Below are 271,286 nucleotides of genomic sequence, written 5' to 3'. Positions count from 1 at the left end.
AGAAAGAAAGAAAGAAAGAAAGAAAGAAAGAAAGAAAGAAAGAAAGAGAATTACAGGCCAATATCACTGATCAACATAAATGAAAAAGCCTTCAACAAAATATTAGTAAACTGAATTCAACAATAAATTCAAAGGTTCAAACACGATGATCAAATGGGACTTATTCCAGGGATGCAAAGATGATTGAACATCCACAAATCTTAATCAACATGACATACCACATTAACAAAACAAAGGATAAAAATCATACAATCATTTCAGTTAATGCAGAAAAAGGTTTTGACAATATTCAACATAAATTTATGATAAAAACTCTTAACAAAGTGTATATAGATGGAATGTATCTCAACATAATGAAGACCATATGTGACAAGTCACAGCTAATGTTTTATCCAACAGCAAAAAGCTGACAGTTTTCCCCTTAAGGTTAGGAACAAGGCAAAGATGCCCACTCTTGTCACTTTTATTCAACATAGTATTGGAAGTCCTAGCTAGAGCAATTAGGCAGGAAAAATAAACAAAAGTCATCCAAATTGGAAAGGAAGAAGTAAAAGGATCACTCTTTGCAGGGGACATGATTTTATATGTAGAAAACCTTTAAGACTCCCCCCAAAATTGTTAGAACTATAAATTTAGTAAAGCCGCAGGGTACAAAATCAATATGCAAAATCAGTTGCATTTTTATACACTAACAATGAACTAGTAGAAACAGAAAATCAGAAAACAATCCCATTTACAATTACATCAAAAAGAATAAAATACCTAGGCATAAATTTAACCAAGGAGGTGAAAGATATATATTGCAAACTATAAGACGTTGATGAGATAATTTAAAGAAGACACACATATATGGAAAGGTATCTTACGCTCATGGATTAAAAGACTTAATTTTGTAAAAGTGTCCATATTAACTAAAGTAGCCTACAATTCAATACAATCCCTGTCAAAATTCCAACAGCATTTTTCACAGAAATAAAACAAACAATTCTAAAATTTGTATGAAACCACACAAAATCCCAAATAGCCAAAGTAATCTTGAGGAAGAAAAACAAAGGTGTCATCCTCCCTGATTTCAAACTGTATTATAAACCTTTAGTAATCAAAATAGTATAGAATTGGCATAAAAACAGACACATAGGAGCAGAATAGAGAGCCCAGAAATAAACCCGGCATATATGGTCAATTAATTTATGACACAGGAAGCAAGAATATACAATGGGGAAAGGACAGCTTCATCAATAAATGGTATTGGGAAAACTGGAGACCACATGCAAAAGAATATTGGATCACCATCTTACACCAAACACAAAAAATTAACTCAAAATAGATATAAAAGTGTATGTAAGATCATAAACCATAAAACTCCTAGAAGAAAACAGACAGTAAGTTCCTTGACATCACTCTGAGTGATATATATTTTTGGGTCTGACTCCAAAGGCAGTGGCAACAAAAGCAAAAATAAACAATTGGGACTTCAGCAAACTGAAAAGATTCTGCATAGCAAAGGAAACCACCAACGAATTGAAAAGGCAACCCACTGAATGGGAGTACATATTTGCAAACCAATACCCATTAAGGGGTTAATATCCAAAATGTATAAAGAACTCATATATGCAATAACAAAGGAACAAAAAATTTGATTTAAAAATGGGCAGAGTATCTGAATAAACATTTTTCCAAAGAAGATATACGAATGGCCAACAGGCACATGAAAAGATGCTGAACATTACTAACCAAAACCACAGTGAGATATCACCTCACATCTGTCAGAATGGCTGTTATCAAAAAGACAACAAATAACAAGTGTTGGTGAGGATGTAGTGAAAAGGGAACTCTTGTGCACTGTTGGTGGGAATGTAAATTGGTGCAGCTACTGTGGAAAACAGTATGGAATTAAATTAAAAATAAACAAAAAATTAAAAATAGAACTACCATTTGATTCAGCAACTCCACTTCTGGGTATTCAAAGAAAATGAAGACATTAATTGGAAAAGACAGATAAATCCCCATGTTCGTTGTAGCATTATTTACCAAGTTATGGAAACAACCTAAATGTTCACTGATAGAAGAATGGATAAAGAAAATGTGATTAATATATATGTGTGTGTATGTGTGATAGGGCATATCTTTTTTAGATATGCCACATTATATTATATATACCATATATATATATATATATATATATATAGTACTCAGCCATAAAAGAGAATGATACCTTGCCATTTGCAACAACATATGGACATGGACCTTGAGGGCATTATGCTAAGTGAAATAAGTCAGAGAAAGACAAATACCATATGATTTCATTTATATGTGGAATCTGAAAACAAACAAAAAAATTCACAGACCTGGAGAAGAGATTGGTTGCCAGAGGGGAGGGGGATAAGGTAATAGGCAAAATGGGTGAAAGGGATCAAGAGATACAAACTTCCAGTTATAAAATAAATAAGTCATGGGGATGTAATGTACACCATGGTGACTTCATTTAATGTGGTATTGCAAATTTGAAAGTTGCTAAAAAGGGGCACTTGGGTGGCTCAGTCGGTTAAGCATTTGCTTTGGCTCAGGTCATGATTCTGGAGTCGTGGGATTGAGCCCCTCATTGCGCTCCCTGCTCAATGGGGAGTCTGCTTCTCCCTCTCCCTGTTCCTCCCCTGGCTTGTGCTCATTCTCTCTCTCAACAAAATAAATAAAATATTTTTTTTAAAAAGTTGCTAGGAAAGTAAATCTTAAAAGTTCTCAACAGATGAAAAAAATTTTTTTGTAACTTTGTATGGTAACTAGACCTCTTGTGGTGATCATTTCACAATGTATACAAATGTCAGATCATTATTTTGTATACATGAAACGAATATAATCTGTATGTCAATTATACTTCAATTAACTAAAAATGTCAGGCTATCTTTTCTTGCTAAAACACAACCATAACCATTTTTCCTCCTTGATTTAATCCTATAGGAGTTTCTGAGTAGTTTTGAAGAACTTTTCAAGAAACAGGACAATCCATCCATACCTGCATTGTCCAATATGGTAGCCACTAGTCACAAAATATAGGACACCCAGTTAAATTTGAATTTTAGATAAATACAGAAAATGTTTTAATGTGTGTCTCATGCATTATTTGTGATACAAACTATAAAATTATTTGTTGCTAATCTGAAATTAACAATTAACTGGACATCCTGGGGTGTCTGGGTGGCTCAGATGGTTGGGCATCTGACTCTTGATTTCGGCTCAGGTCATGATCTCAGGGTCGTGGGGTTGGGCCCTCTGTTGGGCTCTACACTCAGCAGGGAGTCTGCTTCTCTCCTTCTCCCTCTCTATTTCCCTCTGCCTCTCCCCTTGCTTGTGCTGGCTTTCTCTCCCTAGAATAAATGAATAAATAAATCTTTAAAAAAATAATTAACTGGACATCCTATATTCTTACTTGCTAACTCTATAACACTGAACATTTGGCTATCTAAGTTTAAATTAATTAAACTTTAACAAAAATTTTAAAATTTAATTTCTCAGTCTTACTAGCCACATTTCAAGAGCTCAATAGCCACGAATGTGGCTAATGGTTACCATTTTGAACAGCATAGATACAGAACATTTCATCATTGCAGAAAGTTCGATTGAACTCCACTTTTGCAAAACAAAAGACAGAAGGAAAGTTTTGTGTATTTCATAGGTTATAAAAAAAATATTTGGGGCTGGAAAACTGCCAGCACACCCCAGCTGGCCTCTTCTAACACAGCCAAGAAGCCATAGTCTTCATGTTCCAGCTATTATTATTACTGAATATGCAAGTTAATTTTGATTAAAAGGTAGGAGGATCTCTGTTTTAGCTAAATGAGTTTATATAAGAGAAGCAGCTTTTGCAATCTACACTTGTGGGTGCAGTTGTTCTTGCTTTTCTCCTGGGACTACCAGGAAATAAAGTAGCTATCAGATCAGAGCAAGCCAAAATTTAAAAGGTTCTAGATGAAAAGTGAATGTGTTGCTACCTGACTTACTAATATCATTATTTATAGATTTTTCTAAATTAATAATCAGAGAACATCATCAACCAGAACATCAGTTTATAACCCAAGTCTGTGATGAATTTGGTGAACACAGCAGATGTACTCCCTCTCTTAATTAGCCTTTTGGGAGAAACCATGTTTGGAATTGCTGCCTGCAGCCCTGGGAGTCTTATACAAAGCAGGCTAAGATTAAGCTCTAGAAGAGATCTGTACCCAAAGCTGATTTTTACATACCATTTGGTGAATCTCGAACAGAAACTGGCTAACATGCGAGATGTAACCAGCTAAAAAATGAGACTGTTTCATCATCAAAGGCAGAAACCATAAAGGATCTGATGCAAATATATTAAAAAGCTGTACATCAAAAACTTGTAAAAAACAAAATTAAAGACAGATGACTTAAATTTTCTTTTCTTTTATTTATTTATTTTTTTAAGATTTTATTTTTCTGACAGAGAGAGACACAGCGAGAGAGGGAACACAAGCCGGGAGAGTGGGAGAGGGAGAAGTAGGCTTCCCGCGGAGCAGGGAGCCCGATGCGGGGCTCGATCCCAGGACTCCGGGATCATGACCTGAGCCAAAGGCAGATGCTTAACAACTAAGCCACCCAGGCACCCCCAGATGACTTAAATTTTAAGATATGGCTACTTATGTGACAGAATCAATATCATTATTATGTAAGAAATTCTTACAGATCAGTAAGAAAAAGACACATATCTCAGCAGAAAAATGACCAAAAGGAAAAGCAAGTCACAACACAAAAAATACAAAAGGCTAATAAACATTTAGTGTCTAGAACAGTACTTGTCACATGTTGGCACTCAGTAAATATCCACAGCATGAATGAATGTCTGTTTTTTTTTTTTAAGATTTTATTTATTTATTTATTTGACAGAGAGAGACACAGCGAGAGAGGGAACACAAGCAGGGAGAGTGGGAGAGGGAGAAGCAGGCTTCCCCAGGAGCAGGGAGCCCGATGCGGGGCTCGATCCAAGGACCCTGGGATCATGACCTAAGCCGAAGGCAGACGCTTAACGACTGAGCCACCCAGGAGCCCCAAATGAATGTCTGTTAAAAAATATTTGATTCCAGGGTGCCTGGGTGGCTCAGTTGGTTAAGCAACTGCCTTCGGCTCAGGTCATGATCCTGGAGTCCCTGGATCGAGTCCCGCATCGGGCTCCTTGCTCGGTGGAGAGCCTGCTTCTCCCTCTCCCTCTGCCTGCCTCTCTGCCTACTTGTGCTCTCTCTCTATCTCTGTCAAATAAATAAATAAAATCTTTAAAAAAAAAAAATATTTGATTCCAGGACTAAGCAAAGAACTGCAAATTAAAAGCACAGTGAAATACCATTTTTACCTGTCAGCTTTGCCACAATGAAAACTAATATCCAGTGTTGATGGGAGGGTAGAATGGTATAAACATTTTGCTGGGAAAGTTGACAGTTATGAAAAAAAGCTTTTTCTGAACCTTTGACACAGCAATTTCTTTGATTTTATTTATTTATTTGAGAGTGAGAGCAAGAGTGAGAGCAAAAGGGCAGGAGGGAGAGGGAGAGAGAATCTGAAGCAGACTTCCTGCTGGATCCCATGACAGCAAGATCATGACCTGAGATGAAACCAAGAGTTGGAGGCTTAACCAACTGAGCTACCCAGGCACTCCCCACCCTTTTAAAAAGATTTTATTTATTTATTTGACACAGCAATTTCTAGGAAGTTGTTCTAAGAGAATTCTTTGAAATGCCTATACCTATGTATACAATGGTAAGGTAGATGATACATATTTTTTGTTGTTTGTTGGGTAATTCTTTATAATGTACCCTCCAAGTCTTAGTGGTTGGTACTTAGACATAGGATGTAACCTAGTCAGGTCACTCCTTCCGCAGAATTATCCAAGTTGGAGATAGAAAAGGAGTTTCCTTTTAGTCCTAGGCATGTTGGCTGTCGGGGTCAGCTCTAGAGCTAACAGTGAGCGTGTCCTCCACTAGAATGTGGTCAATGTATAGAAGTAGAAATGAGATTGAAAGATGGAGGGAGAGAAAAAGAAAAGGTATTCTGGTGTAATTTGAGTCAATAGATCCAGTCAACCCTAAGGCTAGTATAGATTCTTCGTTTCTGTGGTTATATTACGTGAGCCAATTAATTCTATGGTTTTGCTAAATTCACATGAGCGTGGACTTCCACTTCCTATGAAGATGGAATAATAAGGTCCAAATTTATCCTTTTACCCAAAACAACTAAAAACCTAGACAAAATGTTTTTTTTAAATAACTATTTTCAGGACATTGCACATCAGGCCATAAAGAACAATGAGCCCTGAGAGATGGGAAATATTAAATGAGGTTAAGCCTCTATGATTGCCCAGCTTATGGCCTTGAGAAAATTTCCAGATGGTGGCACAGAAAAGTGGAATCTAGGTAGAGCCTGGCAAATTCCCTGGAGTGAGGAGATGGAGCAGAGAGTCTAGGGAAATCAAGACAGCTGGAGTTTGTAAGGTAGAATACCAGATAGGAGACAGCTATGCACAGAGAGAAAAATGACTAACAACAACAACAAAAATCTAGAGATCTTCAGAAGGTCCCTTTCAAGTATTCAACAGAATACTTACCAGCACATGAATGTGAGGAGATTGTTTTAGGCCAGGTAAAGAACCACCTGAAAGTATTGTGGGAACAGTAACTAGAACTCATCAGGGACGGAATAGTGCCTGTTCCTGCCAGCCAGATTGGAAATCTCATCATTCACAGGGCATTAAGTAAAGTACTCAGAAGGACCTTACCTCAGTTGTAGAGCAAAATTGGCCCTAGACTAAATGCTGCTCTGGTCCTGCCTAACAAATTTTAAAAGCAAGACTTGAAAGGATCAAACCGTTCCTAAATAACTGTGCTCCAAAACAAACTCAAGAATATTTATGAAACTACAAAAATATCCAGCACTCCACAAGGTAAATTCACAAAGAATGGCATTAATAAAAAATTACTGGACAGAGGGAGAAGCTGCTTCTCCCTGCTCAGCAGGGAGCCCAATGCGGGACTCGATCCCGGGACTCCAGGATCATGGCCTGAGCCGAAGGCAGTTGCTTAACCAACTGAACCACCCAGGCACCCCAAGAGTTGGCTCTTAACTGACTGAGCACCCAGGCACTCTGGTCTTGGCATTCTTGTTGAAAATCAACTACATCAAAAACTAATGATATAATGTATGGTGATTAACATAACAATAAAATAAAAAATAAATAAAAAAAGATCAACTAATCATAAATATGAGAGATTATTTTTTGGACTCTCAATTCTATTCCATTGATCCATATGTTTATCTGTATGCCAATTCTACCCTATGTTGACTACTGTAGCTGTGGAGTATGTTTTTGAAATCAGGAAGAGCAAGAGCTTTAACTTGGCTCTTCAAGATCGTTTGCTATTCCCTTGAGATTCCATAAAATTTTAAGATCAGCTTGTCAATTTTTGCAAAGAAGCCAGCTGAGATTTTGGTAAGGATGATGGTGAACCTGTAGGGTTTTTTTTTTGTTTTTTTTGTTTGTTTTTTTATTTAAAGATTATTTATTTATTTGAGACAGAGAATGAGAGAGAGAGAGAGAACACATGAGAGGGGGAAGGGTCAGAGGGAGAAGCAGACTCTCTGCCGAGCAGGGAGCCCGATACGGGACTCAATCCAGGGACTCCTGGATCATGACCTGAGCCAAAGGCAGTCGCTTAACCAACTGAGCCACCCAGGCGCCCCTGGTGAACCTGTAGTTTAATTGGAGAGTATTGTATTTAACAATATTAACTCTTCCAATCAATGAACATGGGATGTCGTTCTATTTATTTAGGTCTTCCTTGATTTCTTTTCACAATGTTTCAAAAGTTTTAGTGTGAAAGTTTTGCACTTCTTTTGCTAAATTTATTCCTAATTATTTTATTATTTTTGATGCTGTTGTAAATGAAACTGTTTTCTCAATTTGTTCATTGTTATTGTACAGAAATACAATTGATTTTTCTATATTGATCTTTTTTTTTTTTTAAGTCATTTAAAAAAAAAGAGGGAGGCAGGGGCACCTGGGTGGTCAGGCAGTGAAGTGTCCAAATCTTGATTTCGGCTTAGGTCATGATCTCATGGGTTGTGGGATCAAGTTCAGCAGGGAGTCTGCTTGTGAAGATTCTGCCCAGCCCACTCACCTGCACATACATTCTTTCTCTCTAAAAATAAATAAATAAATAATTCTTTATTTATTTTATTTTTTTAAGATTTTATTTATTTGAGAGAGCACAAGCAGGAGAAGCAGAAGAGAGAGGAGAAGCAGAAAACACAAGCAGGAGAAGCAGAAGCAGTCTCCCCACCGAGTGGGGACCCTGACCTGGGGCTCCATCCAGGACCCTGGGATCAGGACCTGAGCCGAAGGCAGACACTTAACCAATTAAGCCACCCAGGTGCCCAATGAATAATTCTTTAAAAAGAGGGAGGCAGTGGGGTGCCTGGGTGGCTCAGTCGTTAAGTGTCTGTCTTTGGCTCAGGTCATGATCCCGGGGTCCTGGGATCAAGTCCCACATCAGGCTCCTGTTCAGCGGGAAGCCTGCTTCTCCCTCTCCCTCTGCTTGTGTTCCCTCTCTCGCTGTGTCTCTTTCTGTCAAATAAATAAATAAAATCTTTAAAAAAAATAAAAAAAAAATAAAAAGAGGGAGGCAGGGACACCTGGGTGGCTCAGTCATTAAGTGTCTGCTTTAAGCTCAGGTCCTGATCCCAGGGTCCTGAGATTGAGCCCCGAGCTGGGCTCTCTGCTCGGCGGGGATCCTGCTTCTCCTTTTCACACTTCCCCTGCTTGTGTTCCTCTCTCGTTGTCTCTCTCTCTGTCAAATAAATAAATAAAATATAAAAAAATAAAAATAAAAAGAGGGAGGCAAACTATAAGACAGAATCCTAACTTTAGAGAACAAACAGGGTTGCTGGAGGGGAGGTGGGTGGGGGGGATGGGTTAAATGGGTGATGGGTATTAAGGAGGGCACTTGTGATGAGCACTAGGTGTTGTGTGTAAGGATGAATCACTAAATTCTACTCCTGAAACTAATATTACACTATATGTTAACTAACTGAAAGTTAAATAAAAACTGGAGATAAAAAAAATAAAATCATTTAAAAATTTTAATTAGTACTGTTTACCAATGGAGAGATGCAGTTTGTTTATACCAGCAGCCATAAGGGCAAAGGGAATACACAGTTAGTTGGCAGTCTGTATAGGATGGACTACTTAGGCAAAAATAATAATCTCCAAAACAAAGGACAGTGGTGAGCTTCACTACACTTCCCCAATGATCCCAATGCCCCAGGACAGGAGGTGGTGGGAACTAATGTATGGAAGAAAAAGCCACAAACCACAAAAATGTGTAAAGGACCCCTTCCCCCCATACACACACATACTCTGACATAATAGAATTACAGGGTGATCAACATACTTAATTGAGGAAGGAAGGAAGGATAGCAATTCTGCTGTTGGGGGAAGATAGGTAGGGAAAGGGAGAATTCCTAACCATGTCAACCATATGGTAGGGAGCGTCCGCACCCCAGCAAAGAATGGAATTAGTTTATTCCCTCAGGGCACCTGTTGGACCTAGCCGCCCTCATACCCATTCAGGACAGGCCAAGGGCTATTGCCCTAATAATGGGAGGGTAAAAAACAAAAACAATAAGTAAGAGGGAGGTAATATGAACCAACCATCATTCAAAATTACTTTCCACTTCTTCCTCCTCTAACCAAGAGAAAGATCAGAAAGGAAACAGAAATGTCACAATCAGAACTCCTTCGCTGAAGGAAGAGTGGATCATGACTTTACGTTCAGCCTGTTTCCCAGACATTATTTGGAAGCAGGCCATAGTTCCACCTAGACCCTCCTTTCCCTCTGCATCCCCACAGAAGATGTCTATAAAGTCAAGGGCAGATAACCCAAACTATTTTAGCTCTTGCCAAGACTTAACTTTCTAAAAAATTATTACAATTCTTGGATTGAAGACCAATCTGCAGCTAGACCTGAACCCTGATTAGGACAATTCCAGGGGGAGAATGCAAAAATCGATAGTCTTTTTTTTTTTTAATTTTTCTACATTGATCTTATATCTTGTAAACTTCCTAACTTGATATTAGTTCTAAGCTTTTTAGTAGATTCCTTAGAATTTTTTATATATAAGTTCACATCATCTACAAATAGACATAGTTTTCCTTTCCAATCCATTCTTGTATAATTGCCCTGGCTTGAACATCCAGGACAATGTTGAACAGAACTGGCAAGAGCAGACATTTTTGTTTTGTTCCAGATCTTAGAGGAAAGCATTTAGTCTCTCACCATTAAGTATGATGTTAGCTACGGGTCTGCATTATGTTTATTTTTTTCTAATTAAGCATCTTGCTAAATTCATCCTGGTCATTCGCCAATATTTTACACATAGTGGTGAAATTTACTAATCTCTCAATCACCTGTTGAATATTTATAATGAATAGAGCTAGTTTTATTCCCAGTATGTGTTGTACAAGCACTTGAACCCAGCTACCAGTTTATTTCCATTTTGTGCTGGCAGTAACAACAACAGCAAAAGATATTTTGACCATAACATTAACCTTCTTCAAGGCTCTATTAAGCTTAATGCAAATATGGTGGAGGCATAGCACAGTTTTTATAATCCCTTTAATGGTTATTTGGATGATCAAAATGCCTTGTGCGTAGTAGGTTCTCAATAAATATGTGATGTATTGTTGCAGGTTGACTGATAATGGGAGAAGGAATAACATGGAAAAACAAAATCCAAAGATAATTCAAAATTCAAGTTTTAGACAGTAATTTTTATCCCAACATCCCTCCCCACACTTTTTCCCCTAAGCTTCTTTATCCTTTTGTCTCCTTTATCACATATATAAGTATCCTAAAAGATAGGCAGGCCAAGAGAGGAGAAAGGCTCCTCAAACTTTCTAATTTGAACCTGAATTATGAAAAGGAGTTGGTATATAATACTCCAGTTTTATAAGGAAATTATCAGGAAAATTAACTCCCTGTTGGGACTGGGGAGCCTTCTGTATTCAACAAGCATTTGCTAGCTTAAAAAGAATATTGTAGATTTAACATGCCTAGCTAGTAAAAGAATGTCAGAATCTTGGGACAAATAACTTAGTTTCCTTAGGTCATAGTTTATTTATCTGTTTTATGATTCTATTTAAGTCAATTTTTTTTCTTCTAGGAAGATAATATTCTATATGCTTCATTAAATATAACCAAAAAACCACAATGTAGATAAAAACACTTCTTTTTATTTGGAGACGGTGGGGAGAGGAATTTGTCTAGGGAATTTGTCTAACATTGACCAGGATCAGGGAATCAAAGAATCTTAGAGTTGAAAGAGTCCTTAGTGGTCTTCGAGACTAACCTACTGTTCAATGTGGAAATTCCCTTCAATATCACTGACTGAAGATCAGTCATCCAGTTTCTGCCTGAACATTTCCTGTAACAAGGAGTTCACTGGCTCACAGGACAGTTGATTCTAATTTAGGGCAGCTTTAATCATTACCAAATTCTTGCTTATGTTAAGCTGAAATCTGTCTCCTAGTAACTTCTACCCTTCTGCCCTTTGGAGCCACACAGAATAAATCTAATCCATTTTACACACACAAGTCCTTTCAGACATTTGAAGAATGTTATCACATACCCCCCAAAATTCTCTTATCCATGCTATGTTTCCTAGGTTTCCACTGTTTTTATAAGACATGATTTCCAAACCTTTTGCCATCCTGGGCTCTATTAACTGGGACTTATTTTATCAGTTTCTTTAAAAATAGCACTCAACTGAACACCATATTATAGGTTAGTGGTTCTTAAGCTCTTTTTCTTTGATGGGGGAGACGTCAAAGACACACCTGTGGGGCTCCAGTGAAAACTACACACACTCAAAAAAAAATGTAGACAAAAAAACTCATCATTTGTATAGGCTGCTCAGGGAGTTTGAGAATTGCCTAAAACCTGTATCTGTACACCCCAGTTATTAAACGTATTTACAGAATATAATAGGTCTATCACCTTCCTGAACTTAATATTTGATAAATTCTAAGGTTTCTTTTATCTCATGTTTGTTCATTTGAATATTCAGCTTGTTAGGGCGCCTGGGTGACTCAGTCAGTTGGGTCTGCCCTCGGCTCAGGTCATGATCCTGGAGTCCCTGGGTTGAGCCCTGCATCGGGCTCCCTGCTCAGCGGGAAGTCTGCTTCTCCCTCTGCCCCTCACCCCACCCGTGCTCTCTCTCTCTCAAATAAATAAATAAATAAAATATTCTTTAAAAAATGAACAATCAGCTTATCAATTTTGGCAAATAGTGGACTTCATTCCTTCCTACCTTCCTTCTTTCCTTCCTTTTCTTTTTTGTTGTTGTTAATGAAATATCGCCAAAGCTTGCTGGTACAGATGATTATTTAAATGTAAGTTTAGATCTTTTGTATTTATCTCTGTAAACTTTTATTTTGATCATTTTGACTCATTGTCCATGCCTTTTAAAATATTGAGATCTTTTAAAATATTGGTTTGATACAGTATTAATCGGCAGTCTCTTCAAGCCTCATGTCATCTGAAAATTTAGTTCCTGTTTCTTTTAGTGTTTGTAGAAGTCACTGATTAAATTGTTGAATAATACAGGCAAAGAACAGGGCGCCTGGGTGGCTCAGTTGGTTAAGCGACTGCCTTCGGCTCAGGTCATGATCCTGGAGTCCCGGGATCGAGTCCCACATTGGGCTCCTTGCTCAGCAGGGGGTCTGCTTCTCCCTCTGAACCTCTTCCCTCTCGTGCTCTCTATCTCTCATTCTCTCTCTCTGTCTCTCAAATAAATAAATAAAATCTTTAAAAAAAAATACAGGCAAAGAACAGAGTTGTGTGGCATGTTCCTGAAGACCTCCTTTCAGTATGTCACCGATATTCTTTTGATACCTTTCAGTTCACATTTCTCCATCCTGTCCAAAAAAAATAACCTAAGGGATTTTGTAATAAGCCTTGATAAAAATAAAATGACACTATGTCTTATGGCATTTAAAAAAAAAAAACTTACCAGGATAGTACTCTTATCAGAAAAGGAAATGGGATGGGGGGCCTGCTGGTTCAGTTGGTGGAGTGTGTAACTCCAGATCTCAGGGTTGTAAGTTTGAACCCCACATTGGGTGTAGAGATTACTTGAAAATAAAATCTTAAAAAAAAAAAAGAAAATGAAATGAGGATTATTACAAAGAGTTAATTTTAGGGTTGATACATATTTACCATTTTATGCAGCTGTGGCCCTCCTAAGAAGATTTATGCAAATTGTATATCAGTAACAACTAACAGCCTGGGACTGTTCTGAATTTGTTTGTATCTACTTACTTATTTATTTGACCTAACAACCTCTGAGGTGGGTACTGTTGTCATCCCCATCTTATAGATAAGGGAAGAAGGCTGAGGGAGGCTCAGGAACTTGTACAGTTAAATTGCTATTAAGTGACAGGGTTTGAACCCAGATAGGTTTCTGTTTTTGTTTTGAGAATTCACCTATGAATTTAGTTTCCTCTCTCATGATTTCTACCCTGCTTCCACAGCTCATATGAGTCAAAGAGAATGAATAGAGCACCCTTAACACTTGCTCTTTGCCCAGAAATGTAGGGGCTTTTAAAAAAAAAAATTTTTTTTTGAAGACTTTTATTTGTCAGAGAGAGAGAGAGAGAGGTAGGCATACAGGGAAGCGGGCTCCCTGCTTCCCTGCTGAGCAAGGAGCCCGGCGTGGAACTCGATCCCAGACCCTGAGATCATGACCTGAGCTAAAGGCAGACACTTTAACCAACTGAGCCAACCAGGCCTCTCGAAAAGTAGGCTTTAAAATAGGCAAGTTTCTTTCTAACCAGTAAATACAAGGAGGAAACATGCTAAGATTCAGTAAGGTCCAGTGATGTGGTCTACATGGAGGCTCTAATGTGGACACCAAAGAACATACTAGGCCAGTTTAACCACTGGCTGGGTGGCTAAATTCTTCCCTTTCTGTGTTGCAGTTTTCCCGTCTGCTTTATTCCATTCTTCTCTTTCCTCGGAGGGACTGTGGGAAAATGGAAATAAGAGTATGACTATGAGAAGAGCTTTGAGTTTGAAAGATACCAGGAAAATACAAGATGCTGTTAAAATTCATCTGCCCCGAACAATAACCCTTTAAAGACCAATTATCATAACCAGTTTGAGTATGCCATTGCATCATCCCCTTTTAAAAACATGGAGAGGCACCCCCCACTTAGAAAACTATTTAATCCTAAATTAAAGGTGAGGATTAGGACTGCTGGCTTCATTTAAATTGAGAGCGACATAAATTGCCAGCTGCTAGTTTAGGGATTATTGTTGATGAGGGATTTTAACTGTGGAATAGACTGTTGTCAGAATTAGGTAGGTCAGACCTTATTTGACACAACATAGACTGTTTCTTTCTGTGCCTTTATTTTTATGTGAAAAACTATATATAAAAACTGAGTGGGAAGGTGTTTTTAAAATCCCAGTTAATATTAAATAAATACCAAAAGCTTATAGTGTGTTAGGAGCTGACAAGGTATCATAATATCTAAATGGATTTGTTGACCTTTAAAATGGAGCTTGGCTCTCATGTCTATTTGTCACAATTTCCTACTTATTTCCTTCCCCACCTTTTCCCCATTGTCAACTCTTGTTATTCTCAATGGTCATGGAAAAAATATATTCGTTTGAGAGCCTTAATGTGACCAAAACAACACAGACTGACAGGTCATCTCTCCTCCTTACTGAACTATTTTTTTTAAGGTGTAATTGAAATACATTATATTAGTTTCAGATGTATAACATCTGAAATGTTATTCTATATTTGTATATAGATGATTCTATATTTGTATATATTGCAGAATGATCACCATAACAAGTCTAGTTAACGTAACATTTACTGAAGTATTTCATTTGAGCTCATTACAGAGCTTCTATCAGTAAGAACAAAGCTTTTAACACAAAGCTTGTACCAACAAACAGAATCTCATCAAGATGTTCATTTTGGTCTTCCCCCTAACTCCTCAAGAGAATGTTCTAGTGATAATATCCAGTCCAATTGTATATCTTCTACATGTGATTAAAATGCCATAGGATTATTAGATTGCATAGACTTTGAAGTCGTCTTCTTATGAGGTAAACTATTGTATTAGTGTGAAGAGAGAAATCAAATTTTGGGAAGGAGGAATGAGTAAAACGATGCGTTAGGGTACAACAGATGACTGGGTGAGTCCAACAGGAATGGAGAGGGAAAGCAAATGAAGCTCTAGATCTTATATTTGGTATTTAAATAGTAATTTTAAAAAATCTTTCTTAAAGAAGGTCTGTTGATGGGCCAGGCTTGGGAGAAAGGAAGAAGGCCTCTGGAGGAGTGAGGTTGGTTCACATTTTATTCGATCTCTATTTCCCACTGCTCACAGATTTCATTTTAGAAACAGATCTTCCAAAAGCGTATTATATGTAATCGTGAAATATTAGTAACAACTTAAAAGTCCAGTAATGAAGTAGAGTTTAATAAGTCTTGGTTAGACTATGTTGTTACTTTTTTTTTCAAAGATTTTATTTATTTATTTGAGAGAGAGAGAGAGAGAGAGCACAAGCAGGGAGAGGAACAGAGGGAGAGGGAAAAGCAGGATCCCCATTGAGCAGGGAGCCTGACACAGGGCTCAATCCCAGGACTCCGGGATCATGACCCGAACCAAAGGCAGACGCTTAACCAACTGAGCCACCCAGGCGCCCCTAGACTATGCTGTCATTTAAAATAACATTGTAAATAAAAATTAGTGATAATTTCGATGGTAATATGCAAATACGATTATATTCTTAGGTTAAAAAAAAAGTAACATGTAAAAAGCATAAAAATAAAAGCATAGAAAAAATACTGGAAAATATTTTTGGAAAATATCAGATAATTTGGTTATTCTCTCTGTGGTAGAATTATGAGTGGTTTTTACTTTTTTTATTTTTATTTTCTAAATTTTCAAAAAAGAACATGTATACTGTTGGACTAATAAAACAACATTTTTTAAATACTGCAATAAATAAAAAGCTTTCTTGCCTTTAAAGAGATAAAATAATGTAATTTTTTAAAGTATGGCTTTTGGTGTTATAATGAACAGAATATTTATTAAAAACCTAGTTTGTTGTATGAATGTATGGTGGGAGTGGTTTGTATACACAAAATTAAATTTAACATTTTGAATTAATCAACAGTTAACATCTGCTATGACCAGGGCCCCCTCACAGATACTGTAGAGGACAGAATCATTATGAGGCACAGATCTTGTTTACAGAAGGCTTACATCTGATTGTTGAAACAAGGCTTAAGCTAGCAGAAATATCAATAATAATCCCCATGACTAGCTGATGTGTTTTTCCACGAGTCATTACATGATGTTTCATTCATGTAACCTGATGACCAGAAGATGCCTCTGGAGAGGACCTGTACACTTGAAAACATCTTAGCCAATCTTTTTTTGGAATATTATCTATCTCTAGGTAATAACCATGTACCACAGGAATCTGAAGAGGCAGGACTTTTTTTTCCATTTAAAAAACTGAATCAAAATTGATTCAACATAAAATAGGGGCTAAATCTTTACAGGATTTTAAATTTCCCTTTGGGCCAGGGTTCAGCCTTTTGGGCCTCCTTCCAATTAGCACCCTTGACTTTATTTTTTCTTATCAAGACTTAGCATTTGTGTTTTGATTCTTTTGGGTAGCTAGCTCAACACTTCAACCTGTCCTGGTTTGTTATAGGCAGAGACAAGTGGTAAGATTCTCCAAATCTATTCTGTCATAGCTTAATACCTCTGTCAAAGCTCAGTGCTAAGAGCTGTAAAGATGCTCAGATAGAGAGCTAAAATTAGTCTGGCAGTTGCAAATGTCTTCTTTGAGAAGCTACTCCCAACATGTACTAAGCTATAAGGCAACATCTTGTCTTTCTCTAGGAAACCCCTATATTCCAAATTTAGATTTCACATGCTTATCTAACCTGGCCCCCTATTATCATCATGACTGTTATTATTGCTTAGCACCCTTATCAAAGAATTAAAATTACACCACACACAAAATGTGAAGTTCAGCATACTTCCTCTCCAGAGGGAACCTAATCTAGATACGCACACACAAAAAATATAGAACTATCTTAGGCGAGAGAGAGGAGGGAGGGAAAGCAGTAGAGGGGAAAAGAAATAATCATTTTAGAATTTTCATAGAGAAGGTATAAAGGAGCTTCACAGGAGGTCCCAAAGGGAGTAGGTTGAGGTCACCTGCCACTCTTGACGATGGAATAGCATTATTATTAATTCAATTCAATGAAAGGTCCAGCTCTGCAAAAGGAAATTTGCTAAGGTCTCATCCATTACTAACCTGAATGGCCCAGGTTCCTTTCTCTTCATCTTTTTCCTCTATTGTTTCCTTGTATTGTGTATAATTTTATGAGCTTTGTGATTAAGTTGAAGAAAAATGAGACTGCTATTTAAGGACAATTATTAGTGTTTTAGAACGTATACTTCTGTCTACTGTAGAGTATTACTCCATGTAGAAGCTGGAGCGCTTTTCCTAATTCTCAGCTGTTCGAGGAAAGCACATTTACGATATCTTCAACTGGCCTCAACACATATATTTGGAAGACGATAATATTATTGCTATTATTAGATTTACTGAATACTCTTTTTAGTTTCAGAATGAACCTGACTGTGAAGGTTATTAAGCAAAATATGTTCAGTAAAATCATCATCTTTAGATTCAGAAAATTATCACTGAATGTTAATTTATGGATATTGAAGTAATACATAGGATTTCCCTTGACCATAGATGGCTATGCAATGCAAGCAAACTCTTAAGAGAGATCATATGTAATTGGAAAACTTATCTTCCGATTTATTGGTAAAAAGGTACTCAGAAGATGAGCAGTGATTATGTTCATAATTCTTTTCAGTATTTTTCCTCATAGTTATCCCTGTCCCTCCAACCAGTGGAGATGGATGAACAATACCACTGCCCAGGGGTTTATCTAACTGAACTAGTAATCTCATTTTTTCATTTTTACCCATAAAGTTCATGTAGACTTTTAAGTATTATGTTTAATTATAAACAGAATAGAATGCTTTGTAGAGTATTTATGTTTCAATAATCTTGGCAGAATTACGTGCCACTTTAAAAATCTAGTGTACTGAGGTAAACTTAGGTACAATAAAAATTGCCCAGGGATGCCCGGGTAACTCAGTCAGTTAAGCCTTCGGCTCAGGTCATGATCCCAGGGTCCTGGGATTGAGCCCCTCATCGGGCTCCTTGCTCAGCAGGGAGTCTGCTTCTCCCTCTCCCTCTACCCTTCCCCCCACTCGTGCTCATGCTCTCTCTTTCTCAAATAAATAAATAAAATCTTTAAAAAAAATAAAAATTATTTAACCCAAAGTCACAATGATTTTCTCCTATGTTTTCTTCTGGAAGTTTTACAGTCTTAACTTTTATATTTAAGCATATGATCCATCTTGAGTTAATTTTTGTGGATAGTACGAGGAAAGGATCAAGGTTTATTTTTTTCTATATGGCCATCCAATTGTTTCAGCATTATTTGTTTTAAAGTTATTTGCTTTCCCCATTCAATTGCCTTAGCACATTTGTCTATGTGTCTTGGCACTCTCTGTTCTGATCCAATAATCATTTGTTAATCTTTACGTCTGCATCACACAGATGACTTGATGACTGCAGCTTTCTAGTTAAGTCTTGAAATCAGGTAAAGTCTTTCAGCTTTGTTCTTTTTGCAAATTGTTTTGGCTAAACCAGGTTCTTTGTATTTCTATGTAAATTTAGAACCAGTTTGTCAATTTCCATTTTTAAAAAAGATTGCTGGGGTTTTGATTGATATTGTGTTGAATCTATAGATCAGTTTGGGGAGAGCTGACATCTTAATAATACTGAGTGTTCTGATCCATAACAGGGCATATCTCTGGATTTATTTAGGTCTTTAATTTCTCTCAGCAATATTTTGTGGCTTTTAACATATAAATCTTGTACATAGTTTGTTAAATTTTTCCTGAAGCATGTTTTTTGACACGATCTTAAATATTTAAAATTCTTTATTTACATTAAAAAAATAAAAGTTGTATATATCTAAGGTGTACAACATGATGATTCGATATACATATCCATAGTGAAATGATGAGCACAGGCAAGCTAATGGACATATCATCACCTCACATAATTACCATTTTTTGTGTGTGACGAGTGCACCTGAAATCTACTCTCTTAGCACATTTCCAGTGTTCAATACAGTATTATTAAGGCTGGTCATCATGCCTATATATTAGCTCTCTAGTCCAACACATCCTACTACATAACTGCAACTTGATACCCTTTGACCAACATCTCCTCATTTCCCCATTGCCACCTCCCCCAGCCTCTGGTAAACACCACTACTCTCTAGTTCTATGAGTGACTTTTTTCTTTCTTTTTTTTAGATTCCCCATATAACTTAGATGATGTAGTATTTGTCTTTCTCTATGTGCCTTGTTTCACTTAGCATGTTTTCAAGTTTCATCCATGTTGTCACAAATGGCAGGATTTCCTTCTATCTCATGGCTGAATAATATTTCATTGTATATTTATACCACATCTTCTTTTTTTTTTTTAAAGATTTTATTTATTTATTTGAGAGAGAGAGAGAATGAGAGATAGAAAGCACGAGAGGGAAGAGGGTCAGAGGGAGAAGCAGACTCCCTGCTGAGCAGGAAGCCCAATGTGGGACTCGATCCCAGGACTCCAGGATCATGACCTGAGCCGAAGGCAGTCGCTTAACCAACTGAGCCACCCAGGGGCCCTATACCACATCTTCTTTATCCATGCATTCTGTCAGTGGACACTTAGATTGTTTCCACACCTTGGCTATTGTGAATAATACTGCAATAAACATGGGCATGCAAATATCTCTTCAAGATCCTATTTTTATTTCCTTTGGATTTCATTTCCTTTCCTGAATTGGGATTGCTAGATCATATGGTTTATTTTTAAATTTTTTGAGAAATCTCCATACTATTTTCATAATGGCTGTACCAATTTACATTCCCATCAACGGTATACAAGGATTCTCTTTTCTCCACATCTCAACAACATGTTATCATTTGTCTTTTTGATTATAGCCATTCTAACGTGTGTGAGGTATTATCTCATTGCATTTCCCTGATTATTAGGGATGTTGGGCATATTTTCATAATACCTGTGTGCCATTTGGATGTCTTCTTTTGAAAAATATCTATTCAGATCCTTTGCCCACTTTTTAAATTTAAATTTAAATTTTTTCTTTTTCTTTTTTCTTTGCTACTGAGTTATATGAGTTGCTTACATATTTGGGATAGTAACTCTTTATCAGCTATATGGTTTGCAGGTATTTTCTCTTTTCTGTGAGTTGCCTTTTCATTTTGTTAATTATTTTCTTTGCTGTGAAGAAGCTTTTTAGTTTGATATTAAGTCCCACTTATGTATTTTTGCTTTTGGTGCTTGTGCTTTTGGTGTTATATCCAGGAAATCACTAATTTTGTTGTCTATTTGTGTGTGTGTGTGTGTGTTTTAAGATTTATTTATTTATTTGAGAGAGAGAGAGAGAGTGAGAGCATGCACATGAGTGTGGGGAGGGGCAGAGGGAGAAAATCTTCAATCAGACTCCCCACTGAGCAGGGAGCCCCACGAAGGGCTTGATCTCATAACCCATGAGATCATGACCTGAGCTAAAACCAAGAGATGGATTCTTAACCAACTGAGCCACCCAGGCACTCCTATTTGTGTTTTCTTGTTGTTCACTGAATTTCTTTCAGAGGATTATTCTCAATTCTTTGTCAGATAGTTCATAGATCTCCATTTTTTTTTAGGGTCAGTTATTAGAGCTTTATTAGTTTACTTTTGTGGTATCCTGTTTCCTTATTTGTGATCATTGTGGCCTTATGTTGGTGTCTGGACCTTTGAAAAAGTGCAGGTTGGCTTAAGCAGGGGAAGCCCTTCACCAGTCAGCCCATCCAGAGATCCTGGGTGGGGTGTCTGGTGATGTCCATGGGTGCGTTTGCTGCTGGAATCCTTAGCCAGGCAGATCTGGTGCTTGGGTCAGCAGCTGGGCAGGCTCTGTGCTTTGGTCCAAAGGGACCAGTCTGGTGTCTAAGTCATTGGGGGGATGGGCCTGGAGCCTGATCCTAGGGGGGCAGTCCTAGAGCCGGGTCCACGGGGTTGGCCCAGTGCCAAGGTCTACTAAGGCAGGCCTGGGCCCTGATTCTGCTGGACCTGGGGCCTCAGGGGTCCCTCTTGCACTGGGGTGTGTCTGGGGGCTGGGGCCAGAGGAACCAGCCTGGAGTATGGGGCCACCTATCACTGGATTGGGCCCAGTCCTGGGGTCTACAGTGAGGATGAGTATTTGTTTCACTTACCTTCTCCCATTGGGAGGGTATATCTCTCTGTACTGGACTGCCTGGTCTCTAGGAAGGAGTGACAGGAGTAATGTGAAACTGTCTTTCCTACCCTCTCAATGCATCTTTTCTTATTTCTTTGCTCTACCCAGGTGCCATAATTCCCACCTGGAATCCTTAGCTCTTGTGAAGGTATTTTCATGTGTAGATTTTTGTTCAAACTGATATTTCTGTGAGGGGTCAACCACTGGAAACCTGCTGATGTCTGAAAGCCAAATGATATATTTTTAAATTTTAAATTATCCATTGCTTGTATATAGAAATGCAATTGATTTTTGTATATTAACCTATATCCAGTGTCATTCTTAAATCACTTATTAGTTTTAGTAGGGTTTGTTTTTTAGCTTCCTTAGGATATCCTATATATATATCATCATGAGGTCTATGAATAAAGGCAGTTTTACTTCTTTCTTCATAGCCTGCATGTCACTCATCTTCTTCCTTCTCTTATTGCATCAAGTAAGACAGCCAGTACCATATTATGAAAAATGGCAAGAGTGAATATTCTTTTTATTTTTTTAAGATTTATTTATTTATTTTAGTGAGAGAGAGAGAGAGAGAGAGAGAGAGAGAGAACATGCAGAGGGGCAGAGGAAGATGGAGAGAGAAACTCAAGCAGACTCCTTGCTGAGCACCGAGACTGATAGGGGGCTTGATTTCATGACCCTGAGATCAGACCTGAGCTGAAACTGAGAGGTGACCCTTAACCAACTGCACCACCCAGGCGCCCCAAGAGTGAATATTCTTACCACGTCTGCCATTTTAGAAAGCATTTGTTCTTTTACCTTTAAGTATGATGTTATACTAGTTTTTTTTTTTTAAGATTTTATTTATGTATTTGAGAGAGCGGGAGAGAGCATGAGCAGGAGTGAAGGGCAGAGGGAGAAGGAGAAGCAGACTCCCAGACAGCCAGACGTGAGACTTGCATGACCTGAGCTGAAGGCAGACACTTAACTGACTGAGCCACCCAGATGGCCCACTTTAGTTTTTTTTTTAAACCTTTTTTTTTTAAGATTTTATTTTATTTATTTGTCAGAGAGAAAGAGCACAAGGAGGGGGAGTGGCAGGCAGAGGGAGAAGCGGACTCCCTGCTGAGCAAGGAGCCCGATGTGGGACTTGATCCCAGGACCCTGGGATCATGACCTGAGCCAAGGGCAGCCGCCCAACCAACTGAGCCACCCAGGTGTCCCCCACTTGGGTTATTTTTTTGTAGATGTACTCAATCATGTTGAGAAATTTCCCTTTTATCTATGGTCAGCTGAAGTTCTGGGTTTTTTTTTTTTAATGAATATTTGTTGAGTTTTGTTGCATGATTTTTCTACATCTATTAAGATGTAACTATAAAATGTCTTTTCTGTTTCCCAACACATTAATTTTTCCAACATTTCTCATTCCTTGTTTAAATCCTAATTTATGGGGTCCCTGGGTGACTTAGTTGGTTAAGCGTCTGCCTTTGGCTCAGGTCATGATCCCAGCATCCTGGGATCGAGCCCCACATCAGGCTCCCTGCTCAGCGGGGATTCTGCTTCTCTCTCTCCCTTTGCCCCTCCTCCCTGATTGTGCTCTCTCTCTCTCTCTCTCTCTCTCAAAAATAAATGAATAGGACGCCTGGGTGGCTCAGTTGGTTAAGCGACTGCCTTCAGCTCAGGTCATGATTCTGGAGTTCTGGGATGGAGTCCTGCATCAGGCTCACCGCTCAGCGAGGAGTCTGCTTCTCCCTCTGACCCTCCCCCTCTCATGTGCTCTCTCTCTCTCATTCTCACTCTCTCAAATAAATAAGTAAATAAAATCTTAAAAAAAATAATGAATAAAATCTTTAAAAAAAATAAATCCTAATTTACTAATTCATCCGCTAATATTTTCTTTTCCTGAAGACTTAAAAATCCCAGTTCTTATAGTGCATGTCTACTTGCAATGGCTTCTCTCACCAAATATACACCTGAGTTGGGTGGGGTAGTGGTGGTAAAACACTCCAACCAGGTGTATTTTGTAATAGCTTCCTAGGTGATTCTGATAAATCTCTTCCTATGAGAGCTTGTGAAGGCCTAGAACATGATAGGGATTCTTATTTTTATAAATATTTTCCTTTATGTTCTTTCTAGATGATGTAATAAACTTACACTTGGTAATGTCATATGATGGAATCCTATGCAGCCATTAAAAATAATGTTTCTAAAGAATATTTAATGACATTGGAAATGCTTATAATTATAAATTTTTTTTATCATTCTGTAAAGAATGATACCTAAATATCAAAAGCTGGTATCTCTTTTTTTTTTAAATATCACTGTCCTTTATTAAATTATGAACATTTTCCAATATATTTAAATGTTTTAATAGCTGTATAATATCCCATTTCATAGTCATGCCATAATTTTATTATTAGCAATTTTTGAAAATTTAATAATTTAATAATGCAGTATATATTCTTTTATGTCTGGTTTCTTATATTCAGCTTTTTTTGTTTAAAATTTTTATGTAAATTCTAGTTAGTTAACATATTAGTGTAATATTGGTTTCAGGAGTAGAATTTAGTGATTCATCACTTATATATAACACACAGTGCTCATCACAACAAGTGCCCTCCTTAATGCCCATCACCCATTTAACCCATCCCCCACCCGTTTCCCCTCCAGCAACCCTCATTGTGTTCTCTACAGTTAAAAGTCTTTTACGGTTTGGCTCCCTCCCTCTTTTTTCCCCCTTCCTCTATGTTCATCTGTTTTGTTTCTTAAATTCTACATATGAGTGAAATCATATGGTATTTGTCTTTCTCTGACTGACTTATGATTTTGCTTAGCATAATACTCTCTAGTTCCATCCACATCCTTGCAAATGGCAAGATTTCATTCTTTTTGATGGCTGAGTAATATTCCTGTGTGTATGTGTGTCTGTGTGTGCCACATCTTTATCCATTCAAGTTGACGGATATTTGGGCTCTTTCTCTCCATAGTTTGGCTATTGTTGATAGTGCTGCTATAAACATCAGAGTGCTTGTGCCCCTTTGAATCTGTATTTTTGTATCTTTTGGGTAAATACCTAGTAGTGCAATTGCTGGATCCTGCGTATTCTATTTTTAACTTTTTTTTTTTTAAATCCTGCCATTTTCTTTCTTTTTTTTTTTAAGATTTTTTAATTTATTTATTTGAGAGAGTGAGAGTGAGAGAGAGAGAGAGCACATGAGAGGGGGAAGGGTCAGAGGGAGAAGCAGACTCCCTGCTTAGCAGGGAGCCCGATGTGGGACTCGATCCCGGGACTCCAGGATCATGACCCGAGCCAAAGGCAGTTGCTCAACCAACTGAGCCACCCAGGCGCCCTATTTTTAACTTTTTGAGGAACATCCATACAGTTTTCCAGAATGGCTGCACCTGTTTGCATTCCCACCAACAGTGTAAAAGGATTCCTTTTCTCTGCATCCCTGACAATATCTGTTGTTCCTGAGTTGTTAATTTTAGCCATTCTGAAAGGTGTGAGGTGGTATCTCGTTGTGATTTTGATTTCTATTTCCCCGATGATGAGTGATGTTGAGCATCTTTTCATGTGACTGTTAGTCATCTGGATGTCTTCTTTGGACAACTGTCTATTTGTGTCTTCTGCCCATTTCTAAACTTGATTATTTGCTTTTTGGGTGTTGAGTTTGGTAAGTTCTTTATAGATTTTGAATATTAACCCTTTATCAGATATGTCATTTGCAAATATCTTCTCCCATTCTGTAGGCTACCTTTTAGTTTTGTTGATCAAAGTTTCCTTCTCTGTGTAGAAGCTTTTTATCTTGATGAAGTCCCAATAGTTCATTTTTGCTTTTGTTTCCCTTATCTCTGGAGATGTGTCTAGTAAGAAGTTGGCTATGGCCAATGTCAAAGAGGTTGCTGCCTGTGTTCTCCTCTAGGATTTTGATGGATTCCTGTTTCACACCGAGGCCTTTAATCCATTTTTTTTCAAATATTTTATTTATTTATTTGACAGAGAGAGACACAGCGAGAGGGAACACAAACAGGGGGAGTAGAAGAGGGAGCAGCCCGCAGAGCAGGGAGCCAGACTGGGGAGGGGGGCTCGATCCCAGGACCCTGGGATCATGACCTGAGCCGAAGGCAGACGCTCAGCAACTGAGCCACCCAGGCGCCCCTTTTAATCCATTTTGAATTTATTTTTGTGTATGGTATTAGAAAGTGGTTCAGTTTCATTCTTCTGCATGTTGCTGTTCAGTTTTCCCAACACCATTTGTGGAAGACACGGTCTTTTTTTCCATTGCATAGTTTGCCTCATTTGTTGAAGATTAGCTGACCATACAGTTGTGGATCCATTTCTGGGTTTTCTATTCTGTTCCATTGATCTATGTGTCTGTTTTTGTACCAGTAGCATACTGTCTTGATGACTACAGCTTTGTAATATAGCCTGAAGTCCAGAATTGTGATGCCTCCAGCTTTTTCTTTTTCAAGATTGCTTTGTCTATATGGGATCTTTTGTGATTTAGGATTGTTTGTTATAGTTCTGTGAAAAATGCTGGTGGTATTTTGATAGGGATTGTATTAAATGTGTAGATTGCTTTAGGTAGCATAGACGTTTTAACAATATTTGTTCTTCCAAACCATGAGCATGGAATGTTTTTCCATTTCTTTGTGTCATCTTCAATTTCTTTCATAAGTTTTCACAGATCTTTTGCCTCTTTGGTTAGGTTTCTTCCCAGGTATCTTCTGGTTTTTGGTGCAATTGTAAATGGGATGAGTTCCTTAATTTCTCTTTCTGCTGCTTCCTTATTGGTATATAGAAATGCAACAGATTTCTGTACATTAATTTAATTTTATTTTTTTTAAAGATTTTATTTATTTATTTGACAGAGAGAGACAGTGAGAGCAGGAACACAAGCAGGAGGAGTGGGAGAGGGAGAAGCAGGCTTCCCACTGAGCAGGGAGCCCGATGTGGGGCTCAATCCCAGGACCCTGGGATCATGACCTGAGCCGAAGGCAGACGCTTAACAACTGAGCCACCCAGGCGCCCATGTACATTAATTTTATATCCTGCGTGACTTTCCTGAATTCATGTACCAGATCTAACAATTTTTTGCTGGAGTTTTTCAGGTTTTCTGCATAAAGTATCACGTCATGTGTGAATAGGGTGAGTCAGGCAGTTAAACAATGAAGAAGAGACTTCTTCTTCAAATGAAAAATTTGACTTCTTCCTTGCTGATATGGATGCCTTTTTTCTTTTTGTTGCCTGATTGCTGAGGCTTCAGCTTCCAGTACTATATTAAATAACAATGGTGAGAGTGGACATCCCTGTCTTGTTCTTGTTCTGTTTTTCCCCATTGAGGATGATGTTAGCTGTGGGCCTTTCGTACATGGCCTTTATGATGTTGAGGTATGTTCCCTCTATCCCTACTCTGTTGAGGGTTTTTTTCAAAATGGATTTTGTGTAATGTAATGCTGTATTGTATGCAATATAATGCTGTCCAATATAATGTCCAATGCTGTATTTTGTCAAATGCAAAAGCTGATATCTCAAAGGCTAGTAGAGTTGCTGGGGATTTGTACTTTCATATTCTATTGTATTTTTCAAGTTGTCTGCAGTAAGTGAGAATATATTAAGAAATTCATACAATATAGATAAGAGTACTCCCCAGAAGTAGCCTCCCACTTTTCATTTTGGTGTATACTGCCCATACTTTTACTGTGTGCATTGAAATACATATAGAAACAAAAATTTAAAAATACAACATATGATCTAGTACACATAATTCAGCAACTTGAGTTTTTCACTTACTATTTTTATGCCACTACATATATATCTACCTCCTTCTCTTCTCCTGTTGCATGATGTTCCCAAAATTAGATGTACTATAGTTTAACTACATGCAGATTGTTTCAATTTCTTGTTATAGGCAAAACTGTAGTGGATCTTCTTAGACATATTTGTTAGTGCATACATGCCACTGTTTCTAGAAGGCAGATACCAAGAAGGGAAACTGCTAGCTCAAAGGCTGTGCATGTTGTACATTTCAGTAAGTACTAACAAATTACCGTCAAAAAAATGTTTTTCTAATTTATGCTATCATTAATAGCACATGAGTTCTCCAAACCCTTGCCTACATTTGATATTATAAATGCTTAAAATTTTTGCCAGTTTTATAAGGGAAAAGTATATATCTTATTTTAATTTGCACTTCCTTAGTTACTGAGTTCCACCATTTTTTTAAAGTTTATTTTTGTTATTTGGATTTCCTCCTGTCTCAATTGTCCCCTGTTTCTATAGGATTGTATTATCCTTTGTGATTTAAGGTGTTATTTATATATATTTTGAATATTAGTCTTTTGCTATACAGGTTTCAAAATTTTTCCGTCAGCTCATCATTTGTGTTCTATTGAACAGAATTGTCAATTTTGAAATAGTCAAATATTTTTCTTTATGGCTCTTGGGTTGTTCTTTGATGTCCCTTCCTATCCCATATTTTCCTAGGTTCTAAATATCCTTAGAGCTTATTTTGAAAATTTAGTCTTTAAACTATGTGGACATTAATTTTGTGAAGGGTAGGGGGGTAGACATGGAACCTAATTTGTTTTTCAAATGAATAACTAGTTGTCCAAACACTGTTTATTTAACCTTTCTCCACTGACCTGAAATGTCATCTTCCTCATATGCAAAATTCCCATATATACATAAGACTGCTTCTGTATTATCTTTTCTGTTTCATTATCTATGCTTATCTCAATGTCATACATTTAGTCTATGGTTTTATGATATGCTTTGATATAGGGCAATTTCCACCTTCCCCGTTATTTCATTTATGCTAAAAAAGGTTTAAAAAAACTCTCTTCTTCATTGTTTAACTGCCTGACTTTCCCTTCTTCCTTGAGTTCCACATGACAGGGAGGTAAAATTAAAAATATCCATAGGCATGGGAAAAGAAAGAAAGGAGACAAAAAAAGAAGTGTTCTCAAGATGGTGTTTTTTTCCCCTATACTTCAAGAAGCTACACTATGAATTATGCCACATACAAAATAAGGTAGATTTTGTATGTTCAGTCACTGTCTAAATCAAAGTTGTTTCTGGTTTCATTACTAGCCAGTCACCAATGACAGGGACCATGTATATGTAAAATGTGAATTGATGGGAAATAGAAACATGACTCAGTTTGAGAAAATGAACAAGGACTAAAGTGAACAAAGAACATGATGAGAGCCAATAAAATACTGGTATTATTCTTATGGACCCACCTGTCAGGAACTAAAATCTCTAAGCTTAGCATGTCTATGGTATCTTGAGTTTTTCCTGCTGCTTCTATTTATGCCACTTGATGTTTCATATGGATTATAGGGGGATCAATTCCTTATTTGATAATTGAAATGACAGAGAAAGGAAAAGTATTATTAGGGATATTATAGTAATGAGTAACAGAAAATATCATGTTAATTGGAAGTTGGTAAGCATTAAAAAGGGAACTTGGCAAATAAACAGTTTAACCTTTAAATCCAACCATTGTACACAATATGGTTATATTCAATATAAAGTTGTACCTGTTTTCATAGTGAAGCTAATGTTACACCGGTAGGAAAAGCTGTCAGGTGGGCAAGAGTGGCTTTACCTCAACAGTTAATTATTTACAATGAACTTAATTGTTTGTTGTTAAAAAAAACATGTTGATAAGGCATGATTGTCAAGGGCCTTGGTAATGTGTACTCTAGTTGCCCTCACTGAATTCATATTTTACTTTATTTTTTTTAAAGATTTTATTTATTTATTTGACAGAGAGAGAGAGACAGCGAGAGAGGGAATACAAGCAAAGGGAGTGTGAGAGGGGAAGCAGGTTTCCCCCGGATCAGGGAGCCCGACGCGGGGCTAGATCCCAGGACCCTGGGAACACGACCTGAGCTGAAAGGCGGACGCTTAACGACTGAGCCACCCAGGCGCCCCTGAAGTCATATTTTAAAGTGTTCATAATCTGTTAGCTTTTTGAAACCTAACAACCTTTGTTTTTAAAACCAACTTTTTTGTAAACCTGAAAGTGTAGCTTTTGAGGAAAAATTGAAAACAGTGTAACTCTTTTACATATCATATAAATTATATAGCAAATCTTCTCTAGGTGGAGTTCATCCCGTTAAGTTGTGGGCATTTTCTAGGAAACTGGTGCTAACGAATCTTCTGTCAAGTTGCTTCCAAACTACTCATACTCTTAGTGGGGCGCTCGGTTAGGAAGTGTGCTTCTGAGTTCGTTCTATAGCGGGCGCTGATGAGAGGCAGAAGTCTATGGACGCTCTGATGCGGTTGCATACGTTTAAGATCTTCCCGCTCTTACCCGGTGGGCTAAAACTTTTAACTGCCATCTGACTGGTCTGGCTTCCCACTCTGTCTGGTGCCCCCTGGTGCTCATCACCTGCACAATCTTGAGTAGTTGCGAGGAGCAAAGGGGTCCAGAGAGCCTAAGGATGCTTTCAAGGAAAGCATTCCGTTACTGTGAACTACATGGATCCAGATTTCCTTTAAGTCCAAAGCCATGGTATAAATTACATGTGTACATTCACGTACCTCTAGGGAAAGGGGATGTTGTTTTACTAAGCCCTCAGGCAAATGAAAGATGGAAATTAAGCCCAATCGACTACATAGCAAAAGTCAACTCGGCTCTCTCAAGTTTGTGGTAAAAGACGCAAAGATACGTGGACCTTCTTTTTTCTCGAATCTTCGCTCACCGCACCGTTAATTTTTTTCTGGCATAGCAAAAGATTCAATATGCTCCTGGATTTCAGGAGGGCAGCCAATCTTTGAAAGCCAGAATATCTATCGTGGGGCTGCAGCTGAGAGTGTGGCCTTATTTGTTATGGAAGGGAAGAGGAGAGGAGGTAGCACTCCCTGTCTCCTCCCGCAACCCATTTCATCACTATTAATTCCATGCACAATTTTCACAAAATTTCTTTTACCCTAGGAAGGAGTCTTCAGCCCCTCTGGCTCTCTGAGCTCAGGTTCTGGTTCTCTTTGCTTTGCTTTCTTTCTCCACTCCCACACCCCTACACTCAACACTACTGCGGCTCTCTCCATTAAAGATGAACAACAGATCATCTTTCATTGCATGGCAACCTCTTAGCGCTCTCTCGCCTCAGCAGTGCATGACGGGAATCTCTCCTCTCGTCCTGCCTCCCTCTTCTTTTTTTTCTTCCGGCCCTTTTTCCACAATTAAACCCTAAATAATGATTTTCCTAGCTAGCGTTGACTTAAGGATGGGGTTTAGCGACCCACGGTGACGCTCCCGTCAGCCTTCCAGAAGGGGCGGTTTCCGAAGAAAACTACAACTCCCATGAGGCATCAGGCTAAAGCGACCACAGAGCATCACGGAAGTCGTAGGCTCCCTCCTCCCCAATCCCTTTCATGCTTCACAGGCGGGAACTACAAATCCCAGGGAGCCTCGGTACTAGCGCGCCTGCGCGAGAGCCCCGAGAGCCGGGTGGGGGTGGGGCGCCCCGGGCGGCGGGGGGCGGGGTCCGAGCGGGCTGTGTGGAGGCTTCAGACGCCCGGCGCCATTTAGCGCGGAGAGTTTCCCCGGCGGACGCGGCTCTCCACGCTCGGCCACTCTGCACCCCCATCTTCGGTGACAGAAGGAGCCTGGTGGGGGTGACTACTCTTTCCTCTCCCTAACTCCCTTCACCCAGTCCTCTCGGTCTCCTCTACTCTCGGCCCAGAGAAGCCGCGGAGCTCGGGCCCCGCGGTGAGCGGCCCTCCCCTCCCCACCGTTCCCTCCCTCTGTCAGCCCCCGGCACCGGCCCGGGAGGAGACGGGGGTTTGCCAGGCCCGGGGCGGGCGGGGAGGCCTCGGGGAAGGGGGGGCCCGCTCCTCAGGCACCGAGGCTTCGAGGCTTCGGCTCTTCCCGTCAGGGCGATGGGCGCCCTGTGAGACTGGTCCCCCTAGCTGGGGGCGCGTGTGGGAGGAGGCGACTGACTGACCGGGAGCCCCCGGGCCGGCCCTCCCTCGCCTTCCTCGGCCCCTCCCACCCTCTTCGGCTCTGGGATTGCCACCGCTCGGGAGTCCGTGCTCGTCCGTTCCTCGCATTGCCGCCGCCCCCGGGGCCTAGCCCGCCCAGCTCGGGAAGCGGCGGCGGCGGGGAGTTGAAGCCGCCGCCGCATCCGCTTCGACTCGGTGCCGGCTCCTTACCCTGCCCCTCATGACTGCGGCGCCTCTGCTGCTCCAGCCTTCCCGGCCGCCGCTCGCCGCAGGATGGATGCGGACCGTGAGGCGCTAACCCCCGTGGCTCAGCTCCTCGACCGCCCGCCGACGAGCCCGCCTCGTGAGCCGCAGCAGCCGCCGCAACTGGGCCCAGTGGCCCGCGTCTCCTTCGGGGCGGCTTGTCAGTGCTGAGTGAGGAGCCGTCCGGGTGCATCCGTACCCGCCGGGAGCGGGAGCCTTAGTAGCGGGACCCGCTCACCTCCGCCGCTCTTCGGGCTCGGCCCCTCGCCCTCTCTTCATTCACAAGTTCGAGCCCGCTCGCCTCGCCTCTGCGGACCGACCATGTCAGGCGGCGCCGCAGAGAAGCAGAGCAGCACTCCCAGCTCCCTGTTCCTCTCGCCGCCGGCGCCTTCCCCCAAGAATGGCTCCAGCTCCGATTCCTCGGTGGGGGAGAAACTGGGCAGCGCGGCGCCCGACGCTGGGACCGGCCGGACAGAGGAGTACCGGCGTCGCCGCCACACTATGGACAAGGACAGCCGTGGCGCGGCCGCGACCACGACCACCACCGAGCACCGCTTCTTCCGCCGCAGCGTCATCTGCGACTCCAACGCCACTGCGCTGGAACTGCCCGGGCTTCCCCTTTCTCTCCCCCAGCCCACCGTCTCCGCGGTAGCGCCGCAGAGTACTCCGCCGGAGCCGCACCGCGAGGAAACCTTGACCGCCACCGCCGCTGCCCAGGTAGCCCAGCTACCTCCTGCCTCTGCCGCCCCTGGGGAGCCAGCCGGCGCGGGCCCTGCCGCCGCGACTGCCCCCGGCAGTACCAGCAGAGATCGCCAAGTGTCCCAGCCCAACCATGTGGGGAGCAAAGAGGAGCCTCCGTCGGCCAGAAGCGGCAGCGGCGGCGGCAGCGCCAAGGAGCTACAGGAGGAACGGAGCCAGCAACAGGATGATATCGAAGAGCTGGAGACCAAGGCCGTGGGAATGTCCAATGATGGCCGCTTTCTCAAGTTTGACATCGAAATTGGCAGAGGCTCCTTTAAGACCGTCTACAAAGGTCTGGACACTGAAACTACAGTGGAGGTCGCCTGGTGTGAACTGCAGGTATAGCCCCACTTCTTTATTTTACGGTAGCTTGGATCTACATTTGGCTCGGTGAAGCCAGTTTATCGATTCCTCCTTTACAAGTCGTTCTCTTAACTGTTCGCTCTGGCGGGGCGTGGGGTGGGGGAGTGGGAGGCCAACTTTTGAAAGAGATTGAAACTAGAACTTGGTACATGACCTACGTAGGATAAGAATTATTGGTAGCCAAAGAGGTTTGCTACTGGGGGGAGTGGTGAAAATCACCTTAGAACAAACGCATTACCTACTTGTTATTGTTTTAGTGTCTGGCAGGAAACTCGGAGTTGGTGGGAAAGTTTCTGAGTTAGGAAAGTACAGAGTCTTCTTGCCTTGTGCATTTCAATCTCAGCAGAGGCTCTGCACTGTTTAGCTGCTGGTGTGTTACATGCGAGTTTCCATCCCCGAGATCAGGCTGTACTTTTAAAATAAGAACGACCTTGTTCCCGAATGACCTTACTTGGGATATATCTTAGTTGGTGATTGCACAGGCATTTAATATAAACTACAAAAAAGACTTTCTTCTCTGGATAATTGACTTCGGACTAGAAAGGTACAATAAGTGTTTGATACTGTCCCACTTGATGACGCTTAAGCCTTTTGGTAGCTAGAGGTTACCTGACAGGGTAGATTAAAACTAGTAAGACTTCACCCCATTCACTATACAGTGACTAGTACAAGAGCCCATGTAAAACTGTGTGCTTTGAGAGTTGTAATGTCACTATGGTTATTTTAAACTTGTTAAGAAAGGTTTTTAAGCCAGACTTTTCCAGGAGTCCAAAGGACTCAGAGTGCTTTGCTTTTAACCTCTCAGGGAGGTTTTCATGGTGTACCTAATGGTGTGTCATTCTGGTTGACAAGTATATTCTACGTTTAAATAGCTAGGTTTGGGCAACTTGTTGCTTGACCTGTAGCAGCTTCATTGAACGTTGCTCTCATCCGGAAGTGAACGCAGGTTGTTTGAAGAAGCAGAGTTCCACTGAATGAAAAAGTCAGTTACAGTATACAGGAAAAATGCCATTATCCATTTTCTTCTTGTCAAGAAAATGGACTGAATGGATCAAAATAGGATATGAAAGTAAATAATCTATTTTATCCATGAATGAATACGCTAGCACTTAACCATTTGAATGTCACCTTCCAAATGACCAAGGCCATATCAGATGTGAAGGGAAGTTAACTCAACATGTGGAAGGAAGTGAACTTAAAAACTGACAAGTTCTTTAGGAACGTAATAATTTCTTAAGTTTTACAGTAAATGATGTAGAACTAAGGCATTGTGAAATAAAAGCTCAATTTTATGGTGGTTTATATTGAAAAGGGTGCAGACCTTTTTGAAAAAATCTTGTCAAACTATAATTTATTCCTATTGATCAGTCATACTCAAAAACTTAGGTCTGAATCCTTTTGGTTTACAGGCAAAAATTCTGTTTACACGAGGACACTTTTTTTTTTTTTTTGCTTTTGTACCAGGGGTGCCTATTGCTGCTGATCCTGGATTTTATTCTTTTGTTAAGGTTTTACATTTGAATAGGTGCTCTATAGATATATTTTTTTAGTTGGTTACCTTACTTTCTTAAGACTGGACCCAAGTAGGGCGCCTGGGTGGCTCAGTTGGTTAAGCGACTGCCTTCGGCTCAGGTCATGATCCTGGAGTCCCGGCATCGAGTCCCACATCGGGCTCCCTGCTCAGCGGGGAGTCTGCTTCTCCCTCTGACCCTCCCCCCTCTCATGCTCTCTCTTCTCTCTCATTCTCTCTCTCAAATAAATAAATAAAATCTTAAAAAAAAAAAAAAAAAGACTGGACCCAAGTAAATGTTGAGCACTTTATGGATTAATTTTGTTAGTTTCAATTTGAATTTAACTTTGAGGACTTATCAGAATGTAATGTGTGTGTTTTCCTTAATCACCTGGAATTTTTTAAAATTTATTTGAGCAAGCGTGAGTGGAGGGGGAGGGGCAGAGGGAGAGGGACAAGCAGACACTCCCCCCCCCCCCCCCCGCCCCGACCCCAGCAGGGAGCCTGTTGCGGGGTTGGATCCCAGGACTCTGGGATCATCACCTGAGCCATCCAGGCGCCCCTCACTTGGCATTTTTTGATAGTTTATTTATCTTGGAACTAATGATACAGTGGGAAAAATCAGTTTGTCTAATGTAATAATTTTGTCTAAGCTCAGTTTTTCTTTGAACTCATTGCTTTTTGGATATTTGTTCTCTGTCTAGACATGGGCATGGTCAAATTAAAGAATATCTGATGCTTTATACATAATATCACCATATTATTTTTAAGTGAGTTGAGGATTTGGCTGCAGAACCAAATAAATCCTAGCTCATTGAGTGGTACCCTGGTTTAGAAACTTTCATATGTCATTTGGCCCTGTTTATACAATTTTTTTGTTTTGTTTTTTAAAATGTGATTTTCCCAGACCCAGGATCCTTTATACCAGTAGTTGGGCAGTATTTTTGGTTTCTTGACCAGGACATTTTCCTAATAACCTATTCATTAGGTGAGTGTTTGAGTTCTTATCTTTGGATACAAATTAAAGGACAAGTCAAGGGATTGTTAAAGCATTGGGAAGAAAGCAAAGCTTTTTCATGAAAGTATACTTCTAACATACATATTTTTTGTAGGAAGATAGGAGAAATATTGTATTCAGTTGTTGAGTTAAAAATCTTAGTGTATTAAAATTGGAAGAAATCTTAGGTTATTCTGCCCAACTACTTAATAAAGAACCTGAAATCATGGAGCAGGTAAATGACTTGCTTAGATTGGTAAAGAACAAATTTTAAAGTGGTTAGGATCAGGGTACCTGGGTGGCTCAGTGGGTTGGGTGTCTGCCTTCAGCTCAGGTCCAGATCTCGGGGTCCTGGGATTGAGACCCTCTTTGGGCTCTCTGCTCAGCAGGGAGTCTGCTTCTCTCTTCCTCAGTGCTCTCTCTCTTTCTCAAGTGAATAAATAGAATCTTAAAAAAAAAAACTGGTTAGGATCTAATGATTTGGGAAATGTTAAAACATTTGTAGTCTAGTAAATGGCTAATTAGTACATCTCAAATGAGGAAATTGTATTTTGGTGTGGAAGTCACTATCAGATTTCTTCAGAATTCTATAACCATAGCAAATTCAATACTTTGGTTTGGGTATTGATTTTATCAATTCAAATGTATAAGTAGGCTTTTTGGGTTGGAGAATGAGTGAAGGTGGTATACAAATCAAATTTGTTTCCATCAAACTAATTTTTAGAATCACTGTATGCATAGCTATTAAAACAAGTATCAATTCCTAATAAATAATATTAGGTAATACTTTGATACCACAGGATCTTAATTACTAACTTTGATCTTTTAAGATGCAGATTTCTTTACTTGATTTTATTAGGCAAATGACATGCCTTAAATTTTAATACTCAGTTTGCCTTGGTCAGAAAATGTTATTGCTGGACTTTGCAGAGTTTACATTGCTTTTCTATGGAAGGATCTTAGTTTTTTAAGAAATGTAGCATAATTTTTTATTTATTTTTTTATTTTTATTTTTTTAAGATTTTATTTATTTATTTGACACAGAGTGAAAGATGGAGAAAGAGAGATCACAAGCAGGGGGAGCCGCAGGCGGAGGGAGAGGGAGAAGCAGGCTCCCCACAGAGCAAGGAGCCCAAGGAGGGGCTCAATACCAGGACTCTGGAATCATGACCTGGGCTGAAGGCAGTAGCTTAACCAACTGAGCCACCCAGGTGCCCCAGAAATGTAGCATAATTTTTTAAAGAAAATGTATTTATACACAGATTTATAAATGATATTACTTACTTTAAGTACTTTTCTCCCCAAATTGCTTCTAGCCTTCACTTGATAACTTGATACATTCACTTTGTATATTGATGAGATTGTTTCCAGATCAACTTGGAAGGGGAAGTCAAATTTTGTTTAAGCTCCAATGTTATTAGTGCTTGCTTTGCTCTGGCTTCTTTTTCTTCTTCTTCTTTTTTTTTAATTAAGGGTCATGTCTCATCATGAGTATATGATAATTTTTTTTGGACTTAGTTTTCTTTTTTTAAATTGAAGTATAGTTGACACAATGTTACATTAGTTTCAGGTGTACAGGTTTTTATTAGTATTTCATAAAAAGTTTAGCAGTGCTGCAGAAATGTGATGTGGTTCTGTGATTAAGAAACCATAACTTATTTCTTTGCTTTAGTTCTTAAAATAACTCCTGAACTGAATCTTCCATTTGAATATTGATGGGTTTTTTGCCTTTATTTTTTACATTTGTGCCAAATTCCTTGTTTTTCAGGATGAGAATCTTCCGTAATTTTCAATCCCAGGAACAAGATTTCAGGGAATAATCTTTGGAGGTTTTTTTTGTTTGTTTATTTTAAAGTCTCAGAGTCACTGAAGAGTATGGGCAACATTGAGATAACTCAAGTGTTGCTGCTGTGCAAATTAAAGAATGATTGGTAACTTGTTTAAAGTAATCCTTTTTCCCTCCTAACAAGACAGAATGGGATTAAAGATAGCATAATTTTGGTTTGGTATGATTTAAAATATATGTAAATTTATTGCTGTAGGAAGTAATCTTTGTGGTACAGGAATTAAGAATTATATTTAAGTTGATTCAGTGATTTTTCTTAGCGTTAAGGGTTTAAATGTTTTCCTTTTCTATTTACCTTTTTTCTCATCTTAAGTATCTTAAGTATCACAGTTGTTCCTAGTGTAAGGTTGTTTCTGTGTAAAACAAATGAGGAATCTATTGTATGGTGATTGAGTTCATTTCTTGATATTTAGGTTTTAGTGCAAGTTCCTGGTCATTTGAAAGTCATTCTGCTTAATCTGTATGGAAACATTCAACTAAAACTGAGCTCTCATTTTCAGAAATTATTTTTATTTTTTTAAAGGGGGGACCAAATTATATTATTATTTTAAAATTTGATTACAACCAATTTTGTTGGCATTAAAATTAGAGGTATTGTAAAATTGAATGGATAAACCAAAAACCAGAAATTAAGTTTGGTAAAAATGGGAATAGGAGTTTTTATTTGGGTTTTCTAGTAGCTTTTAGCTTTTTTAGATGAAGCTGTAAAAGTAGCAAGAGTGGTTATGCTCAAATTATAATTTCTGAAAATGTTAGTATAACATGAAAAAACTCAAAGTTACTAGGTTTTGCTGTACCAGTTCTTTGTATTTATTTTTAGCATCTTGCATTTTATTTGAGGAATTTTTTTGTTTTTTTGTTTTTTTTTCTTAACAGGACCACTGTTGTGTGCAGGAATAGGTGAGACTTACCATGCATGACCTAAATTTAGATTTGAAGAGGGCATTGTTTTCTGCAGTATAACATAGTCATTAAGAACATAACTGAATTCAAATCCTGACCCTGCTAATGATGTGTCACTTTGGGCAACTTCTGTGCTAGTTTCCTATTGATAAAATGGGATGTAATAAGAGTACCTACTTTATAGAGTTGTTGTGACAGCTAAATGAATTATGTAAATATAAAATATTTGGGACAGGGCCTGCCACGTAAGTATTAACAGTGATGATACAGCATCTTTTTAGGCTGTCTCTTTGAGGATATTTTTGAATATTTTGTTTGATTTGTCTATACTTATGCTTGAAAATTCATGTAGCAAAACTCTTATTGTTGCTGTCCTTATGGGGGGAACTTTGGAATTGAACATATTGTCATCAGTGCTTTGAAATTCTTTAGCTTTACCTGTCTTCTGCCTAACTTTGTAATTTAATGACCTGTCACTTTCTCAAGTGCCAGCCTTTTTGAATTATTACCTTCCAGAATTTGCTGAGATCTTTTTCCTTTTGGGATCATTCTTATGGCATTCTTTGGAATGATTCGAAATTGTTTATATTCTTTGTCTCCTTAACTAGTCCTTGAGCTCTTTGAAGATATAAATAGATTCTCAAATTACTTTGATAAATACTATGTTCTTTTCTAAGTTAGAAATAGTTGTAAATCTCAGGGTTGTTTTATCCATACTCCTTGCCTCTTTTTGGTCCACAGCAGATTCTCTAATCTTGTATTTGGAGAGTTCACTATAGTATAACACAATGCTCTATGATGGAAAAGACCTCTAAGGCAGCACATTTGGGTTCTCTGTTACTCAATTATCTGACCCTGAGTAAGGAACTTACATCTGTAATGCTGATTTATTAGTAGTATGACTTAACTGGATTGTTGAAGATAACTGAAAAACTATGTGAAGATACTTTGTAAAGTGTTATAGATAATAAAAGGATAATAGTGCTTTAAAAAAAAATCCTTTTTTTTTTTTAAAGACTATTTATTTATTTATTTGACAGAGAGAGACCGCGAGAGAGGGAACACAAGCAGGGGGAATGGGAGAGAGAGAAGCAGGCTCCTTGCTGAGCAAGGAGCCTGATGCAGAACTCAATCCCAGGACCCTGGGATCATGACCTGAGCCCAAGGCAGACGGTTAACTGACTGAGCCAACCGGTGTCCCTGACAAGATCATCTTAATGGCCAGTAGTTTTGTGCTAAATGACCTTATATATCGATCTCTACGTGGATACTCTCCTTACTTGGACTGGCATGTCATTGTGGGTTAAGATAAATTTGGAAAATGCACAGGTCATCTCTTTAACATGTTGAAGAATTCCTAGACATCATTATCATATTTATATTTACATGCTCTTTGAACATTGCACACACCCCTCCCACACAAATACTCAGTTATAGGCAGTGGAGAGTAACTAAAGAATTATAAACAAAGAAGGTAAGTAGATTTGCATAGTAGTAATTGTGGAGAATGGATTTAAGGAGTACAAGGTCTGTGTAGAGTTTAGCTGGGGTATGAGTATGAGGTTTCTACACCCTGAAATGAGGGCAGTAGTAGAGAAAAGGAATCTTTAAATATTTCGGAGATAAAATATTCAGTGTTTGGTGATGAATTGGCATTTGGAGGAAAAATGAAGCACAGATAAAAAAGGGTAGGGATAGGTGATTGTGCTGTCAACTGAGGGAAGGAATAAGAAAGAATTAGGGGTTTTGTTTTTTTGGGGGAGGGGAAAGGCTATGGAGATACATTCAATTTGACATGTTAAGCCTGAGGTACTTGTGAAACCTCCAGGAAGAAGTTCAGTAGGCAGTTGGATATATTATTGAAGCTCGAAGAATAGGTCCAAGATTCCCAAATGTCTGTGTTAGTCATAGCTGAAATAATGCAAGTACATGAAATCATCGAGGGAGAGGATATATATAAATATAGAGGAAGAGCCAGGGAAGGATAATTTTCCTGGGGCAGAATAGGAATAATTAATGGGTGGGCAGTGGAAAAAAAGAGCCCAGGGGTTAGACTAAATAGAATGCTAGAAGAATGGCAATATCAAGGGAATAAAATTTTAAGAAAGGAATATAGTAGAGAAGTCCAATTTGCATAGTAGTAATTTTGGAGAATAGATGTTAGAAGGACTAGAAAAGAGTTGTAGAGATTAGTTAGGCTTTGGAAATTTATTGTATTTGGCTATTAAGTCATTAACAAAATTCAGGATTATGTAAGGGGATGTGAGCAAGGGTGGATGGAAGTCACTGGTAACATCCTAGATTTATGTATTGTTCGCTAGCCTCCTGTGGCTATTTAACTTAATTAAAATGGAATAAAATTTAAAAACTCAGTTCTTCAGTTAAACTAGCCACATTTCATGTGCTCAAAAGCCATATGTGCCTATCGTATTGGATGGCACAGATAAAGAGCATTTCCATCATTGGGGGAAATTCTATTCGAACATGTATCTAGATCTTGGGTTGACTTGTGTGTGTGTGTGTTTTTTTAACAGCTTGATTTAAATACAGTTTACACACCATAAAGAACATACAGTGTGGGGGCACCGGGGTGGCTCAGTCAGTTAAGTATCTGACTCTTGATTTTGGCTCAGGATTGTGAGGTCTGTTGTGCAGTGGGTGTGGACCCTGCTTAAGATTCTCTCTCTCCCTCTGCGCCTCCACCATGCTCCCCCCACCTCTTAAAATACACACACACACACACACACACACACAGTGTATTGCTTTTATAACTTGTTACATATTTTAAAAATTATTCTGTATTAATAAAGTAAAGTTCCTTTTTTGGAAAAGCTATACAAAGGATGTTATCACAAACTCACATGTACATGCAGAATTAACAGATTAACATTATGTCACATTTGTTCCAGGTATTTGGTGATCTTACAGTTTGAGAATAGTGGAAAATTTGTAGTGGTTTTAAGGGAATGGCTGAGGAAGGTTAATTATTTCTTTTATTTAGACAAGTTTAAATGAGTATGGGGCAAGAAAGATTGGCTAAGTAGAAGGCATGATCAAGGATGAGATGGATAGATAAGCAAGGAAAGGGCTTTAAAAACTTGAAGCATTGAAAAAGTATTTTCTCTGCTTTCTCCGCCTCAGTATCTATCTTAAGGGTCTGTTCTAAGCTAATTATTTTAGTTTTGGTTATTTTTGTGGATAGTTAGATTTAGTCCAAATAAGTTTTCATACTTCATGCTATTTATCAACTAGTGTCCAGAATACTTACCAGAATACTCATTGGAAGTAATGTTCTGGTTAAAGAGAGTTCGTTTCTCTCCTATAATCTCTGGACTTCATGTTTCATTTACATAATAGTATGGTGATATATACTTCAAAAGTGAGCATCTCTCTGAAATGACCCATCTTTGTGTGTCACTTGAGGAAACAGCAAGATTTCAAATAAAATTTTGTTACAAGAAAGATTCTGAATTACTATACTGTTTCTAGAATGTGGTAAAAATGGACTTTTCTATAACAAAAGCCCTAAATACTGCATACCTTTCTTCAGGCCTTTTTTTTGCAAAGTGTTCCTTGCTAATTAATCTGGAAAGGTATTAACAGTTACTAATACCTATCTAATGAGAGCCTTTTTTTGCAACAGGCACAGTACAAGGCAGATATTTTCTTAATTTTATATTTGAAGAAACTAACTCAGGTTTAATAACTTATTTAAGATCATGGTGTATCTTGTTCTTTCCACTGCAAATTACTTCAGTTAAACCAGGAAGAAGAGTTTGAATTTTTGTGGAATTCTAAGTCCTTTTGCTCTATTTAGCAATTATAATTCGTCGTTGAACATCTTACACCTTTATATTTCACTTCATGATATGAATCTCTATTTAAATGTTCTTTTAGCCAGTATTTATATGTAGATTCTTTAAGGAGGGAGATGGTAGGGTCTTTTTAATTAACTTATTGGTGTATTCAGAGTTTTTTAGATGCTATTTACATTCATTGGTTATCACAGGATGTTCTGTTTAGACTTATTTAAGGTAAAGCGGTATTTCTGTCGTCTGTGTGTATCAAATTTCCATCTAATAGAGACAAATTGAAAGGCAGTAGCATTAGTAGGATTTTTGTCAGTGGTCTTTAGCAACTTCTGTAAAGATTGTTCATTTTCAAGTATTACATTGTTAGTAAAAATTAAATTCCTAAATTCCTAAAATTGTTAGGTACCAATGCTATTTTTTACTCAACCAGGAAAGCAGAATTAAGGATATTGGAGTACTTAACAAATAGATCAACATGTTAATTGTTATTGTATAACTTCCGTAGGACTTAGTTTTACTTACTTTGGAGATTGAAATTAAAGTTTGTTAGTTTAGCTCTTGATGCTGATGGTATAAATTGACTTTTTTCCTTGATTTTTAAAAAAATCTTCTTTTGTTTTTTTTCACTGTGTACTTTGACATATTACATATGCTATCGAGAAGGACTTGGCTTTCTTGTTTGTTTGAGCTCCAAGTAGAAATCTCATTTAAATTACATAATTATGTTTTGAAATCCTTTGGAACGTTTAATTTATTCATCATTGTTATGGGAATAAGATGTTACCTCAAGTAAGATTTCCAGATAAATGAGATTTTCTTCTTGAAGTATCAAGACTTCGTATTAATTTAGTAAGACACTTAAAGTGTATCAGTTGATCTTACTGGCCTATGTATACACCAGGACAGACTAATAAGCATATCATCCCATAGGCCTGGATTCCTGGATGTTCTTTAGACTAAAATGGTTTTTTGAGGTCAGACAATTCCTTACCCTGTTATACCAGGGGTAATCCATACTTGGGCACAGCGAGATCTTTCTCGCTTCACAGTATGGAAATTGTTCAAAATGTTCTTGTTTTGTTTAGAGTAACTGGGTCTGTAGAGGTTTTCAGCTTCCCTCTTTCATCCTAGGCATAGGCTTAGGCTTTCATTCTCTCTTCCTTCAAGGTAAGTTGCATTATTGTGGATGTTGAGGATGGGGCAAACTTTCCAGCCAGTGGACTTCATTCAGGGCCATTTCTAGTAACAGTAAATTTAAAAGGGAAGGCCTTGGAGTCTGCATGCTTGTTACCAAGAGCCTTTTGTGTGTGTGTGTATTTGTACACACTTTCTCTTAACTTGGTACCATTTAATATTATTGGAAGGGATGCTTTTATCAAAGTCAAAAATAGAGCCTGGTATGTACCTTCTGTAGGGCAAAAGATATCTATTTGCTTCAATTACATTACTGAGAAGGGCCACTCAAGTGGTTCTTCCCAGAACAAAGAAGGTGACACTCAGGTGCATTGTTCTTTTCTGCTTAGACAAAAAAAGCCACCAGCAATTTTAAAATGGTAGACTCTCAAATATTTGTTCTGCCTGACCAGGCACCCTATTACATGGAGGTGCTAGTTTAGATACTACTGTTGGTGGACAAATTGTCTGTGTTGCATTTGTACCAGCTTCTTTGTCTAGATTTCCCCCCTGCCCCCCCAACATAAGTGGAGGGGGTGGGGCATAGTGATATTCTTCCACGGAGAATCTTGACCATTTTCTCTCCCTCTTACAAGGATAGAAGGGAAGCTTCCATATTTGCCGTAAATGCCACTATTACAGGCTTTCACAGATCTTACTGACTATGTACTCTGCTTAAGTATCTTAGTTTAATGTTTTAAGCATCTGTCATCCTTAACCATTTTCACAAGATGACCTCTTTAACAACCAGTACTTAGCTAACTATTACACGACAGAATTTTTTTTCCTCTTGTCTTTATGTGGTAGATACACTAATAACCTCAGAAAACCTTTTTACTATGAAATACTTAACAGTTGTCCCGGATTGGGCCAGAGGCTGCCTTCTGTGTCCTTTTTATTAACATGTCCCTATCATTTTTTGATGATATCCTTATTTTCTGCACAAGATGTTCTTTCCCTTCCCTGGCCCTAGACCAGCCATTTCTCCCAAGGAAACAGGTTCCTTAGAGTATAGAACAAGATTCAGAAAGCAATGTGTACTCATGGCTACTGGGGCATCATTGTTTCCAGATTTTTTAGTGAAGAGTTAGGAAGTATTTATATACGTATGCATGAATGTTTGTGCATCTGTGTATATATATGTGTGTGTGTGTATACTTTTTTTAAAATTTTATTTATTTGAGAGAGAGCAGAGCAAGAGAAAGAGCACACACAAGCAGGGGGGAGGGGCAGGAGGAGAGGGAGAAGCAGGCTCCCCCTTTGCGCAGGGAACCCGACTCCGGGCTCCATCCCAGGACCCTAGGATCATGACCTGAGCCATGCAGGCGCCCCATATGTGTATATATTTGCATCTCTCTGTATATATTGGAAGCTGCAAGTTCACATTGATAGATCTAATTCCAATTCAACATAGAGTGCATTATAGCTTTCCCCTTTTCCTACGTGTATGCTTCCCTTCTCCAGTAGTGAGAAACTTGGTTCTCATCTTGCTAAATATATGGACAAATTTGCATAGTTCTGTTCATGTAGAAGTGGCATAATAAATATATATTCGATTTTTGCCCCAGCTCCTGATCCAGAGCTCCTAAACTTCTTGGAATTTCCACAGTGATATCTTGCCCAATGTATCTCCCATCTGGCTGGCCTTAGATTGCATTCTTAAGCATTAACTGGTGAGTAAACCGTTAGAGTTCTTTGAGCCATTCAGGCGAATTATCAAATGTGAGGAGGGGGTCGTGGGAACTCCCGATCTATAGCATGTTGGTCAGAAGTATAGGTGGCAGCTATACTGGGACTTCCAGCTATCATCTCAAGTGGGGGCACTTTTGTGGGACTGAGCCCTTAATCTGTATGCTTTGCACTAACTTCAGGTAGTGTCAGGAATGACTTCCAGAGAATTGAAAAATTTGGTGGTGGTATGAGAAACACCACACATTTGATGTCAGAAGTGTTGAGAGTAAAAATATGAATATGAATATAATCTCTTAGCTCCCCTGGACTGAAGTCCTCTCTGGGACCCTTCTTACTGCAGCAGGGCTGCCTTCCTTTCCTCTAATATCTTCCTGTCTGGCAGCAGTACTCTTTTAAAATTAATTTACTGTTTTTACTTTGACATTCTTTCTGCTGTTGCTTTGGGGATATGATGTACTTTTTAGCCTTAAAGGAAAACAAGTGATATAAACTGTCCTGATTTTATTTTGAAGTTGTAGGAGAAGGTAGCAGTAATCACTTCACTCACATTCAAAATCGTTCCTGATAAAGGCAGATAAATTTTATGAGTCTTAGTATCAAATTCAATATTTGTTTTCTGTGGTTTTTCTAATAAAAATTTAGCATCCAGGGGCTTCAGTCTGTTAAGTGTCCGACTGGTGATTCCAGTTATCGTCATGAGCTCATGGGTTGTGGGATTGTGCCACCAATTCAGACTCTGCACTCAGCAGGGAATCTGCTTGGGATTCTCTCTCTCCCTCTGCCCCCACTTGCCCATGCTTGTGTGCGCATTCTCTCTTGCTCTCTCTCTCAAATAAGTAAATAAAACTTTCAGAATATTTAGCATACAAATTGAGATGTGTGGGTGTAAATTACACACTGGATTTTGAAGACTTAGTAAAAAACAAAGTTAAAATATTCCAATTAAAAAAATTGATTACAGGTTGAAATGATCATGTTTGGATATACTGGGTAAATATATTAATTTCATCTGATTCTTTTTACTTTTTAAAATGTGGCTGCTTGAAAATTTAACATTGCATGTATGGTTCACATGGTTTCTCTGGCTACCTCTGACCTAGACTATTCTGTTAAAATAAAATGCTGTAAAAGAGCTAGTGCTACAGTAAATTAAGTATACTACTTCCTTTCAAAAAATGTTAGCACCTTCCTTTCTGTGGTTTCTTTTATTAGCACCCTTTACAAACCATAATTCTTCTGCCGTTGCTGAAGAGAGAAATTTGGGTTTTTGAAGTCTTTTCTATTTGGTTTGTAGTGTTTTTAATATCTGATTATTTTATGAAAATTGGCATTTAGTCCTTTAAAATTTTATCTTGTATTTTGTTATTTACCAGCATAGCTGTATCAGAAATGATATTTCTTACGGTCTTGTTCTTTGGGTATTTTATTTGTTGCTAAGAATATTAGAAGTCAGTTTTTATTGCAAATATCTTGAAATATTTGGTGAATGCTTTTATTTCACATGAACTGCTAATACATGTTTGGATATATACTAAATGTGTAAGTTTGCTGCTTTATTTATATTCTTTAATTATTTCTGGCCATTGTGTCTCCTTAAACTTGTTAACCAATTTAGTGCCCATATTCATATTTTAGTGATATTGAGGAAAAGGTTAAGTTGATTTTTGATATCGATAATACTTGTAGTTTATTTATTTATGTTAACTTTTTCCAAAATAGTGAATTTGTGGCTAGTTCTTCCTGTACAGTAAGTAAGGGTGAAAAGATTAGTGAAAATACCTCTAAGTGCTTTATTTTAATAAAATGGTAAAATATCTGAGATGCCAAGGTAATGCTTTCCAAATCTAGATGGTAATTTAATAACCACAGAAGCCTACTTCCCTTTTGTTATAAGGTCCTTTTTTTTTAAATTTTTTTTTTAAGATTTTTTATTTATTTGATAGAGATACAGCTATAGAGGGAACACAAGCAGGGGGAATGGGAGAGGGAAAAGCAGGCTTCCCGCTGAGCAAGGAGCCCGATGCGGGGCTCGATCCCAGGACCCTGGGATCATGACCTGAGCTGAAGGCAGACGCTTAACAACTGAGCCACCCAGGCGCCCCTGTAAGGTCCTTTTGATAGTCATTGTTTAGAAAATGCTAATTTGATTTTGTTACAACTTCACTTGTTTCTAGCTTAGGTTTTGTGATCATCCTTAAATCACACACAAAAAAGATTTTTAAGAAAAAAATTTATAGAAGTAACATATTCTCGATACAAAAATTAGGAAATTAGAGGAAAAAATGAAATAAAAATGACCTGCAGTGAATCCCTTCATCCAGAGATAAGTCTTGTTACCATTTCTAACAGTGTAATTTCTGTGTGTTTGATTTTTGTTTTTATAGTGTGATCATACTGTATGGTGGTAGTTTGCCTGTTTTATTGCATAGCAAAAGCATTTTCCCATTTAAAAATTTTAAGTGTTTAGATCAAAACAACAAATACTGTTTATATACTGTAATCCTAATTGGGGTGTATGTTCCCATAGTTGTGATTGTTTTGTATAGTGGCGTAATTTGCCTGATTTACCTCAGAGAAAAACTCATTTCTTATGTTAAAAGTTAGAAATTTTAGATAAAAATATGTATTATTTGTACACTGTCATAATTGTTTTTGAGACTTTGTACTACTACTGCACATGCAATTGTGATACCAGTTTCAGAACTAACATTTTGATCTTAGAGTGTGTAACACTTGAATTCCTACTTGACTGTGTATTTCTTTTTAATTCTCAAGAGAGAATCAATTAGACTGTTTGGCCCACAAATGCTAACATTTAGTTACAAGTGTGTTTAGGAAATTGGTCATTGATGCATTTGATCACTCTGAACAGAAGTTTAAAAGTCATGGGTGATATATTGCAAAGCTGATTAATTTTTTCACTTTCAGCCTTTGTTCAGAGATTTGAAGAAAGTTCATTCACTCCTCTCATGATTTTGGGCATGGTCAGAATATTTTAAATCAGTAGTTTGTTTTTAGAACAGTGTTACTGTGCTGATACAGTTTTTTGTTTTTTTTTTTAAGATTTTATTTATTTATTTGACAGAGAGAGCAAGAGAGGGAACACAAGCGGGGGGAGTGGGAGAGGGAGAAGCAGGCTTTCTTCCGAGCAGGGAGCCTGATGTGGGGCTCCATCTCAGGACTCTGGGATCATGACCTGAGCTGAAGGCAGACACTTAACGACTGAGCCACCCAGGCGCCCCTGTGCTGATACAGTTTTTAAGAGCCTAGTATTAGTACATTGAAAGTTCTTTGAATATTGACTAAACTATAGGAGAAACAGCTTTAGTGTGCTTTTTAACTTTCTACCCACTCAAGATAACTTAAATCTTCTTCCTTTATTTAAATTTTCATTTGTCTGTTCTAGAGCATACCAAAGATGTTTTGAAAATATAGGAAATTCTTAATGCATTTAAAGGGAATTACTTCCTAATTTTTTTTTTCTGTTATGGAAGTAATATATAGTCAGAGACATCTTAGAAGACAGGGAAAAATAGAAACCAAAATAACTCCGCTAAAGTTCTGTCACTAAAAGACAATGCCAGTGTATCAGTTTGGAATATTTTCCTTTTCTCTCTCCCCTAAGATGGGTTTTATATTTATTCAACAACTATTTATTAAACTCCTCGTATGTGCCATTTTATAATTCAGTGGAACATAGGAATCAGCATAAACATTTTTAACAGCTGTGTTTAACAGCAATTCCTTATGCAGAAACACCACGATTTACCCCCAATTGTTGTTTTAAGTTATGTTTTCTCTTATATATACAGTAGGCCTGAGTCTTATCTGTAAGGTTTTAACTGTGAAATATATTCCCATTTTACTAAAATTTAATATGTTTTGTCGTGACCTCACCTAATTTTGTTGGTCATTATTCCCCTTACAGCTCCTCCTTCCCCCAGTCTTTGGATAGCTTCATACATTCTAGAACACTATCAGGAAAAGGCTTTCCAGTTTTCCATCTACACTGTTTATCAGTGACATGCTATTTATATAAGCCTGGAAAGTTCTTTTGAAGGCCAACTTACAGAGAACCTTGAGTAGTAGGATCTTTCACAGAATTTTCTAAAACAAAGTTCTTAACCGTCATTGTCTCTCTCTTACCCCCACTGCACCACCATCTTCTTCTTCCATATGCCACTCCCAGTGGGCTTGGGGGCAGGGGTATTGATCTTGATCTGGGTGAATCCTTTATGCCCCTTGTTTTCCCCCATTTTTTACCTCTTCAACTCTTCATTCTTTCCATCCCGTCCCTCTCTAGTACAGTCCAACTGAACTTCTCTCTTTGGGCCTGGGGCTTGTCTTATAACTGTTGGTTCTAAAATAACACAAAAGACCTTGAGACAATGGCTTTGGAGTGGGGGAAAGGAATCTACCTATTGCCTTGTGAATAAAACACACCACCTTGGATTTCACTATTTAGACCTAATTTTTTTAAGATTAAATTTCAGAATGTGATTATTGGTTTCTAAGGCTGTGAACACTTAAATATTTTCTACAATCAGATTGTTTCCAAAAGAGAGATGCTCATGTATATTTTCAGTGCCCCAAGTGAGAGCTATTTTATTTATCAGTACTATTATTTTAAAAATTTCTCATTGCTTTATATTTATTTCTTAAGAACTTTCCCCATATACTTAATAATAAATTATATATTCTCTTTTGGCTTTTGATATTTTGCCTACTTTCAGGTGCTTTACTCCTGTAATCAATTCCATAAATTCTTCAAAGCAAAATTAATAATCCTTTATATTTTTGGAAAATCTTTTTCTGTGCTGGGAATCAAGTGTCAGTAATACAATATTCTCTTTTTTCCTTCATTAGACTTAATTTTTTTAGAGCAGTTTTAGGTTTATAACAAAATTGAGAGAGAAGTACAGAGATTTTTCCATACATCTCTCTGCTCCCACACATTCATAGCTTCCCCCCATATCAACATCAGTGACCAGAGTGGTACTTTTTTCTTTTTTTAACCTACACTGACACATCATAACCAGCTAACATTCATGGTTTTCCTTAGGGCTTTTTTTCTTAGGATGTTATACATTCTGTGGGTTTGGACAAATGTATAATTACATATATCCATTGTTATATCATTCATATTATTTTCACTGCTCAGAAAAATCCTTGGTGCTGTCCCTATTCATCTTTTTCTCACCCTTAGTCTTAGAAACTACAAATCACTTTACTGTCTCTACAGTTTTGTTTTTTCCTGAATGTCACGTACCTGGAATCATACAGTAGTAGTAGTAGTCTTTTCAGATTGGCTTCTTCTCCTTAGTAATATGCATTTATGGTTATTCCATGGAACCTTTTCATGACTTGATAGCTCATTTCTTTTTAGTGCTGGATAATATTTCATTGCATGTATATACCAGTTTATCCATTCATCTACTAAGGGACATCTCGGTTGCTTCCAAGTTTTGGCAGTTATGGATAGAACTGCTATAAACATCTGTGTTGCAGGTTTTTGTGTTGACTTAAGTTTTCAGCTCCTTTGGGTAAATGCCAAGGAGCATGATTGCTGGACCGGATGGTAGGATTACATTTAGTTTTGGAAGAAACTGCCAAAGTTTTCCAAAGTGGCTGTATCATTTTGCATTCCCACTAGCAATGAATGAGCGTTCCTGTTGCTCTACATGCTGGCCAGCATTTGGTATTATTGATGATCCAGATTTTGGTCATTCTAATACGTGTGTAGTGGTATCTCACTGATGTTTTAATTTGCATTTTCCTGGTGACATATGTAGAATATTTCATATGCTTATTTGCCATCTATCTTCTTTGGTGAGGTGTTTGTTAAGTCTTTGGACCATTTTTTAATCAGGTTGTTTTCTTATTGTTGAGTTGTTGTTTTCGTTAAGATTTTATTTGAGAGAGAGAGCGAGTGAGCGAGCACAAATGGGGGGGTTGGGGCAGAGGGAGAGGGAGAAGCAGACTCCCTGCTGAGCAGGGAACCTGACCTGGGGTTCGATCCCAGGACCCCGGGATCATGACCTGAGCCGAAGGCAGACACTTAACTGACTGAACCACCCAGGTGCCCCTCTTATTGTTGAGTTTTAAGAGTTCTTTATGTAGGGCGCCTGGGTGGCTCAGTTGGTTAAGCGACTGCCTTAGGCTCAGGTCATGATCTTGGAGTCCCAGGATCGAGTCCTGCATCTGGCTCCCTGCTGCTCAGCGGGGAGTCTGCTTCTCCCTCTGACCCTCCCCTCCTCATGTGCTCTCTCTCGCTCTCTCAAATAAATAAATAAAATCTTTAAAAAAAAGTTCTTTATGTATTTTAGATAATAGGCCTTTATCCAGATGTATCTTTTGCAAATAATTTGTCTGTGGCATGTCTTCCAGTTCTTTTGTATTATAATAGATTCTGTTTTCTTCATTACTTTTAATTATGGTGAGTCTGCACTCTAAAGTTCATAAGTGAATTTCTCATTTCTCATCTTCCCAATCTTGGTATTAAAAAATTGGTTTGTCTTTTTGAGCAGATTTATGCTAGAGTATTATCCAAATTTTAATTTAACACCGAAGTAGATTATTTTAATGTTTATTTTTCCTTTTATTTTTCCCAGTTCATCAGTGTTTAAAATTTTACAGTTACATTAGTGGTTATTCTCTCATTTCTATGTTTTTTATTAGTATTTAGAGAGTAAATTAACAGATTACTTACCATTTACTTGAGGTAAATGGCACATTGAGTAAGTTGGCTTCTTGTGACACAGAACAGTTTTTAATTTAGTTGTCTTTTATTTATTTATCTATTTATTTATTTTTTCTAAAGACTTTATTTATTTATTTAAGAGAGAGAGAATGAGATAGAGAGCACGAGAGGGAAGAGGGTCAGAGGGAGAAGCAGACTCCCTGCCGAGCAGGGAGACCGATGCGGGACTCAATCCCAGGACTCCAGGATCATGACCTGAGCCGAAGGCAGTCTCTTAACCAACTGAGCCACCCAGGCGCCCAATTTAGTTGTCTTTTAAATTTCTGTCTTATTGTGACAGATTGTGGCTTTTTTTTTTTAATGGTGGTTAGATTTTTTTTTTTAAGTTTATTTATTTCAGTAATATCTACACCCAGCGAGGGGCTCAAACTCACAACTCAGAGATCAAAAGGATCATGAGCATCCAGCTAAGCCAGCCAGGCATCCCAGTGACAAATTCTGTTTTTATTACCAATTGCTTCTAGGGTCTAATATGAGGTTTGATGAGAAATTTGAAGTGTATGTGCATTTGTGTTTAAAGGACTTGGGAAAGGGGTGAGAATTTGGAACTATTTATGGGGGTCCTGTGTTTTACATATATTCTAATTTAATTTTGTGACATGAAGAATTCAATAATTTTATAGGTGAAGAGGCTATAAAAGTTAAATAATTTGCCAAGATCACAACTAGTAAACGGTAGAAGTGGACGTTGAGCATGGATCTTTCTTGTTTCTTTGTTTTCTTGTTCATTTGTGTTTTAAAAGCTAGCATGCTTTTCTTCAGACTTTGTAATTGTAGTGCACACTAAAAGGAATAGTTCAAGTTATTTCTGTGACCTAAAGACCAAATTGATAATTTTTCAGTTTAGTCTGGTGTTTGAAGTATATAAAATTAAAATTGGACGTCAGTGTGTTCCTCCTGTGTATGGCATTTGTAACTGGTCTGGTGCTTTGAGAAAGAAATTGTATGGGTTTTCCAGTGACTTCCAAGAGGCAGTAAAATAAAATAAGGATCTAGGTAAGAATATGAACTGAAGGAAATTGACCAATAAACCCGTGCTGGAGTCCTAATTGTTGACCAGAATGTTTACAAATTCCTCGCAGAATTGGGTGCCTATTCAAAAGTGTTGAAGACAAAGGATTGGACAGATGACCTTTTATTACTACTATTCTGTGAATTAATTGAGAATTATGTGCATATGTTAAACTCATTCCATGATGTACAGTGTGACTTTTAGTTATTCTCAATGGATAAAAATCAGTCAGCATCTGTGATTTTTCATTTGCAGTTTTATTTATTTTTTATTTTATTTTTTTTAAGATTTTATTTAATTATTTGAGAGAGCAAGTGAGTGAGAGAGAGAGAGTGAGCAGGAGCATGGGGGAGGGGTAGAGGGAGATGAAGAAGTAGACCATTTCCAACAGGAAGCCTCATGTGGGGCTCGATCCCAGGACCCCAGGACCATGACCTGAGCAAAGGCAGATGCTTAACCTACTGAGCCACCCACGCACCCCTCATGTGCAGTTTTTAAATAGCTAAAGGGTTAGATTGGCTTCTTTGTGAAAGACAAGATTTTATCATAGAGGTAGATGCTTCTGTTACTTGGAGCCAAACATAATCTGCTAGAATTTTGAGGTACAGCTAGAGAAGGTCTACCATGGAACTATTACCAGCTATATAATTTCTCATTATTCTGAGCTAGGAAGCATTTGAAGAGAAACAGTGAAAGCAAAGCTTGCTTATAAGTATGGTATTTCTTTTGAAATGATAAATGGTAAATATTTAGTATCAGAGTTCCTTGTAGTTACTCAAGGAAACAAATATTAATATTACATGTAGCTATTTTAAAAACAGTTTACTACAGACTCAGGAAACTTTAGAATGTTTGGCTTCCAAAAATTTACTGTATTTTTTTCTTTGTGTCTTGTCGAGATATATGGCAGGATTGTACTATTACACTTAACCTTTTAGTAGTATTTAATTTTGAGTTGTAGCCACAGGTAAATATGACTCAAACATATTTCAGAAGTTTTGGTGATGGATGCCTTGTTAGTTGATTTAGAAGGACTTAAAAATTTATTTATTTAGTGCCCTAGCTAGAAATCAGTAACTAGTAGCTGGCTTCTGGTTTCCTAGTGATTTAAATTATATTTTCATCTAACAGGAATTACATTCCAGCCTAAGTGATTTCATGTCATTGCTTATAAATGAGGGTTAAATTTTGTTTAAACTGTTTAGTTGAGCTGTGGGAAACCAGAACAGGGCTATTGTCTAATAGTATTTCACGTCTAGATTTTTCATACCTGTGAGTATGATTTTTTTAAAGCTTATTTTACTCCCTGCCCCCGCCCTCCCCCACCTCCAACACATAATACCCTGAGCTCCGCCATCTACATCATCTTCCCTCCACTCCATACCCCGGGCTGGGCGCTGATTGGCTCCAGCACCCTGCCAGCATACCCCTGCCCCACCCCGCATTGTGTCTTTAGGGCATCGCCTTATTTTCATTATATTTTAGAAAAATGAGTGAATGGACTTTGGGCAGCTCTTACATTTGGCATGTGAGTGGTACTCGCTTTCAGAGTTAGAATTCCCTGTTGGGGAAACAATCTCGGTTATGTTGCTGTGAGTATAATTTAAGCATATACACATACATACATGTTTATAAATTCCCCTTCCCTTAATCTTCTAAGAGAAAAATTCACATTCAATCTTGTGAATTGGCTGGACTATAGATTAAAAATTTTGGATTTTCTCTAGTACATTTAAACCTGTACATATAGTACAGGTTTAAAAAATAAAAAATAGGACATTTCTTTTTGGGTGTGAAGGACAGTGTGCCTCAGTCAGTTTCCCTTTCCCCTTCCCTGTTTTTGTTTGAAATTTCTATGTACATCTATACAGCTCAGAAGTCAGAAGAAATAACTTTATAGCTCTGCTATTCCCAATGTTTAGCAATTTTTAAAATCTGCATTTTGTTGGTAATTAACAGAATTGTTCAAGTGTAAACAATGATTGGTTTTTTTTTTAAGATTTTATTTATTTATTTGACAGAGAGAGACAGTTAGAGCAGGAACACAAGCAGGGGGAGTGGGAGAGGGAGAAGCAGTCTTCCCACTGAGCAGGGAGCCAGATGTGGGACTCGATCCCAGGACCCTGGGATCATGACCTGAGCGGAAGGCAGATGCTTAACAACTGAGCCACCCAGGTGCCCATGATTGTTCTTTATAGAAGTAATTTGAGGCATTGGGGGCCATTCTTTGCAAGTGTTATGAGTTATTGATATTGGGAGAGAGGATGTAGATTGTAGAGATGATGTAGAGATGTAGATTGCTTGTAGTATGAAATGTTGATAATCTGCTTCCTATTTTAGTGTTTAATCTTTTTAGCTCTTTGCAGAGATACCACTTACGTTTAGACTTCAATCCTTAAATGTTTCTTTTCTTACTGACTTTGTTGTTCGTGAATATTTATTTGTCAGGGGATGGGAATGAAATATTTTGCATATGCTTCTCACTCTGAGATCTTGTAAAATGTTTATAATGTTTTACATAGAGTAGGGTATATAGATCACAAAAAATACGGTCTGATTTAGTTAGATTTGTAGTACGTTGGTTCTGAAATTTGGGCAGAATATAGAAATTTACAAAAATTTCAGTTATGTTATGGTCCTCCGGGTCATGCATTTTCCAAAAGCAGTGTGTTGCATTCCTAACCAGTGTATTGCATGCACTGTTGAACATAATGGGAAAAGAAAAGTGCCATAAAAAGCTAAGTACCAAGTAACTAGCTGGAAAAAGCTTTTAATGGGAAAGCTGGCGAGGTCATTAATCTGTTAGAATAGTATTTGAGGAAATAGTTGCATGTGTTAAGCTGCAATTTCTTTTGGTTATTAGGAACCAAAATAGGAAATTCAGAATTAGCATTTAAATGCTGATAACTTTTTTTTTAAAGTGACTTTTTGCACCCTAATTTAGTGCATTGAAAATTAGAATGGAAGACTTGGTTTTAATGCTTACTACTGTATAGAAGAATGACCTAGGGTAAGTATGTTGTCTTATTAGTGAATTGAGTGGTAGAATTGCTGAGGATCCTTTCAGCTTTAAGCAATTGCCTTAAATGTGCCTCATATCCTCTTGAACAATCAAAAACGAGGGTTTTTAGTTTGATTCAGTTTTATTTCTCCCAACAGTCCTCCAGTTAGTAAATGTGTAGCCTGCTGTAGGCAGGCTATGCAGTGTCTTTCAAACCTTTTTGACTGAGACCCAATTCTAAGAAATACATTTTACATTATGATCCAGCACATTCACAGACAAAAAGACAAGTTTCACCAAATACTTACTAGTGATGAGTTACGTTTTCTGTTCTATTTCATTAAGGGGGGGGCTTTTTTTTTTAAAAGATTATTTATTTATTTTAGAGAGAGAGTGAGTGGGGAGTGGGGGAGGGGCAGAGGGAGAGAGAATCCCAAGTGGATTTCTCCTGGGGCTCGATCCCAGATCCTCAGATCATGACCTGAGCCGAAATCAAGAGTCAGCCGTTTAACCAACTTAGCCACCCAGGCACCCCAAAAGCAAGGGAGGGGCTGTGGGGGTTCTTTATAATCCACTCTTGTTTGTTTTTTGAAAGATTTTATTTATTTATTTGACACAGAGAGTGCGCACAAGCAGGGGGAATGGCAGGCAGAAGGAGAAGGAGAAGCAGGCTCCCTGCAGAGCAGGGAGCTGATGCGGGGCTCCATCCCAGGACCCTGGGATTGTGACCTGAGCTGAAGACAGACACTTAACTGACTGAGCCACCCAGTCACCCCTATAATCACTCTTCGAAAAATTATTTATTTAGAGTATAAACTTGAAGTCAGATCTTTTTTAAGTTAAATCAAGCAATAAGTTGTTAAGTACTTGCCACAAAATGAAGATATAGAGGCTATATGAATTTTAGCTCCTGCTTTGTTAATAACACAAGCTTTGAACATATTTGTTCCTTCCTAAGAAGGAACACTGATGATGATTTGGGGTAACAGCTGAAGTTAGGCACATGTAAAATTCAAAAGTTGCTTGTCTTCGATACAGATAATTTAACGAGCTGTTAGTTTTATTTAACTTCTTTAGTCCCTTATCAATAGGCACAATACTAGCATTGGCTGTAACACAAACCATGGCACTAAAAATCTTTAGCACCTTTTTGGATTTGAGTTTTTGGAAGGTATTTTGTGGAGAACACATTTAATTTTCAGGCATACTTGTACTGTTATTTTAAGTGAGTTTTTTGCTCTTGTGTTTTAATCATCAAGATACTTTTTTGGGGGGGGGGCGCCTGGGTGGCTCAGATAGTTAAGCATCTGCCTTTGGCTCAGGTCTTGATCCCGGGGTCCTGGGATCGAGTTCTGCATCGGGCTCCCTGCTCGGCGGGGAGCCTGCTTCTCCCTCTGCTTCTCTCTCTCTCTCTCTGTCTCTCGTAAATAAATAAATAAAATCTTAAAAAAAAAAAGATACTTTTTTTTAATCTTAAATTTGCCAATCTCCTAGTTCTGTCACATTCCTTTATCTCTTTCCCCTACCCCCTTACGGGATTTGTAGCTTACTTTTTCTAATCTAAGGATTAAAATAAAGTTTTCTAGGGGGGCGCCTGGGTGGCTCAGTCGTTAAGCATCTGCCTTCGGCTCAAGTCATGATCCCAGCCTCCTGGGATAGAGCCCCGCATCAGGCTCCCTGCTCGGCGGGAAGCCTGCCTCACCCTCTCCCACTCCCCCTGCTTGTGTTCCCTCTCTTGCTGTGTCTCTGTCAAATAAATGAATAAAATCTTAAAAAAAAAAGTTTTCTAGGAATATTAGTTACTATTTGTATGACCCTGAACAATCCCACTCCCTTAAATTCAGAGCCTTTTCCTTATTTGAAAGTGATAATTTTGTGTACCTGACTGGATTATTTTAAATAACAAATAACCAAAAAATGTAGTACATTCACAATACAGTGTGAAAATTTATACAGTTGTAAGTCATTATCATAGACTTGACTTTGGAAACTAACTTCTGAGTTATTTGACTTGAAGTGACCCTGAAAGTTCATGAGCTCATTATCATTTCACTGGAGATTGAATTTGAAGCCAGAATTCTGAGAGAAAATACTTTAGAAGTAATTACATAGCTGACTATTTAATCTAGCAACTCTAGAACAATACTGGTTAGTTCTTCTGTAGTACCTCATCTCATTCAAGTCTCTCAGTAGACCATACGTAGTATGTTGTCATCCCTATTTTGTAGATGAGAAAGCCAAGGGAACTATTTGGTGGAATAATGTTTGTAAAATAAGGGATCCTCCCATGGGCCTTAGTTGTGTATAATTGAATATATTACTTTAGAGTTCCTAAGTCTATGACATTAATTAGAATTTAGAAATCTAAATCCAAGGAAAACAAAATGGAAATAAAATAGTGGTGAGAGACTTTATCTTAACTCTATTTATCCATGACAAGTTAAATAGATTAAAAAATAAATGTCCTGGGATGCCTGGGTGGCTCAGTCCGTTAAGCATCTGCCTTCAGCTCAGGTCATGATCCCAGGGTCCTGGGATTGAGTCCCACATAGGGCTCCTTGCTCAGCGGGGTGCCTGTTTCTCCCTTTGCCTGACAGTCCCCCTGCTTATTCTCTCTCTCTCTCACAAGTAAATAAAGTAAAACCTTTAAAAAAAATAAATGTCTTAAATCAGCACTGTCCTAAATAGAAATATAATGTGTACCACAGAGGTAGTTTATATTTTCTGTAAATTTTCACATTAAAAAGTAGAATTAAACATTTTATATAGCCCAAAATCCCTAAATAGCATTTTAACATGTAATTAGTATAAAAATTATAAAGATGTTTTATATTCCTTTTTTCTATTAAATCTTCAAAATTCAGTGCATATTTTACCCTTTTACACTTAACATAACTGAATTCACACCAGCGAATTTCAGTGAAGTATTCAATAGCCATATTTGGTTAGTAACTACCATTACTGGATAACTCAGTTCTGAGGTTTCCATTTTTTTTTTTAGTTCTGAATGCTAAGAACCTCATTAAATTACTCGAGTAACATTTTCTTATCATCTTACAAAGTTGGTGATAGTTTTTTGTTTTTTTTTTAAAGATCCCATTTATTTGACAGAGACACAGCAAGAGAGGGAATACAAGCAGTGGGAGTGGGAGAGGGAGAAGCAGGCTTCCCGCTGAGCAGGGAGCCCGATGCGGGTCTCGATCCCAGGACCTGGAATCATGACCCGAGCCAAAGACAGACGCTTAACAACTGAGCCACCCAGGTGCCCCAGGAAGTTGGTGATAGTTTTAAATTATGCCATTGAAATATGAGTGGCTGAGTTCTCCTCAGTTTCAAGTTTAAGAAAATATTTATTTTAAAGGTTTTCATTATTAGTATTTTTTAAAAAGATTTATTTATTTTAGAGAGCATGATTCTGGGGGGGAGGGGCAAAGCAGAGGGAGAGAGATCATCTCAAATAGGCTCCATGCTCAGCGCGGAGCCCTATATGGGGCCATTCCCAGGACCCCAGATCATGACCTGAGCCAAATTCAAGAGCCGGATGCTCAACCGACTGAGCCACCCAGGAGCCCCTTCATGATTAGAGTATTAATCCTGGCTCATTATGCATATTTTGGAAGATCTAGAAATAGAAAAGAAAAACTACAGTTTTTCTTATATACAGTGGAATATTATCCAACCATTAAAAAAAAAAGGAAATCTTGCTGCTTGTAACAACATGGATGGATTTCAGAGTATTAAGTGAAATAACTCTGATGAAGTCTAACAATTTGTTCTTTTATAGATTATCCTTTTGATGACATATCTAAAAAAGCTTCGCCTAACCCAATGTCACAGAGATTATCTAAAAGTTTTGTAGTTTTAGGTTTGCTTGTAGGTCTAGGAGTTAATATTTGTTGTATGGTATGAAGTATAGATTGAAGTTCATTATTTTCACATATGAGTATCTAATTGTTAAAGCACTGTTTGTTGAAAAGACTGTCCCTTCACTGAGTTGTTTTTGTACCTCTGTTGAAAATCAGTTGTCCCTCATTCGTTTCTTTCTTCCTTCCTTCCCTCCCTTCTCTTCCCTTCCCTCCCCTTCCCCTTCCCTTCCTTCCCCCCCTCCTTCCTTCCAAAGATTTTATTTATTTATTTGGGAGAGAGAGAGAGGGAGAGAGAGAGTGCGTGCGCACGCGCACAAGCAGAGGGGTGGGGGGGGAGGGAGAGGGAGAAGCAGGCTCCCAGCTGAGCAGGGACCCCCCCCCCCAACGTGGGGCTCAATCCCTGGACCCTGGGATTATGACCTGAGCTGAAGGCAAACATTTAACCAACTGAACCATCGAGGCACCCCTCTTCCTTCCTTCCTTTCTTTTTTTTTTTTTTTTTTTAATTTAAAGAGAAAGAGAATGAGCGGGGAGGGGCGGAGGGAGAGGGAGAGAGAGACAATCTTAAAGCCGACTTGCCCAGCATGGAGCCCTGTTGGGGCTTGATCTCACGCTGAGATCATGACCTGAGCTGAGATCAAGAGTCAGCTGTTTAACCAACTGAGCCACCCCGACGCCCCGTCCCTCATTCCTTTTTTGGTCAGCTTTATTGAGATACTCATGTACCATAAAATTCCCCCATTAAAAAATGTGTAAGTCGTTGGCTTTTAGTATACTCACTGAGTTGTGCAACTGTTACCACAATTTTTATCACCCCCAAAAGAAACTGTGTACATGTTACCACTCACTAATGAACTTTCACATAAATAACTTTTTTGCAAAAGTTGAAATGTTGTTACTGCCCCTGCCCCTCCGTGCCCAAATTTTAAACTTTGATAATATTTTGTATCACACTGATAGTAGTCTCTGACAGTTTTGTATCTTTTGTAGTATGACTATATCATAAAGTACTTAATCAATTTTTGAGGGGACATTTAGGCTATATATTCAGATTTATACCTTCATAGCAGTATAAATCTATGAAGTATCCTTGCTTAGTACAAACATGTTTGTGTAGGATGGATCCCCATTTGAATTGCTAGGGAACTAGATATGTACATTTATTACTTAAGTTTTTAATTTTATAATAGGTTCTATGCTTACATAATTTGAATAGGTAAATAGTTCTGTGAAGCTCACCACAGAAAATAGCAGTGCCTCTGTTCTCTTTCCACCATCTTTTTCCTATTTTCTAGTCCGCAGAAGTACCTACTTGCAATTTTTTTAGCTATTTCCTTTGGTATTTATTTCCATATAATATCTGTGTAACATACTACAGTTCTTGGTTTTTCAGTTTTCAACATTAGTTTTTAATTCTCCCTGTGGATTAATCTCACATCTTTCATTCGTACTTTACCTGTCATTTCCCTAATGAAGTTGAAATATTTAGTGTTTGTATCATTATGATTCTGTAAGTGCTGTACAAAGCTGAGCCTAGTAATAAATATGATTACTTTATTGTACAACCTTTTGCTTTCTCTGGAGTTAATGTTGAGTTTTTGCTTAGTTTCCTTTGTATTTGTTACATTTTTCCCTAAATTCTTCTCCTAGTTGTTTAAATTTCGTGTCAATACGTGGAAACTTTTAGATATTCTTCTTTGAAGATGCCTCTTTTAAGGACTTCTGACCTTCACCAGTTGATACTGACTGCTTTCTAGTTGATGCCCAGGTTAGTCATCTTGTATCATTCATTTCAGGAAGTCCTTTTATTTCTGGCTGATGTTGGATCTTGTTTCTAGAATCCCATCTCTTTCTTGGTCTCTTCCCTCATTTTTGAAGGTATACCTTAATAATTGTTTGAGAAAAGGCATTTGGGAGAGAGAGATTTTTTTAAGACCTTGCATTTCTGAAAATATCTTCCTTCACCTTTCTTTTACTCCACTCCTTAATTGGGAGTTTGGATGCTGAATTCTAGATAAGAACTAATTTTCCTTCAGAATTTTAAAGGCATTGCTCTGTTTTCTTCTCTAGCTTCTAGTGTTATTGTTAGTTTGATGCTAATAGGATTCTCTGTCCCCTGTAACCTTTTTTTTTTCCTTTTGGAAGTTTTTAGATTTCTCTACATGACTTATGTTTTAAAACTTCAGTGATATGCCTTGGTGTGGGTCTTTTTTTTCCATTGTGGCTCTTTGTGTCGGGCAATTCATTGGTCATTAACTCAGATAATTTTCCTTCTGTTGCTTTATTTCTTACTCTGTTTTCTCTGTTGCTTCATCTGGTGCTTCTGGTATATATATGTTGTTTCTCTTAAACCAGTTGTCTAACTTCCTGTTCTTGTTTCTCTTGTTTTTCATATCTTTGTTTTTTAGTTCTGTTCTCCAGATTTCTTCTTGGAAGATCTTGACTTGACCATGCTGTTGAGGGTTTGTTTTTTTTTTTGTACTATCATATTTTTTAACTTCCAAGAAATCTTTAAAAAAAGCACCATCTTGTTTGATCTATACAAGATTTTCTCATTTTAGAATCTTTTTCTTTTCCTAAAGTTTTTTATTTCTTTTATAGCTTCCACTTTTTCCATTTCTTTACTGATTTTAGTTGCTCCTTTTTTTTTTTAAGATTTATTTATTTATTTGAGAGAGAGAGAAAGAGAGGCACAACAGGGGGAGAGGGAGAAGCAAAAGCAGGCTCCCTGCTGAGTAGGAAGCCCGAGGCAGGGCTTGGTGCCAGGACCCTGGGATCAAGATCTGAGCCTAAGACAGACGCTTCACTGAGCCACCCAAGTGCCCCTTTAGTAGCTCTTTGATATTAAACGGTTTCTGCAAGTATCTGGTAAGTCTTGGTTATATGCTGATATTTGAGTTGGGCATTGGAAAACTGATAACAATTTTATTTTATTTATTTGTTTTTAAAGATTTATTTATTTTGAGAGAGTGAGAATGAGAGAGAGAGAGAGAGAGAGAGCACATGAAAGGGGGGAGGGCCAGAGGGAGAAGCAGGTTCCTCGCTGAGCAGGGAGCCTGATGTGGGACTCGATCCCGGGACTCCAGGATCATGACCTGAGCTGAAGGCAGTCGCTTAACCAACTGAGCCACCCAGGCGCCCTGGAAAACTGATAACAATTTTAATGGCTGGGCTTCTTTACTGTGGGCTCACTGTGATTTGACTCGGCTGTTGAGGAACCTGTTGGGGAATCTTTTGGAACCTGGATGTTAGAATTTTTAGATCTTTCCATTTACTAGTCAGATTCCTAGTTTTATTGCATATGGCCAAAGAACAGCTTATGGTTTATGTGACATCTACTTCAGGGATTTTATTGAAACTACTTATAGCCTAATATGTGGGTGTTTCAAAAATTGAAGTTCTGTGATCATTCGAATAAGTTTTTTCTATTAGGAGAAAATATTCTACATTTGTTCATTGTATTGCCTAAAATGCATATATTCTTGCCTTGTTATACCATTTGATTATTTTATTATGTTAATCACCATATATTACATCATTAGTTTTTGTTGTAGTTTTTTTTTTTTTTAAAGATCTTATTTATTTATTTGACAGAGAGAGACATAGCGAGAGAGGGAACACAAGCAGGGGGAGTTGGAGAGGGAGAAGCAGGCTTCCCTGCAGAGCAGGGAGCCTGATGTGAGGCTCGATCCCAGGACCCTGGGATCAGGACCTGAGCTGAAGGCAGACACTTAATGACTGAGCCACCCAGGCGCCCCTTGTTGTAGTGTTCTATGATTCATTGTTTGCATATAACACCCAGTGCTCCATTCAATACGTGCCCTCTTTAATACCCATCACCAGGCTAACCCATCCTTCTACCCCCCTCCCTAGACCATTTGATTATTGAGAAACACATATTAGTCCTGTAAGATAATTGTGAATTTATCAGTTTCTCCTTGTATCTTTCTTCTTTCTGAATCATTCTAGTTTAGATATATTTCTTATATAACTTAGCTAGATTTAAAAAAAAGTTTGTTCCAAAGGTCTCTTTTAATAGAGAACTTTAACCTATTCACATGTATAGTGATAATTTATATATTTGGAGTTGGATTTCTCCCTGCCTTCTGTTGTTTTATATCTGCCTCTCTGTTTTTGGCCTGATTTTCTTTAGAAGATGCATTTTTATCTCTAGTGGTCTGTATGTTCTATATTTTTTATTATTCATGTGACTACCCTAAAATTTGTGTTGAAATCTGACATTTTAGTACTAGATTATTAATTTTTTAAAAGATTTTATTTATTTATTTTGAGAGATTTTATTTATTAATTTTTTTTAAAAAAGATTTTATTTATTTTGAGAGAGAGTTGTTCAACCCACAAACAGGGTGGGAAGGGCAGACAAAGAGAGAGAAGCAGACTCCCTGCTGAGCAGGGAGTCCGATGTGGGGCTTGATTTCAGGTCCCTGGGATCATGACCTGAGCTGAGACAGGCTCCTAACCGACTGAGCCACCCAAGTGCCCCTAGATTGTTAATTTTTAAAAATATTATTTCTCATTTCTTGTATAATGAGAAGAGCACAGGCTCTAGATCAAGACAGGTTTGTGTTTGGATCTGGCTTTGCTAGTTTTTTGTTTTTTTTTTTAAGATTTTATTTATTTGTTTGTTGGAGAAGGGGGGCAGCACAAGCAGGGGGAGAGGCAGGCTTCCTGCTGACCACCAACACCAGGCTGGATCCTAGGACCCCGAGATCATGCCCTGGCCAGAAGGCAGACATTTAACTGACTGAGCCACCCAGGTGTCCCTCATTTTTCCATCTCTAAAGAGACAATAATAACTATCTACCTCTCAGGGGTGTTGTTAGGTTTAAGTGTGTTAATACACGTAGCACTAGAATAGGGCCTGGCATGTAGTAAGGACTCAATAAATGTTATATTCAGTATTAGGTGTCAGTTATTAACAAAAGCTTGAAACTATGTTAATTAGTATATTTCTTGTGGGTCCCAGTAGTTACTTTCCTGGTTCTGAACCCAGGTTTCTTTCTGTATGTTTTAAAAAGCTCATCTGTATCCTTTTTACAATTCTGTTTTCATTATTGTGTAATGTGTGTGGGCTGTTCTGTAGTAAAGACTCAAGTCTGTCTCTGTTCAGCTGAGCTTTCTACTTTTACTTCTTTTATTTTGACCTTTATGTATTCCCTTTTTCCTTCCGTATCCTCCTCCACCTTCTGGACAGGTTCAGCCAAAAAATGTTAACATCTCTGAAGGTGTCAGGGGTATCTGAATGCTTTAATTACACTTTTTTTTTTTTAAGATTTATTTTTCCATTTGAGAGAGAGTGTGGGCACAAGTGGGGGGAGGGGCAGAGGGAGAGAATCTTCAAGCAGACTCCCTGCTGAGCGCTGAGCCCCACCCAGGGCTAGATCCCATGACCCATAAGATCACAACGTGAGCTGAAACCTAGAATCCCACACTCAACCGACTGAGCCGCCCAGGTGTCCCTCTAATTACACAGTCTGTGTATTTGTGTGTGTGTAATTTGGGTGTGAGAGATAGTTTGTCAGGGTTCTCCAGAAAAACAGAACTGGTAAGAGATTATATATATGTGTGTGTGTGTGTGTGTGTATTTATCTATCTCTCTATTTATTTATTTATAAAGATTTTTATTTATTTGTCAGAGAGAGAGCACAAGCAGGGGAAGCAGCAGAGGGAGAGGGAGAAGCAGGCTCCTCACTGAGCAAGGAGCCCGGTGTGGGGCTTGATCCCAGGACCCTGGGATCATGACCTGAGCCGAAGGCAAACGCTTAACGACTGAATCACCGAGGCATCCCTGTAGGAGATATTTATTATATGTGTGTTTTTTCCATACCACCAATCAATTCTTTGACACAGCTGGGTGTTGGGTACCCTACAGTTCAACTATGAAACTGCCTCTGCCCCCACTTTGGACACTAATCACAAGTCCAGGTTATTCCCTGTGCTTTTGACTGTCTGGCTCTAGATCAGAGGTTCCAACAACTCCCTTCTCTGGTTCAAATAATTTGCCAGGGCAGCTCACAAAACTCAGGCGAACATTTTAGTTACTATATTACTGGTTTATTTATAGAAGGATATGACTCAGAAATAGCCAGATGGAAGAGATGTATAGGACAAGGTATGTGGGAAGGGGCATGGAGCCTCCATGTCCTCTGCAGGTGCACCACTAGCCCCAAATCTCCGCATGTTCACCAAACCTGAAGCTCTCCAAACCCCATTCATTGTATAAGCATGAGAGAATGGAGGAGGGGCAGAGGGAGAGGGAGAGAGAATCTTAAGCAGACTCCACCCCCAGTGTGGAGCCAAAGTGGAGCTCTGTCATTACCTGAGCTGAAATCAAGTCGGTAGCTTAACTTGACTGAGCCCCAGGCACCTTGTAGGGCTACTAATTTATGGTAAGAGTCAAGATTAGGGGAAAAGCTGTAGCGCAAAAATCCAGTGGTTTTCCATTCTAGTTATTGAGAAGTATGACAGTGTACTATGTATAGACAAATAACATTGAAGAATAACATAAAGCCACAGAATATTTTGTTTTTAAAATTAAAGCATAACTTTTAAGCAAAGTGTAGTATGTTGTGGTAAATGATGTACATACTAGTCATAACATTTATATTCTGTTCCCAAGTCTATCTATATTAGTCCTTCTTTCTCTCTCCAGTGCTCAGGTTAAATGTATTACTTTCACCTTCATTTTTCTGAGGTAGAAACTGTGTGATTACATCTCAATTCTTCATTAAACCTTACCTATTCTGTCTCAGAAATGCCTCTCCTTCCATCTCCATTGCCTTAATTTAGGGCATTAGGTCATCTGTTTTGGTAGTCCAACTGACTGTTCAGCGTCCAGCTGCATCACCCCTGTGCAAGTACCCACACTACCGAACCCACTCAAACATACAGATCTTCCATTTCCTGTACTGCCATCAGACTCATTTATATGAGACAAAACTTCATGTTTCATGTTACTTTCTTTTGCCTAAAATTTAACTTTCCTGACTAAAATTTGGAAATTGAGAATGTATATTGTAGGTTCACAAGAAGTCCTACGTTGAAGAAACCAGTTTAACTTAGTTCTACCAACATTTTCCACATGCATACTCTTGTTAGTGTGTCTTTTAATATTCTAGAACAGTGTTCCCATTTTGGGGAAGATAAAGTCTAAATTCCTTAGCTTGGTCAGGTTTTTAGTCTTGCTCCAACCAACATTTTTAGCTTTATCTCTTTTCTATCTTATACAGATAGAGTTATTCAAGGAACAAATATTGAGGATATACTCTCAAGGCACTGCAAAGATAAAGAAGCCATTCTTTGTCCTCAAGTTGCAGATAGTCTTTGTAAAAAGTCCTGTGGTAGCATTTTCTGTGAAAGAGTGTCTTCTGAAAGGACAAAGAACTTTCAGGATGTTTTTGGCTACAAGTAGCAGAAAATCTAACTTTAATAAATAAAGATTTACAAGTTTTTTTTTTTTTAAAGATTTTATTTATTTATTTGACACAGAGAGAGAGAGCGACAGCAGGAACACAAGCAGGGGGAGTGGGCAAGGGAGAAGCAGGCTCCCCGCGGAGCAGGGAGCCCGATGTGGGGCTCGATCCCAGGACCCTGGGATCACGACCTGAGCTGAAGGCAGATGCTTAACGACTGAGCCACCCAGGCGCCTCGATTTACAAGTTTTTGTAAGAGAAGGCATTTCCATATAATTTGATTCAGTTATGTTATTAAAGATCTCTTTGCCATTCTCAGCATGTATCTCAGACCAGTGCTCCTTATGGTCCCATTCCCAAGTGTCTCATGCATCCTGGACAGCATTCAACAGCAGATGTAACAGTTTCTTTTGGATTGTCTCATGCCTCACTGGCCAGAGTTGAGGTCACATGCCCACATTCCTCTTGCACTGGAGGTGGAGCCTACCCTTCTTTTAGCACAGGATAGGTACTTGAACTAGATAAGTGATTATGGTTAACAAGAAGAAGGGGGCTTGGGAATGGCTGGTAGACAATTGCTAATGCCTGCTACTTAACTCAGTCTTAATGAATGGGGAGGAAGTAGAATAAAAGGAAACAACTTTTTCCATAAAGTGATTTTAAGCTGAGTTTTGTGGACAAGGGGAGATCAATAGAGAGACCTTTCCTTATCCTTCTAAGCCACCTTTATTATTGCTTGTATTTTCTTTTTTAAGAATAGCAATCATGTTTAACATATTTCTCTAGGAATGTATCTTGACCTTCTGTGTATATGTGTGTAAAAGCTGTATCATTTACTTATTTAAAAGGAACATGAGCAGCTGGTTCAGTTGAATGAAATATGTTCTGTAGGATAAAGGCTTTATAGGAAAACTAATCATTATTTTAAAATGACAAAAAAAATCTATTGATGTCTCACACGTTAATGTTAACTTTTTTTTTTTAAACTTTGGAAGATACTAAGAATTTACAGCCTGAGTGTCATTTTGTTTAGTGTTTATTCCGTCTCTCTTCCTTCCTACCTTCCTTCCCTCTTTCCCTTCTTTTCCCTTCTCTTCCTTAAGAGAATTCTTTTTGAAATGGAACTTGAGTACATCTTTTGGTTCTCTCTGCCTGATCTTGTCCTAATTTTAGAGGTGAAAATGTCGAGATCCAAAAGATTAAATGATTTCTTTGCGATCATTTGACTAGTAGAGCTAGGTTTAGAAGTCATGTTGTTTAGGGAAATGAAATGCAGCTGTAGTGGAAAACTAGGGGAAATATGCTATGTTAAGATTCTAGAGACAATTGTCTTATAATCTTTTTTACCCCAAAAGAGCCTGATACTCTAAAAAGGGGTATAAAACTGTTTTTGCTAGGGTTGGTGGGTTATTATAATTTTGTGAATGTCATAGTACCACAGTATATAGTAATTAAGTAGCACCCTTAGAAATCTAGAAATGTCAGGAACAGAATTTTACTATTTTTAAATTATGAACCTATGAGAAAAATAGATAATTACATGAATAATGAGGCTCTTTTGGAAATTTTAATGTGCATACATAAAATTTTAGTGATACCAGAATGCTATTATAAATATTGGTTCTTTGTAACACTTATGTGATAAGAACTTTTTGTACAACATGGTCCTTAACTTACCTAAAACCTAGATCTGTGTTTTTCTATATTCCTGGCTTAAGTTAACACTTGTCCCAAGAAGAGATACTTTGCTAGGAGAGCTTCTTTTTTATTTTTATTTATTTATTTTAAGATTTTATTTATTTATTGCACAGAGAGAGACACAGCGAGAGAGGGAACACAAGCAGGGGGAGTGAGAGAGGGAGAAGCAGGCTTCCCACGGAGCAGGGAGCCCGATGTGGGCTCGATCCCAGGACCCTGGGATCATGACCTGAGCTGAAGGTAGTCGCTTAACGACAGGCGCCCCAAGAGCTTCTTTTAAAAAAAAAAGATTATATTTCATAGGTAACCTGCCAGCCTAACATGGTAAGCCATTTTATTTTAGTTCATCAGGTATTTATTAATGATTTGTTTTGTGAAAGATCCTGAGGAGGCCAGATAAAATTGTCTGTGTTTACAGCTTACTTAGCACAGGGCATTGTACTTGAAATTTATAATGATTGATATGATTGATGCCTTTTCTGATAATTTTCTGTTTCTAATCTTAAATTGGGGGAAGGTGTTTGCTTTTTAAATCTAAAATACATATGGTGATACAAGAAACATTTATTAGTCCAGGTTTAAAACATTTCATAATACACTCTTACCTCCAGACCCCCTTAGTGAATAGTTTTATTTTACTCAGGACCTGTAGCTAGACCAATGGAGGAGGGAAATTAGGGGATTCCTCATTACATCAAACTGACTGTCTGCCTTTTTCCCCACCTAGACCTAAACACTGCTACTCCTGTATCCCCAGGTTCTCAAAAGTGAGAGATGAGAGAGTTCATTAAAGTTTTCTGGAGGGAGGAATTAGCTACATAGAAGTGGTGGAGGGAAATATGTGTGTTGTAGGCTGAGGAAGAACAGAAGTCTAAAAGTAGAGAACTTGGCACAGAACTATAGTAATATATGTATTAATTCTGATTAATAAAACTATTTTTTCCATTTTTGTAATATTGTTATTCTTGTAAGAGAAAAAACATACAAATAGGAAAGGGTTTACATTGTTTAATATTAAAGCCGCGTGTACATGTTTACAGCAGAAGCTAAAAGTTCCTTCTTGCCCCTTACTGCTTTCGCTTTGCCCAGAGGCAATCATATATTTGTGTGTGCTTCCAGTTCTCCATACATTTGTATCAATGTATGTTCCCATTAAAAAACAAAACCAAAAAACTTGTAAATATTGTTCTTTGACGTGCTTTTTCTTTCCTTTAACTCTGATTCCTGGCGATCTTATCAGGTCCTGTAGAACTCTGAGGAAAAGAGACATCATTTGGATTCAAATACCGCTAACTGGGGCGCCTGGGTGGCTCAGTCATTAAGCGGCTGCCTTCAGCTCAGGTCATGATCCCAGAGTCCTGGGATCAAGCCCCACATCAGGCTCCCTGCTCCGTGGGAAGCCTGCTTCTCCCTCTCCCACTCCCCCTGCTTGTGTTCCCTCTCCCGCTGTGTCTCTGTCAAATAAATAAAAACTTAAAAAAAAAAAGAAAGAAAAAGAAATGAACTTGTGGCAATAAAGCTCAATCAGCCTACCCTCTAAATCTAGAGAATAAAATCTTTATGAGGCCTACCAGTGATGGCAGTGATGACTGTTACCGAATGATTAAAGGGGTGTTTCATGAAGAATAAATCAGACCTTTCTCTGTGGTTTTTAGAACCATCGAGATACCAAATTATTAGCTGTTTATGGAAGAACTTTATAAAGCAGAGCTTACCAAAGTTTGATGACCTGAAAAGTCTATAAAATGATAAAGGAAAAAACATATTGGGCTTCCTAATTGTCATATATTAAAATAAGGACACACCCACAAAAGGCTAAATAGTAAATTTAGGACAAAAATAAGGATTATATTTTTCTATTCAATGGGTAGTAAACATTGGAACTAATTATTTTAAGTAAAAAGAGAGGGTGATAACAGTTTTGAAAGGATTTAGATAATAGAGATTCATATTGAGTGATAATATTGTTTTAGGACTCCCTCCACAAATCTTTCTGAAGGAAACAGACCATTTCTTCTCATTGTACAGTATATATGTTATTTTCTAGCACTGAGAACATGGATTAAATACGGCAATTCTGAAATCGTTTGGTGATGGTTTGTATTATTTTATTAACTTGATGTTTGTATTTTTAAAAACAGCTTTATTGAGATAATTCACATATATTACAATTCACTCATTAAAGTATACAGTTCAGTGATTTTTAATATAGTCACAGAGTTGGTGTAGCCATTATAAGTCAGTTTTAGAACTTTTCATCACCTGCCAAAGAAACCCCATTTCCCCCATTTCTATCTAACCCTTCTAGATATGGGAAACCACTAACTTATTTTCTGTCTCCATAAATTTGCCTATTCTGGACATTTTATATAAATGAAATAATACAGTATATGGTCTTTTGTGACTGGCTTCTTTCCCTTAGCACGTTTTCAAGATTTGACAGAACTACTGGTAAGGGGTTTTGTTTAGGGGTAACTTCTGCTTTAATTGCCCCACTATTTGCATTGATTTCTTTAGAATAAACCTTAATTTTCCCCCTACCACCCAAAGATAAACTCTTGACTGAGCATTTTCTCATGTACAAGGAAGGGAATGGGCATTGATTAGTATGCCCTACAGACTCTTTCCTTTTTTTAATTTGATGTCCCATTTCTGCTTTACTGAGCCTTAATGTTTTTGAGGAAAGGATTGGCTCCCTTCTTAGATACCCTCTGTATTCTAGGCTGTTACTTTTTGGGTCAGAATGTCAGCATTTGCCAGACATCTTTTACAGAAGGCTTCTCTCCATCCTTTTACTGTTTTGCATTTAGTATTTATTTCTCAAACTTTCTTGGGTTACTTTGTTAATGGGGTCTGGAGGGAAAGTAAGATAAGGTGTTTATAATTTTAGTGGGAAACTCCTGCAAACTTCTCAGGTGATGTTAATGATGTTGAATCGCCTTTCTGTATGGAGTTGACAGGCTTGTTCTTTGGTGTTATTTGCTTAGCAGAGCTTAAAAACTGATGTATGGGGGTGGGGAGGTTTTAAGATGGTGGCTGACTAACAGTTGCAAATACAGCATTTCTTATTTTTCTCACTAAAATAATCATGAAATCAGGAATGAATGAAAACAAATATTACTAGGAATGAAAACTGATAGACATAAAGACAGAACTGGGAATAAGTGTTACTAATGATGAGGCAGATTCAGCCAGATAGAGGAATACTACGTAGATTTTAGCACATGGAGTTTATATTGACTGTTTTTTGAAATGAAGATCACTAGCAGGAAAAAAAAATCCATATCTATCTTCATTATTTGTTCAGAAGTCTGACCTGGAGCCTGAGCTAACCAGAAAGTTGATCAGCCATCAACTTTACTCACTCTTACATGAGATGAACTGAGTGTCCTTTTTCCATGCCTCTAGTATGTGCCCCTCGCAAATTTTCTGTACGTAAGCATATCAGTAAATGCGGTGGGGGTGGGGAGGAGGAATGCATAGCTGGTAATTCTGTTGTACATGTAGTGTACTTGGGATTGTTATCCAAATATGGTATATATACTTCTAGAGATAAAAGATATTTTTAGGTGATATATGAAAGAACATTTGAATAGTTACAAATTTTTTAAGGGGGAGAGAGGCAGAGGGGGAGAGAGAGAATCTTAAGCAGGCTCCATGCCCAGTGCAGAGTCCAACGTGGGGCTTGTGTTGGGGCTCAATTGCACAACCCAGAGATCATGACCTGAGCCAAAATGAAGAGTCAGATGCTTAACCAACTGAGCCACCCAGGCTCCCCACTTATAAATTTGTTTTAATCGCCGGCAATACTAATTGGTTAAGAGGATGCCAGATTATATACTAAATAAAGTGATGTCATAAATAAAAATAATCAAGTAAATATTATTATAGCTGGTATTGGTTTTGGAAAAAAATTGTGAAAATGATAGGCGAGTGACAGAACTTTGAGAAACATCTCCACTAGATAAAAGCTTACTGGGAACTGGCACTAGTATTGCTATTTATGTATATCACAATATAAATATGATAAGGGAATTTGACTTCCACATGTTTGACAGGCCATAAACCATGAAAGATCTGTGGTATCCGCTTTATTCCCATGGCTTAATCATTTCTAAAGGTCCAATAATTGATAGACTAGAAGAAAATTTTTCTGAGTTTGAAAATAAAGTTCTTTGTACACAGACACAAAGAACTCACTTTGTTCTAATCAAAAACCAAGGAAAGAGGCCCACATCTTAGATATGTTCTAGCAAAATAATTGAACTTAAAAGTTTGGGGAGGGGCGCCTGGGTGGCTCAGTCAGTTGGGCGGCTGCCTTCGGCTCGGGTCATGATCCCAGGAGGGTCCTGGGATCGAGTCCCACGTCCGGCTCCCTGCTCAGCGGAGAGCCTGCTTCTCCCTCTACCTCTGCCTGCTACTCTGCCTACTTGTCCTCTCTCTCTCTCTGTCAAATAAATAAATAAAATCTTAAAAAAAAAAAAAAAGTTTGGGGAAAGGGAAAATTACAAATATCCGTGTATAGAAGTGCTATTATTTTTTAAAGATATTTTAAAATCAGATTCTTCACTCCAATATTAGATGCTAGAAGACCATGGCATTTACTGTTTTTAAAGGGACTCCAGAGTATAGGGGCGCCTGGGTCGCTCAGTTGTTAAGCGTCTGCCTTCGGACAGGTCATGATCCCAGGGTCCTGGGATCTAGCTCCGCATAGGGCTCACTGCTCAGCAGGGAGCCTGCTTCTCCCTCTCCCACTCCCTCTGCTTGTGTTCCCCCTCTAACCGTCAAATAAATAAATAAAAATCTTTATAAAAAAAAAGAGGGACTAGAGTATTGAAACAAGAATTAGGGTATCAAAGATTGAAGTCTTTTTATAATGAAATGGTTAAAATTATAAACATGGCTATAAAGGGAATGTAAATACCATGTGACCAATAGTCTGTGGCATCAAAAAGGAAGCAATAATCAATATTTAGATTACTTTAACAACTAAGAACTAGGTAAGGAAGGTGGGTAAACATGTTTTGAATTCCAATGTAAGGCACTCCAAAGAACCTGATCCTAGATATAAGTTAAAGAATGTTGTTGGAGGGGGCGCCTGAGTGGCTCAGTTGTTAAGTGTCTGCCTTCAGCTCAGGTCATGATCCCGGGGTTCTGGGATCCAGCCCCGCCTCGGGCTCCCTGCTCGGTGGGAAGCCTACTTCTCCCTCTCCCATTCCCCCCTGCTTGTGTTCCCTCTCTCGCTGCGTCTCTCTGGCAACTAAATAAATAAAATCTTAAAAAAAAAAAATGTTGTTGGACAACTTAAAAGTTAGCACTAATAGAATTAAATAAGGTATCTTCCAAACCACTGGGAGAAAAAAATGAAAGTAATTCCATCATATGTTAGGTTGAATTATATGATATAGCCTGTATTCAACCATGATGACTGACAAAAAGACAATTTTATTTGGTTTAACTTCATAATATGGTTAATTATATTTCTGCGTTTTTAAAAAATCCTGAAACCCCCACCCCTTTGAGTTTCTCAAGTGCAAGTGCCACACCCTTCTTATACTTTGAATTGATTGTTTTAGCACTGTCCCTTAATAACCTTGTATATAATTTCAATAAGAATTTGGTTTTGCAGAACTGACCTTAGGATAAATAACATACTTTTTTGATAGTTTCATTATGATTGATTATGAGATACCTTTGACTTACTGCTGAAACCATAATACTAACCACATCTGATTTCCTTTCATTTCTTTTTTCCCCCTTCTAGAAATAAAAGAAGGCAATGGAAAAAACTCTTAATTTTTAGTTACTCTTTGGAGAGAAGTATGGAAGTATAGGGGATTGGAACTGATATCTATGACAGAGTTTAAAGGCCGAAACTGGGGAATTGTTTATTTCTTTTTTTTTTTTTAAAGATTTTATTTATTATTTGAGAGAACGAGAATGAGAGAGAGAGAGAGAACACATGAGAGGCGGAAAGGTCAGAGGGAGAAGCAGACTCCCTGCTGAGCAGGGAGCCCGATGTGGGACTCGATCCCGGGACTCCAGGATCATGACCTGAGCCGAAGGCAGTCGCTTAACCAACTGAGCCACCCAGGCGCCCCGGGAATTGTTTATTTCTAAATGAAACTATTACATGATTCTACATAAACTGAAAGTTCATTGTTGAGATGGGTAGTAAACAAGATACTTTTGAAGCTGCAATTGTTTTCCTTGTCAGAAAAACTTTCCAGCCAACCTGAGGCCATATATAAAATACAGTTAGATCTAATTTTGTTAAATTAGGTGGATATGTTCAATAAATAAGAACTTTCCTTTACAGTATCCATAGTTTGAAAATGATTTAGCTAAAAGAAAATGTGCATGTTCTTTTTTTTTCTAATTGACAAGCAGCTTCTAAAAGTATTCTAACTCAAGGATTAGTTTTATGTATTGCAAATTATAATAGGTAAATAACGGTTGCTTTGAAAATCCATAATTATTGTTGCTGATTTGACCGGGATATTGCTGCTGATTTGACAAGGATATTATTTAGTTAGGTATACTCGAAGAATGGCCTTCTCTTTCGGATAGGAACATTAAAAAAAGATCATAAGCAAAACCAGATTTAGAAAAAGTTCAGAAATAGCATTTATTTAAAAATCAAAATATATAAAGCAGTATTATTCATGAATGTGTACATATGTTGTAAAAACTTTAAAAATATACATTAGGGTGGTAAATGCTGTATTCCAGACAGTGGCTAGGTATGGGGAGGGAGAGAAAGGAATGACATTTTATTTTATATAAAATAACCTAAAACAAATATGGCAAAACATTAAGATGTGACAGATACAGAAGGTGCATACATATATATATTCTACATTTCTCTTTGCTGAAAAAGTTCATGTAAAGTTTCAAAGTATTTAAATTCCCCATATACCCACTGATCATATTGTAACTGATTTTTTTTAAAAGATACATTAAAACCAATTCATGGGGTGAAATGACAATTGGTTTAGGTTTTAATAATAATGAGAACTAGTCTAGTTCCTAGTTAAACTTATTGAGAGGTCAGTATTGAGGTAGAATTATTTACTTGTCTTGGAAATAAGAAAGTGTGAGATTTGCAACTTATTTTTTCTCTTATTTCGGGAGTTGATAAGATGATTAGTAGATATTATTTTTCTCTTAAGTGTAAAAGAATTATATACAATATCTCATATATATTTCAAGGTAAACATCAAGTACTTACCTAATATAGGAAATAGAACATTATCTATCACTTTGAAGTTTTCAGTGTGCTTCTTACCAGTAGCATCCCCTTGCCTACCCTGTCCTGAATTTTGCATTTCATTTTCTTTCTTTTTTTTTTTTTAAAGATTTTATTTATTTATTCATGAGAGACAGAGAGAGAGGCAGAGGGAGAAGCAGGCTCCCCGCTGAGCTGGGAGCCCTACGCAGGACTCGATCCCAGGACCCCGGGATCACGACCCAAGCCGAAGGCAGACGCCCAACCATCTGAGCCAACCAGGCGCCCGCATTTCATTTTCTTAAGTGTCAAGAGCAGGGTTCCTCAAAATCAACTATAGACTTTTTTTTTTGGTGGTAAAATATACATAACATTAATTGAAAAAACTGTACTACTTTGTGAGTGTATATAATTTCAGTGGCATTAAGACATTCTCAGTGATGTGCAATCATCACTACCATCCATATCCAGAATTTTTTCATCATCCCAAACTGAAAATCTGAGCTCATTAAAAATTTACTTGCCATTCTACCTCCCTGCAACCTCTGGTAACCTCTTTTCTACTTCGTGTCCCTGTGAATTTATCTATTCTAGGTACCTCATAGAAATGGAATCATATAGTATTTGTCCTTTTGCATTTGGATTATTTCACTTATTATAATGTCCTCATGGTTCATCCATGTCATAGCATGTGTCAGAATTTCCTTTTAAGGCTGAATAATATTCTGCTGTACATATTTACCACATTTTGTTTTCCATTCATCTGTTGATGGATACTTGCATTGTTTTCACCTATTGCTGTTGTGAATGCTTTTAGGATACTGGTGTACCAGTATCAGAGTCCCTGCTTTTAATGCCCTTGGCTATATACCAAGGAATGAACCTACTGGATCATTACTTTTTTGAGGAAACGCCATATTATTTTCCACAGTGGCTATATCATTTTACATTCCTACCAGTAATGCACAAGGGTGCAAATTACTCTGCATTCTTGGTAACATTTGTTAGTTTCTAAGTTGTTTTATTCTTTTAAATAATAGTTGTTCTAATGGGTTCAAAGTGGTATATCATTGTTAGGCATGTTTTAAAGGAAAAAACAATTAGGGGATCCTTAATGTGACTTAAATTATTAAAATGTTACATGTGTAAATAGACAACAAAATACACAGTTCTTGTGTTCTATAGGTTATACACAACTATAAAGTCAAAACACACTTTTGATTTAAATGCAAATTAAAATCAGCTAATCACCTAAAATCAAATTAGTGCTTTGTAGTCTGAATCAAATTGTTGAAGTGAGTCTTCCTTTATAAATAGCTTAGTCTTATGAGAATGTCTTTTTCAGTTACAAATTATAACTGTAGCAGTTTTGTCTATTTTTTAAACATTTTTTTAAAAGATTTTATTTACTTGACAGAGAGAGATAGGGAGAGAGTGAGCCTGTGTGCACACACAGAAGCAGGGGGGAGTGGCAGACTCCCTGCTGAGCAAGGAGCCAGATATGGGGCTCAATCCCAGGACCCTGGGATCATGACCTGAGCTGAAGGCAGACGCTTACTGACTGAGCCACCCAGGTGCCTCAGCAATTTTCTTCCTTTCCTTCCCCTTCCCTTCTTTCATAGAGAGAGACGAGAGAGGGAACACAAGCAGGGGGCAGTGGGACAGGGAGAAGCAGGCTTCCCGCTGAGCAGGGAGCCCAATGCGGGGCTCGATCCCAGGACTCTGGGATCAAGACCTGAGCCGAAGGCAGTTGCTTAACCAACTGAGCCACCCATGCGCCCCAGCAATTTTATCTTTAAATAGTAAAGGAATTCAGAGTAAATAATTGGGGGAATTTGCTGACATTAGGACACGCCAGTCTTTCTGCAGCCAAAGTTAATTTTTTAGCAAAATTAACAATACATGGAATTTATAAATTGCCCCTTAGCTTATCATTTGGTTGCTAATGTAATTTGTAAAATAAACTGCCTCGTGAAATCTTTCAGTCAACTAGTTGAGTCAGAATATACACATAAATTTGTATTTGTCTAAGAGCACAGAAATCTTTTACTTATTCCTGATATGTCTGTAGTCCCAAATTAAGGAGATATACATAACATTAATTGAAAAATTAAGGAAATGCTACTTCTGATGACTTTCTCAGTAGTCTCTTTCACTACAGTGTAAAAATGGCCAAATGTGAATTATATTCAGGAATACGTATGAGATAATAAATCCCTATGAATGGAGTAGCTGCCATAAAAATAATGTTCTTAGGGATGCCTGGGTGGCTCAGTCCGTTAAATGTCTGACTCTTAGTTTCCGCTCAGGTCATGATCTCATGGGTGGTGAGATTGAGCCAGGCATTGGACTCCGGGCTCAGCAGGAGTCTGCCTGAAAGATTCTCTCCCTCTGACCCTCCCCGTGTGCATGTTTATGCTCTGTTTCTCCAATAACTAAGTCTTTTTAAAAATGTTCTTTATGTAAGTATTTTGATAGTTTTAAAAGCTTACATACAGTATGTTAAATTCTCAAAATAATTCTTTTTTTTTTAAGATTTTATTTATTTATTTGACAGAGCGAGCGAGAGAGGGAACACAAGCAGGGGGCGTGGGAGAGGGAGAAGCAGACTCCCTGCGGAGCAGGGAGCCCGATGCGGGGCTCGATCCCAGGACTCTGGGATCATGACCTGAGCTGAAGGCAGACACTTAACGACTGAGCCACCCAGGCGCCCCTCTCAAAATAATTCTTAAGAAAGATGATGTTTCCATTTTACAGGCAAGAAAACTAAGACTCATGTCAGTTACTTCAGCTATAGGAGTGCAAAAGAAGAGATAAACATGGCATATGAAAATATAGGAGTCCCTCCTATCTGGTGGGTTATTTTGGAAAGTGTTGGGGGAAAAAAGGTGAATCTGAGTGGCTTTTGAATTTGGATTTAATGTAATAGAGTACTTTTCAAATATACTGGTCATAAGAAGTACTTCCCCTGGTGATTGCTTCACTGGGGCTAGGGTAATGCTCCTGGAATCCTTAGTTGACAGTTGCCCCAGAAAATTCTTATAATTAGGCATAGTTGGCTAATTTTACACTCACTCTTTCTGAGCAAGGGACTTGGCATGATAAAAATAGTGTTTTGCAGGACATCGGCCTTCAAAAGGATAGATTGATGTAGGAAAAGTGTAATAGTTGTTTTGATATGAGATAGTTGTATGTTTTACTAGTATGTATCAGTGGAAATGAGATATGGAGAATGATGGAATTATGGAATTATAAGGATTGAAAAAGTTCCAGTCTTATTGCCTAGGAAAACAAAGAGAAACTGGGAAACTGAAATTGTTAATAAGCTAATTTGTGAAAGAAACTTTGTAGGGTTGGAGATATATTGAGTCTTGGGTCATAAAATGTTCATTAGACCTTTGTAAATGCTAATTCGAATTCCAGAATTAGTAAAGCGTTACATTAAAATAGACCCTACCAAACATGAACATAAAACTTCATTAAGGCAGGTGCGCTTATGCAAATGGGGCTTTTTGTTTTTGTTTTCTTTACTCTTCTAGTCTTACTTCTTTCTGCATTTCTGGGTCTCCCTGTAAAGTGGAAATATTTATTCCCTGCCCCCCAAAGTGGATTTGAAAAGAAGGGAGAGGTTAAGATTGAGCTGATAGGGAGAGGATCCTAGAAGAAAAAGTGATATAGAAGTATTTAAATTTAGTATGAATGGGTATATTATACTCAGGAGCCCTCTCCATGTGTATGTGTGGGGGGTGTGTGTGTGTGTGTGTCCTTTAAAAGATTTTTTAAAATTGTGCTTTGGTCTTATTTCCTTAGGTCATGCCTTTTGAAAAGCTAACGCATTGTGTTCTTATGTACTGGACTTAATTTTATTGATTTCTTTTCTGGACAAATGAGACAAGTTTTGGATATCAAGCTCAGTAAATTCTTTGAGATTCTTGCTTTGCAGTGTGCACCTATAGCATTTGCTTTCCTGTGGTGGTGGATTCTTAACAGGAAGATCCACTAAGTTTCAGTGCTAAGAACTCCATTTGAGTTTCAGTTACGTTTTGTTGGTCTCCGCTTTGGAAACCCTCCATTCCCCATTCAGAAAACTGGGAACTTTGTCATACCCACTGCAGGGTATCATTTATCTCTGAAGTGTAAAATTTCCTTCCTATAGTGAGCAAGAATTTTTTTAATCTTTCAGTCCACATTCAACTTCCCTTCTTGTCCTCTTCTCAGTCCTTTTGCTTTCTTTAGAAAGTTTTAGTCTAAGGTCCTACCTGTAACAATTGGAGTTTAGCGCTCTCCATTAATTGCCTTCACATTCACATTAACCTATTTCAATAAAAACTTTTGAATTTATGTGGATGGTTTAGTAGTGTTCTGAGTTTTGCTATTACAATGGATATTTTAAGTGATTTAGTGAAAATAGTCTGCTATTTTTTAATAGGACTGTTTACTTTTTTGTGTGGTTCATCTAAGTATCCTCTATATTTGTAGCATTAACATAAAGCTTTCTATCTGTGCCAGGTTCTAGATATGTTTGAATTATTTGGCTTTTGTGCCCCCTACCCCCACAAGGAGATAGGCAGGGAGAATCTCTTAGGCTCCAAATTTACATATTTGTGGCCCAGATTTGGGGATGGATTGGAGGATGCTTAATGATAGAACTCTGTAAGTTAGTCTGGTTTGAGAAAACACTCTTGACTTTTTTGTGTAAGTAGATCATTTTTTCTTGCTGTTTTGAAACAAATTACCTTTTTGTAAATAAAATACAAATAAAGATGAACCAGATTGGGAAGAAGGGATTGATTGGGAGTTAGAACAACCAGGGTTTTTTTGTTTGGTTGTTGGTTGATTGGTTTGGTTTGGTTTTTACTGTTATTTCGATGACCTTTTTTTGTCTCTGAAACTGGTACTCACTCTTTCAGAATAAAAGACTCCATGGAGAAGCAGGTGATACAATGTCATTTTTAAAATATCCTTCTATTCTCCCCCACCCCCATAATTATATCTGTTGACCTATTGAGTAAAATTAAGCTAATGTAGACTCTTCTCTATGGGATAGATCCAGTTCCTCTCTATAAAGAAATTTGTAGTAGAAATTTACTCTGTAGATTTGGCCACTTAAAATCCAGGTTTAATTTTCATATTGTATTTCAAAACACCTTAATAGCCCTGTTAATAATTTTTTTGTTGTTAACATTTAAGAGTTTTTGCATGAGAATCATTATTTTGCTTCTATCATTTATTTTCCCATCTTTCCCCAGGCCTCCAATCTCTTTTCTGAAATTTTCAAGACAAAGAATACAAGTTACCTAGTTTTGTTTTTTTTTTTAAGATTTTATTTATTTATAGAGAGAGAGCGAGAGAGGGAACACAAGCAGGGGAGTGGGAGAGGGAGAAGCAGGCTTCCCCAGGAGCAGGGAGCCCGATGCGGGGCTCGATCCAAGGACCCTGGGATCATGACCTGAGCCACCCAGGAGCCCCACCTATAAAGTTTAAAAAGCTAGGTATTTAGTAGATAGAAGTATTTAGAAGTACAGAATACTTCTGTCATCTTGAAATTGTTATTAGACCACATAGCCCTAGGAGAGATAGATAACACCAGACTTAAATAGTTACTTATGTGATTCCTTTCTTTCAAAATAGCAAATAATTCTTTTAAAAAAATTACTTCTTTACTAACTGGTAACTGAAACCCATGCTGCGCTGGAAAGCAGTATTTCAAACTGCTTTCCCCCTGAAGACAAGTTTTTATTTCTATATCCCAACACCCACAATTAAGCGTCACTTTAAAAGATGTAATAGATGCCCAGGTCTTTGCTAAGTCAGAGTGGTGCAAAAAGTGATAAGGAGGGAGGACTCCAATATTGACCTAAAATATTTTAATCACAGAATTCCAGGCACTTCTCTCCACCCATATTTTGATATGTAAACTTATCATCTGAGGTCTTAATTTAGCAGTAAAACTTTGAATATTGCTAAAAATAAAATGCTGTAGAAGCTTAAATGCTAATAAGACTTGAAAGCCAGATATTTTGGGGGTACAGATGTTAGCCAGTGAAATTAATTAATGAAAACCAATCTCACTGTTTCGTTGCACAGTTGGGAAGGTTTGCTTCTGGGGCTAACAAAATAAACATTAGTTAGGGATAGGATTGCTACTTTAGGAAATAGTGAAATTTGGGGAAAAAGAGAAAATGCCTCTAGAGGATGTTTAAAATAACTTCTTAAAAGCAAGCAAATGAAGATGTGCGAATTGCTATGAGGCCATCATAACCAAATAGTAACATTGTGATTTTCACCCAAGAAGAAATTGCATCAGCAAATAATCTACTGAGCACTGTTATTTGGATGGTACTGAGATGAACAATTGTTTTAGTTGTTGCCCAGCTCCCCACCTCCACCCCTCAGCAGCCTGGAACTGTGTATATTATGGGAGGCCATGTGACAGTGATCCTTGGTTTTGTTCATTTAGCCTGTCAAAACAATTTTATGTAGGTGGAAAGAAATGAATGAAATGAATAGAGTGGGTTAGCTGCATCAGCTCTAGTTTACACTGAAGTAAAAGAATGATAGTGTATCAAGCCCCCAGGAATATCCAGCTTGATAATGTTGGGGAGAAGGTACTAAAAAGCAACAGTGGCTAATCTGTTCAAAATCTCATTTGATTATTTTAAAATTTTATCGTCTTCCTGATAATTTGATTGACAGTTGGTTAAAATTTAAATAATATATATTCCTCTTACTCTGTCTTCAGTTGTAATTTAGTAAAGTGGTTAGTCCTTTTCAGTGATCCCTAGTTAATAGAAATATCAACATGGCTTTTCTGAGAACATTGTTTTAGAAGCTTCACAAAATGTTAAAATGTTTGTTGTAGTATAAGTAAATGGAACATGAGCTTTGAATCAAATCCTCATTTAATTCTTGGTTCTTTTCCTGTGAACTGAAGGGATATATTAAATTTTTTTTCTGAGTTTGCTTATCTGTTAAAGTAGAGTCATACTATCTAATATCTCACAGGTTTTTCCTGAGGATTAATGAGAACAGAATTAAACAACCAGCTACTAAGTAGCAAACACTTAGCAAATATTTTTGAAACCCCACCTGTTCTTACAGGTCTTTGTGCTTTTTGGTTTTGATCTGTTTTACTGTTGTCTTAAAAAATTTGGGGGATGCTAAAATGTCATTCTGAGGTATTTTATGAAATGCTCTTAGATAAAAAATAGGAGACTTAGTTATAGGTAGAGCAAGTTAACAAATTATTCGAAAAAGCACCAAGTTACTTGTTTGGATTTTTTTCCCCCACTTGGTTGATAATCTGTACTCATGTAATTACATATTTCTAATTTTAAAGATCGTAATCATCAGTAATTTTCAAGAAGGATAAAAATCTGCACAATAAATATTTAAAATAGCCTCTATTACAGTATAGATGTCTTATAGGCAAAATTAGATAAAAGTTAATATTTTGATAGAATTTTAAGACTGCCATTTATTGTGTTTACAAGGAAACAGGTTGTAGTTTTTTGGTGAGGAAGAAGTCCCTGTTTGAGCCTTTTTCCCCTTCTTTTTTTGTGCTTTGCTATAAATAATAGTTGGCAGCTTTTTTACAATGAGCTTTTACAAATTATTTTTAAAAATCAAAATGGCTGTGACTTTTACAAGTTGTTCATTGTATTAGACTTACAGAGACTCAGCGGCCCAATTTTAATTCTCACCTTTTTTTTTAAGTCATAGAAATTTCTTTTATTCCTGGGGAAATGCTAACTGCACATTAAGAATATACACATACTTTTTTTTTTTTTCTTGGAAAGCACTTTCATGGATTCATTCAGTACCTGGCTGTTGAATAAGTCATTATGCTAGGTTGTCAGATATTAAAGATAAAACACTGAGAAAGCATTTTGTCACTGCTTTTAGAATAAGTCTCAGTGTAATATGACTTGTGATTAAGTGCTATAAAAGAGGCATATACATAGTTTATAAAAAGGGGTGTGTGTGTAGGGGGTATGATGACCTAGAGTAAAGGACAGTTAGGGGAGGTGTCTCTGAGGAAATGATTTGAATTGATCTTTGAAGGATGACTGGGCATTAACTAGGCAAAAAAGGTTGATAGAAGGGTGTCCTAGATATAGAGGAAACAGAATGTATGAAAGACCTGTATGGGAAGAAGCATAACATGCTTAAGAATGGAAAAGGTTAGAGTGATAAATTAGGCTTGAAGAGTGGGCAAGGACCATATTATGTGGGACCTCATAGGTCACAGTGATTTTCCCCTTTGTCCTAAAGGCTGTAGAAAGTTATTAAACAGTATCATGACATACAGTATTTCTTTGAATCTAAAACTCCAGTAGTGTGACACATTCTAATTTCAGATATAAGAAAAATGTGAAAAATGGTATTTCTAAAAATTATGTAGACATTCTTTAGAATTAATTAAATTGGCACTTAAAACATTCTGGCTATATATGGACAAAATGGAAAACAGATTACATAAGGGTAAGATTAGATTTGGGAAACGACTTAGTAGGTTTCAGAAGAGATCATGATGGCTTGAAATAAGGTGACACTAGAGAAAGATATAAGTAAATTACTTAGAGTTTCAGCAGAAAATTTACCAAGCCGTGTGTACTTTTTTTTTTTTTAAGATTTTATTTATTTGTCAGAGAGAGAGGGAGAGAGAACACAAGCAGGGGGAGTGGCAGGCAGAGGGAGAAGCAGGCTCCCCACTGAGTAAGGATCCTGGTATAGGACTTGATTCCAGGACCCTGGGATCATGACCTGAGCCAAAGGCAGATGCTTAACCGACTGAGCCACCCAGGCATCCCAAGCTTTGTGTACTTTAAAACATTATTGAAAACTCTGAATTGTAGGTTTTTTTTTAAGATTTTATTTATTTATTTGACAGAGAGAGACACAGCAAGAGAAGGAACACAGCAGGGGGAGTGGAAGAGGGAGAAGCAGCCTTCCTGCTGAGCAGGGAGCCTGACGCAGGGCTCGATCCCAGGACCCTGGGATCATGACCTGAGTCGAAGGCAGACACTTAACTGACTGAGCCACTCAGGCGCCTCAGTCTTTAGATTTTAAATACAATTAAATTTTAAGTAACAACATAGAATGATTTGTGTTAGTGTCATATTTCATATCTAGTAACAATTTCTGTTTAAAATTATCAAGTTGAGAGAAAACACTTCACAATTGAAGGTTCAGATGTAAAGGTTTTTTTCTTTTAAACTGTCTATAAAGATTTTGTGAAAGCCCTATACAGAGAATTATTCAGACTTAAAATTAACTTCCTATTTGTACAACAGTGATTATATTTATATAATTTATATTTAAGCTATTACTCTTGAACAGTATTCTCCCTTATCCTTATTCCAGGTTTCAGCTACAGTGGTCTACTGTAAGTGATATATTTCCCAGCAGTTCTAAACTATGGGTGAATAAAATTTAAATAAAATAAGTTCAAGTTTCAAAGCTCACTGTTATTAAAGTTTGAATCTCCTCAACTCTGTTCTATATCCTACATTTCCAAGTTTACCTTTAGCACTTTTTACAGATTCTTGTGGTCTTAAGCATTACAAGTATTATGTGACCAGAACTGTGGGTATTTCATGCCCATGATCTCATTTAATCCTTAGAGTATCCTGCTGATATGGGTTCTTCTTTTCTTATATGGTTAACTCTAGCTCGTACACAATCATGTACGCAGAATTGGGTCTTTTGTGATATGCTCTCAGAGTACCGAGTTTTTTCCTCTTCATCATACTTAATAAAATTCATGCCTCTGCCTCTTACACTGTAAAGTCTAGGATAGCAGGAACTTTGTCTCTGATGTTCATTATATCCTGTTGTCTGAGACAGGGTACCCAAATATTTATTAAAATTAAGCAAACATTTATGAAGATGTACAATAATGGCTAAAAACTAAAATGGATATTGCATGGCACAGAAGATAAGAACACTCATCAAGGGGGCTCCTGGGTGGTGCAGTTGAGCGACTCGGTTTCAGCTCTGGTGATGATCTGATGGTTGTGAGATCGAGCCCCCAGGGGGCTCCTGCGCTCAGCACGGAGTCTGCTTGGAGTTTCTCTCCCCCTGTCCCCCCCAGTACCCTGCTTGCTCTCTTTAAATAAATCTTAAAAAAAAAAATACTTATCAAGAAAATCAAGAAAGGCAGACTATACATTAAAATATAAAAAATAAACGTCAGTTAATTTTAGGTAGAACATAAATCATTTGCCTCATGTGATTACTGTCTTCTAATTGTTTTGAGCTGGATTAGCTTCACAATTTCTTTAAAATTTTTCTTAATTCAACTATAGTAAGGTTTAGTAATGTATAAGGGAGTCAACAAGTGATCTAGATTTTTCTTCTGTTTTCTATATAAATTTTCCTTAAATGAGGAACATTTAGGAATGAATGTATGGTAAATAAGATTTTTTTTAAAAGTATATTGGGAGGGGCGCCTGGGCAGTGCAGCTGGTTAAGCTTCTGACTCTTGGTTTCTCCTCAGATTGTGATCTCAAGGTCCTGACTCTTGTCAGGCTCCACGCTCAGGGTGGAGTCTGTTTAAGACTCTCTCTCCCTCCCCCCTAGAATAAATAAATAAATCTTTAAAAAAAAATGTATTGGGAAACCCTATCGTAGGTCAGTAAATGGAAAACCAAACAAGCTGAAAACTCTTCCCACTGTAAAACACCAGATACTTTGTGGAAAATTTTTATTAAAAGAACAATAAAAACCTACCCTTTTAAGCATAACTAAGCTTGTGGGAATTTAAGGATAATCTCCAAGGTCTAAAAACTAAGAAAAAACAAAAAACCAGAGTGGGAGAAGTGTGAACTGACATGAGGACTTTTCTGGGACAGTTGCCAATCTTGTTAATAACTAAGAGGCATGGTTTTACCATCTGTCTAATGATAGATGAAGTCTTAAGCCCAAGCAGTTACTGGAATTGAGATGCAATGAAGTTGTTCCTTGAAGAGAGCTACACCTTTAATGAAAATACAGACTAGAGAAAAATTCCCTTTTTTTTTTTTTTTAAGATTTTATTTATTTATTTGAGAGAGAGAGAGAGAGGGCACAAACAGGGGGAGAGGCAGAGGCAGAGGCTGAGGCTGAGGCTAAGGCTAAGGCTGAGGCTGAGGCTGAGGGAGATGCGGCTCAATCCCAGAACCTGGAGATCATGACCTGAGCTGAAGGCAAACGCTCAACCATGTGAGCCACTCAGGTGCCCCAAATTCCCTTTCTAAGACAGGAAAAGACAAGCTTCTTCAGGTCAGGTGAAAGAAAAGTTAACCCTTGAAATTTATAAACAAGGACCTGTATTCACACAGGTGATTTTGATTTTGAACTGATTGCATGGAATTTGAACTGACTGCATGGAGTTAATGGCCAAGGCTAGTAATACCCCTAGGGCACTAGACCTAAACAAACTCCAAACCGTCTACAGGGATACACCTGTAACTGAGGATATTCCAACAGACAAATCACAGTTTAAGATAATCGTTTTATTCAGTATTGTAAATCACATGAAGAAACAAACCACCACAAGTGAATCAAAACAGTAGGTAAAATTAAAGCCCCAGTAACTCAGATAAAAGATTGAATTGAGCCTTTAAGGTAAGTTATTTTAAAAAAGTTAAAGGACTAAAAACATCACGTTAGTGTTGGAGGGGGGTAGTGAATGACTGATTTAATAAAGACCTGAAAAGAGATTCAAGAAATGAAAATGCGTTGCGATTAAAAACTAAATGACAAGTGCTACTTTCCTCAGTTATCTGCCTTTAGATATTTTGACTTTATCTTTGCACGGTCTGTTCTCTCCAGAACAGGAACATTTTAGGAGGATAATCCAGGACAAAAAAGCTCTGCTGCCATAGATCTGAGTGTCAGTGGACAGGGTATATGACTTGTGGATGACTGTAGCCCCTAGTTGAGAGTGGGAATAGAAGTGATTAAGGGCTGTGAAAGGGGGGCTTTTATGGAACTTTGAGAGAAGCCAAGCTTGCAGTGATAATTTGGAGATGGAGCAGGACTCCGGAATAGAGGAAATTCCAAGGAAGGTGCTGGGAAAACTTATATGTTCATGAAGCAGGGAATGGGGGGAGGCTGGAGGGGTTCTTTGCAAATTGAGCTGATAGTTATCATGTCTCATTCAAAACCCATGTGTTAGGGTTGCCACTGAATGGGGAGGGACATATCCTTTCTCCAGGCATTGGGCCTGGTGAAATGGCAGCAGAATTCCTTCCCCACTGAAGCGGTTAGGTGCCGAGCCTTTTTGTTCTTTTTTCCCTCCTTGCTTTGTTTATGATATTAGTGAGGAGAGTAGGGGCTGGAGTGGTGACTTTGAGTTCCTTTTATCAAACGCTTTGGTGGGTACTTTTGGTGACAGACTGACAATTTTATTTTCTTTGTGGATGTCCAAATATTTGCCCCTCTTACCTATATACCTAGCCCTCCAAGACTTGTATGTTCAGTTGGAAGTGTTCATCTGGTTTGTGTTCATTCATCTCTTACTTCTGGAGCAGGGAGGGAGACCTGGCCACATGTCTTTTGCATCCCTTCCTCCTTTGGACTATTTGTTTGTTTGTTTGACAGAGAGAGAGAGACACAGCAAGAGAGGGAACACAAGCAGGGGGAGTGGGAGAGGGAGAAGCAGGCTTCCCGCGGAGCAGGGAGCCCGATGGAGGGCTGGATCCCATGACCCTGGGATCATGACCTGAGCCGAAGGCAGACGCTTAACAGCTGAGCCACTCAGGTGCCCCATCTTTTGGATGTTAAAGTTTGATTAATTAAAAAAAAATTTAAAAGAGGTAATAAGCAGTTCAGATATAATGACTCAAGAGAGACTTAGTGAACAAGAAGGTAGATCTGAGAACATTGCCCAGAAGGTATAAGAAATGGAAAATGAGAGAGAAGTTAAGATAGGAAGGATAGAGTAAGGTTGTGTATGTGCACACACACACATACACACATAACACATAAATCTTATAAAGAAGAGAAAGGGAAATAGGAAGAGGCAATTTTCAAAGAGATAATAATTGAGAATTCTCTGACTTGAAGACAAATACTTGAAACTTTTGGCTTAGAAACACAGCCCCATTATATATACATAAAACTAGGTGCATGGTACTGAAAGTGCAGAACACAATTAAAAAAAAAGGTCTTTGGAACAACTAGAGAGAAAATACAGATAAATTTACAAAGGAGAACATTTATACTGACAGCTGCAGTGGACACCAGAACACCACAAAACAGTATCTTGAAAATGCTGGAAGAAAAATAAGCCAGCCTGGAATTCTACGTCCATCTAAACTATCATTCAAGAGTGATGATGAAGTAAATATTTCAAACAACCTAGGATTATACCACTAAAAGAATGTTTACTGAAAGAATTTTGAAAAATATATTTCACAGAAGAAAAATGAACCCAGATAAAGAGAATAAGGAGCAAAATGGAAAGGTGAACAAAAAGATACGTGGGTATATATAAGTAAGCATATACTGTTAAATAACAATTATAATGTTATCTTAAGGAGCAGTAGGATAAGAGGGAGCTAAAGTATTAGGGAAATAATGTATAAGATGGGGAGGGATGATGAGAATACTGTTTTTTAGTGGTATGTAAATTTACAATAAATCTTTTAAAAATTAATATATGCAGTTTAGGAAAAAGTTGTTGAACAGATTATACAGTCTCCATATCATTACAAATTATATGCCTTTAATTAAAATTCTTGATAATATTCTGATAGTTTTAGTTGGCTTGTGCTGTATTTCTACGTTACAAAAATAAAAGTCTTATTGGAAAAACAAATAACCAAGATAATTTAGAAAATGAGGAAGGTGTTATAGGAAGTGGTTCTACCAAGAATGAATTATTCTAAAACGATAACAATTAAGAAAGTGTGGTATTAGTGCAGAATAGACAGACCATTGGAATAGAATATAGAACCCAGAAATAGATTTACACTTATATGGGAAGGGTAGATTGTTCATCAAATGGTATTAGGTTATTAGTTGATATAGAAAAAAACAGCCAATCCTTCTTTTATCCAACCAAATAAATTCCTCAATGGATAAATTCCCAAGTATGGCAAACAAAACGTTTATATTTTAAAAAGGAAAAGAAAAGGTATGGCCTCAGTGTCTGGAAGAATTACTGAATAGATAAAGCCCACCTACCATAAAGTAAAAGATTAATTGAACTACAGTGAAATAAAAATATCAAAATCAAAAGACATCATAAGCAAGGTGGTGAAGACACAAACCACAAATTGAGAAAACATTTGTAACATAAAATTAATAAAGGATTTGTATCCAGAATATATTGAGAACTTCTACAAAAAAGGAAAACAAATGATAAGATTAGGCATCTCACTGAAGAAGAATCTCAAGTAGCCTGCAAAGAAAACAAAAACTTTTTTTCATTCTTGCCTCTAAAAATGTAAATTAAACAACAGGATATGAGTTTACACCCATCATATTGATAAAAAGTTAGTGTCTGATAATACCAATTACTGGTGACCCTGTGTAGCAGTGGAAACCTTCATACAATGCTAGTAAGAGAGTACATTGGTATAGTCCCCTTGAAAAGCAAGTTTGTTGATAGCTATGAAAATTGAATGTGTGGGGCGCCTGGGTGGCTCAGTTGGTCAAGCGTCTGCCTTCAGCTCAGGTCATGATCTCAGGGTCCTGGGATTGAGCCCCGCATTGGGCTCCCTGCTCAACGGGGAGCCTGCTTCTCCCTCTCCCATTCCTCCTGCTTGTGCTCTCTCTCTGTCAAATAAATAAAATCTTAAGAAAAATTGAAGGTGCCTTTTTCTTATGATTCAGTAATTCTCAACATGATCCTAATAGATGTTCTTAGTATTTTTTTGTGCCTCATATCTCTTTTGAAGGCTACAGTAGTGTTTTAAGTCTATACAGTAAAATACATAGGATTATAATGGAAACTAAATATACTAAAATAGTTACAAAAATTTTAAAATTTATGATATAGTATGCATTGTTAGTGTATATAATCAGATCAACTGAAAGATCTAATAACTGTCAATTTCAAAGTAATGATTAATGTAAATGATATTTTGAGACAATCTATAACCACTGTTACGTGATATCAAAATATCTAGGGCTGTTGGTGACAAAAATCACAAGGGTTACTGAATACTCTCAGGTATATATATTCATAATTGATGTATGGGCTTATTTCTAGATTTCCAATGCTATTCCTTTGATCTAAATATCTATCCTCGTGCCAGTACCACAGTGTTTTGATTACTGTAGCTTTGTAACAAGAACCTGTGTCCTAGAGACACATTTAAATGTATATCCAAGGAGATTAATAGTGTAACACCACTGCAGTATTGTAGTAGCAAAAAATGGGGAATAGCCTAAAGATTAATCAATAGGAGATGATATAAATTGTGATATATTTAGGTAACAGGTAACTGTGTAACAGTGACTATGAATAAAACCAAGTTACAATAATATGGTAGATACCTTACAGTGTCTCCTTATATATTATCACAGGCGATCTCAAACAATATCGAGTGAAAAAAACAAGCTTTCTGAGTGAAAAAAAACAAGCTTTCAAAGAAAACATACTCTATAACATCATTTTATGAAATTTTAACATTTTAACCAAAGTGTAAAAACCTATATGGCAGTGGTATGTCCAAATTCAGTCTAGTAGTTACTCAAGGATAAGGAGTAGTGATGGGAAGGACAATCTTGTTACATTAGGGGGCTTTTAATTATGTCTATAATGTTTATTTAACTGTGTGATGGACACATTGTATGACTGGAATCTTTTGTTAAAATATGTATTGCATGATTTGACAGAATATTAATAAGACAGAGACAGTTTCAGTTTTAATATACAGAATAATTTGGAGCTTGTGTATATGGGACCTTGTCAAGGGAAGATGAGCAAATTAAGTGCTTTCCCCCAGTTCATCTCAGAGAAGTGAATTAACCTAAGAATTGGCAGGCGCTTTAAACGTGATGAAAGCATACCTAGAGGATTATTTAATATATTCATAAAGAAAATTCTAATCAAAGACAGAACTAGAATTTGTATTTAGATCTTTTTGCCTCCAAAATCTCATACTTGTTCCATATTGTTAAATTGCGTATATTGCATAGCAATAAATGACATATTTTAGAAGTGGTAAGTTAACTGTACCCACAAAATGATACTGTATCTGAGGCACATGTTAACATAAAGACATTGAAATAATCTCAAGCACGACATTATAATCCAGTTATCTTAAATATACTTTAGCCTGTTCTCACACTCATGAAAGGCTGAAGAAATTAGTAACTTTAATGTTACAGCATTCCTGGTTTATTGATCATTATAATTTAGTATATGTTTGGCATTTGAATTTATTTTTGTGGGTTTTTCTATTTGAACTATTTTATTTAAATATAATTAGCAGATAGTGCTATATTAGTTTCAGGTGTGCAGTATGATCTTAACAGCATTTAAATTTGTGTGACTTGGTGTTCTGTTATTTTAAACCACATTCTGTTTTGATTCTTGATTTTAGGATCGAAAATTAACAAAGTCTGAGAGGCAGAGATTTAAAGAAGAGGCTGAAATGTTAAAGGGCCTTCAGCATCCCAATATTGTTCGATTCTATGATTCCTGGGAGTCCACAGTAAAAGGAAAGAAGTGCATTGTTTTGGTGACTGAACTTATGACATCTGGAACACTTAAAACGTAAGTCTGTCAATGTTATAAAAGTTGACCAAGAAGTATGAAAGAACTTGAATTGTCTCATGTCGTATTTTATCAGTCCTGCTTTTGTTGCCCAGCATACCAAGGAGGGAACAATCCCTCCAATTCTTGGTAGCACATTTTCCTGCCCACTAAGTCCTCTGGTTTATAAAATGATTTGATAATTATTTAATGGTAATATTAAAATAAGTTATTACAGAATAAACCTAGTTCTTTTAAATCATGTTGCTTTGCAGTTCTAAAATTGAGTGGCTGAGGGATCACGAAATCATATGACAATGTAGCCCTCTAGTGGTTAAAATGAGGTTGAAGCTTATTGAGAGGCTTTCTCCATTTACTTTATCGCCGTGTATTGGACAGTTTTTGCCACATCTATGCAACTGTTATGTCACATTGAAATTGTACTGTGACAGTTATTACTACATAAATCCGTTTGCCATAGTATCAGAAATTAAAGCCGAAATAGCTAGACTCGTCGTTTCTTTCAGGAGAACAGGTCAAATGCAGAAATTTCTTGTTCTCCATTTGAACAATTCCCAAAACAAGGAATTCCCTTTCCCTAAAAGAGTTTTAAAGTAAGAATAGGAGTTTGCTTTTGAAATCCCAGGTCTCTCAGATTACCTATACTCAGAGAGGAAACTACAGTTGACCCTTGAACAACATGGGGGTTAGGGGCAATTGACCCTCCATCTAGTTGAAAATCCAAGTATAACTTTTGAATTCCTCAGACTTAATTACTTATTAGCCTACTGTTGACTGGAAGCCTTACTGATAACATAAATGGTTGATTAACATGTATTTGTATATTATATGTATTATATACTGTATTCTTATAATAAAGTAAGCTAGAGAAAATAAAATTATGAGAAAATACATTTACAGTACTATACTGTAAAAAGTCTGCATGTAAGTAAACCCAGACAGTTCAAACCTGTGTTGTTCAAGGGTCAAATGTATAAATTATATGGTTTAAATTTTCTGTTGTGGAGGAATTGGACTTTTAAAAATTGTTTCATTAGTATGTATTCATTCCTTACTACTTTCTTTAATTAATACTACTGAGCTGATTCATCCCAAATCTTTGAAACAGTTTTGTATCTCCTGGATATAATGACTTACATGTGCTCTTGGATGCTCAAGATGAACACATTGGAAAGCCAACGGATTATTTCCCTCCTGCAAATTCTAGTTTCCCCACCTAGCTTCTCCAATATTTATGGCAACACCTTTATCCTAGTCATCCAAGCTGATTGCTATATGTCTGTTTCTTCCATTAGATTGTGATCTCTAGCACTATGCCCGAAATTTAGTATTTGAATAAATTAAGGAAAATTGTGCAGTAGTAGTTGTGTGTATATCTGTACCTTGAGATTCTTTTCACCAGTTTGGATACTTTAGTGGGCTGTCAATAATCTGTCAGGTATACCCTACAAGAGTACCCTATGACAGTTTATTCATTTTAAAAAGTTTATTGAGGGACTTTTGGTAACATAGTAGGCTAAGCCTCTGTGGAATTGTCCCTTAGTTGGTGGAGCACACAACTCTTGATCCTCAGGATCATGAGTTCTAGCCCCATGTTGGGTGTAGGGATTACTTTAAAAAAAAAGTTCAGGTGTAATTAGAAAAGATCCAAAGAATTTTTAGAAATAAGAATAAATACTTTAAAACTTCATTGATTAGGTTAAACAGCAAACTAGATTGAACTGAAAAGAATAAATATGAAGATCAGAAAGCAAAAAGAACACAAGACATGGAGTGAGAAGACATTAGATTTAATTATCATTCTAGGAGGAAAGAATCAAGAGAATGATGAAAGACTTGATGTGTATATAGTTCTAAGCAAATAGATTTATTTAAAAAAAAGATTTTTAAAATTTATTTGACAGAGAGCACAAGCGGGGGGAGTGGCAGGCAGAGAGAGAAGCAGGCTCCCTGCTCAGCAGGGAGCCCGATGCCCTGGATCCCAGGACCCCAGGATCATGACCTGAGCTGAAAGCAGATGCTTAACCGACTGAGTCACCCAGGCACGCACCCCCCCCCCAGCAAATAGATTTAAAACAAATCCATATTCTTGTATAGTTAAATATGACTTTTATACAGCCATTAAAGCAAGTCCGATAAGCTGCTTCTTGTTAATACTTTGTTATCAGTTCAAATGAGTAGCAGGACATTAAGTTGGTTTTCTTCACAGTACTTGATAAAGTTGACTGTAACAAACGAAGAACCAAATCCATATTCATACCTGGAAGAATACAGAATAATTAGGAATATTGGTAGCATTTAGAGAGGCAAATGGAGCGAAAGGGATGGGAATTGGTTCCAACATACATGCTTTTTGGACTTTTTAAGTTTCTACCTTTGTTCCACATAATTTATTAATACTTAAATTGAAACAAACACACATACCTGAAAAATAATATGGGTTAGAAAATTTGATTCAGGAAATATAAATAAAGCTAGATTTTTTTTAATTGAGACGAAATGTACAGAACATAAAATTAACATTTTTTTTTATTTTTTTAAAGATTTTATTTATTTATTTGACAGAGAGAGAGAGTGAGAGCAGGAACACAAGCAGGGCGAGTGGGAGAGGGAGAAGCAGGCTTCCCGCGGAGCAGGGAGCCCAATGTGGGACTCGATCCCAGGACCCTGGGATCATGACCTGAGCCGAAGGCAGATGCCTAACGACTGAGCCACCCAGGCGCCCTAAGATTAACATTTTTAAAGTGTACAATTCAGTGGCATTTTGTACCTAGACAATGTTGTATATAACCACTATGTAATCTCTCAAGTTCTTAAACATTTTCCTCACCTCAAAGGAACACTGTACTCATTAAGTAGTTATTCTCTATTTTCCTTCCCATGCGGTGTATTTACTCTTTAATTGCCCACCATCTAAGTTCTTGGCATTTTTCTTTCTAAGCTTAAAGTTCTCTTTTCCCATCATTTCTGTTTCTGAGCCTCAGAGCTAAGGGAACAGGAGAGTTAATAGAGCACTAGGGCACCTGGGTGGCTCAGATGGTTAAGCGTCTGCCTTCGGCTCAGGTCATGATCCCAGGGTCCTGGGATCAAGTCCCACATCGGGCTCCAAGCTCAGCACAGAGCCTGCTTCACCCTCTCCCTCTGCCCGCTTCTTCCCCTACTTGTACACACTCTCTCTGTCAAAAATAAATAAAATCTTCAAAAAAAAAAAACAAAAATAGAGCACTAGACAGAGTAGGAGTGATGAGTTCTACTCCTAGCTCTGTTTCTGCCCAGCTGTGATTTGGGGCAAGTAGCTCCCCATGTCGGCCTCAGTTCTCCATGTGCAAGATGAGGAATTGTATTGAACTCTAGGATTTATGGATAGGAATTTTTTCTGTGATAAAAAAAAACATAGCAGGGCATCTGGGTGGCTCAGCCAGTTAAGTGTCTGCCTTCGGCTCAGGTCATGATCTCAGGGTCCTGGGATCCCTGTCAGGCTTCCTGCTCAGCGGGGAGACTACTTCTTTCTCCCTCTACCTCCGCCCCTCTGCCCCTCCCCCAACTTGTGCTGTCCTTCTCACTCTCTCCCTCTCTCTCAAATAGAATCTTAAAAAGAAAAACATACAGCATAAAATTTGCCATCTTAGTCATTTTTAAGTGTGCAGCTCAGTAATGTTAAGTATATTCACATTGCTGTGCAACCATTTTTCAGCACTCTTCAGTCCTACAAACTGAAACACATTAAACTACTCCCCATTTCCCCCTTATCCCAGCCCTTGGCAACCACTAACTGCTTTTTGTCTCTGGTTTTATCTGATCAAGATATTTCATATAAATGGAGTCATAAAATAATGAGGCCTTTTGTGTTTGGCTTTCACTTAGCATAATGTTTTCAAGGTTCACGATGTTGCACATATTAGTACTTCATTCTTTTTTATGACTACATAATGTTTTGTTTCATGGATATACCACAACCATTCCTTTGTTTATAGACATTTGATTTGTTTCCACCTTTTGGCTATCATTAGTAGTCCTGCTGTAAATATTTGTGTATAAGTTTTTGAGTATATACTTTCATTTCTTTTGGATGTATGCCTACAAGTGGAATTGCTAAGTCATGGTAATTCTATGTTTAACTCTGAGGAACCACCAAACTGTTTTCCACAGTGACTGAACCATTTTACATTTCCACCAACAATCTATGAGTTTCAATTTCTCCACATCCTTGCCAACACTTGTTTATTATTTTCATAGCCATCCTACCAAGTGTGACATAGCATCTCATTGTGAGTTTTGATTTGCATTTTCCTAGTGTCTAATGATGTTGAGCATCTTGTCATGTGCGTGTTGGTCATTTATCTATCTTTGGAGAAATGTCTATTCCATCATGTCTTTGGACAAATCTCTGTTCAAGTTCTTTGCCCATTTTTAATTTTTTGTATTGTTGAGTTGTAAGAGTTTTTTATATATTCTGTAAGCCTTTCTTAAATACATGATTTGCAAATATTGTCTCCCATTCTGTAGGTTGTCTTTTTACTTCCTTAATAATGTCCTGTGATGTATAAAGTTTTTAATGGTGATGAAGTCCAATTTACTTGTTTTTTCTTATTGCTAGTACTTTTGGTGTTGTATCTAAGAATCTATTGCCAAAACCAAGATTGCACAGATTTACCCCTAAGTTTTCTTCTAAAACTTCTACAGGTTTGTCCCTTATATTTACATTTGTTTCAGTTTGAGTAAACTTGTGTGTGTGTGTGTGTGTGTGTGTGTGTGAGGTGTGGGACCCAACTTCATTCTATTGCATAGGGATGTCCAGTTATCCAGCATTGTTTGTTGAAGGGCCTGTTCTATCCCTATTGAATGGTCTTGGTACGCTTGTCAAAAATCATTTAACCATAGGTGTATGGGTTTATTTCTGGACTCTTGATACTATGCTGTTAGTCTGTATATCTGTCCCTAGCCAGTACCACACTGTTTTGATTACTGTAGCTTTGTAATATGTTTTCAAGTTGGGAAGTGTGTGTTCTCCAATTTTGTTCTTTTTCAATATTGTTTTGGCTAGGGGTGCCTGGGTGGCTCAGTCAGTTAAGGGTCTGCCTTCAGCTCAGGTCATGATCCCAGGGTCCTGGGATCAAATCCTGCTTCGGGCTCCCTGCTCAGCCAAGAGCCTGCTTCTCCCTCTCCCTCTGCTACTTCCCTGCTTGTGCTTTCTCTCTCTCTGTCAAATGAATAAATAAAATCTTTTAAAAAAAATACTGTTTTGGCTATTTGAGGTCCCTGCAATTCCATGTGAATTTGAGAATTAGTTTTCCATTTCTGCAAGAAGGCTGATAGAATTTTGATAGTATCTGTAGATAGAATCAAATATATTTATATATGCATTGAATCTGTAGGTCACTTTGGGTAGTACTGCCATCTAACTAACTATATTAAGTTTTCCAATCCATGTGACAAGATGTTTTTACATTTTATTTAATTTTTCAACAGTTTTCTAGTTTCTAATGTATAGACCTCTCACCTCCTTGGTTAAATTTATTCCAATGCATTTTATTCTTTGGGATGCTTTTGCAAAATGGAATTGTTTTCTTAATTTCCTTTTCAGGTTGTTAATTGTTGGTGTATGGAACACAACTAATTTGTGTATGTTGGTCTTGCAGTCTTGCAATAAAACATGAATTGTTTTATTAGCTCTAGTTGTGAGTGTGTGTGTGTTCTTTGGTATTTTCTTTATAGAGGATCTTGGCATCTACAAATATAGTTTTACTTCCTTTCCAATTTGTATACTTTTATTTCTTTTTCTTGCTTAGTTACTCTGGCTAGAATTTCTAGTACAATATTGAATAACACTGGTTATCCTTGTCTTATTTCTAATCTTAGAGAAAGTTTTCAGTGTTTCATTATTGAGTATGATGTAAAGTTTGGTTTTTTCATAATGTTCTTTATCATATTCTCTGCTATTCATAGTTTGAGTATTTTTATCATGGAAAGGTATTGGAATTTACTGCTTTTTCTGTATTGAGATGATCATGAAGTTGTTTTTTTTTTTTTTAACCTTTGTTCTAATGTGTATTATGTTGACTGATTTTCTAATGTTGAGGGATACTTCCATTTTATGGATAATTTATACTTGGTGTATACTCCTTTTACCGTGCTGTTGGATTCAGTTGGCTAATGTTTTCTTGATGATTTTTGCATCTATATTCATAAGAGATATTTTGCATCTATATTCATAAGAGGTATGTAGTTTTCTTGTGGTGTCTTTGCTGACAGGGCAGATGAGTGACTTATGAAGTCATTTTCTACTTTTCTACTTTTTGGAAGCATTTCCTCCTTTTCTTCTTTTTGGAAGAGTTTGAGAAGGATTAGTGGTTTTCCTTTAAATATTTGGTAGAACTCAACAGTGAAACCATGTAGTCCTGGACTTTTCTTTGTTGGGAGGTTTCTTGGAGTGTTCCATGTGTTCTTAAGAATATGTATTCATCTGTTGTTGGGTGTCATTTCCATATATTTCTCTTATGCTTAGGTGGTTTATAGTATTGTTCAAATCCTCTACTGCCTTAATGATCTTCTGTCTAAATGGTTTATCCATTTTTGAAAGTGGGCTATTAATTCTCCAACTTTTACTGAACTGTGTACTCCTCCTCTCAATTCTGTCAATATTTGCTTCATGTATTTAGGAACTCTGATGTGTATTATATTTATAATTGTTATAATCTTGATAAACTGACCCTTTTATCAATACATATTCTTTATCTCTTGTATCAGTTTTTTTCCCTTATGTTGAAATAATGCAAAACATCTATTTTCTATATCAGACAACACAGCTAAGTAATCCAATTCTACTGCAGCATTATAAAAATCATCCCTTCACCACAGTGTAAGATTTAAATGCATCTGCACAAGGGTGCACACTATATAAAAGGAATAAGGTTGCTGCTGCCCTGCCAAGCACTTCTGGTCCCTACCCAGGTCCTACTGCAATACTGGTGGTCCCAATGGTTTTATCCAAATAAATTGTGTTTAAGAAATAAAGCATTTAGAAAGACAAGTCAAAATGCCTCAGAAACCTTATCTCCAACTCAGAATTCATCTATTTAAATGTTATATTTGCCTCCCACTAATAAACCTTTATTTCACTCAACTGGAGCAATAAATCTTCCACACTGAAGTATTTTCCTTGCCCAATTAATCCAAAGGAAAAAAAACTGAAATGATTAGTAAAGAAAAATGTAGGGACTAACATACCCTTTTAATGTGTTTTTAAATATTTTTATTTAAAGGCTTCAAAAATGTTTAAAGTTTGTAATTCCTAGTAGGAAGACATTATCTGAATGAGTACCCTAATGGCAAACCACTGTAGAAATGTTTCAGTTGCACGTGGGGCAGAGAGGTAGGGGGTTTCTTCACAGCACCCTAGCTTTCTTCATGAGGTCAGAGGTACACTGGTTTGTATTATTGCAACATCCATTAGGTGGTCGAAGTTGCTTTTCCTTTAGCAAGGGCTTTATTTGTCAGAAGGGCATTATGCTTGACCTCCAAATTTGGCTGACAATTTACTGATGAGATTCATAACCTTTCGGTTGCTCTGATATTTTGACATATTCGCTGGGTTCTGGGCCACATCCTGGAAGGCCACCATAACTTCTGGATCCTGCATGGCTACAAGAACCTCTGGATCACTAAGAATTTCACTGAGCCCAGGCATTCCTGCCATTCCAGACATCCCCCCTGCCATTCCAGGTATTCCTCCAGGAAAATTACCAGGCATTCTCCCAGGAAAGTCACCTGGGAAAGAGCCATACTGAGCTCCTGATTGTCTTCTGGCTTCTTCCTCCCTCTGGGCTCTCTCATGTACTTCCTGAGCCTTCTTAACCCTTTCTTTCTTTGATCTCTCGCTCTTCATGTTTTTGCTCATACCTTCTCCGATGTTAAGCAATTTTCTGGGCCCTCAGTTGAGCTCCTTTCAGCGTTGCACTAGCATCTTCATCATAATCCAGTTTACAAGCAAGGGCAAGATCATGTGCTGCTTCTTCCCAACGGCCCAGAAGTCTGTGTGCTTTCCCTTGCCACTTATAAGGCTGAGCTGAATCAGGATTTATTTCAATTGCTCTGTCACAATCTCGAATGGCAGCATTTGGCTTCTGTAATTTGATGAAAACACTGGCTCTCTTGGCATACAGAATGGCCAAGCGAGGATTCAGTTTGATGGCATCTGTGAACAAGTCAGTGGCTTTCTGTAGTTCACCATCATTTAGGGCATCAGTGACAGCCACTTTTTTATCATTTGCCTGATCCATCATTTCCTCAGTTATCTCTACATTTTCATCTCCCATTTCTTGAAGGGCATCAGTATCTGGTTCAATCACACCTTCATTGTCAATTTCTAGATCACTTTCCCCACTTGATGGTTTGTCTGTCTTTATGTTTTCCTCCACCTTCTTACTGTTTTTTCTTCCTTGATATTGTCTTCTGATTTAGTTCTATGAGTGACAGGTGGTATTTAACCCTCCATGCTCTCCACGCACTCCGCAGGAAGCGCATTTCCTCAGTGTGCAGAATACTCAGATCCTGCTTCCACATTTTCACAAAGGCCCAAAGCTCGCTCACTTTGCAGGGGTCCATGGTCCAGAGGGGGTGGCAGGTGGCAGGTGTGGCTGAGGTTGCGGCCCAATTCCAGGCGCGGGCACTAGCTCAGCATGATCGTGTTTGTATCAGTTTTTGATTTAGTCTATTTTGTCTGATTTAATATAGCCACCTCATTCTCTTGGTTACTGTTTGCATGGAATATATTTTTCTGTCCTTTCATTGTGTGTGGGTCTTTGAATCTAAAGTGAGTCTCTTGTAGACAGCATGTAGTTGGATCTTACATATCTCCATTCAGCCATCTCTGTCTTTGATTAGAAAATTTAATCCATTTATACTTGAAGTAATTGGTGATAAGGAAGCACTTTTTGCTATTTGTTTTTTGTATATTTTGACACCTTTTTTGTTCCTTGTCTTCATTACTGCTTTTTAAAAAAGTTTTTCTTTGTAGTGTACTATTTTAATACCCTTCTTGTTTCCCTTGTATATATTTTATAGATATTTTCTTAGTGGTTACCTTAGGGATTACAATTAACACCATAAATTTCTAACAGTCTAGTTTGAAATGTTACCAACTTAGTTTCAGTAGCTTTAAAATCTTTGCTCCTATATAGCTTTGCACCTGTTTTGTGTTTTTGTAGATTTTGCAAAGATGCAAATTCCATCTTTATACATTGTGTTCCCATTAATACAGATTTATAATTATTGATTTACGTGTTTGCCTTTTAAATCATGTAGGAAATGAACAGAGAAGTTACAAGCCAAAAATACGTTAATACTGGTTTTTATATTTAGCTAAATAGTTATCTTTACCAGAGATTTTATTTTTTCCTATGGCTTCAGATTTTTGTCCAGTGTCCTTTCATTTCAGCCTGAAGGACTTGCTTTAGCATTTCCTGTAGGGCAGGTGTACTAACAACACTCCCTCAGCTTTTGTTTATCTGACCATGTCTTAATTCTGCCTTCATTTTGGAAGGATATTTTTTGCTAGATATAAAATTCTTGATTGACAGGTTTCCCCCCAACCTTTCAGCACTTTCCTCTGCCTTCTACCTTCCATGGTTTCTGCTGAGAAGTTGGCTGATAATCTTATTGAGGATCTCTTGATTATGATTAGTTGCTTCTCTCTTGCTTTCAAGATTCTCTCGTCTTTGGTTTTCAATAGTTTGAATGTAATATATAAACGTGAATCTCTTTGCATGTCTTGGAGTTTGTTGAGCTTCTCAGATATGTAGATTCATGTCTTTTATCAAATTTAGAAAGTTTGTGACCATTATTTTATCAAGTACTCTTTCTGTTCCTTCTTATTTGGGGCTCCCATTATACGTATGTTGATCAGCTTGGTGGTATCCCACAGGACTGTTAGGCTCTTTTTTTTTTTTTTTTAAGATTGTATTTATTTATTTGACAGAGAGAGACACAGTGAGAGAGGGAACACAAATAGGGGGAGTGGGAGAGGGAGAAGCAGGCTTCCCGTGGAGCACGGAGCCCGATGCAGGACTCGATCCCAGGACCCTGGGATCATGACCTGAGCCGAAGGCAGATGTGCAACAACTGAGCCACCCAGGCACCCCAGGACTGTAAGGCTCTATTGAGTTTTCTTTATTTTTTTTTCCTTTCTGCTGTTCAGACTACATAATTTCAGTTCATGTGTTTTCAGGTTTGCAGCTTCTGCTTGCTCCATCTGCTGTTCAAACTTTTTAGTGTATTTTTCATTTTAGTTATTTTATTTTTCAGTGACAGAACTTCTGTTAGTGTCTTTTTAATAATTTTTAATTGATATTCTCTGTTTCTTGAGCTAAAATTTCCTGTGCTCTAGTTTTTGGCAGCCATTGTTCTTAGCATGTAGTCCTCCAATTTTGTGGGATGAGTACTATAATTAACCCTCTTTAACCATGAGTTGGTTGTCAGTTTATTTTAAATAATTCAGCATTGAAAAAAGCTGATTAGGAGCTATGGTTATGAGGGGAGGACTTTTCAACTACTAGGCTTTTCTTCAAGGTGATTGGGCATGAGTCAGCCATAATGAAGGACTTAGAGATGCTATATTAGAGAGACCCTTTATTTATTTATTTATTTATTTATTTAGTCTTCTGCCCTGATGGTACTTTTCTTATTTGATTATGGTGGTTCTTAACTAATATCCCTATCTTTACCACCACTTTTCATTCTCACCATATTTACCTTTTCTGGGTTTGTAAATGTCCCATTTGTAGTTGTATGGGCAAATTGTCTTGTCCACATTCTCCTCTTTAAAACAATGCTACAGTAATCATGTATATACCTATGTCCTTATTTATTTCTGTAGAAATAGGTTTCTAAAAATGAAATGTGATTCAAAATATATAATTTTAAATGTTTGTTTTATTTTTTAATTAAATGTATGCATTAGAGTTGAGTAGCTAGTCAGGCAGTAGCAGGAGTTCAAGCTTAAGAATTCACTTGCCGTCTCTCTCGTAATAGTTGTATAACTTTGGGCTCACTGTCTTCATCGATAAAAAGAAAACTCACTACTCTCTACCAGAAAGTAGAAGTGACTTTGTTATTAGCATTGTCTGAAATGTATGCCATATATCAAAGGTTTTAAAATCCAGTGTGTTTAAAATTGGACTTTGTAAAAATTAAAAACTTCTGTCCATTGAAAGATATTATTAATAGAGTAAAAAAGCAACTCACAGAATGGGAGAAAATATTTGCAAATCATTTAACTCAAAAGGGATTAATATCTGGAATATATAGAGAACTCCCAAAACTCAACATTAAAAACCCTATTAGAAACGGACAAAGGACCTGGATAGACATTTCTCCAAAAAGATATACAAATGGCCAACAAATACTGGTCATTATGGAAACATAAGTCAAAATCACAATGAGGTGCCACCTCATATCTGTCAGAATGGCTATTATCAAAAAGACAAGGAAAACAAGTGTTGGCAAGGATTTGGAGAAAAAGGAACCCTTGTGTGCTGGTGGTGGACATGTAAATTGGTGCAGCCATTGTGGGAAACTATATGGAGGTTCCTCAAAAAATTAAAATTAGAAGTACCGTAATTTTAAAGGATATATGTACCACCTGTTCATTACAGCTTTATTTACAACATGAATGGATAAAGAAGATGTGGTATATATATATGTGATGGATTATTAATACTGTTCATCCATAAAAAGAAGGAAATTTTGCCATTTGTAACAATGTGGATGGACTTTGAAGGCATTATGCTAAGTTAAATAAGTCAGATAGAGAAAGACAAATACTGTATGATCTCACTCATATGTGACATCTAAAAAAATTTAAAAATACCCAAAACAAGAAAAAACTGAACTCATAAATACAGAGAACAGATTGGTGATTGCTGTAGTTGGGGGCATGGGGGTAGAGTGTATGTAATGGGTGACAGTGGTGAAAAGGTACAAACTTTCAGTTATAAAATAAGTCCTGGGGATGTAATGTACAGCATGGTGACTACAGTTAATGCTGTATTACATGTTTTAAAGCTGCAAAGAGTAGATCTTAAAAGTTCTCATCACAAGAAGAAAAAACCTGTGACTGTGTGTTGATACATATTAACTAGACTTATTGTGGTGATCGTTTTGCAATATATAGAGATCATTTTGAATCATTACGTTGTACATCTGAGACAAATATAATGTTATATGTTGAATCTCAACTTAATTACCATATGACCGAACACTTCCACTTAATGGGTTCATACCCAAAAGAATTGGAAGCAGGGTCTTGAAGAGATACTTGTATACCCATATTTATAGTTGCATTATTTACAATAGCTAAAAGGTAGAAGCAGCCCAAGTGTCCATCAAGGAAAGAATGGATAAGCAAAATGTGTGTGTGTGTGTGTGTGTCTGTCTGTCTGTCTGTCTGTCTACACACACAGTGGAATCGTTTTCATCCTTAAGGATGGCAAGGAAATTCTAACATGTGCTGTAATATGAGTGAACCTTGAAGACATTATGCAACGTGAAATAAGCCAGTCACAAAAAGTCACATACCAATACTGTTTGATGTCACTTTCTCTGAGGTACCTAGAGTAGTTGATTCATAGAAACAGGAAGTAGAATGGTGGTTGCCAGAACCCAAGGGGGGTTGGTTTTGGGGAGTTATTGTTTAATGCGTATGAAGTTTTAGTTTTCAAGATGAAAAGAGTTCTGGAGATAGTTGGTGGTGATGATTTCATAACAGTATGAATTAATTAGTATCACTTTAAAATGGTAAATTTTATGTATATCTTAATAAAAAATGGGAAAATCCACTGTGTTGAATTTTCTCAAAAAATAGAGGTGGAACAATTAGTGTCTAACTCATTTTATGAAGCCAGCATAACACTAATACCAGAACCTAAGATATTATGGAAAAAAATTTTTAAAGAACAATGTCCTTTATGAATACTGATGCAAAAATCCTTTACAAAATACTAGCAGATTGGATCCAGCAATCACAATACGTCAATACCAGAGAGGGTTTATCCCAGGATCACAAAGTTGGTTTAACATTGACTGAATCAATGTTATTCAGCACTAACAGAATAAAGGAGAAAAGCCATATTTTCAAAATATGTCAAAAAGTGTTTGACAATTCATTATCTATCTATTCATGGCTAAAAACTCTTAGCCAAACTAGGAATAGTTAGCCTATAACTAATATGTCAAACTTAACCATTGCCTCTGAGATTAGGAACAAAGCAAGAATGCTTGTTTTAACCACTTATATTCACTATTGTTTCAGAGGGCCACCCATTGCAATAAGGCATAAACACAGGGAAAACTAGTAAAAGGCATAAAGATTGGAAAGGAAGAAATACCACTGCCCTTGTTCGCAGGTTAGGTAATTGTTCACATAGAAAATTCCAATGTTTCTAAATAAATTTAATGAAATTATAAGATACAAGGTTAATATATAGTTATCTGTTATATTTTATATACTTGATCATTTTATTAATTTTATTTATTCCAGTGTAAGTTGTAGACATCAGTATGCTTCACATGTAAACACTTAAGTGCTCATTTCATTAAAGTTCTAATAATATTTATATGCTTTGTTTTTCCTTACAGTAAAATTTAAATACGATGAAAAGTGTAATCAATCATAATGGTATCATTCTATGAATTTTGACAAAGGCATATTCACTTATGTAATCAAAATCCTATTAAGGTATAGAACATTTTTATTATCTTAGTAAATGCCCTATGGCTCCTAGGCAGCCCTTCCCTCGCCCTACAGAGGTAATATGTTTCAATATTTTTTTAAACTATAAAACCAATTTTCACCATTAGTTTTCTTTTAATTACCTCATCCAAGTGAAGTAGAATTTCATTTTAGTTCCTGTATTAGCTTTTTAGTCAAAACCTTCTTGTGCTGTTTTGTTGTTTTTTTAAAAAAGCAATTGCTTTTGAGATTGTGTTTATATCTTTAACTTTTCACAATAACCTTTGGGTTTATATTGTACAATTTCATGTAAAGGAACCTTGCTACAGATAAAGTTTCAGTTGTCCCTGATACTTTTTCTTTGTGCTATAATTTTTATATATGTTACATTTATGTATTCTGTAGACCCTATAATACAGTGTTATAAATTGTTCTTTAGTTAGGCATGTGTGTTTTAAAGATATTAAGAGGCAAATGTAATTTTTTATATCTTCATAATTCTGAATGTTTTCAGATGTCTGAAGCCAGTCCACAAACTTTATCTTTCCAGCAGAGGGTAGTATCAGAAATCTCTGTTCCATTCTTTTAGCATTAGCTGGGCTGCTTGGAATCTGCTCCACATAATATGTATTTCAGAGGTCAACCAGAGATTTGGGCAGAATGAATATTCAGGATTTGGGGCTCCCTTCTATACAACACTTCTGGGATTTCCCTCCTTTTAAAAAAAAAAAAAGATTTTACTTATTTGACAGAGAGACACACAGCAAGAGAGGGAACACAAGCAGAGGGAGTGAGAGAGGGAGAAGCAGGCTTCTTGCTGAGCCAGGAGCCTGATGTGGGGCTAGATCCCAGGACCCTGAGATCATGACCTGAGCTGAAGGCAGACGCTTAACCGACTGAGCCACCCAGGTGCCCCTGGGATTTCCCTCTTTTACTTTCTAGATCTCTGCTGTCCACTGGAACTCTCTGTGCTGATGGAAATGTTTTATAATCTGTACTATCCAAAATGGTAGCCACTTGAAAAATGTGGCTGTTGAACACTTAAAATATGGCTAGTGCAGCTGAAAAATGGAATTTTAAATTTTAATTTATATTTGTCTAGTGAATACTATATTGAACAGACTGTCATTATAGAAAATTTTTTTGACAGCACTGTTCTAGCTGCTGTGGTCATCTTGAACTCTGTCTTCCTATTTCTCAGCTAATAAGACTACAGGCTTCTATTTAGAATTGAGCTGATCTGCACATTCAGGCTGGCGCTTCCCTCAACTGTGAAAAGATTTAGAAAATAGGAAGCTGAAGCAATGCTTTCTTTTTTCCCCTCATGTGAACTCCCTTCCAATTTAGGCCTAATTTTGATTGCTCTCAAGAGTCTTGAAGTAGTTGTTTTTATATTTTTTACTACGGTTCTGTGTCCAGTAAGAATTACTCCACCATTTACCAGAAGTCAAATTCCACCCCTTAACTTTTATTTTTTTTATTGTTGTTGTTTATTTTTCTATCTCTTCTAAGTTATTTTATTAGTTACCCAGTTTTAAGGAATTCGCTTTTTGTGCTTTGTTGTGAGAATTCATTTGCCAACCACTTGTTATCCTTTCCCCTTTAACCTTGCTAAAAGTATCACTAACTTTTAAGGTTACTGAATCTTAATAGTGTAAATTTGATATTCCCATCTCAGATATGCTAGAATTAATGGAATTCTTCAAAGCAGTAAACTCATATCATTGATAACCTGTTTGGTGTGCTTTGCCTTTTCTAGGTACCTGAAAAGGTTTAAGGTGATGAAGATCAAAGTTCTAAGAAGCTGGTGCCGTCAGATCCTTAAAGGACTTCAGTTTCTTCATACTCGAACTCCACCTATTATTCACCGAGATCTTAAGTGTGACAACATCTTTATCACTGGCCCTACAGGCTCAGTCAAGATTGGAGACCTAGGTCTGGCAACCCTGAAGCGGGCTTCTTTTGCCAAGAGTGTGATAGGTATGTTTCAGGTGTACCTTGCATCGTAACTGGTTTTCTGATACTCGTTTTATTTAGAAACCTGACACTGTCAGAGCTTTTATTATGTGAAATAAGCCTTCAAAAATTCCTAGCTTGAACTCAGGAAGTGATCAATTTTACTTTTGAGATGTGGAGTTCTCTATATGCTTCTAGAATCATCTGGAAGACTAACAATGTTTTGTAAAGTTACAAAGTTACGTGAAGAGAAGTAAGGTGAACTTTGTTGACAAAACCTTATGTAACTATCAATCTTATTGGGTCATTCTGTTGATGCCTAGTATTATGTACTTAATAGAGTTACTTTCTTATAAAAGAAATTGAATTTATATGTAGTTTACTTTCTGAAAAAATGTTAGATGTATTAAAAGTTTCTATCTGTTAAGACTTTGTTTCAAAATGTGAAAATGAGTTTATTACAAGAACTTGGTTTTAACTTTTCTTACTCCTACTCTTCAGAAGATATATCTGAAACAGCTTTTCAACCCAATATTATTTGACATTTGGGGTTGGATAGTTCTTTGTTGTTTGTAAGGGCTTTCTTGTGCATTATAAGATTATTTAGATGCCAGGAGCACATCCCCTTTCCAGCTCCCCCACAGTTGTTACAATCAAAAATGTCTTTGAACTGAATGTTCCTGGGTAACAAAATTGCCCGCCCCCTTGTTGAGAATCACTGATGTAAAGAATGAGGCTGTCCTTTCAGACTTTCAACTAAATGTTAGAGAGTTGCAGCTGGAAAAATAATTTACTGCTTATTATTTTGATAAGCTTTCACTCTCTGAAGAGGATATGACACTTTGAAAACTTGAAATCTTTACAAATACTCTGTTCTCCCCCCAAAGGTGGTGACAGCAAGGAAACCATTAATTTTTAAGTGGGCTAGAATTTTATGTATTAAAAGAAAACCACAGAACACCAGTAATTTGTACATTCTTATAAAATAGTGTCCTCCATGGAATATTATGTGACTTGGATTTGGAATGCTATTTTTAAATTTTCTTAAAATAGATTAACAAGAAGAACTGGAAAAGAGTTATTTAAAGCTGAATTTCCTTTTTGCCTTCCTTACAGGAAAAGGAAACATTTCTTTGTCTTTGGCTCCTTAAAAATCTCTAACCCAAGAGTTTTCCCCCTCTTTTTTTGTTTAAATCATAGTATGTAAGCCTATTCTTGGAAATGTCCTATAGTTTGAGGTATCCAGACTTAATTTCTTTGGAAACATTGGAAAACCTGGTCTGTGGGACCACAATATGCTCATAACCCACTCTGTATTTGAGTTCTCCATTTGTGTGTATTTATTTTTTGCCTGTAAGATCTGTTAAGATGTCCTTCACTATTTTTCTTGTTATCTGCAGTAGACTTATTTGTGTACTGCAGGTGGTATGGTAAGTAGGTGAAGAAAGGGACTCTGGTGAGTTTCCTTTATAGACAATTACACTTTATTTTTTTCTTTAAAAAACATATTGAATGTTGGATTTTTCACTGCAAGGCCTCCTTAAAAGTGAAACTGATCAGGTGGACTGTTAATGGCCAAAGACTAGCTATAAATATTAACCTTACAGCTACCATACAGTAGGGGGCAGACAAGTATTTTGATCTTTTTTAACCCACCTTGTTTTATTGGTAGATGCCATTATATCCTCTTTATTTCTTGCTAGCCTCTTACTTTTCCTTCCATTTGTTTTCATTATGAGTTATATCAGTTTTTCTCTTATCCAAGTCTCTATTTTAACATTGTATGACAGTAATCCATTTGAAACAGTAAACAAATAGACACTTGACCCTGTTCTAGTTTCTTTTATGAAGGCCATGCAGCAAAGAGACTAAGATTTTCTTCCTCTTCCCTGCCCCCACCACTCTTCCCTCTTCTCTTCCCCCTTTCCACTTGCTTCTATCTCACAGGTCAACCCCTCTGCTTCTTCCCCAGGTGAGTAATACCTGTAGCCTCTGCTCACATTGAGTCTGAATTGTTCTTTTAATTTAAGGTACCCCAGAGTTCATGGCCCCCGAGATGTATGAGGAAAAATACGATGAATCTGTTGACGTTTATGCTTTTGGGATGTGCATGCTTGAGATGGCCACATCTGAATACCCTTACTCAGAATGCCAAAATGCTGCTCAGATCTACCGTCGAGTGACCAGTGTAAGTCTTAGCCTGATTAGTGAGCTTAAGTCACACCAAAAAAGGAATGCCGAGCTGGATGTCATCGAACCATGCAAAAGAGAACAGTAGTTGAAAGCACACTCAGTTGTTGGGGGAAGAGGGAGTTAAGGGATTTTATTGCTTCTGATTTAGTGAGAGCAAAAATAAAGATCAAAGAAGTACCAGTATATTCTGGATTCTCCTTGCATACATTTAAAACTTTATTTTGAGATATATTATGTTTAAAAATACTCTCATTACTACTTTTCAAGCCCTAACTTATTCATCTAGGTTCTCATTCCCTCCAACCATAAAACGAATTTCTGAGTTAAAAATAATGCTCTTAACTCAAGTTGCTTTGTTCACAGACCTTTCCCTAAATAGTTTAAAATTGATTTATGAATTTATTAAATCATAAGTACCACAGGGTTTAAAGCATAACAGTAATTTCTGGATCATCTGAATATCCTAATCTATTAAGATATATCCCCTGTTGTTTCAGAGATGTCTGTTACAGTCAGTGTTCAAAATAAGGACCCATCAGGGTCCACAGAAGATACTTTATTGTTATGTCTCTTAATTTACAACTGTTGCCCCCTCCTTTCTTTTTCTCAGGCTGGGTGAGAGCAGGAGAAATGTAGTAAATGTAGTTTGTTTAGCCTTCAGATAATTCTGATAAGTATCTTAATCACTATTCTATTTTGCCCTTAGAAAGTTCATCTGCTTTGCTTCTTAGATAGAGTTCTATATCTATATTCCAAGTTCAGTATTCCCTGTTCTTCCCCCAATGCCTAATAATTTACATTATCACTTTTTTCTTTGGGGGTAGGATGGGGTATTCACTGGATGGTTCCTCCCTGTGTTTTATTTAGAATTCTTGAAACCTCAAGGAGTACATTTGATTCCTTGTTTTTCTATTCACCATATCCTATTTATCAGGTTCTTGGTTCAGAATAACTCTTAGGTATAGGCCTTCTTCATTCCCATTGTCAGAACTCTGCTTCCACATCTTAACTTAATTCACACCTTAACACTGTCATCCTGAAGTAGTTAACAGTATGAATTTGTTTTTCTGCTTCACTTGAACTAGTTGAATTTCCTTGCTATTTCTTTTTGGTGTAAGGAACTTACATGATACCAGATTGCTTATGAAAGCATGTACAAATTCTTATAATCTTTGCTGTTCCTCGTCTTTATCTAAACACCTTTTTTTTAGTGAAGCCGGTCCTCTTTATTATCTTGCGCATATACCACATCCTTTCCTTTTTTCCTCTTCATTTGTACATGCTATTTACTTTCTATGCGTGCTCTTCTACTATCCAGTCAGTTTTTATATGCTGGATTTAACAGACTTCCCCCACAAAATTATATCTGATGGGCTTCACTGCATAATGATTTTTGCCTTGTCTGAGCTTCTCAACTGATCTGAATCATAGCATTTTATTTGTAATTGATTATTTTACTTAGGAGTTCAAAACTTGAATTAATCTAAAGCATTTAAAATGGTGCTTAGCATATAATAAGCACTATACATAGGTGCTTGCTGTTTATTTTTATTGCTTTATATTCTTCTTTAAGATTTGTAATCTTATCTCTACAAAGTATTTCTGTTTAATTCTATCCTTATCTTTAGCACTATCCCAAATATAAAGTAAGTCTCAAATGCAAATACATGTAACATTTTCTGAATCCCTGCTACATGCCAAGTCCAGAACCTGACAACAGGTAATTAAAGATGAATAACATATATATTCCCTGTCTTCAGAAAACTAGCTCCAATATAGAAGATAAGTGTGTAAGCAAACCTTGTAATTACAGTATGATGATAAGAGCTTATTAACTTTTTGTCTTTTCTCCTTTGGAAAAATGCCTATTCAGATCCTTTGCTCGGCTTTTAATTGGGTTGTCTTTTTATTATTGAGTTTTATGGGTTCTTTATATATTCTAGATAGAAATCCTTTATGAGCTAGAGGATTTCCAATTATTTTCTCCCATTCTGTCAGTTGTATTTTTTTTTTAATTTGTTTATTTATTTCAGAGAGAGAGAGCCAGGGGGAAGGGCAGAGAGAGAATCAGAGAATCTCAAATACACTCCACCCTGAGTTCGGAGACAGACAGGGGGCTCAATCGCTCGACCCTGAGATAATGACCTGAGCTGAAATCAAGAGTCAGACACTTAACTGTGACTAAGCCACCCCAGTTGTCTTTTCTTAATACTGTCACTATATTACTAGTGCCCTTTAGGAGATAAAAGTTTTTCATTTTGATGAGGCCGAGTTTATATATTTTATCTTTTGTTTTTCTCATGCTTTTGTTGTCATATCTAAGAATCCATTTCCAAACCTCAAGTCATGAACATTTACCCCTATGTGTTTTCTTCTATGAGTTTTATAGTTTTAGGTCTTAGAATTAGTTCTTTGATTCATTTTGAGATCATTTTTGTATGTGGTGTGAGGTAAGGGTTTTAACTTGATTCTTTTGCTTGTGACAACTATCCAACTGTCCCAGTACCATTTGTTGAAAAGACTATTATTTCTCTATTGCATGATTTCACCCTTGCTGAAAATCACTTGACCATAGGCACATGAATTTATTCCTGAACCCTCAATTCTGTTCCATGGATCTATATATCTTGCTTTGTAGTAAGTTCTGAGTTGGGAAGTTTGAGTCCTCCTATTCTTCAAGTTTTGGCTCTTCTTGGTCCTTTGCAACTCTGTATAAGTTTTAGAATCAGCTTGTCAATTTTTGCAATTCAGCTGGAATCCTGGTACATATGGCATTGAATCCATAAATCAGTTTGGAGGTTTGCCATCTTACAACATGGGATATTTTTCCATTTACTTAGATCTTTTGTAATTTCTTACAGTTTTCAGAGTATAAATCTCAGACTTTTTTTATTAAGTTTATTCCTGAGTAATGTATTTTTGGGGGGATTCTATTATAAATGGAATTGAATTTTTCATTTCATTTTTTGATTGTTAATTACAAATACTGTTGGTGTTTGCATACTGATTTTGAATCTAATAAACTTACTGAATTTATTCTAATAGTTTTTTAGTAGATTCTTAGGATTTTCTATATACAAGATAATTTAATCTGCAAATATAGTTCTTAAAGAAACATAAGGCTTGGCAAGTGTGGGTATATGCTTTACTTGTGAGAAAGAATTGGGGAAAAAAAGTCTCACTCAGTTTAATGAACAGAATTTAGGGATAAAGTTGAAAAAACAAAAGACTGAGTAGTGGTTGGCTTCTAGGAATTTTCTAATGAGAAAAAAGAGACCTATCTCTTGATATGTCAGATTTCTCTCCCATGGTAATTATACGGTCTATATAAGAGAAGATAAGCATGTAATTCTCAACTCTTTCACTGAAATAACCAAAAAGAGTTTTTTTTTTTAAATTAACTATAGGAATAATAAGTAAAATTTTATAAATGAATTACTTTCATTTTTTTTTACTTTTCCTAAGGGTAATTTGCCATTTTTTTAAAGTTGCCTTGGATTTTATTTCCTTTCATTAACTCCCCTGATTTTGCTAGAAATGACAGAATAGTTGACAAATTAAAGTACTGAATTAAAACAAATCTGAACCACCCAGTTGTTTTGATAGGTCCTGTACAAATCCTTATTTGAATTCAAATATGTGAATTTAATCATTTATTCTATTCTATCCTATTACATTGTTACCTTACCACATCCACACATATTGATTAATTTTTTTTAACCTAACTTTCAAGGAAGAGTTGAGGTTTGGGGTATAGGGAGACACAGGAAACTGTATACACCTAAAGTGTAAATTGGTTCACCAAGTATTTGGGCATAGTTTTCAGGGGCTGTTGTAACAAAGAGCCACAAGCTGGGTGATTTAAACAAGCAGAAATTTATTGTCTCACAATTCTGAGGCCAGAAGTCCAAAATCAAGGTTATAGCAAGGTCATGCTCTCTGATACACAGAGGGGAGAACTTTTTGTTGCCTCTTACCTTCTGATGGTTTGCTAGCAATCCTTGGCATTTCTTGGCTTGCATCTGCAGCACTTCAGTGTCTTATCTCACATGGTGGTCCCCCCTCATCTGTTTGTGTCTCCTCTTCTTAGAAGGACACCAGTTAGATTGTGTTAAGGGCCCACCCCACTCCAGGATGACCTCACCTTAACTGATTATAATTGCAATGATCCTGTTTTCAAATAAGGTCAGATTCTGAGATACTGAGGGTTAGAATTTTAACATATCTTTTGGGAGGGCAACAATTCAACCCATAATAGTTCATGGGTTCATCCAACAAATATTTAAGTCTACTCTCTTCCAGATTTTTTTCTAGATACTAGGTATTGAATATTCTTGTTAAGTAAAACCCACATCCTTGTCTCTCAAGAACTTATTAGGTGAGGGAGAAAAGACAAGCCAGATAGTTACCATATGGTATAAAACCAGTTATTCTTGGGATAGCTACTTAATGGAAGCATTAAAGAGTGGTGCCTAATTGAGTTTGAACAGGTTGGGAAAATGATGTTAAATAGGGAGAGACTAAGTTAATAGTGTTGCATGTGAGAAATCTACTATTTGTATGTCTGTAGTGTTTGGAAGTGGGAAAAGAAAGAAACAGGATAAGAAAGGAAAGGAAAGCTTAAACTATACTCGAGCATTGGGGGAACGATTGCAGTACGTTAAGACTGGGTGGTAGGTGTCATAAGATCAAACTTAAATTTTAAAGTTTTAGAAAAATTATTCTGGGGGCACCTGGGTGGCTCAGTCGTTAAACGTCTGCCTTCAGCTCAGGTCATGATCCCAGGGTCCTGGGATCGAGCCCCGCATCGGGCTCCTTGCTCAGCGGGAAGCCTGCTTCTCCCTCTCCCACTCCCCCTGCTTGTGTTCCCTCTCTGACTGTGTCTTTCTCTGTCAAATAAATAAATAAAATCTTTTAAAAAAATAAAATAAATAAAAAGTTATTCTGGCTCCAGAGTGGAGAATGGATTTATGAAGGACTAAAAGCTGAAAACTCAGTTAAGAGGCTGTGGGAATAATCCAAAGGAATGACTGATAGACTGAAATAAGGATTTATAGTAGAGATAGCCAGAGTGAAAGGATGAGAGCTTTATTTTCTTTATAAATTAGAATTCAATTAAGCTAAGTTCTTTTTCACACCATTTATGAAAATAAATAATAAAGAATAAATACCCATTGTAAATACATATCCTATTAAGAAGATAAGATGGATCTTGATCATTAAACTTGATTATAAGGTTAAATGTATAACTTTAAGACTATAAAATTATAAATTTGTATATGGAATGGTTTGTGTATTTTATTTACTAACTTACAATCTATTACTTTTCTTCATTCCATCATACTCTAAACCAGGCATTAGTGAATTATGACCTATGGGCCAGATCAGGCTGGCCATTTTGGTACAACTCATGACTAAGAACGGTTTCTACATTTTAAGTGATTGGGGGAAAAAAAATCAAAAGAAAAATATTTCATGTCATGTGAGCACTTCAGTGTCCATAACTAAGGTAATAAAGCACAGCCACACTGATTTGTTCTGTATTATCTTTGTTTTCACACATTACAATGGCGGAGTGACTAACTGGAACAGACTGTGTGGTTCCAAAAGCTTAAAATACGTACTGTTTGGGCTCTTAACAGAAAAAGTTGTTGACTGCTATTCTAAACACATGTCACCAGAACTTCTTAAAAAAAATTCTCCATGGAAGAGTTCTGTAAGTAATTACTAATCTGTAAAAGTGGTGATAATGTTCCTCTATTAGAATGCTGTTCACCTCTGTACTTACAGTAGATGTGAGAATCTCTGTGCAGTCAAGTAGCTACTTAAATTATTAGCTCTGAAAATTTGTGGGCACTCTTTTCTCTGTGTCAGAAGAGAAATTTCACTTTAATTCTGTGATGAAAACATAAGAGGTTTTAACATAAAAGCATTTTTTCAGTGGCCATACTTATTACTGGTATTGGTCTTAGAAATAACCTCTTAAACCCAATTTTACTGCTTGAGGTCATCATTCTGGACTTTAAACACAAAGGTTTATGAACCAATATCTTACTTGACAACAGTACTAAATTTTTTTTAATATTTTGTTTATTTATTTGTCAGAGAGAGAGAGAGAGTAAACAATGGGGGGGCAGCAGGCAGAGGGAGAAGCAGGCTCCCCGCTGAGCAAGGAGCCCGATGCAGGACTCGATCCCAGTACCCTGAGATCATGACCAGAACCGAAGGCAGACACTTAACCAACTGAGCCACCCAGGCATCCCTGAATGTTTTTTTTATATCAAACAGACTGGATAGATGAAATACACATTAGATAGCCATATATTTAAGCACTCTCAGCCATACCAGCCTCCTTTGTTGGTCTTATAATATTTCTATTTTGAAATGGGAGTAAATTTTGTTATGTACCGGCAGACAATGGCTCTGCTGTTTTGTAGGCTGTTGTTAGAGTCACTGATTAGGTATTGACTGCACTGTCTCTGTTATTTAGTGATAAGTGTCTCTGATTAATCTTGCAAATTCACTTACTATTTTTCTAAATCAAGGTTGGTATTGAAAATATCTCAAGGGATCATGGAATTTTAGGTTTCTTTATATAAAATGAAGTATAAAAATAACTGCTATTTATAGAATCAAGTTATAAATTATATGGTAGTAACAGTTTTTTTTTAAATGCAAGTTGTATGGGTGACTGATACTAAATTTTGTTTGTTCTATATCTAATCCAACAAATATGATTAACTGATTAAAAATAATGACTATAGAATGAGTAGGTGGAAAACATAGCCAAACACTGTTAGGTTTTTTTTATATATATATTTTTTTAAGATTGATTTATTTATTTGATAGAGAGAGATGGCGAGAGAGGGAACACAAGCAGGGGTAGTGGGAAAGGGAGAAGCAGGCTTCCTGCCGAGCAGAGAGCCCGATGTGGGGCTTGATCCCAGGACCCCGGGACCACGACTCAAGCTGAAGGCAGACGCATAACGACTGAGCCACCCAGGCACCCCATAGCCACACTTGATTCAAAAGTTGCTCACTAGAGGCTCAGGACTAAAACCAGTGTTTCAGAGTTCTTTGGCTTCAGATGACACAGCACTGCCATCAGATCAGATAAAAATTTATATAAGCAATTACTTGATAAAATAAAAAATTAATTTGATTTTTAAGAAAAGGCATTTGAGACACTACACTAATAAACAAATATATCTTTATTTGTAGATACAGACTCAAGCTCAAAATCCCCTTCTTAAATGATTGAGTTTTTCACGTTAATTTAATAGAACTGAGAAAGACCAGTATCACTTTTCCATATTCTTACTATAGTATCTACCCTGTTTTCAGTTTTTCACCATTTTTTAAGAAATCTGATACCCATTGGCAGCCACTCTCCATTCCCCCTTCCACTGAGCCCCTGTCAACCACTAATCTACTTTATGTCTCTGGATTTGATTTGCCTGTTGTGGACATTTCTTACAAATGGAATCATATGATATATGACCTTTTGTGTTACACTTTGTTTTTCTGTTATGCCTTTCGTATTACACTTTGACTTATGGATAAATGTTTTCAGGGTTTATCCATGTTGTAGCATGTATCTGCATTTCATTCTTTTTTATGGCTGAATAATATTCCATTGTATGGCTATACCACATTTGTTATGTTCAACAAATTTTGTTTCTTCCTCCTTTTCTCATTGTTAAACTGTTTGAACTGATAGCCACCCTCCCCTCTGGAGATGGACTGGGAACAGAAAGGATGAAGTATATAATGTCTTAAAAGATACTGTCCCAGAGCCTGGTTTTATCAAGTCTTTGTTTATACATACTGTATTGATAGCATAGCATATGGAACATTGTAGGCCCTTAGTAATATTTTGAAGAATAAATGATTTTTGATTAAAGGAATCCCAAATATAGTCAGTTAGACACTATGTAAGTTTGGAAATTTGAATTTACCTTGCAAAAGAGGAATGAAACTTAAGGCCACCTTTGAAGTATTAACAAAATTATCCTAAAGTGAAATTGAATCGTAGCAAGTAGAAACTGATACACATATAAAAGCAATACATTTTATAGGATGAGTAAAACTATTTGGTACAAATAGAGCTGGAAACAATGACTTTAATAGTTAGAAAAAGTCAAACTTCCAGGATATGAAGTACATTCAAGAAAGTCACCTATACACGTACTTTTCCATCAATTCTCAAATCTCATACTTGTAATTTCTTTTTAAGATTATTTATTTTAGAGAGAGAGCACGAGCAGGAGGGGCAGAGGCAGAGGGAGAGGGAGAGAGAATCTCAGGCAGACTCCGTGCTGAGTGTGGAGCCCAACGCAGGGCTCATTCCAGGACCATCAGATCATGGACCTGAGCTGAAACCAAGAGTTGGATGCTAACCGACTGTGCCATCCAAGCGCCCCTCATGGTTGTAATTTCTAAACAACTATTTTATAAGTAACCCTTTCCATTATGGGGCTAGGTTTGTATTTTGTTGAAGTGTTTCACCATAATTTTTACCTTATGATCACTCGCACTTCCTTCTCTGAGATTGTGTGTGTACAAGATCATAATTTCACTTGTTAATACCTCAAATGTTTCGGGGTCCCTGGGTGGCTCAGTCAGTTAGCCTTTGGCTAAGGTCATGATCCCAGGGTCCTAGGATCAAGCCCCGCTTTGAGCTCCCTACTCCATGGGCAGCCTGCTTCTCCCTCTCCACTGTTTGTGCTCTCTTACACTCTCTCTCTCAAATAAATGAATAAAATCTTTAAAAAAAAATACCTCAAATGTTTCAGGACAATTCCTGATTCATGAGTCCTTCTCATTGAGACCCATCATTTTCAGTTTTTAGAGCTATAGGTTTCCTTCGCTATCCACAAGCAGAGCATTCCTGTGAAATCTTTTATAAGTTGAAAAAGGCATAAAGTGAAGGAATAATTAACTTACATTTATATCAGAATATTTTGAGTACTCGCAAACCCCAAAAATAACCACTCTCAGAATTTTCTAATACCTTAGGACATATCTTGCTAACAGATGCATAAAATAAGTCAAGATAAAGCACAGATGTTCATAGGCACATTTCAAAGCTGTGTTATCTTGATGCTGGATATAGCTCCCAGGGGAAGGAGTTCGGTATTGCCATTCTTGCTGGTCAGGGTATGTACTGTGTCTGTACTGGCTCACTGCAAAACAAGCCCTGAATCCTATTTTCACTTTTTGCCCTTTTTCGTAAAAGCAAAAGCCCTCTTTGGTTTTCTTTTGGTTAGTGAAAACAGGTACTAATGTAGGTCTTTCATAAAAGCAAAGTGGCGTAATGCAAACTTCCGAAAAGCGAGGATAACTATTCCTTTAGATTTCTTGAGTGAAGGGACTTAATATGCATAATTGGAAGAAGAGACTTAATATGCATATGCTCAGCAGTTGTTTTCTTGACCTAGAGGGGACTAAATAAAAAAGAAGAAAAATCATAATTGGCGATAAAGAACTTGGTAAGGTTATACAACATTGCAAAGGCCTGGTAGAGGTTTAAGATTCATCCATTAAGATCTTTTGAGATTAACATAGCAGCTACCAGACTTGAATGATTTAGTTCAGTGGCTGTCAAAATCTTTTTATCAGGACCCTTTTATACTCATAAAAATTATTGAGGACCTCAAAGAGCTTTTGTTTATTAGTGTTATACCTATTTTACCATATTAGAAATTATCACTAGATTTTATAATGTGTATATATATATAATGTATATATATATTTATAATGTATAATAAGCCCAATATATGTTGATTTCCATAACATTTTTGCAAAATATTATTTTTTCCAAAACTAATTTTAAAGATTTAGTGAAAAGAGCAGCATTTTTATATTTTATATTTATAATATATTATATTATATTTTATATTTTATATTTAGCATTTATATTTTCGCAACTCTCTTTAATATCTGGTCAGAAAGAAGACCGTTGAGTTCTCGTATCTGCTTCTGTATGAAATCAGTTGCAGTATTTTTTATTTGGTTGAAATGTATAAAGAAAATCTGGCCTCACACAGATATGTCATTGGAAAAGAAGTACCTTGTAGGTCCCCTGATAGAGTTTTGAATACTACATGTTGAGAGTCTCTAATTAGATCTTTGCTATGCAAAGTATAGTCCCCAGACCAGCAGTATCCTAGGGAACTTGTTGAAAATGTAAAATTTTGACCCCATCCCAGACAGATCAAATCAAAACCTGCATTTTACAATATCCAAAGATGATTCATGTGTACATTAAAATTTGAGAAGTGTGAGTGGGAATAGTGATCACCTGAGGTCCTTTCTAGTTCTGTGTGCCATAGACTAAATAATATAATACCAAGACATTAATTGAAAAGTACTAGTCCATCATTCATGAAACTTTTTTACTAGCATTATAAGTATCCGGACTGATTTAGAAATTTTACCCTATTTCATTGCATTTTTTTCTGACTTATTTAGGAATTGCTTTTTTTTAAAAGCAAAATAATAAGTCAAGCTGTAGAAAAGATGGAATAAAAAGCTTGAGGAGTTCTTTAAGTCAGTTGGAACTACGTTAGAATCCTTAGTTTCTAGGGGCTCCTGCGTGGCTCTCTTGGTTAAGCATGTGACTCTTGATTTTGGCTCAGGTCAGGATTTCAGGGTCGTGGGATTGAGCTCTAGGGTGGAGCCCACTTAAGATTCTGTCTCACTCTTTCCCTCTTCCTATCTCCCACTCTAGCACACACACGTGCTCTCTCTCACTCTCAAAAAAAATCTCACTCTCAAAAAAAAAAAGAATCCTTAGTTTCCAAGGATACTGCAGGCATTCACTTGTGCTTTATTTTTCCTCTAGCTGTGAAAATTTAGTAGTTCTATATTATCTATAGTTCATTATTCTGTTCTGTCAATCATTAAATTTCTTACCTGGGAAATGTCTTGATTTCACCAACCTCCATCCCCATCTTCTGGCTTCCAGTGAAGAATAAAAATGGCTGTGTCCTTTTTTAGTTTTCTAAAAGGTTTTTCTCATGTTTTGGGTGCTAAGATAAATGTGGGGGATTAAAGTAATTCCCTAGATTATACAATGATTTATATAATTATATAAGCAGTTAGTGATGACTGTTGTGATGAAATACACCTTGAGTCTGCCTTGGATATTAATTTAACTAATTTTTTTAAAGTAAATGTTAGCATCAGTGCCTAACTATTTCACATTTATTAAGGAAGCATCCTTGGTTATCTATTGAGAGATCATAGGGCTCCCTAATGCAAATTCTCCTCACCCTGCCATTCCCTTACCACCACCAGCACCAGCCAGTGCCCTTAGCACTCCATATTTCTGGTTTCCATCCCAGATCTACCATGTATACCCTATTAGTAATCAGTAAACAATGAAGTAGTAATTGCATTAAAGTAGATGGATTTTATAGACATAAAGAAGTAGGGGATTTGATCTCCTTCAGAGGGTCAAAGACAGTATTCCTGAAAAAGTATGTTGAAGTTGAGAATTTTATTGGCCCCCGTCACAGAGGTGGTGAGACAAATTTTATATGAAGTAATTATCAGTAACTTCAGCCCCCTGGCACTTTTTACCAAAAATATTTTAGGATTCTTAGAAGAAAGTCATGACAGTATCATTCCCTCTTCTGTGTTCCCATCATATGCTACCTCTGTTTTATTAATATAATGATTATTATATTGATATTAACTATTGTCCCCCCATTAGAACTGAGCCCTTCAAAGACAGGTTTCTTGTTTCCTTTGTAGGTCAGTTCACTACTACATGTCTGACCCTGCAGTGGTGCACTGTCATACAGATAGTGGGTAATAGTCGTGTAAATATTAATAAATATACATTCTTTGTGCCAGACATTGCATTAAACACTTTGCATATATTACATAATTTAATTCTTCCAACAGCCTGGAGTGGGAAGTGAGTAATTGCTACTCTTATCAGCATTTTGTAAATAAAGGTCTCAAGCCCAGGAAGGCTAACCCAAGATTACATACCTAGAAGATAACAGAGCATTCTCTTATTTCTGTTATTATCTGATCCCAGATTCTGTGCTCATTATCAAAATACTATACCAAATCCATAACTGTCAATTACAGTATCAGTCCGTGACCTAAGGGTATTTAAACCTGTCTGTGTAAGTGCTGATGTAGAGGGGGTAAATGTAGACTGTGGTTTAAAAATTACGTTCTACAGTGCATTGATAATAAATTGTTATATATCATTGTACATGCAATTTATTCAGGCCTGTACTTGAAATGTTACTTGCTCAGAGAGGCTTTTCCCGCCCACCCTCTCTAAAATATTTTTCATTGTGCACACACTTTACTGCTATTCCTTCTATTCTTTTCTTCATGGCTTTTATCGCAGCCTTACAGCATTTATCTAAAGCCCCAATTAGTATACAAATTCTATGGGCTGGGGGTTTTGTTTGACTTGTTCTTTGCTCTATTCCTAGTGTTTAGAAGTTGACAAGTCACAGGCACTCAGTTTTTGTGAAATGAATACAGAACTGCAGAGAGTAAAAGCCAATTTTCCGTTGCTGTGGAGGAACTGGGCTCTGGAGTTGGGTCTGCTTAAGTTTAAATCCTTAGTAATGTCATTTCCTAGCTGTGGTACCTTGGTCAAGTTATTTAACTTCTCTGAACCTAAGGGGTTTTTGAGGATTAAATGAGAAATGCACGTAGAACATAGCCAAGTGCCTGGCATATAGTTATCAGTCAGTACTTAGTAGGTGTTGCCATTGTTATCATTAACATCATTATGACATGCTTAGTAGTGTAATAAGTTGTCTCTTCTTCCATTCTTTATCCAGTGACATTCAGTCATTTGCAGTTATTAAAATGTGTTTAATGAACTTAAAGTCAAGTTTTAGAGGAGAGTGAATGAGCTAACATTTATAATCTTGCTTCTTGCCAATAACCTTGGAAAGTGCTTTACATATACTATCTTAATTTTATCCTGGTAAGTAGATAATATCTTCATTTCACAGATAAGAAAATAGAATCAGAGGTTAAGCATTTTGTCCCAAGGACATGAAGGAGAAATACTAGTAGTTATAATAATAGTAGTAGTGGTGGTGATGGTGGTGTCAGAAATCAAGCATCTTAACATGACATTAATACAAACCTTAAAAATTTTCTTTGTTTTTGCTGCCTTTTTTTTTTTTAAGCTTTTATTTATTTAAGGGAGAGAGACAGAGAAAGCATGAGCTGGGGGAAAAGGACAGACTCCCCCCTGAGCAGGGAGCCCAATGCGGGGCTCAATCCCAGGACCCCAGGATCATGACCTGAGCTGAAGTCAGATGCTTAACTAACTGAGTCACCCAGGTGCCCCTGTTTTTGCTTTTTTAACTTTTTTTTGACCTCAAAGGGAAAAAAAATCTGAGCATAAAAAAAATTAAGGTACACTGACAGTATAAGACTGGTATTACAGGTTTGAGCCCAGTATAGAGGGTTCATGATCCATGTTTAAAGGAGAAAAGCTTCAGTTATCTTGAAAATCTGCCATTGGTAATGAGAAAATCCAAATAAGAGTAGTAATGTCGTTAGCACAATTTTTGTCTGCTATTAAAAGAATAGAAACTACAGTAAGCATTGGCATCAATTTTTTATATGAAGGATAGTGCACTTGAGGTTGGAGCCACACACAAGCTTTCATGTATCCAGAGAGTAATGAGCCTTGGGGAATCATGAGGTAAACTAATTTCCTTTGATAGAACTAGCTAGATTTGGTAGAGTTTGAAGAGGTTTGTTTCCAATGGGATCATAAGGTATGTTCAAATTCCTGTAAACTAATGGTTCATACCAATAAGAATCTGGCTGAATCCAGCCTCATAACAACCAAGTTAGAAATAATGGGGATTTTTAATTACTTTGTTTGTGTAATTTGACTTTGTCACTGATTCTGTTAGCCATTCGATTGCAAGGTTTGAACATTCTGTCTGGGAAAAACAGAATTAAAGCAGTTAGGGTGAAATTCCTTTTAGTTTTTTATATAACAGATTAGAGTTTAGCCCACTTTTTTTTTTACAGAAACAAGTGAGGCTGATTCCTGATTAGATACTGTTTGAAAAATTGAGGAAAACTTTGTATTTTTTTCTTTAGCAGCTAGAATTTTTTATGCTATCCCAGAAATCTGAATCCACTGGGATTAGCTGAAAATGGTTCCTTTATAAATTTTATTCCTGTTATCATCCAATAAATTTGGATTCTACATGTAAAAGAAAACTTTGTGTATCATGGGCTCTATCTTGGGAGCATTTTGCATGATTTTCAGAGGCATTCCATTATACTGTGATTTGATTAATATTAAAGATTCTTAATCAGACTGTTAATATTAAACCAAACAGTTCTGGGTATCATTCTTAATGTTTTAGATACTAAAGAACAATTGTAAAATCCTTATTTCAGAATTTCTCAAAAAGCTGGGGTTTTTTATACTCACTGAATGTTGATCTATAATTCATAAGGCATTAGACTGTAGACTTAAAAACCAGTGGGATATAGAGAGATAGTTTCTATATTTAAGTACATTATAGCAACGATGAGTTTCCTGGTATCTTATAAATAACTAACATGCCAAAAGATTCATATATAGATGGTTTATAGCTGCTGCCTTTTCATTATATATGATTTGTGGTATATTTTGAAAGAAGTGTAGAACTCAGTTGGCTAAAAAAGGGGGGAGTAGAAAGAGTATCTTGTCAGTGAAAATGTGCACTATTTGGTGAACAAGTAACCAGTTTGGACTTGGTTTTGGGGAGATAAGAGTAGAGAAGAAGGTAGAAGTTGGGTTGTGAGGGTTTTTCACACTAGATTAAGGAAATTAAAAAGGACTGTAACATGGACTAGAAGTAGCATTGAACTGGCGTTGTGGAATCTGGTTTCTAGATTTTGCTTTACCATTGACAAGGCCCTTACTATTTTATTCTGGGTGCTGAAGATAATGCAGTGTATCCGGCGGGTATCTAATAATGACTAGGGTAGGCTAGACGAGATACTCCATAGATGCCAGTTGAAATAATTAATTAATTCTCGCTTTGACATGACATTAATCTCTCTGGGCCAAAATTGTCTCATTTGAACAAGGAGGGACTCTCACTCAGATTCTTTCTAGATCTGTGATCCCATGGCCGTCTTTAGATATGGAGAACTTTTAACCAGTTTTGAGTAGTGTGATGTGAGTTAAATGATGTCAGGTGACTGGAAATGGCTAAATGTTAGATGATTAAGTGAGGCCAGATGATTGAGCTGGCCATAATATAAAATACACATTGGAGATGGAGAGAATGGAAACAGTGAAACCCATCTTAAATTGGTTAAGTTTAAAGAGGTGAGGTATTGATAATCTGGACTTTGGTGGTCACAATTTTTATGCAAAAGAAGCAATGATTTTGAGAAGTAACAAAGAAATCAGTAAAAATCTAATTTTGCTTGGCCAGAGATTTTTGACTATTGGAGGGACAGTTAGGAGTGCTAGTAGCAGAAGTGTTTACTAGTTGCTTTTTTTAATCTTTGTTTAAAGAGCTCATAGAGAATAATAGTACTTAAATATTTTGGGAGAAGAAGCATCTAAAAATGACTTTTCTATTCTGAATCATGGAAATAGGGATGATACCATTGAAAGAAATGAGGAAATGTAGAGAAAAGCAGTGACTTTACGAGGAATTAGAGCTTAGATGTGTAAACTGTTGTCCATATGTGAATGGTATTTTTATTGTATATGTTGAAAATTCTTATTTTGATATATAGAAAAGACTGGTCTTTATAGATCTAGATATTTGTGCCTACGTTATACATTTGTCCAAAAAAACCTATCTCACTGTGGTTTTGTGTGTTGCCCAACAGTTTTAAAAGCCAAGCCACAAATCACCTGTTTTCTAGCTCTTTCATTTTCATTTAGCAAAGCATAGTCCTAAGCAGGCTTACTCAAACATTTAAGTTAAAGGTAAGGCCGGACCACATTATTGTATTTCTGACCAATACCTGACATTCTAGACTACCTACTTAGTAGTGATGAATTGTGTTGAACCAGAGATCAGTGGCTACCTTGAGATAGCTTGTTAGAATTTATAGTCATTTTTTTAAAAATAGTCATTTCTATCCTTTAGAGTAGAAGTATTCCTACCAAATAGCTTCCAAGCCCTTATCTTATGTTACTGTTATTGAATAATTAAAGCCTTAATACCCACTGTCTTGATGGGAACTCCAGCTTACCACATTACAAGGGATAGACTTTATTCTGTTACCCATAATGACAGTGCATTGAAAAGTGCTTTTTTTTGCAATCTTTGTTAATGCCATGAAGAAAAACCTTTCCTTAATCACTAAAGTAGTAGTTATTTGGGTCCATGAGATCTTCCTGGCAAATGCAAATATCTTTAGTTATAAATGCATATTGAGGGGCGCCTGGGTGGCTCAGTTGGTTAAGTGTTTGCCTTTGACTCAGGTCATGATCCCAGGGTCCTGGGATCGAGCCCCGGATGGGGCTTCCTGCTCTTCAGGAAGCCTGCTTCTCCCTCTCCCACTCCCCCTGCTTGTATTCCCTCTCTGACGGTCTCTCTCTCTCTGTCAAATAAATAAATAAAATCTTTAAAAAAAAATAAATGCATATTGAGGCTTTTAATAGAAGGGAAGGGAGAAGAGTCAATTCTTACCAATTCTCTGTACTAATTCACAGCTGTTTTTTTTGATGTACCATGAGAGAGTAGTAAGGCTTTAATATCACCTTTTTAAAGTAGGTAAATATTTAAATTAGGTAATTTAGGTAAGCTGTTACGCACAGTTTTCAAGCGAGTTTAAGGGATGTGGCCCAGGTTGCACACACACACTTGGTATATGAGAAGTAGACCTGAGAACCCAAATCTGGTATTGTGATTTCTTTGGACAATGTTCTTTTGGCTGCATATTCAGAGTTTACATTTTGGTTGTTGAGCCATTTTCTTTTAAAAGCATAGTTCCAACATGATAGGGGTGAGGGAGTGTTTAGATAAAGAGATTTCTAGTGTGGGTTTTGATGTCAAGGTGGTAGAACCTGTGGACATAATGGGTGGAGCTTTGACCAAGTAAAAATCTCATTTTGCTTGTTTGGGGATCTGTTGCTTTTGGAGGAAAGACAGGAGGAGCAGTAACAGAACAGTTTCCCTGCTGTTCAGCATGTAGGCTTGTTTAAAGGGCCAATCTAGCATAAGTAGATTATTGGCTGAGCAGAGTTAAACTCATGTCTGAGAGTTGGAGAAGCATGGCTAGTGTTAAACAAGAAGCTATGCTTCAGTCTGACTTTGATGTCTGCCTTGCTTATGCTGTAGGCTAATTTACTGTTAATTTCCATCTTACCAGTTTCCTCCCTTTTCCTCTAACTGTACAAGTCTATTTTGCCTTTTGTGATGGATTTTACAAAGAAAGACTTTTGCTCAGTGTTTGTCATCATAAATTCTCATTGCTGCTGCTGCCCTCAGAAGGACTGTGTAATCGAGGTAGGTAAGAATTTCTGATATATACAAAAGGTATATTGTAGTCATTTGGTAATATATGTAGCAATATTAAATTGTTTATTTTAGAATGTTTTTCAAAATACTTGAATTTTTGTGGTTAATTTCCACTACATTTTGTATGAGGAAGAAGGAGGCTTTTCTCAATTCTAAATGGTGAGGAAAGATTTCACTTTTATGAAAGTATAGATAAATGTTACCCTGACACATTTGAAACCTGAGCTTTTAAGTAGCAAGTGCTGACAGTTTTAAGAGCTAGAATATTGAACCAGAGAATATTATATTATGACTCACTTTTATTTTTCCAGCAGATTAGTTGGCAAGCTGTAAGTATATAGAATTAAAAGAAAAAGTAAGTCTATAAAATGCATGTATGTCTTTTTCATTTTTCTTAGTTCAAATCAACATTTTATAAATATTTATATCAACTCTTAGTGTGACTTTGGGGGAAACCACAATTGTTTCCTTCCTTCCTTCCTTCCTTCCTTCCTTTCTTTCTTTCTACTCTAAAATTATACACAAGTGGCCTTTGTTTTTGTTTTAAAACAATACATAATTTTGTATAAACTGAAGTAAATGGATATACATTAGATGCTCAAGAAGTACTTTTGTTTAATGCAGGGAAACATGCTACTCTCCCATGTCAAAAAAACACAACATAGCAGTATTTGCCTAGAGAGGTCTTGTGAATTACAAAAGTAGGCAAGAATATTTCTAGAGCCAGTCAGTGAGTTGCTGGCTGTAGAAGAATGGAGTAAGAGGGTTTGTCTCTAACCAGATTTTTCTTATGTGTAAAATATTAGCCCAGTTTATCTACCTTAGTACTCTTTTCTTCTGTTTTGTGTTTTTAAATCTCATTCAGAACAAGTGAGCAAAACTGCCTTTACTGGTCAAAACTGGACTAGAATAGTACTTAGTGGGGTCAAATCAGGAAGTAAAGGAAAGAGGTGACATTAGGATTTTAAAGGCTCTAAGTTGATTGTCTTTGTTGAAGTATATGAACTAAAAGGGAAACAGATGAAGACAAAAATTTATATTACCAAAATACTTTCTCATCATTACTTTGTTCTGTCTGGTACTTAAAATCATGTTTTAGAGTAATCTAGATCATTTTTTAACTTCAAAAATTATCAGTTACCAAAAATACTTTTAAATATATTGAGTTCTTTCATTTCTTAAGAAGCCTATAAGTATGATGAATGTGTCAAAACCTGTACTTGTTTATTTTTTATTTTTAATTTTTTTAAAGATTTTATTTATCTGACAGAGACACAGCGAGAGAGGGAACACAAGCAGGGAGAGTGGGAGAGGGAGAAGCAGGCTTCCTGCGGAGCAGGGAGCCCGATGCGGGGCTCGATCCCAGGACCCTGGGATCATGACCTGAGCCGAAGGCAGCCGCCTAATGAGTGAGCCACCCAGGCGCCTCTGTTTTTTATTAAGCAGCTTTTTATTATATGTCCCAGATGACTTTTCTGTAGGTCACTTTCAGGGTTAGGGAGGTTTCATGCTCATTTTTACATTTTGGGGGTCATTTACAGTATACAGTCCCCATATATTCTTCTCACATGATTCAGAATACTTCTGCTAGGTATTTTGATAATCCTGGCTTCTTGAGGGTAGCTGACTGGTAGCTGAAATTTCTTCTACCTTTTTCATTATCTAAGTGGGTAACAGTAAGCTGCATTAATCTTTTAATACCAGCTGCTGGTAAGTTATGTCTCAGTTTTATTGGCTGCCTTGGCACCTGTAATACGTTTTTTAAGTTGGCAGTGGCATCACAATGTTATGTAGCATTGGTATGGAATTTTCTATATTTGAATCTTGAATAGGTTGAGAAAGCAGCTTAACCTAGTAGATTCAAGGTGTTACATGATTCACAGTTGCTGGTTTTGCTATTATGATAGTATATAGCTCATTTATTCAGCTAGTTATTTCTATTTGTAAGTAGGAATTCTTGTTTGTAGAGTAGTGAATGTGAATATGTTTGCATGGGTAGGATTAACATGAGTATTACTTATTTTTAAGGGTAACCAATGATGAAAGTAGGTTCACTGTAGATCTTAGTTGATTATTTTTCAAGAGAATTCTTTGCTTCCTTTTAACCCTAAGCTTTATTATCTTTGGTAATTGCCTCTGAATTCAAAAGTGACCTTGGGTCAGCAAACTTAATTCAGAGAGCTTTCAGTCTAGATAACTACATCTGATTCTAGCTGCTGTGAATATAGGATGGTAAGCTGTACAGATATTATCCCTATTTGCTAGACAAGGAATCTGAAATCATCTTTCCAAGATGCCTGTGCTAAATTGGAACAGAAGAGTCTTCTAATATAATCAGTGCATGTGTGTCTTATTAATATGTAGTTTTACTGCCCGAAGACCAAACTACATACCCCTAAAATATATATGTTTATAGAAGAAACATTTCTCCTAATCATATTCTATATTTTCTTTAGCCATTTTCCTGTAATATTTGAATTGTGTTTACATGCAAAGGCCAAATAAATATTAAGTGTCTAATTTTACCAAAGAACATTCTTTTAGATTATTTTCTGTCAATAGTGAATGTTCTACAAACTTAATATAAAGTATTTTGGGTTGTTCTTCACATTATGTTTATAAATAGCATCTTTAAAGTTTCTTTTATACAGTTTTACATGTTTATTGTAGAATATTAAAAACAAACAAAAAATCTCCAGTGTTTCTACTACCAGAGAACTTTCAGAGTACGTCATCCATTTTTTTTCTTAAAACAGTTCCTATTTTCTAAAGCCTTAGTTTGAAATACCATACCAGCTTGCTCAATTAAAGCAGCTTTTTGCTTCAGCAGCATTATTTTCTTGTTCTCATTAGAATTATTATATGAAGACAAAGACCAGTTGGGAAAACTTAACTGGATTTGAAAAATAAGAAGATTGAGGAAGATTGTGACCTTTTAGTCAGGACTTAGAAACTAACCTTTTTAAATGCATGGATTTAACTTTAGGGTCAGCCCTCCTGACACTTCCTTGGTGTAGAAAGTTAGCCCCAGAGGTAGAGGTAGACTCCTCCAAATCAGGAGTTTTGAATAATGCAGTTGAGTAATTGATGAGAATTATCCCATCACAACTCCAATATTTAAAGACTTTTTAGTGCTAACCATTTGATGCATTTCATTTCAGTCTATGAGAAGTTACATGCATTCCTGTGATTTATCAAATTATTATCAATTCTGTTTTAATCTGTTTTGTCACTGAGACTATAGATGATTAAACTTTATGTACTATATTCTAACTTTTCTAGTCCCTCTCCCTTATTTTCCGTTCCCTGTGTTTTATGTGTTTAGAGACTTAAAGTGCCACTTGGGCAGTATATTAGTGCAGCTGCATCAATCCATGTGGTTACTTAGACAAGGTGGGAAGAGAAAATGAGATGTTTTCTCCATATCACCTTTTAGGAGTATTTTGTTACATCTTACATATATATTCCACACATTGCTGAAATTTTTATTTGCAAAAAATTTACACGTTATGAAGATTCTAAAATACTACTAGGATACTACATAGTATTACCTATAATAGTGGTATTGAGATTTCTTCTGAAATTAATTAGAAATCTTGTCTTTTATATGGATCTGATATATCACTTTTCATTTTATGTTTCATATGTACAAGACAATTTGTTCTTCTCTTATCAAGCCAAACCAATCCAAATCCTTAACTCCTATACTTGTTGAGGTTGTTAGAGTCTATGATAATAGAATACCTGCCAAACTAAGCATATGAATTCATGCCCATTCATGGATTCACTGTTAAATACTGTGTTGATTAATGTGTTAGGGAACAAGGCTGCACAAAAGATATAACCTTTTAGAACATTTGGCCCTTCTCTTTAGCCAGTAACTTCCTTTACCTGAAACACAGCAGAAGATATTGACAACAGCCTTAATTTTTCCTTACCTACGTATGGAGGCCATGGAAGTAAGTGACTGCCCTATTTCTTGTTGTTTTCTTGTGGGAGCTAAATTGCTACTACCCAACTCTGACCCTGCAATGGACCAGCTCCTGTAGGCAAATCAGAAAAAAGCCAGGATGGTGAGAAGCCAATCTCATAGAACCTTAAGAGGCAATTCAAAATCAAAGTTCAAAGAACCTGCCTTTATTAATGTGTTTTTGTTCCTGTTTTTATGTTTCTCAGGGAGTGAAGCCAGCCAGCTTTGACAAAGTAGCAATTCCTGAAGTGAAGGAAATTATTGAAGGATGCATACGGCAAAACAAAGATGAAAGGTAAGTTGCCACTTTTGACTTAGGTGTTGCTTAAAAACCTAAAATGTAATGATATGTGCTAAATACAATACTCAATCTGAAGTGTATTCAATACTTTACTTGTGATTAATTTCTCTATTTATGTCATGTAATATCTTTAAAAGTAGAGTTCTGGGAGTGCCTGGCTAGCTCAGTCAGTAGAGCATGCTACTCTTGATGTTGGGGTGGTGAATTCAAGCCCCATGTTGGGTGTAGAGATTACTTAAAAAATAAAATAAAATTTTTTTAAAAATCTTAAAAAAAAAGTAGAGTTCTGTCCATTTAAGATAGTATTGAGATTTGATAGAGTGAAATGTTGTAAAAAATGTGGTATGGTAGAGTTCAACTGAACCAGAACCACCTTAAACATAGCTGCTGCATTCAGTGAGAACTACTTCTAAAACATAAACTACTTATAAAGCATCAGCATGATTTATAAAACTCAGTAGGGTTCAATCTCTCTCTGACCAACAGATCTGTCCCTTAATTCTTTTTTTTTTTTTTTTTTTATTTATTTATTTGAGAGAATGAGAATGAGAGAGAGAGAGAGTACATGAGAGGGGGGAGGGTTAGAGGGAGAAGCAGGCTCCTTGCCGAGCAGGGAGCCTGATGCGGGACTCGATCCCGGGACTCCAGGATGATGACCTGAGCCGAAGGCAGTCGCCCAACCAACTGAGCCACCCAGGCGCCCCTGTCCCTTAATTCTTTACCCGTTGAATTCCAAAAGGTGGAATAAAATCTTGGCTCTTTAAAATAAGCTCAACTACATATCTTGATTTGCTGTCATTGTGCCATAATTTTGAAGAGCAAAACATCAGCATTCCTTTCAGTAAAAAGAGACAACTTTGCCCAAAGCTTAGGAGGAGATTTGGCTTAGTCATTTGTACTAATAGGACTTTTCTCAGAGGCGTGGCAAGTATCTGATATGTCATATAGCTGATTCATCACCCGTTAGGCATGGCAAAGATCCAGTGTCTGTTTTTGAAAAATAATCTACCCACACCATCCCCCCTCACCCTCCAAAAAAGAAAAAGTAGACCAGCCAGTATAAATATAAATTGTAAGTTGAGCATAATCTACCTCCTGAAGAATGTGAGCAATCAGGTATATCAACCAAATTAAAGAATTCTGTATCCTCACGTCTCCGGTCTCCTGCTCTTTTCATAACTTTGTTGTTTGGAAGAGCTTAACATCATGATCTTTAAGGCTGTTTAGTAGAAATTTAGTTTGGGTTTCTAATTTTATATACAGTGTTTGGAAAGGAGAGTTCTTTATCTAAGAACTTTTTTTACTATAAACAAAGGAGTATTTGTTTCCAGTCTTAGAACATATTACTCTATTTCTTTTTGGATGGTACAGTTTACTAGATTACTGGTATTTTGAAACCATTTATCTAAAGAAGATTATTCCACAATCAGACTTCTTGCCTAATACACAAATTGTTGAAAAAGGAATTGAGAGAATTTATTGTGATAAATAAAGTTGTAGTAGAAGGTAAAGAACTAGAAATCAAAAAACTTATTTTCAAATTTTGATTCAACCATTTGAGGGTTATAACCATGAGCAAGATTTTCACCCTCTCTGAGCCTTTGTTTCCTAGTAATCAGGAAATAATATTTCATTGGATGTTGGTCAAGGATCAGATGGGATCATATATAAGAGGAGTATTTGTTAACTATAAATTTTACATAAATTATGTGGTATTTTGAAGCTATGACATTCTGTATATTACTTGCCATTGTTAGTACATTGTTAACTAATATGAGATTAGATAACTTAGATTAAAAAGTATCGCTTTTAGCTCTTACTTATAAATGATGTTGTATAACTTGAGAGTAAAACTATAATCACTGTTCACATGGAACAATGTAGAAATGAGTTCTAAACTTTCCTTTTTTTTTTTACAGTCTTTATTATTCCAAGCATAACAGTAATCAGCCACACTTGAAAATTATGTTTTCAATCTAATGTCATTTTGTTTTGTTTTTGTTTCATTTCCCTCTCTTTGGAAGATATTCTATCAAAGACCTTTTGAACCATGCCTTCTTCCAGGAGGAAACAGGGGTACGGGTAGAATTGGCAGAAGAAGATGATGGAGAAAAGATAGCTATTAAATTATGGCTACGTATTGAAGATATTAAGAAATTAAAGGGAAAATACAAAGACAATGAAGCTATTGAGTTTTCCTTTGACTTGGAAAGAGATGTTCCAGAAGATGTTGCTCAAGAAATGGTAAATTAACATGGATGGAACTAGAGGGTATTATGCTAAGCAAAATAAGTCAGTCAGAGAAGGACATACATCACAAAGATTCACTCTTATGTGGAATTTAAGAAACAAAACTGATGAACATAGGGGAAGGGAAGGAAAAATAAGATGGAAACAGAGGGAGACAAACCATAAGAGACTCAACTATAGAAAACAAACAGGGTTGCTGGAGGGGAGGTGGGTGGAGGGATGGTGTAACTGGGTGATGTACATTAAGGAAGGCATTTGTTGGAATGAGCAGTGGGTGTTATATGCAACTGATGAATCTCTGAATTCTACCTCTGAAACTAATAATACACTATATGTTAATTAAGTTGAATTTAAATTTAAAAAATGATAAATTAGCATTGATACATCATTTAAAAATTGATGTATATTTATAAACATTTATATTGTTGAGCTAAAAAGTTTATGAAGCAGTGTGGATGGCAGATCTCAATGATAGAAAATTGTGTTGATTAATGGCCCTAAGTTATTTTTAATTGAGGAAAAGAGATATACATGTAGATATGTAAGGATGGATAGATGGATGGCTGGATAAATCTAGAATGCATCCTGAAGTAATGTGAAAGTCTATGAGGTTGAATGACTCTTAATTTATATAAACCTATTGAGTTAGAATGACAAGTTATATTTTCTAAATATTGATACATTTGATCAGTCATTTGGATAAACTCTATAAGTAGATAATGAATTGTTTTTACTTTGAGGGAGTTTTCAAGATCAATTATTAGTAGGCAGCCTTTGATTAATCACTTTATGAAGTATATCCAGAAGGTGACTTTTCAAAAAAGAAAGACTTCACCAATTTTATGCTGGCGATAGTGCTTAAAATAGCCAGTTAATATGCAGAGATACTCATAGAATATCTCTACTAGAATTTATAAGAACTATTCAATAGAAGTTGCCTCTGAGAAGGGGTCAGGTATGAAAGAGATACTTATTTTAATTGTTAGTTTTTTATACCTTTAGAGATTTGTGTGTGTATGTTTTTTTAACTTTCATGTATTGATCACAATTGTTTTATCTGGTTAAGTTGTTGGCTAGGGAAAAGAAGTAAAAACGACACAGGTTAATATTAATAGTTACATGTGAGCAGGAAATAGAGTGACTAGAATAAAAGGAACCTCATTGTTTTATTGTTGTAAGAAGTGAAGGTATAACTACCTTGAGTTCCTACAAAGTTTCTACAAAGATGATGGCGCCCATCCCGTGAGTATCTACAAAAACGGTTGAGAAATGCATAATACAGACAAGTAATTTCACAGTTTGGTTAAGACCAGTCATTGGAGAGGTCTTTCTCTTCCCCCTTCTTCCTACTTTTTCCCCAAAGGTGCCTTTTTTGTTTTATATTTGGTTTGTTTTCTTTTGATATCATACTGCTTCCTAATGCACTCTTTTATCCTGTAGGTAGAGTCTGGGTATGTCTGTGAAGGTGATCACAAGACCATGGCAAAAGCCATCAAAGATAGAGTGTCATTAATTAAGAGGAAACGAGAACAGCGGCAGTTGGTGCGGGAGGAGCAAGAAAAAAGAAAGCAGGAAGAGAGCAGTCTCAAACAGCAGGTAGAACAACAATCAAGTACTTCCCAGGCAGGAGTCAAACAGATCCCGTCTGCCAGCACTGGCATGCCTACTGCTTCTACCACTTCAGCTTCAGTTTCTACGCAAGTAGAACCTGAAGAACCTGAGGCAGATCAACATCAACAACTACAGTACCAACAAACTAGTATATCTGTGTTGTGTAAGTATTTTGGGAAGTGCATAAGTATGCTAAGGATACTCCTGATTGACTTTTCATCTTCTTGTTCATCATTTTGCACTGGCCTCTTGGTTTGAATCATGAATTCACCATATAATAAGAAATTTGAGGGGCACCTGGGTGGCTCAGATGGTTAAGCATCTGCCTTCTGCTCAGGTCATGATCCCGGGGTCCTGGGATTGAGCCCCACATCAGGCTCCCTGCGCCGCAGGAAGCTTCCTTCTCCCTCGTCCACTCCCCCTGCTTGTGTTTCCTCTCTTGCTGTGTCTCTCTCTGTCAAATAAATAAAATCTTAAAAAAAAAAATTGAAATGATCATCATCTACTTTTTGTTTCTATTCTAACATCCATCACTAGTAGACTAGAAGGACAGAACAGTAAGGAAATGTGATTAGAATATAAAATAATTTTACAGGTTCCAACATCTTGGAAGTTCCAATTTGTAGATTTTTACTTTTCACAATTCCTTAAAATAAAATGTAATTATGAAATTAGTATTACACTGTATGTTAACTAACTGGGATTTAATTACAAACTTTTTTAAAAACTTAAAATCTACAAAAATAAATAAAATGAAATGTAATAATGAAAAATGAACAAGTTTATCTTAGTTATTTGTAATTGAACCCATTAGTCTGGTTCATCTTTTTTTAGCAACACTGAATAACATGTAGACTAGAAATGAATGAGGTTGTTAGTTTTTTATTGAACTATCTGCTTAATACAAAGAATGCACTGGTCTCCAAAGTTAAGACTGATGGCTTACAGCATTCCATTTTATTTCCCTTATTCTTCAGGTAATAAGATTCTATGATAGCCATGAAGGTTTTTGTTTTTTTTTTAAAGACATCCTTTTTTTCCATTTGGATCCTTCATGTTTTTAAGCATAGAAATCTACTTAGTTAAAAACTAGTATTCATTTTTTATTTAGGTCAGGTCTTTGCGAAGAAAAAACTAATTAACCCTAAAGTCATGGGTTTGTGATGGGAAAATATAAACCTCCCTTTTGTGATTTGTCTCTCTGTTTTTTGACAATTCATTTCTCCTTCAGCTGATGGAACGGTTGACAGTGGTCAAGGATCTTCTGTCTTCACAGAATCTCGAGTGAGCAGCCAACAGACAATTTCATATGGGTCCCAGCATGAACAGACACATTCTACTGGCACACTCCCAGGGCATACAGCTTCTGTTGTCCAAGCACAGTCTCAGCCCCATGGGGTCTATCCACCCTCAAGTGTGGTAAGTAACTGCATAAGAGAGTGTAAGCCTATAATGAGACTAGATATATGTTAAATTCATATTCTTTCTACTATCCAAGTAATAGCATGAGTCTGAAGTAGAAAGTGTAAATGGTATATTTCTGAAGGAAATAGTATAATTAGAGTAGTTCTGGCAGGCTAGGACATAAACATAAACGTTACTGTGTGAGAATTAGCTAAAATTCACATGTGAAGAAACTATGTACACGATTTAGACTAATATGCATTTGATTAAAGATCATGCTCTCTTTAGCACTTTAGAGTTGAAACTGTTCAAAACAGCATTAGTTGGACATACAGATGATTTGGAGGTGGGCACAAGGAGACTTTTCAAAAGCTTACTTACTAAAAGAATTACTGAGCATTTTTTGTAAGATTTCTTACTGTATAGAACAAAGGTAAGATGTTCAAACCATTATAGAATGCTGCATGTGAGTACTTCAGAGTGAAGGAATCCTTTATTTGTATGACCGTTTAATTTAGCGCTTGTGTTTAGTTAACCATCAGTTGCTATGCGTGTTCCTGCCTTAAAGTCTGTGTTGGACACAAATTCCTTCCCCAGTATACATTCATTTGCTTTTTCTCTTTATTTGGTATTGTTTTATTACAGATTTATTTTCAGAATCAACTTATGGAGATTATTTCTTGAAATATTTTAAGCATTTATATATACATAAACACACACACACATAGCCCCATCTTTTACATTAGCCACTTTTGCTTCTCATATAGAAAATGTTAAAATTGATCTCGGGTAATACCCCGTTTCTTTTGTTGACCCTCCGTGAAGTCTTCAGAGGTAAATAAAGTACATCATCTGCCTCAGGAAAGAATTAGAGAACAACTGGTCACTGTATAGCACTTGTTTAGTGAGATCTTTAAGCAGGTAGATTTTTTTCTTTCTCAGAAAGCTTTTAAATCTGAATGTTATGGAACTTCTGCTCTTCATTAAATGAAAGTCTTTCTCAAGAAAAAATTTCTGCTTGCTCTGTTCTTTTAACCCACAGCTTGAAATAAAAGATGTTTTTATGTTTCAGAGTCCGTTCATCAGTCTTGAGATGAATGGCCACAGTAATACAAACTACTAATACACTGTTTTAACAATCTACTTTTCTGACCTTTAAAATAATTAGGTAGGGTAGAAGAACTTATAAAGACTATGTAGATGTATTTCTTTGTTCTGACATCTAACTGGTCAAGCATTCATGTCCGGTTCTACTCTTGTTCTAATTGATTTTTTGTGGATCATAATAACTAGATTTTTTAAAAACTAATCTCTTGCTTCCCTCATCACTGGTGTCTGTATTTTAGAAAAGGAAATAGAATGATCATTTGTGAAGATTTTAAATATTTGAGCCACAAACATCCTGTATTTATTGATGCTCTGAAAGACTTAATGACGGCCTTGCCTTTTAATTTCTGTGGAGGTAGCATGAGAAGAGTTATCAAATATTGAGGATTTTTTTAATCTTATGATTCCATTTCTTTCTTATTCCAGAAGGAATTTATTGTGGCTTACAATAATATATCAATGTGGAATTTAGAAAAATTAGAGTAAAAAAGAAACAAGGGTGGAGAAAAATAGAACCAGGAATGAATTAAGTATGATAAGTATAATGATACTTTCATACTTGCTGCTGGTATTTGAGCCACAAATTTGGCTCAAAGCATTCTATGCAGCCAATTTTGGAAAAGAAAACATGATTAGTGACACAGTTCACAATACCTAAAGGAAAATAACGAGTTTGCTCAGGACAACCTTACAGTATTAGGTATACTGCTTTTTCGTAGCTATATTAAAATTTTTATGTTAAGGTGCCTCAGACTTTATAAACCTAAGTTGAATCTCTGATATGCCGAAAAATTGTTAAAGTTACTCTTTAGAGATTCACATTCAAGATAATTTTCCATTCACTACTTTAGTAAAACTACAGAATGTGTCTTTATCTATCGCACATTACTTCTAGAAAACTAATGCTTTTCCTACTAGAAAATGACTTTCTACCCTTTGCAGATAAAAATAGGAAGTGGAATAAATAAAATACTCTGAGCCAATAACTTTTTTTAGTCTGATGCCTTCCAAAATAGAATTGAAAAAGATTTTCTGAGGTTTTCCAGAGTTCCTGCAAAGTAATCCAGTCTTAAAGTCTTCTACACCTTATAATAATAAGTTCACAGAAAACTGCAAGCCAATGTTCATTGTTTTCCCTGTTCTACTACCTCAGTCAGTCAGCCATTCTTATTCATACATTCATAACAATTGATGTTATTTCAGAATATTTAGGAAGAGAATTGATCATTATCATGGTTGTTGATAACCTGTACTTGACAAACAGTATAGAGAGAATAGTTGTGATCTGCTTTGTGGAATTATACCTCTCCTCAAAAAAATTGGATTTGTGGGATTGGGGGAGGATGGAACACTTCTTTATGTCAGCTATGCCCTATTTTCATTGTACATTTGGTTATTTTGTTTTCAAAGTACTGTGTTTTTCATGTATGTGTTTGTTTTCTGTTTAGCCTCATCGTGGCCGTAGCATGTCGGTTTGTGTTCCCCATCTTTCTGCTGTTCCCCCTCTGTCCCGCATCTCTCCCAGTGCTCCTTCCACCCCACCACCAGTGCTGTCTGCACCTCTTTCTCCCTCCCTCCTTCGGATTGCCCCTGAGGAAACTTTTGCCGAAAAGCTTTCTAAAGCATTGGAGAGTGTCCTGCCTATGCACTCTGCCTCTCAGCGCAAGCACCGACGCTCCAGCCTGCCTTCCCTCTTTGTCAGTACTGTATGTAACCATAAACTTCCTGACAAATGAAAATTTATTGCCAATGAATACATCCAGGCATCAAGAATTTTAATAAAAATTAAATAAATAAAAGGACTACACTTAGTAATATATTATGCTTTTAGGATACCTGTTCTTCCTATAGGAAACTTTCTTGTTACAAGGCTTTAAGGAGGGGAAAAAAACAAGGAGGTAATGAGGGAGAATGCTAATAACACCCTGGGCACATATGAATATGTACACAATAAAATTTAGCTTTCGTTATATTCTCCTATCCCCAGCTGACCTATACAAATCCTTGCATTTTCATACATTAGTGAAGAATATGTATTACTTCATTTTAAATTTGTTGACTTAAAAGCAAATTTTCTCTTTATCAGAAATTAACCCAAATACATTTTCTCTTCACTTTATTCTAAAGAGACATTCATGAAGCTGGATGAGACCATTTTTTCCCCATAGTGAAGAGTAATTAAAGAGTGAAAGTTGGTTTTTAATTTGTTAGCTGTTTAAAATGATGTGTTGGCAAACTAAAAGGCCATATGTTCCCTTGTGGAAATTTTTCTCTTAGACTGAATAAGGTGGGATCTTGACCCTAATGAATACATTGGATACACATGTAGTACATAAAATTTTCTTTGGCCCTTTTTATATCTATAAAAGATCTGTCTTTTAAAGTTTTATTAAACACTGTGGAACCTTGCTGCTGCTTTTCCAGATAGAGAATATAGTTAATATTCTGATTTAGTAATACCAAAATCTTCAGATTTTTACTTGAGTGAGTAACTATATAGTATTTTATGGCTTTGGGATTCTCCTTGAATAAACAGTAAAATGGAACATTCTGGTTTGAAATAGAGGCCCTCTTTTAGCTGTTGTGAAAAAGTAAGAGTTAAGCTATTTTACTAATTTGATAGGGACATCCCTACTAAAAGAATGAAACCAACCTACTCTTTTTAAAAAAGAGTCCATGAAAGTACACTGTTTGCATTTGGGAAGGTAGGATTCCAAATTTAGAGTCTTATGTCTAGAACTGCCTCTGTAAATAAAAAGTGCTGTTGAATCAGTGTTAATTATATTACCCTTTTCACTTGATTGCAACACCAAATTATGCAGCCCTTAACTAGGATCAGAAAAGTGGACATTCAGTGATTTGGCATCTGCAACATGTTTCATGTAGTAAAATTAACTGCATCTAGTTTGGGATAGATGGGAAAGGGGCATTACTGTCAGAAGTCAGTAGTGTGTTTTTTGCTGTCCACCAAAAGTACCTCTTTTGATTTCTAGTTAGAAGGCATACTATTAGTTGATAAAAAAATAATACTGGAGCCTCTAACACAGCACCGGATAATAAGAAGATAGAGTATAGGAAAACTTTGTATTGCAGGTTAAATTGAAGTATCTTCCATTCTAAAAATGTTGGGATTATATTGTCTTATTGTCTTCCCTTAACTCTTACTATTTTAACTCTGTTTCCACTCGTGTAATTTACATTAAATCTTAGTGAGCATATTAATTGGGGGTAAAAACAGAATAAACACTTAGAAAGTTCTTCCATTTCCTTTGAGAGAGGATGTTGTGGAAAAGCAGCTCTTATCTAACGCAAAGAGTCCCACAGAATAATTTTATTGACCCTGGATGTATTTAATGGATTTTTACTATGCACATAATTTCCAAAAGCATTGTTATTTCTTTATTAATTATAAATTTGGTGTAACCATTTCATAGGGTTACACAGAGCGACCCAGTTTTGCATGACTACTGTAATTTCACATATGACTGTATGAATTACTTGTCTTATTCATGTTGATACAGCCTCAGTCCATGGCGCATCCGTGTGGGGGGACCCCAACATACCCAGAATCACAGATATTTTTCCCAACTATTCATGAACGTCCAGTTTCTTTTTCACCACCTCCCACCTGTCCACCGAAGGTGGCCATTTCCCAGCGGCGTAAGAGCACCTCCTTCTTGGAAGCCCAAACTCGCCAGTTCCAACCCCTGCTGAGGACTGTTGGCCAAAATCTTCTTCCACCTGGTGGCAGCCCAACTAACTGGACACCAGAGGCTGTAGTTATGTTGGGCACTACAGCCAGTAGGATAACTGGAGAGCCATGTGAGATACAGGTCCATCCTATGTTTGAACCAACTCAAGTTCACGGTGACTATAGACCTGGACTAGTACTTCCAGAAGAAGCTCACTATTGTATTCCTCAGGAAGCACTGTATCTAGCTTACCAGGCCCAGGTGACAGAACAGTATGAGGGTATTCCATACAACTCACCAGTACTGTCAAGTCCTTTGAAACAGATACCTGAACAGAAGCCAGTACAAGGGGGCCCTACCTCAAGTTCTGTCTTTGAATTTCCATCTGGACAGGCTTTCCTGGTAGGACACCTTCAGAATTTAAGATTAGATTCTGGATTGAGTCCAGGATCTCCCCTCTCTAGTATTTCTGCACCTATCAGTACAGATGCTACACGTTTGAAAGTTCACCCTGTCTTTGTTCCTCATTCTGCACCCGCTGTGTTAACTCGTAACAATGAGAGAAGCAATTGTGTATTTGAGTTTCATGTTCACACTCCAAGCTCCTCTTCAGGAGAAGGAGGAGGAGTTTTACCTCAGCGTGTTTACCGAAATCGACAGGTTGCAGTGGACTTGAATCAGGAAGAACCACCTCCTCAATCAGTTGGATTACATGGCCGCCTACAGCCTGTGACTGAAGAACAGCGTAATTACCATGCCCCAGAATTGACCGTTTCTGTGGTAGAGCCTATCGGACAGAACTGGCCAATAGGAAGCCCAGAATATTCCAGTGATTCCTCACAAATTACTTCATCAGACCCCAGTGATTTTCAGTCACCTCCCCCTACAGGGGGAGCAGCTGCACCTTTTGGCTCTGACGTCTCGTTACCCTTTATCCGTCTGCCTCAGACAATGTTCCAAGAATCCCCACTTTTCTTCTGTTTCCCCCAAGGAACCACATCTCAGCAGGTTTTATCTGCCTCATTTTCTTCAGGAGGATCTGCACTCCATCCACAGGTTATAGGAAAACTTCCACAGTTCTTTTAAACTACCCTACTATGCATCATTACATTTAAGTTTTCTATCCCTCCTTTCCATTTATAAGGATTATTTTTAACTTTATTAGTAGAATTTCTCCTTTTGGGGGGATTATAAACTACTTGTATATAAGAACAAAATATAAGAGAGAAGCTGCTTCGTTTACCTATAATATGCGCAAATCCTTGAAAAAGAGAACACAAAAACTAGAATTTTAATCACTCATCAAAATCAGTTCTATTTGTACATAGAATAATTTCAACTTGTAGTGGAAATGTAAATGGCTGTAAAGTTAACTCCACATTGATTATTTATAAATGCTAATGTGAAGTATTTCTTTCTCCCTAGAACAAACATGACTATTTTTAAAATAGAAAGGATAACCTCTTTTTTCTGTAAAACAAAAAGAATGGAAAATAGGGAAATTTTTTTAAGAGTGTTAAGAATACACAAAATTTTCATAGGTGTGGAAGAATCTTGAAAGACAGAAAGGAAACATCTTAAGAATTTAGGAACAAATGAAAATGCCTTTTAAAATGGCATCATTTGAACAAGTCACTGTACATGTCCAAATAAAATGTTAATCCATAAAATTGACTGATTCTAATTTTTAGCAACAAAGTTATAATCTAGTATGGGTGGTGGGTTTTTGTTTTGTTTCTTTAAGAATTTGTGGTATATGTTGCAAGCTAAGAAACATATCTCAGGCCTTGGTTCCTTCCTCAACAAATTAAATTTTGTTATTTATATATATGAGGTTTTTTTTTTTTATGGGTGTATGCACTCTTGCGAATAAAGACAAAGTAATGGTCATAATAGAATTCAACAAGTGGAGTCAGTATTAACTATTTCATAATATTCCATATATTTTATCAAATATATAAGTCTTACAAAATCTATATAGGAGTCGTTCCAATTATATATTCAAAGCATCATTTGGATTTCTAAATTTTCCACTCTTACAAAGTATTATATGTTCTTGATACTTTCTTCTATGTTCTTCTCTCATAAGGGGCACAAACAACCCCAAAAGTGTACATAAAGTATCCATCATTTAGAATAGTTCTAAGAAGCAAAAAGATCCAGAAACTTGAAAATTATGCTGCATGGTATAAAATTACACTGCATGCAGTGTACTCACATTAATGCACTAGTTGTTAGCCTGTACTATAAATCCTAATGCACTGCCAGCCATTCTTCTTTAAACATTCCAAAGTGAAATATCAGGTGGTTAATTTACAAACCTCCTGCAGGAAGAATGCATACTAAGTAGTGGTTAAGATGCAGTAGAATGTGATGTCAGATCCAAGTAAGCTTCAGAGAAACCCCTCTAGACTGAAATGGAACACCACAGGTGGGCCTTTTCATTTCCTTAACTTACTATATAAAATCCTGTATTCATTTCTCACTTTCTCATTTATCTTAACTTAGACAACTTCTAGGTCAGGGTTTCTCAAATTCATCACTACTGATGTTTTAGGTTGGATAATTCTTTGTTGTGGGTTGTGGTTCTGTGTGTTGCAGGATGTTTAGCAGCATCCTTGACTTCTAATCATTAGATGTCTGTAGCAGTCACCTCCCTCAGTTGTGACAACCAAATCATCCCTGGGGGAGGGCAAATAACAGGTTTTTTACATTTTTGGTAGAAGTCACCATGGCCCTACAAGAAGTAGCCAGGTTTTTTACATTTTTGGTAAAAGTCACCATGGCTCTACAAGAAGTAGCAAAAGGAACCAAATTAGCATTATCAAATACCCTTTTGTCTTCAATTGTTCAGATACTGAATTTTTTCACATCGGTAGTCATACTACTTTTTTCCTAATTAATATATTTTCAGTAAGAATTTTATTATGAATTTTAGTATTTTGGCCAGGTAAAATTATAGCCGGAGCACAGCAGTAGTAGGTTTTAACCATCAGTGGTTTTTGTGTGGGATCAGGATATGCTCTGTGATGTAATCCTTCTCTAACCTTTTCTTAGAAAAGATGCCCCAGTGGTCTCTCCCATACATATTTATCAAGCTAATATTTTATTTTGCTCAAGCAAACTCTCAGGAGTTTAAATATTTATTGCAAAAGCCTGACCTCTCTATATACTTACGTAGGGCTTTGCTAATTTGTTGTATTCACTTCTTTCCTTCAGGCACAGGGGCAAAGCCAGGGTCAACCATCCTCAAGTAGCTTAACAGGGGTTCCATCTTCCCTACCCATACAACATTCTCAGCAGGTGAGAACAACTCATTGCTACAATTTTATGGATTAACAGTAGCCAAAACACTGTTTAACTAATCTTTTCATAAATTAGATTCCTGATGTAAATAAAGACTTGCTATGTTTTTGAAAGAAAAATCAAGAGGCATAACATTTCTTGTGTTCTTGTGTTTCTAAAAAGATTTTAGAAAATCTTTTCTTTTGTTTAATGTATTTTTAAATTACTAAATTAGGCATAGCATCGAAATTCAAAGGAATCATTGTTAACTGATATATTATTCATCTGCCATCTGAAATAGATGATTCTACACATAATTTAACAATACAAAGAATATCAATTTTGTTTTTATATTTGTGACTTACCCCTTTATGAGCATTTTGCCATTGCTTTCATTGTATTTGACTCTATTAATGCTAAACTCCTATTTAATTATTTCTAATCTGGGATGAGGTATAAGATTTTTATGCTAAGAGAAACTGAACAACTACTTTAAGAACTTTTTAAACATTGTTTAAACTTTTGATTTGGGGAATATAATCCCCAGGGTTCAAGGTGCTCAGAAAATTAGTACAGTGCTGATGTATTCAACAGCAAAACTACTAATTCTAAAATTAAACATCTGTAGTTCGGTACTTATATTAGTTAATAGTAATTATTTGCATGGGCATAATGCTTTTTTGGCACTACTGAATATTAACTGTTTCAAATAAAATTTATAGTCACTACATGTGTCATAAAAACTTCCTGATGAACTATTTCATTGATAGTTCCCTACGAAGTGTGTTTTTCAACCACCAAATCATAAATTGGTTTCTCTATTAATTTTTTTAAACAATGCTTTTAATTCTTACTACAAAATAGTCTCCTTCTAGTCCAGCATGTGATCATACAGTCATTTGATACTAGTTTAAGATTAAATGTTCCTTGTACAGGATTAGTTTGGTTATATGTTCATTTATTTGGTGACCAACAGCCCTGTCTTCTAGAATTTGCTTTGTCTTGCTTTTGTTATTTTAGGCAAGTAGCAGAATCTGTATATAATTATAGTTAAATTTGAGTAGTCATATTTTTGACAACCTTAACAAATTCTATTTTAATTGTATTAATAATCCCTAATAAGAATACAAACTAAGGGTCCTCTGGGTGGCTCAGTCAGTTAAGCATCTGACTCTTGATCTCAGCTCAGGTCTTGATCTCAGGGCCGTAAGTTCAAGCCCTGCATTGACTCCATGGTAGACATGAAGCCAACTTTAAAAAATAAAATACAAATTAAAAGTTACATAAAGATGTTTGAGGACAGAAGCACCATCATGGATACCACTGTCCTCGTTTGTATCTTTGGACACAGGCCAACACTAATAAACTGAGCAAATTTAAGTGTGTGCTGTGTTTTTCCTTTTCCAAAGGAATTTCTTATATATCTTATATGTGGGCATGTATATGTATACTTACTAGCAAATGATATCAGTTCATTGGTAAGAAAAATATGTGGGGGTAAAGGAGGGCAATGTGGTGGTAAAGGAGGGCAATTCCATAAATGTCAGGCTAAAAGAATTAGTTGACTTCTGGAAAAAAATGTAAATATGGCTATTGCTATAATACAAAATTTATGTGTCAGTGATGCTTTTTTAAGATAGTTTTATTTTGTGAATTATTTTAAATATAGGATGGTGTTTGAGTAGGACCATAAAACTGAGCCCTCAATTTACATAAATATATGCAGTCTAGAATACTTCACTTTTTGATTACATAGTAAGTGGATAGAACTAAAAACTACAAGTCAGAATTCAACATTTCTAGAATAGTTAGGGTTTTTTCTGTATTAAAGTTCTACAGGGACTTCTGATTCTGCAAAGGTGCTCAAGAAGCTGCATTTATTTGTTTCAGCTACTGAGGTTTCATGTATATTTTTTAAAAGGTTGTAAGCCCTTTGTACTATATGGGTAGGCAGAGGGAGAGGGAGAAGCAGGCTCCCCACTGAGCAGGGAGCCCAGCTTGGGGCTCGATCCCAGAACCCTGGGATCATGACCTGAGCTGAAGGCAGACACTTAACCAACTGGGCCACCTAGGCACCCCAGGTGTTTATTTTTAGAGGTGAGTTTCACTTTACATACTATCAGTTTCCAACCCCATCTTACAAAACCATATCTCTAGTTTTATTAGAGTGAGGAAAGAAAAGTACTTTAGCTAAAATTTATTTTATTTCATGGGTTTCTGAAATGTAACCAATAAGGAATTGCTTTTTTCATGTTTTTATCAAGAGTCCTTTCTAGTGCTATGCTATATCTTAATGAGGTACCAAAAAATAGCTTCCTCCTACTAGAAAACTTAGTATTTCTTTGCCATACACCATATAGGCCGTAACCCAGCTTACTTAATAATTTCTTCCAAAGGGTCTATCAAGATGGACCGATTGATCAGATATCACTACTTTCAAAGGAGCCTAAATAATCTAGTAAACATATCTGTCAACTGCTACAAAACAAATAAGTGTGGGGCGCCTGAGTGACTCAGTCGTTAAGTGTCTGCCTTCGGCTCAGGTCATAATCCCAGGGACCTGGGATCAAGCCCCTCATCCCGCTCCCTGCTCAGTGGGAAGCCTGCTTTTCCCTCTCCCACTCCTCCTGCTGTGTTCCCTCTCTCGCTGTGTCTCTGTCAAATAAATAAATAAAATCTTTAAAAATAAAGAAACCAAATAAGTGTAGTAGGTAAGATTATATTCAATGTGCAAAGCACTTTGCCTATATTTTTATTTAATTCTTATATGAACCCTATAAGTGTACTGTTGTTATTTTCATTGTGCAGATGGGAAGGCTGAGATAAGATCTGGAAAAGAGTAATTTATCCAAGCTTACACAACTTATAAGAGGTAGAAATAATTTAAATCCAAGTTGCCTAACTCCACAACTCACCGGTTAACTACATCCCATTTATGACATAAAAGGAGATAAATTACATCACTTTCATGCAGGGAGGGAGGATATCAAGAAGGCTTTATGAAAGTGATAGCATTTTTTTTAAAGATTTTATTTATTTGATAGAGAAAGACACAGTGAGAGAGGGAACACAAGCAGGGGGAGTGGGAGAGGGAAAAGCAGGCTTCCCGCCGAGCAGGGAGCCTGATGCAGGGCTCAGTCCCAGGAGCCTGGGATCATGACCTGAGCCAAAGGCAGACACTTAACGACTGAGCCACCCACGCACCCTAAGAGATAGCATTTAAACTGGACTCTGATTATCAGTTAAACTCAGATGTAAGAATAAAGAATATTCTAGACCAAAAGGGAAGGGGGGAACAGTGTAAGCAAGAGAAAAAGCACAAAGGTAGAAAAAAGACAGAAACAAACCTTTTAGTTCAGTTTAGCTAGAACATAAATAAGTGAATATAAGGTTCATAGAAGAGCTGATTGAGTCCAAATATTGATGTAAGCATGGTTTTGCATTAATAGGGGTGAGAGAGGTAATCATATGCCCATATATAACGTGGGAATTTTTTCCTCAAATTTTCCCCTTTCCCTTAATAAGGAAGGGAATCAGCATATATTTAAACCTTTATCATATTTCCATATTACAGACTTTCATTGTCCTTTATTTTGAACAATAACCAAAAAAAAAACTTAATGGAATAAAATAAAACGTGAAAACACATGTGCCTGTAAGGACCTTAAAATAGTATATGTAGTTGGAAATGTTTATAGACAGTATCTGACAGAATTGGTTTTAAAATAAAAGCCAAGAAGTTAAAGATAGATTTGGTCCTTAGTCTTAGGAGAACAACTTGACTATTCCAGGTTCTATATGTCATTGTAAACAACTTGCTTAAAGATCATTTTAAGGAGTTAATACAAAGATTACATGAATATAAACCTGTAAGACAAAAGCAAAAAAAAAAAAAAATACAGCTGTCCTAGTATTTTTTTTAAGATTTATTTATTTATTTCAGAGAGAGCAGGGGCAGGGAGCGGCAGAGGGATAGGGAGAGAATCTCAAGTAGACTCCCCACCGAGTACAGAGCCTGCTGTGGGGCTCAATCCCATGACCCTGAGATCATACATGACCTGAGCTGAAATCAAGAGTCAGACACTCGGGTGCCTGGGTGGCTCAGTCGTTGGGCGTCTGCCTTCGGCTTGGGTCATGATCCCAGGATCCTGGGATCAAGTCCCACATCAGGCTCCCTGCTCTGCGGGAAGCCTGCTTCTCCCTCTCCCACTCCCCCTGCTTGTATTCCCTCTCTTGCTGTCTCTCTCTCTGTGTTGAAAAACAAAACAAAAAAATCTTTAAAAAGAGTCGGACACTCAACTGACTGAGCCATCCAAGTGCCCCAACAGCCGTCCTAATATTATTCATGATGCTTGTCACTGCAAATTTTACCTCAAGACACAAGTTACAGGGAAAGTATTTTGCTATGCTCCAGAAAACTAGAGGCTTCACAGTATAGCTGCAATGAAGATAAAGAGACTGGTGTATTGTGTGGGAAGAATTTGACAGAGGTGGAGCAATAGTTCTAAGTTAATGCATTTATGTAATGTGCCATCTTATTGAGGTGTGTAAATTAATGACTTACACAATGGTAGTGTTGCAGTGTAAATTCCTTAAAGTTAAAATATATTCAGGTTGACCAAAAAGATTTTCTAGTTTCTTTCTTAGTGGAAATATGGAAAATTATTTTATATTCAGAGTTGCCTTATATTTGGATATATATGATATATCTTAGTTGCTGAAAATAAATGTTACGTAATTTGGTAGCCATTTGCTCCTGATTTAAGTTAAAATAAGAATACGTTGTCAGAAAAAGATTAAAGAATAAAACAAACATATGACTGCTGTCACCATCGTGTTTCAGCATTTTGGGGGGTGATTTTAATTGATACAATAAGAACAAAGTAAGAAATATTAGGGGAGCAAAAATCTTATTTGCACATTATCATCTAACAAAATCTAGGATGTTCTTGAAGGTGGCCAGATTCATAATATACATATAAAACAAATAAAAATAAGTCCTGGAGATGCAATGTATAGCATAGTGACTATAGTTGCTATAGTAGTGTATATTTGAAAGTTACTAAGAGAGTAGATCTTAAACATTCTCATTGCAAGAAAAAAATTGTAACTGTGTGGTGATAGATGTTAACTAGGTTAACTAGGTGATCATTTCACAATATATGTATATATTGAATCATTATATGTCAATTAAATTTATTTTTATATAAATAAATAGCTTATCTTTTTACCAGCAGTAGCCAATTAGCTGTATAGACCAGGATATATGTAAAAGGCTACTGGTTGCAGCATTATTTTAAGTAACAAAAGAAAAAAATTAACCAAAATGTTCATTTTTAGGATATTGATGCCATTGATAAATGAAAATAGCATGTTAGAGAACAACAGTATTTATAGAATGGGCATACTTTTGTTTCAGAAAACAAAAAGTCATTATGTGTAAATGACCACTTACAGGGTGCCTGGGTGGCTTAGTCGGTTACGCGTCTGCCCAACTCAGGTCATGATCCCAAAATCCTGGGATCGCCCCATGTCGGGCTCCTAGCTCAGCGGAGAGCCTGCTTCTCCCTCTCCTTCTGCCTCCCACTCCCCCTGCTTGTGCATGTGCACTCTTCTCCTCTGTCAAAAAAATCTTTTTTTAAAAATGATCACTTACATGTAGAGAAAAATCCATAAAGGTGATGACCAAACCACTAATAGTTTGCTTCTGGAGATATGGGGCTAGGGTATTTCGTTTAACTTGATAATCTGATAGGTTAGGTAAATTTTTTATTACAAACAGCTGTTGTTTTTGTATTAATAACAATTTTAAATTACTTGTAGGTGTAAGAGAGTCTTGAAAGTCAGCTATGAAGTTCAGATTTTTGCTGGGCTAGTGAGAGCCATTAATTTATTACAAAATTTACAATTATGTGCCATGCGTTAAGTTTAAGTGTATTATACTAGAATGCCTAGCACATGGTTGATTCCTAAATGTCACTTACTCCCTTTGTCCTACTTTGAGTGATAGTGTTATTTTCAAAGAAGGGAATACCTTTTGGCAGTAAAATGAGCAGTCTCTAAGGTACTACAGTTAGTAAATGGTAAAGCTGAATTTCCACATTCAGTGCTTTTCTCAGTATTCTCAATAGCTGTAATCAGATCTATTCTTCAAATTAGCTACACAGTTGATAAAATACAGTAAGAAAGATTAAAGTAGGAGATTGGATTTGTTTAACATAGGACCAGAGTGTGAGAGGTGATACCAAGAAATAGGGTGAAAAAAATGGGAAACGGGGGTTCGAGGAGAGAGGATCTCTTTGGATATGTTATCTAAAGGTCTTTGTGAATGACCTGCTATTGAGGTAAGAGGGATGATAGGTGAAGAACCAACGGTGACTCAAATTATGAAACATTGGTTAATTGCTCTTGGTTGTACCATCACAAACAAAGAATACCAGAGGAAAAAGAGAAATAAATGTAACGGGGAATTGATGAATTTGGGTTTATGCATGTCTTGATTACTAATATTGTCATTTACAGATACAGAAGACCTTAGGCAAACATATTTCCTTTGACCCATGCCATTAATGACTTGAAATAAAACTGAATAATTCTATTTTATTTTCAGCAGCAGGGAGTACAGCAGACAGCCCCTCCTCAACAGACAGTGCAGTATTCACTTCCACAGACATCAGCCTCCGGTGAGGCCACTACTGCACAACCAGTCAGTCAGTCTCAAGCTCCACAGGTCTTGCCTCAAGTATCAGCTGGAAAACAGGTAAACTCTCAATTTCTAAATAGATGCTAAAAACGAATCCCCATATAACTTTTTTCATGGATAGGTTTCTATCTTCTCTAATGGTGAAATACCAAATTTGGTTATATTCACCCCAGAAATGAATTGACAGTTGTTCCTTTTGTTGCACATGCATTGGGTTAATATAAATAGGTACGTACTGACAGCATTCACAATCCAAAAATGTTTAACTTTTAGGTTTATTAGTCTAAAGTCCGTTTGACAGGTATGTGAACTGGTGGTTTAAATTACAGTGCTTTGGTAACTGAACCTGAACATTTTCTAGAACTGCATCAACTATATCTAACATTCTGGGTTTACAGCTATGCTGTATTTTTCGTGTAGACTTATGCATTGTTTCCTCCTCCATTGCCCACTGACAGTAAGTCATAAAAACCCCTTATATGGAATGGTGTTTGTTCTAAGTTGTCCTTCTTATCACTTGGAAAGTGCCCTTTGAAGGTATATTCTATTGAATGACCTTTTTTTAACTTTAACGTTGGGACCTGTCCTTGTATTTTGGCACAGTGTATTGTTTCTGTCGTATTTCAGACAGATACTGTAATTGTAAAATGCACCATTATTTTATGTAGCCAAGTACTGACACACCATTAATTGCAAGATATATCTCAGTTTCACAAATGTTAAAATGACCAGGTGGTAGAGAGGGATGATTGCATCCTAGAATCAGTGAAATACAATACTTTCATACCTACTTTCATGGCCAGTGTTAGGCTTCAGAATTGTAGAAGCAACATGGATTGGAATCTAATTCCAGGGAGAAGGAATTCATTTGAATTCCAGTAACTATTATAATAGCAGTCATAGATTTAGTGACAACAAACATGCCAAAGGATTAGGGTATGTGAACTATATCTAAATAAATCTGTAAAAAACAAAAAAAAACCCTTTGCCTATGGAAGTGTCCTCTTTTTATTGTTAAATAATGAAGTATGAGCAAAATTTTCTACAACAGATTTGAAACAGCCAGTCTGTCAGCCTCTTTGTCTCCTATTATCCTTTCCCTTTTCTTGTGTGGCAAATTAACTTACACTAATGTATGCAGGGTTTTGGGGTTTTTTTTTTTCCTTCTTTTTGGCTAATACATAAATCTTGCTTTTGGCAGCCTTGCTTTTTTTTTTTTTAAAGTCTGTCTGTTTTGTTTTTCTTTACCTTCCCAGCTTCCAGTTTCTCAGCCAGTACCAACTATCCAAGGCGAACCTCAGATCCCAGTTGCGACACAACCCTCAGTTGTTCCAGTCCACTCTGGTGCTCATTTCCTCCCTATGGGACAGCCACTCTCTACTTCCTTACTCCCTCAGTACCCCGTCTCTCAGATTCCCATATCAACTCCTCATGTGTCTGCGACTCAGACAGGTTTCTCATCCCTTCCCATTACGATGGCAGCTGGCATTAATCAGCCTCTGCTCACCTTGGCTTCATCTGCTACAGCAGCTGGGATCCCAGGGGGACCAACTGTGGTTCCTAGTCAGCTTCCAACCCTTCTGCAGCCTGTGACTCAGCTGCCAAGTCAGGTTCACCCACAACTTCTGCAACCAGCAGTTCAGTCCATGGGAATACCAGCTAACCTTGGACAACCTGCTGAGGTTCCACTTCCCTCTGGAGATGTTCTATACCAGGTATTGTGTTGGCTAGCAAAAAGGAGGGCACCAGAGGGTTTGGTTCTAATAGTAGACCATCAAGGACTTGAAACCTAACAGTTGAATATCAGAATAACTAGCAATAACAAAGGTGTAGCTGATATTAACTAGAGAAGCTAATAGAGTAAAATTCAGAGAAAAGATAGGGAAATGATGTTTGATGATTCATTTCCATTTCTCTCAAGACAGTTCTTAGAGAAAGATGGTTCTGTTCTCTCTATTTGATGTAAGCTGACTGAATGGTAGCTATGGCTAATAATATATCAGGGTACTCTTTTTTATAGGTAGAGTAAATAGAGTAGCCAACGTGGTACCAATAAAAAGCTTCAGATTATCCTGTTATATGACTAGAATAACTGATACCTTGAAGAGTTTTTGCATTCTCCCACTTAAGATTACCTAGAAAGTTGATATTTTTCTAAAAAGAATTATGTTTGGGGACGCCTGGGTGGCTCAGTCATTAAGTGTCTGCCTTCAGCTCAGGTCATGCCCCACATCAGGCTCCCCGCTCCCTCTGCCCCTCCCCCTGCTTGTGTTCCCTCTCTCACTGTGTCTCTCTCTGTCAAATAAATAAATAAAATCTTTAAGAAAAAAAAAAAACTATGTTTGTTCCTCCTGTTTAATGTCCAGGAGGAGAAAACCCAGCAATTTATAGTTGTAGAGTACTGTCCCCTAAATTGAAACCAGTCTACCATTTCAAGAATCATGTTTAAATCTTCTTTAAATTATTAGAGATTGGGCTGCTACTATTCTTTGCTGTATGCTTTCTTTTTTTGTTGGGGTTTTGGGGGTTTTTTTTTTTTTGGTGTTTTGTTTGGTTTGTTTGTTGGGTTTTTTTATGCATGTCTTACTGTTTTGCTAATTTGATGACCCAACCTGCACTAACTCACCTTCCTCATTTCTGTCACAGGGCTTTCCACCTCGACTGCCACCACAATACCCAGGAGATTCAAATATTGCTCCCTCTTCCAGCGTGGCTTCTATTTGCATCCCTTCTACAGTCCTATCCCCTCCCATGCCGACAGAAGCACTGGCTACACCGGGTTACTTTCCTACAGTGGTGCAGCCTTTTGTGGAATCAAACCTTTTGGTTTCTGTGGGCAGTATAGGAGGACAGGTTCAAGTGTCCCAGCCAGCAGTGAGTTTAGCACAAGCCCCCACTACATCCTCCCAGCAAGCAGCTCTGGAGGTAAATGGAATAACTGCATGTTTATATATAAAACATATATACACATGGGATAATTTGACTAAGAAAAAACATAGGTTCCCCTGTTTTAGAACTCAGTTGGACTATTTTCAAACTAACTTCTAAATGACTTTTTCTTCCAGCAGAATGAAATGCCAATGTGGGGGCCTTGTTGCCACTGGCTGTTCTGTTGGGAAGTGAGTGTGCCTTGGAGAAGATTAACCCTATTAGCACTTCACTTCTCTAGCTAGTACTTTAGCCATTATTCTTGTCCTTTCACAAAGTCTTGCCATTGTCAGTCATAAAAGTATTTTATCCTGCTGTGCTCCCAGTAATCATTTTTGCCCTACTAGGAGAAAGATCTGAATCATCTTTGCACTTTGCTCTGCCTGCCCTGTTGCACACTTCTAGGAAGATGCTGGCTGCATGCAAGTTGTACTTTCTCACTACCTAGCAGCTATGTCGGCTAATGTCACACCATGCAGTCTGTACCAGAGACTTAGTTTTAGAAACTTCCTTTGGAATTTTAAGACCACTGTCTCTAGATGCTGAATACTGAGAATTACTAGTAAATTTAGTGCTTCTAGGACTTAGACGGGGGGGATAAGGAAAAAAAAAAGTAGCTTATTGGAGATAATGAATAATAAAATGTATTACTGCCAAGATTTGCATTATTCTTTCTCTTTACAGAGTACTCAGGGAGTCTCTCAAGTTGCCCCTCCAGAGCCAGTTCCAGTGGCACAGGCACAGCCTACCACTTTGGTCTCTTCTATAGATAGGTATGTAAAAGTAAAATTTTCCTTCCTTGCCTGGGAGGTAGGATGATCTAAAACTTCAAAATATTAAACCTTTAAACACTTAACTTTTTTTTTTTTCAAAGTGCACATTCAGATGTTGCTTCAGGAATGAGTGATGGCAATGAGAATGTCCCATCGTCCAGTGGAAGGCATGAAGGGAGAACTGCAAAACGGCATTATCGAAAATCTGTAAGAAGTCGCTCTCGTCATGAAAAGACTTCGCGTCCAAAATTAAGAATTTTGAATGTAAGTTTTACTAATTTCTGGGTTTCATATTGTTACTTAATATCATTTAAATATTTCTAAGTTTCAGGTGTATTGATGGAAGTTTGAAATTTTCTAATCACCCAATAATATTGGTAAATTCCATATTTTTATAGTAAGGCATTATTTACCTTTTAGAAAAAGAGTTTTAATTTGTAGAACAGAGACTTTACATTCCTTCCAGACCCTTCAGTGGAAGATGAGGAAGTAGCACAAGGGCTGGTATTTTCTTAATGTTTTCTTGTACCAGTTTAAGAGGTAAAGTACCAACAAGTCTTTAAGTGGTAACATCAGGCTTAAGTTCAAGTGATAATCTGCATTCTTTTCTCAAATTCAGTAACAGCATTGAATATGGCTTCTGCAATATTAAGTACCTTTTCTTTTTCTTTTTAGGTTTCAAATAAAGGAGACCGGGTAGTAGAATGTCAGTTAGAGACTCATAATCGGAAAATGGTTACATTCAAATTCGATTTAGATGGTGACAATCCTGAGGAGATAGCAACAATTATGGTATGTCTGCATTTGAAGCTCCAGATTTTGCTTTAGTACTTTTTCAGTATCCACTGCCCTAAGAAAATGTGCAGTATTTTGTAATCTCTTTTGACAGTTATGTATTTATTTCAACGTGAATATAATTAGCACACCAAACGTGATTTAGAGATATTTTTGTCTAGGACATGTCTAACTCTAGGTATTGAAGAACTAACTTACATAGCAAGTAAATAATGATACAGGTGGTATGCAGATAGGACAAAAGTCATGAATAAGTGGCAACTGGAATGACTTAAAACATGAGTAACACTGTACTAATCAGACTGACATCACATTTCTTCTGCAGGTGAACAATGACTTTATTCTAGCAATGGAGAGAGAGTCATTTGTGGATCAAGTACGAGAAATTATTGAAAAAGCTGATGAAATGCTCAGTGAGGATGTCAGTGTGGAACCAGAGGGTGACCAGGGATTGGAGAGTCTGCAGGGAAAGGATGACTATGGCTTTGCAGGTTCTCAAGTAAGTTCACCATTCCCATAGAGAAGCTTTGTTTATTTAAAATAATGCTGTGGTGTTAAATCTGCCATGCACAATGGTCAGTGATACTACATTATATCTATGACTAAGATTATCAAACATTTATGTTCTCTCTGCATGTGGCCATTTGCTTTGCCCAATCTTTAAGATTGTGTTTGAGAATGAATTTGATCACTTTTGTTTGTTGTAGAAATTGGAAGGAGAGTTCAAACAACCAATTCCTGCATCTTCCATGCCACAGCAAATAGGTGAATTTCTTTTCTTCCCATGTTTGCTTTTACCTTTGACCTAAGAAGTTGTATGTATACTAATAATGAAATCTTGAAACCTCATGTTGGTGACAATATATAAATAATGTAATTAAGTGGTTTCTTTTTAACCAGGCATTCCTACCAGTTCTTTAACTCAAGTTGTTCATTCTGCTGGAAGACGGTTTATAGTGAGTCCTGTGCCAGAAAGTCGATTACGAGAATCAAAAGTTTTCACTAGTGAAATATCAGATACAGGTAAGGAATTGCTTCTACCACAAACTTCTATTAATCCTACAGTATCTCTGCTACCTTGGAAGGTTGGTTATCAAGCAGTAGTTCAAATGATGACATAGACAATAAAGAAGAGTAGAAAGTTAAGATTATAAACAATAGACAAACATATGGGGGAGGAAAATAGATGATGAATAGAGAGGATTAAAAGACAAGAGCCAGAGAGGAGAATGTACTAGATGCAGCCTGTGTAATAGATACTGTGTCCATACAGTAGTATGTGTTTGTTTCTCCATTTAGGATTATTGTAGATGCTTTGTGGTGACTTGTTTTTCCTTTTTTCCTCTTTATTAAATTTTTTTGCCCCTAGAAATAGATCTTCATACAAGCTAACTTACTTTGATCAAACTGCTCTTTTACTTTGCTGTTTTAGAGCCTGTCATTTCCTTAGAAGTTTTAAACCTTGTTGGTATGTGGCAATGTTGGTAATCGCAATATAGATTGTTAGGACAGTTTTGAATCCACCCTTTTAAAATGGACGGTTCTGAATTTTGTGTTTTCCTTTGCAGTTGCTGCCTCTACTTCTCACGGCGCTGGAATGAACTTGTCTCACTCTGCTTCATCCCTTAGCCTACAGCAGGCTTTTTCTGAACTTAGACATGCCCAAATGACAGAAGGGCCCAACACGGCACCTCCCAACTTCAGTCATACAGGACCAACATTTCCAGTAGTCCCTCCTTCCATGAGTAGCATTGTTGGAGTCCCAACCACAGCAGCAGCCACACCTTCAGTATCAGTCCCTGCAACTAGCAGCCCTCTTACTGACATTTCCACATCAGTAATTCAGTCTGAGATTCCAGTGCCCACTGAAACAGGGATTGGTGGAGTTGCCACCTGCACAGGTGTGATGCCCTCAAGTGGTCTCCCTGTCCCACCTGTATCTGAATCACCAATATTTCCCACTGTGGTTTCGAGCATCACAGTACCTACAGTTGTCTCGATATCAGCAACATCCCAGCCAGTTCAGGCTCCCACATCTGGGAGCGCTGTTTCTAACATAGGCACTTTGCCCTCTATACCAGTTGCAACAACTTTAGCCCCTGCAGTGGGCAGTGCCGCTGCCCCGGGTGCTAAGCCCCCACCTGTACTGTCGCAGCAGGTGGCAGGCAGTACTACCAGCGCAGCCACATTAGCCTCTGTTCCTGTCACCACTCCGTTCCCAAGCTTAGCTTCACAGCCGTCTCTTCAGCTTAGCAGTAGCACCTCTGCTCCGACTCTAGCTGAAACAGTGGTGGTTAGTGCACACTCACTAGATAAAACATCTCATAGTAGTACAACTGGATTGGCTTTGTCCCTCTCTGCATCATCGTCTTCCTCCCCTGGAGCAGGATTATCTAGTTCCATTTCTCAGCCTGGTGGGATACATCCTTTGATCACCCCATCAGCTATAGCTTCTACTCCTGCCCTTCCTCAAGCAGTAGGACCTACTTCTACACCTTTATTACCCCAAGTACCTAGTGTCCTACCCTTGGTACAGCCTGTTGCCAGTGTGCCTGCCGTGCAGCAGACACTAATTCATAGTCAGCCTCAGCCAGCTTTACTTCCCAACCAGCCCCACACTCACTGCCCTGAAATAGATGCCGACTCACAGCCCAAAGCTCCTGGAATTGATGACATAAAGACTCTAGAGGAAAAGCTGCGGTCTCTCTTTAGTGAACACAGCTCATCTGGAGCCCAACATGCGTCTGTCTCACTGGAGACTTCACTGGTAGTAGAGACCACTGTCACACCAGGCATCCCAACCACTGCTGTTGCACCAAGCAAGCTCATGACTTCCACTACAAGTACATGCTTACCACCGACCAGTTTGCCATTGGGTACAACTGGTTTGTCAGTTATGCCAGTGGTCCCACCTGGGCAGGTTTCTACCCCAGTCAGCTATGTGTCAGCCCCAGTCAGTGTGACACCAGGAGTGAAAGCTGGAACTGCTCCATCGAAGCCACCTTTAACTAAAGCTCCAGTAAGATTCTTGTTTTGAAATAATTTGATAAATATGATCATTCTTCCCCCCACACCCATAAGTGCATTTTTTCAACTCAACCTTGCAAATTAGAAATGTAGTTATAAAGACAGCCTGGCCTGTATTAGACATTCAGTATTTATTAAATAAATTGAAAATGATTTTAGGATATATGTACATTGAACACAAGATACTTTTTTTTTTTTGAAATATGGTAGGATTTGGGGATTAATTATACTGCCTGGTTTTCTAAGGATGTATAATAGGTACAATACAGACATTTCTTCCTAACTGGTACCAGCTAAAGAAATCTGTCTCTCAAAAAGAAGCTGAATGCTTCTGCTAGCAATTATACATAGTGATAGCAGTTCACAGCCTTTGTTTCAGTGAGAATGAAGCAGAAGCAAATTTTCTGCTTTGCTTAGATTCCACAGATACACAATTTGGGGTTTATAAAAAATTGGAAGTTGGCGATGAATTTCATACAGAGGAAAAAAGAATCTAATCCTAGGAATAAAATAACTAAAATATGTTTTCTTATTCTGCTGTGGTGGATTTCCTCTCATTCTGCCATCTTCAGTCTCCCTGATCTGCTCCAAATAACAAGATTGTGTTTTTTCTACTATATTCTGTGCTTCACTCATCTTTCTGCTTTGCCACTGACTGTAAAATTCTTTTTATAGTAGGGTAATAATAGAGGCTGTGTACAAATTGTTTACTAGTAATAGTATCCTGATGACTTTTGTTATCAGACTTGACCTTTGGTTATTTCTGAACTGTATTGTTTTCTCAGAAAAGTGTTTGTTTTAGGAAAAGCCTGATGATACTATGCCAAAACAGTGGCTCAAGAATACTGGACTATGCCTTTCAATGTCCTTAAAGCCTTTGATTCTCTTTTCCCTAGGGAATAACCTTTTACTAAATTTTACTATTCATTTTATTGGTATGCAGTAGTAACCCCTACAACACCATCATGGTTATATTGTCCTTTATTTAAGATAGATACCAGAATATAAGCTAGGTGACAAGCATGTCTTAACTATAGATATATTTTACTCTTACGTTTCTACATTGGAATTAATTGATTTGCTCTCCAGTATGCAGTCTTTACTCTTAGTGTCTCATGGACTTGAATTTCCCTTCATTGTCTGTAGGTGCTGCCAGTGGGTACTGAACTTCCAGCTGGTACTCCACCCAGCGAGCAGCTGCCACCTTTTCCAGGACCTTCACTAACTCAGGTGCCCTGCCCCAAGACTTGGCAGATTTCTTTTTGTACCCCTACTTTTCTTTCACAAAGCTTATTTAAATTCTCCATTGCATGATCTTGGCTTCTGGCTCCTCTTTGGTTTTGACTTAGTAACAACTTTCTTTTAAAAGAGTATAGGTAATTATCCAGGCCCTATTTAAAGTAAGAAGCTTCATAGTTCTTTTGTTTATAATATTGCTTCAAGTCATCTAGAAAACATTTGATATTAATACTTTTTCATATTTTATGAAGGAAGAAAATGGCAAGGTTTACATTTTACCAGACAAATATAATTCTTCTCATTCACAGTTTTGTGGAGTGAAATTGCATCTAAGGACTGAGATTAGGTTCTAGACTACTCTGGAAATAAAAACTTACAAGTAATCAAAATTAACTTTGAAAGTCCCTTAAGAAAAGATACCACACTGATAACTGATAATGCTCCTTTTCTGTGAGTTCAACCAGTTTTTTCTTGAATGTTTGACATTTCTTTCATTGACAACCTAATAAAGTAATTGGCTTATGTATAGGTGGATATAAGGGTCATGCTTCATGAAAAATACATATTATATTTTTCAGTACAAAACCCACACAGCTCAATTAACATGACAGGAACTGAGACCAGTGACATGAATATTAATTTCCTATCTCATACTCAGTTCTGATCATTGGGTAGAACTGCCTGCAATATTTAAATTATCATTTCCCTTTCCCACCCTACTCCACCACCCCACACATTTAGTTGAATTCCCATAAGGAAAGTATGTACTATGAATTCATTGTAACGCTGAAAAAGCTTCTGCCCTGAGACAGAGTAGTAAACATTGAAACTAAATCAGTGATTTATTTTAAAATTGTATCTAAGGAAAACATGATAAATTTCTAACTTGAGAAGTCTGACTTTATCCCTCCTTATGTAATCCTAGATGTACAGTAGAACAAACTTAAAGAACTTGCCAGAATAAAGTAGTAACTCCAAAGAGAACTCAAACCATCAGCCACTAAATTTTGGAAAAAATACATTGTGAAATTCTGTAAATTAGGGGTTTTACACCTATTTTCTCATTAAAAACATACATTGAGACTCCTGAGGGGGCTCAAATGTGACACAAAAGAGCAAATAAGATGGGGGAGGGGGTGGTGAGGGTAAGTGGATAATGCCTGCATATAGGGGGAGGAAGATAAAACTGCAGAAGAATAGATTGATAGAAGCCAAGATAGATGTGGAATTACAGTCTGTGTCAAAGGTAAAAAGTTAACGGCCTTGGGGTGGATGGTCGTAAGACGTGGTTAACAGGATGGAATGTCCAAACCTCCAGTTCCTTCTTGCTGCAATCTGTAGGGTGTAAGAAGTATAGATTATTAAGACTTAAAGAAATACGGGGTGCCTAGGTGGCTCAGTCGTTAAACGTCTGCCTTCAGCTCAGGTCATGGCCCCAGGGTCCTGGGATCGAGCCCCACATCGGGCTCCCTGCTCAGCGGGGAGTCTGCTTCTCCCTCTCCCACTCCCCTGGCTTGTGTTCCCTCTCTCACGGTGTCTCTGTCAAATAAATAAATTAAATTAAATAAAAAGACTTAAATACCCCTTGATAGTGACAGGATATATTAATGCCATTCATAAAGACGTTCTCAGAAAGATGTACCAAACTGAAAGGAAAATAGGGGAACATGTGATAGAATTAATCTATTGATAGATCTTGATACATTTATCAGAATTTTTTTTTTAAGATTTATTTGAGAGAGGGAGGCAGAGAGAGTGACAGAAATAACAAGAGAGAACACAAACAGGGAGGAGAGGGAGAAGCAGACTGCCTGCTGAGCAGGGAGCTGACATGGGGCTCCATCATCCCTGGACCCTGGGATCATGACCTGAGCCAAAGGCAGATGCCTAACTGACTGAGCCACCCAGGCATCCCTATCAGAATGTTTTTAAAGAGAGGACAAATAGAAACTTTTCTTACCAGTTTAAGTAACATCAAACATAGAAGGTAAGAAGACTTCAAAACTATAAAAACATAAATGTAACTGAATTTCTCTTAGGCTTGGGAAACTGACATAAATCATTTAAGCAATATAAATTAAATTACCATATTGAGTTTTCTATTCAGTGACTAGATAATATGTTGTGTCAGTCTAAAGCATCAAACAGTATTTGTATATAGATTGCCTATATATAGTGGCTCTGACTGTGCCAAAGACCTGTATTTATTGTGCTTGTTTTCATTCAGTCCCAGCAGCCTCTGGAAGATCTTGATGCTCAATTGAGAAGAACACTTAGTCCAGAGACTATTACGCTGACACCCACAGTTGGTGTAAGTTTTGAAAATCTTGACGACATCTTTGCATAATCCTAATATATTATATTTCTAGAGCATACTGTAACCTATTAATACCATTAACCACTTACAGAGTTAAAAGTATTAAAAAAAAAAAGTATTAATTCAGAGTCTTTGCTTGTTCCAGCAAACAAAAATGAGGCAGATGAATGTAAGATTAACAACTGACCCAGTGGTGTGATTGTGGAAAAGATTTTATTTATTTGAAAGATACTTTTCTTGTCTTACCTCTGGCTAGAATTATACCATAGATCAATCCTATGGATTTTGCATTTATGCTTTGGAGGAGCTGTACTTTTTCTTTTTTCTTTCTTTTTTTTTTTTTTTAAGATTTCATTTATTTGACAGAGATACAGTGAGAGAGGGAACACAAGCAGGGGGAGTGGGAGAGGGAGAAGCAGGCTCCCTGCTGAGCAGGGAGCCCGATGCAGGGTTCGATCCCAGGACCCTGGGATCATGACCCGAGCCGAAGGCAGATGCTTTTAACGATTGAGCCACCCAGGCACCCTGGAAGCTGTACTTTAAGTTAAAAGTTTTAACTTCTTCCTTTTAAGCTTGTGACACAATGTTCTGATTAAAACTGTTTTTCTTTGGGGGCGCCTGGGTGGCTCAGTCGTTAAGGGCCCGCCTTTAGTTCAGGTCATGATCCCAGGGTCCTGGGATCGAGCCCCGCATCGGGCTCCCTGCTCAGCTGGGAGCCTGCTTCTCCCTCTGCCTGCCGCTCCCCCTGCTTGTGTTCCCTCTCTCGCTGTGTCTCTCTCTCTGTCAAATAAATAAATAAAATCTTAAATATATATATATTTTTTTTTCTATGAATATCCAAGTTAAACACTAAGTATCCCATGAGAAAAAAGAAAACGATATAGAAACAACTCTGAATTTCTTCCTTTTAAAAATCTTTTTTTAGGGGCGCCTGGGTGGCTCACATGGTTAAGCGTCTGCCTTCAGCTCAGGTCATGATCCCAGGGTCCTGGGATCGAGCCCCGCGTCAAGTTCCCTGTTTGGTGGGGAGCCTCCTTCTCCCTCTCCCTCTACTGTTCCCCCTGCTTGTGCTCTCTTGCTCTCTCCATCAAATAAATAAATAAAATCTTTAATTAAAAAAAAAATCTTTTTTTTACATGAGACTTCTTTTTAGGCTGAAAAGAAAAAAAAGAAAACTCCCTTGGACGTAAGTGTTTCTTCACATATACTATATTTCTTTTGCCCTTTATAAAGACCAGAGGAAAGGCAGCATGGCAAAAGTTTAAAGAGTGACTGAAGCTAAAGATTTTATGTTATCTGTGTATGTTTTGCAGCCTGTGTCCGTGGTGGCTCCAACAGCAGTTACAGAAGCAGGAGCACAGCCTCAGAAGGACGGTGAGAAGCATCCTTCTTCTTATGTTTCCATTTCCAGTCCTCTCTATAATCAATCATAGGGATTACTATTTCAAAGACTTTCTTAAGAATGTAGGTGGTTTTGAGATAGTTTTAAAAAACATTTTTATATTATTTCGTAACTGAGGAGCATCAATACTAATATCTAGACCATGTCATACTAGCAAATTAATGAATCTTTTATATTGTTTTTGTTTGTTTGTTTTCAAGGGGGGCATGCAAAGGGTAATGATAGTTTCTTGGAATAAGACCCTTTGTTATTAGCTGGGCCAGATCCTTGCTAAGAGAGATAGGAAATTGAGGCAGGCATACTTAAAAAAGTTAATTTACCTTAACCTCTTGGCTTTGTGACACTAGGTAGAGATAGAGATAGTCTTAAATAACATGGATGGTAGAAATACAAATGTAAAATTTAATCAGTTTAAGCATTTTTATCTATTTCTGGAGTCTTTAGAATTGGCATGTTCATATGTATATTCTCTTTAGGCATATTTCCAGCTTAATTTTGTAAAAATAACCCATACCAACAATTTAAAATTTTCATGAGCATGCACTAGGTCATAAGCTCATATCAGTGACTTCTTTTCTAAAGTTTTATTGTGAATCTCTTTTCATGACATCGCCAGTCCCCCAGAAACTAGGAAATTTAAAGCTTTTATTTTCTGTCACCTTTTCCCTTGGAACCATTTATATTCAAAAGTGGAAATAATTCAGTGGGAGCTGTACTTATTCAGTGTAATTTTGTAGAGCACTTGCTTAATATTTTTCCTTTTTATATAGTTTATTCATTCTCCTCACTATCACCTACATAGATATATTTCCGTGTATAACTGTTAGTAAGATTTACCTGGAATGCTCAGCTTTCTTTCTTCCTTAAATTCTAAATTTCACTTCAAACGTCTCTAAATTATTTTCAAGACAATTATATTCTGAATTAGCTCTCTCATTTTAAAAGAAGTGACTTGAAATCATCAGTGGAACAGACCAAAAAAGTCTAGAAATGGACAAACTGTAAGAGAATGTAGAATATGAAAAAGGTGGGCTTTCAACCAAAATAAATTCCAAATGGATCAAAGATAGAAAATGATACTGTAAAACAGTACTGTAACAAAACAAAGAAGGAATCTTTTTCTTTTTCTTCTCCTTTTTCTTTTTTTTAACTGTCTAGAGCAGGGTCAACAAACTTTCTATAAAAGGCTAAGTATATGTTTCAGGCTTTGCTGGCTGTATAGTCTCTGTCGCAATTACTCGAATCTCCTATTGTAGCCCAAAAGCAGCATAGACGATACATGAATGAATGAGTTTTGCTCTGTAGTCTAACAATATTTATTTACAGAAACAAGCTATGGGCTGAATTTGGTCCATGATCATAATTTGCTGATCCCTGATGCAGAGAATGGTATTATTACTACATTTAATACTCAGCCCAGAAGCAGTAATAGATTCAAAATTTTCTGCATGGAAAAAATGCCATCAGGTCCAAAGATAATAAAAAACTGGGTTGGGGGGGTGTATTCATATCACAAAAAAGACTAGTAAGTGATAGTATTTCTTACCTCTCACTGGTAAATTCAGAAGTTTAATAGCCACTAGTGACTTGATACAACCTCTTTGGAGATCAATTTAGTAATGTCTATCAAAGTTTTAAATGGGTAAGATTCAGCATGTCCGTTTTTAGGTATTTATTCCACAGATCTATAAGAAAGTATTTGTTAGAGCACTTTTGTAATAGCAAGTTCTGAAAACTTAAATGTCCATCAGCAGAAGTCTGCTTAAAATATGGTACATTTGCATACATACAGTAGGCAGACAAACCTAAAACACTATGCAGCCATTTAAAAGAATGAGACAACGATGTGGAATTCTGTCCAAGATATATTGTTAAAATATCAAAATCCGTGTTGTATAAAACACAACTTACTAGTTGTGTAAAATAAAATGCTGGCATATATCTACATTATGTCCAGGAAAAAAACCTCAAACGGTTGTCCCTAGAGAGGAGTACCTAGGTGACTTTAAAGTTGCTCAAAACTACGTATCAGTGATTCTGACACCTGTACTTGTTCTAGGATTTTGCCTAAGTATTACCTAAACCAATTGGTCATAGTGATTTTCATTTAAAAATGGGTCTTTAGTATTCTAGGTAAAATCTCATCCTTTCTCTTCGTTTACTTATCTCTATCTTTGAGTTAAAGAATGAGTAATTGAATTCTTATGCCTGTTAACCATAGTTTTTGTAGTATCTCTTCTGTTGTCCTTGCCTCAAACAGTTTTCCTCACCTGATACATAGTTTTATTTTGCTGTATTTCTAGCCAAAGAGAAAGGAAGCTAACTAAAAAGAGATACTAATTTAAGTTCTTTTTCTCCTCCATGTACTTGTTTCAGTTTCTCATATCGTAGAAGGTCTTGTCCTAGCAACTAGTTCAGGAACTGGTGTTTTCAAGATGGGACGATTTCAGGTAAGACAACCACTTTTCCTTGCCTTGATTTCCTCTTTGGGTGGATAGGTATATAATAAAATTATTACTTAACTTTGGGACATAATTGCCAATTTAATGATATATCTCTTTTGTATAGCTCTTTATTATTTTCCCCTCTTAAAAATAATACATGCAAAAAAAAAAAATACATGCTGGGGTCCTTGCCTGGCTCAGTTGGAAGAGCGTGTGCCTCAGTCTCGGGGTCATGAGTTCGAGCCCCATGTTTGGGGAAGAGATTACTAAAAATAAGTAAATAAGTAAACTTTAAAAAATAATAATATATGCCAATTAAAGAAAATATAGAATACTTAGTATAGTAGAGAAACAGGAAATTATCTGCCCATCCCCCCACCTCCCTTCCCCAGCCAGGATTACTTTTTAGGGTGTGTGTTTCCTTCCATTCCTTTTTCTGTGCACATGTGTGTATCTGCAGTTGACCCTGCTTCTTCTCTGAATGATATTTTGTGGCTTTTCCCTCCATCTTTTATTAGTCATCAGGTTGTTTCTGATTTTTCCAACATAGTAAAGTAACAGGAAACATTTTTGTATATAAAAACACTTTCCATGTTTAGGATAATTTTTTAGGATTAATTTCTGAAGTGAAAGTACTGACTGAGCATCAGGTGACACCATATCATTATATTTTCCCAGCTGGTCCAACTAGTGAAATTTTTTTTTTTTTAATTGCTTTCACAACTGCTTTCCAGTTATTCTCAGGATAGCACTGGGAGTTGGGGATAGTAGTGGATCCTCCTTATAGTCCCATTTGGTGTGTTGATTCTTGAAGCTTAGTTGGCATTTGTAGTTTTCATATTCACAGGCAACTTTCAAGATTCTATTCCCTGTTGTTATTTATATTTCCACAAAGATGTAAATCTAAGTCCTGTGTATAACATGAGATATGGAAGTAAATCATTTAGTGAGCTTAGCCAGCTGCTGAGAAACTGTATATCTAATCTGTACATCTCAGTACAGATTTGTTGTTTTCTATAATGCTATTCCATTTATTTTCACAGTGAAGATGGAGGGACTTATGTAAAGACATACTTTCCATACGTAAAGACTTATGTAAAGACATCCCAGCCTATTCACTGGAAAATAAAGTAATTTACTTTTTTAAGCTTTTATTTTTTTAGGTAATCTCTACACCCAGTGTGGGGCTTGAACTCAGAACCCCGAGATCAGGAGTCACATGCTCTACTGACTAAGCCAGCTAGATACCCCTCAATTTTTTTTAAGGGCCATTTTAAAAAATTGAGTATTGGAGACTTTGTTTTTTCATCTCAGTTTGGTCTCTATCAGGTTTCAGTTGCAATGGATGATGTCCAAAAAGAGGGTAAAAATAAGTCAGAAGATACAAAGTCTGTTCATTTTGAATCCAGTACTTCAGAGTCCTCAGTGCTGTCAAGTAGTAGTCCAGAAAGTACCCTGGTGAAGACAGAGCCTAATGGGATAACCATCCATGACATCTCATCAGATATGCCAGATAGTGCCCGCAAAACTCCTGCATCAGAAGCAAAGTCAGAAACTGGGCAGCCTACCAAGGTAGGACGTTTTCAGGTGACAACTACAGCAGACAAAGTAAGTCGTTTCTCTGTATCAAGAACTGAAGACAAGATCACTGAGGCAAAGAAAGAGGGACCAACAGCATCTCCCCCTTTTATGGATTTGGAACAAGGTGTTCTTCCTGCTATGATACCAAAGAAAGAAAAGCCTGAACTGTCAGAGCCTTCACATCTGAATGGGCCATCTTCTGACTTGGAGGCCGCCTTCCTTAGCAGGGATGTGGATGATGGTTCAGGTAGCCCACATTCCCCACATCAGCTGAGCTCGAAGAGCCTGCCTATCCAGAATCTAAGTCAAAGCCTTAGTAATTCATTCAACTCCTCTTACATGAGTAGTGACAATGAGTCAGATATTGAAGATGAAGATTTAAAATTAGAGCTGCGAAGACTACGAGAAAAGTAAGTATATTTTCTTCTGTAAAAGAATAATGGCAGGGCGCCTGGGTGGCTCAGTTGGTTAAGCGACTGCCTTCGGCTCAGGTCGTGATCCCAGGGTCCTGGGATCGAGTCCCATATCAGGCTCCCTGCTCAGCAGGGAGTCTGCTTCTCCCTCTGACCCTCTTCCCTCTCATGCTCTCTATCTCTCATTCTCTCTCTCTCAAATAAATAAATAAAATCTTTAAAAAAAAAATAATGGCAGAACTGTGTTAAGACCTAGCTCCTGGTGCCTAGATTAGTTTTCTCTTCACTACAATATGCTTGTATCTCATTGCTTTTAAAGAGAGGGTGATATGCAAAAGCTAGTTATCTGAATGTAGTCATTTGGTCTCTTATATTTATAAGGACCCATAGCATTTCTACTTCTAGAACTTCTTTACCTTTTGTTATTGTTGTTTTTGTTAATAGCACTTTTTTCATTATTAATCTAATTTATTTACTAGTCTACCAAATGGATCCAGTAATGGCACTGGGATGTAGGTTATGTTGGCAGGTTTAATAGGTCATATTTGATAAACTGGATCAAAGTAGCAATTCAGTACTCCTGTGTATAGCCTCCAAAGTCAGGAAACCTTTTCTCCTAACACATTGTCAACTTATTTGTTGCTGTTTAGGAACTTGTTGGAATTTGGCTTGGGTAATGGAGGCCAACAATATGAGATGACAAACTAGAATTTCAAGGCAGTAGAAATTAGGTTAAGTATATTGGGGGGTGGAATTCATGAGTAATTACTTGAATGGGGGTTAAAGAATATGTTATTAAATCTTATGTGAACAAAAGTGGTTATAATGTTTTTGAATTATGTTTGGTTATCTTTCATAGGCATCTTAAAGAAATTCAAGACTTGCAGAGTCGCCAGAAGCATGAAATTGAATCTTTGTATACCAAACTGGGAAAGGTTCCCCCCGCTGTCATTATTCCCCCAGCTGCCCCCCTTTCAGGGAGAAGAAGGCGACCCACTAAAAGCAAAGGCAGCAAATCCAGTCGCAGCAGTTCCTTGGGGAATAAAAGCCCCCAGCTTTCAGGTAAAAAGCCATGGACCAGGTCAGCCTTGGCTGTCCCAGCTTTTGTTTCTGTCTCCAACTCTTTATGTAACCTATTAAATATTTGTTGTTTTTGTTAAATTTCAGAGGAGTTTGACTTTCCTAATATTCTTGCTTCCTTGACTTTTACACTCCCCCTGTTTATAGTATCTTTTTGTTGCGTCTGTGAAAGTAGACTGGATGAGTACAGTGGCTCATTCCATTGTGATCCATATTACTGTCTACTAGTAGCCATTTATGGTTGTCCTTAAAGATAAACAATTTAGGGGCGCCTGGGTGGCTCAGTCGTTAAGCGTCTGCCTTCGGCTCAGGTCATGATCCCGGGGTCCTGGGATCGAGCCCCGCATCGGGCTCCCTGCTCCGCGGGAAGCCTGCTTCTCCCTCTCCCGCTCCCCCTGCTTGTGTTCCCTCTCTCACTATGTCTCTCTCTGTCAAATAAATATAAAATATTAAAAAAAAAAAGATAAACAATTTAGCATTACCTGGTTACTCATATAACTCACATTTCACCAAAATCACAGGCAAATGAAAGAAAATACACTGTTCTTTGTTTAGTAAAGTTGAGGTAGATTTTTCCTTTCAATGAATGAATTACTCATAATTGTGGCTAGGATGAATGTAAATTTCATATATGTCTTAGGTGGTAATTTTCTTGATTAAAGTTACTTCATTTATGTATATTGAAGTAAAGAACTTGCTAGTGGTTGTAATAAAAAAAAAAGTTAAGTCATAATATCTTGTAACTATCTTGTAACAAAACTACAGTTTGTCTACCCTTCAGTGAAATTATGATGTTAACAGATAATTAGTTGAAAAGTGAAAAAGCCTGAAATAAGTTTGTACCTCTCTTTGCTCTCCAGGTCTAATATAAATATGTTGGAAAGCAGTTGTAAACTTCTTAGCAGCTTTGCATTTTCCTGGAAGCTTTCAGAAACCCAAACCTCTTCTCTAGCACATTAGAACCAATTCAGTAGTGGCAATGTGATTATAAGGGATATCAGCTAATTTAGATTCTGATCCCAACTTTGACATACTTTTTGAGTGACCTTCTGTTCCACCAATTAGTAGGGAACAGACACGTTTGTCAATTTCAAGACAGACGACTAGGAAATAAAAGCCATCTGCCACAAATAATTTTAAATATGCATTACTCTGTAGTCACTTGTGTCGGTTTTGACAACACTTCTGTATTTGATCTGACACATGCTTGGAAAAAAGACTAAGCAGAGACTGCCCCCCACCAAACCTGTTGATGTCGTGCTCCAACTCAGTGTTTTATAATAGTGTTTAGGAAAGCGATCATGGAATTCTCTCATACCCACTGAATGTTCTGCTCAGCTGAGAGTTATGAACCTTCTAGGTCATCTAAAGCTACCTATAGCCCTAGTGCCTGTCGATTCTCTTGTCATTCCTCACTTCCCCTCCCGTGAGAGAGGCCTTTGTTCTTTCATCAGTTATAGCTTCTGACTTAGTGGGACACATTGGAGGAATGAGAATAGTGCCTATTAAGGGCAACGGCATTCCTCATGCCATTTTATCTTTTGGCAGGTAACCTGTCTGGTCAGAGTGCCGCTTCAGTTTTGCACCCCCAGCAGACCCTCCACCCTCCTGGCAGCATCCCAGAGACTGGGCAGAATCAGCTATTACAGCCCCTTAAGCCATCTCCCTCCAGTGACAACCTCTATTCAGCCTTTACCAGTGATGGTGCCATTTCAGTACCAAGCCTTTCTGCTCCAGGTCAAGGTAAGCAATCAAAGCAACCATCATCTTCTAAAAACTGTAATATCTGTGGCAGAAGCCTGAAGAGTAACTGTTGTTAAGGTCAGTTGGAAAACCAGCTGACCAGAACATAGCCTGTCTGTTGTACCCTTACAGATCTTGAGCTGGCAGGGGAGGTTGGGTAATGATTAGATTAGGTGAACTCATTGCTCTTATCAGATGAAATCACTTTTTTCAAAGGATTACAGCAAAAAGTTGCATTTATGACTTATGGGAGGACTTTAACCAAATTAATGACTCATTTGGGATTTGGAACATACACTTTAATACTAGACTGAGATTTCCTGAACCAAAATCAAAGGAGTTTTAGCAGTTTCTGAACGCTAATACATTTTCTTAGCCAGTGCAGACTTTTTAAACTTTCAAGTATGGGAGCAGCATACTAAGATAAATAGCCCTACAACTCCATTATTTATCTGTATCTGCTTCCTAAATACAGTTTTATTTACTAATGATCATTCGAAACTTTCCTGTTGAGGGGGGAGCTGCTAGCAATAGTAGAACGACATTTGGAAGGATTTAGGTATCTGGGTGAAAAAGAGTAGGAGAAGATATAGGTAACTCGCTTAGGGGCTTTTGCCACAATATCACAGAAATCAAAGATTAGATCATCTCTTCACAAGGTGAATGTACTTGCTTGCTAGGAGTGCAGACTAGCTGGCATTATTCCCAATGGGAGGAGCTTCAGCATATGACAGAGGGAGGGAATTGAGACCTGATATTTCCTGTCCTAGATATCTGGCCTTTCCCTGGAAGCTTGTTCTTCTGTGTGCCATCTTAGCGCATTTCACCACTCCAGCCTCGAGTTTCTAACATCTTGTAGTTGTGTTCTGTCTCTTCTCTCTCTGTTCTTCCCTGTTTTCCCCCCTCTCACAGGCTGTGCGAAGTTTAACTGTGCATCTGAGCAGGTGACATTCAAACCTGGTGGCAGGAGGACCCGATTTCTGAGTACGCCCTGCTTGGCTCTTTGTGTGTAACACCTTTACTCCTTCCTCGTCCTTGTTTTTCTGCTGCTTGGATCTGATGTTTCATGCAGTCCATTTTCATTTGTCTCTTTGTATATCATCTCCTCGGTGGCTTGGCTGAATTACTGTTACCCTCAGAAGTTTGGGTCTCTATGTTAATTATGATAAAAGATATAGAGATAATAATAGGTTTCTATAAGCTTAAAAAAAAACTTTCTTGTAGAAGTGCTTCTTCATAGATCCGTGACAGAGTAGAAAAGGTGGTAATTCTGTAGAGACTGCTGGGTCATTTAGAATAAATGAAGACTGAAGTCCATAGTCACATCTGCCCCTTGCTCTGGCATTAGAAGTGACAGAGAGCATCTTGACCACTGATATACTTAGATCCTGGCAGTATTACACCCTATTTTTTTATTCTTTTTCCGAGTAGGTTGAAATCTTTTTTTCTTCTCAATTAAGCCTAACCATCTCTCAGTTGAAATGGTGCTAGAATCTCTTCATTGGATCCTTTCACTCCCCCACCCCCACCCTCTAACTCCACAAAATCGGTAGTTCAAAAAGGGTTTCCATATAGTTACTCTGATTAAGCATTTATTCTTTTAAGGACCAAAGCCCAGCACCTGCCAATGAAAATGGTCTTTTTAACATGATTGCTAGGATTTCCTAGCTCTCTTCTTAAAAGCAAGGTACAATAGCAAATCACCCAACTTTCTCAGCCTGTCCTCCCCAAAGGTAAAATGAAGATGATGCCTGTCTCCTAGGGCTGTTGCACAAATCAAATGAGATCATGTGCACAGACATGGGCAGCACTTGGGAAGCACACGTCATTTCCTTCTAAATCAGCCTGGCACATAGTAGGTAGTCAGTAAATGTATACTGAAATAAAAATTTAAAAAGCAAAAACAAGGCTAAGGTAGAAAACCTTTGTTACAGTTTGGTTAAAGATCTTCTCTGTTGAGGCCTCAAACTTCTGATGTGGTTATTGAAGTGCTTTTTAAATGCATGTGCAAAAAGGTCATCACTGTTTCTGAGTGTGGTCCAGAGGTCCTTGGGCCTCACGTATCACCAGTCCCGGACTACTGAACAAAAGACGTGGAAGGTGTTATCCAATTTGGTAGCTTTCCAAAGTATGTATGGTTTTTGGGTACTCAGATCGATAACTTTTCTGGTTAGACCAGGCTGGACCAGGCATGTTAGCACCTTGACACTTTTAAATAAGCATTTAATTTCTGTGTCCAGCTGGTAAGATGAAAAGACATTTAATAGTAAGAGGCAAGTGTTGTAAAGTAGGGGATGTAACATGTCAGGCCTATATTATTACAGCCTGAGATGTGTAAGAGGGAAGAAAGAGAACCAAGGCTTTGCATAATGTGAGAGATACACTTCAGATTAATTAATTAAATTCTCACACACTCTTAAAGGTAGGTGGTGGCACACTTGTAACATCAAATGAAAGTGGTTAGAAATATTAAATCTTATCACTTCCTTTTGGGTCTAAAAAGAAAGGCCCTACATCTGTTGAAGGCGCTTGAGTATATATCATATAAGCCTTGGTGAACAAATTGCAAGAGGCAGATTTAAAGCAAATATGGAAGGGAAAACAGGTACTTAACAGACGTGGGGTCTTTCTAGTTTTGGATGCATTATTCTGTGCCCTCAAAATAGATTATGGTTTGGAAGCACGGCTTGGCTTAATGCTTTATTTATGTTCAAAAGTTGCTCGTTTTCCACATACTTTTAAAGACTTCTGGAGGGGAAGGGGTTAGTGTGTATGTCTAGGATTTGGAAATATATTAGCCAATTTAAATTGACTCAGAACTGTAATGTGGTACTGTCAGTCTACTGGGGTAGAATTGCTAATGCATTTAATGGAGTGCTTTTTAACAACCCAGCAGGAGAAACAGAAAGTGGGACAGGGTCAGTGGAAAGACTGCTTGGGTATTTGAAATTCAAGCAGTAAGACCTGAGAGACTGGAGTTCCTCCCCCATCCCAGAACCGTAGTGCAGAGCATTATTCTTAGATACAAAGATTGGGTGTGGAAGCTCCGCTGTCAGCCAGGTACCTCCATCCATCAGACACCCATGTTAAGGCTAAGTAAGATACGTCCCATAGAACTTTACCTATGGCAGGGGCTCCCGGGTCCCACCAGTCTGTCTCTCTTTCTGCTTTCTCTTGCTGGGACTTTGTGTGCTGTTTGGAGATTCTAAATATTTTACACTGATGTTTCTTTATCTTTAACACGTTGCTCTCTCTTTGTGCTTCAGGGAAGATGGTGAAAAAAGTCTGTCCTTGCAACCAGCTCTGTAGTAATTATCTTTTCTTTCTCTTACTTTTGGTCCTTGACTGCAAAGCCTGTTATCCATGAGTTCTTGGAACCCTGAAGCTTCACAACATCCTCATTCCCAATTTTCATCTAGTTCTGCACCCTTTTCTAAGGTTTTTTAACATGCTTAATTGCTGACCACTGGCGGATTAAGAAATCACCTCATAGTCTGCTCTCATGTGATGACCCCCTGTGAGCTGGCTTTGTGACAATTATGGATTGATAATGCCCATAATATATAGAGAGATCAAGGATGCCTGGCTCTTTTGGGAAAGAGTCCTTTAGTCAGCAGATAATGTGCCAGCCACTGTTCCGCCCACTGGAAAATCGGCACTGATCCAAACATAGAAAAGTCCATATCCACGCATCATAGTGGGAGACATCTGCTGGATTGGTGAAGAGAGAAGCACTACTTTATAGAGTTGGCTTCTTAGACTGGTGGCTTCTCATTAAAGTGCAGACTGTTCAACTACCCAACCGGCCACCTAGAGGGTCAGTCAGAAAACTGACTAGTATTTGGGATACTAGGCAATGAGCTGTGACTCAGAGTAAGTTATTGTTACTAGGATCTGGTGGTGTGGTGTGTGTGGGAAATGTATTATGGCAGGAGGAAATTTAAAAATGGATTTTGGGTGGTAAAACATACACTACTTCTTAGAGCTTTGCAGCAGAACTGAGAACGGTTTCAAGGTTACTCATTATATTCTCTGGAAGGCAAGTAGCATTCTCAGAAATATCTGCATTACAGGTAGTGTTCTTAAACCATTTACCACTAAGATGGACTAAATGCACTGTCCATTCTCCTAGCTTTCATAGTCAAGTCAGCTTTTGCCAGGCGTTAATTTCTGGCCAGAGTGGGATGTGTTTATTTCCTTTAATGGGAAAGCCTGTTTTCAGAAGCCAGAATGAGAAGGGTAACTGTATGGTTGACCCCTCCCCCCATCATGGTGTATAAACCCCACTTCAGAATCCAGTAGTGTGTAAGACGGATTAAAATGAAAAATTAAATTTGGTTATAAAGGAGCTTCACGGCATCAGAGGTGACTAGAGAGGTGTGACTCTGAGCATGAGCTCTTTGTGAATAAGCACTGTTCACCTCTACTGCGCTTCTTGTATTTGGCTTTTAATAGTTCTGCTCACTTGTGATTGTTTCTGGTTTTCATTTTGATTGTCTCACTCATCATCAAGCTCACCAAGCAATTATTATTCAAACAGGAAAATAGTCCTCATGCATGTGATATGCTTGCTTTCTAGATTTTATCACTGTCACGACTGCCACCTCATTGCTTGTGCTTCCCCACCGTCTCTCTTGCTTTTCAAGGCAGGCTGTTCCTGTGCCTTTATCTTTTTCCACTTGGGTTTCCTGTACCGTAGGGAAACTTACTCTTCCCTTTACGCTGTATGTGCAGTAGCTATCCCCTTGTGGCTCCAGTGGGCACTAAGAAGTGAGCTAATACACACACTGCAGTAGATCCATGTCTTGCCTTGGTGGTAGGAAGCATGTGACCTTCCTCACTCTGCAGCTTCACCTCAGAATTAGCTATTACTCTAATACAGACATGTTTGTGTGTGCCGTTCCCAGGGCAGTGGGGTTTAAACTTGACTTGAGACCAGCAATGGATTATCAAGGGCTTGTAAATGGCAGAGTTGCTTCGGGCATGCTGCTGCGCTCTGGTGCTGCTTGGACCTGGAAAGCAGGAATATGTATGCATTTTTTTTAGCCCCCAGCATTACTTGGATATCTGAAGGCCTAGTGGCTCACAACTTACCTTAGTAGCTTTTATTTATTCTGCAGCAAATGTGAGATCTGGTAAGAAAGTGGGGGGTGAGGAAGAAAAACAAGATCATGACTTTTCTTTCCCTCTTCCCTAAAACTTGCCTCTTCGAATAATCTTCAGTGTGCCCTCCAGCAGAGCCGAAATCAGGCAGGACCCCTTCTTCCTTTCTCATCAAACCATAGAAATAGAATTCCTTCATCATAACCTCAAAGCTTCCTCCTTCCCTTTGCACTCCTACCTCTGCTGAATGTTCCTGTTGCTTCCACGTGCGAGTGCTTGCTCTTCTGGGAAGGAAGGGGAGGGGTGAGAATTCACGAACCAGTTGAAACTGAGGTCATCATCAGGAAAACCATGTCTTCCTGGAGTTGAACGGTTCAGGCACACCACAGAGAACCTTCCTCAGGAGTAATCTTGGTTCTTAACTCAGGCAATTGGGAGAGGTCAAAGCCTTCATTCCTCCCGAGTTTATGTTTATGAATTTGTGTGTATGAGTCCAGGTGAAAAAGGTTTTTGAACAGAGCATGCTATCTCTCCTCTTGCCTCTTTCTGTTAAAGAATGGCTGAAGACTGTGGCATAGCATCCACATGGTTTGGGAACCCCATCTTTTCCTGGGCCAAGCAATCTACCTTTGCATTCCTTTAACTCCTGCTTTTAACCCTGCTTCAGGGCTCAAGAAATCCTCTTCTTTTGCCCTGCATTCTGCAGCATTCTAGAGCCTCATTGACCTTAGCGCACCTCCCTCATCAATGTGGTGCTGGGAGTAGGGTACTAAAAGTAAGTTTCAGTACTCTAAGATACCATGTGAATGGGCTGAAAGAGGTCCCTGCCCGTTTGTGCCTACTATCATCCAGAGTTATTTAGCCTCATCTGCCACAACTCCTGAAGAGAGTCTGTTTTCATTACCCTGTTATGTTATGCCAGAACATGTGGCTAAACAAACCCTTGGACCCTTCCCCTCTCGCATGCCTTCCCAGCTTATCCTCTCCTCATTCAGTGGCTTGCCATTCATCATCCTGTGAAGTTTTCCCTCTTCCTGACGTTCTAACCCAAGCTTCTTTTAATGGTTGTATTCTGTTGCTTCCTCTAATTCTAGGGACCAGTAGCACAAACACCGTTGGGGGAGCAGTGAACAGCCAAGCCGCCCAAGCTCAGCCTCCTGCCATGACGTCCAGCAGGAAGGGCACGTTCACAGATGACCTGCACAAGCTGGTAGACAATTGGGCCCGAGATGCCATGAATCTTTCCGGCAGGAGAGGAAGCAAAGGACACATGAATTACGAGGCAAGTCTTCCCTTTTTGTCATTTTCCTAATCTAGCAGAGTATCGCTTAGCACACATCTGAAGCAGAAGTGGTATCAACTACCTAGCTAGTGCTTAGCCTTTCATGCTGTAGCCTTCTGTAGCAACCCAGTTACCCTTGTCTTTGAATCCCTAGCTCCCTCTTTGTCAACTCAGTTTTTTCTCCCCTTTTCTCTTAACGCCCTGAATTGTATACACGTATATACACATGTACGTGACTCTGCCCACTTCCAAGCGCACCCTTACTTGGCAAGTGTAAAGAGCCAATAATTATGAAAGGTTTGGTTTTGGTTTTACTATACCCTGTAAGGCTCGAACAGCCCCAGTTCTAGAATTAGATTTCAATACCACCCATTTCACCTCTGAGTTATACCCACACCAAACTTGACATGTAGTTGTTTTGTTTTCAGGGCCCTGGAATGGCAAGGAAGTTCTCTGCACCTGGTCAGCTGTGCATCTCCATGACCTCAAATCTGGGTGGTTCTGCCCCCATCTCTGCAGCATCAGCTACCTCTCTAGGTCATTTCACCAAGTCTATGTGCCCCCCACAGCAGTACGGTTTTCCAGCTCCCCCCTTTGGCACTCAGTGGAGTGGGACAGGTGGCCCAGCACCACAGCCACTTGGCCAGTTCCAGCCTGTGGGAACTGCCTCCTTACAGAATTTCGGCATCAGCAATTTGCAGAAATCCATCAGCAACCCCCCAGGTTCCAACCTGCGGACCACTTAGACCTAGAGACATTAACTTGAGTAGATTTGGGGGCAGGAGATGGAATGCTGAAGGGTGGGGGGGGGGACGGGAAAGTAGCCTATATACTAACTACTAGTGCTGCATTTAACTGGTTATTTCTTGCCAGAAAGGAATGTTTTTAATACCGCTTAGAGCCCTCAGAATTGAGAATCTCCCTCCCCCTTCACCATTTATTGGAGTGGAACAAGAAGAGCAGCTTTCTTGTGATGGGGCGGCTTCAAACCATGCTTTCCTGTTTCTCTACACCCAATAGTGAGGGCTAGAAAAGAGAATCATTTATCAGAAAGCTACGAGAGAGCTCAGTGGAAAACCAAACCCCATCTGTATTTTCAAATGGGTGGAGCTCTTAATTTTGGTACCCACCCCAAATCCCTTATTCCCTCAAGAATCTAAACCACAAGACAAAAAAAAAAACAAAACAAAACAAAAAAACTTTTGGGCTCTCTCCTACCCTGTTCCCCCCTCCCTTTTTTTTTTTTTTTTTTTTTTTTGTTTCTTTTTTTTTTTTTGCTTTAGAACCCAGTGAAAAACACCAGGGGACTGAGGTTTCAACCCTTTCTTATGATAGGTCATTAGTGCTTTAAGCAAATGATATTAGCAGCTTTGACTGCAGCATTAGCAATTAGGAAAAAAAAAAAATTAAGTCCCCTGCGGACATGTAACTTTGCCATCAGTTTTGATGTGGAAACACTGTGATATATAAATGTTGTTGGACAACAGTAGTTTTAAGAGTAAAATATGAAAGGTTTAAAAAGTTGAAAAAAACAAGCTCTGTCCTTTACTTATTGAGACACTTTAGCTTTTTCCTTTGTATTTCCATTGTAGTAGGTAAATAAATGTGAATGTAAGATTGTATAAATTACTGTACTTGAATACTTCTGTTCTCCCAGTATTGCTTGCTGGATATTTTAGTGCCTTGGACTTCTACTGCTTCTGCCATTAGCACCAACTTCTCATCAGACCCCAGATCAGCAGAGGGCGAATGAAAGGATATTAGGTCCATGTGACCCCAGCAGAGGATTATGCCAAAGGGAAACTGAAAGTTTTTTTTTTCTTTTTCTTTAAGTCATTCAATTTTGTCTAGAGCAGGTGTAAGATGAGCAGGGTGAGAAGTTAAGTTGACATCAGTGGTTGAAAGCAGAAAGTTCTGTTTCAGGAACAGTAAGGAGGGGTGTGGTAACAAAATTGAGCAATTTAAAAGCTTAAGGGTGGTGTGTGATAAATGAAAGAAAAAGAAAGACTAAGAACGGGAGAACAGACTTGTCAGGAAGATGTGTGCTGCCTGGCCCACAGGGTGCCATGAGCCTTACTTAAGCCAGGCTTGACAGACAAGACCTAGTGGAAATGGCTGAATATAAAGGGAAGGGGGTGGGGGCTAGTTTTTAAGTTGGGAAACGTTGATAGTGAAAAGTTACAGATGGAGAAAGATGCTCTAAGAAAAACTTTGGATTGCTTTCCTCTTGTTGCAAATGTATCATGCATTTCTCAGCTTGGGGTACTGTATTTTGTGGAAAGTGGACCCACATCTGAATTAAGCATTGTAAGAAAGAATGCTTATTCCTACTCGTTTCCTGTGTGATGTCCAAATGGTTGCAGGATCATAAATCTGTTGTGCCACCTCTTTTTCTAGAAATGCAACTGATATTCTCACATTCTCATATAAACAAATAATGCCCTTAAGTAATAACTGCAACCAATCAGTATTATGTAGTGCTACGCCTAGTTGTAATGGGCAGTTCTATTATTTTCAGAGCTTTCAGGAAATACTCTAATTGGCTATGTTTGGGATCTCTATTATCTCCGAAGATGGGGAAAGAAGCTAGGACTCCTAATTTTTGGGGTGCTTCTTCTCTTGACTCTGGAGTTGGGAAATGGACACATTTCCAGCCTCTTAGCCACCTCAGCGGCACACCCCAGGAATCACCACAGTAGGGGAGCCTGGTTGGCTGCCTTTCCTGTTGGTCCTTCATGGGCCTTCTTTTCTTTAGTAAGTTAGCCTAGGTCCCAAAGATGCAAGTGAAAGCTGAAGGTTTAGAGAAGTAGAAATGAAAAGGACAGGGGTTCCAAGCCCTGCTTCGAAGTTGTTTACTTATTTATTCTCTGCTTAAGATTCTTGAGGAGATGGTGAGAGTCAGGATAGAACGAAGAAGGTGCCAAGTAAATGAGAAACAGACCACCTAAGATGAATGAAACCGTACTTTCTACCAGAGGACGAGGGAACCAAATGCAGCACATAATGTTTTGTTATTTTGGTTTAATTTTGAGATCACTTACACACAAAAAGTAAGAACTGGTTTTATTTACTGTTGATTTTTTTTTTCCCCTCCTGTGGATGAAGTAACTGAAGCCTAGAGGAATGAACTAGTGCTACTGAACTGTTTAAATTATTTTTGTGTTAATAGTACACTTTGAGTATCTTTTTCCACATTACAAAAATCTTTCTGAATTATAAATGTTCTCCTTACATTATTTAACAATGTACACTGTTTAAAAAAGCAAATAAACAATTCAAACCTTGGGGGTTTCTCAGCAGCCGTTAATTGTACATTTTGCACTAACTCTGGGTGTTGCGCTTCTTGTAAGATTGCGCTTTGTGCTTCAGTTTGTTACCTTTGTAGACTTATTTAATGAAACCATTCAAATAAACCAAACTTGCTTTTGTTGAGCCGTGGGGTTTTCTTTCCAGCAAATGCCTTTTTCATGATCTCATTAGCTCAGTTTTGAGTTGTGTGCAACTTACAACTGGATTCCTGACTCCAGGAACTTTTTTAAAGTAGCAGTTCTGAACTAAACTAAGATTATTCTTCAAGACAAGGGAGAGATTTTTTTTCTGGAAAAAAAAATGGTAAGGATGTCAAAACCAAAAGATGAACATATGACCAAATCCATGTAATGAGACCTAAGATAAAGGGGAAATCAGGGTAAGCTAGCGCCTCTTCATCTTCCATAGGAATAAAAATGTCTGGCTACCTCCCTGTACTTTAAGAGTTCCTTGCATCGGGTTCATAGCTTCCCACAAATGGATCTGTGATCTAAAAATTAATAAAAGCCACAGCTTGAAGATGAGAGAAAGGGCACAGCCCAAGATGCATCTTAAAAAGAACCTGCAAACTCATTATGGCTGGGGGGGGGGGAGGATTATGAAACATTTGAAACTATGAAAAAAACCCATTTATGTTAAGATGGGTTATATCTCACATCTGAAATGGAGAAATACAAACACCCACTTTTATTTTTGTTACAAAGGAAAATTTATTTTGCTTTCTTAAAATGCCTTTTCTTTGGTCTTAGAATCTATTTACTTGATTAGGTAAAAAACTGCAGGATAGTGACACCATAAACCTTTGAACAAGAGATTATCATAGATGAAGACCGCAGCCTGTATTGATGCAAGGTAGTTAAACACCATGGTAGCTTTTGTTCTTGGAAGGATACACAGTATGGCGTGGACAACATTAAACACTGAGCGCCAAGGTGAAAGGCAGATATTACAATAATTTCACATAGGCAGCTGTAAAAGTTGGTGTTTAGTAATATTGCTTGAAGGCAGGTAGGCACTGGGGATTCCTAAAATTTCCATACATACTAACATAGTAGCTTAGGAATAAATAGTGAAGAACCTCAAGAGCCAAAGAAAAGGTATTTAATCTCAGAGCCTCCCCGATGCAGAGTGTGACAAGCTTTCTTAGAGCGCTTGTTTTCTGACTGCTCAGCTTTACCTGCAGAAGGCTCCAATAGTCAAATCCTCTGGTAAAGTTCAGAACGAAGCAAGGTAAATCCTTGGAAATAAAGTTCATTCCCTAGGAATGATGAACAGTTTTATGACGTAAAAGTAGTCTTCGAAAGTCCCTTAGTGACAAAGTCCAAGGATGTGACCTGAGCCTCCATTAGGATGGATCCAATTTCCTTTTCTTCAAGTCCTGGTTCTTCCCATAGATACCACAGTTTCCTGTGGGAGAAAAAATAATTTAAATGTGGCTGCTGTGATTTTTCAAATAAAGAATAAACTAACAGCTAATAATGTCTGAACTGTGTTAACAATCCTAACAAACTAAAAAGCCAAGAATGAAAACTGTTACGAGGGCAGATCCCTCTGTTAATGCTAGATCCAGTTGCAATAACCAAACACGATGGGCCTGATTTAATAAGGAAAAGCTCTTCATTCATTTCGTGGTTAAGCTTCCTACTACTATCAAGGGTTACAAGGGGTTACACCTCTAGTCAGGACCTCAAAGGAAGAGCTGTGGCTCATAAACCAGTTGTCATTTTCTTGGACTGCTGTTCCTCTGGCACGATAGCACCCACCTTCTTCAAACGGAATGTCATGCTTCCTTTAAAATGCAGAGAATTAAACCCAAGTTCTCCTTTCAATTTTTGTTCCTAAACACTTTGCTACCTGTTACATCTCGGTTGCTGTTGTGAGTTTGGAGGTGCGAGAGTCCAGATTTTGCTTGTGGATTCTGGTGACAGAGGTTCTGTGGGGTCCTGTCCCAGGTTACCACCTGGTTCTTCAGGACTGGTGTAGCAGAGGTCTGGAGCAGTTCTGCTTTAGACAAGGACTTGACATCACTGTCGTTTGCATCTAGATCCATATCACCCATTCCAAGACTGTCTGCGAGGCGAGGACCGAGATCATGAGAAAATGCAGCATCAACCAGTGTTCTCACATAAAGCACTGGGGAGAACTGGTCATGAGAAATTCCACGTCGTGCGTGGCCCAGGACAGCACCTGAGATTTCTCTTGCCCCTACCCCTAAAAGTACAGTGAAGCTTCTCTTAGGACAACAGAGGAGTTGGGTGTGTGCTCTCAGAACTGCCATCAGTCCATTAGGGGTCCTCTTTTTCCCCAAAACTTCACGGGGCTATACAACAGATAAAAATGAGGGTTTTTATGCCTCTTTTAAAATGTGTTAGTGACTACCTAAAGTGCATGTCCTAGGTACTTACTGATCAATGCTTAGGGCATGCCCAGAGCTCTTACTGACCTGTAAGGAAGTCCTCTGTGAGTGGTTCGGAAACGGCAGTTACGGGAGTGCTGTGCTTGGGAGGAGGTGCTGACAGTGCTGCTGGAGTTCAGAGAGCGACAGCGAGCGAGAGCGAGAGGAAGGACAAAACCACAGGGTCACTTAACTGTTGGAGCGAGCGCCTCAGAAGTGCAAAGCTGCCTAGAGTTCCACCAGTTCCTCGCGCAGCCAGGAGGAGATTCGCAATTCCTGATCCCCGTCCCTACCTACAGATCTACAAGAGGCTAAAAAGACTGTCCTTTTTTCCTTCTCACCAAATTGGGGGGTGGGGGGGAGTTCATTTCTCCTTAAGCAGCAAAAATAGAGGGGTTATTAGAAGCTATCTGGTCCACTTTTTACTTTTTAAAGCTATAAGCTTTGTTCCAAAAATCTTAAGCAGAAATTCAAAATGTAAAAGCAATATAAACCGCGGCTCTGGCTGTGGGATCCGGGGTGGGAAGCAGCCTCCCCGCCAGGAGTTTCTGCAATGGTTTGGAAGCTCAAGATCCAGAATAATAGTTACTATTAAGAACATCCCCAACACAGTAAGCTTCCCACATTAAGCCTGTCAGTGCTGAGCGGAATATTAATGAACTAAACACGAAGAAAGTCCTCTGAATCTTTCTTAGGGAGAAGCTGGGCAAAAATTCAGCTGGTCTGGGATAAGCCCTTTCTTTGTTTCTGCTCTCTGGGAAAGACAAAAAAAAAAAAAGTCTGCTACTACCACTGGGCCTGGATCAAGTAAACTGAAGTTCATAGATGAAGGACAGCCCAAAGCCCCCATTATTGTCAAACAATTCTGCCTTCTACTCGCGGACTACTGAGAAAGGCTTTCTAGCGAACGCGGCCAAAGTACCTGAAAGGAAAAAACCGTTCTCTACCCTGAAATGTCTAGTTCTAGATTATGTCAAGGGCCCTTTCCTTCCCTAAAAAAAGGAGTGTCTTTAAAAATGGGGAAATGCAGGGCCGGACTTCATGGTCCTAAGTGCTTAGACTCCTCTACCAGGCGTGGAACCTGAGAGAAGTCCTACGAGGGCTGGTTGGGGGCGAACCCCTGCTCCCACCCTTCTCACACACCCGGAGTCTTCTGCTCCGCCGCCGGAGCGGACAGCTGCGCCTGCCGCTGCTCCTCCATTTGCTGCCGGAACTGCTGCTGCAACCGTTTCTGGCGGAGCTTCCGCTCATACGTGGCATCGCTCACGGCGGCAGGCGGCCGAAGGCTGCATCCCAAGAGAACAAGGCGGGTGAGTCCCAAGCGAGCGCAGCGCCGGTCCGCAGGGGGCACACAAACCACCGCGCTGGCTCAGCCCGTGAAAATGGAGGAGGGGAGGACGGCAAGGGAACCAGGGCCGCACCGGCAGCTGCTGGCCTTCTCCTCCTGCACCACAGTGGGCGGATCATCTGAGCGGCTCGGTCTGCAAGGCGAGGTCACCTCCGGTGGTTCGGAGGCTGCCAGAGCCACGTTCCGCTGGCAGCTGCTGTATCTTGCTTGTTCCACAGATGGTTCAAAATCTTGTCTCTTTGCTCTCGTTAGATCCACTTCAAGAGGCAACTAAGAAGGGAAGAAAGGGGCTAAATACCTTCTTCCAACTGCACTTGCCCTCTTTTGTCCCTGCCCTCACGGTCTAGGTTCCTGGAAAATGGTATCTGACAGTCCTCCATCCATCATTCCCTCTAGGTCCTGAGAAGCTGAGACAACGGATCCACACTTCACCTTGTATTTTTAATTACAGGGGGAGAAGTAAAACAATTTCGTGTTCTACTTTATACCATTCTGTATTAATCACGTTTTGATAAAAAGGAATCTTACTTTTTAGGATTCAGGGCAAATGGTCTGTAAACCCTAATTTCAATCTCTCGTTGTCAGCCGGATCTGTCTGATGCTGTCTACTTTTTCTCTTTTTCATGGAAATGATCACACGGACTCTTTGTCGAGGCCTACCCTTTCTCTGCCCTTTCTCCCAGGGCTTCCCCCTAAATACAACACTCATCACTGAAGAAGCCTCCGGTTGCTGTGGCACAACTAAGTGTCCTTCCAATGACAGGAAGAGGAAAACTTGCAAAGCACAAGGTGTAGGCTGCTAGCCAAGGCTGCTGGAAATCTCCCAGTTTGGGGTCGTTCCTGCATCTCACCAAATGTGAGAATTAACGATACTTCATGGCATTTGGCACAATGTTTTACTTCCAGGCCCTAAACACTGCAGAAACCCAGAGCTTTTCACTTGGGAGAACTTCTCTCTCAATTCATATCGATAGAATAACTGAATAGGAGAAATTGAGATGACTACCATTTTGATAAAGATAACCTGAAAATGAAAATTGTATTATGAAATTTCTTATCTACATTGGAAAGTAAATAAGTAGGTTAAAAATAAATGAGCTTGCAGGGCGCCTGGGTGGCTCAGTCAGTTAAGCGTCTGCCTTCGGCTCAGGTCATGATCCCAGGGTCCTGGGATCGAGCCCCGCATCGGGCTCCCTGCTCAGTGGGAAGCCGGCTTCTCCCTCTCCCACTCCCCCTGCTTGTGTTCCCTCTCTCTCTGTCTCTGTCAAATAAATAAGCAAAATCTAAAAAAAAATTAAATTAAATTAAAATAAAATAAAATAAATAAGCCTGGGGCACCTGGCTGGCTTAGTCGGTAGGGTATGTGACTCTTGACTTTGGGGCCGTGAGTTCAAGCCCCCATGTTGGGGGAAGAGATTACTTAGAAAATAATAATAATAAATTTTTTTATTTGAAATAAAAATAAAATAACTGAGCTTATGCTACAAGGATGAACACTGAGGACATTATGCTAAGTGAAGTTAGGGCAGTCACAAAAGGGCAAATATGTATGGTTCCGTTTATATGAGGTATGTACTTAGAGTCAAAAAGCAAGACAGAAGAATGGCAGTTGCCAGGGGCTGTAGGGGAAGAGGAAGCAGGGAACTGTTGTTATAGTTTCAGTTTTATAAGAAACGAGTTATAGAGATGGATGGTGCTGATGGTTGTACAACATAACGAAGGTATTTAATACCACTATCTGTTCACCTAAAATAGTTAAGATGGTAAATTTCAGGTTTTTTGTTGTTATTTTGTTGCTTTTGTTAGATTTTATTTATTTACTTATCTATCTATCTATCTATCTATCTATCTATCTATCTATCTATCTATCTATCTGGCAGAGAGAAAGAGAGCACAAGCAGGGGGAGTGGCAGGCTCCCCGCTGAGCAGGGAGCCCAATGCGGGGCTCGATCCCAGGATTATGACCTGAGCCGAAGGCAGACGCTTAACGACTGAGCCACCCAGGCACCTCAAGATGGTAAATTTTGTTCTGTATATTTTACTGCAAGTAGAAAAAATGGGGAAAAAGTGAGCTGTGAAAAAAGCTTAAAAGACGCACAATGCTGAGTGCTGTCGAGGATATGGAACAGCTGAAACTGTGTATGAAGTTGTACAACCACACTGGAAAACTGGAAGAATCTGCTAAAATGAAACATGCCTATCCTCTGACCTGACCCAGTAATTCCCAAGATAAATGGGTGTGTATGGCACCAGAAGACGTGTACAAGAATGCTAACAGCAGCCCGATTCCAAACAACCAAGAACTACCAAAAGACTCCACTGTCTACTATGAAGTCAGAATGGAAAAATGAGTTGTGCTGTGCTCATGCAACAGAAGAGTGTACAAGGAAAATGCTACAGGCAACTTCAATGCATCTCGCAAACATGTCGAATGAATGCCAGACAACAAAACAGTCCATATGTTTGGTTCCCAAAAGTACAAAAAGTCCAAACTAATCTATGTTGCTAAAAGTGGTTTCCCTTAGTAGTGATGAGAAGGAGAGGCCTTGGCAGTGACTTCAAGGGACACTATTGAGACTTCTGGGACACTGGTAATGTTTTACCTTGATTCTGATGTTGGTTAAGTGGATGTGTTCATCACACTGAATGTTTATGATTAGTGGACTTTTCTACATGTTTATATGTACCCTTTAATACTTCAGTGAATTTTTATAAAGAACAGTTTCATTTATATAAAGTTCAAAAGCAAGAAAAAAAATCTACAAGGCTGGGGCACCTGGCTGGCTCAGTCGTTAGAGCATCCAACTCTTGATCTCGGGGTTGCAAGTTCGAACCCCATGTTGGCTCTAGAGATTACTTTTTAAAAAAAGAAAGAAAAAAATCTATGAGGCTGAAAGTCAGAATACAGAAGTCAGGACAATAGTTACTTTTCAAAAGAGAAGTCAAGGTAGTGAATGGGAGGGGGCAAATGGTACCCTGGGGTGCTGGTAAGGTTTTAGTTTCTTATCTGGGAGATAAATAACTCTGTTCACTTCTAAAAATTCATCAGGCTGTGCCATTACAAATTACATAGTTTTCTACGTATATGTTGCACTTCATTTTTAAAAATCTTTAAAAAAATAAAAGAGTAAAAAAGAAAAGGAGAAGGATGTTATCAGAATAGTACACTCGGAAGCTCCAGGCGCCCCCTCCCCCTAGAGACACTGGGTTAACAATATACAGATTAGAATACCTTTGTGAGAACTCCAGTGACCAGCTAAGAAGCTTCAGGCCTCAGGCCAGCATAAAACCAAAACAAAATTCCAGCAAAAGGGGTAGGAAAATTCATGGGGGGCATTTTGCATGCCCACTCAGGCCCCTGCCCCTGCCCTCATCCAGCATAGAGCAGTACAACCAGGAGGAAACTTCCCATCCTGGGCTCTGCCCCTGGGATGGAAACAAAAGAGTAGATTGTACCTCCGATGCTGTGGCTGGTCTGGGGGCTGCCCAAGGTATTGGTTTCTGTCTCACCTGACTCAGTACACTGATGGGACCAGCAGAGTTTGAAAGTCACTAAAAACAGAGATAAGCACCAGAACACATTGGACCTACGGGTGCAGTCAGATGCCAGGAGCAGAAGGAGATCCTAAAAGTTTTGGGAGGTCCTAGGCCCTCTAGCTGGGCTGACTGGTGAAGGTCTTCCCCTGCACAAAACCAGTACATAAAGACTGGGAAAGGTGGTTGTTTTCTCAAATGCCACATCTCAACAAAAGATCACAAGGCATAGAAAGAAACAGGGAAATGTGGCCCAAACAAAGGAACAAAATCATCTCCAAAAACTGACCCCCCCCAAAAAATGCAATCTATGTGCTACCTAACAATGCATTTAAAATAATGGTCATAAAGATGTTCAGTCGGCTAAGAGAGAACACACACAACTAAATGAAATCAGGAAAATGATGCATGAATGAAATGAGAAGAATATCAACAAACTATAAAAAAGCAGCTAACAAGTTCTGGAACTGAAAAATATAGTAACAGCTGAAAAGTTCACTAGAGGGGTTTTATAGCAGACTTGAACTGACAGAAGAAAGAATCAGCAGCATGAAGACAGGTCATTTGAAATCACCTCATCAGAGAAGCAAAAAGAAGAAAGAATGAAGAAACATGACAGAGCCTAAGGGGCCTATAGGACACTCGTCACGCTATATATTAAGAGTCTCAGAAGAAGAGAAAGAGAGAGGGGCAGAGAGATTATCTGAGGAATTAATGGCTTAAAACTTCCAAAATCTAAGGAAAGAGAAGACATACAAATTCAAGCAGCTCAAAAAACTACATCTAGGACAAATGCAAAAGCCTCACACCAAGGCACATTATAATCAAACTGCCAGAAAGCCAAAGACAGTACCCTAATAACAAACTACCAGAAAGAAAAATTAAGAAAAACCCATTTATAATTACAACAAAAAGAATAAAATACTCAGCAATAAATGAATCAAGGAGGTAAAAGACCTGTAGAGTGAAAACTATAAGACACTGATGAAAGAAACTGAAGAATAAATGGAAACATATTCCATGCTGTGGATTGGAAGAATATTGTTAGAATGCCCAACAAACCAAAACAATCTCCAGATTCAGTGCAATCCCTATCAAAATTCCAATGACATTTTCCACAGAAATAGAACAAACAATCCTAAAATTTGTATGGAACCACAAAAGACTCCAAATAGCCAAAGCAAACTTGAGAACAAAGCTGAAAGCATCATGCTACCTGATTTCAAACTATATTATAAAGCTATGGTAATCAAAACGGCGTGGTACTGACATAAATACAATACCTAAAACAATGGAACAAAATAGAGAGCTCAGAAAGAAACCCATGTTTACACGATCAACAAATTTATGACAAAGAAGCCAAGAATGTACAATGTAGAAAGGACAGTCTCTTCAATAAATGGTGTTGGGAAACTGGACAGCACATGCAAAAGAATGAAACTAGACCACTATCTGACACAATACACAAATATACTCAAAATGAAGTACAGACTTGAGTGTAAGACCTGAAACCATAAAACTCCTAGAAGAAAACACAGGAGATGAGCTCCTTAACATTGGTTTCAGTGATGACATTTTGGATCTGACACCAAAGCAAAGCCAACAAAAGCAAAAATAAGCACTACTACATCAAACTAAAATGCTTCTGCATGGCAAAAGAAACTGTCAACATGAGGGTGCCTGGGTGGCTCAGTTGGTTAAGTGACTGCATTCAGCTCAGGTCATGATCCTGGAGTCCCGGGATCAAGTCCCGCATCGGGCTCCCTGCTCAGTGGGAAGTCTGCTTGTCCCTCTCACCCTCCCCTCTCATGCTCTCTTTCTCTTCATTCTCTCTCAAATAAATAAATAAAAATCTTTAATAAAAAAAAAAAAACTGTCAACATGAAAAGGTAACCTATTGAATGGGACAAAATATTTGTAAACGATATAACTGATAGGGGGTTAATATCCAAAATATGTAAAGAAATACAACTCAATAGCAAAAACAACAACAACAAATAATCCGATTAAAAATGGGCACAGGATCTACACAGACATTCTTCCAAAGAAGACACACAGATGGTCAACAGACACATGAAAGGATGCTCAACATCATTCATCATCAGGAAAGTGCAAATCAAAACCAAAATGAGATGCCACCTCATACCTGTCAGAGTGGCTATTATCAAAAAGATAAGAAATACGTGTTGGAGAGGATGTGGAGAAAGATGAACCCTTGTGCAGCGTTGGTGCACAGCTGGTGCAGCCACTGTGGAAAACAGTATGGAGTTCCTCAAAAAATTAAAATGTGATCCATCAATTCCACTTCTGGGTATTTATCCAAAGAAAACAAAAACACTATCTCAAAAAGCTATCTGCACTCCATGTCCACTGCAGCATTATTTACAATAGCCAAGGTATAGAAATAACCTAAGTGTCCATCCATGGATGAATGGTTAAAGAAAATGTAGTGAATATACAATGGAATATTATTCTGCCATAAAGAAGGAAATCTTGTATTTCTCACACATGGATGCACCCTGAGGGTATTATGCTAAGTGAAATAAATCAGAGAAAGACAAACACCATATCGTCTCACTTATATGTGGAATCTGGGGGGAAAAAAGAGCTCATAGGTACAGAGAATAGATTGGTGGTTGCCAGGGAGAGGCAGGTGGCAGGCAAAATGGGGAGAGGGTGTGTGGAAAAGTACAAACTGATAGTTATAAAATAAGTCATGGGAATGTAATGTACAGCATAGTGATGACAGCTAATAATATTGTATATTTGAAAATTGCTAAAAGAGTAAATCTTAAGTTATAAAAAAATTTGTAACTAGCTGTGGTGATGGATGTTAACTAGACTTATTATGCTGGCCATTTCATAATATATACAAATATCAAATCATTATGCTACATACCTGAAACTAAAATAATGTGCCATGTCAATTATATCTCAATTTTTAAAAAGTCAAAGACAAAGAGAAATCTTGAAAGCAGCAAGAGAAAAACAAATCATCACATACAAGAGAGCCTCCATAGGATTATTAGATTTCTTCTTACAGGCCAGAACAGAGTGGGATGATATATTGAAAGTGCTGAAAGAAAAAAGCTCAGCCAAGAATACTGCATCCAGCAAAACTATCCTTCAAAAATAGAGAAATTAAGACTTTCTCATAAAAACAAAAGCAGGGGGAGTTCATTTCCACTAGACCTGTTCCACAAGAAATGCTAAAAGGAGTTCTTCAAAGTGAAACAAAAAGATGCTAGACACCAACACAAAGCTACAGGAAAATAGTAAGTTCTCCAGTAAAAGTAAATACATCAATAAATATAATAGCCTGTATTATTATCCTTTTGGTGCACAGAATTTAAATGAAAAAAAAATATTAAAACTATATAATGAATATAGAAGTTTTAAAAACAACTACGGTTTTTATAACTGTAAATCTCTGTTACTGGGTATACATTATATAAAGATGTAATTTGTAACATCAATGAGATAAAGTGGAACAGGGGTGGAGTTGTAAAGGAATACAGTTTTGGGGGCAACTGGGTGGCTCAGCTAGTTAAGCATCTGCCTTCAGCTCAGGTCGTGATCCTGGGGCCTGGGGATCAAGCCCTGCGTCAGTCTCCCTGCTCATTGGGGAGTCTGCTTCTCCCTCTTTCTCTGCCCCTACCCTCCTGCTCATGCTCTCTCTCTCACTCTCTCTCAAATAAATAAAATCTTAAAAAAAAAAGGAATAGAGTTTTTGTATACAACTGAACTTAAGTTATCAGTTTAAAATAGAATGAATGCTGCAGTATAATTGCAATAATAACCACAAGGAAAATATCTCTAGAATATACACAAAAGAAAATAAGAAAGGAATCAAATCATGTCACTACCCAAAAGTAAAAAAAACACAAAGGAAGGCAGTAAGAGAGGAAAGTAGGGACAAAAAAGCTACAAGACATACAGAAAACAACAAAATGGCAACAGTAAGTCGTTCACTAATATTTTAAACATAAATGGACTAAATACCCCAATCAAATGACATAGATCAGCTGTGCAGATTTAAAAAACAAGATACAACTATATGCTTTTTATAAGAGACTCACTTTAGATCTAAGAACACAGTGAAAGGATGAGAAAAGATATTCCATGGAACTGGTACCAAAAGAGATCAGGGCAAGCTATACTAATACCAGACAAAACAGACTTTAAGTCAAAAATTGTTACAAGAGACAAAGGAGGACATTATATAATGATAAAAGGGTCAATTCACTCAATAGGTACAACAATTATAAATATTTGTGTACCAAACACCAGAGCTCCTATATATAAAGGAAACTTTGTCAGAACTGGATAGAGAAATAGACAGCAACACAATACAATAATAGTAGGAAACTTCAATATTCTACCTCCAATAATCGAGAGAATAACCAGACAGAAGATCAATAAGGAAATAGAGGATTTGAACATTATAGGCCAACTGGACCTAACAGACATATACAGAATACTCCACCCAACAACAGATTATAAATTCTTCTCAAGTACACACGAAATATTCTCCAGGAGAGACCACATGTTAGGCTACTAAACAAGTCTTAACCAACTGAAGAATACAGAAATCATATAAAGTATGCTTACTGATCACAGTGGAATAAAACCAGAAATCAATAGCAGAAGGAAATAGCGGAAAATCCACAAACATGTGGAAATTAAACAGTACACTCTTAAACAACTAATGGGTCAAAGAACAAGTCACAAGGGAAATTAGAAAGTATCTTGAGACAAATGAAAATGAAAACACAACATACCAAAACCTATGGTATGCAGCAAAAGCAGTGCTAACAGGAAGGTTTATTGCTGACACAAGCTAGCAAAAAAATGAAATAAAGCTTGGAGCAGAGATACATGACATAGAGAACAGAAATGCAATAGGGAAAAAAAATTGACAAAACTAAGAGTTAGTTTTTTGAAAAGATCAACAAAATTGATAAACCCTTAGATTAACTAAGAAAAAAGAGAAGACTCAAATAACTAAAATCCAAAAATAGGGACATTACAACCGATGCCACAGAAATAAAAAAGATTATTAGAATACTCTGAACAATTATATAACAAATCAAAAAACCTAGAAGAAATGGACAAATTCCTAGACACATACAACCTACAAAGACTGAATCATGAAGAAACAGACAATCCAAATAGACCAGTTACTAGTTAGAAGATTAAATCAGTAATCTAAAACTTACCACCACCACCACCAAGAAAAAAACCCCGAACTAAATGGCTTCATGGGAGAATTCTACCAAACATTTAAAAATTTAACACCAATCCTCCTCAAACTCTTCCAAAAGCTAAAGTGGAGGGAACACTTCCAAGCTCACTCTATAAGGCCAGCATTACTCTGATACCAAAGTCAAACAATGACACTATATACACTTATCACGATGAACACTGAGTAATATATAGAATTGTTGAATCACTATATTGTACACCTGAAACTAATATAGCACTATATGTTAACTAGACTGGAATTAAAATAAAAAACTTAATAAAAACAAAACAGAAAAGCCAATGACACTACAAGAAGAAAAACAACACTGTGAGAAAACTATAGAAAAATATCCTTGATAAATATTGATACACAGATCCTCCAGGGCGCCTGGATGGCTCAGATAAGCAGCTGACTCTTGATTTCAGCTCAGGTCATGATCTCAGGGTCACGGTACTGAGCCCCATGTTGGGCTCCATGCTCAGTGAGGAGTCTGCTTCTCTCCCTCTCCCTCTGCCCCTCCCCTGGCTCATGCATGCATGCATGCACTCTCTCTCTCAAATAAATTAATTAATTAAATATTCTTTATTTTAAAAAAAAGATCCTCCAAATTCTAGCACACCAAATTCAATAGCACATTAAAAGAATTATACACCATGACCAAGGGGGATTTATTCATAGGATGCAAGGATGGGTCAACTCCACAAATCAATTAGTGTGATACACACCACAGTAACAAAAGAAGGGACAAAAGCACATGCTAATCTCAACTAATGCAGAAAAAGCATTTGATAAGACTCAATACCTTTTCGTGATAAAAATATTCAACAAACTAGGAATAGAAGAAATATACCTCAACATAATGAAGGCCTTATATGAAAAGCCCACAGCTAACATCATACTCAATGGTGAAAGACTGAAAGCTTTTCCCATTATATCAGGAACAAGGCAAGGATGCCCACTCTCATTACTCATACTCAGTATACCAGAAATCCTAGCCAGAGCAGTTAGCAAAGAAAAAGGAATCCAAAATGGAAAAGAAATAAAATTATCTCTAGATGTAGATGACATGATCTCATATGCAGAAAACCCTACAGACTACAAAAAAAAAATTATTAGAACTAATAAATTCAACAAAGTTGCAGAATACAAAATCAACACACAAAAATCAGTTGTGTCTATACACTAGTAATGAACAATCCAAAAAGAAAATGAAAAAAACAATCCATCTACAAAAGCATCAAAAGAATAAAATACTTAGTAATAAACCTAACCAAGAATGTGAAAGACTTGTACACTGAAAACTGCAAAACATTGCTAAAAGTAATTAAAGAAGCCACAAAAAAATGGAAAGACATCCCCTGTTCACAAATTGGAAGACTTAATATGGTTAAGATGCCCATATTACCAAAGTGATCTACTGATTCGACACAAGCCCTATCCAAATTCCCATAGTATTATTTGCATTAAAAAAAAATCATCCTAAAATTCATACAGAATCTCAAAGGACTTCAAATAGTGAAAACAATATTGAAAAAGAAGAACAAAGTTGAAGGACTCCTCATACCTTCTGAAAACACACTGCAAAGCTACAGTGATCAAAATGGTACAATACTGCCATAAATACAGACACACAGTCCAATGGAATAGAGAGCCCAGAAATAAACCCTTGCATAAATGATCAAATGAATATCAACAAGCGTGCCAAGACCACTCAATGGGGAAAGGAGAGTCTCTTCAACAAATGATGCTGGGAAAACTGGATATCCACATGCAGAAGAATGAAGTTAGACCTGTATCTTACATCATAAACAAAAATAAATTCAAGATAGTTTAAAGACCTAAACATAAGACCAAATCCATAAAACTCATAGATGAAAATATAGGGGAAAAGCTTGATGACATTGGATTTGACAGTGATTTCTTGCATATGACACTAAAAACACAAAGCAAAAATATACAAATGGGACAATCAAACTTAAACATTTTAAAGGCAACCTATGAAATAGGAAAATAAATTTTGCAATCATGTCTCTGATAAGGGGTTAATATTCAAAATATATACAGAATTCCTACAACCCAACAACAAAAAATTAAAATCCCCAATTAAAAAATGGGCAAGGTATCTTAATAGACATTTCTCCAAAGATGATATACAAATGGCCAAAAAGCATATGAAAAAATGTTCAACATCGAAACTCATCATCAGAGAAATGCAAATCAAACCCACAATAAGATGGCACCTCACGCCCACTAGGATGGCTGCTATCAAAAAAGCAGAAAACAAGTGTTGGCAAGGATGTAGAGAAATTGGAGCACTTGTGCACTATTGGTTGAACTATAAAATGTGATGGACACTATAGAAAACAGTGTGGAAGTTCCTCAAAAAACTACCATATGGGGGCGCCTGGGTGGCTCAGTCAGTTAAAGTGTCCAACTCTTGATCTGAGCTCAGGGCTTGACCTCAGGGTGGTGAGCTCAAGCTCTGTGTTAAAAAACAAAAACAAAAACAAAAAAAAACACTACCATATGATCCAGCAACCCCACCTGTGGATACATCCAAAATAACTGAAAGCAGGGTCTTGAGGAGGTATTTGCAAAACCATGTTCATAACAGCACTATTCCCAAGTCAAGAGATGAAAGCCAACGAGATGTCCATTGATGGAAAAATTAAAAGAAAATGTGGTGTATGCATACAGTGGAATATTATTCAGCCTTAAAATGGAAGGTAATTCTTTTTTTTTTTTAAGGACTTAATTTTAAGAGATCTCTACACCCAACATGGGGCTTGAACTTAAAACCTGAGATCAAGGGTCCCACACTCTACCGACTGAGCCAGCCAGGCATGCCGAAAAAAAAGGAAGGTACTTCTGACACAGGCTACAACATAGATGAAACTTGAGGCCATTATGCTAAGTGAAATAAGTCACAGAAAAACAAACAGTATGATTCCACTTGCATGTGGCGTCTAAAGTGGTCAAATTCACAGGAACCGGAAGTAGAATGCTGGTAACCAGGGGCTGTGAGAAGGGGAAATGGGGAGTTGTCCTATGGGTATAAAGTTGCAGTATCCCAAGATTAAAAGTTCTGGAGATTTGTTTCATCAGTGAACTGTACACTTAAAAATGGCTAAAATGGTCAATTTTATGTTATTTTTTTACAATAAAAAAAATCTAATATCCCTCATAAACACAGACGCAAAAATTCTTAACAAAATATAAGCAAGCGGGGGCCAATAGCGCATTAAAAAGGATTTTAACAAGAGAAAGTGTGGTGTTTTGACAGCTGCCAAGTGCCACGCCCATCTGTCAGGTGTCCCCACGCAGCAGCCTTCGAGGACACACGCCCGGGAGTGCTGCCGTGGGCGGCGGCACTGCGGGGGGGCGGCCATCGAGAATGCCCCAGCCCCGCCCCGAGAGGGCAGCCACTCCACCGGCCACAGGCACGCTCCGCCCCCCCGCCTCAGCCCCCGCCAAGAGCGAGGCCAGGGCCCTGCTCATGTGATAGGCTCGCTCGGGCAGAGACATGGGGATCTACGCCGTGGCTCCTAGAGCGCAGGAGCAGCAAGAAGGCTGAAGAGGTGAGGTTCTTCCTGAGTGTTGCTAAGGAACCACAGGGGCGCTGCCGGGGGCTCTGTGCTCCTTTTGAGGTTTCACAGACCGTTCCCGAAGACAGCTCTCGTGTGGAAGAAAACAAGTGGCACGGATTCTCGAGGGTTCAATTCCTTCAGCTGGAAAATAAGGTAACTGGTTCCTGCTGGCTCTGGTCATCAAACAAGTCTGAAATACACATTCCAGACCCTCGAAAGAGCTGAGTCTCCCCTTCTCTCTCCCTCCCGGAATACTCAACCCATGCCACCTGGAAAGTAGTCCTATCTCTACTGCGATGCATTCCATTCATCCATTTCTAACATACCTGGCGGGGAAGCTTATTTAGTGACCTCAGATAGTCTTTGTCCAGAACACAATTTCCAAGTGCATTCCCGAAACTTCTAAGGGTAAGGAACAAAAAAAAAAAGAGCGAGAAACAGGTTGAGAATGATTAGGTGTAAATATCAGAGACCAGATACAACCTTTGTGGCAAGGTGCTTCTCAACTGCGGCAGAGGAGATGGAACCTAATATACATGCAGTAACATTTCCTGGGCACCTGCCATGTTCACGCACTCTGTATGAGGCTCTCAGAATATAGCACAGGGCATAACAGTCACCAGTCTCTGCCCTCAACAAGAGGCAGGGAGGACGAAAAGACTAAGAAACCACTCACAAAACCCCATTAGCTACCTCCTGCCATGGAGCACCAACTCCAGAGCAGAGAATTCTTTTTCCAAGGACAGTTCCAATTCCCCAATAATAGTGGGCAACACACACTTAGGGCACATCTTCCTTCATGACTGAAGTTCTTTACTTGGGACATCTGGCCTCCTGTATGGGTTATGGCACAGCAAGTTTTTAGTGTAGGTTCATACATGTGTGATCCAATTCACTTCAATTCTCAAAGGCCACGTATGACCCCAAAAAAGGTTAAAAAAAAAAAAAAACACCTTGTTCTATGCACCTAAGTTGTACATACCCAAGGAAACACTGTTTAGGTGTTTTAAAGAGAATGGGGAAGCTATCTCTGTCCTTGTGTGGAAGGGCCTCCAAGACACACGACTGAGACGGGGGTATGCAAAATCAAGTACAGAGTAGAGAATATAGTATTCTACCACTTGATCCCAAAGAAGGCGGACCTAAGCATAAAGAAGCATGGGGAAAATACAAAGTGTAGGAAACAGGGCCAACAGGGACAAGGGGCAGTGAGACTGGGTTATTTTAACTTTCGTACCACATGAACAAATTACGTTTTAAACAAACAAACAGGAAATAAAATTGACGCAGGTTAGACCCCAGCCCTGGTGCTCACCCCAGCCCTTGTGCTCACCTCAGCGCTCGCTTCAGCCCGTCGGTCACGGCCTCCTTCCTGGCCTTCTCCAAAGACAAGGCTTTTGACTTGAGGCCCTCACTGACACCATAGCCCACATCTTCATGATATGAGCCATCCTGCGGGTAGAAAAGGAGTTCAGACTCCAACATGAAAAGCTGCAGTCGCGTCCCCGGTTCCACAGCTTTTCTCACCTTCAGGGGCATTCGCACCAGGTGCACAGAACCCAGGCGCCTTGCTAAAGGGCACACGGGCACAGAGAGTTGGAAGAGAACTAATTTCCAGCACTACGTTCTAGACCTGATCTCCGCGTAAATGTGCAAGACAATTCTTCCTTCCCACTTCCTCTTTCACATAAAAAAGGCACATATCTGGGGCACCTGGATGGCTCAGTCTGTTAAGCATCTGCCTTTGGCTCAGGTCATGATCTCAGGGTCCTGGGATCGAGCCTTACATTGGGCTCCCTGCTCAGCAGGGAGTCTGCTTCTCCCTCTCCCTCTGCCTGCCGCAACCCCTGCTCGTACTCTCTCTCTGACAAATAAATAAAATCTTTAAAAAATAAAAAATATAAATAAATAAAATAAAATAAAAAAGGCACATAGCTAACCCCCCCTAAGTCTTACTAAGGTGCATTACCCCAAGGTATAAAAACCTCTGGGACACTAAACAAAAGGAAAATGTGAAATACTGTATTTAACAGACTCTAAACGACTGGATAGCAAATCTTTTCATGGGTTCGGTGGGTATCCCTTTCTTGGCTTTCACCAAAAATGAAGGTACACCTGATCAAGTTATTAGCTGATAGAGAACCGAATATAATTTTGGATGACAGGACTCTGATTTTTGAAATATAACTCAGAAAGCTTATTCAAAGAAATGAGTGACACTGTAACAACACTCTCTCCATTCCCAGTTTATTTATGTAAGGTTTTTCAGTACTGTTTACAAAAATGAGAAGTTAGAATAGAATTAATGCTGAATGTTCTATCTAGGAAAAAGTAGTATTAAACTATGGACATATAAACTATCTAAAAAGAAAAAAAGCTTCATCCATCTCATTAAGAAATGCATTTTCCTGGGGCGCCTGGGTGGCTCAGTTGGTTGGGCGACTGCCTTCAGCTCAGGTCATGAGCCCCACATCGGGCTCCCTGCTCGGCCGGAGGCCTGCTTCTCCCTCTCCCACTCCCCCTGCTCGTGTTCCCTCTCACGCTGTCTCTCTCTCTCTCTCTCTCCCTGTCAATTAAATGAATAAATAAAATCTTTAAAAAAAAATGCATTTTCTTGGGGCGCCTGGGTGGCTCAGTCAGTTAAGCGTCTGCCTTCAGCTCAGGGCATGATCCCACGGTCCTGGGATCAAGCCCTGTGTCGGGCTCCCTGCTCAGTGGGGAGTCTGCCTCTCCCTCTGCCTGCCACTCCCCTACTTGTGCTCTCTCTCTGACAAATAAATAAATACAATCTTTGAAAAAAAAAAAAAAGAAATGCATTTTCCATAAAAATTTATTTTTATTAAGTATATAAATTTTGATGTAGTTATTTTGTCCCCCTCATAGACCCAATTGACTGATCAATTTTGTGTTAATAATACCTGTAATAGTAACTCAATCCAGAAGAAATTTTTTATAATTTAGAGCTGTAAGGTCACTGAAAATTTACCCCAAAAAATTACTTTTATATACACATACATACACACACACAGAGGAATAGGCTAAGGTTATAAATAAAAGGTTTTGAACACATATATATATAATATATATTCCAAACATATATATATTCTAAACATATATTTTATTTATACATATATACATATACATACATACACACACACACACACATATACTGACAAAAGCCAATGGGGAGATAGAATGGAAATATGAGTTTGAGAAGAAACAATGTAAAATTTCTCATGACTAAAGAATAGCTTGCTCGTGTATTTTTTTAAGTGGATGACAGTATTTAATCGTTTATGATATTTAAAATCCACTGGTACATTTAAAAAAGATGTAACAAAATATACGTGAAATAAAGGGGACTAAGGATACACTTATCCTGATGAGCCGTGAGAAATGTAGGGAAGTGCTCAAGCACTATCTTGTACACCTGATACTGATATACCACCGTATGTTAATTACACTTGAATTAAAAAAGGAAGATAAAAATGTAACAGATTTATTTTAGAATGTCAGATTTTACAATATGCTAAAAAACATACCGTTGCAACTACAGGTTTGCCCCGTTATCCAAAAGTAGAATGTCCTCATGAAAACTTTCGTAAGCCAAAATGGCATAAAGCAGAGAATTACCATTAATTTATATGGAAATACTTTCTGAGCATTCCCAGATGCAAAAAATAACCTCTCTTAAGTTTTTCTGATACCTTAGGACACATTCTGCTAACGGATGCACAAAGAAAATGGAGATAAAGCACAGACGCTCAGAGAGCGTTCAAAGCTCTGCCGAGATGCTGAGTGTGGTTCCCCGGGGATGGACTCACAGGGCCACTCTTGCCACCAGGGTGTGCCTTTTTTCATAAACGCGAAAATCCTCTCTGGGTTTCCTTCAGTTAAGCGAAAACAGGTGCCAACATGGGTCTCTCATGAGAGCAAAGTGGTGTAACACAAAGTTGTGAACGCAGAGGACCTGCACTTATACTTTGGGTGAAAACTTTAGGTGTCAGCTTAAAGTGTGCAGGAAAAAACAAGTTTTTCAGAATTCATTTAGGGGGCACCTGAGTAAGAATGTTTGGGTACCACCATCCTAAGGAACACTGGCTGAGCCCCAGCTCTAAAACCTAGCTCTCTAGGCCCAGTCCAGAGAATTCTCTACCTGCTCCTTCTCTCTCACCACCCACCCAGTCCTTGGAGGCAGCGGGTCTATTCCATCACCCTCACCTTCAACTGGACTCTCACAAATGCACAGACTCCCACGTAGAACTTGCCATTGTTAAGGTCAATAAAATCTAGGAGTGGGAAAGAGAACCAGTTGAAGAAGATACTGATCCCTGTGCCTCACCCATATTCCTCCTACTGGCAACAAAATACACCTACCCTACATCCTCACCCACAAAACACTCTCATCAGAAATTAGTACCAAAGTAAGGGAAATGAAGAAGTCACCGTTGCCAGGAAACATACCCACATTCTGCTGTGTGACAGAGTGTGCCCAGCCATTGTAACCAAACATCTCATTGGCCAGATTAATTACCCTGTGACCTTCAATGTAACATACCTGGGAAAAGAAATTAAAGGGGGAAAAAAAAAAAAGCTTGTTAAAATTCCCTGCCATACTTAAATGAGAATCAAAATTTACTTAATTTACTCCTTACCAGCTTTTTTGGCAAAACTGCCCTTAACATTCCAAGGAAATTCTCAGTGAACTTATTTCAAAGATCTTCCAGAAGGAAGCAGTTAGAACTAATGTTTTGTCTGGAAGGAGGGACTAGACTCAGAAGGGAAAGATATCCACTCACCTAGCAGTTTCCAAAACTCACAGTTTCCAAAAAAGTACAAGTCTCAGGCTGACATATATTATTGAAGACCAAAAATATACACAGAAGTTAAAATTAGAAGCAAAGGGCAAAAGAAACATTTTTAAAAGATGGTGTAAAAATCCCAAGATGGCAGGTATGGAAGTCTCAAGACAACACTTGGGTCCCTTCAGATGACAATGACGGCTGGAACCCATCCCCTCCCAAAGACACTAGGAAACATCTAGCAACAGTGAGCAGGAGACCTTCTGAATCCATGAAGACCCAGAGAGGGAGCGAGATCCTCTGAGTAGCCAGCTAGAGGGGCACCCACTTTTCAAGCATATCAACTCTCCTACCCTCTGGCCTCCTCCAGCCATGCGGCTACTGATGTATTCCGGGCCCAGCCTCTGCCTCAGAGCATTCTGGATGGCCTGGTACTCTTCTGCTGTGTACTGATACTGCAATCCAGAAAGGAAAATTAAATAGACATTTCCCCCATTCCTACGTCAGCAAGTCTTCAACTTTTTGGTCTCCAGACCCTTTACACTCTTAAACTACTGAGGATCCTAGGAGCTCTTGTTTACGGGGTTATGTCTACCAACACTAGGAATTAAAACTGAGAAACTTCTAAGGCACACCTTCCGTCCGCCATCAAGGCAGTATCCCCCCAGGCTGTGCGTGCTCTGGAGAGCCCCACTGTTCACTCATAAGAGAATGAAAGGAAAAGGCAAGAAGTATTTTATTATTATTAAGGAACTCTTCTTGACCTCATGGACTTGGAAGAGGTCTGGTGGACCTCCGGGGGTCACTGGGCCACATTTTGAGAGGCATTGCCCTAGGTGTCACCACCCTCCTGACAAAACTTTCTCAAGCCAGAACTGGTAAACTGAAACGTCCCACCTCAGAGCCTGTATATATGATGTTTATGCCTGCAAGGGAGTAGGGGAAATACCTCTTCTCCAATTCAACAATTTTCCATCCTATATGTACATAAATATACTACTACTTGTTTTGATTTTTGTCCCCTTGGTAGTTTTCCCCTTGCCCTATTTAAATGAAATACCTTTGAACCAACAGATCTCTGGTAAAGACAAAGATGGAATCGAGCGGACAAAGCAAGAATCTCTTTTATATGCACAGAATATCTCCACAAAGAGTATGACACCAGACTCTTTGGAACTGGGTGAAATGTGGATAGGAGTGATGGGGAAAGAGTAAGACTTCTCATTCACATATAGTCTATGTTTCATTTTGAATGTTTTACCACGTGAATATGTAATCTATCCAAAAAAATAAACAAAATGTAAATCTAAATATAATCCCCAGTAGTAATGCTAAAGTTCCACAATGCCCTGAGAGTTCATCAGACTCCCAAATAATGCACCTAACAGGAAAACCCACTGACAATAAATAGCTTCCAAATATATGACGATGCTCCACAAATTACTTTCTCCTGCCTTTTCACTTAACCTCAGTCTTCCCAGGTATGAAAAACACACAGTTACCTGTCCAAAGCATAATACAGAGTTGCCACCAGCAGAGGAAGGATGGCTGCCACGGCCTCTAAGAACTGCTTCCTCAGTCCCAGACATGTTGATTCCGGGTGACCTCTGTAAAAACAGAGATTTAAAAAGATCTCAAAGAATGCTAAAAGAAAAAAAAACAAGAGCCTCTACTCAAAATCAGATTAAATCATCCACATGTAGTATCCTACAAGTCGCTTTATTTACTTAACACTTTATTTGTAAGCACTGCCCCAATCAAGGATTAAGCTCCTCAGTGCTTAGCTACCCTCCAACATGGCACTGAAAATCCTTTAGGGTCCACTTCTACCCTTCTGTTAAAATTCTTGCTAGGGTGGGGGCGCCTGGCTGGCTGAGTTGGTAGAGCATGCTAACCTTGACCTCAGGGTCATGAGTTCAAGCCCCACGTTGGGCATGGCGCCTACTTGAAAAAACAAACCATGAAATGTTTGCTAGGGTGATGGTGTTATTAAAGGTGATTTTTATAATTAGAATGTATTGTAACTGCAATATTTATCATTGAAAGAGTCAAAATTACAAAGACACCCCAACGGAGAGTAACCAAGCAACTGATTACTACCTACTATATGAACAACATGATCCTGGCCTCAGTGGGGTCAAAAAGGGAAGTATAAGCCAGGGGCACCTGGGTGGCTCAGTCAGTTAAGTGTCTATCTTCAGCGCAGGTCATGATCTCGGGGCCCTGAGATCAAGCCCCATATCGGGCTCTCTGCTCAGTGCAGAGTCTGCTTTTCCCCTCTCCCTCTGCCTCTACCCCTGCTCATGCTCTCTTTCTCTCTCAAATAAATAAATAAAATATATTTTTTTTTAAAAAAGGTAAAAGCCATAATAACTGACCTACTTTCCAGGAGCTAACAAGCTGGCTGGTAGGTGAAGACTAACAGGGAAGTTAAAGAGCAAGAGAGAACAGTGGGGACGGCCCTAACATTCAGGAAGAATAAAGCGTTAGACCAGTTAGGTCTGTTGCAGCATCAGCATTACCTGGGAACTTAGTAGAAATGCAAATCCTCAGGTCCTACCCTAGACCTCCTGGATGAGAAACTAGAGCGGAGGCCCAGGAGTTAGTGCTTGCCAAAGCCCACCAGGTGATTCTGACACAAGCTCAAGTTGGGGAGCCAATGCATTAGACTGAGACTATGCAAATGTATAGTCCGTTAGAAAACAGAATTACCCTCAGAAGCACCTGCAACTGGCTGACCCACTACCTGACCACCCCTACACCTGTCTCAGAGCAGATGGATTCAATGCTGTGCCCCAGCCTTTCTGTCCCTTTCCAGCATTCAAGATGTGGAAGCGAGGACATGGTGGGTCCTCCGGTGCGAAATTCTGGATTTCCCTGGGTCTTCCCATAGGAGCCGTGATCAACTGTGCTCACAGCACAGGAGCCAAAAATCTGTAGATGATCTCAGCGAAGGGGATCAGGGACGGAACTGGCTTCCTGCTGCTGCTGGGGGTGACGGCCAGAGTGAAGAAAGGCAAACCAGAGTTCAGAAAGAAGATACATCCAGCAGGTAACTGGACAACGCAAGTCCTACTGGAGAAAAGCTGGTGTGTGTCTCTGTTTTGAAGGTAACGTGGGGGTCACAGTGAACAGTAAAGGCGAAATGAAAGGTGCTGCAGTCACAGGACCAGTTGCAAAGGAGTGCGCACACGTGTGGCCCAGGATTGCAGACGCTGCGGGCAGCACTGCAGGATTCTTTGGTGTGTTCAAAAAAAATTTTAAATTATGTGCTCCCAATGTTTGTCTTCCTGTTCTTTTCTACAGGTCACTTTTCTTGACACCACCCAACCCTTTCCTCCTTTTGTAAAATGAAATCACTCGATGCAAACTGGCTGTGAGTGTATGCAAAATAAAGATAAACAGGGCGCCTGGGTGGCTCAGTTGGTTAAGCGACTGCCTTCGGCTCAGGTCATGATCCTGGAGTCCCGGGATCAAGTCCCGCATCAGGCTCCCTGCTCAGCGGGGGGTCTGCTTCTCCCTCTGACCCTCTTCCCTCTCATGCTCTCTGTCTCTCATTCTCTCTCTCTCAAATAAATAAATAAAATCTTTAAAAAAAAAAGATAAACAGTACTTGGCAAAAAAAAAAAGTTGTGCCTCAGCAAACTTGCATGCTGTAGTCTTCAGGTTATTTGCTGACAGTAAAACTACAAATCTAGGAATGTTAGGTGGCGGGACACTCCCATGGCGCCACAATACAGCGTTTAGGGGCTCAAGTTCTAAATGTCAGTTTCTGGCTATACACCCACTAGGTGCTTGACTAAGGGAAAAATCATACAATCTCACTGAAGGATGTTCTCTCATCTAGAAAATGGACAAAGTAATACAACTTGCATTTCCTGCGGGTTCTGTTGAGATTAACATGATACTGCATGAAAACTGCATTAGAGTAGCACACACAAAGTACTAAAAGGTTAGCTATTGCTAAGTACATCTCAACTTTCTTATGTACAGTATGATGAAAATGCAAAAGATTATTTAAATGATCATAAAACACTACATTTCAACTAAGAATGATAAATTATTTCTAATCTGGCACTGAAAAAGTAAAAGGGTGGCTTACACTAGGTTAATTAATAATTAGTGTCTCAAATGGTTATAACAGGGGCGCCTGGCTAGCTCAGTCAGTCAGCATGCCACTCTTGATCTTGGGGTCGTGAGTTCAAGCCCCATGTTGGGGGCAGAGAATATTTAAATAAGTAAACTTAAAAAAATAAAACAAAAAATTGTTAAAACAGAATCAATATATTATATACCTGAAACTAATATTACACTGTATGTTAACTAACTGGAATTTGAATAAAAACTTAAAAAAAAGAAACACTTCACATATGCTGGGATAGCTACAATAAAAAAGAGAATAACCAACGTTAGTTGAGGATGTGGAGAAATTGGAACACACACACACACACACACAATCTATTGAAACAGGTTGGGTGCCTGGCTGGCTCAGCTGATAGAGCACTAAACTCTTGATCTCAGGTTGTGAGTTCAAGTCCCACATTGGGCACAGAGATTACTTTAAAAAAAAAAAAATCAACAGAGGCGCCTGGGTGGCTCAGTCATTAAGCGTCTGCCTTCGGCTCAGATCATGATCCCAGGGTCCTGGGATGGAGCCCTGCATCGGGCTCCCTGCTCGGCAGGGAGTCTGCTTCTCCCTCTCCCACTCCCCCTGCTTGTGTTCCTTTCTCGCTGTGTCTCTCTCTGTCAAATAAATAAATAAAATCTTAAAAAAAAAAACCCAACAATTTAAAATTGTTACAACAGGAAATAGTGGAATAAGGATCATATTTAGAATGCAACTGTAAATGCCAGAAAAAATAGTTAAAAGAACAAAGTGGGGAGGGTGCCTGGGTGGCTCAGTCAGTTAAGCGCCTGCCTCAACTCAGGTCTTGATACCAAGTCCCACAATCAGACTCCCTGCTCATCGAGGAGTCTGCTTCTCCTCTACCTTTCCCTCTCCCCCCAGGTGGCTCAGTTGGTTGTGTCCGACTCTTGATCTCAGCTCAGGTCTTGAACTCAGAGTTGTGAGTTCAAGTCCCTACTTAAAAAGAAAGAAAAGAATGCAGCGGATCTGTCTCCGAGGGGTGGGACTGGGGTGGAGAATAGTGTAGCAGGGATCTTTTTCCAAATAAAACTAGCACTATTTCACTTTCCAATATGTACATGTATTATTTTAATAAAAATTAGAATAAAAAATTTAAAGACCTGTTATATAAAACAGAGGTCAGCAAACCTTTTCTTTAAAGTGCCAGATAGTAAATATCTTAGGTTTTGCAGGCTACATGGTCTCTGTCACAACTATGCAACTTGGGCCTCTGAGCCACAGATAATATGTAAACAAGTGAGTGTGGTTGTGTCCCAATAAAACTTTATCACAAAAAGAGGTGGCAGATATGGTCCACAGGCCATAGTGTGCCAACCCCTGCTATAAAGCATGTTTTGAACGTTACAGTCAAAGGTGGTTCAATATCCCGCCCCACCCAATACATTATTTAAGTTGGGCAATTACTTAAACTTTCTGTGCTCCAATTTCCTCATCTGTAAAGGGGAATATTAGTAAAATCAACCTCATAAATGTATCATATTAAAATGATGTGATAAGGGGCACTGGGTGGGTCAGTTGGTTGGGCGTCTGCCTTAGGCTCAGGTCATGAACTTGGGAGTCCTGGGATAGAGCCCTACATCCGGCTCCCTGGTCGGCGGGAAGTCTGCTCCTCCCCCCACTCATGCTCTCTCTCACTCTCTCAAATAAATAAAATCTTTTTTTTTTTTTAAAGATTTTACTTATTTATTTGAGAGAGAGAGAATGAGAGATAGAGAGCACGAGAGGGAAGAGGGTCAGAGGGAGAAGCAGACTCCCTGCCGAGCAGGGAGCCCGATGTGGGACTCGATCCCGGGACTCCAGGATCATGACCTGAGCCGAAGGCAGTCGCTTAACCAACTGAGCCACCCAGGTACCCTCAAATAAATAAAATCTTTAAAAAATAAAATAAAATTATGTGATGATAACAGTATCCAGCAAAAATCATCATTGGGTACTAAAAAGTTGTGGGGGAGACTCACAAAGTTTCAAATGAGCACTTGTTCACTTATTTGTTAAAAATAAAGGGGTATACACTGGGACTGTACCTAATGCCACTGAGTTACACACTTAAAAATGGTTAAAATGGTTAAAAATTTAAGTTATGTATATTTTGCCACAATAAAAAAAAGGAAGGAGAATAGTTATTCTCCTTCAGGCAGGATCTAACCCAGTCTGGGGCCCTGCCCATCCCATGGCTGTGTCATCTAAGCACATGTGACCTCCAAGGTCATCACTGCAAGGGGAGAAAGTTGTTCAAGTCACACCAGTTCATAGCTGCCTTAGACCAGAAGTGATGCATATCACTTCTGGTCACAGTTCACCAGACAGAACTTGTCACAAGGCTCCAACTTAATTGCAATGGAGGCTAGGAAGTGTAAGAAAGTATTTGGTGAGTACTGTCTCTTCTGCATCCGTTTTCCCCCTCCAGTGTGAGCCCCTAGAAGGCAGGAGATTCTTGGATTCTTCTTGGCCCCCCAGTGAGTAGCATGGTACCTTGCTCCTAGTAAGGGATCAGGGAGGGGAGTGTTTGGTGAGTGATTAAATGAATAAATGGATGGAGGATGAAGTACATAGTGTAGGATAGACAAAGCATATTTTTTAATTCTTTAGAAACTGATTTTACAAGGCAAGAGTTACACTTCTCACACTTAAAAAGCAACTTGCTACTTTTCTAAACAATATCTTAGAAAAGTCAACCTTTTATCACAGAAAAGGACAACTTCATCTCTGCCCATAAAGTAAAACATGGAATCATTCTTTTTTTTCCCCTGCCAGTTACTACTTTGAGAAAAAGTTGACTGCCTTCCTTTCTAAAACTGTCTACAACCATTTTCCTATTATAAAATTAAAATATCTTGGGCGCCTGGGTGGCTCAGATGGTTAAGCGTCTGCCTTCGGCTCAGGTCATGATCCCAGGGTCCTGGGATCGAGTCCCGCATCGGGCTCCCTGCTCCTTGGGAGCCTGCTTCTCCCTCTGCTTCTCTCTCTCTGTCTCTCATGAATAAATAAATAAAATCTTTTAAAAAAATTAAATTAAAATATCTTTATTGCAGAAAGCTTTACACATATATCAAAAAAATATGGAAGGAAGTAAAATTTGATGGGATCACCACCAGTAACAGATAACTGTCTTTTTTTATATGTGATTGAGTTTATGTGTGTATATTTTATGTGTGTGTGTATGTATGTGCATATTTGCTAAAAAAGTAGAATCCAAATTTATCAGGTGTATCTTACGCAGCAGCTCAAATCTTCTTGGCCTTGCCTGTCTCTGAGGCCCCTGACCACTTTTTCTACCCCAGTTGCCATGAGGTAGACCAAATATGCATGAGTTCTATCTGAATGCACAGAGGCACCACCAGTGGTCCCTTACTTCCTGCTCGTGCCGGATGCCTCTCACTCCCATCCCTGGCTTCCCTCTCACCTTGAAGGTGTAAGAACCTGTGGGACCCACCTGATGCCCACACATGCACAACCTGGAAGTCTGAGGGAGGGAATATACCATGCGGCAAACCTTTTACCAATGAGATACAGAAGCTGAGAGGTAAATTCTTCTCCCTCCTTTCTTTGGGGGGGTTGTCCTAGGATACAGAACTTCATTCACGCTCCTGAGAGACAGCGTTAGGAGATCAAGCGGTCAGTTGTACCTGTTACCAAAGGGTGGCCAGCTTGGAAATGTACCCTTGAACTGACTTACTCTTCCTTCTCTCCTCAATCTCCCTTTCCCTTACTTCTGCTTCCTGAAGAAATCATAGCACATAAGGTTTTGCCTCAAGTCTAGGTTCTGGGGTCCCCAGATATAGAGATACCATGGATGCTCTGCCAACTATCCCTTCAGCTCTTACCACAATCGTGCACCCTGGCCTAACTGCCGAATGCCAACATATGTATCTCTTTATCTGAGGGCCTTTTCTGGCATCCAGGGCCCATTTTGTACCTGTTCATGGTAAGTTGGAAGCGCCAGAGAACCGATGCCCTTGGGAGCAGCTCTCCAACACTGACTGATGGGAGACCCTAGATCTCTTACGCATTTTGTGAAATAACACTGAGCTGTGAGTTCTGCATTGGCTTGAGTTCCCCAGTGAAATTAGGTTTGGTTGCCCACTGGTGGTAACTGGCTTGACCATGCACCCTCACCCTCTGATGACTGCCTTTTCCTTCCTGTCTCACTCCCCTCTCTTCTACCAGTATATCCTGGGCTCTTCTCTCAGATAAGCTACTTACATTTGAAGAAAAATGTAGGGGGAGCAAAAGATACATTTACAATGGAGAAATCTAACAGATACTACCTTAATCAGGTAATCAAACATAATGTCACCAGTAATAGTCCCATCAGAAGCTTCCTGATGGATACACTGAAAAGGTCAAAACATCACTCAGGGAGTATTCCTACTAATTTAATAATGACTCTAATCAAGAAGAAATAATTAAACAAGTTGAAATCTACAAGGCTTGGACTCAAACAATGTCAATGTGTCAAAAAATAAAACAAAACAAGTGAACTCTTCTAGATCAAGAGACTAAAGACACACAACGCACAACAACTACTACAGTGTGGTCCTTGAGAGGATTTTAGATCAGGAAAAAAAAAGCTGTAAAGGATAGTCTGGGGACAGATGTGATTCTGACGATGGACTGCATACTATTCAATGGTATTGTATTGTTGTTAAACTTGCGTCACAGTTATGTAAGAGAATGATCTCTTTCTTATACATGAGGAAGTAGTATGAGTGAATTGTCATGTTTTCTGCAACTTACTCTCAAATCATTCAACTAATAAAATGTATGTGTGCGCAAAGAGGAGGAGAGGAAGATAAAGCAAAGTAACAAATTTATGAATCTAGGCGAAGGATATGCAGGCATCCCTTGTATGACTTTTCCGAAGGCTTCAAATGTTTCAAAATAAAATATTAGGAAAGACTTCCTGCATAGCCAGTTACAGCAGCTACGTAAATCCAAATATCCCAATACATCCAATGCAGACCAAAAAGAGAAACAAATAAAACCACAAATATCCCATATCTTGTAATATAATTAGAAGACTGAAGGGCGCCTGGGTGGCTCAGTTGGTTGAGCAACTGCCTTCGGCTCAGGTCATGATCCTGGAGTCCCAGGATCGAGTCCACATCGGGCTCCCTGCTCAGCGGGGAGTCTGCTCCTCCCTCTGACCCTCTTCCCTCTCGTGCTCTCTCTCTCTCATTCTCTCTCTCTAATAAATAAATAAAATCTTAAAAAAAAAAAAGACTGAAAATACTGCAAGCGTCAAACTGCCTGGAATTAGAAAAAATAAACATCAACTTCTGGTGGAGATATTTCTCAAACGCACATTCTGAGTCTTCAAGGAGAGTAAGGTGAGACATAGATGGGAAGAGAAACACATAGGAGAGAGGAGTAGATGGACAGCCTAAGATGGAGCTAAAATTGCTCCCAGGAAAAAGAACCCAAACTAAGTATGCAGATACTGACAGAGTTCTGGTAGGTCAGAGCAGTCCAGGAAAAAAAGTGTATACACAACTCAAGGAGGCAGTATTGGAAAGCCCATGTTTCTGGGCAGAAGATGGCAAAAAGGAATGAGGTGTCCTTTGAAACTGTGCTGTGAAGGGCAGAGAGGGCAGAGTATAGATCCTATAAGACAAGAGAAAATTTAAAAGTCAAAGGACATATAACCATGTCCCCTTTTTTGGCTTTTTGCCTTCTAATAGAGAAACCATACTCACTACACTTACAAAAGAATAGGAACCGTTCTTGACCATGGAATCTCATAAATCATCTATCAATCCTGTTCACAAAATACAAAATTAAAGATAAAAAAGTCAGTGAACTTGAAGGTAGTGCAATAGAAATTATGTAATCCGAAGAGGAGAAAAAGACAGACTGAAAATAATGAAAGAGTCTCAGGGTCCTGTGGAAAAATATAAAAACAGCTAACACAAATATAATTGAAGTCCCAGAAGAAGAGGTTAAAGAGAATGGAAAACAAAAACAACAACAAAAAAATTTAATGACCTGAAATTTCCTAAATTGGGTGACAGGCATAAATTTTTTAGATTTAAGGTCAGAAAACCTCAAGTAGGATAAATACAAAGAAAATCACACCTAGACACATTGTAGGCAAACTGCTGAAAACAAAAATAAAGAGAACATCTGGGAAACAAAGAAAAATGGCATATTATATACAAAATAACAATAAAAATGATGACTCCATCTTATAATAGAGTTAAAAAGGCGTACTTAGGAATAAATTTAATGAAAGATGTGTAAGGCCTCCCCACTGAAAACTACAAACAGTACTAAAAGCAACTAAGACCTAGTAAAAAGGGAGATATACCATGCTCATAGATTTTAAGAGTCAATACCATTGAAATGTTAATTTTTCCCAAATTGATGTAAAGATTAAATGTCATCCCAGTCATAACCATAACAGACTTTTGCATAGAAATTGATAAAATGGGGGGGCCTGAGTGGCTCAATCGTTAAGCGTCTGCCTTCAGCTCAGGTCATGATCCCAGGGTCCTGGGATCGAGCCCCGCATCGGGCTCCCTGCTCAGCAGGAAGCCTGCTTCTCCCTCCCCAACTCCCCCTGCTTGTGTTCCCTCTCTCGCTGTCTCTCTCTCTAATAAATAAATAAAATCTTAAAAAAAAAAAGAAATTGATAAAAATGACTCTAATACTGATATGGAAATGCAAAGGAACTAGACTGTCCAAATCAATCTTGAAAAACAACAAAGTTGAAGGACCTACACTATGTGGCTTCATGACTTACTATAAAGCTACAGTAATTAAAATAGAATTAAAACTACCCCTGAAACAAATAATACATTATATGTTAATAATTTTAAAAATAAATAAATAAAAAGTAACTAAAACTGACATTAAGAATTGATCAGTGGTGGGGCACCTGGGTGGCTCAGTTGGTTAGGTGACCAACTCTTGGTTTTGGCTCAGGTCAGGTCTCAGGGTCAAGGTCTTGGGGTTGTGGGATCAAGCCCTGCATTGAGCTCCGTGCTCAGGGGGGAGTCTACTGGAGCTTCTCTCCCTCTCCCTCTCTGTCTGCCCCTCCCCCTCCTCTTGCATGCACTCTAAGATAAATAAATCTTTAATAAAAAAAAAAAAAGGATCAGTGGAACAGGAAAAAAAAGCCCAGAAACTAACCACCATTTATACAGTCATCTGAATGGCAATCGGAATTGCAAAGGTACAAATGTAATGCAACGGCATTTTCAACAAATGATGCTGGGACAACTGGATATCCATATGGGGAAAAAATTTTATATTTTCCAGAAAGTATTTTTCACACAATTCACAAAAACTAGAGATGGATCATAGGCCTAAATATAAAAGCTACAAACATAAAATTTCTAGAAGAAAATACAGAACTATATCTTCACATCCTAGAGATGGTCAAGATTTCTTTTTTTTTTTTAAAGATTTTATTTATTTATTTGACAGAGAGAGAGACAGCGAGAGAGGGAACACAAGCAGGGGGAGTGGGAGAGGGAGAAGCAGGCTTCCTGCAGAGCGGGGAGCCCGATGCGGGGCTCGATCCCAGGACCCTGGGATCATGACCTGAGCCGAAGGCAGTCGCTTAACCGACTGAGCCACCCAGGCGCCCCAATGCTCAAGATTTCTTAGACAAGACTCAGAAAGCAGTGACAATAAAAAAAAGAAAAGATAAATATGACTACACCAAAATGTAATACTTTGCTTATCAAAGAGCACTCTATGAAAATGGATAGGCAACCACAAAAGACTGATATCCAGGATATAAAAAAGATACAACTCCTGCAACTCAATAATAAAAACAAATAACCCAATTTTAGGTGGTCAAAAATCCGGGCAGGCACTTAAAGGAAGATACCCAAATGTCAACAAGCCCAGAAAGTGTTCAACATCATTAGTGATCAAGGACTAAAATTAAAACCGTAACAACATACCCCTCTATACACTCCAGAATGGCTAAAAATAAAGACTACAGCACCAAAAGTTGGCAAGGATGTGAAGCAACTGCAATTCTCATACACCGCTGGCTGGAAAAAGAATGATAAAACTATTCAGCTGTAAGCACATGCTACCCTCCATGAAAAAAGAATCACGACTTAGGTTCAGAGGGTAGAACAGCAGGCCACAGAGGATTATCCCCAGGCCTTGAACTCTAATGGCTCTTTTTATACCCTGGAGATCAGTCTTTTGTTAGGTAGGTGTTGATGTTTGCCTATTCATTTTCTTAGAGTTGTCTTTGAGGAGAAGCTTTAAATCTGATGTTATCACATTTTTTTAAAGTTGGGTACTGCTTTCTAAGTCTTGTCTAAGAAACCTCTGCACACGCCCAGGTCATGAAGATATTTTTTATTTTCTTCTAGGAGTCTTATGTTTTGTCATTTTGGAAAAGAACTGATAATTTCTTTAGAAATTAAACATGCATCTGCCATATGACCCAAGAATTCTTCTGATAGGTATTTTCTCAGAGAAATAAAATCATAGGACCAAGAAAAGATTTGTGGGACAGAGGCACCTAGGTGGCTCAGTCAGTTAAGCTCCAATTCTGGATTTTGGCTCAGGGTTGTGAGACTGAGCCCCCCATTGGGCTCCACATTGGGCTCTGTGCTGGGCATGGAGCCTGCTTAAGATTCTCTCTCCCTTGCCCCTCCACCATCCTCTCAAAAAAAAAAAAAAAAAATGTTGGATGGAAAGGGAAAGAGCTTGAACCAGGGCAGGGGCTATGAGCAAGAAATGGATGAATTTGAGAGCTATTAAGAAGGTCAACAAGATTTGTAAAAATGTTTTTATTCTTATCTAATTATAAGTGGAGGGAAGAAGGAGTAAGAGGGAATGAGGCATGTTACATACGGGAATTTTCCTCTTTTGTCTGATCTTTTCTCCTATTTACTAAAGACAGGACAGGAGACACCTGGGTGGCTCAATCGGTTAAGTATCTGCCTTCAGCTCATGTCATGATCCCAGAGTCCTGGGATCGAGACCAGCATCCGGCCCTCTGCTCAGTGGAGAGCCTGCTTCTCTCTCTCCTGCTCCCCCTGTTTATGTTCTCTGTCAAATAAATAAATAAAATCTTTAAATTAAAAAAAAAAAGACAGGATAGGCAGGGCATGATCATGAAGGGTAATATAAGCCACCTTAAAAAGCTTGAAACATTAGTTTATAAACTTTGGGAGAGCAATGGAAATTTTAAGCTGAGAATGATGAGATTATATTCAGGTGTCAGAAGGCTCTTTGTCAACAGTGAATAATTAAGGGAGGGATCAGTTAGGAGTCTGTTAGAACCCTCCAGAGAGAAAATGATAAAGGAAGATCATGGCCATGCGGAAAAAGGACGGACTCTGGATATGTATTACAAGGGGGCAGAACCGACAGAACTCAGTGACGGGAGAGGATCTGATCGCAAAGATCAAGAACAGCAGGATTGGAGATCAAGTTTTTTTCTTTTATTTTCACTTATGCACATGCTGCTGTAACATTTTGTGAAACTTCAAATGTCATCTTCTCTTTGAAGCCTTATGCAGGTTACACTCTAAATAGAATCAATCCTTTGTTCCCTAGCATTTTAGACACACATCAAAGCACATATTACACTCATAATCCACACTCAGCCATTCAAGAACAGAAAGGCCCATATACTAACTACTGAATCTCCAGCACTTAACATAGTCCTGACCTAGCCCTAGTATAGAGAGCACTTTATTTTTATTTTAGCTTCTCTTCACTCTAAAACTGCCAGTATGGTATTAAAAATGAATGCCTTGAGTGGAAAAATTTTAAAAGTTACAGAGATAGAAGAATATCCACACTAGGCTTTCTGCCCTTGAATAATTACATTGGTTATGCAGTCAATTCTCATTCATGGTAGCTCTATAAAGTCATCATGAACACTGAATTATCAAATACTGAAACATTTGCTCCCAGGAGAAACACGGGGTTAGGTTCTTGTGAGCCTCTGGTCACAACATTTTCTTAGTCAATACATAATCTCGTTTTATGTGTGTTTCTACTGAAAGACACCTCACTCCATATATGTTAGCTCATTAACAACAACCTCATAGCCATAAGCATGTAACTCATACCTGAACAATGCTACCTAAAAGAAGCTTTCTTTTCTTTGTAAGAGACATCACAGCCTTCTTGCACTTGTAATGCTAGACAATACTTCAGCAATATGCTTAGAGGCCATTCCAAACTGCGAAATCACTACCAAAAAGTACAAAATTGAGAAAAATGTGACACTAAATATACCTCAAAGCACCATGAGTGTTGATTTAGGGGTTACAAAGAAATTTATGGGAGGTACATTCCCAAATAAATAGTCCATGAATAATGAGGATCAACTACAGGTTTTTTTGTTTGGTTTTGAGATAAAACCTCTCTCCCACAGCTATTATCAGCTACATTTTTCATACACTCATCTCCAACTGCACCCAGTTCATATCACAAGGTGAACAGGTCATGGCACACATCACGCAGCAACACAAGTATTTCTCTGCTAGCTACTACAATTAATGGTCTAAGAAACGACTTTAAAAAGACAACTTTCCCTAAAAGATACCAGAACTGAGGCCACTAAAAAACCTGAGCCAGTCTCAGCGTTAAATGCTGGCTTATGAGAATTTCGTTTAAAAATGTGGCTCAGGGGCACCTGGGTGGCTCAGATGGTTAAGCGTCTGCCTTCGGCTCAGGTCATGATCCCAGGGTCCTGGGACAGAGCCCCACATCGGGCTCCTGGCTCGGCGGGGAGCCTGCTTCTCTCTCTCCCTCTGCCTCTCCCCCTGCTCATTCTCTCTCTCTCTGTATCCCTGTGCCTCAAATGAATGAATAAAATCTTTAAAATAACAATAAAATAAATAAATAACAAATAAAAATAAAAATGTGTCTCAGACTGGGAGTTCTGCGGAGGAACAGACCTTAAAAGGTCTAGGAAGCCAAAAGTAGAAACAACCCAAACGCTCATCAACTAATGGAGCAACAAAATGTGGCATACCCCTACCAAGGATTATTATTATTATTATTCAGCCATAAAAAGGAGTGCAGTATTGACAATGCTACAACATGCATGAACCTTGAAAACGTTATGTTAGATGAAATAAGCCCAACACACAAAAACAAACCGTAGGATTCCACTTATCTAGAACTGGCAAATTCAGAGACAAAAAGTAGATTAGTGGCGGGGGGGCGGGGGGGATAGGGACAAATAAGAAGTGCCGGCTAACGAGTTGTGGGTTTCTTTTCGGGGTGATACAAATGTTATGGGACTAGATAATGGTGATGGTTGCACAACCCTGTGAATATACTAAACCCACCGAACTGTTTAAATGGATGAATTTAATCATATATGAATTGTATCTCAATAAAAAAAAAAACTATGAAGGCTAAATATGTGGCTAAACTTGAATGTCAAATTCCTTTGAAATGGGTAATACTTTCCCAACTGCAACCCCTCCTCCCAACTCCGCCTAGCTACAGACACAAACTTCAGCACCCTTCACTCCTGTCAACAAGGAGTTTGGGAGGTCTCGCGCCCGTGCACCGGACGGTCACAATTAACAATACGCCGCCCGCACCCCGTCGTGGGGTCTCGGGGTGTTGGTCCAAGTCTCCTGTACTCCTGTCCCTCCTAACCAAACTTTCGGTAGGCCCTGATCCTGAACCCCTACTGTACTAACTAGTACAGGCCCTGGACTCAGGATCACTCTTTTGGAGCCCGCAAGACGAGCTCAACCGCCGCCCCAACCCATCTACTCAGAACCTTCGCAGCTCACGCTCCACAGCCCTGGGCCGGAACCACCTCAACTGGGCCGTCCTCCCGCCCCCCCGCCCCCCCCGCCCCCCCCGCCCCCACTTACGTACCTGTGGCAGCGCGCGATGCACGCAGGGAGCTCGGTCTAGGTTAAATGCAGAGAAGGGAGTTTAGATAGAGCCGCGCAGAGGAGACTGGGAAGGAACTGCAAGAGAACCCTGGGAAGAAGGTCCAAATCGAGCGCGAGCCCGGGGTGGGCGGGAAGGAAGGAGGAGGAGGAGCCGAAAATCAAGTCAGAAGGGGAGAAGAGCCGCAAGGCAATCTGCCGAAAGCCGTAAAGCAAGCTGGCAGCGCGACGCTGACCTCGACGTGCCAAAGCTGATCTCTCCGCGTCACTCCCTCTGCCTCCATCTCCCCCCGCACGCCCTCTACTTTTGCGGCCGCCCAGGTCTCTGCTGCCCCCTGGCGGACTCGGCGGGCTCACGAGGGGCATTCCCTCGCCTTACTGAGAGACCGCGCAAACCCAATCCCCAGATAGAATGCGGCTGTGCGGCGGCTTAGGAACTTCTCAGAATCCGTCTGTGCACGCGAGGGATACTGCAGGAAAAGAAAACATGCTTTTAAGTCTTCTTAAGAATGGTCATCAGAGGCCTTTATAGATTCCACACCAGGCAGGCACAGCAAACCGAGGCAGTGTGGACATGTTTGCTCACTAAGCTTTCTTCCTCTCCTGCCACTGCCCCGCGCACACACGCGCTCATCACCTGATGGCTTCTTAAATTAGCTGGGACCGAAGGGAAATGAGAGTGTGGCGACAAGGAAGAAGGGAGTTCTTTAGAATGGTCCTTGGAACTGTGCCTTGAAACTGGGTGATGACTGCACATCCTATTAGCAGTGTTCAAAAACAAGACTAAAATGTTTAGTCATTACAACCCCGTCTTAAGTATTTAAGAACTCCAACAAAATCATTCTCTTACGTTTCCAAATTGGTTGTTTCAATACACCCCTTTTAACCAGAAGGTTCATTATCTGAGCAGCAATACTCCAGAGCAAGTCATTTCCTGGATGACTACTCACTCTTCCCAGTGACACCATCGGAAGCTGAGTAAAAAGCCTAGAATCAGACCCAATGCATGAACAATTTATTTGGTAAAGGTGGCATTTCAAATGAACCAAGAAAGGAATGGTTTACTTTTAAAATGGTGCTGGGACGATTAGTTAACCGTTTGGGTTAGATTCCTTATCAAAACATACACTAAAATAAATTACAATTGAATTCAAGAGTGAAATGTTAAACACAAAGATACACATAAAACAAAGTAAAAGATACACAGATGAGTATCCGACCTCAGAATGGAGGACTTTCTAAGTATAAAAACGAGACAAAAATCGTAAAGTAAAAGAGGGACAAATGTAACTACCTACATAAAACTTTTTAAACTTCTGCAGTTGAAAATAAACTTTAGAAGTAAACAAGAAAAAGGGGAAATATCATGAATGGTAGACAGTTTATGTATAAAAAGTTCTAATAAGAATAACAGGCAAATGAAATAAGTAGGTATTTCACAAAAGGGTAAATATAATAAATATGAAAAAAGGTTTAAGTTTAATAAAAGTAAAGGGGCGCCTGGGTGGCTCAGTTGGTTAAGCCACTGCCTTCGGCTCAGGTGATCCTGGAGTCCTGGGGTCAAGTCCCACATCGGGCTCCCTGCTGAGCAGGGAGTCTGCTTCTCCCTCTGACCCTCCCCCCTCTCCTGCTCTCTCTCTTTCATTCTCTCTCTCAAATAAATAAATAAATAAAATTTTAAAAAATTAATAAAAGTAAAAAAGACATGTATACTAAAATAAGTGTATCATTTCACTCATTTCTGTTTTAAATTAGGAAATTAAAATATTTTATACAAATATTACAGGATTACATTCTTATTGAAAAATACAAACAATAAAAATAAATCCAACATTTTATTTGACCACTCATACATCAAAACCTATCATATTCTCAAAGTTAACCATTGTTATCAGTTGATGTATATTCTTGCTGACCTTGTATTTATGATCACACATTAAAATAATGTATGAGGGGCGCCTGACTGGTTCAGTTGGTGGAGCGTGGGTCTCTTGATCTCAGGGTCATAAGTTAAAGCCCCACATTGGGTGAAGAGCTCACTTTAAAATAATTAATTAATTAATTAGGGGCACCTGGGTGGCTCAGTTGTTAAGCGTCTGCCTTCAGCTCAGATCATGATCCCAGGGTCCTGGGATCAGCCCACCTCCGGCTCTCAGCGGGAAGCCTGCTTCTCCCTCTCCCACTCCCCCTGCTTGTGTTCCCTCTCGCTGTGTCTCTCTCTGTCAAATAAATAAATAAAATCTAAAAAAAATAATAAAAATAATTAATTAATATTTCTGATAATATTCCGTGTAGATGATACTTTTGCACTGCTGGTAGGAATATATACTGATGCAACCTCTCAGGAAAGCAATCAAACAATATATATATGACAAAAATATATACCCTCCAGGGGCTCCTGAGTGGCTCAGTTGGTTGAGCTTTCTTCGGCTGGGGTCATGATCCCGGATCCCTGGGATCAAGCCCTGCATCTGGCTCCCTGCTCAGCAAGGAGTCTGCTTCTCCCTCTCTCTGTGCCTCTCCCCTGCGCTTGTTCTCTCTCTCAAGTAAATAAATAAAATCTTAAATATATATACATATATACATGTATATATACATGTATATATGTATATATATACATATATACATGTATATATGTATATATATAAACTGTGACCCAGGAATTCAACCTCCAGGACCTTATCAACTAAAGAAAATATCAGGGATGTACACAAAGATTTATACCCTAAAAGTTACTGGAAACAAATTAAAATACCACATTATGGGATCTGTTCAATAATACAGTATTAGGGGCACCTGGGTGGCTCAGTCGGTTAAGTGTCTGCCTTCAGCTCAGGTCATGATCCTGGGGTCCTGGGATCAAGCCCCATGTCCAGTTCCCTGCTTAGTGGGAAGACTGCCTCTCCTGCTGCTTCTGCCCCTTTCCCTCTGCCCATTCCCTCCTCCCCGCTCGTGTGCTCTCTCGCTCTTTCTCTCACTCAAATAAATAAATAAAATCTTTAAAAAAATACAGCCATTAAAAATCATGTTTAGAAAAATGTCCATTGACATGCAAAATTGTCCAAGATCGTTTTCTGTGCAAAAAGCAGGGTCCAAAACTATACACATAAAACAGCTTGCCTACACCCATTAGGATGGCTAACAGTAATTTTAAAAATAGGAAATACCCGGTGTTGATGAGGATGTAGAAAAATTGAAACCCTTGTGCCCTGTTGGTAGGAATGTAAAATGGGGCAAATACCATGGAAAACCATATAATGGGGATGCCTGGGTGGCTCAGTCTGTTGGGCATCTGCCTTTGGCTCAGGTCGTGATCCCAGGGTCCTGGGATCAAGCCCCCGTCAGGCTCTCTGCTCAGCAGAGAGTCTGCTTCTCCCTCTCACTCTGCCTGCCTCTCTGCCTACTTGTGCTCTCTGTCAAACAAATAAATAAAATCTTAAAAAAAAGAAAGCCATATAAGGGTTCTTCAAAAAATTAAAAATGGAATTACCATATGACCCAGCAATTCTCCTTCCATGTATATACTCAAAAGAATTGAAGGCATAGGGCGCCTGAGTGGCTCAGTCGTTAAGTGTCTGCCTTCGGCTCAGGTCATGATCCCGGGATCCTGGGATCGAGTCCCACATCGGGCTCCCTGCTCTGCGGGAGGCCTGCTTCTCTCTCTCCCACTCCCCCTGCTTGTGTTCCTGCTCTCACTATGTCTCTTTCTGTCAGATAAATAAATAAAATCTTTAAAAAAAAAATTGAAGGCATAGTCTTAAAGAGATATTTGTACACCCATGTTCATAGCAGCATTATGCACAATAGCAGAAAGGAGAAAGCCACCCCAGTGTCCACTGACAGATGAATGGATAAGCAAATGTAGTAAATACATACAGTGGAATATGATTCAGCCTTAAAAAGGAAGTAAATTCTGACACCTGGTACAACATGGATGAAATTTAAGGACATTATGCTAAGTGAATTAAGCCTGTCACAAAAAGACAAATACTGTACAATTCTGCTTATGGGAGATACCTAAAGTAGTCAAATTCATAAAGACGAAAAGTGTTAAGTGTGTTACAGGGGCTAGGGTAAGGGGGAAATACACAGTTGTTATTTAATGGACATTGAATTTCTGTTTTGCAAGAGGAAAAGAGTTCTGGAGATTGGTTGCACAACAATGTGAATGTACTTAATACTATTGAGCTGTACACTTAAAAATCACTAAGTTGGTAAATTTTATATTATGTGTATTTTACCACAATTAAACATTTTTTATTTTTTAAAGATTGTATTTATTGATTTGACAGAGAGAGAGAGAGGACAAGCAGGGGGAACAGCAGAAGGAGAGGGAAAATCAGGCTTCCCGCTGAGCAGGGGGCCCAACGCAGGGCCCCATCCCAGGACCCTGCGATCATGACCTGAGCCGAAGGCAGAGGTTTAACCAGCTGAGCCACCCAGGCACCCCTGAACATTTTTAAATTAGAATAAACTAAGTTTTAAAAGCTTACCTACAATGAAATAAATCAAAGAGCTTCCATACCCTCAAAGTCTCAAATGAACTGATTAATAGCTCATTCTTAAGTGTGAGGGCAGTAAAAGATCCAAGGAATAACTTTGACATAAAAGCTATCAAAAAAAAAAAAAAGGAAGAAAGAAAGAAAAAGTAAAACCAAGAGACAAGGCAGACGGAAATACATTTTTTTTCAAAGAAAACATAAATAATATTCTCGGATAACAAGATATTGTATTCTATTCATGAATGGAATAGTGTGTTCTAAGAAAAAGAAAAATACATTTTTAGAAAGCCTTTAGAAATTAAAAATATGATAGCTAATGTAAACATCTCGCTGTTAAGTTTGGAAGATAGTCAAGAAAATCTCCCAGAGAGTTGATCAAAACAATGGATAATAAAAGAGAAATAGTAAGGAAATTAAAGTATCAGTCAAGGAAATCCAATATCTGACAAATAGCTATTCTGGAAAAAGAGAGTAACAAAACACGAGAAAGAAATTAACAAAGAAGGGGCGCCTGGGTGGCTCAGTCGATAAGCGTCTGCCTTTGGCTCAGGTCATGATCCCAGGGTCCTGGGATCGAGCCCTGCATTGGTCTTCCTGCTCCGCAGAAAGCCTGCTTCTCCCTCTCCCACTCCCCCTGCTTATGTTCCCTCTCTCGCTGTCTCTCTCTCTGTCAAATAAATAAAATCTTAAAAGAAAAAAGAAAAGAAATTAACAAAGAAAAAACACAAAAGAACTTTTCAGAACTGAAAAGATGTCTACATGTCTATAGATTTTCATGTTGAAGGGACCCACAGTAGAGCTTGGTATAATTACGCTGACAAATTTTACATCATTAGAGGTGGAGGAAATATCTTAGATGAAAATATCCAAAATGAATACCAAAAAAGTATCATTTTACATACACGTATCCAGCACCAAAAGGATCAGGAATCAGAATGGCCTTGGGCTTCCCTTGCACAGCAATAGAAGCTAAAAGACACTAAAGCAAAGCCTTCAGAATTCTGGGGGAAAACGATTTCCAACCTAGAATTCAATACCCAAACTATCAATAAAGTGAGAGTAAAAGTAAAGATATTTTTGGACAGACATGTCCTCAGAAAAAAACTCACTTGTTGCCCACCTTCTCTCAGAAGGTGAGAATGTATCAAAATGTAAAACAAAACTTAGGAAGAGGGGACACCTGGGTGGTTCAGGCAGTTGAACTTCCAGCTCAGCTCAGGTCTTGATCTCTGGGTCATGAGTTCAAGCCCCGCATTGGGATGGAGCCTACTTTTTAAAAAACAAAGACAAAAGCACAGGATTTAGGAAATAGGATCTAACACAGAAGAAAGGCCATGAAATTTCTGAGATAGTATGAAAGTAAAAATCTCAGGAAGGCAGCTAAGCAGCAGGCCAAAGGCCTATCAGTACAGAGTGGAGAAAAGGATGACAAGCTCCAGATGGAATGTGTGCGGGGAGGGGCGGGGGGGGGTGGTGGTGATAACAGATAACCTGGCTTTTTTGACACGTGGAAAAACTGAATCGAGAATAATTAATGAGTCCTTCTGAATTAAAAAATAATAATAAAAGGGAGGTCTCTTGTTTTAGTAGAATGAGAAAGGCTAACTGGCAAATGTCAAGGAAATGCCAGCATTGAAAAATTATCATTTGGCAACCATCGGTAAAGATGGAAGCAGGCAAACATCACCAATGGATGCTAAATCTCAGGGGAAATTTTGATTTCCCCTGAGAGGGGGAGTATTTGCATTCCACTCCCCTGAGAGGAGTGGAATATTTGCATGACCCGAAATTGTCTCCCCATGAACTTATAAGTTGCAAAGGAGGGAAAAAACCGTAAGAGTATAGTGGGCAAACTTTGACTAGGTGATCAAAATTAACATTACCAATGAAGGGTAACAGGACATTATCTCCAGATGTGCTATCCTGAGAAAGACACAGCGTCACCTGTGCGGTGTCCCAGAGAGAATGCATGACCTCGATGTAATCACAGAGCAACATCAGACAAACAAAATGAGGAGCATTCAATTACAAGAAAAAGGGTATGTGTTAGGGGCTGGAGCATGAGGCACTTTATTCTTCAAAACATCAATGTCAGAAAAGACAGACTGTGAAAATGTCCCAGAAAAAAAGGAGGCTAAAGAGATTTGACAACCACGTGTAATGCCTGACCCTAGCGTATGCTGGACAGGGGAAATGCTTGGAAAGAACATTTTTGGCTCAGTCGATAACATTGGAATATGGATGGTAGATTAGATAAAATTCTTAAATCAATGTAAATTTATAAATGTATAAAGCTGACAATTGTGATTACACAGGAGAAAAATCCTTCATCTTAGGAAATACACCCTGAAGTATTCAGGGGTGACAGAGTCGTGATATATGTGACTCTCCCTTACATCTTATATCGATGCAGATTATAGATAGAGACAGATGACAAAGAAAACAAATGACAAAGCAGATGGAGTAAAATGTTAACTAGAAAACATATCTGGATAAAGGGTCGATAGGTATTCTGTGTGCTCTTTGTATTTCTGCAACTTTTTGTAAGTTTGGAACGATTTCCAAATTAAAAAGTTTTAAAATACTGTAAATGCAATGTGATACTAATTTATATAAGTATTTGTTTTCTTAAAAAGACAAAAAGAAACAACAGATTTTCCTGGGCAATGGGAATATAGGTGATTTTATCTTTTTTACTTTTATTTATTTATTTATAAAAAGATTTTATTTATGTATTTAACAGAGAGAGAGCAGGAGAGCACAAGCAGTGGGAGGGGCAGAGGGAGAGGGAGAAGCAGGCTTCCTGCGGAGCAGGGAGCCCAGTGCGGGGCTCAATCCCAGGACCCTGGGACCATGACCTGAGCCAAAGGCGGACGCTTAACGACTGAGCCACCCAGGCGCCCTGATTTTATCTTTTTTATAAACTTACACATTTCTATTTCCCCCAGCCCCCACAAATAGAAAAAATACATTGCTTAAATGGCAGCCGAGGCATTCTTTGTTTCTCTTGGTATATGCCTTCCATCCCACCTACACAACTGCACAGCAGATTGGCATTCTGATACTTCCTCAAGTTGCCTCTCCACAATCAAATTATTCATAATAAAACACCTGCTGTTGGGGCCCTGGCTGTCTCAGTCCGTAGAGCATGCAACTCTTGATCTCAGGGTGGTGAGCTGAAGCCCCACGTTGGGCACAGAGCCCACTTTAAATTCATTAACTAACTAATTAAAACACCCGGTGTTAACCAAACAAGCTCCTTCTAACATGCTTCAGGATTTTATTTTATTTTTTTAAAGATTTATTTTATTTTATTTTATTTATTTGACAGAGAGAGAAGGAGCACAAGATGGAGTGGCAGGCAGCAGGCAGAGGAAGAAGCAGGCTCCCTCTGAGCAGGGAGTAGGGTGGGACTCGATCCCAGGACCCCGGGATCATGACTTGAGCCAAAGGCAGATGTTTAACTGACTGAGCCACCCAGGCACCCCTGGGATTTTAAAATTCTATTTTATCCTGAGCATAATTCTTTTTATTTATTTTTTTTTACCCCTCCCCTGAGCATAATTCTTTGAGGTAGAGACAGGATGGGTGGAGTCCTACTCATAATAAGGACATTATTCCATAACCTTAGAGCACCCTGCTGTGAGTTGTGTGTTCTACTCTCTTCCCGTACCGCAGATTGTTTCTGCGACTCTGCCTCCAAGTACACACTTAAACCAGGCATATTAAAAATCTATCTCTCCTACCTGAGTTGTCACAGCAGTGTAAGAACTGAATCTTTATGGTTCTAGAGCCAGAAAGGAGGGATGTAGAACAGACAGAACAGCAATCTAATACATTTTCAGAGTTTACTGATCCTTTATTTCTGTAGCCCACTGGTATCCTGGAGTAAGAGAGATGGCAGAATACCTCAACTCCTTCCCCTGCTCCTACGGCCCTTCCCCCATTGCTTGACCCTACTGAAGGGATGGCAGAAATGAACCTAATCCTTGGAATAACACCAGTGAAAGTTTAACAGATGACTGGCTAACTATTGCGTTCCTTTTCATTGAGAAAAGTTCTTCAAGAACTTACTGTATTATCAGAGGCTCTCCTCTAATTTGATGGTATTAATTCCTAATTTCCAAGACTATGTTTTCACCTTGGAGAAACCTCTAGTTTTCCTTTGGCAATCCCCGTGACATTACTGTTCATGCCACTCCATCAGAAGCTGGATTAGAGAGAGCAACTCTTGACATTAACGGTGACTAATTATATAAAAATATAATTACAATAGAACTTTATAACTTTGTGCCAGGCCCTGTTCTAAGCAGTTTACATGATTTAACATGTTTAATCTTACAATCTTTATAACTCGTGAAATAACCAATAAGATACCAGATTCACTGGATCTAAGATGTTGTCAAGTTTAAGACTTACCATTATTTTATTTACCATCAAGAAAGAAAAGAAAAAACTTCCAATTAATGATAAATACTTGTTCACTAATCTGAAATTTACACTCTATTGCTCTGTTTCCTTGCCTTTTTGCATATACAAAAATGTTGTTTCAATGTCAATTTATACTGTCTTTTTTCCTTTTCTTTCTTTCTTTTTTATTTATTTATTTACTTACTTATTTTAAAGATTTTATTTATTTATTCATGAGAGACAGAGAGAGAGAGAGAGAGAGCAGAGGGAGAAGCAGGCTTCCCCACCGAGCAGGGAGCCCGATGCGGGACTCGATCCCAGGACCCCGGGATCACGACCCGAGCCGAAGGCAGACGCCCAACCATCTGAGCCACCCAGGCGCCCTTTTCTTTTTTTTTTTTTAGAGGGAGAGAGAGCATGCATGAGTGGGAGAGGAGGAGCTAAGGAGGGAGAGGGAGAGACAGAATCCCAAGCAGGCTCCACACTCAGCACAGAGCCGTTCACAAGGCTCAATCTCATGACCCTAAGACCATGACCTGAGCCAAAATCAAAAGTCTGATGCTTAATTGACTGAGCCACCCAGGTGTCCCCACACGGTAATTTTTTGAAAGATATTTTTAAATACATGTGTTTTACTAAGATTGCATATAGCTCATTTCAACTATGAACAATATGAACCGACAATTAAGTCACAACTGCCATCTGGGTGACATTAATTGTAATAAGCCCCCTGATTTCAGAAATGTTAAAATAATTGTATCTTAGAATCAAAGAAATTATCCCCATTTTACAGACACAGAAACTAGGGCACAGAGATTTAGTGGTTTGCCAAAAACCACCCATGTAGTAAGTGGCTCAGCCCAACTTTGAATTCATGTGGTCTGGCTTCAGAGTTAATGCTCTGGCCACCAAGAGACCTTCAGACTTTCAGAGCTGAATAAGATTACACTCTATGCGCCTTCAGTAATCATCCTATTTCTGCTGGTAGAAACTCTGCAAGATAAGAAGCCTCACCTCACAAGTCAGCAAAGCTATTTTTGGACAACTCTAATTGGAAGAAAGTGCTGCTATACCAAACTTCTGCCCTCTTGATTCATCCTTTGAGACCCCAGTGAATAAGTCGAATGCCTCTTTCATATGACAGTATTTTCATTTTATTTCCCCAAATAATGAGGGGACTGGTTGTATTGCAGTCATGCAACAAGTATTTCTTGAGCATTTATTATGTGCAAAATACCATGTGTTCTACTCTCTTCCTGTACTGCTGATTGTTTCTGCGACTCTGCCTCCAAGTACACACTTAAACCAGACAGAACAGCAATCTAAGACATTTTCAGTGTTTACTGATCCTTCATTTCTGTAGCTCACTGGTATCCTGGAGTAAGAGAGATGGCAGAATCTCTCTAGCCCCTCAACTCCTTCCCCTGCTCCTACGGCCCTTCCCCCATTGCTTGAGCCTACCGAAGGGTCTAAAATGTCTAAAAATGGTATATGATATAAACTCCAGATAATGGAATTTGAGGTGAATGAAGATGTTACTTCTAAAGAGTCAGCAGGAAGACTTCATGGAGGAAGCGGCATGTGAACTGGGATTTAGTATCTGTCTGAACTGATATCAGAACTTAGGCTGTAGAAGGCTAGACACTGTACCTAATGTAATAGCTTAGGAATATTATTTTAAAGTTCACTGAATTTTTAGAAATTGCTTTTTCTGAAGTAATATTAGTAATTTGAGGTTTTTTTTCCTTCTTTTTCTTCCTCTTGCTTGTATAGGTCTCTACCTCTACTTCTCTTACCTCTTCTTCTGCTCTTCTATTCAGCACTACTTGAAATAAGCTTAAGGGTCATCTCATTTAGTATTTTCCAAAATCTTAGAAAAAGTATCCTTTTTGAAAAAATGAAACTGTAGATATAACCAACAGAGAAAATGCAGTGGTTCTGTCCTAATGAAATTGGTGTAGGACTGGGGCGCCTGGGTGGCTCAGTTGTTAAAACATCTGCCTTCGGCTCAAGTCATGATCCCAGGGTCCTGGGATCGAGCCCCGCATCGGGCTCCCTGCTCAGCAGGAAGCTTGCTTCTTCCTCTCCCACTCCCCCTGCTTGTGTTCCCTCTCTTGCTGTGTTTCTCTCTGTTAAATAAATAAATAAAATCTTTAAAAAAAAAAAAAAGAAATTGGTGTAGGGCTATGAAGGCTTACCCTCTCTGCCTTGAAGCACGTCTACAGAAAAGTTTGAAAATCACTACCCACTCCCCATTCAAAGGTTCAATTTAAATGGCAAATAGTCAAGCAGCTGGTGTTTGACCACTCGTCTTGACAGATTATTAGAATATATGAAAAAGTAACTTATACATACATATAAGTGAATTAAGTTATTATTTTGGAGGTATAGGGCAATTATATTGAAGTCAAAAGACCAAAATTTGAGTTACCCTCTCCATTTATTTCAAACTTTGAGTCTTGTTTTCCTCACCTGAAAAACGGAAACGAAACAGGAAAACTCAGATGGAGGGATATTGTACGAAATCACTAGACTGTACTCCTAAAAATGTCAGGGTCATGAAAGATAAGAAAAACTGAGGACTTGAAGACTAAGGAGACAATGAAAACTGAATAAAATCTGTGATTTCTAATTTCCTTTTTTCTATAAATGGCAGTATGAGGACAATTGTCAAAATTGGAGTAATATCTGTAAACTAGCTAATAGAATTATATTGATGTGAATTTCCTGATTTTGGAAGTTATGTGATGGTCATCTAAAAGAGTATGCTTGTTTCTAGAAAACAGAAATAGAAATATTTAGAGATAAAGGACCACGACAACTTTCAAACCAACCAAACAGATATAAAGCAAGTGTGGTTAAATGTCAACAGTGGGAAAATCTGAGTGGGGTATATGCAAATTCTTTGTGCTATGGCAACTTTTCTTTAAGACTGAAATTATGTTAAAATGAAACGTTTTACAACAGAGATGATAACCTGCTTATGCACTTCATATAATTTTGGGAAAGATCAAATAAAATCTTGTGAGTGAGAGAGCTTTGTAAACTGTGTCTCCCTACAAATGTAAAACATAATTATTGCTACTGCAAAGAGTTTTATAAGCTATAGGGCTCTCTACAAATGTAAAACAATTATTTTTACTGCATTTTTATAGCTTCTACAGAGAATAAGTCTAGTTCTATATCCATTAACTCAATTATTGCTCCTCTGAGAGAAGGCTTTTTATAGTCAAAAAAGGTTGCCCTTTGGTTTCAATGTTTTAAGGGGTCAGCAATCAACAGTAACTTTATTACCTCATTTATTACAAAAAAATCTATATCCTGAGAAAGTGTCTCTTTTCTGTATTTACTGCCTGAGACTAAATGTCCTCCAAAGTCCCTTTCCAACACTGGAATTTCATGATTTAACAGAAGTTATTTAGAAAAGTTATGGGAAGACTGATGCTTCTTTTCCCTGTATCATTTCACGGCTGAGCCATGATGCTGTCTTCTCTGACGCTATGTGCTAATTGACTGAACTCTGATAGGCTGGCACATAGTAGGTGCTCAATACTATATAAAAGAACCCTAGAAGGCAGAGTGAAGGACTTCTGCATTGGTCTAGCCCATTTTTCTTCCCTATTTCTTTCGTTTTGTTTTGTTTTTAAAGATTTTATTTATTTGACAGAGAGAGAGAGACACAGCGAGAGAGGGAACACAAGCAGGGGGAGTGGGAGAGGGAGAAGCAGACTCTCCGCGGAGCAGGGAGCCCGATGCGGGGCTCGATCCCAGGACCCTGGGGTCATGACCTGAGCCGAAGGCAGACGCTTAAGCGACTGAGCCACCCGGGCGCCCCATTCTTCCCTATTTCTGGTGAATTTCTTCTGTTGCTTGACATATAGTTAGAACCATAAGAAATAGACATTTTTACAGATCCAAAAAGGTTGAATATCAGCAATTTCTTATGTTTAAACTTATGGTTGAGCTGATCTATTACATATATATTAGGAGGTGTTCCTTATTTGTTTATTCTGGCATTAATAGATATGTAGTGTTGGGTTATTTAGGTGGCTTGCTTCCCTTCCCCTCTGAATGACTATAGTTTGATCCTTTCACAGCTCATTAATACAGCTACCAAACAGTGGGCAGAGAACTGCAACCTATATTGCTATGGCTGTTCTGGTAAAACATTAGGTAAATTAGGTTGAGATTATTGCCTTCAATGTAACCTGGGAATTCCTGTAGATTTTAGTTGTTCATGAAATATCAGTTTCCTTTGTTGCCAAGTAAAATCAGAAGTTGGTTTGTATGCAATTGTTCTTAAGCTAATGAAAAGTCTGGGAGGAAATAATTTGCATATCAATGGCAGAAATAAAAACAGGCACCACTGTTTAAATTCTGAAAGAAATCTTCTGCAAGAATCTGGGCTCTCTGCCTGGTATCATTTCAGTCTTTCTTGTTGACAAGTTTCTTATCTATATAAGGCTTTCACTGTGTTGTTACTGTAATTTATCTGTTTACTTGTATGTATCCTCCTTAAGACTGTGAATTCCTGATAGGAATCTTGTATGGTGCTAGGCACAGAGCAGGTGACCCATAAATGGCTATTGTAGGTGGTGGGAATGGGGGGGGTTGGGCTAGATGACTTAATGTTAACTATTTTTTTTTAAGATTTTATTTATTTATTTGATAGAGAGAGACACAGCAAGAGAGGGAACCCAAGCAGGGGGAGTGGGAGAGGGGGAAGAAGACTTCCCGCTGAGCAGGGAGCCTGATGCGGGGCTCCATCCCAGGACTCTGGGACCATGACCTGAGCCTAAGGCAGACGCTTAATGACTGAGCCACCCAGGCGCCCCTTAATGTAACTATTTTTATCTCTCAGTCCAGAATCTTAAAGCACCCTCATAAATTGTCCCTTTGATGCCTTAGTTGTTATGTTTCATTTAAAAGAATCAACTTCCCAAAACACAAGCAATAAAAGCAAAATAGACAAATGGAACTACATCAAACTTAAAAGCTTCTGAACAGCAAAAGAAACAAAGTGAAAAGGCAACCTATAGAGTGGGAGAAAATATTTGCACATCATACGTCTGATAAGGGATTAATATCCAAAATTATAAAGAATTTATACAACTCACTAGAAAAAAAATTCAATTAGAAAATGAGCAGAGGAGGAGCGCCTGGGTGGCTCAATTGGTTAAGTGTCTGCCTTTGGCTCAGGTCATGGTCCCAGGGTCCTTGGATCAAGCCCCATGGAGGACTCCCCACTCAGCGGGGAGTCCGCTTCTCCCTCTCCTTTTGCCCCTCCTCCTGCTCATGCTCTCTGTCTCTCAAATAAATAAATAAAAAATATTAAAAAAAGAAAGAAATGATACAACTATTATAACTTTACAACTTTATAAGAAACTGTCAAACTATTTTCCAGAGTGGTTGTACTAGTAGCAATGGATGGAAGTTAGTCTTGTTCTTGTTCCACACCCTCATAAACACTAGGTATTACCAATCTTTTTAAGTTTAGCTGTTCTTGGGGCACCTGGGTGGCTCAGTCGGTTAAGTGTCTGACTTTTGATTTAGGCTCAGGTCATGATCTTAGGGTCGTGGGATCGAGCCTCAAGTAGAGCCCTGAGTAGGGCTCCTCATTGGGCATAGCCTGCCTCAGATTCTCTCTCTTCCCTTCCCCCCTGCTCTTTCTCTCTCTCTCTCTAAAAAATAACAAATATAAAAAGTTTAGTCATTCTAGTAGGTATGCAGTTGGCTGTATCTAACTGATTTTAACTTGTTTTTCCCTAATGATTACTGATAGTGATAAGCTTTTCATATGTTTATTTCCTACTTTTATATATTCTGTGGTGAGGTATCCATAAAATTACTAGTCCATTTTAAAGAAATCAGATTGTCTTCTTATTATTGAAGTGTAAGAGTTCTTTATATATTCTCTTATAACTCCTCGATCAGATATATGTTTTGTAAATATTTTCTCCTAGACTATGCTTTGCCTTTTATTCTTTAACAGTATCTTTTAGAGAAAAATTGTTTTTGTTTTTGTTTTTTTTTTAAGAGAGAGAGAGTGTGGGGGAGATGTAGAGGGGGAGAGAGAGAATCTTAAGCAGGCTCCATGCCCAGCTGGGAGCTGATGTGGGACTCAATCCCAGAACCCCGAGATCCTGACCTGAGCTGAAGGCAGATGCTTAATTGACTGAGCCACCCAGGCACCCAAGAAAAATAGTTTTTAATTTTGATGAAGCATTATCAATTTTTAATTGTTTGAGCCTTTTTTTAAAAGATTTTATTTATTTATTTATTTATCTATTTATTATTATTATTATTTTTTAAAGATTTTATTTATTTAGGGGCACCTGGGTGGTTCAGTCGGTTAAGCATTGGCCTTCAGCTTAGGCAATGATCCCAGGGTCCTGGGATTGAGCTCCACATCAGGCTGCCTGCTCAGCAGGGAGCCTGCTTCTCCCTCTCTCTCTCTGCCCCTCTCTGCTGCTCATGCTCTCTTGCACTCACACTCTCTCCCTCTCTCAAATAAATAAAATCTTTTAAAAAATAAAAATAAATATAAATATTTTAAAAAATTAAGATGTTATTTATTTGAGAGAGACTGAATGAGAGAGAGAGAAGGAGCAGGGGGAGGGGGAGAGGGAGAAGCAGACTCCTTGCTGAGCAGGGAGCCCAGCATGGGGTTCAAACTCATGACTCCATGATCAAATGTCACATGCTCTACTGACTGAGCCAGCCAGATGTCCCTTACCTTCTTGGATATATACTCATAAGCAGAATTGCTGGATCATATGGTGTTCTACTTTAAATTTTTGAAGGACATTCCATATTGTTTTCTATCATGGCTGCACCAATTTTCATTCCCACCAACAGAGGCCAGGGGTTCCTTTTTCTCCATAGTCTCGCCAACACTTATTTCTTGTCTTTTTTTTTTTTAATTTTATTTATTTGTTTATTTGACAGAGAGAGACACAGCGAGAGAGGGAACATGAGCAGGGGGAGTGGGAGAAGCAGATCTATCACAGAGCAGGGAGCCCTAGCGGGGCCCAATCCCAAGACCCTGGGATCATGACCTGAGCCAAAGGCAGACGCTTAATGACTGAGCCACCCAGGCGCCCCTTGTCTTTTTAATAACAGCCATTCTAACACGTATGAGGTAATATCTCATCATGCATTTCCTTGTCGATTAGTGATGTCAAGCATCTTTTCACGTGTATATTGGCCATCTGTATGTCTTTTTTGGAAAAAAAGTTCGGTTCCTCTGTCCATTTTTTAATTTTTGGGTATTGTTTTATTTTGGTTTGTTTTGTTTTGTTGCTGTTGAGTCATATGATATTTTAAAAACTGTTTTGGATATTAATCCCTTATCAGATATATGTTTAGCAAATATTTTCTTCCATTTGATAGGTTGCCTTTCTGGGAAGGTTTGTTGTTTGTTCGTTTGTTTTTTAGGATACTATTTTTAAGTAATCTCTACACCCAATGTGGGGCTTGAACTCACAACCCTGAGATCAAGAGTCCCACGCTCTACTGACTGAGCCAGCCAGGGGCCCCTGGGAAAGTTTTTACTGCAGATTCAATTTCTTTTAGACATGTAGAAATATTTGCTTTATCTATTTATTTTTGAGTGAGCTTTGGTAGGCTTGCCTTTCAAGGAATTTTTTCATTTTATCTAAGTTGTTGAATTTGTTGACATAAAGTTGTTCATAGTATTTACTAATTATCCTTCTAATGTCTGTAACATCTGTAGTGATGTCTGCTTTGATTCCTGATTTTGGTAACTTGTGTCTTTTCCTTTTTTCTCAGTTAGTCTGGAGCTGGAGGTTTGTCAATTTTATTGATCTTTTCCCAGAAACAGCTCATGATTTTATTAATTGCTATAATTATTTTTTATTTTTAAATTTTATTGATTTTTTTCAGTCTTCATCATTTCCTTTCTTCTGCTTACTTTAGTTTTAATTTACTTTTCCTTTTTTCTAGTTCCTATAGTGGACACTAAACCTTTGATTTTTTAATAGCTTTTTTTTTTTTAAGATTTTATTTATTTATTTGTCAGAGAGAGAGAGAGAGAGCACAAGCAGGGGGAATGGCAGGCAGAAGGAGAAACAGGATCCCTGCCAAGCAAGGACCCCCAAAGCAGGACTCAATCCCAGTACCCTGGGATCATGACCTGAGCTGAAGGCAGACGGTCAACTGACTGAGCCACCCAGCCACTCATACTTTTTTTCTATATAAGCATTTAAAGCTACATATTTCCTTCTAAGAAATACTTTAACTGTATTCCACAAATTTTGATATATAATTTTTTGCGTTTATGTATTTTTAAATTTATCTAAATGTTATTAAATAGAATATCATTCTATTTCTCTTTTTTGCAAAGCATCATGTTTTTAAGGTTGTTCCTGTTGATGTTTGTTGAGGGTTGAATTGTGTCCCCTAAAAAGATATGTTGAAGTCCTAACCCCTACTACCTGTGAATGTGACCTTAATTAGAAATAGGGTCTTTGCAGATGTAATCAAGCTAATATGAAGTCATAACCAATTAATGATGGAACCTAATCCAATATAATTTGTATACTTACAAGAAGAGAAAACAGAGACAAAGAGGGAAGACAGGCATATGAAGACAGACGCAGAGGGGCACCTGGGTGGCTCAGTTGGTTAAACGTCTGACTCCTGGTCTCAGCTCAGGTCTTGATCTCAGGGTCATGAATTCAGGCCCTGCATTGGACTCCACTTTGGGTGTGGAGCCCACTTTAACAAAATGAAGAAGAAAAAGAAGACGACAGAGGCAGACATTGGAATTATGATGTCACAAGCCAAGGAACACCTAATACTACCAGAAGGTGAAAGAGGCAAAGAAGGATCCTTTCCCCTAGACTCTTTGGAGAAAGTGTGGCCCTGTTAATACCTTTATTTTTGATTTCTTGCCTCCTGACTGTCAGAGACTAAATCTCTTTGTTTTAAGCCATTCTGTTTGTGGTAATTTATTATGGTGGCTCTAGGAAACTAATACACTGTTAGATCTAATTCATTGTGTCTAACTGCCATAGAATTTTCCATGGTGTAACCTGCACCACATTTCACCTATTTACTTTCCCCACTATGGACGTCCAGGTTTCTTCCAACTCCCCATCACCATAAATAATACTATAGTGAATATATTCATACATGTTCCTGTATACACCTGTGTGGGAATTTCTTGGGAATATACATACAAGAGTGGAATTTTGGGTCATAGACATATGTTTTATTTGCGTAAGTAATGACAGATTGTGCTCCACAATAGCTGCAGTGCAGGAGGGGGTTTCTATATTTTTCTATCCCTTCACATTTATATACTTGACATTATGTAGATTTCTAACTTTTGGCAGCCTAATAGGTGTAAAAAGATACTTTATTGTTGTTTAAAATTACATTTCTTTTTTTTTAAAGATTTTATTTATTTATTTGAGAGAGAGAGAATGAGAGATAGAGAGCACAAGAGGAAAGAGGGTCAGAGGGAGAAGCAGACTCCCTGCTGAGCAGGGAGCCCGATGTGGGACTCGATCCCGGGACTCCAGGATCATGACCTGAGTTGAAGGCAGTCGCTTAACCGCCTGAGCCACCCAGGTGCCCTAAAATTACATTTCTAATCACTAATGATTTTAAGCATTTCTTCCTATGCATGCTTTACATAAGTTTTTTGGTTTTTTATTCTTTAAATTGGCTGTTCATACCATTCTTCTATGGATATGCTTTTTTTTCCTACATGGTCATGACATTTTTCTTGTTGATTTGAGGGTATTATTGAAATTCTGAATGTTAATCTCTTGGTAGATTTTGACTGTGTAAATATCTGCTTTTATTCTGTTAGCTACCTATTAACTTTGTCCATGATGCCTTTTCTTGAACAAAAATCCTTAAATTTTATGTAATAACATACATAGATATTTTTCCTTCTTGGTTTATAGTTTAAAATTATATCTAAAAATCCCTTCCTGGCTATCATTATCTTACATCTCCATTAAAATTATAAATTAAATATTAATAGTGTAATCTTTTATATTTGGTCTTTAATCTAGAATTTCCCTTTAAATGTGGTATTGGTTAGGGGGTCCATGAGGGATGTGACTGAAGCATTCCAGATTTACAGCTTCTTAATTCTGTCACCAATAGGGCAAGGGATTCTTTTTTCTAGATCCAATTTGAAAAATTGTAGAGAAAGACTGATTGACTAGCTTGAGTCACATACCCATTATTATGGCCTAATTAGCAAGATGCCTTACCAAGTGCTGGGCAGACAAACAATAGTCACTACAGAAGTGATAAGATAGGGGCGCCTGGGTGGCTCAGTTGGTTAAGTGGCTGATTCTTGATTTTGGCTCAGATCATGATCTCAGGGTCCTAGGATCTGGCCCCACGAAAGGCTCGAGGATCCATGCTCTGTGCTCAGTGGGGAGTCTGCTTGAGGATTCTCTCTCTCTCCCTCTGCCCCTCCCCCTGCTCACGCTCTCTCGCTCTCTAAAATAAATAAATAAATCTTAAAAAAAAGTGATAAGATAAATATACCTATTAATTAGAATTTAAAGTTAAAAGTTCCTAAGACTTCAGATGTAAGAACAATTGCACCCTATTAGGGGAACCAGGTAATTTTTCATGACAGAAATGACATTTTCTTTTTTTCTTTAAGATTTTATTTATTTAGGGAGCCTGGGTGGCTCAGTTGGTTAAGCAACTGCCTTCGGCTCAGGTCATGATCCTGGAGTCCCGGGATCGAGTCCCACATCGGGCTCCCTGCTCAGCGGGGAGTCTGCTTCTCCCTCTGACTCCCCCCTCTCGTGCTTTCTCTCTATCTCATTCTCTCTCTCAAACAAATCTTTTTTTAAGATTTTATTTATTTATTAGAGAGAGAGCAAGCACAAAGGGGGGAAAGGGGCAGAGGGAGAAGGAGAAGGAGAAGCAGACTCCCCGCTGAGCAGAAAGCCTGACACAGGGCTTAATCCCAGGACCCCGGGATCAGGACCTGAGCCAAAGGCAGATGCTCAACCAACTAAGCCAGGCAGGCGCCCCCAGAAATGACATTTTCAATAGACTAAGTATGGGTAAGATTTAGACACATAAGAAATTACATGTGTAGTGACTTTCCAGTAGAGAAAAAAGCATAATAAAGATTCAAGGGCAGGAAATTAAGATTGTGTCCGAATTGGACAAATGTGCCAAATTTCTCTGGACCATTGGACACAAAAAATTTTAATGTGTTCTGACACTCAGGAAAGGTATTTGTAGAGGACAAATTGCCCAATGGCATTTACCCCAACCCTTCATCTTTGCTAACAGAACCCTGATTTGGAATAATAGCAATGGATCTTGATTGATGTAAGTCTGCAGTGGCAATTCAGTTCCCCTTTGCCTGATATTCACTTTCCTAGACTCCCTTGAACTAGAGGTAGCCACGTGACTCCGTTCTGGCCAACAAAACTCAAGTGGATTTTGCATTTTGGGTCCTTCTCTGTCCATTCTCTTCTATTTGGTATCTTGTGTCCAAATGGGAAAGGACAGGAAAATTGCACATGCAAACCCAGAGTCCTGACATCATCAGAACCTGGTTCAGCTTCATGGGACTAGTCATATGGGCCTCAGCACTTAGAGTAATCTTACACTTGGTTTAACACTTTGCTGTCGCTGTCCTAAAATTAGGAATAATTTTTAAGAAGGACCTTGCATTACCATTTTGCATCGGGCCTCATAAATTACATAGCAAGTCCTGATTAGAGTGGCAGGCAATATAAATTCTGGAATCTTCTATTTCCAAACTTCTTGCTAACAATAAGTATTCTTCTGGGTGGGCACACTGTTTTGGGGTTTTCTGTTACTTGTAGCTAAATATATTCTAATACAATACATAAACTTGAGACTTGAGATAAGATTAACCTATAACAAGGTTTCCTATAAAGTCACTGGATTCTCTGGGGTGCCTGGCTGGCTCAGTCGGTAGAGCATGCCACTCTTGATCTCCTGGTTGTGAGTTTGAGCGCCACGTTGGGGGTAGCACTTACTTTTAAAAAATTTTGTTTTTCTTTACTGCCCCACCCCCCAATTTTTTTTAAAGAAAAGAAATCACTGGATTCTCATCTCAGATAGATAAAGACTAAAATTATGTAAAGAGCATGAATTTTGGTTTCAGACAGCTCTACAACTTGAGCATTTTGCTTTAAGCCTCTGAACATCAGTTTTCTTTTACTTAAAATGGGAATAGCTAACTTTAATCAGAATTGCAGGATTAAATGAGTTAACGTATAAAGCATACAGCTTAATAGCTGATATTTAATAGATGTTCCAGAAATGTTTGTTCAGTCGTTCTTAATTCTACACCTTGCAATAAGCCCACCTGATAAAAGGAGAGAAGCATAAGAATTCCATGCAGACCAAAGTCCTTGCTTGGGCAAATTACCTTCAGATCTCAGTAAATAATAATAATAATAAAAAACAAATAAACATATAAGAGATTAATAAGTAGATAACGTTGTTTAAATTGAAGAATTAAAAGACTATGAAGAGTGAAATACAATTTTTACTTATTAAGAATTACCATTTTGGTATAGACATTGGCAAAAATGAGCTTTATCCACATTCATTTTCTCCCATTGTAAATAATATTTGTTTGGAGAAGGATCCATCATTTATTCTGCTCACGACTCTCCTTTTGGGCAGTGCTTGGCAAGGCAGCTTCAACTCTGCTTTGTGCATCAGCTGGGGTGGCTTGACTGGGGCTGTAGGAATGCTTTTCAAGATGGCTCATCCACACAGCTGGCAGGTTAAGTGCTGACGCTCAGCTCAGGTTTCTGTTGTAGATGGGGACTGGGGGCCTAGGTTCTTCCCCATATGGGCCTTTCCACAGACTGCTGGGGATTTCTCACAGCCTATAACTGGACTGTCAGAGCAAGCATTCCAGAACAGCAGAAAGGTGTATTGCTTTTTATGACCTAGCTTTAGCAGTCATATAACATCCACCTGAAAACCATAAGTACACCCAGATTCAAGGGGAGAAGATATAGCCTCACCTCTCCAGGAGAGAGTGGCAAAGTCACAGTGTAAGAAGAATATGAGAAATGGAAGTTACTCCATTTTTGGCAAATACTGTCTGCCACAGAATACCAACAATTTGGGCCAAAACATGAAGTGGTTGGTAAAGCTGAAATTGGAAGGCCCTGGGCTGTATGGAATTGATGCGGTGATTCAGAAGTCCTTTTATTCTATATAAAATGGAGGTGGGTGGGGTGCTTCAGTGATAGGATCAAGTCTGGCTTCTCAAGACTGGGTGGCATTTTCCTCAAACATCACTATGTGGGTATTAGCAACTTGGCCAGATTCCAAATCTAGTAATAACATACTGTTTCTTTGAATTCGCTACGATCCCCAGGGGATGGAGTATTCTTTTTGTTTCCTGTCCTTCTCCATTGTATGATGGAAGCTGGGCTACTTATCAAGGCACTGCCGCCCTCTTCACCAAAGAGAGATGTCCTTACGCCTCTTCTGAAAGAAATGCTGAAGAAATAAAAATGTTAACATTAATTATTTAATCAACAGGGCGCCTGGGTGGCTCAGTTGGTTAAGCAACTGCCTTCGGCTCAGGTCATGATCCTGGAGTCCCGGGATGGAGTCCCGCATCGGGCTCCCTGCTCAGCAGGGAGTCTGCTTCTCCCTCTGACCCTCTTCCCTCTCATGCTCTCTATCTCTCATTCTCTCTCTCTCAAATAAATAAATAAAATCTTTTAAAAAAATTATTTAGTCAACAGATTGCTAAGTGTACAAGATGCAATATCTCATTTAATTGTCAAAACTTCTCTAAGAACTAGACACTATTACTGTTGTTATTTCATAGTTACGGGAAGTGCACTTTAGAGAGATGAGGTAATTGGCAAGGTTAGGGAGTATCAGAATAGGAACTCCTAACTCTACTATACTATTTGTTTAAATACATACTTTTGGGGTGCCTGGGGGGCTCAGTCAGTTAAGCATCTGCTTTCAGCTCAGGTCATGTTCCCAGAATCCTGGGATCAAGCCCTGCATCGGGCTCCCTGCTCAATGGGGAGACTGCTTCTCCCTCTCCCTCTGCCCCTCCCCCTGCTTGTACTCTCTCTCTCTCTCTCTCTCGCTCTCACGCTCTCTGACAAGTAAATAAAATCTTAAAAAATATATTTAAAAAAATGATCAAGAAAATACCTTGATGACTCTGCAAGGAGCAGTTCTGTGGAAGGCTGAGTGGAATTGAGAGAATAGGAAATGAGGAAGTAGAAATGGCCCCTAGAGGCCACACTCTCAAGAAGGGTCATGAAAGTGATCAGAGAAATGGGTGTAGATGGAGGGAAATGTGGAGTCAAGGAAGACATTATTCAAGACAGTTACTTAAGCATGTTTGGCTGGGCTTATTCTTACTGGATTTAAGGAGCATGAATGAGATTGGAACAAAAATAGAGGAGCACATTTTTTTTTAAAGAAAAGATTTCATTTATTTAGTTTAAATCATCATATGCTTCCATGTGAAATGTGTGGGTTCTTTCGGTTTTGCAGAGAGTACTGTAGAAAATGCCCTTCCAAATATTTTACCAGCTAAGGGCTCCTACAGTGTGTAGTATATTGTAATGGTTAATACATCTCATTCATTCTTTTATTCATCTTCCATTAAATAAATATTTATTAAGATACTCCTTTGTGAAAGGCACTAATCTAGGCACTGAGGATAGAATAAAGACCAAAAAAGTCCGGGCTCTCGTGGAGCTTGTATTCTAGAAGGCAGAAACATAACCTACAAGTAAACAAATATGTAGTATGGCTGGTAGAAGTAAGTGCTATTAAAAAAAAAAAAATGAGGCAGAAGCTAGAGAGTGATGACATAAATGGTACCATTTTATTTATTTATTTTTAAAAGATTTTCTTTTTTAAGTAATCTCTGCACCCAATGTGGGGCTCAAACCCACAACCTTGAGATCAACAGTCCCATGCTCCACCAACTGAGCCAGTCAGGTGCCCTGAAATGGTATTTTTTTTTTTAAGATTTTATTTATTTTATTTATTTGACAGAGAGAGAGAGAAGGAGCACAAGTAGGCAAAGCAGCAAGCAGAGGAAGAGGGAGAAGCAGGCTCCCCACTGAGGAAGGAGCCCGATGAGGGGTTTGATCCCAGGGCCCTGGGATCATGACCTGAGCTAAAGGCTGATGCTTAACCAATGGAGCCACCCAGGCACCCCAAGAAATGGTACTTTTTTAGATGGAGTGATTACTTGGGAAAGGCATCTTAGAAGGTGACATTGCAAAGTACTAAATGAAATGAGTGAGAGGTTATGGGAAAACAAAACTCTTCCTCCTGTTGTGTGTCTCCTTTACTCTCATAATACTGTAACACACTTCTGATAACAGATGTGTGGGTTTTCCACACATGCAATTCTCTGCAACACCAGCTGGGGGTTCTACAATTCAAATCATTTCTGACACTAATCTATGTTAGGCAGACTCCACAGAGTAGTTGATTCCATGTCTTGGCTCAGTCCCACGAGACTGCCCCTCACTTTAAACTCTGATTGCAAGTAGGAGGTTCCCAGGTTACCCACCATTTTTGCCAAGTTGGCTACAAAAGTAGAGGTTCCCATTACCGCCCCCCTTTGGATTAAGTCATTTTCTAGAACAGCTCCGTGGAAGTCAGGGAAACACGTATGTTTACCACTTTATTAAATAATAAAGGATATGATAAAGGATATTGATGAACAGTTAAATGAACAGTTACATACAAAGATGTTTGGAAGGGTCCCGAGCACGGGAGCTTATGTCCTCATTAACTTGGGATGCACCACCATCCCAACACATGGATGTGTTCAGCGACCCAGAAGCTCTCCAAACTCCACTTTTGAGCTTTTTATGGAGGCCTCCTCACGTAGGTATGATGGATCCTTAACTCAATCTCCAGTCCCTCTCCCCTTCCCAGAGAATGAGGGGTGGAATGAAAGATCTTTCTGGTGACTAGCTCCCATCCTGAAGCTATTCAGAAGCCCACCAAAAGTTACCTGGTTAAAACAAAAGACACTCCAGGGGTGCCTGGCTGGCTTAGTTGGTAGAGTATCCGACTCTTGATCTCAGTGTTGTAAGTTCGAGCCCCACGCTGGATGTAGAGATTACTTAAAAATAAAATCTTAAAAAAAAAAACACAAAACACTCCTATTACCCAGGAAATACCATGTTTTCTAAACCTCTGTCTCAGGAACCCAGAGTCAAAGACCAAATATTAGAACAAAAGATACTGCTAGCACTCTTATCACTTAGGAAAATACAAGGGTTTTAGGAGTTCTGTGCTGGGAACCGAGGACAGAAACCAATATATATTTATGGTTTTTTCTTTCTTTTTTTCTCTAGCTTTATGCCATTGTTCAAGTTTAAGGTGTATAACGTGATAATGTGTTATACATATGTACTGTGAAGTGAGCACCACCGAAAGGTTGGTTAACGTGTTCATCATCTCACACAGTTATCTTTTGTGTGTGTATGATGAGAATTTTTAAGATGTACTCACTTAGCAATTTTCAAGTATACAATACAGTATTAAGTAGAATCACCTTGCTATATATTACACCTCTAGAACATATTCATCTTATAGCTAGAAGTTTGTACCCTTTGACCACCCTCAACCATCCTTCTCCCTTTGCCCCCTGCCACCAATCTACTCTGTTTCCATGAGTTTAGTTTGTTGGGGTTTTTTTTCTTTTTACATTCCACATATAAATCCGATGATAGAATATTTGTCTTTCTTTGTTTGACTTATTTCATTTAGCATAATGGCCTCAAGGTCCATCTGTGTTGTCACAAATCACAGGATTTCCTTTTTAGTGGCTGAATAATATTCCATTTTATTTATACAGTTGACCCTTAAATAACACGGGTTTGAACTGCACAGCTTCACTTATTTTCATTTGGATTCTTTCTTTTTTTAAAGATTTTATTTGACAGAGAGACAGAGAGCGAGCACAAGCAGGGGGAGCGGCAGGCAGAGGGAGAGGGAGAAGCAGGCTCCCCGCCGAGCAGGGAGCTTGACATGGGGCTCGAACCCAGGACCCTGGGATCATGACCTGAGCCGAAGGCAGACACTTAACCAACTGAGCTACCCACGCGCCCCTGGATTCTTTTTTTTTTTTTTTTTTTAAAGACTGGAGAGCAAAAGCCATGAGGCATTTATTTACAACTGCCTCCAATAGGACCAAATTATAGGTGACTGGCATAGAGGTCAGGCCTGCTGCCCTCTGGGCACATGGGGAGGCCACAGAAGCTGTCAGTAACCCCTGGTTGATTCCATATCTTGGCTGGAGGAAATAATACTGCAGTGAGCACAGGGGTGCATATATATCTTTTCAAGTTAGTATTATCGCTTCCTTTTGATAAATACCCAGAAATGGGAATTGCTGTATCATATGGTAGTTCTATTTATTCCTCGTAAGAAGGAAAGCCACTGAAGGATTTTGAGCAGAAGAGTGATGTTACCTACGTAAGTTTTAAAAGGATCTTACTAGCTGCTATGTTCAAACTAAAGGGGGCGATGATGTTATATAAGGAAACTAGTTAGAAGTCTATTTCAATAATCTGGATGAGAGATGATAGTGACCTGAGCTGGAAATGGAAGAATTGGACAGAAATATTCCTTCCTAAGGTATAACTCAAAGATTTGCTGATGAATTGGATACAGTCTGGGAACCAAAGAGAAGAGAAAAGAATTTTTCTTTAACCTTATAAAATTTTCAGAGTGACTTTGTTTTCTTCATAAATATTACTTTTAACTGTTGAGCGGGTTATTCAGCCATTAGAATTAAAGCAATGTAGTCAAACTTATTACGTAGGTACTAGCACAATCCAAGTCAATTGGGTTTCTACTCCTGAGCTCCTGAAATTATGTTTGCATTTACTGTTTATAAAGCCAAAGAGTTGGGGCACCTGCGTGGCTAGGCCGGTTGAGTGTCCAGCTCTTGGTTTTGGCTCAGGTTGTGATCTCACCAGTTATGATATAGACAGAGCTCCACATTGGACTCGGTGCTTGGCAGGGAGTCTGCTTGAAGATTCTCTCCCTCTGCCCCTCCACCCAATTGTGTGCGTGCTCTCTCTCTCCCTCAAATAAATAAATAATCTTTTTTAAAAAAGCCAAAAGGCTTTTTTCATTAATAAGCACAAGGATTCACTAAGGAATATGCTATCTGTTCTACAAACTGTACTGAATTATTGGCCTTTGAGAGAAATGTTCAAATCAGTCTAAATAAAGTGGTTAAACTAAATTTATTTTTTTATTAAATTAATTTTCATATTGCTGCTATGTTAAGTTGACCTCGTTTGGGGCAAAACCAGATTTTCCCATCTTTTCCATTTTTTCTTAGAAATTATTCCTGGAAGGATTAAATATAGCTGCTTTGAAAAGTTGAATTTGAGCAGATTCTGAGTGAAAGTTTCTGATCAATCTTTTTTTTAAAGATATTAGCACATTAGGGGTTCCTGGCTGGCTCAGTTGGCAGAGCGTGTGGCTCTTGATCTTGGGGTCGTGAGTTCAAGCCCCATGTTGGGCATAGAGCCTACTTAAAAAAAAGAAAAAAGAAAAAAAATGTTAGCACATTGTAAGCACAATGTGAACTACATAGGTTACTAGTTTTTACCTATATGCCCCAATTTCTAATATTTGATCTTTTGGATAGACATCTACAGAAAATGTATCATACACAACTTTGCTTTCTTTACAGAAGATTGGTACACATAATTTAACATTTTCTTGATGTCTCTGGATCTGCATCATTAACACCTATTATTAGTATAAATTGTTATATATTATGGCTATGCTGTGTTCAAAATCTCTTGACATATACAGGTTAGTCTTTTTGCTTCCTGATTAAATTGTCCTTCTGGCAGAGATTGCTAGTTGCCTACCAAATCTATTGTCTCCTTTCTCATGAACAGAATTCCAAATTTTAGCCACTCAGATAAAACACTTCTATTTCTTAACTTTCCTTATATCTAGATCTGAACAGGCAAATAATTCCCTGCCAATAAGATGTAAGTAGGAGTGTTGTATGGAATTTCTGGAAAGCTCCTTAATATGGGAGGATGTGTCCTTCTTTTCTTCTACCTTTTTACTATTGGATATGATAATGAAAGGACTTGTGTCTATCTTGGACCCGGAGGGGATCTTGAGACTAGCAACCATGAGCTAAAGATGGCAAAGTGGAAAAATGGGAACTTGGGTCTCTCAATGAGCACTGAGAAATGTCTTCTTCATATATCACACCTACACCTCCAGTGATTTAATCTTAATTTAGTCTTTGTCTCCAGAGTCACATTCTTTCTGGTGTTGATTTCTTCTCTCATTTTGCTGATTAGTGTGGGCATTGGTTTCTTATGTAGCACAATCGAATACAGTCAGGAAGCTATCCACAGATTAAAATAAAAAGCAAGATATTTATAACCAGAAATGAAGGAACATTTCTTTTAACCAAAATTCTTCTTGAAATCCTTGTAGTTTGAAAGGTTGGCCTATTAGGAATGGTGGTTGACAAAGAAAACTAGCTGTTAGGTTAAAATGACAACTGGAGCGGTGGCGTTGAATTCGAGGTTGTAAGTTCAAGCCCCACGTTAGGTGTAGAGATTACTTAAAAAAAATAAAATCTTAAAAAAAAAAATGGCAAAGAATAGCAACAAAGTAGGAACTGTGAAACGTTGATTTAGAAAGGCAGTTGGGAGTGGGCATTAGGAGGAAGTGATTGCAAATGGTAATTTAGAATAACATTTGGGAGTAGGTGGCTCATGAGACAAGGTGGTATCTGAAAAAAGTGAACTAGCAACTGAGTTATGTTGGATAGGGTATCATAGCAATTTTAATGTTACATTAACTGCTTTTCTCATCAATAATCAAAGCCAGGCATATCCCTTGCTGAGACTTTGGAACATTCATATATATATATGACTGTATATAACTACTCTCATTCTATGAAAATATAATGGTATGAAGTTACTCAAGCAGAGACATAAAATCCATATGTATACATTCATAAATTACAGGGTGCAGAAGACATTGTGGGGAGGGGCATGGTACTTTTTTTTAAAGGCATAATCATGAAGGCAGATAAACTGCCTCTCCCTCTAGATTCTGTAACTAAGATAAAATCTAATGAGTAGGACTTAGAATCCTGCACTTGGGGGCCAGTATGACACTTAATGGAGGAAAATAGGAAGCAGTGTTTAGAATAGGTTATTAAGTTCACCTTTAATTATAGTTAGCCAAGGGTAGGTCAGAGCTACAAAGGTGAATAAACCTGAGAAAATCTGTGGATGAGGTTTTAATTTTTTTAAGTACTATTTTTATTTATATTATATTTATTTATTTAAACTCACTATTGATGGTTATAAATAAATATAACCAGTCTGGCTGGTTCAGTTAGTAAAGCATGTGACTCTTGATCTCGAGGTCGTGGGTTTGAGCCTCACATTGGATGTAGGAATTACTAAAAAACAAATAAATAAATAAACTTTAAAAAAATATGGAAAATAATCAAATCTCCTAGTCTTTCCTATAAAATTTGTGGAAAAGTTTTAAAGTATAATGCCTAGCAGCAGCCTCTTATAACTAGTACCCTCTACCTAATTGTATTAATTATTTTGGAAAGCAATTTGATAACTTTTATTAAAAGCCAAAAACTGTTTTTTTAATAGTCTCACTTTGGAAATATATACAAAGGAATTAATCATAAAATATGGAAGTAATATGCATAAAACTTGGTACACACAAAGCTTGAAGCAACCCAAATGTCTAGTATTATTTGGTCATTCATTTATTCATTAAGCAATTTTTTTTCTAAGCACCAGCTATGTTCCAAGCACTAGGGGTAAAATAGGGAATAAAAGAAAGTTCCTTCCCTCACAGAACTTACATTTCAGAGGAGGAGATAGAAAATAAACAAACAAGGGGTACCTGGGTGGCTCAGTCACTTAAGCATCTGCCTTCAGCTCAGGTCATGATCTCAGGGTCCTGGGATCAAGCCCTGCTTTGGGCTCCCTTCTCAGTGGGGAGTCTCCCTCTGTTGCTCCCCCTGCTTATGCTCACTCACTCTCTCTCAAATAAATAAAATAAAAATCTTAAAAAATGAAAATAAACAAGCATAATACATATACTACACACACACAAACACACACACACACACATAGTATGTCAGATGGAGAAAAATGAAACAGTAAGAGGGTAAGGGGGATAGGGAGTACATAGAAAGATGGCTGTTCTTTGTTTGCTGGGCTTTTTTGCCCCTGAGGGTAGAGAGCTGGCTGTTCTGTATAGGGAGTTGGGAAGGCTTCAGGGATGGTGACATCTGAGACCCGAAGGAAGTGAGGAAACAAGGCTTGAAGCTATGTGGCAGAAGATGTGTCCATCAGAAGGAGCAAGTCTTGAGCCAAGAGCATGCTTGGCATTGTTGAGAAATAGCAAGGAACTCAGTGCAACTGGGGCAGAATGAACTAGAAGGAGAGTAGCAGATTGAAGTCAAAGAGTCAGAGAGGACCAAAGAGTATTCTGAGCACAAAGGTGATATAATGTGATCTAGCTTTTAAAAGGATGGTGCGGGGGCGCCTGGGTGGCTCAGTTGGTTGGGCGACTGCCTTCGGCTCAGGTCATGATCCTGGAGTCCCGGGGTCGAGTCCCGCATCGGGCTCCCTGCTCAGCAGTGAGTCTGCCTCTCCCTCGGATCCTCCCCCCCTCATGCTCTCTCTCTCTATTTCATTCTCTCTCTCAAATAAATAAATAAATAAAATCTTTTAAAAAAATAAAATAAAAGGATGGTGGGGAGAGGGAAGGAAAGCACAGAGACCAGTTAGGGAACTATGGAAATAATCCAGATGAGAAACCACAGTGGGTTGGGTCACGGTGGTAATAATGGGGTGATGAATGTGGCTGGATTCTGGACATACTCTGAAAGTAGATTGAATGTGAGGGATAAGAGAGAGGAATTAAGGAGGACTCCAGACTTTGGGTTGAGTAGCTGCAAGGATGGAGTTGCCTCTCCTCATGCCTTTGGTGTTCTCATCTTGGCTCAGTTTTACATGCTGTGGTGGATTAAAGTTCATCTGGCAGCTGAATACCATGCAGTGAGTGACCTCAGGTGATGCCATGTGAAAGAGAATAATTGACCAGCTGAGACAGGCTCAAATTTCCCATCCACAAAATTGTGGGCTAAAAAACAAAACAAACAAACAAACAAACAAAACCGCTGTTTCAGACACTAAATTTTAGGTTAATCTCTCTTGTTGCAATAGATAACCAGAACAAAGAACCATCCCTTTGCTGATGACCCACATATTGCCCGAACCTCTCACCTGAATTCGACATTCATATTTAATTGCATATCTGACATTTCCACTTGGACGTGTCTTATTTTGGGTTCTCCCAGAAGCAGACTCCGAGACAAGGATTCAAGTGCAAGTAGCTTACTTGGGAGGTGATCTCAAGAAACACCAGCAGAGCAATGGGGAAGTGAGACAGAGAAAGAAAGCAGACAATAATGGGTGTGTTATTAAGCCAGTTATCACTGAAGAAAACTGCTCCATACTGTTGGGAAACTTGGAGAATTCATGTCAAACCTGTACGTCACAGTTTTCACACTCAGAGGGCACGGGAACCGGAACACTTACATGCTAACTTGTTGAGTCATTGGTTGAGGGCGGCTCCTGGGGAAGCTAATTCCCCACTGGTCTGCTTAGCCCTCAGGCAAGGAAATGAAAACCCTGGGGGTGGGGAGCAGATTAAAGTGGGAAAGTTGAGGAAATCTGAGCTGGACTCTGACAGCATTTGCTAGGACATTGACATTTTAATGATTCCAGGACAATTGTTTGTTTTGTTGTCCTTATTGTTTAAAGATTTTATTTTTAAGTAATCTCTACGCCAAATGTGGGGCTCAAATTTACAACCTTGAGATCAAGAGTTGCCTGCTCCACTGGCTGAGTCAGCCAAGCGTCCCTCCGGAACAATTGTTTTGTAGAATGTTCTACACACTGGCTACTGGGGATAGTTCTCCATGGTCTCACATTTCTTCATGGCTTGTGAGCAGAAGCACTAACTGTCCTTTTGCTTTGGATTACCTTTCCAAAGGTATTTGGATAGTGAACAGCTTTGGAAGCTAAAGTCTCCCATCAAGACAGGCTTGTTTGTTCTTACCCAGTGTAATAAAGGTAATATCTCTCTAAGGCAAAAGTCAGGCATGTTAAAAAAACTGGGGCTCCCTAAGCTTAGGATTGCTCTCCCGTAACTCAACACACATTATGTGTGGGTATCACCTAGCTCTTGTATCATCCTGACTGGGGCTTGGGAAACTGGCACAAGAAAATAATGACTCTGATTGCTGTTCCTGCAATCCAACAGTATAAAGCACTATTTCTCATAATAACCTCAGTATATTTACTGGTTTGCTTTATCCTACAACAAAGACAAAATAGTTCCAGAATTACTATTCCATTGATGCCACCAACAACAAATCTAAGTAACTTTCAAAATTTCTTTGTAGTTATTAGACGATGTATTATTAAGGATTATAGTCAGAATACTATGTTCAAAAATAAGTGAAATTTTCGTCAGTGTGGTTATGTACCAATTTGATATGATCAAGTTAATTTGCTTCATTATTTTTGTGTTTTTTTTTAAGATTTTATTTATTTAGGGGTGCCTGGGTGGCTCGTTTTGTTCAGTGTCTGCCTTCGGCTCAGGTCATGATCCTGGGGTCCTGGGATCCAGTCCCGCGTTGGGCTCCTTGTTCAGCTGGGAGCCTGTTTCTCCCTCTCCCTCTGCCTGCTGCGCCCCCTGCTTGCGTTCTTTTATTTATTTATTTATTTATTTATTTATTTATTTATTTATTTATTTATTTATTTATCAGAGAGAGAGCGCGCACAAGCAAGGGACGTGGCAGGCAGGGGGAGAAGCAGCTGCTGAGCAAGAAGCCCAAGGCTGCACTTGATCCCGGGACCCTGGGATCATGACTTGAGCCGAAGGCAGACGCTTAACCGACTGCGCCACCCAGGCTCCATTTCATTATTTTTGCATTAATTTCTTAAAAATAAATAAACCATTTATGTGATTAAAAATTTAAACTTTACAAAGAAAATTTTAAACTTTACAAAAAGGTCTGCTTGGAGAAATCTCATTAGAATCCCTATCCATTCCGGGTGCCTGGGTGGCTCAGTTGGTTAAGCGACTGCTTTCGGCTCAGGTCCTGATCCTGGAGTCCTGGGATCGAGTCCCGCATCGGGCTCCCCGCTCAGCGGGGAGTCTGCTTCTCCCTCTGACCCTCCCCCCTCTCATGTTCTCTCTCATTCTCTCTCTCAAATAAATAAAATAAAAAATATTTGGAAAAAAAAAAGAATCCCTATCCATTCCATTTACTCCCTAGAGGTTAACTGTTATGGACCGAATTGTGTTCCCCCAAAATTTGTGTGTTGAAGATCTAACCCCCAATGTTACTGCTTTAGGAGATAGGGATTTTATTTTGTTTTAAAGATTTTATTTATTTACTTGACAGAGAGAGACACAGAGAGAGAGGGAACACAAGCAGGCGGAGAGGGAGAGGGAGAAGCAGGCTTCCCGCGGAGCAGGGAGCCCGATGTGGGGCTCCATCCCAGGACCCTGGGATCGTGACTGAAGCCGAAGGCAGACGCTTAACGACTGAGCCACCCAAGCGCCCCGAGATAGGGCTTTTAAAGAGGTAATAAAAGGTAAATGAGAGCATAAGGGTGAGGCCCTTATCAGATAAGACTGGGGTTCTTATACGAAGAAAATGAGACATCAGAGCACCCTCTTTCTCCCTATGCACATGCAGAGGGAAAAGGCCATGTGAGGACACAGAGAGGAAGCAGCCATTTGCAAACCAGGAAGAGATGCCAACAGAGTTGATGTATCAACAGAGACCAAATTTTCTGACCTTGATCTTGAACTTTTAACCTCTAGAACTGTGAGAATATACATTTCTGTTGTTTATGCCACCCAGGCTGTGGTATTTTGTGATAGCCCTAGCAGATTTATACAGTAACTATTAATTAGGATTTGATTTATTCTTCTTTGTTTCTTTTTTTTTAGAGATGGGGGAGGGGCAGAAGGCGAGAGAGAGAGAGAGAGAGAGAGAGAGAGAGAGAGAGAATCTTAAGCAGCTCCACACCCAGCACAGAGCCCGAGGTAGGGCTCTATCTCACAACCCCAAGATCACGACCTGACCTGAAATCAAGAGTTGGATGCTGAACCAACAGAGCCACTCAGGTGCCCTTCTTCTTTGTTTTTCTGTTTTTGGGTTTTTTTTTTTTGAGAAAATAAGCAAATATTTACAGTTTCTTATACAAAAAGTAGCATATTATATACTCTTTTGCACTTAACAATATACCTATAAATCACTCTATATCAGTATGTAGAAATCATTCTTTTTTACAATTCCATTTCTTTATTGTATGTGTTAAGCATAGTTTATCCAACTGTATATGCAATATTTTACTACTACAAAATGCCTGAATGAATTACCTCATATATATGTTGTTTAATGTTTGTGGAAGTGCCTGTTTAGGGTAAATACCTAGGAAATGGATAGCTGAATCAAAGGGTACATGTATATGTATTTTTGTTAGATAATGCCTAATAATCCTTTAGAGGGGTTGCACTATTCTATATTCTCTCTGGCAATGCATGAGAGTGACTTTTTCTTTACTGCCTCACCAACAGTGTTGTCAAACTTGAATTTTTGCCAATCTAATAATGAGAGATGATATTTCATTGTATTTTAATTTACTTTTTTTATCATAAGTGGAGTTGAATCTTTTGTCATATTTTTATGGGTCATGTGTATATCTTTTTCTCTGGTTATCTTTTTTAAAGTTACATTTTCTAAAAAAATAAAAGGAAAAAAATTACATTTCTTATCCAGGATATAGCATATGCTTGATTTTTGTATATTTATTTTCTATCTAGATACATTACTAAATTATTTTATTAAGTCTAGTGGTTAGTCTATCAATTCTTTTATGTAAAAAACTCTAAAGGTGACAATCATCATTTAATAATATTTTTGTCTCTTCCTCTTTGATCCTTATAAATTTCTGTTCTTGTGTTATTATGCTAGTTAGGACAATGATATGATGTTGAATGGAAGAGACAATAGTGGCTTTGTTTTATTCCTTATTTTAAAGAGAATGATTTTAATGGTTTTCCACTAAAGGTAATGTTTGCTATAAACATTTTTATTTACTTTTAATTATTATTTTTTACTATAAGCATTTTTAAAAACAGTTGTTTTTTTTTCTAAGTGGAACCCAGCGTGGGGCTTGAACTCACAACCTGATGAGTTGGATGTTTAACTAACTGAGCCGCTCAGGCACCCCAAAAATAGCTTTCCATTAGATTAAATTTCTCCTCCATAATTGTTTTGCTAAGAAGTTTTGTTTTTGTTTTTGTTTTCATTTTTGACTGGCCATGGTTTGATATTGTCCAGTGAAATGACTTGGCCTCAGAAAGCTGCCACTTCCCGTAGTTCCAGCCCTCCACCGTGGTCCCCTCTGAGCAGGTGAATTCTTCTGCTGAAACTTGCATACTGTAAGGAGACAGTGTCGCCAACAGCCAGGGAAGTCAAAGATCCTAATCTATCCAGGGACAAGGTGAACGGGCAGGCTCCAGTATACTGGTTCCAAAATGTCACTTTGTTTTTTTGTTTTGGTTTTTGTTTTTTAAAGATTTTATTTATTTGAAGAGAGAGAGAGACAGTGAGAGCAGGAACACAAGCAGGGGGAGTGGGGGAGGGAGAAGCAGGCTTCCCTCAGATCACAGAGCCCGATGCGGGGCTCGATCCCAGTACTCTGGGATCATGACTTGAGCCAAAGGCAGATGCTTAAGGACTGAGCCACCCAGGTGTCCCCCAAAATGTCATTTTGTAGTCATGTGATAAAGTAGCAATTATAGGCATTGAGGCCAGTGTGCTTGGTAGAAAGACACAAGATGCAATAGTCTGGAAATGCCCTTATATTCTCATATTCTGTTCCGTGTCTGCCTTAGGTTGCACTATGTGGCTTCACAGCCTTCCCCTGCCATTGCTGCAGGAGACAGACTTGTGTCTGTCCTCATTGACCTCGCAGTAAGTCTGAACATGCTGCTTTGCAGGAAATGTATGAGGTACCTGCAGCCCCGACTGCCCCATAATCTGATGGTTTTATCTTCAGATGTCTGTAGTGTATGTGGTTCTTGGGGGACCCAGCAACTGGTAAGTGACCAGGTTCCTAGAGACAGAGGCTCTCTCTGTACATGGGTCCCAACATCCCACGAGGCAGAGTGTTGTCCTGAGAGCCAGGGCACAGCTGTGACACGTCCAGACTCACAGCCAATGCAGTGACCACCAGGGCGTGGCCAAGGAACTTCGGCCTTGGTTGTGAGGGACCATGCAAGTGCCACATGATGATCGTCCTTCCAGGACAGACACTGAAGAACTGGCTTGATTTGTGAATACAGGCTACCTTACTGATTTCTCATTCCTGTCCTCTGAACCTTTCACCACATTTCCAGTTTTCCTGTCTTATCTTTTCCTGTGGAGATACACAGGTCTGAGTTCAGAGCAGAAACAACAGAGACAGTGTCCACGGGGGCTGGGCTATACTCCTGACAAGCTTTAGTTCAAATCCTCTCTTCTGTAATTCTACTGGGCCTGCTGTATTTAAAAATGCTATGTCTGAGTTTGCTTTGCAGTTTCCTCATCACTGCACAGAATCTACACAAAACCTTCTGAGAAAGCTTTTCAGGTGGTACCTGAGGAGCAGCATCCCTGTGGCTGTTGGAAGTTGTGTCCCCTCAGACCAATGGGATTGATTTTCTTGGGGTGTCTGGCTGGCTCATTTGGGAGAGCATGCGACTCTTGATCTCAGGATTGTGAGTCTGGGTGTAGAGATTACTTAAAAATAAGAAAACCTTTTTTAAAAAATAGGATTTTCTTGGTGAACTTCTGTATTCAATGCCTTGTAATGTTTATCCTTTGGAAAATAGTTCAGGCAGCCACTTGCTAATCTCTGTGATTACAGCAGGCTGGCCGGGCATGGAGCTGAGGCCGGTGGGGCGAAGAGTGGAGGGCATCCACAGCTACCACACTCCAAGCCTCCTGTGCCTCTGCCCCTAGCAGTGAGGTGCATCGCTAGGACAGGACCTGTCTTGCTAGAATTTTGGATTTTATCAAATATTTTTTGTGTATCTATTGATATACTTTTTTTCTTTAATACCTTAATGTGGTAAATTACATTGATTTTCTAGTATTAAATTACATTTGTATGCCTGGGTAAACCCAACCTTGTTATAACACACTATCTTTTAAATATATTGTTGTACTTGGTTTGCTACTTATTATTTTTGTAACTTTCTTCCATGAGTATTGTTTTATAATTTAATGTTCTTGTCTGGTTTTGGTATTAATATTTTATTAACTTCAGTAAATGAGTTGGACTGGGGCATTTTCTAACTCTATTTTTTATAAATTTTCTGGAAGAGTTAAAAATAAGTTTAAAATTATTTGTTCCTTAAATATTTTGTAGAACTGATATGTATAAACTTCTGGACTTTTTTTTTTTAATGAGAGAGTTTTTACTACCAATCTGTTATAAAAATATTCAGGCTTACTATCTCTTCTTCAATCAGTTTTGGAAAGTTATAAAGTATGTGTATTTAGATATCTCCACATGTTCACTAATTTCTTTGATTACCATATTCCTGTCTTTCAGAAATTTTTCTAGGATTTTTTTTTTCTGAAGTGTCATTTATATTTTCCTTTGGCAAAGATCAATTGGTAATAAACTCTGTGCTTTTGTTTATGTGAAATGTCTTTATTTTGTCCTTGGTCTTATAAAATAGTGTTACTGGGTACATAATTCCAAGATGACAGTTATTTTCTCTAAGTACTTGAAGATATTATTCTGTCTTCTGGCTTCCCTTTTGTGTTAACAAGTCTGCTGTCAGTCCAATTACTGTGCCTTTGTAAGTAAGCTGATTTTTTTTTCCTGGCCCAATGTTATGGGTTGAATTGTATCACTCAAAAAGATATGTTAAAGCCCTAAGCCCCAGTACCTAAGAATGTGACCTTATGAGGCACCTGTGTGGCTCAGTCGTTAAGCATCTGCCTTCAGCTCAGGTCATGATCCCAAGATCCTGGGATTGAGCCCCACATCGGGCTCCCTGCTCCGCGGGAAGCCTGCTTCTTCCTCTCCCCACTCCCCCCGCTTGTGTTCCTTCTCTCGCTCTCTCTCTGTCAAATAAATAAATAAAACCTTAAAAAAAAAAAAAAAGAGGGCGCCTGGGTGGCTCAGTTGGTTAAGCAACTGCCTTCGGCTCAGGTCATGATCCTGGAGTCCCGGGATCGAGTCCCGTATCGGGCTCCCTGCTCAGCGGGGAGTCTGCTTCTCCCTCTGACCCTCTTCCCTCTCGTGCTCTCTCTCATTCTATCTCTCTCTCAAATAAGTAGATAAAATCTTTAAAAAAAAAAAAAAAGAATGTGACCTTATTTTGAAATAGAGTAATTGCACATATAATTAGTTAAGGTCATATTGGAGAAGGGTGGCCCATTGATCTAATATGACTGGTGTCCTTTTAGGAGAAGAAAAGAGACACAGAGACATAGGTATATGAAGATATAACAGATGCTGATGGAGGCGGAGATTGAGGTTTTGCAGTTGTGAGCCAAGCAATGACAAGGATTGCTAGCAAATCATCAGAAACAAGGAAGAGGCAAGGAAGGATTTTCTCCTACCAGTTCAGAGGAAGCGTGACCCTGCTGACACCTGGCTTTTGGACTTCTAGACTCCAGAACCATGAGACAATAAATTTCTGTTATATTAATCCACCCAGTTTGTGGCACTATGTTATAGCAGTCTTTAGGATTTATTTATTTATTTATTTTTAAAGATTTTATTTATTTATTTGAGAGAGAGAGAATGAGAGATAGAGAGCACGAGAGGGAAGAGGGTCACAGGGAGAAGCAGACTCCCTGCTGAGCAGGGAGCCCGATGTGGGACTCGATCCCAGGACTCCAGGATCATGACCTGAGCCAAAGGCAGTTGCTTAACCAACTGAGCCACCCAGGTGCCCAGTCTTTAGGATTTAATGCAACTGATTTTAAGGTATGTTGTAAAAAAAAAAAAAAAATTCTTTTATTTTGTCAGTTTCACTGGAATTTTCCAGGTTGGATTTCTTTTTACTTAGTCTTCTTAGTGACTTCTGATGTGTGGATTTATGTTTTTTATCAATATGGAACAATAGCACTCATTATATGGCTATAAGCTCATTTCCATTCTCTTGATTCTCCTTCTGGGACTCTAAGTAAATTTAAATTAGGAAACTGTCTTTTCTATCTTCATGTCCTTAGCCTGTCATATTTTCATCTCCTTGAATCTCTGTGCTGCTTTCTAGGTAAAGATGTGTGGCAGCAATTGATAGTTGTCACTCATTAGCTATTTTCTCTTTATTTTAGTAATAGAACTTAATTTTGATGGGTCCATGACCATCCATAGTAAAAGCTTTGCCCTTGAGCAAAGAATGACCATGTAGTGAGATTTTGCCATGGGATATAAACAGGGGTGGTGTGCACAATTTTAGGAAGTTTTCTTTTTGGCTATTTGTATATCTTGTTTGGAGAAATATCTATTCACATTTTGTACCCGTTTTTTAAAATGGGGTTGTCCTTTTTATTGTTGAATTTTGAGTTATTTATATATTCTAAATATAATATCAAATATATGGTTTGCAAAATTTTTTCCCATTCTATGCACTGTCTTTTCACTTCCCTGACAGTGTCTGAGTTAGTCTCCCAGGGCTGCCATAACAAAATACCACAGACTGGATATGACCTCATTTAACCTTTATCACCTTTTAAAAGGCCCTGTCGCCAGATACAGCCACATTGTGAATTAAGGCTTCCACATATAAATATTAGGAGAACACAGTTCAGTCCAAAATACTCTGCCTTCTAGGTACCCAAAGTTTATATCCTTCTCATGTGCAAAATACATTCACCCCAATCCTAAATTCTTAACCCGTTCCAGAATCAACTCTATGTCCAAAGCCTCAACTAAATATCATCTAAATCAGGTATGGACGAGACTTGAAATATGATTGATCCTGAGGTATATTCTTCTTCCAGCTGTGAGCCTATGAAGCAGAGAAATTCTGTGCTTCTAAGATACCATGGTGAGACAGGCATGGATAGACATTCCCATTTTAAAAGAGAGAAATCAGAAAGAAAAAGGGGGGGGTGGATCCAAAGGAAGTCCAAAACTTAGCAAAGCAAATTCCATTAGATTTTCTGGCTCAATACTTTGCCCTCTGGGGCTACGGGGGTGGCAGCATCATCCTCTTGGTTCTGGGCAGTAGCTTTGTTCCTGAGGGACTGGTTGGTAGCAGCTTGACCCACTAAAACTGAGGATACAGCCTTGCCCCACCCTTCCCAGACCTGTAACCTCTGGGCTCATGGTAAGAGTGACAGTTCTGCTCATCTCTGAATAGTTTTTGGTGCTATTCCTCCCTTTTCTTGAAGGATAATGAGGACTGGCAGCCAGATAGCTCTACTTTTTTATCCTGTAGAATCCCAGAAGTCCAACAGGACTCCTTTATTTTGGTGACTCTCTCCCTATTCTTGCAAGCTGGCAGTGTTTCTGCTGGTATAATCCCATCTCTATTCCTGGATACTTCTGAGATGGCTGATTAAATCCATGAGTCACACTGCCAGGGGGAAGAATTTTCTCTACCTTCAAGGCCCTTCTAGCTGGACTAGGAATCAAATTGATGGGGGCAGAGTAACAAGAGAAAATCAAATTTAATAGCATATATACAGGGAATCCACACAGACATGGAAATTCCAAAGACAGTCAGGCAACGTGATGCTTGTATGAGCTAAAGAGAGGGTATCTGAGGATACAAAGGGGAGAAAGACCATTAGCAGGAAGATGAAAGATGTTTAGAAACCAAGGTTATCTTATTATGTAGATAAGTTTCTTAGGTAAAGGGGAATCTCTATTAATAGCTCTCTTCTTGGTACAGAGGCAGTTGAGGGGGGATGTAAAAAGCTTTTTCTGAATCTGCTGGGTTTTAATGGTTTTTAATTCAAATAATGTTCATGCTGAAGTGGCCCATCTTGGGGCAGCCTGCCCTTGGACCCTACAGCACCTATGATCTCTTTATCAAATGATTTTCCAGCCACACCTTTGATGTGCTTTGTAGAATTTACCTTTTCTTTTTTGGTAATATGGACAGTAATTGGGTACTGCCCCCAATTCCAACATGTGGGAGGGTAGTGGATTTCCCCACATTACCAAGAAGCAGTTCTCCAGACACCAGATGGGTATCTTATAATTCAACTCAATTCTGACAGTATCTACGCAGAAATAGTACCAGATCCCACAGGTAAGGTCTCAGTCCCACAGGAGTGCTGTCACCCCACTGTCTTTCCTGCTCCTTCATATGCCAGATGCAAGTCTATGTTATTACCTGTGTCCCTGGCCAACTGGCTACAAACTGAAGGTTCTAGTGATCCCCTCCAACTCAGGATGCTGTCTGCAAGTTCAGATTGTTACCTGTACTTCTGACCAGTTGGCTATAAATTAGAGGTTCCATGACCCCCTCCTTAGGATTGATTAACTTCCTAGAGTGGCTCACAGAACTCAGAGCCACATCTTTCTTAGTGGTTCTTTCTTTCCTACTGGTTTATTATAAAAGGATATAACTCAGGAACAGCCAGATGGAAGAGAGGCATTGGGTAAGGTATGGTGAAAGGATGCAGAGCTTCCATGCCCTCTCCAGGTGCATCACTTAACCCATACCTCCACATGTTCACCATCCCAGAAGCTCTCCAAATCCCATCTTTTTGGGTTTTTGATGGAGGCTTGATTACATAGACAAGATTGATTAAATCACTGGCCATTGGTAATTGATTTAAACTCTTGCCCCTCTCCCTTCCCAAGAGTTGGGGGTGGGATCGGGACCAAAAGTTCCAAACCTCTATTCCTTTTTGGTTCCCCTGGCAACCAGCCCCCATCCTTAGGTGCTTCAAAAAGTCACTTTACTAACATAAGCCCAGTTGTGAAAAGGGGCTTGTTACATCTATTTCACCCATGTCACCAAATATCTTGACAAAAGATGTTCCCATTGCTTTTATTGCTCAGGAAATTCCAAGGGTTTTGAGAGCTGTGAGCCAGGAACAGTGGACAAAGACCAAATATATTTGAGAAATATATTTTGGTCATCTGAGTGACCAAATATAAATCATAATACCATAGGTAGGCTAAGAATTTTCTAAATCTTCAAGTCCTCATTCCTTTTTGCTTAATAATTCCTTCAATTTATCTGTCTTCTCCTGCATTTTACTATAAGCAGTAAGAAGAAATCAGGCTGTACCTTCAGCACTTTGCTTAGAAATATTCAACTTTATTATTTTTAAATTCTACTTTCCAGGGGCGCTTGGGTGGCTCACTCAGTTAAGTGTCTGCGTTCAGCTCAGGTCACGATCCAGGATCCTGGGATTGAGTCCCCGCATCAGGCTCCATGCTCAGCAGGGAGCCTGCTTCTCCCTCTCCCTCTGTCCCTGACTTTGCTCGTGTTCTCTCTCTCTCTCTCAAATAAATAAAATCTTTTAAAAAAATTCTACTTTCCACAAAATATGAGAACACAATTTGGCCAATTTCTTTGCCATTTGATAAGGGTCACCTTTCCTCCAGTTTTCAGCAACATGCTCATTTCTGTCCCAGAGCTCACCAGAATCACCTTTGATATCCATTTTTGTACCAACAGTCTCTCTTCAAGGCATGCTAGGCTTTTTCTAACATGGGCCTCAAAACTCTTGCAGCCTCTAATCATAAAGCTACATTTTTTAGATATTTGTTGCAGCAACATCTCACTTCTCAGTATCAGAATCTGTATTAGTCTGGTAGGGATACATTAACAAAATATCATGGCTTAAACAACAAAAATTTGTTTCTCACAGTTCTGGAGGCTGGGTATCCAAGATCAAGGTGTCAGCAGGTTTGGCCAGCTTGTAGATGGCCATCTTCGTGTTGTGTCCTCACGCGGCCTTTTCTCTGTGCATATTCCTCAAGTGTCTCTTCCTCTTCTTACAAGGACACCAGTCCTATTGGATTAGGGTTCCACTCTTACAACCTCATTTAAATTTAATTACCTTTTTGAAGGCCTCTCTCCAAGTATGTTGAAGGTTTGGGAAAGGGTGAGGAAACTTGAAGGAACACAATTCAGTCCAAAAGAGTGTACTTGAAGCACAAGAGATAATTTTTTTTTATTGTGGTAAAATATATACAACATAAAAGTTACCATTTTAACCATTTTTAAATGTACAGTTGTATGACATTAAGTGCATTCATATTGATATGCAATCATCACCACCATCATCTCCAGAACTTCATCTTCCCAAACTGAGGTTTGGGAAGTACTCTAATTCCTAAACACTAACTCCGTATTCTCCCTTCCCCAAGCCCCTGGCAACCACCCTTTTACTTTCTGACTCTATGAATTTGACTACTCTAGGTATCTCATATAGATGGAATCATACAATATACAGTCCTTCTGTGATTGGGTTATTTCACTTGGCATCATATCTCCAAGATTCACTCATGTTGTAACATGTGTCAGGATTTCCTTTCTTTTTAAGGCTGAGTAATATAAAAGTTTTCCATTTTGGTGAAGTCCAATTTTCCTATTTTTTTTCTTTTGTCACTTGTATGTTTGGTTTCATCGCTAAAAAACTATTGCCTGATCCAAGGTCACACAGATTTATACCTATGTTTTCTCTAAGAGTATTATAGATTTAACATTTATATTTAGGTCTATGGTCCATTTTGAATTAATTTTTGTAAATGTGAGGTAGGGGTCCAGTTTCATTCTTTTGCATTTGGGTATACAATCATTACAGCACCCTTTTTTAGAAAGACTATTCTTTTCCCATTCAATTACCTTGATGTTCTTGTTGAAAATTGTCCATAAATGTATGGGTTATTTCTGAACACTTAAGTCCCTTCCAGTGATATATATGTCTATTACTTTCCAGTACTACACTGTCTAGATCACTGTAGCTTTGTAGTCAGTTTTGAAATCAGGAAGAATGAATGTTTTCCTTTTTTTTTTTTAAGGATTATTTTGGCTATCCTGCGTCCCTTACATTTCCATGTGAGAGATGCAGCTTGTCAATTTTTGAAAAAAAAAAGGCAGCTGAGATTTTATTTTATTTTATTTTATTTTTTTTAAGATTTTATTTATTCATCTGAGAGAGAGAGAATGAGAGAGAGAGAGAGAGAGAGAGAGAGAGAGAGAGAGCGCGCGCATGAGGGGGGGAGGGTCAGAGGGAGAAGCAGACTCCCCGCCGAGCAGGGAGCCCGACGCGGGGCTCGATCCCGGGACTCCAGGATCATGACCCGAGCCGAAGGCAGTCGCTTAACCAACTGAGCCACCCAGGCGCCCGGCAGCTGAGATTTTAATAGGATTGCATAGAATCTGCAGAAAAATAGGGGAGTATTGCCATTATAATACTATTAAGTCTTCTGCTACCATTTCTTGATGAACTACCTAGACTGATGATGATTTAGCTAACTTATAAACTCTGTATCTTGTGTCTTCCTACCCTCTCAGTATAGACTAACAATTACTTGCTCTTCCATTAGTTACTTTTCCTACACTTTTTTTTTTAAAGATTTTATTTATTTATTTGACAGAGAGAGAGAGAGATAGCGAGAGAGGGAACACAAGCAGGGGGAGTGAGAGAGGGAGAAGCAGGCTTCCTGCTGAGCAGGGAGCCCGATGCGGGGCTCGATCCCAGGACCCCGGGATCATGACCTGAGCCGAAGGCAGATGCGTAACGACTGAGCCACCCAGGCGCCCTAAACATAATCTCTTGAGTACTTTTACCTTTACTTCTACCTTTCCTCCCTGTGCTCCACATCTTAAACTGTCCACTGCATTTTTACCTTTATATTGTTAACAATGGTATTACATTTACAAACTATGCTTTAATGGTAGCAAGATTATTCATAATTTATTAATATGTTGGGTCTAAAAGTTGAACACCAGAAAACAGCACTTTCTAAGCTTTCTATCATAGTAATTAGTTATTCAGTTGAATTCTCTCTTTTTCAGATTTCTCTCCCGGAGCTCCTATCTTTCCATTCCAATCTAGCCTAGAGCTCTTGGGACTTCCCTGAATTAGATCTTCCCTGTTCTCCTGAATTAGATCTGATATTGTCAACTACCCTATTTTTTAACTCATTTTGCTTGAGCAAATCTTCAAGTAACTCTATTTAAAAAATGGTATTTGAGGGGTGCCTGTGTAGCTCAGTCAAACATCTGCTTTTGGCTCAGATCATGATCTCAGGGTACTGGGATTGAGCCCCCCACCCCCCATCGGCTGCCAGGCTCTTGCTCAGTGGGGAGGCTGCTTCTCCCTCTCCCTCTGCTGCTCCCCCTTCTTGTGCTCTCTCTCTCTGTCCCTCTCTGTCAAATAAATAAATAAAATCTTAAAAAAAAATAAAAAAGCGTATGTGGGAGGGGCGCCTGGGTGGCTCAGTCGGTTAAGCGTCTGCCTTTGGCTCAGGTCATGATCCCCGGGTCCTGGTATTGAGCCCCGCATCGGGCTCCCTGCTCCATGTGAAGCCTGCTTCTCCCTCTCCCACTCCCCCTGCTTGATCTAAAATCCTTTTTGAATCCCTGCAGATCTAAAAATGTTTTAATTCTGCCTTTTTTAAGGTTTTATTTATTTATTTGAGAGAGAGTGAAAGAGAGTGAGAAACAGTATGAGAGGGGAGAGGGTCAGAGGGGGAAGCAGGATCCCCGCTGAGCCGGAAGCCCATTGTGGGACTTGATCTCAGAACTCCAGGATCATGACCTGAGCTGAAAGCAATCGCTTAACCAACTGAGCCACCCAGGTGCCCCCGTTCTGATCTTTTACTTAATGATATTTCAGCTAGGAGTGGAACTTTTCTGAAAAGTAATTTTTTTCTTAGGTTTTGAGGTTCAAGAAATATTTCCCTCAGAAACTTGGAATTCTTTGTTATCTTGTTATATTTAGAGTTGCTGGTAAAAATTCCAATGTCAGCTTGATTCTTGGGTCACTTATTTTCTTTTCTTTGGGAAATTTAAGATCTCTGTTTTTGCAGTTCTAACATTTTACAAGGTTGTTTTTTCTACGTTTTTCTCTGTGCTAGTAGACACTTCAAGCTCTGGGAAATTTTCTTCCATTATTTTTGAGTAATTTTCCATTCTTTACCTTTTTTTCTCTTTCTCTTGTAATATTAGTTCTCTTGGATTTATTCTTTCTCTTATATTTTCTCTCGCAATTTCCACCTCTGAGTATGTCTTCTTTTTTTAAAGTTTATTTATTTATTTATGTAATCTCTACACCCAACATGGGGCTCAAACTCATGACTGGGAGATCAAGAGTCATGTGCTCTTCTCACTGAGCTAGCTAGGTGCCCCATATTTCTTCTACTTGTAAATTTCATTCACTTTATCTTTTAAAACTTCTAGTGAATTTATAATTTTGGCAATTTTTTTTAAAGATTTTATTTATGTCTTTGAGAGAGAAAGAGTGTGCACAACCTGGAGGTGGGGAGAGACAGAGGGAGAAACAATGCGGGGCTCCATTCCAGGACCCTGGGATCTTGACCTGAGCCACAGGCAGACGCTTAACCGACTGAACCACCCAGGCGCCCCTAATTTTGGCAATTTCTTATGATTTCAAGACTTACTTTTTATTCTTGGATTGTTACTTCATCTGAGTATACTGAGTATATTATTCTTATTTCATAGGTGTACTAAAAGTCCATGAGCATACTAACTCTTATTTTTTAAGTTCTCTGAAGTTTCTTTATTTCCTCTATGGTCACATTTTGTTTATCTTTCTCCCCTCCCCCTAAATTGGAGACTTCTTTTAAAAATCTATTAATCTAATCCTTGGTTGTCTGTTCATGTTTAAGATGAAGTAATTGGAATGCTGATTAGGAATCTTGTGAACTTGGGAGGGTCTTGCCAACTTGCACTTCACTCAAGGAAGGGTGAGTGGGTAGAAAACCAGCTATTGTGCCAGAATAAAGACTGCTTCACTCTTAGTCATTAAATGCTCAAATGGGGGCTCCTGGGTGGCTCAGTTGGTCAAGCATCTGCCTTTGGCTCACGTCATGATCCCAGGGTCCTGGGATGGAGTCCCGCATCGGGCTCCCTGCTCTGCGGGGAGCCAGCTTCTCCCTCTGCCTGCAGTTCCCCTTGCTTGTGTTCCCTCTCTGTCAAATAAATAAATAAAATCTTTAAAAAAAAAATAAGTGCTCAAATAGCTGCCCAACTCCTCCCCAGAGATTATGAGAACTCTTGATTTTTAGCCTGGGATAAATGCCTACTGACTGTATCCGAGATAAGGAAGGGTTCTTCTGTTCTATATGGAGATCTTTATTTCACCTTCCTATTGGCTGCAGCCTCCTTCTGCACCTACTCCACATTATGGTTTCTTTCATTTTGTTTAGTCAGGCTGCACTCACTTTGTGTGTAAATTAAAAAAATATATATGTTTTGGTGGTCTCCTTCCCATTTTCTATTACATATGGGTTTTGTATCATTTTTAAAATTCCTTTATTAGCATTTTAATTGGGGTCTCAGGAAGAAGAGGTAATGAATGCATGTGCTTAGCCAGCTTTTTAAAAATTTATTTTTAATTTATTTTTATTATTTTTTAAAGATTTTATTTATTTGAGAGAGAGAGAGAGAGCACGCACAAGAGCCGGGGGAGGGAGAAGCAGACTTCCTGCTGAGCAGGGAGGCTGATACGGGCTCGATCCCAGGACTGTGGGATCATGATCTGAGCTGAAGGCAGATGCTTAACCTACTGAACCACCCAGGTGCCCCCCAGCTTTTTTTTTTTTTTTGTAATTGAAATATGGTTGACAACCCATGTTACATTATTTTAAAATTATGGAATGCTTCATTAATTGGTGTGTCAGCCTTGCACAGGAGCTATGCTGATCTTCTATCATTCCAATTTTAGTATATGTGCTTAGTATATGTGCTGCCCAAGGGTGCACTCAACCGGCTTTAATAAAAAAATACTAAATGTAAGTTAAAAAAACAAACAAAAACATCTGGGGCAGAGTAGGAAATAAGAAAAAACGACCAGTGGAAGGGCAAAAAACCAAAAAACAACCCTCCCCCCAAACACACACAAAAAACCAAACTATCACAATTCTCAGTCTGTGATATTGATAGTACCCTCTGTATGTATAACTTACTGCTTAACATAGTAACTCTCCAGATCCACACATTTTAGCGACATAGCGGATCTCAGACATGGAGTTCACACCCCATTTTACAGTTAAGAAAAGTAAAACCCAGAAATAAAGTGATTTCCCCAAGGTCATTCAAGTAGAGAGTAGCAGAATGGAAACTAGGATATGACTCCCACTTTTTTTTTTTTTTTTTTTTTTTACCTCCCCACACTGCTGGGGAGTAACAGGATGAGCAGATCAGCAGTTAGATGAAAAAGATCTTGAAAAACAGTCGAAGAAGGATGGCTTTTTTTGGGGTAAAAAGCCAGATGTCTAAAAAAATGAAGTATTTTAGGATGCTTATTTGGCAGCTATACTATCTTCTTTGGCAGCACAGTCTAACAATTGGTAGGCATATGTTGAATGTACTGAAGGGGGCGACTGTACAGCAGGACCGGGAACTGCAATAATCCAAGTGCGTGGTGATCTGGGAAGTAACAGAGTCTGGGCAGGATGTGACAGTAGAATTTGGTGAATGAATGAATGAATGTGAATACTGAGGAGAGATGGGAAAATGTTAGTGGGATTATGAAGGAGTGTAAGTTGGTTAATTGTAGTGGAGAATAAGTAGGGGTAAAATGATGACTCGACCCCTTTTAAGGGCATTTTAAATGATTCGATTCAACCTAAAACACTGGGGCAAATATTCATATCACTCCTACTTTCTTGGTTAGGGATAGTTTACCTACATTTGTAAATTAATGGATGCAGCTGCCCTCTTTGCATGACTCCGACGAAAGAAAAACCGACTGCAACTCAGTACAAGAAAATTGGATTTCCTGAAATAAGGTACCATTTGCCTAACATGTTCTGAGGACCAAATACGACAGCGTAGCACCGCATCCGGCACATCGCGGGAGCTGACTGTGCACCTTAAATTCCGCCCACGCTCTCCTCTCCCGCCGAGCTCCTACAGAAAATCCACGTACACTGGCGTGGGTCTTCTGCGACGCTTAAGTTCTTTCCCTAAGGTCGAGTGGACAGCCCCGCGGCCACATTCGCAAAAGCTAAGGGTGGGGGAAAAATCCAATTTCCCTCGGACAAAGGGTTCCCACTGCGGCCTTGGAAGCGCAGCCCGGGATGTATGCCGATTCTAGACCTACTCTAGACAGCGGTGGCGGTGCTGGGGCTTGTGTAACGGGTCCCGCCAAAGAGGGGGTGGGGCTACTCTAAGGTTTGGGAAAGCGACAATTCCGCTCTTCGGGCCTGGCCGGTCCACTTCCTACGGCAAGCAGAAGGAGACAAACGCCGCCTTGCCTTGCTCCCACCTACCGCCTCTTCCCGGAGCGGACTCCGGCTCTCCCTTCCCGTGGCCGCAGGGGCCGCGCGTGGGCGTTGTGGACACCCCGCGCCCGTTGCTCTGCTTGGGCGCGCAATCGCTGCGGGAACCTTGAGTCACCCCACTCCCAGTCCCTGACCCGCCTTCCTCTGGAAGGCGCCGGAGGCCTGCGGGCTGCCAAGTCGCATTCTCAGGAGGGTGCGGGAAGGCTAGGTGGCCTGGCCGGGAGTAGGCGGAGCTCGCGGTGTCTCGCGGCCCCGGCGGGGGTGGGGCTAGGTGTCTCGCGCAGGGGGCGGGGCGCGGTGACGTCGGCGGGCGTTAGGGCAGTACTGTGGCTGTGGTGGTGGCGGCGGCGGCGGTGGCGGCGGTAGTGGCGGCGGCGGCGGTGGCGGCGTCCGGGCGGCAGCAGCAGCAACAGCAACAGCAGCAGCCCTGAGGAGGGTGAGACGGCCGCCGTGGCGGCAGCTCGGAAGTCGGGCGGGACCGAGAGCTTCCCGCCTGCCGCTGGCGCTGAGGCTTTTTTTGCCTTTTCTTAGCTTGCTTCTTCCTCACGGCCCTGGCTAGGGCTGGGCAGCGCGCCCCCGGGGAGGGGCGGAGCTGTAGGTGAGGCTTCAGGACCCCCCTCCCCCTCCTCTCCCCACCGGGGGGATGGGAAAGTCCGGGGAGGGGCGGACCCCACCCCACCCCACCCCACCCCACCCCAGCCCCCCGCGGGCTCCACCCCACCGAGCTCCAGGATTGGGCGGGAGCTGAGGCGGTAGATGTGGGGAGCCCGAGATGGGAGATGGGAGATAGGGGTTCTGGGCGCTTGGTGAGCGGAGGGTTTGAGGCGTGATGTTGCGGGCGAGGTAGTGGCGAGATGGAGAAATTGGGGAGCTATGAGGAGGTTGGGGTGCGGTCAGGGTGGATCTGTGTGTTTAGGCGACCGATGTAAAATGTTGAAAGATGATTTTTTTTTTCTTCTGTGAAATGGTAAGATAGATGAAGGGTGTATTTCAAAAGGAAGATGAGCTGTGGATGTTGCCTTTGAGGCAGTTGGAGAAGCTGTTGCACTAGGTCTCACATTTCTACTTCGGGGTTTGGTTATTATTTTTCCTCCTCGCGGGGTGAGTCGGGAGGGAAGAAAATCCCTCTGCTTTTGGCGCAGGTGGGTACATTGTGAGGGTGGCTGGGTTTAAAGTTTTACACCCTTCAGGAAGAGTGAGATCTTCGATTAAGACAACTTCATTTTGGCAGTAGCATAAGGGAATAGGTCCCATTACATCTAGTTCCCTAAAGGTGTTATCTTCCAGTCTTTTTTGTGTGCCTAAAAGATCTCTTTATACCATCTGACTTATAATCTTTATTCTGTTGTCAGAAGGCCTGAAAATCAGGTAGTTGCTTCGGAAGACACGTTTCTGAGTAATAGTTGCAGGTGGTTGTGGTTGACTGCTTTGGATGGATAATTTGAACAGTTCTCTTGGAGCTAATTATATGAAAAATGCTTAAATGTTTTAAAGCACAGCTGTCTTTTACAGCTCGTTTTTCAACAGACCTTGACATTTAGACATTTTGTGTTCAACACAGTTATTGGGGATTATTTTTATTTCTCAATTGCAGATGTTATTAGACACTAAAAATGGAGTGGAATAATGTTTTTTTCGGTAGGTCCCTCAATTTCTGAGAAATGTTCTTGGAGTCAAGTGCTTTTAAAATGCTCTTTAATAACATTTTGGAGGCATGTATCTCACTTCATAGGGAGATAATGTTACTAAGAGTAAACAGTGTTCAGTGTTCTTCACATCAGTGTTTCACAACTTTATACATTAAATCAATCTCTTCTCGATTCCTGCTCCCTATTAGATTACTGTCAGTATTCACTGACCTTACCTATCAGTGTCATTTAAGCTGTTTCTTGCTCAGAAAACAGGTCCTGTGATGGACATGTATTATGTAATGGATGGAAGTAGGCATGACTCTCAATAATTCATTTGTGGAGGAAGAGAAACCGTCATGAAATGGAATTTAAGCAGTGACTTTCCCAAGGCTTACTCAATTTATTTGGGAACATAGCCAGAGAAATGCTTTCCTGTAACCCAAGAGAGAAATATACAGATGTGAGTGTCAGTAGTTGCAGATCATTGCCTTTTCTAACATGCCTAATTAATGAGCAGACTATTATCTTCTAGAAAATACTTTCAGGCAACAGATGATACAATAGCTATAGAGAAAGGGTGTGTCCAATTTGTAATTCTAAAAGATTCAATTAAATGTATTCAAATAGATCAAATTAGTAGTTGGTAAATGAATACTTTTGATTTGGATTAGTTACTTAGAAGGAAAAATTAAAATCATATATCTAGTTTTGGCTTTTAAATTATACATTGATTTAATTGGGTATGAATGAGTACAAATGTGAACTAAGATATCAGGTGAAACTTTTTATGTATATTGCTAAAATTACATTTGCATGGCTGACAGTGGCATTCTTTGTGGGAATGAAATCGTGGGATTGGGGGGAAAGTATAAGGTAGAAGTGGTCTGTTTCTCTTTAGAATTTCTTTTTTTTTTTTTTAAGATTTTATTTATTTATTTGAGAGAGAGAGAATGAGAGAGAGAGAGCACGAGAGGGAAGAGGGTCAGAAGGAGAAGCAGACTCTCTGCTGAGCAGGGAGCCCGATACGGGACTCGATCCCGGGACTCCAGGATCATGACCTGAGCCGAAGGCAGTCGCTTAACCAACTGAGCCATCCAGGCGCCCTCTCTTTAGAATTTCTTATGCCTAGAAAAAAATACTACATTTTATTTTTCAAGAAATGTCACTTGCTAGTCATTACTGTGTTGTTCTTGTTGAATTTACTGAGCTCTCTCCTCCCACCCCCACCCATTACTAAAGTCAGGTATGTCAGTCTGTTAATTGAACATTAGTACTGGAAGCAAGATAAAAGTGAAGATTCTTATAGCAACAACTGCTCTTCTGCTCTAAGTTTATGCTTTTGAAGTAGTAGAAGAGCTGTTAAATGTGCATTTGATACATACCATATCAAAACATCAATGGAAGAACACCAGGGAATGTAGTATTTTGGTTAACTAAATAATTAGTACATTCATTATCAATTTTCAGATAAATATAATGTAATGAAGTAAACAGCATACAAGTTATATAAAATATTTATTTTTATAGCTCTTCAGCATCTGAGCCTTGGGGGCACTGAATCATTCAATGGTTATTTTTTTTATTAACATTCTTAGTTTATTGATCCTCTCATGAAAAATCTGCACAACCACCACAGATAAAGCCACTGCAGCATCTTTACTCCTTCTGTTGTCCAATCTCCAGCTCACTTCCTT

At 38.5% G+C, this 271,286-nt stretch overlaps 3 protein-coding genes, 1 non-coding gene and 4 pseudogenes across 25 annotated transcripts in view; 3 read left to right on the top strand and 5 right to left on the bottom strand.

Moving 5' to 3' along the window:
- Positions 1-30,964: 30,964 nt before the first annotated feature.
- WNK1 (WNK lysine deficient protein kinase 1) lies at positions 30,965-181,667 on the top strand. 4 transcript variants are annotated; one of them, XM_025851934.2, is made up of 28 exons: positions 30,965-32,743; positions 92,243-92,415; positions 107,901-108,121; positions 110,128-110,285; positions 131,962-132,050; positions 134,081-134,300; positions 135,747-136,080; positions 137,149-137,336; positions 141,950-143,176; positions 145,340-145,423; positions 152,016-152,165; positions 154,755-155,033; positions 155,721-155,809; positions 155,911-156,073; positions 156,485-156,601; positions 156,930-157,103; positions 157,312-157,369; positions 157,505-157,627; positions 158,173-159,623; positions 160,778-160,861; positions 163,098-163,181; positions 164,501-164,561; positions 166,966-167,039; positions 168,363-169,024; positions 169,887-170,089; positions 171,656-171,850; positions 178,048-178,235; positions 178,664-181,667. In XM_025851934.2, exons 1-28 carry the CDS (start codon positions 31,985-31,987, stop codon positions 178,979-178,981), a joined length of 7,926 nt encoding a protein of 2,641 aa, XP_025707719.1. In that variant the 5' UTR covers positions 30,965-31,984; the 3' UTR covers positions 178,982-181,667. The 4 variants fall into 4 exon arrangements, with proteins under 4 accessions (XP_025707719.1, XP_025707710.1, XP_025707718.1 ...); XM_025851925.2 differs by lacking the exon at positions 141,950-143,176 and adding an exon at positions 153,365-153,823 and having other exon boundaries at positions 30,967-32,743; XM_025851933.2 differs by lacking the exons at positions 141,950-143,176; positions 154,755-155,033 and having other exon boundaries at positions 30,969-32,743; positions 152,019-152,165.
- On the bottom strand, positions 99,920-101,019 carry LOC112808701 (hsc70-interacting protein pseudogene; annotated as a pseudogene).
- Positions 181,242-218,724, bottom strand: RAD52 (RAD52 homolog, DNA repair protein). Of its 8 annotated transcripts, none has more exons than XM_025851936.2 (12): positions 218,435-218,724; positions 203,958-204,062; positions 202,809-202,910; positions 202,118-202,211; positions 201,875-201,942; positions 198,987-199,105; positions 197,980-198,055; positions 185,361-185,557; positions 185,083-185,225; positions 183,988-184,068; positions 183,399-183,677; positions 181,242-182,951 (listed from the first exon to the last, which is right to left on the bottom strand). In XM_025851936.2, the coding sequence occupies exons 2-12, from the start codon at positions 204,042-204,044 to the stop codon at positions 182,890-182,892; spliced, it is 1,308 nt and encodes a 435-aa protein (XP_025707721.1). In that variant the 5' UTR covers positions 204,045-204,062; positions 218,435-218,724; the 3' UTR covers positions 181,242-182,889. The 8 variants fall into 8 exon arrangements, with proteins under 8 accessions (XP_025707721.1, XP_025707720.1, XP_073743034.1 ...); XM_025851935.2 differs by having other exon boundaries at positions 218,431-218,723; XM_073886933.1 differs by lacking the exon at positions 218,435-218,724 and adding an exon at positions 216,658-216,841.
- LOC141371494 (large ribosomal subunit protein uL14-like) lies at positions 205,047-205,804 on the top strand (annotated as a pseudogene).
- A 23,559-nt stretch (positions 218,725-242,283) lies between the features above and the next one.
- Positions 242,284-242,356, bottom strand: TRNAN-GUU (transfer RNA asparagine (anticodon GUU)). The gene has a single exon. It is a non-coding gene; the product is annotated as a tRNA-Asn (tRNA).
- Positions 242,357-253,860: 11,504 nt separating this feature from the next.
- LOC112808644 (WD repeat-containing protein 31-like) lies at positions 253,861-255,095 on the bottom strand (annotated as a pseudogene).
- An 11,226-nt stretch (positions 255,096-266,321) lies between these two features.
- Positions 266,322-266,422, bottom strand: LOC112808746 (U6 spliceosomal RNA; annotated as a pseudogene).
- Positions 266,423-268,279: 1,857 nt separating this feature from the next.
- Positions 268,280-271,286, top strand: part of ERC1 (ELKS/RAB6-interacting/CAST family member 1) — a 582,903-nt gene continuing 579,896 nt past the window's right edge. For 8 of the 12 annotated variants that reach the window (XR_012376469.1, XR_012376467.1, XR_012376468.1 and 5 more), the window contains exon 1: positions 268,305-268,559. The gene's annotated coding sequence lies outside the window, so the exon portion shown is untranslated. Of the gene's footprint in view, positions 268,560-271,286 lie in introns of all 12 variants that reach the window. The other 4 variants (XM_073886915.1, XM_073886919.1, XM_073886917.1 and 1 more) reach the window with 2 other exon arrangements.

This window comes from Callorhinus ursinus, unplaced genomic scaffold (genome assembly GCF_003265705.2).
Source record: "Callorhinus ursinus isolate GAN/ISIS: 27379988/994484 unplaced genomic scaffold, GSC_fseal_2.0 scaffold74, whole genome shotgun sequence".
Classification (NCBI taxonomy): Eukaryota; Metazoa; Chordata; class Mammalia; order Carnivora; family Otariidae; genus Callorhinus; species Callorhinus ursinus.
Note: the sequence above shows the minus strand (reverse complement) of the source record. Positions and strands in the feature narration are given on the sequence as shown.

Coding starts and splice junctions, on each gene's coding strand:
- WNK1 (XM_025851934.2), top strand. CDS start 31,985: ATGTCAGGCGGCGCCGCAGAGAAGCAGAGCAGCACTCCCAGCTCCCTG. Junction 110,286..131,961: donor TCTACCGTCGAGTGACCAGT/GTAAGTCTTAGC, acceptor TATGTTTCTCAG/GGAGTGAAGCCAGCCAGCTT. Junction 171,851..178,047: donor CCTTTCTGCTCCAGGTCAAG/GTAAGCAATCAA, acceptor CTCTAATTCTAG/GGACCAGTAGCACAAACACC.
- RAD52 (XM_073886933.1), bottom strand. CDS start 216,705: ATGTCTCTTACAAAGAAAAGAAAGCTTCTTTTAGGTAGCATTGTTCAG. Junction 204,063..216,657: donor TTTTAGGTAGCATTGTTCAG/GTATGAGTTACA, acceptor CTGTTTTTACAG/AGGTCACCCGGAATCAACAT. Junction 185,226..185,360: donor GAGAAGGCCAGCAGCTGCCG/GTGCGGCCCTGG, acceptor CTTGGGATGCAG/CCTTCGGCCGCCTGCCGCCG.